We start from the raw sequence: 288358 nt of genomic DNA, 5'->3' as shown, positions 1-288358 counted from the left end.
AGTTATAGACATATTTCTTACTGGGCGGCGCTCAGCCTGTCATTCCGCCGAATCTTTATGTTTATGAACATATTAGCCTGGGGTCCCCAGGTAAACATATTTCATATGAAATAATATAAAGCATCCGCATCCATATAATATCATATTGACATACGTTGCATTCCACTGTAATGCATTAATATTAACTTTTTAATTGTTTTTCGTGTTCAATATCAGGGTTCAAAAATATGTGCAAATATGTGCAGTAAATAATCCAAAAATATTTCACAATGTCTATTGTCTACACTCTACAGACTGCTTTTACATTAATATTCTACAAACAGAGGCAGATTTTGGTTACTTCAACTATATAAATACTCATAATAAGTTCTAAGAATCTGCTGTTGACGAAAATTGTCTGATTCACTCACTACACTTAAGTTATGAAGTTTACTGTCCTACCAGCAAACCATTTCCTTTTCTAGGTTATTACTGGTTTCTTAGTTCATAGTTATACTTATACTAGATTTGGGGAGTTTTTTCCATCATCCTGGTTTTCTTTCTCCTCCGATTCAATCTCGTCAGATCCTTTCTCTATCCTTGCTATCTCACATTCTTCGACATCTTCATATATTATATCTTCCTCTTTTCTTCCATCTTTTTTCTCGGCAACAGCTGCTTCAGCTCCTTGAGAAGAATTTGCATAAGCATTAGAATTGACAACAGAAGCTTGAGTAATGCTGACATTCTTTTTCCCCTCCTCTTTCTTAGACTGTTTTATTCTCAATAAAGCAAGTGTGTTGTCTTTGACATCTTCTTGGAACACGACCAAAGCAGTAAAAAGGAGAGGTCCTTGTAGTCCTGTTAGAAGAATGAACAAGTACTGCATGAACACAGCTCCAGGACCAACTGCAAGGGCAATCACAATCCAAGGACACCCAATTGAGACTGCAACTATCATCAATGCTTTAGCTGTTTTTTCTATACTAGAAATTCCACTTCCAGAATTTGCTGCTCGGATAATTACTCTAGCTATCATTCCAAAGCAGACACAGTTGAAGAGAAGAATTGTGTATGCAGGCACCATGAACCCAACATACCTCCAAGGATCTTCAACCCAGCAGCTCGTGTCATTCTTTCTTGTTGCCCCAACATAAGGTGTAGAGTAGTCGTCCTTATTCAGTGTGAGTGACGTCAAGAAGGCTGCAACTGGAAATATCAGTGGTAGTAACCAACTTACAGCTACACACTTGTGGAAGAGAAACTTGTCTTTATTTCCGAAGGTCTTTATAGCATTAACTATCTTTCCAAAGAAGTTCCAAGCACAGCATCCCATCCAAGAAAGAGCAGACAGAAAGAAGTATTGGGTAATGATCACACCTGCAACACATCCTTTGTTTAATGACAATAGAGGGTTCCCAGATTGGTCCACAGTTATTTTGGTAGAGGCAGAAAGGGAGGTAAAGGACAGGTTAGCCAATATCAGAGCCAGTATAAGATTGAGTTGGATCAGAGTGGCCTGCTTCTGTCGCAGCTTTTTGAACGGAAGAATCAGGCCAAGAGTAAGGAACAGGAAGATAAGGTTTACTGCAGACATAAAGTAGCTGAAGATATCCTGGGCTGGATCTGTCACTTCTGTTGGACTTAGCAACACTGCAAAGCTTGTTGTATGAGTACAGGTGCACATGCAGGTTTTGTCTTCATTTAGAATAGTTGTGCAACCCTCAGTCAGCCATTCATCCGTTACTACGTCAAGATATACACATGTTCTTTTGATGTTATCCCCAGAGATAGTTGAATCCTTCTTTTGCTGGAAGACCAGTGAAAAGTTGTAGCCGTCTATTATTTCACTGTCTAAAAAGATGATTGAGACTATTGGAGAGCCCAAAGTGCTATTTGGAGTTGTTGGTTTCGGCAGCATTTTTTTATAGGATTCATCCATGACCGCCACATTTATTTTTTGTCCTCGTTGGTTTCCGAAATCTAGCATGATGGGAAGATCGTCTGCTGGGACAGTTTCAGGAGCTGTCAGGTTAATGGCAGGTTTTTCTTTAGACATGGTCGGAGTGACTGATTGCAATACAATCGAGTCGGTTGTTATTATGTTATCTTCTGTATTGGACTTGGACACAGTTTCCAAAATCTTTATTATCTCTGATTTCTCCGATTCCTTCAAAAATTTAGATTCTCCCCTCCTCAAATTTTCCATTGACCTTATCATGACCAAACTTAGCTCGTTCACCTCAGAAGTAGGATGTTTGGTTAATTTCGAAAGAAGATCAACAATTTCATGAGTGTCTCTGGGGGACAGTATAATTTCTGCTCCCGCATCAGCAACACAGTTCAGTTCCTTGTTGAGATCGTGTACTTTGTCTGCATTCAAGTCACTTTCAACTTCAAGTACTGATTGCAAGCAAGATGACAGTGGGGAATCACATTCATCGGTGTCAGTGTTATCATCCCAATATCCTTCTACAGTGCACTCTTTGTAAAGTTTCTTGTATGAACCTCCAGGACAGTTAACTGAGCTTCTGTTTCCTGCCCAGGTTTCTTCAAATTCTATAGGTGATCCCTTATTCAACCACGGTAGTGTGATGGAAATAGGCCCACACCTGACATTGGCACTTACAGGCAAGCAAGCTGTCTTTTCCCTATTGACAGATCCAGCGCAGGCTAAACATCGGGTTTGTTGAGGATATGGTTGGTATTCAGAGGGATCACATCTCAGGCAGCTAGGCTCTTTTCCTCCATTGCGAGAATACCACCCAGGTGCACAGATCTCTGAAATTATTGACTTTTTATTGTAGTTGCATAGTTTATAAGCTTTGCACTTTTTACACGTCATAGTTATTCAAAAGCCCATCTGTTGGTTTGAATTAACTATTTCAATAAATTTCAGTTGCCGAATTGCTTTAGTACTGATAACAAAAACTTAGAACATACGTTTAGTACTAATTTAAAAATCTAAATCTAAGACGAAACTACTATTTTAAACGACTTAAACCGTGATAGACACTTTCTATATTATTCCTCACATACCACATTGAGTTTTATCTGAGTTTGCCAATATATTATCATCACATTGTCTACAGAAAATAGCTCCCTCTATAGGACTAATCATGTTTCCCGTACAAGAGACACACTTGGTTGCATCCATGTCAGCTGATCTGAACGTTCCCGGAGGGCACAGTTCACATGTTATCATGCTGCAAGTTTTATACTGCCCAGCTGGGCATGTTTCTGAAACGATTGTATTATTACATCTCATAATATTCATCATTTATTATTTATTTTGAATGCGAGTTTAACTAGTTATCAATTTTATGATTTTGACACCACTCGGGGGTTCAAATTGCAGGACCTAAAACTCTAAAGTTATTATTCTTTGACCTATTTTTTATTTCGTCATACTGGAGTCTGGACCAGCTATTCCATTGTTCTTTTTTGAGCATATATTCTCGTACTGTTAAAAACTTGAAGAACTACAAAAGTCTTGGGAGGTAGGTATGTATCGAGAATGACTCGAACAGAAAATTTTCTCAGTCGAAATCTTCCAGAGTTTTTCGGGAAACCATTTTTGTTCATGTTTCATGCTACCCAGATCATTATAAGCCGTAAATAGTCCGTACCTACATTCGAAAAATTGTGTATCAAATGGTCGGCTTCGAAAAATATTTATGGCTCATAATGATAGGTAACCTGAAAGGTAACCTGAAACGTAAACAAAAGTTTTTCCAGGATAACTCAATTTTTTTACTTAGAAAATGGTCAGCCTTCAGTTCCGTGCAGATTAATTTGGTTGTGTGATAATTACAACAATAATTACAACCGCTATTTTAACAGTTCTATCCCACGATTTTGTTTCCTTTCCTAATCCTAACCCTTTCAAGCAACCAGCTCTAACATAACTATACCATTGCTTGCTTTGGGGTCCAAGTCTCAATTACTGTGTAACAATAGTATAAGCTTCCAAGTTCTCAAGTTATCTTACCACAGGCAGTTTTGTCAGTGTTTGGTGTCCATCCTGTTTCACATATCACACAGCTTGTCATATCTTTGTTCTTGTAGCTTCCATATAGACACTCAGCTAAAAAATAAGAAAGTAGTTAGAACTTAATGTGATATAAAATATCAAAATGTGTATAATACAGAATACTCTGAATTACCCCCTGGTCTTCAGATAAGAATCCTTACCACACGCAGTCCTCCCTGAGTTTGGTTCCTGGCCAGGTCACAAGTTGTACACAAGGCTGCTCCTTCTGAACTGATCGTGTTATCAGGACATTCTTTACATGTGTTCATTTCAATGCTCTTGTAGCTTCCAGCTGGACATGGCTCTGAAGAATTAGAAAATATTTAAGCAGCAATTCGTTTGAACTACCTTATTATGAAGTTATTGTGAGTACCAATATCCTCAGTTTTCGTTCTATAGCACAGTCAATTCAAATTTAAAACATAACAATAATATTAAATATTATAAGCTTTAAAGTTATCTTACCACAGACTGTTTTATCAGAGTTTGGTGTCATTCCAGCGTCGCATGTCTCACAGCTTGTCATAGCATCATTCCGATATGTTCCTTCTCCACACGGCTCTGGAATTAAACGAACTAAGGTACTTCAGTCCATGTTTTATGTTACACTGATTAATATGTGCCTAAAGAATTTTTCGGTTTCGAAGTCCCCTTCTACCCTGCCTTCAGAGGTACGTATCGAGAATGACTCAACAGAAAATTTTCTCAGTCGAAATCTTTCAGAATTTTTCTGGAAACCACTTTTGTTCATATTTCATGCTACCCTGATAATTATGAGCCGAAAATAGTCCGTACCTACATTTGAAAAATTGTGTTTCAAATGGTCGGCTTCGAAAAAATGTTTATGGCTCATAATGATCAAGGTAACCTGGAATGTAAACAAAAGTTGTTTCCAAGATAACTTTGTAAATTTTTTGACTTAGCAAATGTTCGGTCCGAGTCATCTCGCTTTTTTGTTAAGTTATCCTTTAAGTTATCCTTTTATGGTGATGCTATGGTTATTTAGCATGTTTACTGTTTCAATACCTGGATGTATACACTCAGGTTCATCGGATTCGAAACGAAATTCCGTTCCTGAGATGCAGGTCACCTTACTGCTCCCTTTATTGAGAGCTCTGGATTCAACACAATTCACTTCCACCACAGTTTCTGGAACTACTGGGAACTGTGTCGTGGTTCTGATCGTAGTCCTCCACTCAGCCTTCAGTCCTGTGCAGCTCACTGCAGATATATCATATTGAATCACGTTGACCTGATTAATTTGGTTGTGTGATAATTACAACAATAATTACAACCGCTATTCTAACAGTTCTATCCCACGATTTTGTTTCCTTTCCTAATCCTAACCCTTCCAAGCAACCAGATCTAACATAACTATACCATTGCTTGCTTGGGGTCCGAGTCTCAAATACTGTGTAACAATAGTATAAGCTTCCAAGTTATCTTACCACAAGCAGTTTTGTTAGCGTTTGGTTTCCATCCAGCGTCACATGTCTCACAGCTTGTCATAGCATCATTCCGATATGTTCCTTCTCCACACGGCTCTGGAATTATAACGTTATAACTGGCAAATCGTAGTGGAAGATAAGAAAATCCTTATTATATAAGTACAGTTCAGATGTTTTACAATAGCATTGTTTAAAAAATATTTGTCAAATTAAATATCCACATTCCACATATTCCACGGTTTTTCAAGGAAATTATTGCAACCCAGACTCTTACTATAAGCCCTTACAGTTCTTGTCTTTTCGTACCACAAATATGCCTTCTTGATTCTTAGCCCTATCTGGCGCCTTATCCTTATCCCGTCTTAACCCCTACCATATCTTTACCCATCTATATAGATATATTCATCTCAGCCCGGTTCTTGTTAACAATTCTTACCACACGCAGTTCTCCCTAAGTTTCGTTCCTGGCCAAGTTCACAAGCTGTACACAAGGCTGCTCCTTCTGAACTGATCGTGTTATCAGGACATTCTTTACACGTGTTCATCTTCAATGTTCTTGTAGCTTCCAGCTGGACATGACTCTGAAGAATTAGGAAATCTTTAAGCAGCAATTCGTTTGAACTACCTTTTTAAGAGGTCATTGTGAGTACCAATATCCTCGTTTTTCATTCTATAGCACAGTTAATTCAAATTTAAAACATAACAATAATATTAAATATAAGCTTTAAAGTTATCTTACCACAGGCTGTTTTGTCAGAGTTTGGTGTCAATCCAGCGTCACATGTCTCACAGCTTGTCATAGCATCATTTCGATGTGTTCCTCCTCCACACGGCTCTGGAATTATAACAATGTATAACGTTACAACAGGCAAATCGTAGTGGTAGATAAGAAAATCGGTATTATATAAGTACTTAAGTACACTTCAGATGTGTTACAATAACATTAGATTTAAAACAATATGTGAAAAATTAAATAGCCACATATTTCACAGTTTTTCGAAGAAATTATTGCCGCCCAGACTCTTACATTTCTTGTCTTTTCCTACCACGAATTTGTCTTTTTGATTCTAAGCCCTATCTGGTGCCTTATCCTTATTTAAAACATAACAATAATATTAAATATAAGCTTTAAATTTATCTTACCACAGGCTGTTTTGTCAGAGTTTGGTGAAAATCCAGCGTCACATGTCTCACAGCTTGTCATAGCATTATTCCGATATGTTCCTTCTCCGCACGGCTCTGGAACTATAACGTTATAATTGGCAAATCGTTAAATCGTAGTGGAAGATAAGAAAATCGGTATTATATAAGTACTTAAGTACACTTCAGATGTGTTACAATAACATTCGATTCAAAACAATATGTGAAAAATTAAATATCCACATATTCCACAGTTTTTCGAAGAAATTATTGCCACTAGCTATTTTGCATTCCGCTATCGCTAATATATTTATAACTCTACCTTCAATGATTGTGATTTTATCTCATTCGGAGAACAATAATTGATAAAATTATGACCACTATATTAAGTTATAAATAACAATATGCTAACTATCCCATATTCTATATAATATATGTGTTATATTATGTTAAATAACACATTACACACCTGAAATTTAGACAAAAAACACGTAATCACAAGCTTACGAGATAATCAGGCTGATTCAATCAGCAAGGTGGTTTATTTATTAATTAAAGTTATTGTTACTTTGTTAAACCAATGCTTGTTGTTATTAGTCACCTGGTTGTGGTCCGTAGTAATCAGATGCCGTGTCGGCGGAATGGAACTTTATCTTTGTCACGTCCATGTTCCAGTACGTGCTCCAACTACTGTCACTACACGTTGATTGAGAGAGCAGTTTGTTGAGCACCTCCACGTCGTTACAGTGTATCACTAGTCTAACACCTGCAGTTTTGGTTAGAGTGATACGCCACACCTTGTCAGCAGTAGAGGGGAGATTAACAGGGAGGTTAGTGTAGGATGTGCTGCAGTAGCTGAGCCAGTATCGTAGAGTAGAGCTGAAGTAGAGGATGACTCCTCCTGAAAGCGGTCCCTCAGCAGAGTATAAGTACACTGACACCTTATCCTTACTCCCCAGCACACTATTAGTTTTTACTTCTAAAGGTGTCGACTCAGGATCCCACTCTATTTTCACGTTACGTTCGACTGGTAACCAACCTGTTAATTGTATGTTTAACTCATGACTACTGAGCAACGATTTATGAATATCATGAATTTAAGGAGGAGGTGTTCTAGCAAAATTGTTAAGGAATAATTGTAAGAATGTCGCCAATAATTTATTCTCAGAATTTAAGGGCCCGACCATACTATGACTGTTGTCACCATGACTGTTGTCACCATGACTGTTGTCACCATGACTGTTGTCGTAGTGCAGATCAGATGTAATGCCAGAGGCACGTAGTGTGTTTAGAGGGCGTGCCAAGGATACGTGACAACTCGTCGGGCACGTCTTTTCAAAAGCTGTGTCTATACTTCTATACTAGCTAAAAATCCGTGCCTGACTGCAGGCACAGTCTGTTCAGTACTCGTGCCAACTGTCATGGATAACGTGACGTCACGATTACCTTATAAGGTCAATATTTTACGTGATATGGACATTCACACAGGCAGTGCAGAGTGCAAAGACAAACAGATCCGTCTGAGAAAAAAAAATCAATCTACTGACACAAGAAGCTTCCAAAGGATTTATGACGTTTTTAGGTTAAATTTTTAGGTTTCATTCGGCTGACCAATTTTTCCAAAATTTTCCACATGTCAGGCCACTTTTGCCACTTTTTACCTCCTTTCTTGTTTGTCAAATATCTTCAGCTGTGAACATCGTAATAGGTTACGAATTAATAGAAGGTGATTATCATATCGAGGAGAAAAACTTTTATCAGAAAAATGTTTATGTCAGACAATCAGATAATTGGATAATTACTAATTAGCTAATTACCAAAAATCATAAAAATGTTTATTGGCTCAAAATGATCGGAATTTTTTGGAACACGGGGAAATGTAGTTTTTAGAAAAACGAAAATTGTTCACATGGACATTTTTTTTCGCCAAAAGTTTTTTCGAAGCTCTAATAAAAGCATTACATCATGGTTTGGTGGCCAAACTGCATCCGACCGAATTGGTCCCCACTGGGAATCGAACCCCAGTCGTCCGTGTGGGAAGCGAATGTATTAAAACCACTAAACCACCCGGCCGACGTGACAGCACTCACTTTTTACTATTTTTATCCCGATTGTCATAGTATGTTTAGAGGTCGAGCTTAAAATCATGACAAATGGCAAAGTGTGTAAGAGGCAGTGCCTGTACTCGTAATATAATTGCTTAATGTAGAGCATAAATATTTAATAAATGTATAGTTACCCTCAGCAGTTCTCCATAACAGCAAGCAAACAACGAACGGGATTATCACCTTCATAGTTACATGATCCCAATGTCCTACATACAGCTTTGATTCAGACAAATTATATTGTATTGCTATCTGGAAAACACACAAATGCAAATGAAAACTCGAAAACATTAACCCTCGTAACAAGAATTGCACAGTTTTTTCTCGTAGGATTATGTTGAAATAGATAACACGCGCCAAATATTGTTGAAAATATGAATTTGGAAACGATCTACTGTTATTAGTAGATTTGCTTTCGTTGAAATGTGTGTCTTGCACAATATGATAAAGCAAAAATTAATAGTTTGGGTTATTATCGCCCTCAGTCAATGAGGATATTGTAGTCAATATCAACATAATGAAAAAGTATGGAGATTGGACAGATAAGGAGAAGATTAACAAGTATGTAGATTGGGGTCCACTATCTAGGCAGAACTCAGAATTGTCCCAAATGAGTGGAAACAACTCTGTAAACAACAAAATGTTGTTTCCTTGAACTACCCATGTCCTGAACTTCTTCGATCTTAGAAGGGCTCAGTACATACATTGGAAAAATGAAGTTAAAAACAATCATAATATTCTTACCTAGCCAGGTAAAAGTAAACACGGGTGATCATGCTTAAAAATGTAAAAATAGGCCACTAGCTGCGAGGCTGGACTCGAAGGATAAGAGAACGGACAGGTTTTGTTAGACTCGTTTATGTGAACCTAGGCTGTTTAATAATACGAGGGTGAGATGCCGGTAGCAGACGAATAATTTGGGCCCCATTTGTTTAACAATGGCGCCCACGTCCGAGTAAAGATCACAGAGGGTTCTCCAGGGTGCTCCAGGGTACTTCACAGTGGTCCGGGTCCCTATAGGTGCTCCAGGGTACTTCACGGTGCCCAGTATAACTAAGCAGAATAGTAACGTTGGTGTCCTTGCTCGGGTGGTATATAATTCATCTTACTTGTAACCTGTTATTTGTAACATGTTTACTGAATCCTTAGGATGGTAAGTTTAGGCGTGTGAACTGTTTTGTGTGATTAATGTGTGAAGTGAAGGATAATGATTTGTTAGTGGATAAGGTACCATAACTGTGGATAATGATTTAGCCTTCACGTAATGAGAGAGAGAGAGATAGAGGCCGCCTTAGACTAGTGCAAGTGTTTACTGTCTAAATCATGCCCCATACTATTGAGCTATTGAGGCAGATTGAACCCAGGAAGCTTTATTCCACTATGACGTTAATAATGTTCATTGTTCATGCATAGTGCATAGTGCATAGTGCATACGGAGTATTTTAAAGTCGCTGTTTTTTTGTGTGGACGAAATATCAAGGAAGTTATAAACATATTTCATATAAAATAATATAAAACATCGGTTCTTTTGCGATAGTCAAAACGCGACAACTAGCGCTGGATGGCGACAACTAGCGCTATCCAGCGCTAGTTGTCGCCATCCAGCGCTAGTTGTCGCTATCCAGCGCTGGATAACGCTGGCCAGCGCAAAATATATATGTTCGATAATTGTCGCTATCCAGCGCTAGTTGTCGCCATCCAGCGCTAGTTGTCGCCATCCAGCGCTAGTTGTCGCTATCCAGCGCTAGTTGTCGCTGGCTATGCGACACTGTCGCACGCGATAGTTTGCGATGGCCAGCGCAACTGGCCATCGCAGAAAACAGTTCGATAACTTGCGCTGGATAGCGACAACTAGCGCTGGATAGCGACAACTAGCGGTGGCCAGCGCTAAGCGATAGCCAGCGCTGGCCATCGATATCCAGCGCAAAATTTTTGCGCTATTACTCGTCAGCTAGCGCTGGCCAGCGCTGGCCAGCGCTAGCCAGCGCTAGCCAGCGCTAACCAGCGCTAGCCAGCGCTAACCAGCGCTAGCCAGTGCTGGCCAGCGCTAGCTGACGAATAATATCGCAACTATATTGCGCTGGCCAGCGCTGGCTGACGAGTAATACTAATATTGAGCGTGCTAAATCACTCTACAGTCGATCTTCGAGATTGTTCTAAAAGGGCCCCCGATGGTTGTAACCAACTTCAATCGATGCAATGTATTTTCGGACGCTAATTCCGAATCAACCCCCATGACATAGCCATAGGGTTAAAATGCTCTCCTGACGAGATATTGGCGAAAAATTGTATCGATCACGTGATATGACCGTATAAGGAAGTTAGGGTTAGGGTTTCAGCATATGTTTTTGTTAAGAATTGGGTTAGGGTTATATTAGGGTTGGGATCAGATTTATTATTATAGAGGGTTAGGGTTTCAAAAAGTCGTTCAGAACCAGCTAGAGTCAGAGAATGGGTTAAAAAGTCACGTGACAGTCGAGTGTAAAGTGATTAATCATCATCCGAGTAATATCGCAAGTATATGATTTTGATACATTGCGCTGGCTAGCGCTGGCTAGCGCTGGCTAGCGCTGGCTAGCGCTGGTTAGCGCTGGTTAGCGCTGGCTAGCGCTGGTTAGCGCTGGTTAGCGCTGGCCAGCGCTGGCCAGCGCTAGCTGACGAGTAATAGCGCAAAAATTTTGCGCTGGATATCGATGGCCAGCGCTGGCCAGCGCTGGCTATCGCTTAGCGCTGGCCAGCGCTAGTTGTCGCTATCCAGCGCTAGTTGTCGCTATCCAGCGCTAGTTATCGAACTGATTTCTGCGATGGCCAGTTGCGCTGGCCATCGCAAACTATCGCGTGCGACAGTGTCGCATAGCCAGCGACAACTAGCGCTGGATAGCGACAACTAGCGCTGGATGGCGACAACTAGCGCTGGATAGCGACAACTAGCGCTGGATAGCGACAATTATCGAACATATATATTTTGCGCTGGCCAGCGTTATCCAGCGCTGGATAGCGACAACTAGCGCTGGATGGCGACAACTAGCGCTGGATAGCGCTAGTTGTCGCCATCCAGCGCTAGTTGTCGCGTTTTGACTATCGCAAAAGAACCGACAGTTCTTTTATTCAAATTTTTGATTCTTTCTGAATAGATTCAGTGAAGACAGATTCTAATGGAAATAAATAGCTGAATAGCGTATCGACATTTCTACGTCATACTCATATTTTAAGATAGTATTAATTCAATTATAAAGTTATAACGATCAATATGTACATAAAAAATTTGACGACGGAATTTATTTCAAACAAAATATATAACTGTTAAATAGTTATCCACTGTAAAATAGTTTTTAACGAAATCAGAGCAAATATGAACAGAAAACTGACAAAATTTTATCAAATAGGGCTCATCTGAAAATTAACGAATAGCGTGACGTGTACAGGAGATAAAAGATTAAAAGAGATAAAAGAAATTAATGGACAGCAGAGAAGTGAAATTTAAACGAAAATATTACTATTTACACGTCACTTAACTAAAAACTGTGTTAGATTGTTCAACTCTGTTTTTTCGTTGAGCGTTGGTTTCTTTTCAACTAAAAATCAGGCTTCTTCAATCTTTCTGTTGATGAGTGATGCTCCTCTGTCTACGATTTGAAGTTTTAGCTTTGGAGGGCCTGTGTGCTGAGGGTGACTTTCCTATGTCGATCTTCTTGTAGACGTTTCCATTGTCGAGGTGAGTTGTAGTTGAGCTTTGACCAAAAACGGGATCTATCACAAGGAAGTCTCACGGAGACCGCCCACGGCAGGTTGGAAAAGTCGGTGGGAGATGACGGCTTTGATGTGAGACAGAGGAAAAGGAATCAAGTAGGATTCTGTGATGAAGAGTAAAAAATTTGATTATTTTGATATTGTTAAGTTGAAGGACGATTTACACAGGTATTTTAAAGCAAGATTCATTCAAATTTGTTGTCTGCTGCTCTTGTTAGAAATAATCAAATATTCAGTTTTTTGCTTAATCACCTTCCCTGCTCTTTATATGGCCCAACAATGTTCTAAAATTTGGATGATAAAGTACTTTAATTATTTTATGATATGATTGTCCTCCGTACCCACCTTACAGAAATATTTGGGCTATGAGCAGGAGTATTGCCCAATCCTATATCTTGTTATGTATTTATTGTTGTTATCGGGCATTTCCATTGACTATTTAGCTAAATAACAAATTGATTATGGAAACAATAAAGAAACATCTAAAACAGGATGAAAATGACGATATAAAATTATATACTCAATAGCTTCCTCGACAATGTTGAATTTACTCCTTGATTATGAGTGTGTCTGTATCACGTTGAGCCACCTCACTCAGGGACTCAAGAGTTAAAAGTTAGAGTATTGTAAAGTAAAAAAGTATTGACATAAAATTAATCACTATGTATACAAAGTATCTTATCACTTTATGGAAAAATATAAATATCTTACCACCAAAATTAATAAAGTATTAACTACAAACTTTATTATATAAATTCAAATTAAATTCAAAATTAATCCCAAAAAGATAACACTATTATACACTGCGAAAGTGGAATAAAGATTTAGAAATCGTTTTTTGCCACAAAAGGTGCCACAAAAGATCTCAGCTCGGTTGGTCGGATGTGATATCACCCTTTTTAAACAAGGACAAAAGTCACACGCAATCAAGAAAGATCTACGACAACGTCGTCCGATGTAGTGTGTTAAACCACTAAATAGGCTTTACTAGAGTGTAGCTGCTTGCAATATCAGATCTAAGCACTGTGTAAGTGCAGTAAGGTGCTGTAAGGTGCAGTAAGGTGCCACTTGCTTTATTTGGAATAAAACAGTCTAAGAAAGAGGAGGGGAAAAAGAATGTCAGCATTACTCAGGCTTCTGTTGTCAATTCTAATGCTTATGCAAATTCTTCTCAAGGATCTGAAGCAGCTGTTGCCGAGAAAAAAGATGGAAGAAAAGAGGAAGATATAATATATGAAGATGTCGAAGAATGTGAGATAGCAAGGATAGAGAAAGGATCTGACGAGATTGAATCGGAGGAGAAAGAAAACCAGGATGATGGGAAAAACTCCCCAAATCTAGTATAACTATGAACTAAGAAACCAGTAATACCTAAAAGGAAATGGTTTGCTGGTAGGACAGTAAACTTCATAGCTTAAGTGTGGTGAGTGAATCAGACAATTTTCCTCTACAGCAGATTCTTAGAACTTATTATAAGCATTTATATAGTTGGAGTAGCCCAAAATCTGCCTCTGTTTTTAAGCCACTTGTAAAATGTAAAAGCAGTCTGTAGAGTGTAGACAATAGACATTGTGAAATATTTTTGGATTATTTAGTGCACATATTAGCACATATTTTTGAACCCTGATATTGAACACGAAAATAAATTTATAATAAGAAAACATTAATATTAATGCATTACAGTTTGTATAGTTCTTTTATTCAAATGTTTGATTGTTTCTGAATAGACTCAGTGAAGACAGATTCTAATGGAAATAAATAGAGCACTATCAATAGGCTTGAAGGATTGCAGAAAAGGGCCCTCAAATGGATTCGTAATGATTACGGTGTAAGCTATACAGTATAGTGTAGAGGAAATCTATAATGCCCATTGTAAACAGTTAAATATTCTGCCCCTAAAGTACAGGTTGGATTACCATGATCTCAAGTTCTTTCATTCCCTAGTGCATCAATACCACCCATGCACCACTCTGCCTCAGTACCTTACTTTCTTCTCCGGGTCAAGCCGACTGAGAAGCTCACATCTTGATCACTTATCAGTAATATCTTCAATTCCACCTGGCTCAGCTATATCTAAATCTTACTTTTATCGAGCTCATCTCACTTGGAACCGACTTCCTCTTTCCCTTCGAGATATTATCAGACCAGGTGTGTTTAAAACAGAACTTATTAAACACATCTGGAAGGAACATGTTTGTACTGCATATGTAGATATTGACCCTAGTTCAGATCCTGACAATTATTTTTCTCCTGACTACGGGTAGTGTATTTCTCTATTATTTTTGTTTTTATTTTTTTGAGGTACTCATCACGCATTTTTGCTTAATTCGGATACAATTTTGATTTAGTCTTTTATATTCAATTATTTAAATTTTATCGTTAAAACTTCATTCCATTGGAAATATTACAAATCAGCCAATTGTAATTGAGAATTTTTGGGTTGTGGCAATTATTCTTAAAAACCTAGAAATGCCTCCTAAGTTCACAGCTCATATTATTTGCCCATTTTTCTCCTTCTGCACTTGGGGCCCAATGTAATTGCTCGACTTTTAGACTTTTCATCAGGTCTCTCGAGGCCTTTTGTTTGGTTATTTGGGTGTATTGGTCTCCCCTGATTGTTATCATCGCTGTACACTTGTCAAGGCATTTTTTGGTTTCTCTAGTCCATTTTTAGAAATTCTATACAACATTGATATTGTAATAAATTCTGATGATAATAATTGAAAGATTTCAATAAAAAATAGCTGAATAACGCATCGACATTTCTACGTCATACTCATATTCTAAAATAGTATTAATTCAATTATAACGATCAATATGTACATACAAAATTTGACGACGGAATTTATTTCAAACAAAATATATAACTGTAAAATAGTTATCCACTGTAAAATAGTTTTTAACGAAATCAGAGCAAATATGAACATAAAAATGACAAAATTTTATCAAATAGGGCTCATCTGAAAATTAACGAATAGCGTGACGTCAGACGTGTACAGGAGATAAAAGATTAAAAGAGATAAAAGAAATTAAGCGACAGCAGAAGTGAAATTTAAACGAAAATATTACTACAGGGTGGCCCATAAGTGACTACCCACACGCAACCTCTTAATAACTCACGTAATTCGTCTTCAAATTGCACCAAAATTTCAGAGAGTATAGATATGGGTCAAACTTAGATTTCCTGAAAGTTTCGTAAGCCACGCCCAATTACAGTGGGCGTGGCGTGACACTCCCTCTTTTTCACTATTGTCTTCATAAAATGAGAACGCTTTAAGCTAAGAACTCAAAATTTTTTGCACACATTTGGCTTGATAATTGAAAACCTTTCCCAAAGTTTCAAGTTCATTGGTTAAAATATGGCTAAGTTATGACCATTTCAAAACTCATCGGATACGTGATCCGAGCACTCAGTCAGTGATCTCGTCACTTGGTTAATGGCCTGTTTGGCTCACATGCACCGCTTGATTGGTTGCAGCCTGCTTTTCCTGAAAAGGTCACGATCTGGTGCGCCATCAGTTCTCGTGGAATCCTAGGACCTTACTTTTACGAAGAAAACGGAAGTAGAGTGACAGTCAACGGAGTTCGCTATATGGATCTGCTGGAGAACAAGTTTTATCCTGATCTGTCGCAGTTCTCCTTCAACAACCCCTACCTCACCACGGACTGGTGGTTCATGCAGGATGGAGCTCGACCTCACATCGTTCGACCAGTTCAGAATTTCCTCGCTAACAAGTTCGCCCACAGAACCATCGGACAACATCTTGGAACACACTGGCCGGCTAGAAGTCCTGACCTTACACCGTGTGACTTCTTCCTGTGGGGGTGGGTGAAGGACCAACTCTATAAGAGATATCCTATTGCAAACATCACGCAGCTAAAGCACCACCTGATCGACATCATCCATAATATGGACCCAGCGTTTGCTACGAACGCTTGTCGGAGTGTGAAGAAGCGGTGCCTCAAGGTGATTGCAGCTGGGGGACGACAATTTGAACATCTTAATTGAAATTATTGAATTGTTTTTGTGTGGGAATTTTTATTAGTTGATTTCATTTATTGATTTATCCTAAAAATTTGTGTTTTCCTTTCTAGCAAAGTCATCATCGGTATCCAATCAAAGCCTAATGAACCTCATTAATACACGCTAACGCCTTACTCTTGATCAGATTGGGTGACGAGATCACTAATTGAGTGCAAATATCACTGACTGAGTGCTCGGATCACATATCCGATGGATTTTAAAATGGTCATAACTCAGCCATATTTTAACCAATGAACTTGAAACTTTTGGAAAAGTTTTCAATTATCAAGCCAAATGTGTGCAAAAAATTTTGAGTTCTTAGCTTAAAGCGTTCTCATTTTATGAAGACAATAGTGAAAAAGAGGGAGTGTCACGCCACGCCCACTGTAATTGGGCGTGGCTTACGAAACTTTCAGGAAATCTAAGTTTGACCCATATCTATAATCTCTGAAATTTTGGTGCAATTTGGAGACGAATTACGTGAGTAATTCAGAGGTTGCGTGTGGGTAGTCACTTATGGGCCACCCTGTATTTACACGTCATTCAACTAAAAACTGTGTTAGATTGTTCAACTCTGTTTTGTTGTTGAGTGTTGGTTTCTTTTCAACTAAAAATCGGGATTCTTCAATCTTTCTGTTGATGAGTGATGTTCCTCTGTCTACGATTTGAAGTTTTAGCTTTGGGGGGCCTGTGTGCTGAAGGTGACTTTCCCTGTAGTGCTTTGATAGTGGCTTATCTTCGTAAGATTTTGCTGTTGGGTTTGCTGCACTACGGTAATGCTCGTCGAACCTGCACTTGAGTGGTCTGTATGTTTCCCCACCATAGTTCTCGGTGCAATTGTCTACTTCGAAAGTGATGTGGTAGACGGTGTTTGTTGTGGTGCATTCTCCATCGGTTAAAGCTGCGCATGTTCTGCAGTGTAGCCGTTGTTAATGAGAAGTTGATCTATCATCTTTTCGGAGTACTTCTCTTTTTCTTTGTTGTTAGAGACTGTACATACTCTCAACAGTAGCATTCTTTGTACGTGTTGTATGATGAGAGTTGTAGTGGAGGATGATTGGCTTTTTCTGTGGTTTTCTATAGAGTCTAGAATGTACTATTCCATCTGAGTCGATCTTTATTTCCGTGTTGAGGAAGGGAACAAAGTCGTTCTGATTGTCAGAGTAGTCTACAGTTAGTTTGATAAGTTTGTCAGGGTCTTGTTGTTCGATGAGGTTGCAAAGTTGCTGAGCTTTTCGTTTGTTGGTGGTGGCTCCGTTAAGGTCGTCGTAAAACCTGCTGTAGGTGCAGTGGGCAGTGTTATCCTCAGGTTTACGTAGACGGAAAGTTATTCCAGTTTTCACATCTTGACAGTAGCTAGAATAGTTGCAGGGGTTGGTTCCCATGAACAATCCAAGAAGCTGTAGATAGACTTGATTGTTGTACTTGTAGACAAAATATGACTTTCCTAGGGTTGTCTCTAGTAGTTCTTGTAAATCAGAGAGATGGAGACCGTATGTATTGATTGACTGTCTATTTTCTTTAGCAAATTCCATGACATCTTCTATTGCTGTTAGTACGTTGATGTTGGTGCATAAAGCTTTGACGTCTGCTGTGAAGAGAGTAAAACTCTTCAGATCATTTGGTGTGATGTTTCTAATCCTTCGAAGAAAATCGTGAGTGTTTTTCAAATGTGAAGGTACTAGATTCATCAGACTATCAGAGGAGATAGAATGTGACAGACAAAGCAAAGGATTTTGTGAAAAGGGGAGTTGCAGCCTGAAACAATATGTCTAGTTTTCATTATGTCAGGGTTAAGGGTCTTGATCTGCTCACTTTAAGCATCACTCTTGCAGTAGCGAGGGTGGTGTGATGGCTCATTAACAGGTTAGTGACATCTTGAGGGAGATTACGACTCTTGGCAATGTTCTTGAATGTAGAGTTAACATCGTCTTCTAGAGTTTTAGTTAACTTGTTTATGTACTTTTGTTTGCCCAGTTTATCCTGTAGGTGTTGAAGACCTTCAAATTTCCGTTGCTGACAAAACAGCAGAGTTTGTAGTAATGCCCAAGAAAGATTACATCAGGACAACTACAACTCACCTCGACAATGGAAACGTCTACAAGAAGATCGACATAGGAAAGTCACCCTCAGCACACAGGCCCTCCAAAGCTAAAACTTCAAATCGCTTGAGCATCACTCATCAACAGGAAGATTAAATAAGCCTGATTTCTAGTTGAAAAGAAACCAACACTCAACAACAAAACAGAGTTGAACAATCTAACACAGTTTTTAGTTAAGTGACGTGTAAATAGTAATATTTTCGTTTAAATTTCACTTCTCTGCTCATGCTGTCCATTAATTTCTTTTATCTCTTTTAATCTTTTATCTCCTGTACACGTCACGCTATTCGTTAATTTTCAGATGAGCCCTATTTGATAAAATTTTATCAGTTTTATGTCCATACTTGCTCTGATTTCGTTAAAAACTATTTTACAGTGGATAACTATTTTACAGTTATATATTTTGTTTGAAATAAATTCCGTCGTCAAATTTTGTATGTACATATTGATCGTTATAATTGAATCAATACTATCTTAAAATATGAGTATGACGTAGAAATGTCGATACGTTATTCAGCTATTTATTTCCATTAGAATCTGTCTTCACTGAGTCTATTCAGAAAGAATCAAAAATTTGAATAAAAGAACTATCAAATCGGGAACCGGTCAGGAGGGCGGAAGACGCGTGGGCGGAGGTCGCGTAGGCGGAAGACTTGAGGGCAGAGGACGCAACGGCGGAAGTTTCCTAAAAGGTTGGACACGAGGGCGGAGGTCGCGAGGGCGGAGGTCGATTCCATGATTTGGGCGGAAGTCTCGTAAAACGATCACATGTCCTAAATGCTCGACTGGTAATACTACAAAACCTGAAACATCACACAACGTACTTCAAATTGTATAAATTATATAAGTTATATTCAATCATTTTAGTGGTACTGATTTCGAATTCTTTGTAACTTTAAAAACAAAATACACAGGGTTATAGAGAACGCTTAAAGGTAATATAAATCACAATGTAATCAATCAATTTTGTCAAAACCCGAATAGAATAATATCATGCAATAACATAAACATTTCACATAGCACTCTTTAGCAAATCAATATAGGTTAAAATATCATCCTCGTACGAATGGTAGTTCTGAACTATGCTGAGGATTCTTCTATCCTTGTCGCTGTTGGCCTTCTTCCTCTTAGGCGGCTGCTCTCCAAGCGAATTCGCTAAGATCTTCTTGTCTGTCGAGGACTGTTCCATCTGGACTGCTGCAATGAAATTGTAGATGGTCGGGTTTGCGTGTCCGACTAGAGCAGAGAACTTCTTGTTCCAGGACTCCACCACGTTGTTTGTCCGGTTCATGTTGAAGTGGCTGCGTTCATAGGCATTCCACGTGGACGGAGGGAATTTAGCTCGGCCGGTGCCGGAGGCAGTCGTTAGTCCCTGGATCCAAGTGGTCTGGAAGTATGCCAGGAGATCGTCAATGGCGAGGCCTATCGGTATCTCATCCAGGATTCTGAAAAACGCTTCGATGACGTCCTCGGTGGGGATGAAGGCTAGGAGCATCAGTCTCCGTATCCAGATTCGTGTAGGGGTGTAGTTCTTCTGGCCAGATGAGGGATCTGTCAGGACTTTTTCATACTCCTCCTTGTATCCAAGCCTCCCGACAGCTCTCATGACAGCCTGGCAGATATGAAAGAAGCACCCATCCACTTGGGCTGACTCGAATGTAGACGATAGGGCGTTCCTCAGGGCGAGCTCAAAGTCCACCATGATTCGGTCTGGAGAAAAGGAACCAAGGTTTTTGAGGGCGCCGAACGCTTCCATGTAGATGGGAGTGTCCTTGTGGGTCAGGAGAATGTAGACGCAAGGGAAGCACCAGGTTGAATCCTCCGTGAAGTTCACCATCTCCGCGTGGACAGTCAGTAACTGATAGAACAGCTGCGGTGAGGATGAGAAGGTTGCGTCGATATACCAGCTGCTGCTCTGCTCTAGGGCTGTCAGGTTGTTTTTTGTTGCGAAGATGATGACACGTCGATCGTCCAGGTTGTTGTCGTATTGAAGCATAGGTTCACCGGAGAGGGATCTGCAGTCGTCCTCTTCCAGTTGAAGATCTGCGAGGGATGAAGGTGCTCTGGGTCTAGGGTTTCCGTATCGGCGGGCTCTCTGTGCCCTCTTCTTCACCGCTTGTTCGTTGGGGAGGCGGGCACGTGCATCCTGAGACATGGGACCAGTAACGGAGCAAACGATGTTGTGGTTAGTAGTCATCGTCGTAGCAGCCAGATCCTGGACTTTAGCGAGGACTTCTTTCAATTCACAGTCAGCGATATCAGCGTCGTGGTTATGTATCTGTGTCACTTTCACCAAGGATTCACAAAAAAACGGCGACTTTAAAATACTCCGTATGCACTATGCACTATGCACTATGCATGAACAATGAACATTGTTAACGTCATAGTGGAATAAAGCTTCCTGGGTTCAATCTGCCTCATTGATTTAGACAGTAAACACTTGCACTAGTCTAAGGCGGCCTCTATCTCTCTCTCTCTCTCTCTCATTACGTGAAGGCTAAATCATTATCCACAGTTATGGTACCTTATCCACTAACAAATCATTATCCTTCACTTCACACATTAATCACACAAAACAGTTCACACGCCTAAACTTACCATCCTAAGGATTCAGTAAACATGTTACAAATAACAGGTTACAAGTAAGATGAGTTATATACCACCCGAGCAAGGGCCAAGGACACCAACGTTACTATTCTACTTAGTTATGCTGGGCACCGTGAAGTACCCTGGAACACCTAGAGGAACCCGGACCACTGTGAAGTACCCTGGAGCACCCTGAAGCACGATCTAGGTGCGATCTTTACTCGGACGTGGGCGCCATTGTTAAACAAATGGGGTCCAAATTTTTCGTCTGCTACCGGCATCTCACCCTCGTATTATTCAACAGCCTAGGTTCACATAAACGAGTCTAACAAACAAAACCTGTTCGTTCACCTATCCTTCGAGTCTAGCCTCGCGGCTCGCAACTATTGGCATGCTTTTACATTTTTAAGCATGATCCCAGTGGCATAAAGTGGTTTTCATTCTATAGCACAGTTAATTCAAATTTAAAACAAAACAATAATATCAAATATAAGCTTTAAAGTTATCATCAACTTCACATGCCTCACAGCTTGTCATAGCATCATTCCGATATGTTCCTTCTCCACAAAGCGTTGTGGAAGATAAGAAAATCCCTATAATATAAGTACAGTTCAGATGTTTTACAATAACCCGTGTTTACTTAGCTAGTTTATTTTTACCAGGCTAGATAAGAATATTATTTTTACCAGGCTAGATAAGAATATTATGATCGTTGTTAACTTTTCCAATATACGTACTGTGTACATTCAGCATATCAGCCTGTATCATAAACTGGAGCTCTGGGAAAGTTTTAACAATACTTTTAGTGAATAATCTACTTAATTCCATCATGAGCACAGTACTTGTGGTAAGTATGAACTGCGGTACCTCAAAGGTCACCGTGATTATAATATGACTTACCCTGCCAGAATATCACAATGCAGAACAAAGGCATGAACAACATTCTAAGGATACCAAGCATAAGGTTACTATACTGCACCTTACAAATGTTACTATACTGCACCTTACTGCACCTTACTGCACCTTACTGCACCTTACTGCACCTTACTGCACCTTACATAGTGCTAAGTCTGATTGGCAAGCTGACTGGACTTGGAACGCTAAAGCCAGCTACACTCTTGTTAAGCCTATCTAGTGGTTTACACACTACATCGGACGATGGTGTCGTAGATCTTTCCTTGTGTGCGTGTGAGCTTTTGTTCTGTAGGGTGATATCTCTCCGACCATCAGAGCTGAGATCTTCGCCACCTGAGGAGGTGTAGGATCTATCTTTATGTAGGAAGAAGGGACACAGGGCGTTAATGTGGCCACTGGTCAGAAAACAAGTATTGGCACTAAGCCATCGTTATGGTTATAGGTGTATACTATACAATTGTACATACGGTTTGTGGGTCAACCGGTTTTTTCTCAATACCATTAACTAATCCTTGCTTTAATAGAATAGTGATATTTGTTTTAATGCCTAAGCCCTGCTAAGATCGAAGAAGTACAGGGTATGGGTAGTTCAAGCAAACAACATTTTGTCGTTTACAGAGTTGTTTCATGTGTTTCCTCCAGATTTTCCACTCATTTGGGAAAATTCTGAGTTCTGCCTAGATAGTGGTCCCAATCTACATACTTGTTTAATCTTCTCCTTATCTGTCCAATCTCCATACTTTTTCATTATGTTGATATTGACTACATCCTCATTGACTGTGGGCGATAATAACCCAGACTATTAATGTTTGCTTTATCATATTGTGTAAGTCACATTTCCACGAAAGCAAATCTCCAAATTACCCTGGAGAACCATCTAGGTGCGATCTTTACTCGGACGTGGGCGCCATTGTTAAACAAATGGGGTCCAAATTTTTCGTCTGCTACCGGCATCTCACCCTCGTATTATTCAACAGCCTAGGTTCACATAAACGAGTCTAACAAAACCTGTCCGTTCTCTTATCCTTCGAGTCCAGCCTCGCAGCTAGTGGCCTACTTTTACATTTTTAAGCATGATCCCAGTGGCATAAAGTGGTTTTCATTCTATAGCACAGTTAATTCAAATTTAAAACATAACAATAATATTAAATATAAGCTTTAAAGTTATCTTACCACAGGCTGTTTTGTAAGAGTTTGGTGTTAATCCAACTTTACATGTTGACTATTAATGTTTGCTTTATCATATCGTGTACGTCACACATTTCAGCGAAGGCAAATCTACTAATAACAGTAGATCGTTTCCAAATTCATATTTTCAACAATATTTGGCGCGTGTTATCTATTTCAACATAATCCTACGATAAAAAACTGTGCAATTCCAGTTACGAGGGTTAATGTTTTCGAGGTTTCATTTGCATTTGTGTGTTTTCCAGATAGCAATACAATATAATTTGTCTGAACCAAAGCTGTATGTGTTTTGTGTTTATAATTATGATTTATGGTACATTGTTATTTATTATATTTATATTTTAGGCTGTAACCTTATTAGTTCAATGGAATAAACCTAGCATGCCTTGGTTGCAGCATCGCTTCACTTATAGGTGCATTTAGGGCCCGATGTAATTGCTATGATCAGTTTACTGGTCAACTGGTGTTTCGGTGTCCCTTATTTTGTTTACACTCGGTCACTTGTCAAGGCATGTAAGGTCATTCGGCGATATTTTCTTTAAAATAAAATGATGTATTTGTGTAACAATTTGAAAGTTTATTGATAAAAAAAAGGACATTGGGATCATGTAACTATGAAGGTGATAATCCCGTTCGTTGTTTGCTTGCTGTTATGGAGAACTGTTGAGGGGACCTACCAAGGTAACTATACATCTATTTAGTATTTATGCTCTACATTAAGCAATAATATTACGAGTACAGGCACAGCCTCTTAACACACTTTGCCATTTGTCATGATTTTAAGCTCGACCTCTAAACATACTATGACAATCGGGATAAAAAAGTAAAAAGTGAGTGCTGTCACGTCGGCCGGGTGGTTTAGTGGTTTTAATACATTTGCTTCCCACACGAACGACTGGGGTTCGATTCCCAGTGGGGACCAATTCGGTCGAATGCAGTTCGGCTTTCATTAGAGCTTCGAAAAAACTTTTGGCGAAAAAAATTGAAATTTTCTTTAGTCTCAAAAAAATGTCCATGTGAACAATTTTCGTTTTTTCTAAAAACTACATTTCCCTGTGTTTCAAAAAATTCCGATCATTTTGAGCCAATAAACATTTTTATGATTTTTGGTAATTAGCTAATATAATAAGTAATTACCCAATTATCTGATTGTCTGACATAAACATTTTTCTGATAAAAGTTTTTCTCGTCGATATGATAATCACTTTCTAATTCTATTAATTCCTAACCTCTTACAGTCTTACGATGTTTACAGCTGAAGATATTTGACAAACAAGAAAGGAGGTAAAAAGTGGCAAAAGTGGCCTGACACGTGGAAAATTTTGGAAAAATTGGTCAGCCGAATGAAACCTAAAAATTTAACCTAAAAACTTCATAAATCCTTTGGAACCTTCTTGTGTCCAGTGTCAGTAGATTAATTTTTTTTTCAGACGGATCTGTCTGTACTATCTTTGCACTCTGTACCGCCAATGTCCATATCACGTAAAATATTGACCTTGTAAGGTAATCGTGACGTCACGTTATCCACGACAGTTGGCACGAGTACTGAACAGACTGTGCCTGCAGTCAGGCACGGATTTTTAGCTAGGCACGGCATTTGAAAAGACGTGCCCGACGAGTTGTCACGTATCATTGGCACGCCCTCTAAACACACTACGTGCCTCTGGTCATGACTGTCGTGCCTGTTGGCATTACATCTGATCTGCACTACGACAACAGTCATGGTGACAACAGTCATGGTGACAACAGCCATAGTATGGTCGGGCCCTTAAATTCTGAGAATAAATTATTGGCGACATTCTTACAATTCCTTTACAATTTTGCTAGAACACCTCCTTAAATTCATGATAACATAAATCGTTGCTCAGTAGTCATGAGTTAAACATACAATTAACAGGTTGGTTATCAGTGCATCTAGATGTGGAAATAGAGTGGGATCTAGAGTCGACACCTTTAGAAATTAAAACTAATAGTGAGCGGGGGAGTAACAATGAGGTGGAAGTGCTCTTCTACTCTGCTGAGGGAGAGGAAGCAGGAGCAATCTACCTCTGGTTCACCTCTACTCCAAAATACTACCTCACCTGGTGCGACATATCCTCCACTAACTACCCTGTTAATCCACCCTCTGCTACTGACAATGTGTGGCGTATCACTCTAAACAGAACTGCAGGTGTCAGAGTAGTGATACACTGTAACGAGGTGGAGGTGCTCAACAAACTGATCTCTCAATCAACGTGTAGTAGCAGTGACTGGAGCACGTACTGGAACAGAGACGTGACAAAGATAAAGTTCTGGTCCTCCGGCACAGCATCTGATAACTACAGACCACAACCAGGTGACTAATAACAACAAGCATTGGTTTAAAAAAGTAACAAATAATTATAAATTAACCACCTTGCTGATTCTCTCGTAAGCTCGTGATTACGTGTTTTCTGTCTAAATTTCAAGTCTGTTATTTAACATATATAACACATATATAGGATATGGGAAATAGGATAGTTAGCATATTGTTATTTATAACTTAATAGAAGTGGTCATAATTTTATCAATTACTGTTTTCCGAATGAGATAAAATCACATTATTTGAACACTGAAGGCAGAGTTATAATCATATTGGCGATAGCGTATTGAAAAATAGCTAACCATAATTTAGAAATATTGCATATTTTGTAGTAGACATCATGGAGACAAGCCATTTTCAGCTACTAAAGGTTGAAACAATTATCAATTGAAAACTGATGTCTTACAAAATATCTTGAACATAACCACTAAGGTATTTTACCAAACAAACTCAAAACTGTTTTGGTTTAATATTTATTTTGCAGAGTTTAAACAGTATGTGCATTGTGCAATGGGCTTCATAGTTTGTTGATGAGGCGAATTTTTAGCGTTAACCCTAATGACTGATAACAATTTGAATTGATATTGGGCTTAGAATCAAGAAGGCAAATTTGTGGTACGAAAATACAAGAACCATAAGAGTCTGGGTGGTAATAATTCTATCAAAAAACCGTGGAATATACTTATATAATAACGATTTTCTTATCTTCAACTACAATTTGCCAGTTATAAAGTTATAATTCCAGAGCCGTGTGGAGAAAGGACATATCGGAATGATGCTATGACAAGCTGTGAGACATGTGACGCTGGATTGACACCAAACTCTGACAAAACAGCCTGTGGTAAGATAACTTTAAAGCATATATTTAATACTATTCTTATGTTTTAAATTTGAATTAACTGTGCTAGATAGAATAAAAATTCTTCCTCACAATAACTTCTAAATAAGGTAGTTCAAAGAATTGTTGCTTAACGATTTCCTAATTCTGCAGAGCCATGTCCAGCTGGAAGATACAAGAACATCGACATGAACACATGTGAAGAATGTCCTGATAACACGATCAGTTCAGAAGGAGCAGCCTTGTGTACAACTTGTGAACTTGGTCAGGAACGAAACTCAGGGAGAACTGTGTGTGGTAAGAATTGTTAACAGGAACCGAGCTGAGATGATAATTTTTATTATATATAATAGATGGGCAAAGATATGGTAAGGGTTAAGACGGGATAAGGATAAGGCGCCAGATAGGACTAAGAATCAAGAAGGCAAATTAATGGTACGAAAATACAAGGACCATAAGGGCGTAAGAGTCTGGGTTGCAATAATTTCGTCGAAAACTGTGGAATATGTGGATATTTAATTTGTCACATAGTGTTTAAATAATGTTATTGTAAAACATCTGAATTGTACTTAAATACAATAACAATTTTCTTATCTTCCACTACGATTTGCCAGTTGTAACGTTATAATTCCAGAGCCGTGTGGAGAAGGAAAATACCGGAATGATGCTATGACAAGCTGTGAGACATGTGATGCTGGATTGACACCTAACTCTGACAAAACAGCCTGTGGTAAGATAACTTTAAAGCTTATATTTATTTAATATTATTGTTATGTTTTAAATTTGAATTAACTGTGCTATAGAATGAAAAAACGAGGATATTGGTACTCACAATAACCTCTTAAAAAGGTAGTTCAAACGAATTGCTGCGTAAAGATTTCCTAATTCTTCAGAGACATGTCCAGCTGGAAGCTACAAGAACATTGACATGAACACATGTGAAGAATGTCCTGATAACACGATCAGTTCAGAAGGAGCAGCCTTGTGTACAGCTTGTGAACTTGGTCAGGAACAAAACTCAGTGAGAACAAAATGTGGTAAGAATTGTTAACAAGGACCGAGCTGAGGTGATTATATCTATATAGATGGGTAAAGATATGGTAGGGGTTAAGATTGGATAAGGATAAGGCACCAGATAGGGCTAAGAATCAAGAAGGCAAATTCATGGTACGAAAAGACAAGAACCGTTAGGGCGTAAGAGTCTGGGTTGCAATAATTTCCTCGAAAAACTTTGGAATATGTGGATATTTAATTTGTCACACATTGCTTAAATAATGTTATTGTAAAACATCTGAACTGTACTTATATAATAACAATTTTCTTATCTTCCACTAAGATTTGCCAGTTATAACGTTATAATTCCAGAGCCGTGTGGAGAAGGAACATATCGGAATGATGCTATGACAAGCTGTGAGACATGTGATGCTGGATTGACACCAAACTCTGACAAAACAGCCTGTGGTAAGATAACTTTAAGCTTATATTTAATAATATTATTATGTTTTAAATTTGAATTAACTGTGCTATAGAATGAAAACAGAGGATATTGGTAATCACAATAACGTCGTAATAAGGTTAGGTAGTTCAAACGAATTGCTGCTTAAAGATTTCCTAATTCTTCAGAGCCATGTCCAGCTGGAAGCTACAAGAACATTGAAATGAACATGTGTAAAGAATGTCCTGATAACACGATCAGTTCAGAAGGAGCAGCCTTGTGTACAGCTTGTGAACTTGGCCAGGAACGAAACTCAGGGAGAACAAAATGTGGTAAGAATTGTTAATCTAAGACGAGTTATCTCCGTTTCTCAGAATATTGCTTATTTTCTCAATTTAAATAGATGAAAATGAATTCTACAGTTACGTGATTATATCACATAACTGATTATGATAGTATAACTAATCACGGACGGGCGTTGATCATGCATACAAACTGGACACGGACAATAATACAAGTACAAATTACACACCGTAAAGGGAATTATTGCTCCACAGTCGGTCGTTTTATTGTTAGATTTCACATGATTGAGTTAGAAACATATAGAAAACGTATTGGCTACTTTAATAATAGCCACTCAAACAAGAAGAGAACAAAGAATTCAGTAATACACTCCACACCCGTTCAAAACTCATTCAAACCACATCACATATGTCTTGCTTTTATGTACTATTATTTCGTCCTTGTTATGTTACTCTGTTTTACCACCTGTATTTTGGAAAACCCACCTACAAATCCTGCTAAATTGATACAGCTTATTAAATCTCCACTCCTACTAAATATTAACAGTCTTGGTAATTTACTTTGCAATTTCTACCTTGTTATCTTTGGTATTGCAATTAGACGTACAATGAGTAGCTTATCTATTAGAGGTAAAACACTACATACGTTGTTTGTTAAATACAATCCCAAACGAGGCTTAATCCCATATCTACAAAATATAACTGCATCACTTTACCTTTGGATACTACTCATAAACTTTCTCCTTATCTTTATTTGTAACCCTAGCATGAAAAATCCAGGACCCCCGGGAAACTGCTCAGTTTTTTATTGTAACGTTCAGGGCTTGATCCCTTTTGGTGAACTTGGAGATGCAAATTCCACTCTCCACTCTACAAAAATTCACGAACTAAACCATTTTATTTATATCAATAAACCAGATATTGTAGTTTATAATGAAACATGGTTAAAGGACAATATCCATGATAGTGAAATCATCTCGACAGCTGATTACAAAGTATTTAGACTTGACCGTTCTAGCTTTACTCATCCCCCGGACCCCCAGAATAGTCGGAAATTCAGAGTAAATGGGGGTGGTGTCCTTATTGCCATAAAACATTGTCTTGACATAGAATCTAAAATCATTCCTGTCAAATGTAGAGCCGAGATTTTGAGTATTGAGCTTTCTGACAAGTTAGGAAGAAAATCCATATTTAGCACGTTCTACAGAGTTGGCACACTTGGCAATGATAACCATGATAGAGTCAAGCAATACCTACATAACATCCGTAGGCGTAGAAGAGTACAGAGCATTACCTTGGTTGGTGATTTGAATATGCCCCAGGTCAGATGGGATGAGGGCTCCTCCTCTGTTCCTATTGAACAAGCATTCATTGATACGTTTAATGATTTATCTTTACAGCAGCTGGTAACAGACCCTACACATTACAGGGGAAATGTTCTAGATGTAGTTTTGACGGATAAGCCAGAAATTATATCAGAACTAATTGTTGACAGTAAACATGGTATTTGTGAGTCGGATCACTATGCGATAAGATTTGACATAAGACTTAACGCTAGAAAGAAAAAGTCTACCAAACGATAAATCTATAGCTTCAAAACGGCCAATTGGACCAATTTAAATAATGCACTGAATTCTGAAAACTGGGAACATCTACTTAGTGGTAAACCAGTCGAAGAGGCCTGGTCAGTTTTCAATACTATTTTCACTTCTCATTGTAATTCACATATTCCTAAGATATCTGTCTCCGATGAATTTCAACCCCCATGGTTTGACTCAGATGTCTTTGATTTATGTAGAAAAAAGGAGCGACTACATGACGAATGGAAACAGTCTTCTAATCCAAAAAAATATTTAAAATTTTCCAAAGCTAGGAGGGATTTTAAAAATCTCGTTGATGCAAAATTGGACGCAAACTTTGAAGATGATGATAACAGAAATCTCATTAACAAAAAGTTCTGGTCTTTTGTGAAATCTAAATCAAACTCTAATCGCATTCCTGAAACAGTCAGCTACAATGGTTGCCTACGGTCCGATCCGCAAGGACAGTGTGAGTTATTCAATAAATATTTTAACGAACAGTTTACAGAGGGTAGTGATTTTGATATAGATATTGACTTTTCCAGCGACCGTGATTTTCAGGTCAATTTCGACACTTGTAAAATCAAAGGTTTACTTGAAAATATTGATCCAAGTAAAGCGCAAGGGGCCGACAATATCCATGGAAGAATTTTAAAGTACTGTTCAGTGAGCCTGTCTAAGCCTCTTGCTATCCTTTTTGAAGCCTCTTATAAAACTGGATGTATTCCAGCAGATTGGAAAATGGCAAACGTTGTTCCAGTTCATAAAAAAGGCTCTAAAATTGAAGTTAACAACTATAGGCCAATTTCTCTGACAGGCATTATTATGAAAGTTTACGAAAAAGTAATCCGGGATGAATTGCTCAATCGATGTGAACATCTTATTGATCAACGTCAACATGGTTTTATGAGTAGGAAATCATGTACAACTCAGCTAGTAAATTTCTGTGACAGCTTAGCCCTATCTCTCAATGACAATGTTCGCACTGACATAATATACTTTGATTTCCAAAAAGCTTTTGATTCTGTCAACCACGACATAATTCTGTTGAAGCTCAAAGAACAATATAACATTGATGCATCTCTACTGAGATTCTTCAAGTGCTACCTTGAAAACAGATACCAAAGGGTTGTCATTGGAAATAAAATGTCTGCTCCCTGTCAGGTTAGATCAGGTGTCCCCCAGGGCTCAATTTTAGGGCCTACTTTATTTATACTTTTTCTTAATGACATTACAGAGGATTTGTCACCGGAAACAAATATAACCATGTATGCTGATGATACAAAAATATGGCGTAGAATCACGTCCCAGGATGACCATTGGCTGCTCCAGCGGGATATTAACAGTCTTCAAAATTGGGCTCATCATAATAAGATGGTGTTTCACCCTTCAAAAAGTCACGTTCTTTCTATTACCCGAGCATATTCTATGAATCGTAGTGTTAATTTTGTGTACTCAATGAATGAAACGGCTATCGAATACACAGACATTGAGAAAGATCTTGGAGTACATATCAATAATAAGTTAGATTGGTCACATCACTGTGATATGATATACTCTAAGGCTAGTCAGAGGTTAGGCCTTCTAAAAAGAACATGTTACTTCACCAAGAACACTAAAAAACGTCGGGCCTTCTATCTATCTCAGGTTAGAAGTCATTTCGAACACTGCACAATTGTCTGGCGGCCTCATTCAGAAACCTCGGTGGAGAAACTTGAATCGATACAAAAAAGAGGTATCAAGTGGATCCTTAATGATATTTACTTGAGCCTTAGGGACAAAAAAAGTTATTTCATAGCGTGTAAGGAACTAAATATCCTTCCACTCTCGGTAAGGTTTGATTACAAGGATATATTATATTTTCATAATATTTTTTATGACATGTCAGTTGTGACATTTCCACCTTACTTACGACGTTTCATGGGAAGTAGGTTAAGGCGATCACATCTAGACGATCTCAGTATGATTAGTGACATTTCTCCTCAAGTTCCACAAAACCTTACGTCAAGCCAGACCAGATGTTCAGGCATATCTAAGTCTTACTTTTACAGAGCACACATTCTTTGGAATAAACTCCCTTATGAATTAAGGGAAATCTCAAGGCCATCCGTGTTTAAAACCCATTTAATTAAGTACCTATGGACAGTTCTAAACGACCATATAACATCCTCTGACAGTTAAACAATTTACCTTAATGTAACTATATTGTCTAAATATAAATTGATAAAAAGTATAATTAATAAAATATGTTAAATAAAGTGTGTTTATAATTATGATTTATGGTACATTGTTATTTATTATATTTATATTTTAGGCTGTAACCTTATTAGTTCAATGGAATAAACCTAGCATGCCTTGGATGCAGCATCGCTTCACTTATAGGTGCATTTAGGGCCCGATGTGATTGCTATGATCAGTTTACTATCAAATAACGGAGTAGTTCGCTGTTTATTAGTCTCATGATTGAAATACTGATATCTGGATATTATCCGGTTGGAAGAGACAAGGACAAGTGAAACAAGGAAGTTCTTAACTTCCTTGTTTCACTTGTCCTTGTCTCTTCCAACCGGATAATATCCAGATATCAGGATCAGTTTACTGGTCAACTGGTGTTTCGGTGTCCCTTATTTTGTTTACACTCGGTCACTTGTCGAGGCATGTAAGGTCATTCGGCGATATTTTCTTTGAAATGAAATGATGTATTTGTGTAACAATTTGAAAGTTTATTGATAAAAAAAAACAAGGACCGAGCTGAGATGATTATATCTATATAAATATCTCCGGGATTTCGACGCGGGATCATATTATCACTCAGCCCGGCCCGCTGTTAGATAAACATCTCAAGGTGATATCATCCCGCCCCGGAAATTTGTATAAACCCGGCCCGCTTTTTAGTCGTAACTGATGTTTATCATTCAATTCTCCGACTTACAATAATCAATGATACTGCTGATTAGAACTCGATAATAGTAGAACAGTTAGACGCGCGATCACGTGGGCGCGTCACGTGCGTACCACGTGCCACCAATAGCATACGCCAAGTCTATACCACGTGACACGAAAGCGCACCACGTGATCGTAACCGTCCACTTCTTTTACACGCAAATTCCTGGGAACGTTGCCAAAGCAGCTAATTCTTGGAATTTCTCCAACGCGTGGCGTGAGAAGTTGGCGACTAGCCAGCTACCCTTGTAGTTGTCCGTGCCCTAAAAATAGTATTGTTTTGCTTGCTCTCCTTCCAGCTCTTGTTCCTGCTAACGTTCAAGCTATTGCTCCACTATGACAGATCGGTTTGACATTCAGATTGATGAACTGCTTTCCAATCGTGTTCCGGACAGTACAGTTAGAGTCAACAACTGGGCTCTAAACAAATTTAATTCTTGGCTTCAGTCATCCAGATTTGCTCGTGACTTCAATGACTTTGACCAAATTCCTGTTCAACGACTCTTCTAAAGTATAAATCCCTTGTCGAAATCGCCGGAGATAATTATAATCCATAAACACTTCACGCTCAGGGCTAAATAAATGTAATCCCTCAGCTGGCGCTTCGGGATTACATATTAACACAAAACTCGTGCGCTGCGTGCACTCGTATGTGTTTATCAGATCATCCCGCTAGCGCGGGATGATCTGTTATATAAACCCTTTGCGTGGCGGGTTTATGTTATTATAGATGGGTAAAAATATGGTAAGGGTTAAGACAGGATAAGGATAAGGCGCCAGATAGGGCTAAGAATCAAGAAGGCAAATTCATGGTACGAAAAGACAAGGACCATTAGGGCGTAAGAGTCTGGGTTGCAATAATTTCGTCGAAAAACTGTGGAATATGTGGATATTTAATTTGTCACATAGTGTTTAAATAATGTTATTGTAAAACATCTGAATTGTACTTAATAATAATAATAATAACGCTTTATTTGTATACCGCTTAGGCCGTATAAGCGACCAAAGTCCAAAAAATGGAGTTGATACTGGCCAACAAAGCGGTGCAGATAAATTTACCTTAGTAGTCCCTTTTCTAATCAAAAATTCAAATTTATAAATTGTAGATTGATCTTAAAGTCCTGCGTCCATGACTACTGAATCACCAAAAATACTGTTCGCACATACAGGATAGGCTTGATGAAATAGATGGGTCTTGAGAGCCTTCTTGAAAACATCTAGTCGAGAGATGGAGCGTAGTGAGTAGGGAAGTGTATTCCAGATTTTAGGAGCAGTGTGTTATATAATAACGATTTTCTTATCTTCCACTAAGATTTGCCAGTTATAACGTTATAATTCCAGAGCCATGTGGAAAAGGAACATATCGGAATGATGCTATGACAAGCTGTGAGAGATGTGACACTGGATTAACACCAAATTCTGACAAAACAGCCTGTGGTAAGGTATATTTAATATTATTGATAATATGTTTTAAATTTGAATTAACTGTGCTATAGAATGAAAACCGAGGATATTAGTACTCAAAATAACTTCTTAATAAGGTAGTTAAAACGAATTACTGCTTAAAGATTTCCTAATTCTTCAGAGCCATGTCCAGCTGGAAGCTACAAGAACATTGAAATGAACATGTGTAAAGAATGTCCTGATAACACGATCAGTTCAGAAGGAGCAGCCTTGTGTACAACTTGTGAACTTGGCCAGGAACGAAACTCAGGGAGAACAAAATGTGGTAAGAATTGTTAACAAGGACCGAGCTGAAATGATTATATCTATATAGATGGGTAAAGATATGGTAGGGGTTAAGACGGGATAAGGATAAGGCGCCAGATAGGACTAAGAATCAAGAAGGCAAATTAATGGTACGAAAAGACAAGGACCATTAGGGCGTAAGAGTCTGGGTGGCAATAATTTCGTCGAAAAACTGTGGAATATGTGGATATTTAATTTGTCACATAGTGTTTAAATAATGTTATTGTAAAACATCTGAATTGTACTTAAATATAATAACAATTTTCTTATCTTCCACTAAGATTTGACAGTTGTACCGTTATAATTCCAGAGCCGTGTGGAGAAGGAACATATCGGAGTGATGCTATGACAAGCTGCGAGACATGTGACGCTGGATTGACACCAAACTCTGACAAAACAGCCTGTGGTGAGATAACTTTAAGCTTATATTTAATATTATTTTGATGTCTTAAATTTGAATTAACTGTGCTATAGAATGAAAAACGAGGATATTGGTATTCACAATGACCTCTTAAAAAGGTAGTTCAACCGAATTGCTGCTTAAAGATTTCTTAATTTTGCAGAGCCATGTCCAGCTGGAAGCTACAAGAACATTGAAATGAACACGTGTAAAGAATGTCCTGATAACACGATCAGTTCAGGAGGAGCAGCCTTGTGTACAGCTTGTGAACTTGGCCAGGAACCAAACTCAGGGAGAACAGAATGTGGTAAGAATTGTTAACAAGGACCGAGCTTAGATGATTATATCTATATAGATGGGTAAAGATATGGTAGGGGTTAAGACGGGATAAGGATAAGGCACCAGATAGGGCTAAGAATCAAGAAAGCAAATTTGTGGTACGAAAAGACAAGAACCGTAAGGGCGTAAGAGTCTCAAGAAAACAACAATTTCAAGAAAACAACAATTTTATTTAGTATCAATTAAAGCAGACAAAAATATATTTCATATATATATAACTAGCACGAACGTTAGATCAGATATCTTAGGGGACTTGGAGTAGCAAGAGATTGACTAGAAGGTATATAACTTTTACAAAGATACGTCGAGAAGAATCCAGGGTGATACAGGATCGGAGAGTGCAGACCAAAAGTTTACGCACCCACCTTTGCCTCTTGAGTTCTTGGTTGGATAGAAATTTATGCAAACTTGGTCGTTTATACTCCAAGTCCCTTTCTTAAAAGAAGTAGTATTAACTATGTCTAGAGTTAGCTTCGTTCAATAATAACAATATTAATATAATCAATATCAATACCAGATAAACCTACCGAATAAATTATTAAATGTCAATAAATTCATTCCGATAAAAAATTTTATAAATTTAGATATTTAACTTATCTAAAAACATTACAACAAATGGTTAAAAAGCGCCCAAAATCGATTTGAAAGATTTTCTGTCCATAGTACAATCATGATAGTAATAGTAAGTGTGTGCCGCTGCAATTAGATTTTATTACTGCAATTTAAAATTGTTTGGAGTCCAAGTATCTTTTAAGTCAGCTGCCTGTGCTTGTATTAATAGTGCTTTGGTTCTCAGTTTTATCAAGCTAATGGACGTTTCTAAGCAATTGCTTGAAGTTAAAATTTTTTTATGAACAGCGTTCCAAAGCTTGGCTGCACTAAACAAAAAGGTATTTGATTTATTTAGGAGAATAACCATTAGACTCGTTGCACGGTTTGAAATGTTGATAGCCTCATAAAGGGAGTATGGGCAGTGGTACTTGATAATCTTAGAGAATTTTAAAATACAGTGATATTTGTACAAGTTTTGAGCCGTAAGAATTTTTAATCTATTAAAAATGGGTTTTGTATGCTCCTTTTCAAAGTGTTTATGGTCTAGTTTTTGCATACCGTATGGTCTAGTACGTGCACATGTTGATTGTTTATCTAAATATGAGTCAAGGTCGCCAAAAAGGATCCTTATACGGTGCTTCTGTGTGATGAAAAGGCTATCATTGGACCGTTCTTTGAGGACAACACCCCAAACACTTATACCATAACTGAGATGTGATTCAAAAAGAGCATTATATATTTTCAAATATAGTTCAGAAGGTATCGAGTGCCGAATTCTGCAGATTGCACCAGTCATAGATCGCAGTTTTTTACGGATGTAGTGCATGTGGGCAATCCAGTTTAGCTTACTATCTATAACCACACCTAAGAATTTGGTATCCTTGACTTTAGTAATAACCTTACCATTGATGAATATTGATCTAGATTCATCTAGCAGGATAGCAAATGGTCTGGTCCGTGCACAGGTGTCATCATATTCAGAGGCAGGTTTAAAATGTATGTAGCAGCATTTGGACATGTTGATATGAAGTAGATTACATTTCATGTAAATCGAGACATGTTTAAGTACTAAGTTGGCTTTTTTGTATGTTGCTTCTCTAGATGGTCCTGATATGAAGATATTAGTGTCATCAGCATAATGTACAAATTTCACCTCACTGTCTGAAAAGCAGTTTACTATATCGTTCATATACAATAGGAAGAGTAACGGCCCTAGAATTGACCCTTGTGGTACTCCAAATTTCACGTCCATTGTTTCTGATGGTAAACCGTTATACATAACATACTGCTTTCTGTTAGTCAAATAGCTTTTTAGTAAGGTCAGTGCTGTGCCCCTAATACCGTAGGAATTTAATTTGCATAAAAGAATATCGTGATCAAGGGTGTCGAAGGCTTTGCTCAAGTCAATGAATATCCCTAGGACATGTTTATTGCTTGCCAGAGACTTAGTAACGGAGTCTATAGATTTGTGTAGAGCATGGGTGGTAGAATGGCCTTTTCTAAATCCAAACTGTGAGTCTGTTAGTACACCTTTAGATGTGAAAAAATTATAGAGGCGTTTATAAATGACCTTCTCTGGGTAGCAATAATTTCCTCGAAAAACTGTGGAATATGTGGATATTTAATTTGTCACACATTGCTTAAATAATGTTATTGTAAAACATCTGAACTGTACTTATATAATAACGATTTTCTTATCTTCCACTACGATTTGCCAGTTATAACGTTATAATTCCAGAGCCGTGTGGAGAAGGAACATATCGGAATGATGCTATGACAAGCTGTGAGACATGTGATGCTGGATTGACACCAAACTCTGACAAAACAGCCTGTGGTAAGATAACTATTATAAGCTTATATTTAATAATATTATTATGTTTTAAATTTGAATTAACTGTGCTATAGAATGAAAACAGAGGATATTGGTAATCACAATAACGTCGTAATAAGGTTAGGTAGTTCAAACGAGTTGCTGCTTAAAGATTTCCTAATTCTTCAGAGCCATGTCCAGCTGGAAGCTACAAGAACATTGAAATGAACATGTGTAAAGAATGTCCTGATAACACGATCAGTTCAGAAGGAGCAGCCTTGTGTACAGCTTGTGAACTTGGCCAGGAACGAAACTCAGGGAGAACAAAATGTGGTAAGAATTGTTAACAAGGACCGAGCTGAGATGATTATATCTATATAGATGGGTAAAGATATGGTAGGGGTTAAGATTGGATAAGGATAAGGCACCAGATAGGGCTAAGAATCAAGAAGGCAAATTAATGGTACGAAAAGACAAGGACCATAAGGGCGTAAGAGTCTGGGTTGCAATAATTTCCTCGAAAAACTGTGGAATATGTGGATATTAAATTTGTCACATAGTGTTTAAATAATGTTATTGTAAAACATCTGAATTGTACTTAAATATAATAACAATTTTCTTATCTTCCACTAAGATTTGACAGTTGTACCGTTATAATTCCAGAGTCGTGTGGAGAAGGAACATATCGGAATGATGCTATGACAAGCTGCGAGACATGTGACGCTGGATTGACACCAAACTCTGACAAAACAGCCTGTGGTAAGATAACTTTAAGCTTATATTTAATATTATTTTGATGTCTTAAATTTGAATTAACTGTGCTATAGAATGAAAACCAAGGATATTGGTAATCACAATAACTTCTTAATAAGGTAGTTCAACCGAATTGCTGCTTAAAGATTTCTTAATTTTGCAGAGCCATGTCCAGCTGGAAGCTACAAGAACATTGAAATGAACACGTGTAACGAATGTCCTGATAACACGATCAGTTCAAAAGGAGCAGCCTTGTGTACAGCTTGTGAACTTGGCCAGGAACGAAACTCCGGGAGAACAAAATGTGGTAAGAATTGTTAACAAGGACCGAGCTGAGATGAATATATCTATATAGGAGTAAAGATATGGTAGGGGTTAAGACGGGATAAGGATAAGACGCCAGATAGGGCTAAGAATCAAGAAGGCAAATGTGTGGTACGAAAAGACAAGAACCATAAGGATTAAGCGCGTAAGAGTCTGGGTGGCAATACTTTCCTCGAAAAACCGTGGAATATGTGGATATTTAATTTGTCACACATTGCTTAAATAATGTTATTGTAAAACATCTGAACTGTACTTATATAATATCGATTTTCTTATCTTCCACTACGATTTGCCTGTAATAAAATTATGATTCCAGAGCCGTGTGGTGAAGGAACATATCGGAATGATGCTATGACAAGCTGTGAGACATGTGACACTGGATTGACACCAAACTCTGACAAAACAGCCTGTGGTAAGATAACTTTAAAGCTTATATTTAATTATATTATTATGTTTTAAATTTGAATTAACTGTGCTATAGAATGAAAAACGAGGATATTGGTACTCACAATGACCTCTTAAAAAGGTAGTTCAAACGAATTGCTGCTTAAAGATTTCCTAATTCTTCAGAGCCATGTCCAGCTGGAAGCTACAAGAACATTGAAATGAACACGTGTAAAGAATGTCCTGATAACACGATCAGTTCAAAAGGAGCAGCCTTGTGTACAGCTTGTGAACTTGGCCAGGAACGAAGCTCAGGGAGAACAAAATGTGGTAAGAATTGTTAACAAGGACCGAGCTGAGATGAATATATCTATATAGATGTGTAAAGATATGGTAGGGGTTAAGACGGGCTAAGAATCAAGAAGGCAAATGTGTGGTACGAAAAGACAAGAACTATAAGGGCGTAAGAGTCTGGGTGGCAATAATTTCCTCGAAAAACTGTGGAATATGTGGACATTTAATTTGTCACACATTGCTTAAATAATGTTATTGTAAAACATCTGAACTGTACTTATATAATAACGATTTTCTTATCTTCCACTACGATTTGCCAGTTGTAACGTTATAATTCCAGAGCCGTGTGGAGAAGGAACATATCGGAATGATGCTATGACAAGCTGTGAGACATGTGATGCTGGATGGAAAGCAAACGCTAACAAAACTGCCTGTGGTAAGATAACTTGGAAGCTTATACTATTGTTACACAGTATTTGAGACTCGGACCCCAAGCAAGCAATGGTATAGTTACGTTATAGAGCTGGTTGCTTGAAAGGGTTAGGATTGGGAAAGGAAACAAAATCGTGGGATAGAACTGTTAAAATAGCGGTTGTAATTATTGTTGTAATTATCACACAACCGAATTAATGAGGTCAATGTGATATATCTGATATATCTGCACTGAGCTGCACGGGACTGAAGGCTGAACATATTCTAAGTCAAAAAATTAAGTTATCCTGGAAAAAACTTCTGTTTACGATAAGATTCAGGTTACCTATCATTATGAACCATAAATATTTTTCGAAGCCGACCATTTGATACACAATTTTTCGAATGTAGGTACGGACTAGTTTCGGCTAATAATGATCAGGGTAGCATGAAACATGAACAAAAGTGGTTTCCAAAACTCTTAAGATTTCGACTGAGAAAATTTTCTGTTCGAGTCATTCTCGATACAAACCTACCTCTGAAAGCAATTGAATGTTTCAATCTTATCGTTCTTTTTTTACATGAAACAAGCGTCATGTAATTGCCTTTATTTATTCCGAACATAGCGAGGTGGTTTTATTCGAAAAAAATTAAATTCTTTGGTTGTAATGGACGGAATGATGATTACCTGAGTCAGAAACGGGCTCAAGGATCTTTGAAGAACAGATCCGTGAGACACCACTTTGCTACTTTCTGTTCGCTCAAACTACTTGCTCCGTACTTTAACTGCTCATTAGAGATATCGTCAATCCCAAGACTTTTGTAGTTCTTCAAGTTTTTAACAGTACCAGAATATAATATGCTCAGAAAAGAACAATGGAATAGCTGGTCCAGACTCCAGTATGACGAAATAAAAAATAGGTCAAAGAATAATATAACTTTAGAGCTTTAGGTCCTGCAATTTGGACACCCAGGTGCTGTCAAAATCATAAAATTGATAACTAATTAGACTCGCATTCAAAATAAATAAAAAATGATGAATATTATGAGATGTAATAATACAATCGTTTCAGAAACATGTCCAGCTGGGCATTAAAAATTGCAGCAGTAACAGTAACTTGCCCTGGGGAACGTTCAAAGCTGACGGGATGAAACCAATGTTCCTTGTCGGAAACATATTAGTCCCATAGAGGACTATTTTCGTAACAATGTATGATATATATTGGCAAACTCAAAAACCATGTTATGTGAGGGAAAAATAAAAAGTTCTATCACGGTTTAACGTTTAAAATAGTATTTCTCTAGATTTAATTTTCAAATTATTTAAAAGTATGTTTTAAAAATTTTTTTCACTTAAAAACAATTCGGGAAAGAACTTTATTAAGAAATTATTTAACCGACAATGGGCTTTTTAATAACTAGGGGTGTAAAAATCAAAGCTTATAAAAATGAAACACAATAAAAAACAATATTTTTAAATCTGTGCACCTGGGGGGGATTCCGCAAAGGGAAAAAGCCTAGCTCCCGAATGTGATCCCCTGAAACCAACCATATCCCAAAAAACCCAAAGTTTACCTGCGCTGGGTCTGTAATAGGAAAAGACAGCTTTCTTGCCGAATGCCAATGTCAGGTGTGGGCCATTTCCCTCACACTACCGGGTTGAATAAGGGGTCACCTATAAATTTGCAAAACCTGGCAGGAAACAAACCAGTTTTAAATTCCTGGAATTTATACAAGAAACTTTTCAAAAAACTCACTGTAAAGGAATGGATTAACACGAAAACCCATGAATTGATCCCCCCTGTCATCTTGCTTTCAACAGTACTGAAAATTTAAAATGCTTAAAGCAGACAAAGTACACGATCCAACAAGAACTGAACTGTTTTGCTGATCGGGAGCAGAAAATTATACTGTCCCCCCGAGACACTCATGAAATTTTGATCTTCTTTCGAAATTAAACCCAAACATCCTACTTTTGAGGGAACGAGCTAAATTTGCTCAGATAAGGTCAAAGGAAAATTGGGGGGGGAGAATCTGAATTTTAAGGGAAACGGAGAAATCAAGATAATAAAAATTTTGGAAATTTTGTCCATCCAATACAGAAATAACATAAAACAACAAACCCATTGATTGCAACAGTCACCCGACCCTTCTAAAGAAAAAACCGCCATTAACCGACGCCCCTGAAAAAATGTCCCCGCAACGATCTTTCCCCTCATTCTAAAACGGAAACCAACGAGACCAAAAAATAAATTTGGGGGGTCAGGGGAACCTATAAAAAAATGCTGCCGAAACCAAAAACTCCAAATAGCACTTTGGGGTCTCCAAAGCTCAAACATCTTTTTTGACTGAAAAAATGGGCGGCTACAACTTTCACTGGGCTTCCAGCAAAAGAAGGATTCGACTATCTCGGGATAACATCAAAAAAACATTTTAATCTGATTGTAACGGATGAATGGCTGACTGAGGGGGTTCACAATATTTTAAATGAAAACAAAACCTGCATGTGCACCTTACCAAAACAAGCTTTGCAGTTGCTAAGTCCAACGAAGTGACAGATCCAGCCCAGGGTATCTTTACTACTTTATTCTGCAGAAAACCCTTTTCTTCCTTTCCTTACTCTTGGCCCATCTTCGTTTAAGAAGCTGCAAGAAGCAGGGCCCCCTGACCAAACCCAACTTTTACTGGCTCGATATTGGCTAACCTGTCTTTACCTCCCTTTCTGCCCCTACCAAAATAACTGTGGACCAAACTGGGAACCCTCTATTTCATTAAACAAAGATGTTTGCATGTGATCATTACCCAATACTTTTTCTGCTGCTCCCTTTTTTGGGTGGGGTCTGTGTTGGGAAATTTTTTGGAAGATATTAATCTAAAAGACCTTCGGAAATAAAGACAAGTTTCTTTTTTCCCCAAGTGGTACTGAAGTTTTTTTACTACCACTGATATTTCCGTTTCAGCCTTTTTTGACGTCACTCACACTGAATAAGGATACACCTAAAACCTTTTGTTGGGGGAACAAAAAGAACGACACCACTCTGGTTGAAGACCTTGGAGGTATTTTGGGTTTATGGTGCCGCATACACAATTCTTCTCTTCAAAGTGTCCCGCTTTGGAAGATAGCTAGAAATTATCCCAGCAGCAAATCTGGAAATGGAATTTCAAAATAAAAAAACGCTAAAACATTTTAGATGTTGCAGTCTCAATGGGTTCCCTTTGGGTTTGATTGCCCTTTCATTGGTCCTGGAGCTGTGTTCTGCGTACTTGTTCATTCTTCAACGGGCAAAAGGACCTCCCTTTTTTTCTGCTTTTGGGCGTGTTCCAAGAAGATGTCAAAGACAACACACTGCTTTAAATTTGGGGAAAAAAAACACTAAGAAAGAGGGGCAAAAAGAATGTCGCATTACTCGCTTCTGTTGTCAATTCAAAGCTTATCAAATTCTTCCAAGGGGCGAAGCAGCTGTTGCCCAGAAAAAAGAGGGAAAAAAGAGGAAGATATAATATATGAAGATGCAGAAGTGAAATAGCAAGGAAAAAAGGATCGACGAATTTAATCGGGGAGAAAGAAAACCAGGATGAGGAAAAAAAATCCCCCAAAACTAGTATAACTATGAACAAGAAAACCAGTAATAACCTAAAAGGAAATGGTTTCGGTAGGGCATAAACTTCATAGCTTTAATGTGGTGAGTGAACAACAATTTTTGTCACACAATTTTTAGAACTTTTTAAGTTATATGAGCATTTAATAGTTGGATAGCCCAAAAACTGCCCTTTTTTTTAAACCACTTTTAAAAGTAAAAACAGTCTGTAGAGGAAAAACAAAAACATTTTGATATATTTTTTGATTATTTGTGCACTATTTGCACTATTTTTGAACCCTGATATTGAACACAAAAACAATTTAAATTAAGAAAAAAATTAAAAAATCATAAAAGTTTTATAGTTCTTTTATCAAAGTTTGATTGTTTCTGAAAAAACCAGTGAAGACAGATTCTATTTGGGGAAAAAAATGCTGAATAACGTACACATTTCTACGTCATACTCATACAAAATAGTAAATTTAAATTTAATTATAACGATCAAATGTCATACAAAATTTGACGACGGAAAATTTTTTCAAACAAAATATATAACTTTAAAGTTACCACGTAAAAATTTTTAAACGAAAACGAGCAAAAGAACAAAAAAAATGCAAAATTTTATAAAAAAGGGCCATCTGAAAATTAACGATAGCGGACGTGACAGGAATAAAAAATTTAAAAAAAAAAAGAAATTAATGGGAAAAAACACCCAAAAAGTAAATTTAAACGAAATTTACTATTTACACTCACCACTAAAAAAATGTGTTAATTGTTCAAAACCCGTTTTTTGTTTTAGTTTGGGTTTTTTTTCAACTAAAAAACGGGGTTCTTCAAACTTTCGTTGATAGTGATTTCCTCTTTTTACAATTTTAAGTTTAGCTTTGGTGGCCTTGGGGCTGAGGGGGACTTTCCCCTTTGGGGCTTTGATATGGCTTATCTCGTAAGATTTTGCTTTGGTTTGCCGCACAAAAGGAAAGCTCGTCGAACCTGCACTTGAGTGGTTTTGTATGTTTTCCCCCCCGATTCCGTGCAATTTTCACTTCGCAAAGGGTGGGTAGACGTGTTTTTTGGGTGCATTCTCCTCGGTTAAAGCTGCGCATGTTCGCATTTACCGTTTTTTTAATGAAAGTTTGATCTATCATCTTTTTGGTACTTCTCTTTTTTTTCTGTTGTTAAGACGCCTGCGGTGTTGTACAACTCTCAACTACATTCTTTTTACGTGTTTTGGAAAAATTTGTATGGGGGGATTGGGTTTTTCTGTGGTTTTTTAAATCAAAGTACTATTCCATCTGAGTCATCTTTTTTTCCGTGAGAGAAGGGAACAAAGTCTTCTGATTGTCAGGTTGTACAGTGGTTTTATAAATTGTCAGGGTCTTGTTTTTCATAGGTTCAAAATTGCTGACTTTTGTCTGTTGGGGGTGCTCCGTTAAGGCGTCGAAAACCTGCTGTAGGTCAGTGGCAGGTTATCCCCAGGTTTTCGTAAAGGAAAAATTTTTCCATTTCCACATCTTGACAGTACTAAAAAGTGCAGGGGTTTGGGTTCCATGAACAATCCAAAAAGCTTAGTAACTTTATTGTTTACTTAGACAAAATAAACTTTCCCAGGTTGCTCTATAGTTCTTTAAATCAGAGAGATGGGGAACCGTATGTACTGATTACTGCTATTTTCTTTTGAAAAATCCTACACTTCTATGCTTTTAGATTGATGTTTGGGGCATAAAAACTTCGACTCCGCTGGAAAAAAGTAAAACTCTTTAGTTTTTTGGTGTATGTTTTCCCAAACCCTTTGAAGAAAACGTGGGTTTTTCAAATGTGAAGGTACTAGATTCTCAGACTACAGAGGGATAGAATGTGACAGACAAAGCAAAGGATTTTGTGAAAAGGGGGGTTTCCGCCTGAAACAATATGCAGTTTTTATTGTGTCAGGGTTCAATGAAACAAGAAATTTTTTTCAATGAAACAAAAATTTAATTTTAGCACATTTTACAGAAAAAAATTAAAACAATTCAAAAAATAATGCCCCTTTTGGGGAGACTTTTGTCCTTTACTGCTTTTTTGGTTTTGGAAAGGGCAGGTTTCAAGGGGGAAGGATGCGCGGCCGGGAGCTTTTTTCACACACCAAAACGCAGTTCAGTTAAGTTTTTTGAGACAAGCCAAAATTTGGGCTATAAAAAAATTGTTACAACAAGGGGTTTTGTTAAAATTTTTTCTATTCATTGGCCAAAAAGTCAGTACCCATTACGTTGGCCTTAAATAGACCCGCCGTGTTTTATATTTGAGAGTGTTGCTCTTGCAAGATGGCACATACTTTTATCCTACTGGTTGAGGGATTCCGAGTCTAAATTTGAAAATTCGAATAGTTTAGGACCACGCCCATTCAATATTAAAACACCTATATTTGTTTTCTCTGCAACATGCTGAACGCCTAATTTTTTCAGAGGGACGGAAGATTATCAAATTGTTGCATATGATCTCCAAAATGAGGCCAAAAACGATTAGAAATGACCGAAAGTAATTCAAGCATTTTCTGTAATCTCGTTAACAATAAATTGATGGGTGATTATGTGACACCGTGAACACGACACCTTAATGGGGCACCCTTAACAATTCCCATAATGTTTAACGGGTAGTTAACGGTTGTCACCTTATCACGTGATTAGTAAACCAATCATGAATCACAAGTAATGAATAACTCGTTATGGCTTCTATATCTCGGTCATTGAGAAGCTACAGTTCTAATTCTTAAGGACAAAGCAATTCGAATGGCCAAACACAATTCAATAATATTGAGCTTGGATCCGGGCTATCCAAACTATCAAATAAATTTGAAAAATGAACCTCCATTTGAAAAAAAAAATGAACGCGGAATATTTTCGAGTTGGACAAATTCCTGAACATAGGTGGTACTAAGTCATACCAGAAAGAAGTATTTAAATTGGGCATCAGTGGACTGAGCTATTCAGGCCAACGTATGGGTACTGACTTTTGGCCAACCTGTACATTAATAAAATGACCCTAACGAAAACGTTTGCCTTGATCAAAAAAATATATCATAGCTCTTTAATTAATACTATATTTTATTTTCCATATTCCTGACACTATTATGTTTTCTGCCGATAAGTCGGTTGAACCCAAAGGAGCTGACATTGACCATGATTGTAACACAGTACGTAAGTTCTTGAAAATGCAGACTATACTAAATGCAGTGGACTGTGATCCAAAAAAAGAAAAGTATCAAAGACGCCCCAGCTAAAGAAGTTTGTTGATGGCGTTTGGGTTGTGGGTTTTGTGAAAGTTCACACAAGTTACTACATGGTTCTTATCACACGGAGAAGGAAAAGTTGCTCAGATTGGTGGGCATCTTATCTATAAGGTAAGATTCAACTCTTTACTCACTCTTCAAGTTTTAAATTTCAGTAGTTGGAGTCGTTAAATTCTCGCTATATTTCAATTTGACTCCGAAATGTTAGGTGGCTTCGGTTTTAAATTGATCCTGAGTCGCTGTGATTTTAATGATTACAGCGACTCAGGATTGAGTTTGAGTTTTAACTGCCTGTAGAGAGAAGACATAGCACTGACTGAACTGTCCCGGAAAAAAACTCTATCGAACAACAGTGCGAGGAAAAACGATACATCAAATACTTTAACAGTCTCGACTCTCAAGCAACTTCTATTTGCTACACCCGGTTATTACCAGGTGTTCGTCTTGTTTGTCTTTTCATTGTGGACAGCAATTAGGTATAGTTACTTGTTTTTTGTACCACCAAATGTTTGATATCTATGAAAGTAACACTACTTCAAATCACTGTGAGAAGAAATCATCTGGATTTAATTGAAACTAAGGCTCGATCTGAGAAAACAAATCCAATATTTCTGAATATTCTCACTTATTGTAGATTTCCCAATATTTCAGGACAATACAGCAGAACATGGGTCCCTGTACCGGTGGGTTGTGGGTCCTGTACAGACAGCTCCTGGTGATCTGTGTTTGGTTGGAAAACGCGCTGTTATTCTAAACTTTAATGAAGAAGTTTGTGTGGAACATGCACATGCTTGAGAGGTGAGGTTTACTTAAAACTTTTATAACTTAGAGGTGAGGGTTTACCTAAAGTTGATAACTTAGAGGTGAGGTTTACATAACTTTATAAATTAGAGGTGAGGATTACTTAACGTTGATAACTTAGATGTGGAGGGTTACTTTAAACTTTATAACTTAGAGGTGAGGTTTCCCTAAAATTGATAACTTAGAGGTGAGGTTTATAGCAGATCTCTTAACACGATAAGGTTAATGAATTGTGGCATTTAAAGTTTGTTTGGAATTTTAAAAAACTGTCATCCTCAACTCAAATTGAAAATTTCAACATATTTATATTATCCTGATTACTCACGTTATACAAGTTATGTTACTTTGTTTACCAGGTGGAGGGTATATAGACAAAGTGGCCTCGAGAGTGGCTAGTTCCACTTTGGTCTACGGTTTTATAAGCCAATCAACCTCTCGGTCTTTGGGAAGCGCATCTACCTGACTAATAAACCCCACTTATAGTAGGGCGATACTCTAAATACGCTGGAAACTCGCTTTTTAAAGAGAGGTTCGTTGTGTGGCTACCAGATCTCTCTCTCTCTCTCTCATTTATTGTACTACGACTTTATGTTAAATATTCTAAATGCCTTGGAATGTTACAGGAATGATAGCAGATGTTATTCTATTGTTGTTACAGGTATGAACGATGTCAGGTGATGTTAGCAAATGAGGTAGAGACAGAACAAGTGGTGCATGATGCTAGCGCTTCACCACCACAGGTACTTATTATCACACATGTATGTTATAGTTAGTGTATTATAGTAGTGTTGGCGCTATTAGCTTATTCTAATTTATTAAATTGTTTGACATTTTTAGTATAATTTGCAGTACTGATCGTGAAATTTAAAATATAACCATTTCATGTCAGATGATTCATATCAATTTATTCTGACGTTTAAATAACTTTTTTAACACCAGGTTCCTAAGCTAACAGCTTACGTACAGTTGAGAGGTTCAGTACCCTGCTTTTCTGGCATCAGGTACTAGGGGCACCATGGTAATTACATCAATATTATTCAGTTTTATTACAGCCACTTTGAGTGTATAACTATTGGGGAATTATATAATATTCATTCTATAATTACTTGATAACATTATGAAGTTGATTTTACCATTTATTTTGAAAGCTCTGCTTAATAAACATTTCGTATCTCGTTACTGTTATCTGTTTAGACAACCCCTCCAGGTCCGAAGCCGCCGATTAGTGATTTCAGCCGGGTCAGCCCCGTACTTCCGCATTGCGGCGATGCACTTCAACACGCTCATGTCCCAGTACGGGAGTCTATCTACATCTTCAACATGCTGAAGAGTATTAAAGAGAGAAGAACCACGAGAGGACAGCCTGACTCAGGTGCTGACTCAGACTGTTGGTTACCTCAACCAGGTTTTCCAATCAAGTTAGGAACCTCATCCAGTTTCCTTCCAATCAGTTAGTACCTCAACCAGTGCCTTCCAATCAAGTTAGTAACCTTCAACAGTTCCTTCCAATCAAGTTAGTAAACCTCAAACAGTTCTTCCAATCAAGTTAGTAGCCTCAACCAGTTCCTTCAATCAAAGTTAGTTACCTCAATCAAGATTAGTTACCTCAACCGTGTGTGTAGTGGTGTGTAGCTTACGTTGCAATTATCGAGGCTCTCTTATCTTTTGTAACTTAGCGATAAGTTCAGTCTGCTGCTACCGCGTAGTTAGCCTTTGCGTGTGTACTTGTACATTATTATACTAGTACAACATGGAGGATGATCTGAATTTGACCCGATCTTAGAAGAAAATCACGGATTTCAAACTACGAAAAGAAAAGGCAGATGTAGAGGGCTGTGCTGAATAGATGGTTCACTTCGATGGCAAGAGAACACTGAAATTAGACAACTTCGAATTCGTGGAGAATTCTGACCAAGAAATACTCATGTCTCCGTCTATCTATAAAAGGTATATGGCAAAACTGGGTTATTCAAGCAGCAGACCTCGTTTGACGGCAGAGTAAGTCAGATGAGCGCTATGATGGACATCGTTGAGTGCCTCAAGACGGAAGCATAGCAGCCAAGGAACAGATGTTCAGGTTGCAGGACCAGTTGCTGTGGAAGGAACGAACAAATACCAGTTGTTTAAGACGTCAGTGAAGAGACAGTACAAACAACGGTGGGACCGATTAAGAGTTACAGTGCAGCTGTACAAAAAAGAACAGCACAAGTGGCGCGGTCTGCACAGTAAAAATTCTGAAGAATGTAATGAAGAGTGTGGCTGCAGAGGCGGACAGGAGCAAGAATCTGATTAGAGTTTGGACTGAAAGACAGAGGAGATGAAGAACAGGCTTCCAGCTCTGGTAACCGCATATGGAGGAAGATCGGGGGAGGAAACCTCATTTTGAAGCGACTAGAGTCGGCTGGAAGGGCCATGTATCACGGCTATCGACCAGTCAAGATCACCGTCCCAAGTCAACAGCAGTTCATCAGACTTCTGATGAAAACAGGAGACTCGAGATGGCTGCTGCATGCACACAAAAATGTTGGATCTGTCTGATAGATCCAGGAGAGCGTGCAGCAAGGAAGAACGTGTAAACTGACCTGAAGGAAGAAGAGGTGAACAGACTCATTCGACCACTACATCGTAACGGAAGGTCTGTAGCCGGCGGGTTAGAAGGCCACCATGATGACGGATTCTGTTTCTCGGACATGATCAGTTATAATATGTTACTTGTAGGGGTATTATTACGAGTTTACGGACGTTATCTGTATTTGAGAGGACCAATTATATTAGTCTACATACATTATTATTTGGATTGTTTCACACTTTTCACATTTCATTAATTTCATTACTCGGTGGAGGTGATGATATTGAGACTTTGGGAGGCAAAAACTCCTCGTCCGAAAGTTTGTCCTCTGTTACATGTGTCTCTCACACTGACCCACGCTTTTAGCATTTCTATACCATTTCGGACATTTTATATGTTTGTTCGAATTGCTGTACATTTTGTATACTTGCTATTTTGTAAAAAGTTTTCAAATCAAATCAGTTCCTTCAATCAAGTTCGTAACCTCAAACGTTCCTTCAATCAAGTTAGTAACCTTTCAACCAGTTCTTCCAATCAAGTTAGTAACCTCAACCCATTTCTTCCAATCAAGTTAGTATCTCAACCAGTTCCTTCCAATCAAGTTAAATAAACTCAACCAGTTCCTTCCAATCAAGTTAGTTACCTCAACAGTTCGTTCCAATTCAAGTTAGTTACCCTCAACCAGTTCCTTCCAATCAGTTAGTTCCTCAACCAGTTCCTTCCAATCCAAGTTGTTACCTCAACCAGTTCCTTCCAATCAAGTTAGTTACCTCAACCAGTTCCTTCCAATCAAGTTAGTTACCTCAACCAGTTCTTCCAATCAAGTTGTTACCTCAACCAGTTCCTTCCAATCAAGTTAGGTTACTCAACCAGTAGTTCCTTCCAATCAAGTTAGTTTGAACTTTATATCGCATTTTTAAATACCAGTATCTGTAACTATTGTGTAATATCTTAATTTAGTTTTACAGTCACCGAGTATCAGCAAATGATAGACTATACAAACTAATTTACACTAATCTAGCTACTCGACACAAGATAAGTTACTGTGGGTTTGCATGTCCAAGTACTTAAAACTACAAGGATAAGGCCACAACGTGAGGGAGAAAGCTGGAGGAGGTCGCCAAGAACACTTCAAGAACACGGAATCTTCCACATGTCACCATAGATCTACCCTGATCAGATAAGAGGTTTTTTGGACGGAGTGGGACGGGACAAGTATGCAGTGATGCTAAAGGGCTTATCAGACAGGTAGGAATGTGCTAGGACGCTAAAACCCGTGGTATAGTCCTTCAACTATCTTAAACGAAGTATTAGTAGTAGTTTCTTAAAACGCTCGCTAATATATATACGTGGTATAATAATAAAAGACGTTCCTTATGATTTTAAACATGACATCTCCTTCTTTTACGATATTCTCCTTATTTTCAGGAGCAGTAATACCTTCTCATTTTCTAGGGGCAGTACTTTCTCCTAATTTTCAGGGGGAGTCAATACCTCCTAATTTTTAGGGGCAGTAAATATCTCCTTATTTTCAGGAGCAGTATTACCTCTCATTTTCAGAGCATGTATTACCTCTTCTTTTTCAGGGAGCAGTAATACGTCACCATTTTCAGGAGCACTAATATCCTCCTTATTTTCAGGAGCAGGTAAGAACGAACTGTTGTGGATGTCTTGACAGGACTAAACAGGCTCGTTTGTGTTGGGGAGGTAGCACTGGGACATCAGCTAATGGTACTAGGAGTTATTATCTTCACCGGAATGGACGATAACACTCCATGTATACACTCACTAGAAGAAATTATAACCTCTTGTATACACTCACTAGAAAGTTCATTATAACACTCCTTGTATACACTCACTAGAAGTAATTAAAACACTCCTTGTATACACTCACTAGAAGTTAAGTATAACACTTCCTTGTTATACCTCACTAGAAGTAATTATAACACTCCTTGGTTACATCACTAGAAGTAAATATTAACACTCCTTGTATACACTCACTAGAAGTAATTATAACACCTCCTTGTATAAACTCACTAGAATTAATTTTAACACTCCTTGTCTACACTCATAGAAGTTAATTATAACACTCCTTGTATAACATCACTAGAAGTTAATTATAACAACTCCTTGTATCTACTCACTAGATAGTAATTATAAACACTCCTGGTATACACTCACTAGAAGAAATTTATAACACTCCTTGTATAAAACTCACTAGAAAGTAATTATAACATCCTGGTATACACTCACTAGAAGTAATTATAAACACTCCTTTTATTAAAAACTCACTAGACGTAATTATAACACTCTTGTTATAAACTCACTAGAAAGTAATTTATAACACTCCTTGTATACACTCACTAGAGTAAATTATAACACTCCTTGTATAAAACTCACTAGAAGTAATTATTGACCACTCCTTGTATACATCACTAGAAAGTAATTATAAACAATCCTTGTATACACTCACTAGAAGTAAATTATAACACTCCTTGTATCACTCACTAGAGTGCATTATAACACTCCTTGTATACACTCACTAGAAGTAATTATAAAATCCTTGTAGACACTCACAGAAGTAGTATACACTCCTTGTATACAGTCCTAGAAGTATTATAACACTCCTTGTATAAACTCACTAGAAGAGTATTATAACACTCCTTGTATACCCACTCACTAGAAAAGTTAATTCTAAACACTCCGTGTATACACTCACTAGAAGTTATTATAACAACACCTTGTATAAACTCACTAAAAAAGTAATTATAACAATCCTTGTATACACTCACTAGAAGTAATTATAACACTCCTTGTTATAACTCACTAGAAGTAATTATAACACTCTTGTATACACTCACTAGAAGTAATTATAACACTCCTTGTATACACTCACTAGAAGTAAATTATAACACTATTTATAAACATGTTTTACCCGGTTAGGGCATATTTAAAATTTCTATTCATCAAAGTTTTCTCCGGATATTCTGCTTCCAGTACCTTGTGGCGACCTTGTGTCACTCTCATCGACTCACTGATTGGTCACTGGTCAAATTTTCAGTCAAAATGCGATATTTTGGTCAAGGGGGGCCGGCAGAAAAGCTCCTCTTCAAAAAATCTTCCAAAATCTCTTTTTATTATTCTGATGATTTTCAGTTTATAAAAAGCTTTCTTTGGAATTCAATCTTTGGGATGGTGAATTCTTATTCCGTATATTTGCCTTCAAGCAGCCCCCTCCCCACCCCCCCCCCCCCCCCCCCCCCCCACCCCCCCCCCCCCCCCCCCCCCCCCCCTCCCCCCCAACCTATACTCCCGTCAGGAGATATATGTGGGATCACGGTGGACACAAGGCTCTTCAATACGGGGGTTCACAGCTATGTTCACAGGAATACGAGGGTACCGCAAAAGACAACCCTGGACCTTCTCACTCATACGATATACTAACACAGTGTCTGACCGTTATTAACCGCAACGCTTTTACAGACTACGGAAAAACAGAACGCTATCACTTGTTCTTAGGTTAATTGCAGTAAGGTAGTGTTAGGTTAATGTAGTTCACTTTATTACTCGTTTCTTTAGGTTTTAAATATAGTTCACTTTATATTACTACTTTGTTCACTTTTTACTAATTTTTTAGAGCGAAAAAAGATTAGTTATATTTTTCATTTAAATAATAATTTTAAAATTAGGTGTATCTTATTTATTTATTGGTATGTTTAAGGGTTGCTTAAATAGCCATTTAAACCCGTGGAAATGTTACAGGTATGTATGAAGTGGGAAAGTCAGCAATGTCTCTGTGGGACCTTAACTTCAGGACACTTACTTACCCCCCTTTCCTAATTGCCACTATTCCAATCCTTACACTTCATGGTGGGACCCCAGGGTGTCTGGGTTAGTGCTTATTGTTTATTATATCTATATACCACGTGATGTCCATATAAGGAGCGGGTTACTTGGAGTGGGTGAGGCAGGTGCTCCGACAGCAGTATACCCGGCAAGGAGGTTGTATATTTCTGGAACCTAACAAAAAGTCAATTATGTAGTCCTTTATGGCATAAACCATCCATTGAAGTGATTGTGATAAGTTAGTATATGTTAGTTTGATCTATTACCCTTGTCAGGAGAGTTTGCCACTAGCCTCAACCATAACGAGCTGCAAAGACCTGGTGTAATTGGGGACACACAGTACAGAACGTTAAAAGAGAGTGAAGCTGATATGGAGCTAGTTGCACGTGATGCCCATATATGGGATGAAGCGCATGGGAGCTTCCTTTAAGACAGTTACAGCACTTCTTTGAGACGAGCTAGTACAGGTAATATAAATAATAGTAACACTAATTGTAGTCTTACTGCTAGTATTCAGGGGTAGTCTGGGATAGAGGAGCTGGTCCTTATATGGGATCACGTTGTTGAGAATACCCGTGAAGATATAAGTGGTGCTCTCAAATTCTGAATTTGATAAGATATACTTACATTAGTATATACTGGTTACTATAAATTCGTGTGAATTGAACTCGTATTCACGTATGCTGACATTCAGAACTATTAAATAAGTCAAATTGCAAGAGTGCGCTATTGATCACGTGGACTACTGTATATTATGAACGTATCTCTTAGTACGTGATGTTAATGTGGTCACCTGACTAATGATCGTGTTATGTGTCACGTGACTAACAAAACTCTATTAAGTCCTACTCATATCTTTGAAATCATTAAAAACGTTCATCCCTAAATATCATTCACACTCAAAACTATCTTGAGTTAACATATAAAAAATCCTAAAGATATTATAAAGTCTACAAGAAGATCGTAAAAAACATATTAATGGCAATTACTTAAAATTCTAAAACATAAAACGTTGTTTATACATATCTTCCGTACATAACATAAATATATTGGAACTATATTTTATAATAATTTAAAATAATTTTCTCCATAAAATACGATCAGGCAATATGTTCAGTTCAGTCAAATCTTTTGCATTATTTTTTTTAAAAATTTTTTTTATTCTTTTATTACGGTCACTCAAAATTAGTTTTTAAAAGTTACTTTTTACTGCCAATACTTACCCTTCATAGTTAGCATAAAATTTACTTAACAGCAAAGGCAAGAGGCTAACTAGTAACTGCCTTTGCTGAGTTTATAATGTTTATAAACACAACTGTGTCTCACAGTGATGGGAGTTCTGCATCTTTTTCCCGGTTATTCATTCAATGAGGCTGATCGTTTCTGATTCTGAAATGGTGATTTTATTTTTTAGTGGGACATATTATAGTTGGTTATATAATATATATGGTTCTATATATATAATACTACAGAGTTTTGGTAATCAAAGCAAAAGTTAATGTAAGAATGCAAAAGTAAATTTTGATAACAGTTCAAATTAGGACAAATAAGATTAAATAAACAATAACAATGTGTGTATCAACAGTTGAAGGATTTTTCAGGAATTCAGAAACTAGAAAAAAGGATATTATAAAAAGTACTTTAAAAGTGGACATTTTTTAAACCTTAAATTCTCCAATTATTGGTTGCCAACATTCGTATATAGTCTTTTGCAGCATCGTGTTTGTTCCTGGGGTTGGTTATTATTAGATTTAATTTAGGATACTTATCATTTGACGTTTTCAAGATCTTCTCGCTTTTTCCATTTGAATGGAAAGCGCCAGATTTTTTTCTGGTAGGTTTCTAATATTTGCTTGGATCTATTATCAAGTGTTAATGTTGTAGATTGAGCTGGATTCTACCTACGTCAACCTCACAATAGTATTAAGTGTACCAACTCAAATTAATAACTAGGTACCTACTGTAATTGTAGTACCTGAAAATAGGGTTAATAAAAACGAACACAAAAGGAAGTTCGCTTTTGTGTTATGGCTGTGGTTATTTCAACAGCTTAAGTATATAAAGCCTGTAGATAATGTTAATATTTATTGGATTATTGATAGAACAGGTTTGTTTAAATAAGTCAACAAAAAGTATTCTTCCGCTTTTTGTACCCCACTTAGTGCCCTATTAGTGCCACTGCCCTCAGCTTCATCAACACTTTAACATCGTGTCTTGTCAGTTAAAAGTTCGTTCCCGCTGCCTAGGGTTGAATTCTGCAATAAAATTGCTTTACTATTAGAGCTTTTCATTATAACTAAAAAGAGGTCTCCAAGGTTATAATCAACATTGCATTAAAACTTTGTTTAAATCTTTGATTTTAAAATGGATTTTAATTCTATTTTGCTTTTCAACTGAACCTGAATTAACGAAATTAGGTTGTTTACTGTTCCCTGTGTTGACTATTGGAGAGCCCAAAGTGCTATTTGGAGTTGTTGGTTTCGGCAGCATTTTTTTATAGGATTCATCCATGACCGCCACATTTATTTTTTGTCCTCGTTGGTTTCCGAAATCTAGCATGATGGGAAGATCGTCTGCTGGGACAGTTTCCGGAGCTGTCAGGTTAATGGCAGGTTTTTCTTTAGACATGGTCGGAGTGACTGATTGCAATACAATCGAGTCCGTTGTTATTATGTTATCTTCTGTATTGGACTTGGATACAGTTTCCAAAATCTTTATTATCTCTGATTTCTCCGATTCCTTCAAAAATTTAGATTCTCCCCTCCTCAAATGTTCCATTGACCTTATCATGACCAAACTTAGCTCGTTCACCTCAGAAGTAGGATGTTTGGTTAATTTCGAAAGAAGATCAACAATTTCATGAGTGTCTCTGGGGGACAGTATAATGTCTGCTCCCGCTTCAGCAACACAGTTCAGTTCCTTGTTGAGATCGTGTACTTTGTCTGCATTCAAGTCACTTTCAACTTCAAGTACTGATTGCAAGCAAGATGACAGTGGGGAATCACATTCATCGGTGTCAGTGTTATCATCCCAATATCCTTCTACAGTGCACTCTTTGTAAAGTTTCTTGTATGAATCTCCAGGACAGTTAACTGAGCTTCTGTTTCCTGCCCAGGTTTCTGCAAATTCTATAGGTGATCCCTTATTCAACCACGGTAGTGTGATGGAAATAGGCCCACACCTGAAATTGGCACTTACAGGCAAGCAAGCTGTCTTTTCCCTATTCACAGATCCAGCGCAGGCTAAACATCGGGTTTGTTGAGGATATGGTTGGTATTCAGAGGGATCACATCTCAGGCAGCTAGGCTCTTTTCCTCCATTGCGAGAATACCACCCAGGTGCACAGATATCTGAAATTATTGACTTTTTTATTGTAGTTGCATAGTTTATAAGCTTTGCACTTTTTAGACGTCATAGTTATTCAAAAGCCCATCTGTTGGTTTGAATTAACTATTTAATAAAGTTCAGTTGCCGAATTGCTTTAGTACTGATAACAAAAACTTAGAACATACGTTTAATAATTTGAAAATCTAAATCTATGACGAAACTACTATTTTAAACGACTTAAACCGTGATAGACACTTTCTATATTATTCCTCACATACCACATTGAGTTTTATCTGAGTTTGCCAATATATTATCATCACATTGTCTACAGAAAATAGCTCCCTCTTTAGGACTAATCATGTTTCCCGTACAAGAGACACACTTGGTTGCATCCATGTCAGCTGATCTGAACGTTCCCGGAGGGCACAGTTCACATGTTATCATGCTGCAAGTTTTATACTGCCCAGCTGGGCATGTTACTGAAACGATTGTATTATTACATCTCATAATATTCATCATTTATTATTTATTTTGAATGCGAGTCTAACTAGTTATCAATTTTATGATTTTGACAGCACCTGGGTGTCCAAATTGCAGGACCTAAAGCTCTAAAGTTATTATTCTTTGACCTATTTTTTATTTCGTCATACTGGAGTCTGGACCAGCTATTCCATTGTTCTTTTCTGAGTATATTCTATTCTCGTACTGTTAAAAACTTGAAGAACTACTAAAGTCTTGGGATTGACGATATCTCTAATGAGCAGTTATAAAGTACGGGGCAAGTAGTCTGAGCGAACAGAAAGTAGCAAAGTGGTGTCTCACGGAGCTGTTCTTCAAAGATCTATGAGTCCGCTTCTGACTCTGGTAATCATCATCCCGTCCATTACAACCAAAGAATTTAATTTTTTTCGAATAAAACACCTCGCTATGGTCGGAATAAATAAAGGCAATTACATGACGCTTGTTTCATGTAAAAAAAGAACGATAAGATTGAAACATTTAATAGCTTTCAGAGGTAGGTTTGTATCGAGAATGACTCGAACAGAAAATTTTCTCAGTCGAAATCTTCCAGAGTTTTGGTTCATGTTTCATGCTACCATGCTACCCTGATCATTATTAGCCGAAACTAGTCCGTACCTTCATTCGAAAAATTGTGTATCAAATGGTCGACTTCGAAAAATATTTATGGCTCATAATGATAGGTAACCTGAAAGGTAACCTGAAACGTAAACAAAAGTTTTTTTCCAGGATAACTTAATTTTGTGACTTAGAAAATGTTCAGCCTTCAGTCCCGTGCAGCTCACTGCAGATATATCATATTGAATCACGTTGACCTGATTAATTTGGTTGTGTGATAATTACAACAATAATTACAACCGCTATTTTAACAGTTCGATCCCACGATTTTGTTTCCTTTCCCAATTCTAACCCTTTCAAGCAACCAGCTCTAACATTACTATACCATTGCTTGCTTGGGGGTCCAAGTCTCAATTACTGTGTAACAATAGTATAAGCTTCCAAGTTATCTTACCACAGGCAGTTTTGTCAGTGTTTGGTGTCCATCCTGTTTCACATGTCTCACAGCTTGTCATATCTTTGTTCTTGTAGCTTCCAGCTGGACACTCAGCTGAAAAATAAGAAAGTAGTTAGAACCTAATGTGACATAAAATATAAAAATGTGTATAATACAGAATACTCTGAATTACCCCCTGCCCCCTGGTCTTCAGATAAGAATCCTTACCACACGCAGTCCTCCCTAAGTTTTGTTCCTGGCCAGGTCCACAAGTCGTACACAAGGCTGCTCCTTCTGAACTGATCGTGTTATCAGGACATTCTTTACATGTGTTCATGCCAATGTTCTTGTAGCTTCCAGCTGGACATGGCTCTGAAAAATTAAGAAATCTTTAAGCAGCAATTCGTTTGAAGTTACGTTATTACTAAGAAGTTATTGTGAGTACCAATATCCTTGGTTTTCATTCTTCAACACAGTTAATTTAAATTTGAAACATAACAATAATATTAAATATATGTAAGCTTAAAGTTATCTTACCACAGGCTGTTTTGTCAGAGTTTGGTGTCAATCCAGCGTCACATGTCTCACAGCTTGTCATAGCATCATTCCGATATGTTCCTTCTCCACACGGCTCTGGAATTATAACGTTATAACTGGCAAATCTTAGTGGAAGCTAAGAAAATCGTTATTATGTAAGTACAGTTCAGATGTTTCACAATAACAGTAGAGAAACATATGTGATAAATTAAATATCCACATATTCCACAGTTTTTCAACGAAATTATTGCAACCCAGACTCTTACGCCCTTATGGTTCTTGTCTTTTCGTACCATAAATTTGCCTTCTTGATTCTTAGCCCTATCTGGCGCCTTATCCTTATCCCGTCTTAACCCCTACCATATCTTTACCCAATACCCATCTATATAGATATAATCATCTCAGCTCGGTCCTTGTTAACAATTCTTACCACATTTTGTTCTCTCACAAGTTGTACACAAGGCTGCTCCTTCTGAACTGATCGTGTTATCAGGACATTCTTTACACGTGTTCATGTCAATGTTCTTGTAGCTTCCAGCTGGACATGACTCTAAAGAATTAGGAAATCTTTAAGCAGCAATTCGTTTGAACTACCTTTTTAAGAGGTCATTGTGAGTACCAATATCCTCGTTTTTCATTCTATAGCACAGTTAATTCAAATTAAAAACATAACAATAATATTAGATATAAGCTTTAAAGTTATCTTACCACAGGCTGTTTTGTCAGAGTTTGGTATCAATCCAGCGTCACATGTCTCACAGCTTGTCATAGCATCATTCCGATATGTTCGTTCTCCACACGGCTCTGGAATTATAACGTTATAACAGGCAAATCGTAGTGGAAGATAAGAAAATCGTCATTTTATAAGTACTTAAGTACACTTTAGATGTGTTACAATAACATTTGATTCAAAACAATATTTGAAAAATTAAATATCCACATATTCCACAGTTTTTCGACGAAATTATTGCCACCCAGGCTCTTACAGTTCTTGTCTTTCCCTACCACGAATTTGTTTTTTTGATTCTAAGCCATATCTGGCGCCTTATCCTTATTTTTTTATTGATTTTTTTTTGATTTGAAACTTTTACAAAATAGCAAGTATACAAATGTACAGCAATTCGAACAAACATATAAAATGGGCCGAAATGTATAAATGCTAAAAAGCGTGGGTCAGTGAAACAAGTACAGAGGACAACTTTCAGAACAGGAGTTTTTTGGCCGCCCAAAGTCTCAATAACATCACCTCCACCTAGTAATAAAATTATGAAACGTGAAAAGTGTGAAACAATCAAATAATAATGTATTTATATAATATAATTGTCTCTCAAATACAGATAACGTCCGTAAACTCTTAAAATATTCCTACAAGTACATATTATACTGATCGGTGTCCGAGAAACATGAATTACGTCATCATGGTGCCTTCTTAACCCGGCTACAGACCTTCCCGTTACGGATGTAGTGGTCGAGATGAGTCTGTTCAGCCCTCCTCTTCTTCAGGTTAGTTACCACGTTCTTCCTTGCTGCACGCTCTTCACTGGATCTATCAGGACAGATCCATACATCTTTGTGTGCATCAGCCATCCTCAGTCTCCCTGTTTTCATCAGAATCTGATGAACTGCTGTTGAGCTAGGGACGGTGATCTTGACTGGTCGGATAGCCGTGATACCTGGCCTCTTCCAGCCGACTCTAGTCGCTTCAAAATGAGGTTTCTCCCCGATCTCCTCCAATACTGCGGTTACCAGAGCTGGAAGCTGTTCTCCATCCTCTTCTTTCAGTCCAAACACTATCAGATTCTTGCTCCTGTCCTCCTCTGCAGCCACACTCTTTATTACATTCTTCAGAATTTTACTGTTGCAGACCGCGCCATTTGTGCTGTTCTTTTGTACAGCGGCACTGTAGCTCTTAATCCCTGTCTCCACCGTTGTTTGTACTGTCTCTTCAACTGACGTCTTAAACAACTGTAGTTGTTCGTCCTTCTGCACTAGCAACTGGTCCTGCAACCTGACCATCTTTTCCTTGTCTGCTAGTGCTTCCGTCTTGAGGCACTCAACGATTTCCATCATAGCGCTCATCTGACTACTCTGCCGTCGTACGAGGTCTGCTGCTTCCATAACCCAGTTTGCCATATACCTTTTATAGATAGACGGAGACATGAGTATTTCTTTGTCCATATCTCCACGAATTTCGAAGTTTTCTAATTTCAGTTCTCTTGCCATCGAAGTGAACCATTTATCAGCACATCCCTCTACATCTTCCTTTTCTTCATAGTTGAAATCCTTGAGTTTTTTCTGAGATCGGGTCAAATGTAAATCATCCTCCGTGGTGTACATTGTATAGTAATGTACAAGTATACACACGCAAAGGCTTACTACGCGGTAGCAGCAAACTGAATTTATCGCAAAGTTACAAAAGATAACAGAGCTCGATAATTGCAACGTAAGCTACACACACTGGCAACGTAAGCTACACACACTGATTATTATTATAAAAAAATTTGGCGGCCAAATTCTAAATTTAGCAGTGCAAATTTTGGAATTTGGCCGCCAAATTTTTTTAAAGGCCTAATTTAAAATTCTGTCCCAAAACTTAAGGTCATGAGACAATTCTACGTTGATTCTGAAAATTTCATGAAAAAATATTGAAACCCTATTGAGTTCTATTGTTTTGAGCGAAGTCAATTTTGCAAATATCGCGAACTGAGATATGGGCGATTTTGTTCATTTTTTGCGATTATTTGAACACAGAATCCACAGTTAGGTAGATATTGAGCTGACAATCATAGAGAATGTGTAGTATAGGCTGATTTCTTTAAAAAATGTTGATATTTGACCAATTTATGGACCAAAATCGATCAAATTTGGTGCGTATGCCCAAACATGGGCATATGGTTTTTATCCCATAACTCGGCAAATTTTTATCCAATTTTGATGAAAATTCATATACGAATTCAGGGAACCACTAGCTACAAGTAGAGCACCTAAAATCTGGATTTTGGGCATGTTCAGGGTATTTGGCTAAATTGGGCCTGATTTGGACCAAATATGGGCGTGGCTGCCCCGCGGACACCGTTTGGCGGTTGGGGTTTGGGACCCCCTCAAAAGTTCGGTCACTGGTCCTAGTTTGTTGGTCAACTGCTATCTCGAAACCAAGTTTCACAAAAAAATCAGGGTGAACCCCCCCCCCCCCCCCCCCCCCCCCCTTAAAGTTATCTTACCACAGGCTGTTTTGTCAGAGTTTGGTGTCAATCCAGCATCACATGTCTCGCAGCTTGTCATAGCATCATTCCGATATGTTCCTTCTCCACACAGCTCTGAAATTATAACGTTACAACTGGCAAATCTTAGTGGAAGATAAGAAAATTGTTATTATATTTAAGTACAATTCAGATGTTTTACAATAACATTATTTAAACACTAGGTATGTGACAAATTAAATATCCACATATTCCACAGTTTTTCGACGACATTATTGCAACCCAGACTCTTACGCCCTAACAGTTCTTGTCTTTTCGCACCATTAATTTGCCTTCTTGATTCTTAGGGCACTATCCGTCGCGGAGTCGAGTCCGCGGCGGAGCCGCCGGACTTCGAGCGGACTCCGAGCGGACTCCGGCGGTGCTCCGCCAAAATGTATTTACAGTGGACTCGAGTACATTTTGGCGGACTCCGAGCGGAGCCGAGCGGACTCCGAGCGGACTTTAAAGTCCGCCGCGGACTCCGAGCGGCTCCGCGGCGGCTCGGCGGAGTGTCCGCCGCGGACTAAGCCACTAGGCGGACTCCGGTCCGCCGCGGACCCCGGCGGAGTGCTTGGCGGACTCCGCCGGACCTCTCCGCCAGACTTGAATCCGGCGGAGTCCAGCGGAGCTTGGCGGAGTCCGCCAGCTCGGCGGACTCCGCTCGGAGTCCGCCGGACTCCAACAGAGTCCACTGACTTCCGACCTCCGTCTTCCGACCCTCGGCTAAATTTGTCACGTGACATACAACATAGCATTTTGCAATATTGTGGTCAGATGAAAAGGTCGCTAGTGATAAACCTTAACCATTACCCTCACAATGTCAATGGTGTACAACTCTAGTCCTAACTTTGACCCTATAATGTATAAACGTTGACCCTAACCCTCCACCAAACCGTCCGCAGCGAAATATCAATGTCATTGACTGGTCACGTGACCAAAACAATTTTTGTCATATTATCAAACATGGGGAAGCGTTTTTAGTTTTACCCTACACGTTGCATGTAGCGTCATTCGGCCGGATCCCAGCAAGCAAAAATACGTCGACCATCACAGGACGACGCCAGCCAGCACTCTCTACGCTCTTCGAGCCCCGATCGTCCTGTGACGAAGTAAGGACGAAGCCTGAGGTCCTCAGGTAACATCGACCACCGATTGAAAATTCAAAGATTTTTTGACATAAAGGTCAAATGTAAAACTAAAATCTTGATGCTGATTGATTGACGACGTCAATTTTTGAGCACAGCGCGAGCGCATGCGGAAAAGGACCGCGTAGCTAGTCAAGATGTTGATAAATATTTGGCTTGTGGCGCGATGTGTTGCTCTAACTATAGCCCTCTCGCTTGCAGTAGCGCGCGACCGCCGGAAATGACTTGTGGAACAAGCACGCCCGCAGCGGCGCGAAAGCACCTGGTTAGCTAAATGAAAGCGATGTGCCTTGCATTGTAAAATGAAATCCTACTAGCTGACGCCACTCGCAGCTGTGATGTTCGCTGTACGTCAGCGATCGAAATTTATACGCGTATCACCCGTTAAGATGTGCCACCCGACGCGCCACGCAATTTTTCTCGTTGCTCGTCGCACGTCGACGCCCTCATTAAATTTTTGGAGAAAATCGCTCGCCAAAATTTGTTGGACCAGGACGATGTCCTAGCCTGGCAGCTCATTGCGCGGCGCGTCGCAACGAGCTTCGTTGTTCGTCGACGTGCGACGAGCAACGAAAAAAATTGTGTGGGCGCGTCGAGTGGCACATCTTAACGGGGGATACGCGTATAAATTTCGATCGCTGACGTACAGCGAGCAGCACAGCTGCGAATGGCGTCAGCTAGTAGGATTTCATCCTACAAGGCACATCGCGTTTACCTAGCTAACCAGGTCATTTCCGCCTCCGGCGGTCGCGCGCTACTGCAAGCGGGAGGGCTATAGTTAGAGCAACACATCGCGCCACAAGCCAAATATTTATCAACATCTTGACTAGCTACGCGGTCCTTTTCCGCAATATGCGCTCGCGCTGTGCTCAAAAATTGACGTCGTCAATCAATCAACATCAAGATTTTAGTTTTACATTTGACCTTTATGTCAAAAAATCTTTGAATTTTCAATCGGTGGTCGATGTTACCTGAGGACCTCAGGCTTCGTCCTTTCTTCGTCACAGGACGATCGGGGCTCGAAGAGCGTAGAGAGTGCTGGCTGGCGTCGTCCTGTGATGGTCGACGTATTTTTGCTTGCTAAAAACGCTTCCCCATATGAGATAATATGACAAAAATTGTTTTGGTCATGTGACCAGTCAATGACATTGATATTTCGCTGCGGACGGTTTGGTGGAGGGTTAGGGTCAACGTTTATACATTATAGGGTCAAAGTTAGGACTAGAGTTGTACACTATTGACATTGTGAGGGTAATGGTTAAGGTTTATCACTAGCGACCTTTTCATCTGACCACAATGTTGCAAAATGCTATGTTGTATGTCACGTGACAAATTTAGCCGAGGGTCGGAAGACGGAGGTCGGAAGTCAGTGGACTCTGTTGGAGTCCGGCGGACTCCGAGCGGAGTCCGCCGAGCTGGCGGACTCCGCCAAGCTCCGCCGGACTCCGCCGGATTCAAGTCTGGCGGAGAGGTCCGGCGGAGTCCGCCAAGCACTCCGCCGGAGTCCGCGGCGGACTGGAGTCCGCATAGTGGCTTAGTCCGCGGCGGACACTCCGCCGGGGCCGCCCCCGGAGGGCCCCTCCCCCCCCCCAAAAAAACCCCCCCCCCCCCCGGCGGACTTTTAAAATCCGCTCGGGGTCCGGGTCGGGTCCGCTCGGGGTCCGCCAAAATGTTTCTCGAGTCCCTGGAAATACATTTTGGGAGCACCGCCGAGTCCGCTCGGAAAAGGCCCCGGGGGCTCCGCCGCGGACTCGACTCCGGACGGATAGTGCCATTCTTTGTCCCCATCTGGGGCCTTACCCCTTTTCCCGTCTTAACCCCACCCCCCTCCCTTTTTTCCCCTCTATATAATAATTCCAAATCGCTCGGTCCCCCTTTTTAACAATTCTTACCACCAAAAAAATTTTTTTTCTCCTGATTTTCGTTCCTGGCCAAGTTTTACAAGTTGTACACAAGGCTTTCTCCTTTTAAACGGGTCGTGTTATCAGGGAAAAATTTACATGTTTCTGCCAAAATTTTTTTGTAGCTTCCCCGCTGGACATGGCTCCCGAAAAAAATTTAAAAAATCTTTAAGCACAATTCGTTTTAAGTTATGTTATTTTCTAAGAAATTTTTTTGTTATACCAATATCCTTTGGTACTTAAATTTCGATAATGCTATCGCTTGCACAAGTGTACAGATTTATTGTGGTTGACAGAGCGTTTCACTTACAACACTTACACAGGGCTTTTACTCACCTCCTGTGCACTGTGCAAGTGATTGTATTGCTTAGTACTCAAGTCATTACATTCAGATTTATGAGTGGTTCACGAGTGTGTTATGAGCTTAGGAAGCACGATAACTTTCCTGCGAAGTGATCGGACGGTAAACACTGTAACCAGTATGTCGTTTCTGGTTACTGTGGTTACTAATGGTTACTGGTGACTGGTTACTGGTTACTTGTGGGTTACTGGTTATGTGGTTCTTGTTACTGTTGGTTATGATAAACTGGTTATAGGTTACTGGTTACTTCATACTTGTGGTTCCTGGATACTGGTTACTTCCTACTTGTGGTTAAGGTTACTGGTGGTTATTGTTATGTTGTTTAGGGTTACTGGTTAACTGCGTTATGAGTTACTGGTTACTGGTTACTGGTTACTGGTTACTGTTTACTGGTTACCTTAATTCATCCACCCTCTTGTCATTTGTGACGTGAGCACGACTTATGCGTGTGCCTTATTGTTAATCTGTATCTTTCTAGATCGTGTTGATGACTGGCTGAAGTATTAGGGGCCATCTAATTAGGACGGGCCGCCAAATCGCAGATTTTTTACCACCCCCTCCCCCTGTCGGGTATGTCCGACTTTTCAAAACCACCCCATCCCCCGGACTCCGGATTTCCAGCTACTTTCTATGAGTACAATAAATCATCTCAAATTCCTTGTTAATAAAATGTGTAGTGTTAAATCTTTCTTCGCTCTTATGAAGTTATGAGTGGGTCGATCCATGACAAAGGCCTGTTGCCGAAACGTCGATATCGTCGATCCTGTCAAAATTCAGGGGATTCTTAGACTTACAGAGTAATTAGTGTCAAAGAGTTGACATAAATGGGGACTTTTTCGTTAATTCTGCCAAAATCAGAAATCCTCCCTCCCCTGCCCGGATTTGTCCGAAATTCCAAAAGCACCTCCCCACCCCATCCTCTATTGGTCGGGACGTCCTAAGTAGATATAGATGGCCCCTTACGATTTGTGTTAAGCGTGACAGTAATACTGGGCAGCTGAATCCTCTTCAATTCGGAGCCTTATGGGTCGTCATTACCACTACAATTGGACACTTATCAGGAATCAGGGATAGCTCTATGTCACGAGTTTGTCCCGTACATGTAAGCTTTAGAACCAATCACCCCATATTATATATATCTAGCATTACACTAATCGCTAACTTCACCTAGCGATTTCTATCCTACAGTTCATACTTCCTTCCCGATCACTATAACACCTATAAGCGCACATACAACGACTCATCTGTTATGTTCTACTTCCTTGCCAGATCGACTTCTAACCTTAGAGGGTTGTTTACATAGTACGTCATCAATATTTTAGCAAGTTTCCCCCCTCCCGCCCTCCTTAATCAACCGTAATCAAGGACCCACCCCCCCCCTCCAAATTTGTTTCTAGTGGACATTTTCAGATCTCAAACCCATGGGCGGAAGTTTTATAGACGGACATTTTTTCAGACCCACGACTATCTAAAATCTGTGCTATCAAGGAGCCATGCTATTTGAATACTCCATAGTGTATTGTCAAATTGTTTTGGCAACCAATTATGGTCCAATTATTAGCAATAAATTCGTTCAGCCCCTTGCTCCGCTGGAAACTACATGACTAACGATGGATGTCAGGAATGTGAAGAGAACACTTACAGTTTCGATAAAACACGCGGAAATTTGCGTGTTTTCAAATATAATCGGGCTATCTAGATACTGCCCAGGTTTATACTTTTGCATTTCAACTACAATAGTGAAGTCCCGACCGTAGGCACGGGTAACACTAGTAACATTGTAATTCCAGAGCCGTGTGGAGAAGGAACATATCGGAATGATGCTATGACAAGCTGTGAGACATGTGACGCTGGATTGACACCAAACTCTGACAAAACAGCCTGTGGTAAGATAACTTTAAAGCTTATATTTGATATTATTGTTATGTTTTAAATTTGAATTAACTGTGCTATAGAATGAAAACCGAGGATATTGGTACTCACAATAACTTCTTAATAAGGTAGTTCAAACGAATTGCTGCTTAAAGATTTTCTAATTCTTCAGAGCCATGTCCAGCTGGAAGCTACAAGAACATTGACATGAACACATGTGAAGAATGTCCTGATAACATGATCAATTCAGAAAGATCAGCCTTGTGTACAACTTGTGAACTTGGCCAGGAACGAAACTCAGGGAGAACTGCGTGTGGTAAGGATTCTTATCTGAAGACCAGAGAGTAATTCATGATATTCTGCATTATTGAATTTTTTAACATTTGTAGCTCATTTTTCTCTTACTATTTTCTAATTCTTCAGAGCCATGTCCAGCTGGAAGCTACAAGAACATTAATATGAACACGTGTGAAGAATGTCCTGATAACATGATCAGTTTAGAAGGAGCAGCCTTGTGTACAACTTGTGAACTTGGCCAGGAACGAAACTCAGGGAGAACTGCGTGTGGTAAGGATTCTTATCTGAAGACCAGAGAGTAATTCATGGTATTCTGCATTATTGACATTTTTAACATTTGTAGCTCATTTTTCTCTTACTATTTCCTTATTTATCAGCTGAGTGTCCAGCTGGAAGCTATAAGAACATTGACATGAACACATGTGAAGAATGTCCTGATAACATGATCAGTTTAGAAGGAGCAGCCTTGTGTACAACTTGTGAACTTGGCCAGGAACGAAACTCAGGGAGAACTGCGTGTGGTAAGGATTCTTATCTGAAGACCAGAGAGTAATTCATGGTATTCTGCATTATTGAATTTTTTAAACATTTGTAGCTCATTTTTCTCTTACTATTTCCTTATTTATCAGCTGAGTGTCCAGCTGGAAGCTACAAGAACATTGACATGAACACATGTGAAGAATGTCCTGATAACATGATCAGTTCAGAAGAAGCAGCCTTGTGTACAACTTGTGAACTTGGCCAGGAACGAAACTCAGGGAGAACAGAATGTGGTAAGGATTCTTATCTGAAGACCAGAGAGTAATTCATGGTAGGTATTCTGCATTATTCACATTTTCAACATTTGTAGCTCATTTTTCTCTTACTATTTCCTTATTTATCAGCTGAGTGTCCAGCTGGAAGCTACAAGAACATTAATATGAACACGTGTGAAGAATGTCCTGATAACATGATCAGTTCAGAAGGAGCAGCCTTGTGTACAACTTGTGAACTTGGCCAGGAACGAAACTCAGGGAGAACTGCGTGTGGTAAGGATTCTTATCTGAAGACCAGAGAGTAATTCATGGTATTCTGCATTATTCACATTTTTAACATTTGTAGCTCATTTTTCTCTTACTATTTCCTTATTTATCAGCTGAGTGTCCAGCTGGAAGCTACAAGAACATTGACATGAACACATGTGAAGAATGTCTTGATAACACGATCAGTTCAGAAGGAGCAGCCTTGTGTACAACTTGTGAACTTGGCCAGGAACGAAACTCAGGGAGAACAGAATGTGGTAAGAATTGTTAACAAGGACCGAGCTAAGATGATTATATCTATATAGATGGGTAAAGATATGGTAGGGGTTAAGACGGGATAAGGATAAGGCGCCAGATAGGGCTAAGAATCAAGAAGGCAAATTTGTGGTACGAAAAGACAAGAACCGTAAGGGCGTAAGAGTCTGGGTTGCAATAATTTCCTCGAAAAACTGTGGAATATGTGGATATTTAATTTGTCACATATTGTTTATCTAATATTATTGTAAAACATCTGAACTGTACTTATATAATAACGATTTTCTTATATTCCATTACGATTTGCCAGTTATAACGTTATAATCCCAGAGCCGTGTGGAGAAGGAAAATATCGGAATGATGCTATGACAAGCTGTGAGACATGTGACGCTGGATTGACACCAAACTCTGACAAAACAGCCTGTGGTAAGATAACTTAAGCTTATATTTAATATTATTGTTATGTTTTAAATTTGAATTAACTGTGCTAAAGAATGAAAACCGAGGATATTGGTACTCGAAATAACTTCTTAATAAGGTAGTTCAAACGAATTGCTGCTTAAAGATTTCCTAATTCTTCAGAGCCATGTCCAGCTGGATTCTACAAGAGCATTAAGATGAACACATGTGAAGAATGTCCTGACAACACGATCAGTTCAGAAGGAGCAGCCTTGTGTACAACTTGTGAACTTGGAAAGGAACAAAACTCAGGGAGAACAAAATGTGGTAAGAATTGTTAACAAGAACCGAGCTGAGATTTATATCTATAATATAAGGCGCCAGATAGGGCTAAAAATCAAGGAGGCAAATTTGTGGTACGAAAAGACAACAACCGTAAGGGCGTAAGAGTCTGGGTGGCAATAATTTCTTCGAAAAACCGTGGAATATGTGGATATTTAATTTGTCACATATTGTTTAAATAATGTTATTGTAAAACATCTGAACTGTACTTATATAATAACGATTTTCTTATATTCCATTACGATTTGCCAGTTATAACGTTATAATTCCAGAGCCGTGCGGAGAAGGAGCATATCGGAATGATGCTATGACAAGCTGTGAGACATGTGACGCTGGATTGACACCAAACTCTGACAAAACAGCCTGTGGTAAGATAACTTTAAAGCTTATATTTAATATTATTGTTATGTTTTAAATTTTAGTTAACTGTGCCATAGAATGAAAAACGAGGATATTGGTACTCACAATGACCTCTTAAAAAGGTAGTTCAAACGAATTTCTGCTTAAAGATTTCCTAATTCTTCAGAGCCATGTCCAGCTGGAAGCTACAAGAGCATTAAGATGAACACGACGTGTAAAGAATGTCCTGATAACACAATCAGTTCAGAAGGAGCAGCCTTGTGTACAGCTTGTGAACTTGGCCAGGAACGAAGCTCAGGGAGAACAAAATGTGGTAAGAATTGTTAACAAGGCACTATCCGTCGCGGAGTAGAGTCCGCGGCGGAGCCGCCGGACTCCGAGCGGACTCCGAGCGGACTCCGGCGGTGCTCCGCCAAAATGTATTTACACTGGACTCGAGTACATTTTGGCGGACTCCGAGCGGAGCCGAGCGGACTCCGAGCGGACTTTAAAGTCCGCCGCGGACTCCGAGCGGCTCCGCGGCGGCTCGGCGGAGTGTCCGCCGCGGACTAAGCCACTAGGCGGACTCCGGTCCGCCGCGGACTCCGGCGGAGTGCTTGGCGGACTCCGCCGGACCTCTCCGCCAGACTTGAATCCGGCGGAGTCCGGCGGAGCTTGGACTCCGCTCGGAGTCCGCCGGACTCCAACAGAGTCCACTGACTTCCGACCTCCGACTTCCGACCCTCGGCTAAATTTGTCACGTGACATACAACATAGCCAATAGCATTTTGCGATATTGTGGTCAGATGAAAAGGTCGCTAGTGATAAACCTTAACCATTACCCTCACAATGTCAATAGTGTACAACTCTAGTCCTAACTTTGACCCTATAATGTATAAACGTTGACCCTAACCCTCCACCAAACCGTCCGCAGCGAAATATCAATGTCATTGACTGGTCACGTGACCAAAACAATTTTTGTCATATTATCTCATATAGGGAAGCGTTTTTAGTTTTACCCTACACGTTGCATGTGGCGTCATTCGGCCGGATCCCAGCAAGCAAAAATACGTCGACCATCACAGGACGACGCCAGCACTTTCTACGCTCGTCGAGCTCCGATCGTCCTGTGACGAAGTAAGGACGAAGCCTGAGGTCCTCAGGTAACATAGACCACCAATTGAAAATTCAGAGATTTTTGACATAAAGGTCAAATGTAAAACTAAAATCTTGATGTTAATTGATTGACGACGCGACGTCAATTTTTGAGCACAGCGCGAGCGCATGCGGAAAAGGACCGCGTAGCTAGTCAAGATGTTGATAAATATTTGGCTTGTGGCGCGATGTGTTGCTCTAAGTCTAACTATAGCCCTCTCGCTTGCAGTTACTGGGCCGCGCTCAGCCTGTCATTCCGCCTAATCTCTATTAACAACATTAAAGCCTGGGGTCCTCAGGTAAGCTTGCAGTAGCGCGCGACCGCCGGAGGCGGAAATGACCTGGTTAGCTAGGTAAACGCGATGTGCCTTGTAGGATGAAATCCTACTAGCTGACGCCACTCGCAGCTGTGCTGCTCGCTGTACGTCAGCGATCGAAATTTATACGCGTATCACCCGTTAAGATGTGCAACCCGACCTGCCACACAATTTTTCTCGTTGCTCGTCGCACGTCGACGAACAACAAAGCTCGTTGCGACGCGCAATGAGCTGCCAGGCTAGGACATCGTCCTGGTCCAACAAATTTTGGCGAGCGATTTTCTCCAAAAATTTAATGAGGGCGCCGACTTCCACTCTGGCTAGGTTTCTTTTTATCCAGCGCGCGTTCCTTAATGGGATGAGTTAAAATTAGGTAAAAAGAATCCACTGACTTGGCCAGAGTGCTTTCATAAAACTCTATTACTAGCTTGGCGTTGTAGGATTATATACTTTAATTTCGGATCGAGTGAAGCGAGTGATACACATTACTTTGATTAAACTCATGCTGATCACAATACAGTACAGGGAAATGGGTAACACGGCTTGCAGTCGCAGCTGCGGCTCCTCGCTGGCGGTAATATTTCAATGAACAAGAATTAAGAAAAAGAGAATTTAAGAAAAAGAGAATTTTATTTGCCACAGAATAATCAATACATATAATATACTTCAAAAAAAACTTCAAAATATATTGTTAGTTCATCTATCGTTCATAAGATGGGGTACTCTCAATAATCAAGTACATGAGTACCCGACCCGCCGCGCCACGCAAGCACCACACTGCAATTGAAATTGGAGATGTAAGCATAATGGGCGCGGGGGCGCCGCGCACGTGGATCGAGCCGGCCCTACGCAAATGCAAATGTACATGTCACAATGTCACACTCACAGTCACATTTATTAATTTCTACACAATTTATTCATTATACTTATCTGCCCACGAGTGCTGGTATCAGTTTGTGTCTTAAAACACTTTCTAGTGGTCTGAATAGTTCTGCTATGTTGGGAACAGTTCTTTGAAGGTATTGCCATCTGCAATTTACTCCTTTAGTGTATGCAGCTAACGCCTGTGGCTCATCGGCAGCAAAAGTAAAAAGTTTTTCTATATCCTTTACCCATTTCTCCATTCTCTACTTTCTTTTTGACATGATATTCCTCCTTGAACCTAGGGGTTCCAATTACCGCTCCGAGGTAATAATATATGTAACTATAATATAAGTTAAATTTTGAAGTGAAGGAAAAAGGACGAGTTTTCGATAATCTGTGATGATGTTTATGACATTATTTTTTATTTGATTTGATTTGATTTGAAGTCCGCTCGGAGTCCGCTCGGACTAGCTACGCGGTCCTTTTCCGCATGCGCTCGCGCTGTGCTCAAAAATTGACGTCGTCAATCAATCAACATCAAGATTTTAGTTTTACATTTGACCTTTATGTCAAAAAATCTTTGAATTTTCAATCGGTGGTCGATGTTACCTGAGGACCTCAGGCTTTGTCCTTACTTCGTCACAGGACGATCGGAGCTCGACGAGCGTAGAGAGTGCTGGCTGGCGTCGTCCTGTGATGGTCGACGTATTTTTGCTTGCTGGGATCCGGCCGAATGACGCCACATGCAACGTGTAGGGTAAAACTAAAAACGCTTCCCTATATGAGATAATATGACAAAAATTGTTTTGGTCACGTGACCAGTCAATGACATTGATATTTCGCTGCGGACGGTTTGGTGGAGGGTTAGGGTCAACGTTTATACATTATAGGGTCAAAGTTAGGACTAGAGTTGTACACTATTGACATTGTGAGGGTAATGGTTAAGGTTTATCACTAGCGACCTTTTCACCTGACCACAATATTGCAAAATTCTATGTTGTATGTCACGTGACAAATTTAGCCGAGGGTCGGAAGTCGGAGGTCGGAAGTCAGTGGACTCTGTTGGAGTCCGGCGGACTCCGAGCGGAGTCCGCCGAGCTGGCGGACTCCGCCAAGCTCCGCCAGACTCCGCCGGATTCAAGTTTGGCGGAGAGGTCCGGCGGAGTCCGCCAAGCACTCCGCCGGAGTCCGCGGCGGACCGGAGTCCGCCTAGTGGCTTAGTCCGCGGCGGACACTCCGCCGAGCCGCCGCGGAGCCGCTCGGAGTCCGCGGCGGACTTTAAAGTCCGCTCGGAGTCCGCTCGGCTCCGCTCGGAGTCCGCCAAAATGTACTCGAGTCCAGTGTAAATACATTTTGGCGGAGCACCGCCGGAGTCCGCTCGGAGTCCGGTTACCTGAGGACCCCAGGCTTTAATGTTGGTAAACAACATTAAAGATTGAATAGAGATTAGGCGGAATGACAGGCTGAGCGCGGCCCAGTAAGGAGTCCGGCGGCTCCGCCGCGGACTCTACTCCGCGACGGATAGTGCCGTTAACAAGAACCGGGCTGAGATGATAATAACTATATAGATGGGCAACGATATGGTAAGGGTTAAGACGGCATAAGGATAAGGCGCCAGATAGGGCTAAGAATCAAGAAGACATATTTGTGGTACGAAAAGACAAGAACCGTAAGGGCTTATAGTAAGAGTCTGGGTAACAATAATTTCCTTGACAAACCGTGGAATATGTGGAATGTGGATATTTAATTTGACAAATATTTTTTAAACAATGTTATTGTAAAACATCTGAACTGTTTATATATAATAAGGATTTTCTTATCTTCCACTACGATTTGCCAGTTATAACGTTATAATTCCAGAGCCGTGTGGAGAAGGAACATATCGGAATGATGCTATGACAAGCTGTGAGACATGTGACGCTGGATGGAAACCAAACGCTAACAAAACTGCCTGTGGTAAGATAACTTGGAAGCTTATACTGTTGTTACACAGTATTTGAGACTCGGACCCCAAGCAAGCAATGGTATAGTTATGTTAGATCTGGTTGCTTGAAAGGGTTAGGATTGGGAAAGGAAACAAAATCGTGGGATAGAACTGTTAAAATAGCGGTTGTAATTATTGTTGTAATTATCGCGCAACCAAATTAATCAGGTCAACGTGATTCAATATGATATATCTGCAGTGAGCTGCACGGGACTAAAGGCTGAGTGGAGAACTACGATCAGAACCACGACACAGTTCCCAGTAGTTCCAGGAACTGTGGTGGAGGTTACATGCTTAGAATCTGGAGCTATCAATAAAGGGAACAGTGAGGTGACCTGCATCTCAGGAACGGAATTTACTTTCGATTTTAATGAACCCGAGTGTATACATCCAGGTATTGAAACAGTAAACATGCTAAATAACCATAGCATCACCATAAAAGGATAACTTAAAGGATAACTTAACAAAAAAGCGAGATGACTCGGACCGAACATTTTCTAAGTCAACAAATTTACAAAGTTATCTTGGAAACAGCTTTTGTTTACGTTTCAGGTTACCTTGATCATTATGAGCCATAAATATTTTTTCGAAGCAGACCATTTGATACACAATTTTTCGAATGTAGGTACTGACTATTTTCGGCTCATAATGATCAGGGTAGCATGAAACATGAACAAAAGTGGTTTCCAGAAAAACTCTGAAAGATTTCGACTGAGAAAATTTTCTGTTCAAGTCATTCTCGATACGTACCTCTAAAGGGTAGGTGCGGACTTCGAAACCGAAAAAATATTTTCGGCTCATATTGAACAGTGTAGCATAAAACATGCACTGAAGTCTGAAGTACCTTAGTTCGTTTAATTATAACTTTATAACGTGTTAAATTTGGCGGTTTTTCTAAAATTTTTACACGCCATTATTTCTACCCGTCAAAATAAAACCCGCCGAGTAAATTTTTGGAGTTCTGACAGGGTCTATGTCATAATAATTTAATGTTCCTTTTTTACATTGAAACAAGCGTCATGGAATCACTTTTTAGGTATTCCGACCAAAACGAGGTGATTTATTCGAAAAAATCAAATACTTTGGTTGTTATGGACGGGATGATGATTAATCACTCTACACTTGACTGTCACGTGACCTTTTTTAACACGTTCTCTAGGTGGCCCTGAATGACTATTCGAAACCCTAATCCTTACTCAATCCCTAACTGAAGCATACCTTATCGGACCTTATTTGGACGGACATTACATGAACGGAACGGACATAATTGTGAACGGACATTAATATGAACGCTCGAAGGCATTCAAAACCATCAAAAATCCGAATTTTTTCAATTTTTTTGACGTTTTTTAAATTTCAGCAAATGATTTTTAAATCCATTTTTTATACAGTAAGTAAGAAAAGCAGTCATTGAGCAGTAAAAATGTTAAAATATGTGTACATGATCAGTGTCTAATATCACATATCATCTTCATCAAATGGGTTTTCGTGCATGAAATAGTCCATGCTTAAAGCATCAGTGATTTCTAGCTTTATGGAAACCTTTTTTATCAAACTACCCCGGTCCTGCATTTCAGTGTTAACTTTTACAAGCCATTCGGCGTGAAGTGGTTTTATCTTAGACAACTTAGGTTAACCTTAACATCACGTGGAGCTTTCCTAGCACTGTTTCATGACCGCCCCCGAGTAATATGAACTATAACAACGTCGGACAATGTCCTTGGAAACACGATTTACCGTAATATCTAGAGGCTGGAACAAGTTTGTCATGTTGGCGGGGACTAGTTCATGAACTATGTTGTTGAGTGCCATAATTTCGTTGACTTTTTGTGATGTACCTAGATGTGGTAAGTAGACCCATTTTTAAATATTTTAAACTTAAGCTAGAGAATTGCCTACGGAAAAAATTATATCTTGAGTATACGCAGGGTGATCCCCTACTAGAAACTGCTCATTAGAGATATCATCAATCCCAAGACTTTTGTAGTTCTTCAATTTTTTGAGGGCAAGAGAATACATGCTCAGAAAAAAAACAATGGAATGGCTGGTCCAGACTCCAGTATGACGGAATAAAAAATTGGTCAAGGAATAATAACTTTAGGTCCTGCAATTTGGACCCCCGAGTGGTGTCAAAATCAAAAAATTGAAACAGAACCCCCCAAAAAATAAAAAAGAAATAAAAAATGTGAATATTATGAGATGTAATAATACAATCTTACAGAGAAACATGCCAGCTGGGCAGTATAAAACTCTGCAGCATGATAACATGTGAAACTGTGCACTCCGGGAACATTAGATCAGCTGACATGGTCTGCAACCAAGTGGTCTCTTGTAGGGAAACATGATTAGGTCCTATAGAGGAAGCTATTTTCTGTAGACAATGTGGATAATATATTGGAAAACTCAGAATAAAACTCATTGTGGTAAGTGAGGAATAATATAGAAAGTGTCTATCAGGTTTAAGTCGTTTATATATAGTAGTTTCGTCTAGATTTAGATTTTTGGAAGGATTTTTTTAAATTGTCTAAACATATGATTCTAAGTTTTTGTTATCAGTACTAAAGCAATTCAGCCAACTTATTTTATTGAAATTGTTTAATTTGCAAACAAAAACAGATGGGCTTTTGAATAACTATGACGATCTAAAAGTTCAAAGCTTAATTAAACTATGAAACTACAATAAAATGTCAATAATTTCAGAGATTGTGCACCTGGGTGGTATTCTCGCAATGGAGGAACGAACCTAGCTGCCTGAGATGTGATCCCTCTGAATACCAACCATTATCCTCAACAAAACCCGATGGTTAGCCTGCGCTGGATTCTGTCAATAGGGGAAAGACAGCTTGCTTGACTGTAAGTGCCAATGTCAGGTGTGGGCGTATTTCCATCACGCTAACGTGGATGAATAATGGGATCACCGATAGAATTTGAAGAAACCTGGGCAGAGAACAGAAGCTCAGTTAACTGTATGGAGATTCATACAAGAAAAATTACAAAGAGTTGACACTGTAGGATGGATATTGGATGATAACACTGACACGATGAATGTGGATTCCCCACGGTAATCTTGCTTGCATCTGTACTTGAAGTTTGAAGTGTACTGGTATGAGACAAAGTAACACGATCTCAACAAAAGAACTGAACTGTGTTGCTGATGCGGGGAGCAGAAACTATACTGTACCCAGAGACGCTCATGAAATTGTTGATCTCTTTCGGAAATTAACCAAACATCCTACATTCTGAGGTGAACGAGCCTAAGTTTGTTCTGATAAGGGTCAAATGGAAAATTTGAGGAGGGGAGAATCTAATTTTAGGGAATCGGAGAATTCTGAGATATATAAAGATTTTGGAAAATGTGTCCAGTTTTTTTTTTTCCCCCAATACTGGATGATATCATAATAACAACGGACTCGATTTGTATTGCAATCAGTCACTCAAGAAATGTCTACAAGAAAAAACATGCCATTAACCTGGACTGACTCCTGAAAATGTCCAGGGCAGACGGATCTTCCCTTCATGCTAGATTTCGGGAACCAAACGAGGACAAAAATAAATGTGGCTGGTATGATGAATCCTTTAAAAAAATGCTGCCGGAAACAACAACTCCAAATAGCACTTTTGGGCTCTCCAATAGTCTCAATCATCTTTTTAGACAGGAAATATTAGCGGCTACATTCTTTTTTCACTGGTCTTCCAGAAAAAGAAGGATTCAACTTTCATCTGGGGAGAACTTCAAAGAAATGTGTTATCTTGACGTAGTAAAGGATGAATGTGACTGAGGGTTGCACAACTATACCTAAATGAAGACAAATCCGGCATGTGCACATGTACTACATACATAAAGCTTTGCGTGTTATAAGTCCACAGGATGTGACAGATCCAGCCCAGGATATCTTCAGCTACTTCTATGTATGCAGTAACCTTTCTTCCTGTTCCTGACCTCTGGGCCGGATGCTTCCGTTTCAAGAAGCTGCGACAGAAGCAGGCCACCTCTGATCCAACTCACTCTTATACTGGCTCTGATATTGGCTAACCTGTCCTTTTACACTCTCCCTTTTGCCTCTACCAAAATTAACTGAGGACCAATCGGGGTAATCCCATCTATTGTCATTAAACAAAGGATTTTTTGTGTTGCAGGTGTGTTCATTACCTCCAATACTTCTGTCTGTCTGCTCTTTTCTTCTTTTAGTTGGATGGGTGCTGTTTGGAACTTCTTTGGAAAGATAGTTAATGTAATTAAGACCTTCGGAAATAATGAAAAAGGGGGTTTTTTTTCTTCCACAATGTGTTTAGGGCTGTAAGTTGGTTAATACCACTGATTATTTCAGTTGCAGCCTTCTTGACGATAACTACACACTGAATAAGGGACGACTACTCGACACCTTATGTTGGGGCAACAAGAAAGATTGCACCAGCTGCTGGGTTTGAAGTTCTTGGGTATGTTGGGGTCATCGGTGCCTGCATACACAATTCTTCTCTTCAACTGTGTCTTGCTTTGGAATGATAAGCTGAGAGAAATTATCCGAGCAGCAAATTCTGAAGTGGTATTACTAGTATAGAAATAACAGCTAAAGTATTGATGATAGTTGCATGTCTCAATTGGGTGTCTTGGAATTGTGATTGGACCTTGCTGTTGGTACTGGTGTGTGTTCTTGGCTAGTACTTGTTCATTTTTCTAAAGGACTACAAGGTCCTCTCCTTTTTACTGCATTTGGTCGTTTGTTCCAAGAGATGTCAAGACAACACACATGCTTTATTTGGAATAAATCAGTCTAAGAAGAGGAGGGGAAAAAGAATGTCAGCTTTGTACTCAGGCTTCTGTTGTCAATTCTAATGCTTATGCGAATTCTTCTCAAGGATCTGAAGCAGTGTTGCCGAGAAAAAAGATGGAAGACACATAGGAAGATTTAATTTATGAAGATGTCCGAAGGAATGTGAGATAGAAAGGATAGAGAAAGGATCTGACGAGATGAATCAGGAGGAGAAAGCAAAACCAGGATGTTGGGAAAAATAGAAACTCCCCAATCTCCAGTATAAACTATGAAATAAGGAACCAGGTATTTACTTATAAAGGAAATGGTTTGCTGGTAGGACAGTAAACTTCATAGCTTAGTTTGGTGGTGAATCAGACATTTTTCCTTACAGCAGATTTTAGGACTTATATAAGCATTTTTATTGTTGGAGTAGCCCAAAATCTGCCTCTGTTTTTAAGCCACGTGTTTAAATATGTAATAGCTGTCTGTAGAGTGTAGAAATAGACATTGTGAATATTTTTGGATTTATTTTGTGCACATATTAGCACATATTTTTTGAACCCTGATATTGAACACGAAAATTAATTTATAATAAGAAACTCATTAATATTAAGCATTTCAGTTTGTATAGTTTTTTATTCAAATGTTTGATTGTTTCTGAATAGACTCTATGATGACAAGATTCTAGGGGAAATATATAGAGTCACTATCAATAGGCTTGAAGGTTGGCTTGGAATAGCACGAAAAGGGACCCTCAAAGGGATTCGTTAATGATTACGGTGTAGCTATACTGGTATAGTGTAGAGGTTTTCTATAATGCACATTGTAAACAGTTAAATTATGCTGACCCCTCCTAAAGTACAGGTTGGATTACCAATGATCTCAGTTCATTTCATTCCATTGTGCTATCAATACCACCCATGCACCACTCGGCCTCAGTACCTTACTTTCCTTATCCGTCCTATAGAACGACTGGAGAAGCTCACTTCTTGATCACTTTTCAGTAATATCTTCACTTCCACCTGGCTAAGCTTTATATAATTCTTTCTTGTATCGAGCTATATATAACTTGGAACCGACGTACTCTTTACCCTGCGAGATAGTAGCAGACCAGGTGCTGTTTTTTTAACAGAACTTATAAACATACATCGGAAGGAACATGTTTGTACTGGGCATTATTGTCAGATATTGACCCTGAGTTCAGACTCCTGACCAATTATTTTTTACTGCAATACGGGTTAGTGTTTAATTCCTCTATTATTTTTGTGTTTTTTTTTTCTGAGGTACCTCATTCAAGCATTTTTGCATTATTGCGGATACAATTTGGATTTAGTTTCTTTTATATTTCAATTATTTAAATTTTTAACGTTTTTATAACTTCATTCCATTGGTAATATTTACAATTCAGCCAAATTGTATTGAGAATTTTTGGGTTGTGGCAATTTATTCTCAAAAACATAGAAATGACTCCTAAGTTTCACAGCTCATATATGCCCATTTTTCTCCTTCTGCTCTTGGGGGGACCCAATGTAATTGCTCGAATTTTTGGACTTTCCATCAGGTCTCTCGGGCATGTTGTTCTGGTTATTTGGGTGTATGTGTCCCCGGATTGTTATAGCGCTGTACACTTGTCAAGGATTTTTTTGGGTTTCTCTAGGTCCATTTTTAGAAATTCTATACAACAGGATATTGTAATAAATTCGGTTGATAATAATATTGGAATGATTTCAATAAAAAATAGCTGAATAACACATCGACATTTTCTAACGTCATACTCATTATTCTAAAATAGTATTTAATTCAATTATAACAGATCAAATATCGTACATACAAAATTTGCGACGTGAATTTATTTCAAACAAAATAATTATAACTGTAAAATAGTTAATCCAACGTAAAATAGGTTGTTATAGTAAACAGAGCATATATGAACATATAAAATGACATAAATTTTTTCATCAATAGGGCTCATCTGTAAAATTAACGATTAGAGTGTCGTACCAGACGTGTAAGGAGATAAATGAGTAAATGAGTAAATGAATTAAGCGACTGCAGAACAGTGAAATTTAAACGAAAATATTACTACGAGGGTGGCCCAATAACGTGACTAACACACGCAACCTCTTAATATACTCACGTAATTTCGTCTTCATATTGCACCAAAATTTCGAGAGTAGAGATATGGGTCAATCTGAGATTTCCTGAAAGTTTCGTAAGCTCGCCCTAATTACAGTGGGAGTGGCGTGACACTCCATCTTTTTCACTATGGTTTACATAAATATGTGAAACGCTTTAAGCTAAGAACTCAAAATTTTTTGCACATCATTTGGATTGTTAATTGAAAACCTTTCCCATAGGTTTCAAGTTATTGGTTAAAATATGGCTAAGTTATGTCATTTCAAAAATCCATCGGATACGTGATCCGAGCATCAGTCGTGTTCTCGTTATTGGTTAATGGCCTGTTTGGATCACATGCGCCGCTTGATTGTGCCAGCCTGGCTTTTCCTGAAAAGGTTACGATCTGGTGCGCATCAGTTCTCGTGGAAGCCTAGGACCTTAACTTTTACGTTGAAAAAGGGAACGTAGAGTGTCAGTCAACCGGAGTTCGCTATATGGATCTGCTGGAGAACAAGTTTTATCCTGATCTGTCGCAGTTCTCCTTCAACTTTCCCCTACTCACAGGACTGGTGGTTAATGCCAGGATGGAGTCGACCTCACATCGTTCGACCAGTTCAGATTTTCATCGCAACTAGTTCGCCCACAGAACACATCGGACAACATCTTGAACACACTGGCCGGCTAGAAGTCTTGTCCCTTACACCGTGTGACTTCTTCCTGTGGGGGTGGGTGAAGGACCAAACGCTATAAGAGCTATCCTATTGCAAACATCACGCAGATCTAAAGCATCCACCCTGATCGACCTATCATCCATAATATTGACCCAGCGTTTGCTACGATCGCTTGTCGGATGTGTGATAGAAGCGGTGCTCATGGTGTTTGCAGCTGGGGGAGACATTTTGAACCATCTTAATGAATTTTTTTGAAGTGTTTTTGTGTGGGATTTTTATTAGTTGATTTCATTTTATTTTTTTTATCCTAAAATTTTGTGTTTTACCTTTCTAGCAAAGTCATCATTCGGTATCAAAATCAAAGACTTATGAAACCTCTTATTTACACGCTTACGCATTACGCTTGATCAGATTGGTGACGAGTTCACTAATTGAGTGCCTAATATCCACTGACTGGAGTGCTAGGATCAAATATCCGATGGATTTTAAACTGGTCATAACTCAGCCTTTATTTGAACCAATGAACTTGGAAATACCTTTTGGGAAAAGTTTTCAAATTATCATGCAAATATGCTGTGCAAAAATTTTGAGTTCTTTGTTAAATGCGTCTCATTTTAGAAGTCAATAGTGAAAAAGAGGAGCACCCCCCCCTGGGTCACGCCACGCCCAATGTAATTGGGCGCTCGGCTTACGATAACTTTAAGGAAATCTAAGTTGGGTCCCATCGATATTCTCTGATAAGTGTGGAGGCAAATTTGGATGACGAATTTAGTGAGTAGTTCAGAGGTTGCGTCGTGGGTTGTCACTTATGGGCCACACTGATGTAAACGTCATTTCAACTAAAAAACTGTGGTTTGATTGGGCTTCTCTTTTTGTTGTTGAGTCGGTGGTTTCTTTTAACTAAAAATCGGGGTTCTTCATTTCTTTATGTTCGATGTGTGATGTTCCTCTGTCTACGAGGTGAAGTTTTTGCTTTGGGGGGCCTGTGTGGGATGGTGACTTTCCCTGGAGTGCTTTGATAGTGGCGTATCTTCAATGAGTTTTTGCTGTTGGGTTTTGCTGCAATACGGTTAATGCTCGTCGATACCTGCACTTTAGATTGTAGGCAATTGCAACCGTAGAACTTATGGTATGTATGTTTCCACCACACCATAGTTTCGGGTGGCATTGTCTTACTTCGATAGTAGTGATGTGGTAGAGGGGTTTGTTGTGGTGCATTACTCCATCGGTTATATGCTGCGCATCGTTCTGCAGTGTTGCCGTTGTTATTGTGAAGATGATCTTTAATCTTTTCTGGACCCGTTCTTACTATTTTTCTTTGTTGTTAGAGACTGTTACATACGCTCACACAGTAGCATTATTTGTACGTGTTGTATGCTGAGAGTTGTAGTGGAGGGATTTGGCTTTTTCTGTGGTTGTATATTGAGTTCTATGATGTACTTTTCCATCCTGAGACGATTTTTATTTCCGTGTTGAGGACGGGAACAATTTCGTTCTGATTTTCAGAGGTGTCTACAGTTTGTTGATAAGTTTGTCAGGGTCTTGTTGTTCGATTGGTTGCAATGTTTGTGAGCTATTCGTTTGTTTGGTGGTGGGCTCCGTTAAGGTCGTCGGTAAAACCTGATGTAGGGTGCAAGTGGGGCAGTTTTTCTACTCAGGTTTACGTAGAACGGAAAGTTTTTCCAGTTTTCACTCTGACTGTTGGCTAGATTTAGGTTGCAGGGGTTTGGTTCCTTGATCAATCCAAGAAGCTGTTGATAGATACTTGAATGTTGTACTTGTAGAAATAAAACATAAATATGACTTTCATAGGGTTGTCTCTAGTTGTTCTTGTAAATCAGAGTGATGGAGACCTTTTGTATTGTATTGACTGTCTATTTTCTTTAGCAATTCCTGACATCTTCTATTGCGTCGGTTAGTTCGTGCTGTTGGTGCTATAAAGCTTTGACGGCTGTGTTATAAGAAAGTAAGACTCTTCTATTCATTTGGTGTGTTGTTTTAATTCCTTCGAAGGAAAATCGGGCAGTGTTTTTCAAATGTGATGGTACGAGATTCATCAGAATATCAGAGGAGATAGATTGTGACAGACAAAGCTAAGGGATTTTGTGAAATGGGGATTTGCAGCCTGAAAACAATAGTCTAGTTTTCTTTTTGTCAGGGTTAAGGGTCCTTGATTTCTGGCTCACTTTAAGCATCACTGCAGTTAGCGAGGGTGGTTGTGATGGCTCATTAACAGCTGTTAGTGTCATCTGAGGGAGATTACGATATTTTGGCAATGATTCTTGAATGAAGTGTTAACTTCGTATTCTAGGTTTTAGTTAACTCTGTTTTGTACTTTTGTTTGCCCCAGTTTATCCTGAAGGTGTTGAAGACCTTCAAATTTACGTTGCTGACAAAACAGCCAGAGTTTGTAGTATTGCCCAAGAAAGATTACATCAGGACAATACTACAACTCACCTCGACAAGGGAATCGTATACAAGTAAGATAGACATAGGAAGTCACCCTCCAGCTCACAGGCCCTCAAAGCTTAAACCTTCACAAGAGTAGGACAGAGGCAGCCACCAATCTATCAACAGGAGATTGGAAGTAAGCCTGATTTTTAGTTGAATAAAGAAACCACACTCAGACGAAAAAAAACAGTGTTTGAACAATATATCACTGTTTTTAGTTAAGTGAGACAGTAAATAGTTATTTTTTAGTTTAACTTTCACTTCTATGCTGTCCATTAATTTTTTTATCTTTTTAATATTTTATTCCTGTTACTCGTTCTCGCTATTCGTTAATTTTCTGATGAGCCATATTTGATTAAACTTTTGTCTGGTTTATGGTTATATTTGCTATGATTTCTTAAAAACTATTTTACAGTGGATAACTATTTTACAGTTTATATATTCTTGTTTTGAAATATAATATCCGTAGTCAAATTTTTTATTGTTCATATTGATCGTTTTAAAGTTATAATTGAATTAAGACATATCATTAAAATATGAGTATGAGTAGAAATATCGATACGCTTTCAGCTATTATTTCCATTAGAATCTGTCTTCACTGAAATCTATTCAGAAAGAATCAAAAAATTTGAATAAAATAACTATCAATCGGGAAACGGTTCAGGATGGGCGGAAGACGCGTGGGCGGAGGTCTCGTAGGCGGAAGACTTGGAGGGGATGGAGGACGCAAACGCGGAAGTTTTCCTAAAGGTTGGGACTCGAGGGCGGAGTCGCGAGGGCGGAGGTCGATTCAATGATTTGGGCGGTAAAGTCTCGTTAAAACCGATCACTTGTCCTAAATGCTCGACTGGTAATAATTCAAAACCTGAAACATCTCACATCGTACTTCATATTGTATAAAAAATTATATAAGTTATATTACAATCATTTTGTGGTACTGATTTTCGAATTATTGTAACTTTAAAAACAAAATACACTGGGTTATAGAGACGCTAAGGTAATATAAATCACAATGTATTCAATCAATTTTGTCAAAACCCGAATAGGAATAATATCTTGACTATAACATAAACATTTCACCATAGCACTCTTTAGCAAATCTAATATAGGTTAAAATATCTTCATCGTACGAATGGTAGTTCTGAACTATGATGAGGATATCTTCTTTCCTTCGTCGTGTTGGCCTTCTTCCTCTTAGGCGGCATGCAACATCCCAAGCAATTCGCTAAGATCTTCTTGTTCTGTCGAGGACTGTTACATCTGGACTGCTGCATTGAAATTGTAGATGGTCGGGTTTGGTGTCGACTAGATGCAGAGAACTTCTTGTTTCCTGGACTCCACCACGTTGTTTGTCCGCGGTTCATGTGACAGTGGCATGCGTTCATATGCATTCCACGTGGAACGGAGGGAATTTAGCTCGGGCCGGTGCCGGAGGCAGTGCTCAGTCCCTGGAGCAACGTGGTCTGGAAGTATGCCAGGGGATCGTCAATGGCGAGGCCTATCGTTATCTCATCCAGGGATTCTGAAAAAAACGATACGATGACGTCCTCGTGGGGGCATGATAGGCTAGCGCCATCTGTCTCCGTATCCAGATTCGTGTAGGGGTGTAGGTCGTCTGGCCAGATGTGGGATCTGTCAGGACTTTTTCTACTCACTCTTGTTTCCAAGCCTTCCCGACGCTCTCATGACAGCCTGGAAGATATGAAAGAAGCCACCCATCCAATTGGGATGATCGAATGTAGACGATGGGCGTTCCATCAGGGCGAGCTCAAAGGTCACATGATTCGGTCTGGAGAAAAGGAACCAAGGTTTTTGAGGGCGCCGCACGCTTCCATGTAGATGGTGAGGGTCCTTGTGGGTCAGGAGAATGTAGACGCCAGGGACAGCAACAGGTTGGAATCCTCCGTGAGTTCACCATCTACCGCGTGGACAGTCAGTTAAACTGATAGAAACAGCTGCGGTGTGGATGAGAAGGTTGCGGCGATATACCAGCTGCTGCTTGCTCTAGGGGCTGGTCAGGTTGTTTTTTGTTGCCGAGATGATGACACGTCGATCGTCCAGGTTGTTGGTCGTATTGAAGCATAGGTTCACCGGAAAGGGATCTGAAGTAGTTCTCGTCCCTCTTCAGTTGAAGATCTGCGAGGGATGAAGGTGCCTCTGGGTCTAGGGTTTCAGTATCGGCGGGCTCTCTGTGCCCTTCTTCTTCTCCGTAGCTTGTTCGTTGGGGTCCAGGTGGCGGGCAAGATGCTATCTGAGAAATGGGACCATGTAACGGAGCAAACGATGTTGTGGTTAGTTGTAATCGTCGTAGCTGCAGATCCTGGACTTTTGGAGGAATTCTATTCAATGCACATTCAGCGACTCATCAGCGTCGTTGGTTATGTAATACGGTGTCACTTTCACCACGGACTTCACAATAAAAACGGCGATTATTTAAAATACTCCGTTATGCCACTTGCACTATGCACTATGCATGAACAATGAACATTGTTAACAGTCATAGTGGAATAAGCTTCCTGGGCTTCAATCTGCCTCATTGATTTATGACAGTAAACACTTGCAAATGTCTAAGGCTGTGCCTCTATCTCGCTCTCTCTCTCTCTCATTACGTGAAGGCTAAATCATTATCCACAGTTATGGTTACCTTATTCTCACTTCAAATCATTATCCTTCACTTCACACTTTAATCACACCAAAACAGTTCACACGCCTAAATCTTACCTTCCCTAAGGTATTCCATAATCACTGTTACAAATAAACAGGTTACAAGGTAAGATGAGTTTTATACACCCGAGCAAGGGCCAAGGACACCAACGTTACTATTCTCTACTTAGTTATGCTAGGGCTCCTGAAGTACCCTGGATACACCTAGTGGAACACGCGGCCACTAGTGATGTACCGGGCAGCACCATGAAGCAAGATCTACACGGTGAGACTTTACTCGGACGTGGGCGCCATGGGTAAACAATGGGGGTCCACATTTTTCGTCTGCCTACCGGCATCTCCACCCTCGTATTATTCTACAGACTAGGTTCACATAACGAGTTAACAAAAATACCTGTTCGTTCACCTATCCTTCGAGTCTAGCCTCGCGGATCGGAAACTATTGCATTCTTTTACATTTTTAAGGATGATCCCAGTGGATAAAGTGGTTCTTATTTCTATAGCATCAGTTATTAAAATTTTAAAACCAAAACATTTAATATCAAATATAAGCTTTAAAGTTATCATCAACGTCCACATGCTCACTGTTGTCATAGCATCATTACGATATGTTCCTTCTCCACAAAGCGTTGGGGGAAGATAAGAAAATCACTAGAATATAAGTACATTTCAGTTGTTTTACAATAACACGTGTTTACTTAGCTAGTTTATTGTTTTCCTGGATAGTTAGAATATTATTTTTACCAGGCTAGATAAGAATATTTGTTCGTTGGTTAACTTTTTCCATATACGTACTGTGTACTTGCTGCATTCAGCATTTTTCATTAAAATGGAGCTATGGGAATGTTTTAGCAATACTCTTTAGTGAATATTTACTTAATTACCAGCTTGAGCACAGTACTTGTGGTTAAGTCAGAACTGCGGTACCTCAAAGCGTCAAGTGGATTATTTATGACTTACCCTGCCAGAATATCCACAATGCAGAACAAAGGACTTGAACAACATTCTAAGGATTCACATGCATAAGGTTACTATACTGCTCTTACAAATGTTTCTATACTGCACCTTACATGGCAAATTTCTGCACCTTATCTGCACCATTACTGCACCTTTACTGCCACCTAACATAGTGCTAAGTCTGATTGGCAAGCTGACTGAACTTGGAACAGCTAAAGACCGTACACATTGTTAAGCCTATCGAGTGGTTTACACACTACATCGGACGATGGTGGCGTAGATCTTTCCCTTGTGTGCGTGTGAGCTTTTGTTCTGTAGGGTGCTATCTCTCCGAACCATCAGAGCGAGGATCTTCGCCACCTGAGGAGGTGTAGGATTATCTTTATGTAGGAAGAAGGGACACAGGGCGTTAATGTGGACAATGGTTAGACAACGTGTATTGGCACTAAGCTATCGTTATGGTATAGGTGTATCTATACAATTGTACATACGGTTTGTGGGTCAAACGGTTTTTTTTCTCAATTTCATAACTAATCCATGCTTTATTAGATTAGTGGACATTTGTTTTTAATGCCTAAGCCTGACAAGAACGAAGAAAAGACTCAGGGTATGAGTAGTTCAAGCAAACAACATTTTGTCGTCTTACTGAGTTGTTTCATGTGTTTCCTCCTGATTTTACAATCATTTTGGGAAAATTTGAGGTTCTGCCTAGATAGTGGTCCCCAATTCTACATACTTGTTTAAATATTCCTCATTTTATGTCCAATCTCCATACTTTTTATTATGTTGATTATTGGACGACTTCCTCATTGACTCGTGGGCGATTGAAATAACCAAGGACTTTTACTGTTTGTATTTTATCATATTGTGTAAGTCACATTTCCAACGAAAGCAAATCTCCAATTTACCTGGAGAACCATCTAGGTCCGATCTTTACTCGGACTGGGCGCCATTGTTAATCAAATGGGGGTCCAAATTTTTCGTCTGATACCTGCATCTCACCCTCGTATTAATTAAAAAGCCTAGGTTCACAATAACGAGTTACAAAACCTGTCCGTCTCTTATCTTCGGAGTCCAGCATCGCAGTAGTGGCCTATTTTTACATTTTTTTACAGCATGATCCCAGTGGGCATAAAGTTGTTATCAATTTATAGCACAGTTAAATTCAAATTTAAAACATAACATTAATATTAAATATAAGCTTTAAAGTTATCTTACCACAGGCTGGTTTGTAAGAGGTTTGGTGTTAATACAACTTTTTACATGTTGACTATTAATGTTTCTTTATCATATAGTGTCGTCACAACATTTCAGCGAAGAACGCAAATCTACATAATAACAGTAGATCGGTTACAAATTCATTTTTCAACAATATTTGGCGCGTGTTATCTAATTTCAACATAATCCTACGTTAAAAAAACTGTGCACAATTCCAGTTTCTGAGGGTTATTGTTTTCGAGGTTATCCATTAGCATTTGTGTGTTTTCCTGATAGCAATACAATTATAATTTGTATGAACTCAAAGCTGTATTTGTTTGTGTTTTATAATTATGATTTATGGTACATTGTTATTTTTTATATTTATATTTTAGGCCTGTAACTTATTTGTTCATTGGAATATACCTCAGCTTGCACTTGGTTGCAGCATCGCCTTCTCTTATGGGTGCTTTTAGGGCACGATGTAATTGCTATGTCAGTTTACTGGTCAACTGGTGTTTCGGTTGTCCCTTATTTTGTTTACACTCGGTCACTTGTCAAGTCATGTAAGGTCATTCGGCGAATTTTCGTTTAAAATAAAATGATGTATTTGGTAACAATTTGATTGTTTATTGATAAAAAAAAGGACATTGGGATCAAGTAACTATGTAGCGTGATAATCCCGTTAGTTGTTTGCTTGCTGTTAGGGAGAATGCTGAGGGGAACGACCAAGAGTAACTATAACATCTATTGAGTATTTTGGTCTACATTATGCAATAATATTACGAGACATGAAACTGCTCTTAAACACTTTGCCATTTGTCATGATTGGATGCCTCGACCTTAAACATACTATGACAATCGGGATAAAAAAGTTAAAATGTGAGCAATGGTGCTGGTCACGTCGGCCGGGTGGTTTAGTGGTTTTTATTCATTTGCTTCCCCACAGAACGCCTGGGTTCGATTCCCAGTGGGGACCAATTAGGTCGAATGCAGTTCGGTCACCAATCATGATGTAAATGCTTTCATTAGAGCTTCGAAAAAACTTTTGGAGAAAAAAATTGAAATTTTCTTTAGTCTCAAAAAAATGTCAATGTGAAGTCGTGAACCAATTTTCGTTTTTCTAAAAACTACATTTCCCTGTGTTTCAAAAACTTCGCTCATTTGATGACAATAAACATTTTTATGATTTTTTTTTTTGTTATTTAGCTATTATAATAAGTAATTACCCAATTATCTGAGTGTCTGTCATAACATTTTTATGATAAAAGTTTTTCGCTCGATATGATAATCACTTTCTAAATCTATTAATTTCTTACCTCTTACAGTCTTACGATGTTTTACAAGTGAAGATATTTGCAACAAGGAAAGGGATGTTAAATAAGTGGGCAAAAGTGGGCTCTGTCACGGGGGAAAATTTTGGAAATAAAAAAATTGGTCACCCGAATGAAACCTAAAAATTTAACCCTAAAAACTTCATTAAAATCTTTTGGAACCTTCTTGTGTTCCGTGTCAGTAGGTTTAATTTTTTTTTTTCAGACCGGATCTGTCTGTACTTTCTTTGCCACTCTGTACCGCCAATGTCCATTCTCTCGTATAAATACTTGACCTGGTTAAGGTAAGCGTGACCCTCGTCACGTTATCCACGCCAGTTGGCTCGAGTACATTGTATCTGCTGTGCCTGCAAGTCAGGATCGGATTGGTAGTAGGCTAGGCATTTGAATAAGACGGCCCGACGAAGTTGTCAGTTCTTTGGCTAGCCCTCTACAATCAACTCTACGTGCCTATGGTTACATGACTGTCGTGCCTGGTGGCATTACTTTGTTCGGCACTACGACAACAGTCATGGTGGAATAACTGTAATGGTGTACAACAGGCATAGTATGGTCGGGCCCTTAATTATGAGATTAAATATTGGCAGTCATTGCTTAACCATTTCCTGTACACTTTTTTTGCTAGTACACCTCCTTAAATTCATGTTAAAATAATTCGTTGCTCAGTAGTCAAGAGTTAAACATACAATTAAACAGGTTGGTTATCAGACTTGAATCTAGATGTGGGGGAAATAGAGTGGGATTAGAGTCGACCACCTTTTGAAGAAATTAAACTATTAGTGAGCGGGGCAGTTACATGAGGTCGAAGTGCTCTTCGACTCTGCTGAGGGAGAGGAAGTAGGAGCATATTCTACCTCTGGTTAACACACTCTACTCCAAATTACTACCTCACCTGGTGCGACTTATTCTACACTAACATACCTGTTAATCCACCCTCTGCTACTGACACTGTGTGGCGTATCTCTCTAAAATGAACTGAAGGTGTCAGGTAGTGGTATCTGTAACGTGGTGGAGGTGCTCAACAAACTGATTCTCTCAATAACGTTGTAGTAGCAGTGTTCTTGGGCTCGTTCTGGGAAAATAGAGTGGTCAAAAGATAAGTTATGGTCCTCCGGAACAGCATCTGATAAAGACAGACCACAACAAGGTGACTAATAACAACAAGCATTGGTTTTTAAAAAAGTAAAATATAATTTTAAATTTAACACCTGGCTGGATTCTCTAGTAAGCTGTGAATTACGTGTGTTTTCTGTCTAAATTTTCAAGTTCTGTGATTTAACATTATATAACACATTATTATAGGGATCTGGGAAATAGGTTAGTTAGCACGTTTGTTATTTTTACACTTTAATAGATCGGGTCATAATTTTATCAATTACTGTTTTCAGAATGAGATTAAATCACATTATTTGAACACTGAGGCAGAGTTTATATTCTTATTGGCGATTAGCGTATTTATTGAAAAATTGCTCTAACACAGAATTGAGTAAAAATATTGGCATTGTTTGTAGTAGAACTTCATGGGATCAAGCCTTTTTCAGCGACTATAGTGTTGAATACAATTTTCAATTGAAATACTGATGTCTTATCATAAATTTCTTGTACATCTCCAATAAAGGTTAGACTTTACCAAACAAACTCAAAATGTGTTGGTTTAAGATTATTTTGCTGAGTTCTTTAAAACAGTATGTGCATAGTGGCAATGGGCTTCGATTGTTTGTTGATGAGGCGAATTTTTAGCGTTAACACTAATGATGATATCAATTTTGAATTGGTATATTGGGCGTTAGAATCAGATGGCAAATTTGTGGTACGAATAATTCAAGAACCCATAAGAGTCTGCGAGTGGTAATATTTCTATCAAAAATAACCGTGGAATATATAATTATCTTATAACGATTTTCTTATCTTAACTACAATTTAGCCTGGTATTAACTTATATTCCAGGAAGCGTGTGGAGAATGGTCATATCGGAATGATGATATGTCTAGCTGTAGACAATGTGACGCGGATTGTCTCCCAAACTATGACAAAACAGCCTGTGGTTAAGATAACTTTAAAGCATTGATTTAATTATATTCTTATGTTTTTAAATTTGAATTATCTGTGCTTGATAGAATAAAAATTCTTCCTCACAATAACTCTATAAATTAAGGTAGTTCAAAAATTGTTGCTTAACGATTTCCTAATTCTGCAGAGCCATGTCCAGATGGGAAGATCAAGAACAGCGACCATTAACACCTGTGAAGAATGTCCTGATAACACGATCAGTTCGAAGGAGCAGGTTGTGTTACAACTTGTGACTTGGTCAGGACGAAACTCAGGGGGAGAACTGTGTGTGGTAAGAATTGTTTAAAGTGAACCGTGCGGAGATGATAATTTTTATTATATATAATAGATGGGCAAAGATATGGTAAGGGTTAGTCGGGAGGCAGGTATTAAAGACACTGAAATGCTGGGTTAAGATGTTGGATAAGACGCAGAGCAACAATAGTAAGAACTATATGGAGGAACGCTGCTCCTACTTGTCTAAATTCTGTAGTTCCAGCGCTGGTTAGTTTCACTTTAGTTTCACTTTGGTTTCACTTTAGTTTCACTTTAGTTTCACTTTAGTTTCACTTTAGTTTCACTTTAGTTTCACTTTCGTTTAATTTTAATTAAATTTAATTTCGCCATAGAATATAGATATCTCTAATATAGATATCTCTTCTCACGATAAGGTCTACCTTATCTTAACTATTTTAAACACTCCTCAGAGGTCTACCTTATCTTAACTATGTTAAACACTCCTCAGAGGTCTACCTTATCTTAACCATGTTAAACACTTCTCAGAGGTCTACCTTATCTTAACTATGTTAAACACTCCTCAGAGGGCTACCTTATCTTAACTATGTTAAACACTCCTCAGAGGTCTACCTTATCGGAGAGTTCCTGAACCCAAAAGCTCACTATGTGAAAATAGCTAGATTCCTACCTAAGATTGAGACGATCAGAAAACACAGCCTCACTGCTAGGCGCCTCTTTATTCGGTATATGAATATACATTTTAACTAATGGAATTTTTCTTAAATTGTGTGAACTGATTTAGAAATTTGTTTATTTTTAGTTCGTGTGATATCTTAATTCGCGATCGCCCCACATTAAATAATACCGGTATATATATATATCCGGTCGTTCGAAAAGAGTGCACATTTTGTGGCTTAACGTTAGATGTTGTGTTAAACCATTTCAAACTCTTTATTAACCCATATATTGTGTTAACAGTGGGAGTAACGGTAAAGTATACCCTTATCTGATGGTTAACACCTCATCTCACGTCAAACTGGCCAGATCTGAAGAGAGGTTAGAAATTTGTAAAATTACTTTACTCCTTATCACTTAGAACTTAGACTTAATGGTTGTGCAGCTTTTATATGAATATTGTATTGTCTTGTTACAAGTTTACTTATAAATCTCAGTTCCAAACTGAGTACAACCAATTGATTTATCTTTATATTTCAGGTTCTTACAACTTGTCTTTATATTTCAGGTTCTTACAACTTGTCTTTATATTTCAGTTTCTTACAACTTGTCTTTATATTTCAGGTTCTTACAACTGTTAAGAATGTTCAACAAGTCCCTACTCCAGAGAAAAGAGTCCTGTCGCAGGAATTTACAATGGTGAGTATAAAACTAAGGGTTGATTTCGATCAATTTATACCTCCAGTATAAATTGATCGAAATTCTAAATAATTGATTAATTAATTAATTAACTGATTAATCTCAGGAGTGTGCCTAAAGTAGTAGCTTCAGCGCCCGGGTCCAGGCTTATAGAGGACAACACCAGCAACATATCGGTTCTGGAAATATACAGGTTAATATATATCACTACAAGTAAAGAAGTAATATATGCTCTGAATTATAAATAAAACTTAAAATTTAAATGATCAATCAGTGTATATTTTATGACTGTTTAATGTTTATTATTTATTTAAAACACCAATCATATAATGCAGGTGGTATTGCAAGAACAGGTCCCCAGAAATGGAGGTAGACGCCCCTATTGCTTACTATTACGAACAGCTCGGTAATTTAGGGTCTAATTGGTTAATCGAGAGATAACTGGTTAATTGGAAAGATATTATTGATTGCTCGTATTGTAAACTGTTAGGTAACTTTGCAAATCTGCGTAACGTGCTGTCCTCCGCAAGATTGGATGCAGAACCAACAAACTCATTGTCTAGTAACCCAATTAGCTAATTAACTAGTTGGTTAATTATTTCAGGTCGAATGCAGAACGAGGGATCAGTGCTAAACCGTATTGCTCTGAACAAAATATACCACTTTATACAGACAAACATTCTTCCTCCCACTGTACTCCTAGGTAAGCTAATCTCACGTGACGTCACAAACTCTCACGTGACGTCACACACTCTCACGTGACGTCACACACTCTCACGTGACGTCACACACTCTCACATGATATCATGGCACTTATCCTCTCACCAAATCTTATCCTCTCACTGGAGATTGGACCTAAATAGAATCATCAAACTTATTCGCTCATTACACAATTAACCTATTAATAAATTAACCAATTAGTTGCCCTAATTAACTAATTAGTTGATCTAATTAACTAATAAGTTGATCTAATTTACTAATTAGTATACCTAATTAACCAATTAGTTGACCTAATTAACTAATTAGTTGACATCTCCCAGATTGGGCTAAGAAGACGTACCCAGACCCGGTAATGTTCTGGAGTTTCCGGCACCAGATAACCCGACAAACAGCCCTCGACTGTCTGGTCCAGTTCGCTCTATTCCTCAGCAGTCTCAAACCTGAACACATCTACATAACACAGGAGACTGGCACCTTGTCCACTGTACATTATCATATCCCCATCAGCAAGGAAACCGGTAAGTGAGTGAGACTGGCACCTGGTCCACTGTACATTATCATATCCCTATCAGCAAGGAAACTGGTAAGTGAGTGAGACTGGCACCTTGTCCACTGTACATTATCATATCCCCATCAGCAAGGAAACTGGTAAGTGAGTGAGACTGGCACCTTGTCCACTGTACATTATCATATCCCTATCAGCAAGGAAACCGGTAAGTGAGTGAGACTGGCACCTTGTCCACTGTACATTATCATATCCCCATCAGCAAGGAAACTGGTAAGTGAGTGAGACTGGCACCTTGTCCACTGTACATTATCATATCCCTATCAGCAAGGAAACCGGTAAGTGAGTGAGACTGGCACCTTGTCCACTGTACATTATCATATCCCCATCAGCAAGGAAACTGGTAAGTGAGTGAGACTGGCACCTTGTCCACTGTACATTATCATATCCCTATCAGCAAGGAAACCGGTAAGTGAAGGAGACTGCAACAATAGAAGGGGTATTCTGAACAGATAAAATGTCTTTCAAGTAATGTCGCACTCCCTCAGCTCACGTGACTTCATTACCTCAGGAGAGTTTGTACACGAGCAGCATATTCCGTTCCGTCTGACACCGAACATGATTACACTGATGGGTCCAATATCTCTCTCGGGTCCGATGGTATTCTCCATGATAGCTGCCGCAAGGTGTCTTATCGACCCTAAACTAGGTTAGTAGTCTTGTCTACCAGTTTTCAGAATAATTGTCCTAATCTCCTGATCATAATAATAGTAACGGAGTAATAACGGAATAATAATAATAGTAGTAGTAATAAGTCTTTTTTCTCGTGAAATTGAAATGTTAACCTTTGACTTTTGAGCTATGACAATTTCTTCCTTCAAACATAAGGATTATTTGTGTATTTGAATAGAAATGTTACGTTTTGTAAGTGCTCGTACTTTTCAGGCACGGAGGCGATACTGGCCGCCATATTGAAAGACGAAGTACAAGCTAGTATCAAAGATATGACAGAACCGCGAGTCATCAGTATGATTGAAGATATTCAGGTAAAATTAAACGGATTGGAGTGTAATATCCTTTGAATTCAAAATAAAACTAAATTGTTTAACTGTGATCAGCAAAAATAACTTAAAAATCAAATAAAACTTTCCTTGTGTTTGAGATTGACCCTCTCGTCCCCAGTCGGCAGTAAACCAGATAATGTCACGCCTACAGACGGCAGCGAACTTTGACAAAGCAGAAAGCAAGTTACCCTCCATTATAAGTTTGACAACAACCCCCGAGAATCTGTGCAGACTGGACCCAGCATGGTATCCTTGGTTATAAGAGTTGTGACGTCATCAAAATGTCACGTGACGTCATCATAATAACACCTGATGTCACCAATTCCAGTGTTCATGAACCTTCGACGAAGTTTAACTTTGATTATATATACGGAACACTTCAAACTGAGTTGGGGTAGATAACAAACCTTCCTGGACGATTTATTCTCATACATGAGAGACTTATTTAGTGTTTTCTAAACTTATTTTTAACAGTTTTACGGTGGCATTATATGTTGGCTCTATTTTATAACTGGAGTTACCAATTTAACTCAGTATTTTATCCTGTCTTTATTGACTTTGCCAAAATGATTAACTAGTCGTGCTTAGGCATTTAAGAACATTTTGGAAAGAGAAAGGCCTATATTAATCTTATGGGCCCAGAAATCATTGTTCCATGTTTATGTTGGCCGTAAATAACTGCAAGCTTCTTGAAAAGTAAAATACTGATCCGGCTCTAGGAAATATCATTTTATTATATTACAAAGTATTGATATTTTTAACTCTTAAATTATTATTAATATTGCTTAAATGAACTGTGAGTGTGAACTGTTACTTTGATAATGGCAAATCAGATTTAAGCGGATTTATTTAGATTGTTAGGGATATTAAATGTTTAACTTTTAGTCCTACCGTTTGCTCATATACTTCAGCTATTAAATTACAATACATAAAAAGTACCAATTTATAAAATCTTCTGACGATATATCACGAATTATACCTTCAACCTTGTCATATGATTGGATAGTTGTTTATTCCAGCAGTCGAAGATATTTTAAACTGCTTCTTTGTTCTTTGTTCTTTGTTCTTAATGCTTAGACACTAAATTTCACTACTCATCAAGTATGAGAAGATAACTTATAAAATAGCATGAAGCTAAAACGGGAAAAGTGACTATAGTTTCTGTACACGCTGAGCCGATGTGGGTTTATTTAGCCGATGAGGGTTCATTTATGATTAAACCCCCATGACTTAGTCATCATTTTGTATTATTACAGTTACTTGATTACTTCAGTATGGTGCTGGATGTACAACATCTTTCTTTGATATTGTCAATTGTAGTTAAAATAATTCGTTTCTTTTTGTTCGTGTTATGGCGCTTGTTGCCCCAAAACCCACGCTGTGGGTCTCAACGCTGCCTGCCGCGCACAGGTTGCAAATGCAGGTGCGCGAATAGGTAAGTCGACTAGTTATCTTACTGCTAGCTTACCAGGCACAGGCGTGCCCTCCCTATGCACCGCGGTCTTTTTATTTCGGGATCATGCATACGTGAAAGAAGCGAACCATAGGCCCAGTGGTCTAGTACGTGCACATGTTGCAGGTTGCTTGTTTATCTAAATATGAGTCGCCTTCGTGCGAAAAGTGTTATGGCTATGCAACGTATGTCAACGCACAACGAGTGATACTCTTAAAATATTTGCTCGAAAATATATAAAATATTAATCAATATATAGTATGTTGTATCACATCGTGACCCCCACGGTCGTTTCACTATATAGCTATAGTAGAGTTTCAACGATAAAGGGGGAGCCGCGCACTCGTGCGCGGCGGGTCATACAACGTATGACAAATAATATGTTCCAAGACCGTCGACAAGTCCAACTTAGCGCGCCTCTTGGCATGGTATGTTATAAACCTAAAACATACAAGAAGTGACAATATTCAAAATTCGATAAAGAATACAAATATAATATCAAATGGGTACTTCTCGCCGCGCCCTCGGAAATTAGGAAACATTTTTTATTTAGGCAAACGCGATCTTGTAGGTTTATATATATAGTTATAACCTACCAAGACGCGGGCCGAGTTGGACTCGTTGAATTTGAAACAAATATCTTACGAGTATTATATCACCTGTTTAGTTAAACGCGATACGATTATTTTTGAGTTGATTTAATGCAACTGCAGAAAATTATTCCAAGAAAGGACACATTTGACTAATTTTTTAGATTTTTACCCGAGGAAATCCTGAAATAATGGCTAGTATGGCTTAATTTTAATAAACCATCATGTGCGGCTGTGTTTTTTCAAATAATTTACACACAATATCACAATGACCCTATATAAAATAACATAAAAGAAAATCACATCATTATAAAATGAAAATCACCCTTGGCCTTGTGGCTCCAAGTTCAAATCTAGACTATCTATAATATTGAAAAAGTTCTTTCTCGCACCTCTGTCTCCCCTGAAAGAAATCTACTATAGCTACTATAAAATCTACTATATATAATATAGAATACTACTAATACCTACTTATATAAACCTATAATATGGTTAGGTGAACCAAAATACTTGACCATTGTCGATGATCTGGCCCGGCGCGCGCTACTTCGAAGAAATTTAGACGAGTAACATCCGTCAACCAAAATACCCAACTTTGAACGTGTCAATTCTGCCGTTTTCTCAGAAAAGGCAGTAAGTCCAAATTTTCGAAATATGACAATATTGGTATCAAAATTTTCAGTAGAAAATTCTCTACAACATGAGCTACATATTAATGTATAGAAACATTGTTGCATGCAATTCCTAAGGAAGTAAGTCCCTGTTGAGAAACATTATGTTCGGTTTTGGCCAATTATTTTCTGAGAGAAGGACGTAAGTCCGGACTTACTGCCTTTTCTGAGAAAATCTTGAAAATTTTCTGAGATAAGGAAGTTATTCCGTGGACTTACTGCCTTTTCTGAGATAAATTATTTGTGATAGGAAGAAGTAGCTGGACTTACTTCCTATAAAAGCATGCTAAAAACGGAATTTTAGAAAGCGATTTCCCAAAAAGAACATAACTTTACTGCCGATTGATATTTTCGCTTGAAATTTTCAGAATCGATGTATGATTACATTTCAACCTTACGTAAGTGATCAAAATTTTCATTTAGGCCTCAAAAAAAATTTGGTGGCCGATTTTCAAAAACGTCGGATGTATTTTAGTCGCAAAACATAAACATTGGAGCAGTTATTGAGCTGTTATAATCGCAGAGAATGTTTAGTTTAGGTATATCTTTTAGATCAAGTTCATTTTCATCAAAATATCGATAAGATATCATTTAATGCACTGAAATCGTTCAAAATTGGCGAGTTTGCCTAAATAAGGGCATACTATTATTCAAAAACATTTATTATATGATATGGAGCAATTTAGATTTACCTAATTGTTTATATTTTACAATATAATCCAAAATACATAGATCCCAACCTCAAAAATTTAGTAAAAAGCTTGGACTTACTTCCTTCTCAGAAAAATATTGAACAGAGATTTTTCTCAGAAAAGGAAGTAAGTCCACGTTTTCTCAGAAAAGGCAGTAAGTCCATCCAGTATGAAAAATAGGTTCGATTATTTGGCATAAAAATGGTTATATCTAAGCTTATGGACGGCTCAAAGCTTTAATTTTTTTGACAAATTAAAATTTAACTAATTATTGATAACTCAACGTGTTTACTTTCGATCTTACGCAAAAAGTAAGCGGAGAAAAAACCATAAACGAAAAAGTCGCAATATCTCGAGATGGCAAATATGGACTTACTGCCTTTTCTGAGAAAACGGCAGAATTGACGGATGTTACTCGTCTAAATTTCTTCGAAGTAGCGCGCGCCGCTTTCTTCTCGAAATGTTGGCCCGACGGCAAGTGCTACGAAGTAGCGCGCGCCGGGCCAGATCATTAACAATGGTCAAACGTGTCAATAAATACAAATTCTCAGCCCAAAGACAAAAGAACCAGATATAAATATATAATAAATTATATAATAAAACAGCTATACCAAAAGTATAAAAACTTTGACTTTCATAGCATGTAGCAACAAATTTGAAAATGAGGGAAACATTATATGAGCAAGAATCTGAAAGTAAAGTGATGATGATCCAGATATTGACCATAATTATAAATTGCAAATTAGTCACACATGAAACAGTGATCAGTTTACATATCAAATACTAAACATTAAGTTAGAATAGCATTTCATGGATCTAAATTTTTATTTATTTTATGACTAATCCTTATTGTATCACCGAATATTTATATATTATTAGTTTTATTGTTGATTAAGGATAAATTGTTATTAACTGCTTACTTTGAATAAAATCTGGTTGTTTTGTGTTTAGAATTTGTATTTTGGTTGCAAGAAACATTGTAGGTTTATTATGATATAACACGTGCCCAGTTGGAATCATGGACAGTCTTGGGATAAATACAAAATATTTTACGAGTATCCCCTGTTATTTGATGTGCGACGCCCAGTTACTGGGCCGCGCTCAGCCTGTCATTCCGCCAAATCTTTATTATTTATGTTAATGAACATAATAGCCTGGGGTCCTCAGGTAAGACGCCCAGTAGTGCATCACCAATCGCGTTGCGCTACAAATGTTATATAATATAAAGATCAATTTATTTAACTTTTGGAGGCATGCCCAAAGAATGTAAGCGATTTGTAAATAGAGTAGCAGACCTCATCGCCAGGAAAAGGAAAGAGAGGTATTGCGATGTGGTAAGACATGTGAGGACAAGAATAAGATTTGCAATGTTAAGAACCACACTCATTGCTCTACGTAACGAGGGTACAGAGGGAAAAATCAAAAAATGGACAGCAAATACGAGAAACCACTTTCAGAAGTTTCTTATAACCTCATCCCTGCCCCTATGATTAGATGGAGTAGATGTGTATATATTTGATTTTTGATATTTCATATTATATAATATTGGTAGCAGTGGAAAATTTCCGTTACCTCTGTATTCTTCCGTTCCCTGAGAAAAGGCAGTAAGTCACATCGATGTCATTTTGAGAAAATGGGACAAACTTACTGGGCCGCGCTCAGCCTGTCATTCCGCCAAATCTTTATTCGGAATTATTATGTTAATGAACATAAGAAAACAACAATTTCAAGAAAACAACAATTTTATTTAGTATCAATTAAAGCAGACAAAAATATATTTCATATATATATAACTAGCACGAACTTTAGATCAGATATCTTAGGGGACTTGGAGTAGCAAGAGATTGACTAGAAGGTATATAACTTTTACAAAGATACGTCGAGAAGAATCCAGGGTGATACAGGATCGGAGAGTGCAGACCAAAAGTTTACGCACCCACCTTTGCCTCCTGAGTTCTTGGTTGGATGGAAATTTATGCAAACTTGGTCGTTTATACTCCAAGTCCCTTTCTTAAAAGAAGTAGTATTAACTATGTCTAGAGTTAGCTTCGTTCAATAATAACAATATCAATATAATCAATATCAATACCAGATAAACCTACCGAATAAATTATTAAATATCAATTAATTCATTCCGATAAAAATTTTTATAAATTTAGATATTTAACTTATCTAAAAACATTACAACAAATGGTTAAAAAGCGCCCAAAATCGATTTGAAAGATTTTCTGTCTATAGTACAATCATGATAGTAATAGTAAGTGTGCGCCGCTGCAATTAGATTTGATTACTGCAATTTAAAATTGTTTGGAGTCCAAGTATCTTTTAAGTCAGCTGCCTGTGCTTGTATTAATAGTGCTTTGGTTCTCAGTTTTATCAAGCTAATGGACGTTTCTAAGCAATTGCTTGAAGTTAAAATTTTTTTATGAACAGCGTTCCAAAGCTTGGCTGCATTAAACAAAAAGGTATTTGATTTATTTAGGAGAATAACCATTAGACTCGTTGCACGGTTTGAAATGTTGATAGCCTCATAAAGGGAGTATGGGCAGTGGTACTTGATAATCTTAGAGAATTCTAAAATACAGTGATATTTGTCCAAGTTTTGAGCCGTAAGAATTTTTAATCTATTAAAAATGGGTTTTGTATGCTCCTTTTCAAAGTGTTTACGGTCTAGTTTTTGCATACCGTATGGTCTAGTACGTGCACATGTTGATTGTTTATCTAAATATGAGTCAAGGTCGCCAAAAAGGATCCTTATACAGTGCTTCTGTGTGATGAAAAGACTATCATTGGACCGTTCTTTGAGGACAACACCCCAAACACTTATACCATAACTGAGATGTGATTCAAAAAGAGCATTATATATTTTCAAATATAGTTCAGAAGGTATCGAGTGCCGAATTCTGCAGATTGCACCAGTCATATATCGCAGTTTTTTACGGATGTAGTGCATGTGGGCAATCCAGTTTAGCTTACTATCTATAACAACACCTAAGAATTTGGTATCCTTGACTTTAGTAATAACCTTACCATTGATGAATATTGATCTAGATTCATCTAGCAGGATAGCAAATGGTCTAGTCCGTGCACAGGTGTCATCATATTCAGAGGCAGGTTTAAAATGTATGTAGCAGCATTTGGACATGTTGATATGAAGTAGATTACATTTCATGTAAATCGAGACATGTTTAAGTACTAAGTTGGCTTTTTTGTATGTTGCTTCTCTAGATGGTCCTGATATGAAGATATTAGTGTCATCAGCATAAAGTACAAATTTCACCTCACTGTCTGAAAAGCAGTTTACTATATCGTTCATATACAATAGGAAGAGTAACGGCCCTAGAATTGACCCTTGTGGTACTCCAAATTTCACGTTCATTGTTTCTGATGGTACATCGTTATACATAACATACTGCTTTCTGTTTGTCAAATAGCTTTTTAGTAAGGTAAGTGCTGTGCCCCTAATACCGTAGGAATTTAATTTGCATAAAAGAATATCGTGATCAAGGGTGTCGAAGGCTTTGCTCAAGTCAATGAATATCCCTAGGACATGTTTATTGCTTGCCAGAGACTTAGTAACGGAGTCTATAGATTTGTGTAGAGCATGGGTGGTAGAATGGCCTTTTCTAAATCCAAACTGTGAGTCTGTTAGTACACCTTTAGATGTGAAGAAATTATAGAGGCGTTTATAAATGACCTTCTCGAAGATCTTTCCAAATAAAGGTAATATTGATACAGGCCGATAATTTTCAATGCATTCCTTATTGTCTTTCTTGTAAATAGGAATAACTTTACCAGTTTTAAAAATACTTGGGAATGTACCACTTTGTATACATGTGTTGTAAAGCCTAGCCAAGGTACCAGCAATGAGCTTTGCCGGTTTTTTTACAACAACTATAGGTATGTCACTCACCTTACCATTTTGAAAATCTCTGATCACCTCTATAATTTCTTCTTCATTGGTTTCTTCCAGGTATATGGAGTCAGATACCGAATTAGACATAAACTGAGCAAATGATTCTACTGGTTCCAGAGAAATACTATTGTTTGACAGTACATTTTTATTGAGATTACTTTATGTGGGCCTCCTGTGCATTGCAAGTGTGTAATATTGATGAAAAATGGATAATTTCTCGCTCAAAATGCCTATAACTTCTTAAATATTGAATATTTTGGAATAATTTTTACAGCATCGTATTCAGCTCGGTCAGATGCATTAATTTGGAAAAAAATATTTGAACAATATTCAAAGCAACAAATTTTTCAAAAAATGTTTCAATAATTCACACAAGGGGGGACCCTTGTGTTCAGGTTCAAAAATTTTGAAAATAATATTTCTTTAAATTTTGAATTATTAGTACCAACATTTTTTGCTTGCTGAGCTGATTACGACCACATACAAATTATTTCGATATAACTAAAACTGTGGAAGTTATAGGCCAAAAACTATAAAAACTGCAAATAAATCTGGACTTACTGCCTTTTCTCAGGGAAAAAGTTCACTCACGGAAAAAGTTCCCTCAGAGAAGGCTGTACAAATGGACCTACTGCCTTTTCTCAGGGAAGGTTTATGGACCTATTATATGGATGAAAAATCATGGATCTATTATATGGATGAAAAATTCAAATATGACAGACATAAACAAACTGTGGTACAGAGTGTCTAAAGCTGCAGTCGGGGCTGTTTTCAATGTACACGGGGCCATTCTTGAAGTCATTCTGGGTGTACCACCACTCCAAACAATGGGGAGAGTAATTTCGATCAAACATTACCTTAAGGTTCTCCATGACTCAGACGACATTCATTTTGACTTCGTGAGAACTCAACTAGATGAAATGAACCCAACAGTACTCTTCCATCTCCGAGACGTGCAGAAATTCTTAATATGGAAAGTAGAACATTTCAGCACTGAAGGTCAGACCTGTGACTTAACCCAGAGAAATCTAGAACAAGTTCTGTTACTACCCAAAAAGATTTATAAGTACACTAAAGGAATGATGCAGCAATTCACAGAGCTTCTTTGGCAAGAGAGCTTACAAAACCTACTACTGACGGAAGGATGGTCTGAAATTCCAAGAGTCTCCTGCAACCCCCTTCCTATCCCCTTTGGAGTGAGCCGCGAAGTGGAAGTATTAGTTATGAGTCTCATCATGTACAAGAACAATCTACTGAACTCGTTTCTCTTCCGAGTTGACAGAGCAGTGGCCTCTCCGCTATGCATCTGTGGCTCGGATGAGCAAACAGCACTGCACCTACTATCAAGTTGTGAGCTTGTGGACGCGAATCTACGAGGTCAAGCTGAACGAATCATCACCCTGTGTAACAGCGGTAGGTCCATGGTCGATCTAGCAGCTGAGCAGGGCTCCATCATACTGAACTGTTCAAGGGACGAAATGTTTATAAGTGTGTGTGTTGAAATTGTAGAAAGCGAGGGGCTACATCTTAAGCGAAAGATTAATCTTTCGAAAAGATAAGGGTTTATTATAGCATCTAATTTTGCTAATTTTGCTACTACTATGATAAAGAATGAAATACCAAGTATATTGAAGTGTAGTAAAGTGTTATTGGACTTTGCTTATTTGAAAACAAACACCTTTAAATTAAATATTGTTTTAATAACAGGGGAATGAGTTTTTCTATTTGAGCTGTTTAGTTCAAAGAAAAGCAGATATACGGACTGCTTTAAAACTTTTATTTTGGAAAAAGTTTGTTTCAGTAACCATTGAGAACCAGTGGCCTTTTGTAACTGCATCTTTAACCTCAGTTTCACTTTGAAACGTCAAATGACTGGTAAAGTCAAATATTCTGTTCTATGAACATTTATTCTAGTATTTTGAAGTGTAGAAATTGTTAAGATCTTTAATTTTGTACTAAATTACTGATGTTTTATAACGTTTTAACGGGGTGTAATTTTGTTAGGTAGGTATTTAAAATTATTAGTCTTTTGGAAATTGAAGTTTTGATCTTTACTATTTATTGTTAATAAAATGCTCATTGTAGCCAGTTATTTTAAGATTTTCATCATCATCATCAGGGAAGGTTTTGGGATAACGTGCTAAATTGTCAAGTTTTGTGTGACTTACTGCCTTTCGTGACAGCTAAAACAGTATTTTTATAACGTGATTCATAGCTTAAGTTGTAGAGAATCTTCTCCTGAAAATTTTGATACCAATATCTCAAAATTTCGAAAAATGGACTTACTGCCTTCTCTCAGGGAACGGCAGCACAATAATTGTGCTCTGCCAATTGCAACACTTGAATTACTTTATTGTATATAACTATATAATATACTGTTGGACACACTTTAAAAAAAAATGTATTTAACTTTTTAACATGAAGTGTGGTAGCTGTCGTGCTCTTTTATCCATTCTATCAATGGATTAATATTTAAACCACGGTCATCACTGGAAAAAGTTGAAAATGTACTTTTCTCGATTTTATAAATTATATAGTTTTCACGAATTTACATTGCAGCAAATTCATGTGCAATAGAGAAATCAAAGATGTTTTTGTGCTAATTGAAAAACAATGTGTAATTATTGTTAGGGTTATGTCTTTGATCGATTTTGCTTCTGAAACTATTTTAGCTACACATTTCTTCATACAGTAAAACCCTGATTTACCTGTGGACCCTGATTCATTGCGGATGTTTCCTTTCTTCCAAACTACTTCTTAAATCAGGGTTTTACTGTACCATGACCACACTAAAACTATCTAACTTCAGATGTAAATATTATGACATATACAATATTCTGACGAAAGACTATGAGAGATTGATTGCACATTGAAGGGCTTTACCTTATACCCCCTCCCTATATTTAAAAAGATTCTAGTCATGAGATTAATGAGAGTTCTCTTTCTCCTTTTTATAGGACTCTGTGCTTTAGTCTCAATCATGATAGTCCAGGTTAGTGTTAAAGTGGGGGGGGGGGGGGGGGGGGGGGGGGGGTAATGACTACTTTTGGGGACTTGGGGAATTACGTCAACGATTTTACCCCGAGTCCCCATGATTTTTAGTCCCCATTAGTCCCCAAAAGTCTCCATTAGTCCCCATTTAGATGATTTTTAGTCCCCATTAGTCCCCAAAAGTCTCCATTAGTCCCCATTTAGATTTATCCTACTCTTATCTTGGACAAAACATCTCGATCGTATCGTTATTAAACTAACTTGAAAACCATAAATAACTGTCAAAAATTCTGGGGACTTATGGGGACAAATGGTGAATTACGTCAACGAGTTGACCTCTAGTCCCCATGATTTTTAGTCCCCATTAGTCCCCAAAAGTCTCCATTGGTAGTCATTACCCCCCTCCCCCCCCCCCCCCCACCCCCCGTTAAAGTACTTAATACATACATGACAGTTGATTCAAATATTGAATGATGCACTATTTATATTGTTTCTGCACCAATTGTTAAATTGTGAAAGAAAAAGTGATAGAATTAAAATTTCTGAGCATCCCTGTACCAATCAGAGCACAGTTTTCTGCAATGTAAAACCAATTAGTTAGCTACTAACCTACCATTAATCATTATTCACAGACTCTCTACCTGCAAGCAGAGGGGGCTGTCCACGAGAACAGATCATCCTCATTTGCCCAGACTTTCAACAAACTCAGATACTACTTATTTTTACCCCGCACTAAACTACAATTGTTTATAAGGTTTGTAATTAATAACAAGACTGATTTTGAAAATTTATTCAAACAATTTGTTAGAACTGCAGTGTTGTTCATCATTGTTCGACACCCAATAGTGCCACGGCTTACTCTTGATTGTTTTCAGGAATTTAAGGAACAAATATAAGGGTTCACCGTCTGCTATAATATCTGAGCCAGATTCAGATGGTGCCGCAGAGGTCAGAAATATAATCGCTGATATGGTCACTCAGTAAGTAAAACGAAATATAAGTTTATACAATATGTTAAGTTTATACATGTTATACTTATAGCCATGTGCGCAATTCATCTACAAATAGTTCTCATCCGACCATAGTTATCTTTCACAACATCTTGAAACTTCATGAAATGTATAGTAAACTAAAGTAATATATAATTATTTTAAATTGTGCAGGAATCGTTCATTAACATTAATCCCTGCTATCAGGAAGGAGTATGTACAGTATTTAGTTTTAGTAATAACTGCCCCCGGTAAAAAAGAAATAAGGGCTCTCATTAGAGATGAAGGGTACTGGGCCTATAACTGGACGGACTCTGAGGGCAAACCTATCAACTGGAAACACTTCTTCGTTGTTGGTTAGGAACAGCTTATTGTTGTACTTTGAGTTAAGTTGTGGAGAATTCCATATTGGTTGAAATCTAGAAAACAACGTTTTGTGTGTAATAAGTTAGATAATTCCCATCCTCTTCAGGCCAGAATGAAGATGCGAATGTAAATGCTGCAGTGCTGCAAGAGGCCAAAGAATTTGGTGACATTCTAATCGGAAATTTTGAGGACTCTTACAAGAATTTAGTTTTTAAAAGTTTGTGGCTCATCGAATGGGCTGTTAATAGGTTTGCTGAATATGTCTATGATTGAATCGATTTTAGTAATGATTTTGAAATCTGAGATGATAACAAAATCTCATGTGCGCTAATCCAAATATTTCACATAATAATAATATTATGTATTTTGATAATATATGACATGATTGTGGATTGTACACCACGGTACATATATTTCAGGAATATCTCAGCATGATTTATTATCATTATATTGAACACGATATTTTTACTCGGCAGATATGATTTCGACACAATGGTAAAGTGTGATGACGACACAATAATAAACATGTCCAAGTACCACGAACTGATGAAACAGCAAGATCTCTCAGTGCCCTTTTTTGGAGGTGTCAGATTCGGGGGCATGCCTGTATTTAGACATGGCCGGTAAGGGCTATTTATTGTCTTATTTATTGTCTTATTTCTGTGAAATATATTATTTCTGTGAAATATATTATTTCTGTGAAATATATTATTTAGTTATTTCTGTGAAATATATTAAAGCACTGCCTCTTACAGCACTGCAGCATTTAAATTATCATCTTCGTTCTGACCTGAAGAAATATGTTTTCGATTTGAGTTTGAACTTGGTTGCAATTTCCAGACCGCCTGTTTTTGTGTGTTAACACTTTGCTTAGTCGTCTTGCACAAGAAAAAGCCTCTATTTTCCCGTGTAATGATCACAAATAATGGTATTTACCTTGTCTAATCACTTATCTGAATGTGAGCGCCCAGTACGTTATTTGTGTGACGTCACAAGGAGGTATCAGGAGGTGACCCACTTGTGAAAACTCGACTTACTTCGGCTTTCGACAGAGCTATGAACTGGATATCACCTCAGCAAATTTAATAGATTTGTCTTGTTGTAATTATCATGAAACCAATTAAATTATCGTAGACTGATTTACAGAGCTGAAAATTACACTTACTATAGACAGTTAAGATCACATGTTTATTGTTTATGAGGTAAATGATTAAACATTAAAAATGTACAAACTCCTTATTTAATCTTTATAGTATATTATGTATTAACATTATATTACTACTATTATACTATATTATTACGGCTGGGTTTGACACTACCCTTTTGTTCAGGTATGAAGTGAAGCCTGAAGAGTGGGCCCCTGATAAGTTCTCTCCCTACTGTTCTGGCGGCGGCTACACTCTCAACAGTCAAGCTATTCATGTGAGCATTTACTTTTTTTACTTACTTTTATACTTACTTTTTTTACTTACTTTTTTTACTTACTCTAACCTAGTTTTAGCAATACAATGCATACACAGTTATTTAGCAATCTCACGACTCACGAGATTATCAAATGTTCATGGTCATTAGGGCAATTCCACGGTAAGGTTCCACTTGGTGAAAATGAAAAATGTTAAGATAGGCACCTAATTTTGGTTAAAATATGTTCATTAGACTCTTAACCTTACAGGTCAACAAATGTTTTTTGTTTCATATTGCGTTAACTTTTGATTTTTCTCATTCAAAGGAACACTACTCGGAAATGAAAAAAATCGTTCAAATTTTCAAAGGGCCATAGTTTGGGTATGCAGCAATATTTCTCTATGAAATTCCATACACTTAGGCATATGCATAAGAATGAGAGCTATGCAAAGTTTCAAAACCGTTACTCAAATACTTTTTCTAAAAAATTTCCACAAAGATGGTGTCACGTCCGTCACAAAATTAAGCAAAAAAGTTTTTTCAGAGCCACATAGTGCTATTTATATTCAAAAAACCACTGTAACCTATCTCTTCTGAAGGTAAGGGAGTACCGTAGAAATTATCAGGCTTGTATCTTTTAAGAAAAAATTTTTGTAAGGGGGGTCCCAACTTGTCGCGTCCGTCACATTTTTTTGAAAATGCTCCAAAAAATCTTTAAACAAACTTTAAAGGCATTTTTCTTAAAGCTGAGGCCGTCCTCAACAAAACTATGTCGTCAAATCAAAAATTGGACAGAAAATGACCGAGTTATGTATACTTTTGTATATGCCCATATATGGGCATACGGCTCACTTTTAGCCGTTTTTATCCATATTTCCATTATTTTGACTAAAACCAAGACAAATAGAAGTCAAATAAGGTTGGATTGTGTTGACTATGTTGACTAGACTATCAAATAACATCATATGCAATTCAATAATTAAATTTACTGAGTTATTGCCATTTTATTTGCTTACAACTTTTTCAAAGGTAAAAGGCACAAAAAATGGACTTAACCCTATTTTCGCATATTTTTGAAGTAAAAATTTAATATCTTCCACATTTTAAACACTAAAGTAATGAAACTTTTAGGAGATGGTCTCAACAGTATGATGCGTTGAACAGTGATGAATGTTTTACCAGAGTTGTAAATTTGTTCAAGTAGAGAAATAATTGATGCCCCCAGACTGATACCCTAGCGTATGCCCAAAATGGACGATTTTGGCTATTGCAGACCTCTTGGGGGTATTTGAGGCCTAAAAATTGGCATGAATACAGAGTAGATGTCACTGAACAAGATAAAAGTGTCAAGTGGAAGTTTTGGAAAAATTGAAAAAAAACGTGTGTCCGTCACAGTCACGTCTGTCACAATTTGAAAATGGCGCAACGCAAACAAAAATTGAGCAATCTCCAAGAAAATGGCATCTCAGAAATCCCTAAACCTTCTTCTATCATTGTAATTCCAAATTAGATACAATAGATAACTTTTTGAGATAAATTTGGGTACCATCTGAGTAGACACCCAAAAAAAGTGTCATATTTACGTCACGTCCGTCACAGGGGTGCTATCTCAGAAAGTAATAATGGTAGGGGTCTGAAATTTTCACACAACCTGTAGCAAGGTTAAATGTGGACTAATAAACAGTTGGAGCTGATAAATAAACAACATCTCGAGTATAACATTCGTTTGAACTTTAAAAAACAGCAAAATCGTGGTGTCCGTCACGGTGGAATTGCCCATTAGCCACATTGCACTACCGCAAGTCTTGTTTCCCAGTATAACATCTTAAAACACCCCTCCTAAAAATGCCTCAGAAATTCCCTCACCACTTCACCTCACCTAGTCCCATGTTACTACCCCGAACTTTTACACGTATATCCACAGTGTTAAAGTGCAGTCCCTCCCCACCACGTAGTATTACACTCACCACATAGAACACTGTACTGATTGAGAGTAAGTGTAGCCTACAACACTACTTTTACTACAATGCACAGGGAATAGAACAGTAGGACATGTAGATTGTAGAACATGTAGGATATGTAGAACATGTAGGACATTGTACTGCAACACTACTTTTACTACAATGCACAGGGAACATGTAGGACATGTAGGACACTGTACTGCAACACTACTTTTACTGGTCCTTAACGTACAACTGTGTACTACAGTCTACACTGCACTTTTACATTTTGTAGCAGCGGGAAATGTGTAAGAAGTTGGATAGTTGTTAACATTAACGTATAATGTATTATAATACGTTATGTAGAAAAGTAATGCTGGCGCAGCTAATGTAGGTTACTAGCAATGTCATTCTTTATAAGTCTGTTGTAGAAAGCACTTACAGATTAAGATCTGTCTGTGCAAATAAAACTAAGAAGATATCTTACAAGATCCTGTTTGATATAAAGTTATAACAAATATGCAAATTATGCATTATTATATATATATATTATTATATATAACATGGTCGAATTGACAGAGGAACTTGAGTAAGGTTTCACCAAGTATTTCGTTAACAGTATTACATATAATACACAGTGCAAACATCAAATGTTTCCTCGCTGAAGCGTGATATTGTTATTTTGTTGTTTAACAAGTTGTGATATTGTTAAATACGTAAACCACACCACGGTGCTACAGGAACCTCCTTTTACCGGATAATATATCACACGGCTTTAGGGAGTAGCTAAGGATCCATTGGATCTATGCGATCCTAAATTCTCAATGTCTAAGACCAAGAATAGTAATTTTGTTTTTAATGCATCCAAAATTTTAAATTATCTCCTTGATCATGATGTACCGTATCATATTTTGTCAATTTCACTATTTAAAAAGAGATTTAAGAACCATTTGCTTCATATACAAAACCTAGGGCTAAATGGGGATCATGGATGGCTACCATGTAATCACGATATCTTCTCGAATGTATCAATTTCATAAAATAAGTTAATTTCAACTAGGGAAATATAAATTGAAGTTAATGTTTTGGGGACGTTTGTGTGTTTTTTTGTGTGTATTTTATTGTGAGTATTTAAAACAAGATAGGGACTATAATTGTAACGGTTTAAGTGTATACGTCTTTATTAATGTTGCCTCCGATTTCACTACACTGACAACATTCACTTTTTATTTTTTGTGTTATTTTTTACTTGAGATCTCATATCATAAAATTTTACCATCGCGATACGGGTATTAATTTACCTCCCAGCGGTGAGACACCGCTTCCCTCCATCGCCATGTTTGAAGCTCTCCCATCATCTGTTCTACTTCAGAGGGAAGTGATTTATTTTATATTTTAAAATTGTTATTATTCCAGTATAACAAATAAATTTTCTAATCGTGTAAAAAATCGTGTAAAATCGATCTCCTCGGTCGACTCAGCCGAAAGATAGGAAACTTAATTGAGGGTTAAATGAGGAGGTGTACCTGTTAAAAGTTCAAGAAACTTCCTAGGATACCCCTTCAGTGCATACTGTAAACATAGAACTATTAACTATTATTATTAACTATTTAGGACTATTTAGGATAACTTTTATGGGCAGCTAAGAGAGGCCAAGAATGTACCCTCTAATGTGGAGTTGCAATTTCTGGGTGACTTTAATTCAAAACTGGGTAAATTATCCCCTTCTGATATTGAACAGGGTTTTGGTAGATATATGGGGAAATACGGAATGGGAATAAGGAACGAAAATGGTTCTAGATTACTGGATTTTATCTCAGAAAATAATCTGTTTGCTGTGAACACTAGTTTTATACAACCTAGCAGACGTGTTACATCATTTACTGGTTGGCGGAAGGATTGGTCGGCTGGTCGGTACAGTAAGAAGACACTGCCTGTATACTCTCAAATAGATTACATACTATGCCGAAATAGATCTAAGTGTCTTTTGACTCAATCAAGAACTTATGCTGGTACTAAAACATTTTCAGATCATAGACTTGTCATTGCTCGCATCAATTTCAGCAACATTCATCTTTGTTTCAAACCTAAACAACGTCGTGTTCCTTCTTATAATATATCAGAACTTGTAAGCAACAAAGATATGCAACATAAATATCACTTGGCCCTTGAAGGCAAGTTCTCAAATTTTGTGACCAGCAACGATCCAAATGCCGACCTTCAAAATCTTATGTCTCATATTCGTGATGCTGCCAATGTTTCCATCGACCCAAAACCTAAAGCTCGCTTGAAACATCACAGCAGTGATGACACTCTCAAAGAGCTTGTTGAAAAGCGTCACGATCTCCGACAGCTACTTAACAATAATCAATCTCTTGATCGAACTACATTGAGGTCATCCATCAACCACCTCACTAATAGTATCCAGAAAAGATTAGTTGAAGTGAGGTCTGCTCAAGCTGATCAGACCTATAGTGATATTACTAACACAAACGATTCAAGGAAAATGTTTGAAGCAGTAAGACATCTTCAGAAAAGTAAACCACCTAATAACTCGATTGGTGTTCATGATGAAAATGGCTGTTTGATTGCATCTGACGACATGAAAGCTTCTGTTGTTAGAGACTATCTCGAAAAACAGCTGACTCGCAATGAGCAACCTCTCGAGCCTTTTGAGGGTCTACCACGTGCTCTCAATGTACCTTTTACTGGAGTTGAAATACATGCAGCCACCTCTAGCTTGAAAAATGGGAGGGCAAATGGTCCCGATGGAATACCCAACGAGCTAATTAAGTACTCTAATAGTACAGTCCATGAACATTATGCTGGAATCATAAACAGTTGTTTCGAGACACATACTTTCCCCATTTCCATTGGTGAGGCTACTATAACACCCTTACAGAAGCCAAAAAAACCTATTGGTCCTCTGAAGAATTTACGTCCACTCACCTTGTCCAATGCAGCCAGAAAAATTCTGTCTATGGCTACTCTTAAAAGGATAGAAGAAAAAGTGAACGCCTTCACTGGTCCATGGCAGTGTGCATACAAACGCGCTCGTTCTTGTGCTGATATTGTTTGGTGTCAGCGAGTTCTACTGTCAGTTGTCCAAAGGAAGAAATGGGAGTATCATCGCATGGGCATTGATATGTCTAGTGCGTTTGACACGATCAAACGCACTACGATTCTTGAACTCCTGAAACTGTGTGGCTGTACTGAGGATGAGCTGAGGATTGTCCGGTTGTTGTTGTCCAACACAAAGCTACGGGTGAAGGTAAATGGAGTTCTTTCAGCTGAGTTTTTAAGTCTCCTTGGAGCTTTCCAAGGTGACTGTCTATCCGGCTGTCTGTTCACCCTTGTCTTGGCTGGTGCTTTGAATGAACTTAGATGGACTATAACAATCAGTTTAGATAGGCCGATCCCCCCGATTACTATTGCTGGCCTTCCACTTGACACTGAATATGCTGATGATGTTGACTTCAATGATGAAGAGGAAGACAACTTGAGAGCTATTTTGCCCCAGGCAACAGCTATACTCGAGAAATGGAACCTCTTTGTCAATGAAGACAAAACGGACTTCACTCATGTTTATTTAGCTAGTACGGGTGAAGTCGACAGTGATGGAAAATTAGTGTCGGGGAATGAAGCATGGAGGAAAAGTATCACTCTAGGGTCCGTCTTGTGTAGCAAAGCTGATATTCAGCGTCGCATAAACCTGGGATATGCTGCCTTTAACAATTACAAGAAGGCCTGGAGTGATAAACTGCCCCTAAACAAACGTCTAATACTGTATAATGCTTTAGTCGTATCGGTTCTTATGTACAACTCATCCTGTTGGGCCGTCCCCAAAATAATCCTTGAAAAACTAGATGTTGTTCACCGCAGACATCTTCGCACTATTTTGAATATAAAGTACCCAGGAGTCATCTCCAACAAAAACTTGTATAAACGCTGCAATGCTGAACCATTGTCAGAAAAAGTGGCCCGTAGTCGGTGGAGAATGTTAGGACATGTTTTGCGGGGTCCTATTGACGGACCAGCGTTTTCTTCCCTCATTTTTGCCATCAATACACTGGACTTACCAGGGAGAAGAGGAAGACCCCAAAGCAATCTATTCTCGCTGATTGTGCATGATTTGTGTAAAAGAAATCTTTATTTGAATAATATCTTTGACCTGCATTATCTCCGTATTTTGAGTTATGACAAGAGATATTGGCGGAATTTGCAATGAAGTTTTTAATTTTTAGTTTTTGTTTTAGGGAAAGATTAGACTTGGGCGTTGTTTTTTTAAAACTATCCCTTGTTTAGAACTTTGATTTAATAATTTAGGACTATAACTTGTAAATGTGAATTCGTACTTCGCCCGATGTAATGTACTGACACCCGCCCTGTCTCTCCACAATTGCACCATAGACCAAACTGCCAACTATGGATTTTGTGACCTACAACTCTAACATAACTTTATAATTATTAATTACAACATAATTATAATGTTACAACTCTAACATAACCCAATAATTTCAGAAATTTCTAGATGTCCACTACTCTGGTGTCCAACCTGTTTTTCTGGTTGAAGATGCTTTTATGGGGACACTGGCTTATCATGCTAAGGTATGTAAAGAATGTGGTCCTTTTTGTTACTGTATTCTTGCAGCTTTAGTTACTTTATTAACTACACTTCTTGTAACTTTAGTTACTTTAGTAACTGCACTCTCTTGTTACTGAATACTATGATAACAATTACGATTGAAGCATGTGCAGCTGGCTGCCAATCTGTTTAAAATAATAATAATTTAACTGATTTTGTTTTGTTGTTTTTAAACGAATTAACCAAATGTTAATAATCATTTTACAATATTTGGTTTAAAACAACTCGCTACTAGCAAGCAATAATTATTTTATTTATTTTTTATTTTAGCAACAGTTTCTGTTCGATTTCTGCCTATTTACCGTACACTTTCTCTTAAAAATTTCACTGTTAACATCGTAATATTGTATTACATATTTACATAATTATTATAATTTATCCATCTCCGTTTTATGCAAGATCAGCTCTAATTTTATCTAATTTCGTGGGTTTTCTTTTTTATTCTTCTCATAAATTATATTTGTCGTTAAATATGAAAACAATCAAATTGGATCATAACTTTTGAAGATGAATCTCATGTCTACCTAGAAACATTGTACAGAGTCTCTGCTTTTAAGTCTTCTTCGTAACGGGACAACATATATCTACATTCTACAATGTACAGATTTGTACATAACTTGTACTTTACATTATTATGTACATATCATGTACTACTACTTAACATCATGATGTACTATCATATACTTGTACATATCATGTACTTGTACATATCACGTACTTGTACACAGTACATGTACTTGTACATATTACGTACTTGTACACAGTACATGTACTTGTACAGTGTACACAGTACATGTACGTGACTTCTGTATTATTCTCTGTGTTATTGAAGACGATAAATCGTAAATTATCTGAGTTAATGATGACAGTGTGCCATGAAACATTAAGAATTAATGACATAACTTAATCCAACTTTAATAAATATCTCAGTTTACCTAATTTTTTCTATTAAGTTATATATTTTGTATTTGATGAGGTTTCATATAATTTGATGTTTATTGTCTATGTAACAATACGATCTAAACTCTCGTGTGATATAATTGAAAAGTTGTACTGTAAGCTCTAGGTGTTCTACATTACGTACATTTCGAACAAAAGACATAGCTATTATTGATATTAATAGTCATTGCGTCCTCAGTAATCAATCTGTTATGACATTAAGTGAGATTGTTATATTGATATATAATCCCAAATATTCCCAATATTTGATGACACATCATTGTGGTTTCGCCTCTGTGCCTATAATCTCTATCCTAATAGATGCTAACAACCGGATATTATCCAACTAATAGATGCTAACACTATGAATATGATTATATTATAGCGTGTATTATCATATTGCCTAAAATCGCTCCATTTTGGCTCACTTATCCGGGGTGTCCTGTGATTTAATTAACTCAAAACAGCCCTTAAAAATTGCATGAGCCCGCTGATCACCAAACTGCATGATTTCCCATTTTACATGTGCTATTTGCCAAGGATCACGTGTTATTCGCCAAGGATCACGTGCTATTTACACCGAGCACGTGCTAATATTGCACTGGTGCTAATCCTGCGCTGACTTTCAGATAGACCCAGTCCAACTTGTGCCCTATTTCCGTGCCTTCAGCCCTCACAAGTTCTGTTACAACGACCAGTCGACCCTTTTACACTACGTTAAAGAGTCTAACCAGCGAACTTACATGGAGTTTCATAAGTCCATGGGGAGGTTTTGTAATGAAAAATGGGTTTTTGATCATAAACAGTGACCTGGTTTAAGTTGTTTAATTTGGTTATTTTTTCTTATTAAGTTGTACTCTTTGTTTAATTTTATCATCCATGTTTTTGATGGAGAATCAACCAATGTGAGTTGTAGTGGGGTCGATTAAGAAGCTGTCAGAGTTTAGTTCTGTAATATCCTGGGAGAGCATTACTCATCAATACCAGTTCATGTAAGATTTCATTTATAATTAAAAATATTTACTGAAGAGCTATCTAAAGTTAACTAAAGAGTCATTATTGTGTTTGGGTCTTGTAATTTGAAGATTTGTCTCTTTATTTAAGTAGCGGATTACTTCTTCTTATGATTATAGATTAATGTTTGATTATATAGGTTGTATGGTTGTACTAAGTACTTGTTGTAATTGTTGATACGGGGTAACATCTTAAATATGCAATAAATAGTGATTATACATTAATGTAGAAATTTTACGGTAAACAGATTGAAGATAAATGCAACGTTATATAGTTCTAATGTAACGTCACAATAGTGAATTTAATATACAGTTGATGTAGCTACTGTTAATTAATCATGTTACGTTTTTAGATTATAGAATTACATTATGATTTATGATATTATATAGGTAAGGCATGTTTTTATTTCTGATAATATTACTAAATATAATTACGAGCAGAATTTTCTAGATCACAGTTCTTTAATTGGTTCAATACTTCAAAATAACGATTAAGCCGCTCGTTAAAAGAGGCTGTCCGACAATAATGTTGAAACATCTTAAAATTGAAGTGTCGGGCTTATACATTAAGCACTTATATATATATATATATACATTAAGCACTTATAGAGCGTAATGACTAATGGTCATGCTCGCGTACAATATGTACATTACAGCAACATAATGTGGAGTCAAAATACGTGTCATTATGTCACATGACTAGTGGAGTGACTAAAGACCTGAGTCTTGATATATATTCGACATGATATTATTTCGTAAATAAAAATTCAGAAGATTGAATTCCTTATATAAATTATTAACAATTCGCTAAATAAATATGGGAATACTACATATTACCTTTCATCTTTAAAATCTACCACATTCCCTAATTCTAAATTACTAAAATGCCCCAAATACCTAACCCCACATTCCAGATAGATCCGGTGGCCCTTAACGGGGCCTTCAGAGCATTCAGTCCCCATTCCAACTGTGCGGATCCCAAACTCACCCTATCTCACTATGTTAAAGATATCTATCAGAGAGAGTTCATGGAAACTTACAAAAAGATAGGAACATTCTGTGATGAGGAACATATTAAACAGTGGAAATTGGATCATCCTAAGAAACCTAAGAAAAAGAAAACTTAGTTTGTTAAAAGTATTGATTTTAAGTTAATCCGCTGAGAATAGGAGTGTGCTTAATTTCACAGATTTGAATAGACTTGATAAGCTATTGTTTTATTAGTTGAGTTGCATGTCAGTATTTTTATTAACTTATTGGACCTTCATTTTAGTATGTTTTTCTCATTTTTGATAGTCAATGTTTCCGTGTTTTCAATACTTGGTGGGTTTGTGTCAAGTGGTGTAAATTATATGCTCAGAAGTCTGTTTGTTTCCAGTTTAAAATAGATGAAAATGAATTCTACACGGTTACGTGATTATATCACATAATGATTATGATAGTATAACTATATCAGGGACGTGGCGTTATCACGCATACCAAAACTGACACGGACAATAATACAAGTACCAAATGACACACCGTAAAGGAATTATTTGGCTCCACAGTCGGTGTTTTAAAAATTTGTTAGATTTCACATGATTGAGTCAGGAAACATATAAAAACGTATTGGCTACTTTTAATAATAGCCACTCAAACAAGAAGAGAACAAAGAAGTCATTATACACTCCACACCGTTCAAAACTATTCAAACCACATCTCATATGTCTTGCTTTTATGTACTATTATTTCGTCCTTGTTATGTTACTCTGTTTTACCACCTGTATTTTGGAAACCCACCTCCAAATACTGCTAAATTGATACAGCTTATTAAATCTCCACTCCTACTAATATTACCAGTTTCTTGGTAAGTTACTTGCAATTTCTTACCTTGTTATCTTTGGTATTGCAATTAGAGTACAATGAGTAGCTTATCTTTAGATGTAAAAACACTCCATCGTTGTTTGGTTAAATACAATCCCAAACGTGGCTTAATCCCATATCTACAAAATTATCGCATCACTGTACTTTGGTTACTACTCATAAACTTTTCACTTATCTTTTTGTAACTAGCATGAAAAAATCCAGGGACCCCCGGAAACTGCTCGTTTTTTTTTGTAACGTTCAAGGGCTTGATCCCTTTTGGTGACCTGGAGGATGCATATCCACTCTACAACTCTACTAAAATTCACGACCTAACCATTTTATTTTATCAATAACCAGATATTGTAGTTTATATGAAACATGGTTAAAGGGGGGGGGGGGTGGGGGGGAACCAAAAATTTTTATTACCACCAAAATTTTGGGGGGAATTTTTTTTTTTAATAAAGTGGAAATCATCTCGACAGTGATTACAACGTATTTAGATTGATAAAGTAGATTATTCACTAAAAGTATTGTTAAAACTTTCCCAGAGCTCCAGAGCTTCAGTTTATGATACAGGCTGATATGCTGAATGTACACAGTACATATAATGGAAAAATGAAGTTAACAACGATCATAATATTCTTATCTAGCCTGGTAAAAATAAACTAGCTAAGTAAACACAGGTTATTGTAACACATCTGAACTGTACTTATATTATAACGATTTTCTTATCTCCCACAACGCTTTGCAAGTTATAACGTTATAATTCCAGAGCCGTGTGGAGAAGGAACATAGCGGAATGATGTTATGACAAGCTGTGAGGCATGTGAAGTAGGATTAACACCAAACTCTGACAAAACAGCCAGTGGTAAGATAACTTTAAAGCTTATATTTAATATTATTGTTATGTTTTAAATTTGAATTAACTGTGCTATAGAATGAAAACCACTTTATGCCACTGGGATCATGCTTCAAAATGTAAAAGTAGGCCACTAGCTGCGAGGCTGGACTCGAAGGATAAGAGAACGGACAGGTTTTGTTAGACTCGTTTATGTGAACCTAGGCTGTTGAATAATACGAGGGTGAGATGCCGGTAGCAGACGAAAAATTTGGACCCCATTTGTTTAACAATGGCGCCCACGTCCGAGTAAAGATCGCACCTAGATGGTGCTCCAGGGTGCTCCAGGGTACATCACAGTGGTCCGGGTTCCTCTAGGTGCTCCAGGGTACTTCACGGTGCCTAGTATAACTAAGCAGAATAGTAGAGAGAGAGAGAGAGAGAGAGAGAGAGAGAGAGAGAGAGAGAGAGAGAGAGAGAGAGAGAGAGAGAGAGAGAGAGAGAGAGAGAGAGAGAGAGAGAGAGAGAGAGAGAGAGAGAGAGAGAGAGAGAGAGAGAGAGAGAGAGAGAGAGAGAGAGAGAGAGAGAGAGAGAGAGAGAGAGAGCGAGAGAGAGAGAGAGAGAGAGAGAGAGAGAGAGAGAGAGAGAGAGAGAGAGAGAGAGAGAGGATAATGATTTAGCCTTCGCGTAATGAGAGAGAAAGAGAGATAGAGGCCGCCTTAGACTAGTGCAAGTGTTTACTGTCTTAATCATGCCCCATACTATTGAGGCAGCTTGTACCCAGGAAGCTTTATTCCACTATGACGTTGACAATGTTCATTGTTCATGCATAGTGCATAGTGCATACGGAGTATTTTAAAGTCGCCATATTTTTGATGACAATTTTGACATTTCTTTTCAAAATTCATTAAGTTGAGCAATGAAAGAATTAAAAGAACGTGACATGTATTCTTGGAATATTCGAAACATATTTAACATTAAAGTATATTCGCATGAAAGTTCTGAGGATCTCGTTGTTGCAGCAAAGGAGACACATTAAGAGCTCTTTTTAGGAAATGTGACTGTTGAACAATTCAATGTAGCTTACTAATTAGTACATTGTATTCACTAGCAGGAACCCGTCCAACTCTAAAGTGGTGTTGAGCAGATTAAAAGCAAATGGAAGGTGAATGACGGAGGAACCTATATCGATAGAAGTAGAACAGGCAACTATAGAACTAGTGTAAAGAAGAGTTGACAGATTTCGTTCTTTTGTGTGGACGAAATATCTCAAAGCTAGACAGTTTCCCGGCAGTCCGATCACAAAGCAGGCAAAGAACCAGAACGCCAGCAGGCCATAATAAATTCTGTACTGAGTAGTTTCCAGGATCGGAGTCTCATTAATCCTAAAACTTATAATCAGCGTAGCCGGGTCGAGAAGTTCTTCTTCCGGCGAATAGCATTAATTAAATAGTGGGAATAGCATTAATTAAATAGTGGGAATAGCATTAATTAAATAGTGGGAATAGCATTAATTAAATAGTGGGAATAGCATTAATTAAATAGTGGGAATAGCATTAATTAAATAGTGGGATTAGTTTCTCCTGACCTATGAATAGCGGGAACTCCATTGATATGCGGGGAGAGGGTAAGAGATTCAAGGGATCTCGGTTACCCTAGTCAGAGTACCTTACAAGACTTTTTTGTGGCGGACCAATTTGCGACGACCGAAATTTTGGCGGTCCGAAAATATGGCGAAATTATACAAAAACCGTCACATTTCGGACGTCACAGAAAATAAGGGTATTTTTCATAATTTTTGTGACAGTAAGCAGTAAGGAAATTTCTGAAATTCGGTAAAATCATGTTCAAACTTAGTCTGTATTAAGACTGTAAGACTTTCATGTTAGCACATACATGTATTTTAATGCAAATTTAAACTGTATTGCTTGACATTCAATTCGTCATTGGTGTGGTGATAATTTGTCCCAAGATGCCAGAATTTATTTATTTATTTTACTTGATATTACTTTTTAGAAACAAAATAAAGCAGTGAAGGCACAGTCATTGAAATAAGCTAAAAGATAATGCGACGGATTCTATTACGACGACTGAAATTTTGGCGGTCCGAAAATATGGCGAAATTTTCGGAAAACCGCCACATTTCGTACGTTATAAATATGTCTTGTAAGGTAATCATAATACTATAATAAACTCAGTCGTTTTATGCAAATTTATAACTCTGTGCTTATATCATCCTTTACAGGGAATACGTCTTCTTCTTCTTCGTAGGGGGCTGTGGTCAATATCACTAATAGTAAGATCGTGACCACTGTAAGATAGAGCATTGGGGCCCTGTGCTTACCCCGGTAAAATTAAAAAATCAAGAAAAAAAATGTTTAGATTTTGTTTTCTTTGCATTTAGTAAATCGTTTAGTTGTACTATTGTACTGTATTGCTTGTATGAAGCCGATGATCCTTGGTAGTGAGAATTTGTCCACTATGTCTGTCACGCTAAGATAAAATGAGTCAAAGTATCCTCCTCGTCGGTAAGACCATTTCGGGCACTGGCCAATAAAGTAGTTCATTGTCTCCTCCTCCATGAGACAGTGTGGACAAATTTTGGGGACCGTTGTCAGCTTGAACTTATTAATGTGGTAGTTTAGTTCACAATGTCCAGTAAGGAATTGTGTTGCTGTTCTTATGCTCTCTTTGCCGGGATTGATCTGGCGAACTTATGTCTCCATACTCGTTTGAAGTGAGTGTTGGGCAACGTTCTCCATCTTTCCCTCATTTTCCGATGACTTATACTCCGCAGCGCTCCCTTCCATAATACCTTTGGTATTGGTAGTTGCACATGAGCGGATTCCAAGTTATCGGAGCCTTTTTTGGCAAGAGAGTCGGCCTTTTCGTTACCATCATAGCCTTTATGAGCTGGAATCCATCGTAGTAGGACTTGATTGTCCGTTGCTAGTTGGTTCAGCTCACTTATTGCCATGCTGGTGCTTTTTGATTTGACTTTTATATTGCTCATTGCCATTATTGTCGCCTGGCTATCGCAGTTTATGATGATTTTTCTACTTTTGGTTCCAGATTCCCGTAGTATTTTTGCCGCTGTGCCTACGGCAAATGTCTCGGCCTGGAAGACGGTTGAGTTGGTTCCTAGGTGGTAGGACTCCTCGCGTGGAGGGGTGTCGTTATCGACAATGTACACTCCTGCTCCAACTTGTTCATTCATTTTGGAACTATCTGTGTAGCATTGTATGGTGTTAGCGTCATTCTCAATTTCCTCGTACTCGGAGAGTCGTGGAATTTCTGTGGTAAAACCAATGTCAACATTCAGTGATGTAGTCTGTTGGTCTTGTCTTCAGAATCGAGTTTGATGGCCTTTAGTAACTGTTCGTTGAGTTTTGTATGGGTGATTAGATTACCCTTCTTATTAACCATCGGCTCATATATCCAGTGGTTGTTGGATTTGAGTCTAAGAGCTCCTTTCGCTGCTTCCTCTTCTATCACCAGGTCGATGGGGACGATTCCTGTGATGATGTCTAGAACTGCTCCAGGAGTTGATGGTAACCCTCCTGTTATGAAAATATTGGGGGGGGGGGGGGGCCAACCATATTAAAGTATATTAAAGTATATCCCCGGGTCAAAATCGGATAAAATCCTACAATTTAATATACTTTAATATACCTACAATTAGAAGATTTATATTCTTCGTTAAGATTTACATGATGAACTATATTTTTCACTCAGATTCGCAAGATAAGCCTGTTTTAGGACTAGTACATGAATTTCCATCCAGATTGGTCAAAAATTGGCTGAGCTATGAGCTTTAAAAAATATGCCCATATTTGGGCATACGCTTTTGTCCAAATTCGCTTTTGCCCAAATTCGATAAAATTTCAATATTTTTTAATGAGACTAACTCTATGTGAAATATATAACTCAGTGTTTGTTGGATATAGTGGATACTAAGTAAAAAGACCTCCATGAACAAAATTGGGAAAATTGCACATAATATCTCGGTTCAGAATACTAGCCAAAATAACTTCATTAAAATTGAAATAACTCCATCAGTTTTCAATATTTTTTCAAGAACTTTTTGGAATCGATTAAGGATTGCATTTCAAGCTTATTTTGGGCAACAATTTTTGATGTAGGCCTCCAAGGAGATAGGGATATATTAAAGTATATTAAAGTATATTAAAGTATATTAAAGTATATCCCCGGGTCAAAATCGGGAAAAATCCTACATTTTAATATACTTTAATATGGTTGGCCCCCCCCCCCCCCCCCCCCCATATTCCCTAGCCGCTGAACGCTGCTTAGGATTATTAAGTTATGTTTTTTGGACACACCATTGAGCCAGATTGTCGCAGCGTATGTCAGGGAAGGTCTGACCACAGCCGTATAAATCCATTTCATGGTCTTGGGGGTGAACCCCCATGTTGGTCCAATGGCTCTCCTGCATTGCATGAGTATGCCTTTGGCTTTTTTACATTGATTTTTGATGTGTTCATTCCACGTGAGTTTGCTATCGAGTGTTACTCCTAGAAACTTAGTTGAGTTACGCATACTTATTTCGGTTCCGTTCACTGTTAGAGGTTCAGAGAATTCCCATTTCCTCCTCCAGGTGAACATTACTGTATGTGTTTTAAGAGTACTTAGCTTCAGCCCGTTGTCGGTGCACCAGTTCATGATGGCTCCAAGACTTTTCTGCGTCATCATAAATTTGGGATAAGTTCACATTTTGGAAGCACGCAGGACAGGCAGGGGTCGATATTAATATATTAGAAGAGTGCAAACTTCACTATGCAACTTTGGGGCAGACGGTTATCACACCAATGTTGCAGTATTCGTGAAATTGAATCAAGGGTTGTCGTACCCAGTGTGTCGTAAAATGTTAGTGCAAGTACCAGTATTTTGATATCGACCCAAATTACTAAATGTTCTAGAAACAATTGTTACTGCAGTTTTACAGAATTCTAAATGCTTAATAAATACCCTTGCTGGTACCACCCGTATTTACACTCAGGATTTGAGTCGGATCATTTTCCGATACGAGATTGAGGACGGGTTCTACAAACAAACAAACAAACAAATATCTGACTATTCGCAATTCAAAATGTTTTTAATTTATCACTTCTAGAGAGTAGTTGCTAAGTCGTCCTTCATTATTTACAGCTTTACAGGGTGATTAAAAAAGAATGTTGGAAGTTTAAATGGCCAAAATTTATGAGATAATTTAATAAATTATGCCATGTTTGCAAATTTTGTTAATCAGTTCTTAAAATCCCAAGTCCCAACATTATAATTTTTAATCCCCCTATATATCCCCATGTTATTCCCATTATTCTCGGTTGTATAATTTTTCAAAATTATTTTATTTCAAATTATTCTTGTATAATTGTACTATTATTGGGGGGGAGCCAAGTTGATTTTTGTAGATATTTGGATAATGTCATCCACTTTTTTCGTAAATTATCCATTGACAATAATCTACAAATATCTACATTTATCTTCAAAAAATGTATATCTCAAATATGTGCCCAGAAATTCTACTGAATTTTTGGAGATAAATGTTTAATGTATAAATTTGTAGAATTTGTAGAATTTTCGTGAATTATCCATTGACAATAATCTACAAATATCTACATTTATCTACAAAAAATGTAATCTCAAATATGTGCCCAGAAATTCTACTGAATTTTTGGAGATAAATGTATAAATTTGTAGAATGTCATCCACTTTTTTCGTGGATTATCCATTCTACATTAATCTACAAATATCTACAAATATCTACTTGGCTCCCCCCCCTATTATTAGGTTATGTTTGGTTCTCCGTTCTGACTGCTGAAGGATTTACGGATCGCGAGAAATACAAGAAAAACAGGATATTATTCCTACAAAAAACGAACCCCACGAAAAGAAGTATGATTACAGCGGATCAAGGTTTGCTTATCTGTCAAACGTTTGGAGAGTATCCAGGACTAGTTTACCTTGAGTCTGTGCCGTCTGTCTCTACCTTCGCTTGGTCAGTATAATTACAATTTACATATTTACAATTTACCTTGAATATTTGGCATTGTATCTTGTAATACTGCTGTTATATAGCAGTTCACTATTATGTTTTACTGTTAAATTTCTGTGCTAAAATATTCAGAATAGTAAGCGAAACTGGACTAACGCGAAATTGTCCCCCCAGTTCCCCAGTCCCCCAGGTCCCCCAGTCCCCAGGTCCCTCTAGTCCCCCAGGTCCCCAGTCCCCCAGGTCCCCCCTCCCCCAGGTCCCCCCTCCCCCAATCCCCCAGGTCCCCACTCCCCCAGGTACGTGGAAATGTAGAGAAGTGAGTGTAGGTAATTGCTCCTAAAAACAGCCTGATGGACAGATTTCACCTGTAGGAATAGCTTCGAACCCTTTTGACGAAAGGGACAAGCTTCAATTAACCGCTTTTATTTTACCATGATTACCGAAATTAGCGCCAAAATCAATCCACATCAACGTAACGCGGTACAACATTTTATTGATCAAAGTTGTCCAACGTTCTTGCATGAAGCCTTTTAATGGCGCGCGCGTACAGCACGCGGTGTCTCTGAAGCATGGTTAGTTAGTTTTAAATCCACGTGCTTTTTGTCAAACTGCAAACTTAGCGATATGGGTGTGTGCAACAAATTTAATCATTTTAATACAACCTATTGAATTTTCGACTAGAATCATGACTTTCCATTGCCCGGATTTGTGTTCATATGTGGACAGCGTTATAACGACCGTAATAATATATAACAACGATTGGGCGAAAGATAAATCAAGACTGGAAAAATTTTATTTCATTCTAACCTCCACAAGTATTACCTTCTGCAAGCATGCCATCAACTGTTAGAATAATAGTCCGTATTATCAACTCCTTCCATAGAACCTGCCGTAACTGCACGATAAAGTAAATAAAAGTAATAACAGATAATCACATCTCATGTTTCGTTCCCTTGTATCGCTCCAGTATCTTCATGGTTTATTGCTAGGAACAGTTTACTGGTCATCTGGTGTTTCAGTGTCCCTAATTTTGTTTACACTCTGTCACTTGTCAACGCATGTATAGGTCTTTCGGCGAATGTTTTTTGTAATCAAATTTTGTACTACTTTGTGTACAATTTGAACGTTTATTGATAAAAACAAAAAATGCTAAGCTCCTCTTGGGACTTACTCCTTTACTCTTGCAATCATGATTAGTAAAAATATTTTGATATCTCGTTTTTCTCTTTGCTTTGATAGCTGATGGAACTAATTAATATTATTGGCTGTAAACCTTCTAGATTAGAAACTGTCCATTTGTAAGTCTATGTTATCTACAGCAACTTGTTTTAGATACCAATTTGGGCAAAGTTGATTACTGCCAGGGAGCGATAAAACAGTAGTTATCCGGTCTTGTGATTGTCTTGTGTTGATCTTGCTGTTATTGGCTGATGTCAGTGTCCTCACAGTTTCCTCGCAGTTTCCTCTCAGCTTCTGCGGAGTTTCCTCACAGTTTCCTCTCAGTTTCCTCTCAGTTTCTTCACAGTTTCCTCTCAGCTTCCGCGGAGTTTCCTCACAGTTTCCTCTCAGTTTCCTCACAGCTTCCGCGGAGTTTCCTCACAGTTTTCTCGCAGTTTCCTCGGAGTTCTCTCCGGATTATTGACATATTCTACTGTTAGTTAAGTTATCCTCTGTTCATGTTAATGTTTATTAGACATTATTATTTGATCTAAATTTTTAGTATAATCCTGAATTAATCAGAGAGAAAGTTAAAGGAATTAGAAATAATATTAACTGTGCAAAATTTCTGGGAAAAAATTAGCTGAACATTTGCTAACCGCAGTAAATCGAGCAACAAAGTAAAGTGGACAGGTCGAAGCAGTTCCATGCCGAAAACTATTCTTGTTTTCAGTTATATATCCTTGTTGGTCCTTGTTATCACTAAATTAGGTGGTATTATCCTAATTGATTATTATGTATTATTATTAGAGTTTCCGGCATTTAGTAAACCTACTGTGCAAACTTGTCTACAAATAATAAATTACCGCCCTTTTGTCAACATAATATAACAAAACAGTGTCATGAGTAACTTGAAAATTATGAGAAAAAATCAGATGTTTTAGAAAACCAGGTTCAGATCATTAATTCTTCCGACGAAATTCCTACCGAACATAAGAATTGTGTTTTACGGACGATACACAATATTAAATAACAGACGATAACTATTTTGACCTCCTTATCTCCAGCAATGGGTCACGTGATAATAACCATCTCAGTAACAGAACTAGCCTGACAGTCGGACAGACTACACTCCCGAGAGCACCTTTTAATCTAATTTTCAGGTTCTGACCGTGGAACTGGGGCGTGGCAGATTAACTGAAATTTGCACCTCTCAGGAATCTGTGATCTCTCTCCTGTGCTCATTAAATCATCTTGTTTTCAACGCCCGGAATTCACAACTTTAAATCAGCTCCAGTACACGAACCTGAAAATGGATACAGGATAACTTTGGATGGGTTTAACTTCGAGCAAGTTGAGGTTTTGCCGGGTATCATTTGGTCTAACTTATGCGCGGCTAGATTGACGACAAGTCCGGAGCTTTATATACATCCGGAGCTTTATATACATCGTGGTCCGGTAGTTTCATTGCGTCCTAATATATGAGCATTACATAGAAAAATGTGTTCTTGGTCGTACGTGTTGGACGGACTGTTCCCATACAGTGACCGTCAAACATAAAATGTGTTGGTAGGACTATACCTATATAGTTACCGCCAAACGTTTTCCCGCGTCAAGAACCTCCCATCTTACATATATTATACGTACAGATGGTGCTACACGTGCAGATGATGCTACACCTGCCACTATCCCCGAGATACTGCCAGCCCTACACGCTTAGGAGATGAAGCAATCAGGTCCGTGTTTATTGGTGGACCTCCCTTGAGTCTCTCCAATACCACCGATTAGCTCTGATAAATCTCTCCCTCACATTACAGGCTGAAACACACAACTCAATCACGTGACACCGGCTGAAACTCCACATTTCTAAACACCTAGCTAAACCAGCACGTGCCCGCTCCGTAATTGCGCGACTATTGGTTTTACCAGAGCTGGCTGTGTTTTTACAAGGGGTCACGTGACACGTGTTTTTACAAGGGGTCACGTGACACGTGTTTTTACAAGGGGTCACGTGACACGTGTTTTTACCAGGGGTCACGTGACACGCACAACACAATCACGTGACACTTCACGCTGCTCCACGCTGTGTAATAAAGGTAGATATTTAGCGAACAAGTAGCTAATGAGTGAGTAATGGGAATCTAATGGTCAATATCAAGTTAGCACAACCGTCACAACATTACCCGGTCAATTACACGAAATGACTCGCTAAACTAAGCCGAGGCTCGCTGGCCCAGATCCTCCCTGTCTTGGTGTCAGTTTGTTGTCCGAAAACTCCGTGCCATCCTTTTTACCTCCAACTATGAGTACAGATGAGCGGTGTGTAATGTTACGACAGGCTGGGCAGGTTACTAATGCCTTGCTCCTTTACAAATACTCTGTATGTATCACCTTGTTTATCAAATGAAGCGGTTCAATATGGCTAATAGAGCTCAGGCTATAGGGCTGGTTGGCCAGTGTTTTTTGTGGCAGCTTTTATTTGTTTCGAGCTGGAGGTTTTCTGAACCTGTTTGTTCCTCTCCCTCCCTGGTTGAGGCTTGCAGTGTCTCTTACTACACCTTTACTACACCTTGCTCTCTCACGCTGTGAGTCTCTCCCTCCCTGGTTGAGGCTTGCAGTGTCTCTTACTACACCTTTACTACACCTCTCCCTCCCTGGTTGAGGCTTGCAGTGTCTCTTACTACACCTTTACTACACCTTTACCTTGCTCTCTCACGCTGTGAGTCTATGATGATTTTGTAGGGTTTCTTGATGTCTATAACTCTGGTAGCTTGGCGGCATATTCCGTTCAAATCAATCAATTTCATGCTCAGATGTGAATTTTTCTTATCTGTAAAAGATTGAACATGTGTGGTGTATACTTAGACTTATTATCGACCGCAATAATCATTTTGGCCAAACGCCAATTCATTTCATAACTCAATCGCTTCACCCAAATTACAGAGTAAAACAAAACCCTAATTCAATTAATCTGGAACCAATCTATTTCTGGACCGGTTAAGATTTAGCCAGATTTAGCCAGATTTAGCCCTAACTTTGATACGATAACAGATTACAATAAAGTATTAACCAACCAGAACAATTGATCTTTGGAAAATATTCAATGTTTACGGGCTCAAAATAGTCCGTGGTTGAGTTTCACTCGATTTTCATTGTAGTCTTAACGATTTGGCAAAATTCCAATTGATCATCATATAAATCATTTCGTCCGATTAGTATTAAAGTGTACAAGAAGTTTATTGCTGTATCAGTTTCAGCTGAATGAACCATGTTGTTCTCGTATAGTAACATTGTTCCCTGAGCTGCCTCTTATCAAGGGTCAAATCATTTATATTAAAATGTAAAACTTCACGATCGATCATGTTCTTAAAAGAGGTACTTGAGCTCGAGGTAGGTTGCCATGTGTGGCAATCATGGAGAATTCTTACAAAACCAAGAAGAAGATGTATTTTTAGGGGCCTATCAATCTGACAAAACTACACAGTAATGCATGTCCTGTGTCTCACGGTCCCTCGCGACTGGGTGCAGCTATTGCAGCTCATCACTAGTTTGCTAGCTCGAAGAGTGTGGTGAGGTACATTATATCCTCATTACCCTCGCTCCACCTCCAATTATTTGTAGGGGCTGGTTCTACTTTCCTTGTTGATCGGGGTGCTGAATTGTGGATATTTTGAATGACGGGACAGTTCTGTTATCTGTTTATATGTCAGGGACTAAGGAACACCCCCACAGAACTTGGTTCGAAGATCCTGGCGGGAAATCTTAATTATGAAATTTCTAAAATTTGAATTGCTATCCCGACCGGCATCGAAATGAATGAACTGCTGTCCGTGAGATTTATGAGATAAACTTGCTACGAATGATTTTAATAATTAATAAGCCGAGGTTCGGTTTGAATTAAAGTCTGGTAAGGTCACCTTAATTTAGAACCACACGGCCGTATCACCGAGAAAACACAAAAATTTCACATCTCCACATCCAGCCAGCTTGAACCTACCGAGGCTTAATGCAGGCAAGATTGTATTCAGTCCAGACACCCTTTCACCTCTTTGATTTCTCGACTTTAGACAGCAAAGAGTAGAATCAATCGTCTGTGTTTCGCTAATAATGATTATAATTTTATCGGTTGATCAAAGGGGGGTGAGCTGGACCAATCCTGGAGGGGGTGGGAGAGAGGTGGAGCGGGGTACACCAGACTCTTAAAATACCTGTTAGTTTTAGTGTCAACAAAACAAACAGACAGGGATATCGGGGAGGAAGGAGAAGGAGTGTTTACTTGGAGGATAGTGGTGCAGTGTGACCGGGGGAGCACACTGTAGACACTATCTGTATAAAACCTGTTGTAGTTACTGTTCTTACGATAACCTGGTGTTTGAGGAAAACAGTAAGATTGAGATTATACGTTTAAGAATCATTAACAGAAAGTGTCTTCAATTTGAAAATTCTAACAAAATATCAGTTTTTTGAAAGTGAGATTACAGCATGCATGTTTTCTTGGCCCCAAGCCAAGATCCTCCACTTAGCTCAAACACGTACCCTCATTCTTTCTAACCCCAGCTCTGCACAAACAAGCGCCATTCTCCACTGGTCCACTGGTCCAGTAGCAGCTGAATAATGTATCAGTTTGGCAGGAGTGGTTGTCAATACTGGACCCTGTACCGTCGCCACTATTGTCCTCCCCTCTCCAAGTGCTACTTACCCTCGTTTTAAGACTGGAGCGGGCGGCCTACTCTCCTCTACTCTCCTCTACCCTCCTCTTTCATCTTCTTTGTAAAGCAGATCAGCTGGACTGGTTAATCAGGCTTTCCTGAACCATTAAACCCTTTGTCACGTTCTGCTTTTTCTCTGCTCCTAAATTATCTCTCCTGCACACAGTTGTAGCCGGAGATTAACACACGTCATGAGCCGGGGTAGCAGCAGAGAGCTGCAGGAACAGGCCTAATCTTGAAAAGACTATCAGAGTGTGCACCAGGGACCCTGTATTATGTATGATGGAGATTGTCCAAGCTTTCTCCTGTTTTCTGCTCCTGCAACTATGCATGAGTTGTTGGAGAACCGTTATAATTCAAACTAATGCTTCTTCTCTCTCCACTGGTGATTCTCCAGCTGGGATCATTATGTAAGCATGTACATACTAACCAGGCCTAATGGGAGCTGGAAAGTCCAGCAAGCAAACCGGGGGAGTTTGAAAAACATGGCGGTGTGAGTAATGTGTAGGAAATGCTGCTGCTACAGATTGTATCAAATTATGATGATTGGTTTAATGTTATGCTTACGAGGTGCCTTTGAAGTGCGAATCAGGCATTCTAAAGTATTTGCACTGTGTCTTGCACTGTGACTGTCGGACGTCGGTAGGTACAAAGTAGGGGTGAGCTCAGCTGAGGCTGTTTATACGAGGATAACCTGAACTAGTGCATCATGGGATTGGAATTTAGAGGAGCTCAGCCAAACAGACTGTCTTGGATGGAGCCAAGTAGAGAAGCACCCGTGAAATAGAGTGATGTCACACTTCTGATGACGTATTACGGTGACCTTATTTTACTTTAATCTTTAGGTCAAAGCAGATGTAATAATTCAATAAAAATTCGATAGCTTGAGCGGTTTAACGCAGAAAAAAACCCGAGATTTCTCTAGAAAGTGAATAGCCGAGAATAAAAATCAACATTATTTGAATACGAAACTTAAGGACCTGAAATCACAAAGCTCTTTCTGTAACAGACGACACTTCCTGATTCTCCTTGAACTAAGTCTGATTTGTTTGGTTAATCTGACTCGGCCTTCTCCCGTCTTGTACACTTAGTAACCCCAGATGATCAATTACTTGGATATTATTCAGTCAGTGCCCCTGTCAGTAAGTCATTAGTTTCTCTACAGGTAGAGTTTAGACTCCAGAGTTAATCAGACACAACAACTCCTGAACTTCTCATGAAACAGTGTGTGCTGGAGAACTAATACCAAATCTCACCCTCCTCGTCAGTGTGACGTCACGAGGTCACGTGATACTGCGATCACGTGTTATTTTGATCAGGTTTAAATTTCAACCTCCGCAAACTTCCTTATCTCAGCAGAGCTGGTAGTCCCAACCCTGACTTTAGTTTAGTTCCATCCTTCCTCCGTCTAAATGAGAACATCTGCACGTGCTATAACATGCGCACGCGTCATTCACACGTGCAGCTTTCTCTCTACATAATTCCTTTCTCCCGTCCGGCCTTTAATTTCGCTTGACAGACTTAATTGTAGGGTAAATTTAGGGCAATTAAAAGCCTGCTCAGAGAGACCATAAAAAAGAGGCAAACAAATTTGAGAATTTGAATTCCATGCGGTGTGAGTTAGTTTAGAGGGGAGGGCTAGATTTGGTAGACGTGATATCATGTACACCAATATATCTCCGACACATTTAACTGCGAGCCTGTGCCGATTGTTAGGGTTCAGGGTTGGAGATATCAGAATTATTAACGTGACCCCCACAAACCCATAGTCAGGATAATAATCCGAGAAATATATGTCAAGAAATCGGTTTGTAATCTAGCCGTTAAATTATCGCACAACCACTTCAACCTCATCAAACGAGGACTAGTGAGTGAGTCTTCAGACTATTTTAATCATCTGTTTTCTCTTTTATTATCCTTCCTAGGGTTTCTTAAAGAGACCTCTTGTGAAGAGTACACAGAGTCACCAAGGGGCCTGGGATAATCAGGGTCCGATTGGACTCAGACCCAGTGCAGACCAAGTATTGACCTGGTGAAGACCAAGTATTGGTAACTTTGTGAGTTTTACAATTCAGCTGTCAACGGGGGAAGTCTGGGGCTATCAGCAAAGTCTCTAATATGTCTGATTATGTTAAGTTTCGATGCTCATTATCAAGAACCTCATTGATAGTTCTAAAGACTTTAGAGCTAAAGATCTCGATCTGGTGAAAAAAGGAAACAAGTTGATTAGTGTAGTCTTTAGTGTCTGATTATACCACCTTCAATGCAGATACTCGAATACTTCTAGGATAGTTCTAAAAACTCCTGGATTTAGATCTTGTGAAAAATGAAATTTTAGTTGGTTATGGTCGGATTACTTTACATTAAACATACGTGGAAACCTCTGTGCTTGTTCTTGAGACTGTTGGTTTTAGAGGAAAATATTTTCAGAGATAGAGTTCGCCTGGAGCCATCATCGCGTAGCCAGTAATATCTGATCATTCTACTTTCGATTCTGAGAATTGACAACCTCTAGGATACTTCTAAAGATTTACTGTAAAACAAATTAAGTTGGTCTGGGTCTGTCAGCGTAGTCACTTATGTCTCATTATTGACGGTTCACTGCTTGTACTGGACACCCTCTGGGATATTTCTAAATACTCTTAGTTTTAGATGAAAATTTATTAAATATTGTAAGAAATCGTGCAACAAGTAACAACTATGATACATATAAGTTATAAACTTTAAACTGGAATCGAGCAAAAAACGATTTTTTATTGTACGTGCAATTCAACTTTCGGGCAACGATCGTTTCTAACATGCTAACAACATTATAATTAGGGCAAGATTAGGCTAATAACGATCAAATTTATTTCAATTACCCTAAGCACCCGGTCGTATTAATATTTATCTTCCCAAGTCCAATAAATATCATGATAGTAATAATTTCCAATGTATCCATAATTCCATACGACATTTTGAGCAACAAATTTGTTGACACTGCTTTATACAGTTTATATCTTCTTTTCCTCTCAGACCGTCTCTGTTTTCATCTTCCACGGATCACGCTCAGGCAAGTACTGCCCTAGGATTCCCTGTATCTGACTTAGGACTTTGTGTCCCTGTTTTTGACCTTAGTTTTGGTGATTATCTCAATTTCATACCTATTACCTTGATTATAAATATATACTTAAACCCCAAACTGAACCCGATCAAAACGTCCGAACCACGCGAGTAGACGAGGACACCTTATTGTTTCTGTAGATATGTAGGAACTGTCCTCTCTTCTCTATCCACGTTTATATAATATATATAGGCCTATTTTCGGTAATTTTGTTGGACGTTTCGTGTTATTCCGGAATTTCCCCATATTTCTTCTTTAGACTCTACTTCCTCTCTCTTCCTCCTACCCCTTTTCCTTCTGCAGCCGCTAACAAGTCAACTTTGGAACAAGCCCGGTCGCTAATATGTTTGCCCAATGTTTCATATCTTCTCTGGAACTCCCCATATTTCCTCTCCAACCTCTACTTCTCCTCCTCTTCCTCCTCCCCGCCCTTTCCCTTCCCGCGCTCACAAGACAAGCTACACTCGGACTTTAGCACTCCTCGGTCAGGTTCAGAAGGACGGGTCGGAGGGCTCTAATTTGTTAACTGTCAGTGTACAGACTACCCAGGTTAGAACCGACCTCCAACCAGAAGAACATTCTGGAACCTTCTAGAACAAAGCTCGTCAAATTACAGAGTTCCAACTGCACAATAGAGTGAGACGGACCTCAATACAGTCAGCATCATCAGCAGGAAAGTGAGGATAGGTTGAGAGTTCCAGCTTGCTGTTCACAACACTAGATCAGCTCCAGCGGGGTGACCATTGAACCCTCTCTAATCCTCCCCTCACCACCTCTCCTCTCTCCACCTCTCCTCTCCTCTCCTCACACTTACCTTAACTCACTGCTAAATCCAACTAAACATGCTGCTTCTAATTCAACTACCCTGGTATTATTACAGTGTTATCACTGGTTATAATCTGTTTTCTCTTCTTCTTCTCTCCGGTCTCCAGTTAAGTAGACAAGTGGAACTGTAATTCCTTCTCTCTCCTCTCTTATCAGTGCCCTTTGTTTCAACAATATGTCAACAGCTACTAGAGTTTGAGGGTAATGATCAGGCCGGTAATTATAACACTACTTAATATTCAATTGGTTATGTAATAACTGTTAAGAGTGAAGTGTTAAGTAGCGGTATTGTTTTGCTTGTAAGTTTAACCAGGGTGTTTATAAACAGATGTTTATATTTATAAACAAATGAAAGGCTCAGTAGGGGGTAAGGTCTGCAGAACTGTAATCTTTTACTCTTTTAAACCCTAATAAAAGTAATTGAAGTGTTGTAATCAGTTAATAACTTATAACACCATTATCATATTATTGTTACAAAGCGTACCAGGATCACAACTAAAGGGGTACTAAACATTTTTGGCTCTTGCTCAATTTTTCTAGAAGGATCAGGAATTGAAAATGTGTTCCCTGATTATTGATTAGTGAATTAAAAAGTCGGACGGGAGAACTGACAGTATTAGGACTGACTATCCGGTTACAACCGGTTGTGCTATCGTTATCTACCAGTGAGCAACACAGCCTTCTTCTTCAGAACTGACCAAGTTACTAAATGGAGATTACTAGTAGATACTTTACTTGTTTTACTTAAGACACTTCATAACAAGACAAGTTTAGCAACTGTAATATCTCACATCTTTTTAACAAGAAATCTGAGAATAATGCCAATAATAATGTCAATACATACCAATGACCAAAAACATCAGCGGCAGATTGTAAACGATTATCCGATCATAAAACTCACTTAAGATTGGTGTGTGGGCTAAAGGCCAGGCAGCTGAAACGTTTCCGTAGTCACGTACTCTGGCCATCTTAGAATTCAGATATGAGGTCAGAAACGGAATATATACAAGACGAGGATGTTCAATAATAATTATACATGTTTTTGGTAAGAAGAACCTTCATAATAATCTTTAATTGGCGGGAAGACCAGTCTCGGTTCACTCTTAAACTACTTTTCAAGTTTTATGTTAGCCGATGGATCAGAAAGGATTGGACTGTAGAGGATCGCTTAATAATCTGATTCTTCCAGATACTAACTTATCTTATGACTTTCCACCCAGAAACTAACTAATTCTACAGTTCATCTCTCAGAATCCCAGCTACAGACTGATTCCACTGGTAAACTAAGCTCTTTCTCGGAATCACACTCTCCTACAGACTGATTCCACTCGTAAACTAAGCTCTTTCTCGGAATCACACTCTCCTCCCTCTCCTACCAGCTACAGACTGATTCCACTGGTAAACTAAACTCTTTCTCGGAATCACACTCTCCTCCCTCTCCTACCAGCTACAGACTGATTCCACTGGTAAACTAAACTCTTTCTCGGAATCACACTCTCCTCCCTCTCCTACCAGCTACAGACTGATTCCACTGGTAAACTAAACTCTTTCTCGGAATCACACTCTCCTCCCTCTCCTACCAGCTACAGACTGATTCCACTGGTAAACTAAACTCTTTCTCGGAATCACACTCTCCTCCCTCTCCTACCAGCTACAGACTGATTCCACTGGTAAACTAAACTCTTTCTCGGAATCACACTCTCCTCCCTCTCCTACCAGCTACAGACTGATTCCACTGGTAAACTAAACTCTTTCTCGGAATCACACTCTCCTCCCTCTCCTACCAGCTACAGACTGATTCCACTGGTAAACTAAACTCTTTCTCGGAATCACACTCTCCCAGCTACAGACTGATTCCACTGGTAAACTAAACTCTTTCTCGGAATCACACTCTCCTCCCTCTCCTACCAGCTACAGACTGATTCCACTGGTAAACTAAACTCTTTCTCGGAATCACACTCTCCTCCCTCTCCTACCAGCTACAGACTGATTCCACTGGTAAACTAAACTCTTTCTCGGAATCACACTCTCCCAGCTACAGACTGATTCCACTGGTAAACTAAACTCTTTCTCGGAATCACACTCTCCCAGCTACAGACTGATTCCACTGGTAAACTAAACTCTTTCTCGGAATCACACTCTCCCAGCTACAGACTGATTCCACTGGTAAACTAAACTCTTTCTCGGAATCACACTCTCCCAGCTACAGACTGATTCCACTGGTAAACTAAACTCTTTCTCGGAATCACACTCTCCCAGCTACAGACTGATTCCACTGGTAAACTAAACTCTTTCTCGGAATCACACTCTCCTCCCTCTCCTACCAGCTACAGACTGATTCCACTGGTAAACTAAACTCTTTCTCGGAATCACACTCTCCCAGCTACAGACTGATTCCACTGGTAAACTAAACTCTTTCTCGGAATCACACTCTCCTCCCTCTCCTACCAGCTACAGACTGATTCCACTGGTAAACTAAACTCTTTCTCGGAATCACACTCTCCTCCCTCTCCTACCAGCTACAGACTGATTCCACTGGTAAACTAAACTCTTTCTCGGAATCACACTCTCCTCCCTCTCCTACCAGCTACAGACTGATTCCACTGGTAAACTAAACTCTTTCTCGGAATCACACTCTCCCAGCTACAGACTGATTCCACTGGTAAACTAAACTCTTTCTCGGAATCACACTCTCCTCCCTCTCCTACCAGCTACAGACTGATTCCACTGGTAAACTAAACTCTTTCTCGGAATCACACTCTCCTCCCTCTCCTACCAGCTACAGACTGATTCCACTGGTAAACTAAACTCTTTCTCGGAATCACACTCTCCTCCCTCTCCTACCAGCTACAGACTGATTCCACTGGTAAACTAAACTCTTTCTCGGAATCACACTCTCCTCCCTCTCCTACCAGCTACAGACTGATTCCACTGGTAAACTAAACTCTTTCTCGGAATCACACTCTCCTCCCTCTCCTACCCGAGAGATTAGAACATTTCTCAACACCTACAGTACCCCGGGCAGTGTGAGGGAGCTATGGGCTGCTTGAACTAAAGATAAAGATCATTACAGTGCGAACGCGTGTCAGCTAATTCTAGCTCCTATACTGCTTATCACCCCTGATTCTACAACTCTCACTATTTGACAAGGTTTCTAACAGTGTCTATTTCGAGGTCTTCACTAAGTCTACCCCACCTTCTTCAGCCGACCAGCTCTCCTCGTCTCTTCTCCCCAACAGCCAATCAGAGATCTGGGATTCCACCAACAACCAATCACAGACAGCATCCACTATCATCAACCAATCACAAGCCCCTGGTTTTATCGCCAGCCAATCAACAGCTCTTGCTCTACTATCTCCCCCGATATAGAGCGGAGCACGTCTCAGAGCGCTCTAAAGATATCCCTCTGCCGTGATATGAAGTGTGACGCGTGCAGGTCCTCTCCCGCTCCCTGTCAACAATCTTCAACACTCTGTAGAAAGGGACCTCTGAGATGGAAATCCTACGATTATATTGCATAATGCTGCTGTCACCGGCTAATTAACTTTGATAAGATCGGAAGATCCTGGCTTTCAGCCTCTCTTCATGTGTGGCAATGATGAGGATGAGGGAGTTCGCACAGTTGTTGAGGGGCCTGTCACCGGAGTGGAGGGGGGCTATATCCGTCCCGTCTCGTGCCGGAACCGTCCCTCTGTACGGTTCCGGGTATGAGATGTTGTGAGGAGGTAGATAATAATAATGATATGTGGGTTTGGGTTCTTCTGGTAATTGTGTTGGTGACAGTGGCAATGTCAAGTGTGATAGGACGTGTGCAGCAGGAAGAAAGTGCACTTTCTGGAAATATTGGGGGAGAATAGCTCTATAAGGGGACAATAGCTATATTGGGGATAGTAGTGGGGGTAGTGTAGTGGTGGTGGGTATAGTAATGTGGCTTGGGGGAGGAGGAGTGTGGCTTGCTTTCCTTGATCTGAGAAGTAGGAGATGTTACAGTACTCTGATCTGAAGGAGGGTTCTTAGAACGTATAAGTAACAGGTTATAATTCTATAATAAGGAAATCATTGGTTAGGAACCGTTAAAGAAAATTTAAAGAACCGGTCAAACCGTCCGGTCGGCGTTCACCAGTATTCCTGATTCTATCATACTCATACTAATACTCATACCACCTGAATCAGTGCTAGACTACTATAATAGCTATGTAGATCCATTTGTATATCTGTAGTCAGTGATGCCAGAGCTTCATCTCCCTTTGTATATCTGTAGTCAGTGATGTTAGAGCTTCATCTCCCTTTGTGTATCTGTAGTCAGTAATGTTAGAGCTTTATCTCCCTTTGTGTATCTGTAGTCAGTAATGTTAGAGCTTCATCTCCCTTTGTATATCTGTAGTCAGTGATGTTAGAGCTTCATCTCCCTTTGTATATCTGTAGTCAGTGAAGTTAGAGCTTCATCTCCCTTTGTGTATCATTATCAAAACGAATAGATGGATTCCCGAAATTTGATCTTCCTACAAAACTAGGTTGCAGTTTGTTTTCAACCGAAATCCCGAAATATTAGTACCGGAGAATTATCCTTGAGTATAAAGTCAAATTATCTGTTCCTTTTATCTGACAGCAGTTAGAATCCGAAACCAATAACATCACCTTACAGCACAATATGTGCGGTTTAGCGAAAGTGCTCTGTTGGCTAACCTGAGGTTACGCGCACCGCATCACCCCAACTTCAGTGCGGTCATGCTTGCGAGGCTGCACTTCCGGCCCTGGTTCACATGATTCCCTCAATCGGTGACATCACATCACATTTACTGATTGGCTTACTCTATCTAGTAGTATTATTAGCTGCGTTGTGTCATCAGTTTTTACTGAATAACTAACGTATATTCCCTCAGTTCAGTCACTGTTCACTGTCAAACTAATTACAGAACTGGATTTTATATCTGTTAGAACCAGTTAGAGCATGGAATATTGCACTTAAACACGTGCCTAATTGACAGACACGTGCACAATTAGTTGACACGTGCGCAATTAGTTGACACGTGCACAATTAACACTCCAGGTACTCCACCCGTTCAATAACCGGTAAAGTAGAAGTAAGTAAGAATAGCCCTACCCGTGCCCGACCCACCTCCTAGTGCACGATCAAAACAAGCAATTAATCAGTCCACGTCCTAAACAAGCAATGGTATACAACACCCTGCACCCCCAACGTACTGCTCATCAGTTACAAGTCACGTGACATGCTTATCAGTTGTAGGTCACGTGGGCGAACTGTTGTTATGGTAACACGCGCCCATTATCACGTGGGTTTGTTTTTGGGTGCACATCAAAATGCTGGTCACGTGATTGTTGTCATTGCGACGTATATTTGTGTTCTTATTATTGTGTTAGATGATCTGACTTGTAGTAGTAAACCCGCAATGGGGTAGCATGTGCCTCAATACTTCAATAGGATATTAGAAATACATCAATTTTATTATATCAATTTTATCATATTATTATAATTCAACAATATCAATAAATAATGGTTGATCCTTCACACTAAGTAAATATAAAAATAAAATCAACTGCAAGCTAAAGCTAAGGTAATCTTGTGACGTCTTGATGACGTATTTGTGACGCAAATGAGGGTTGAAACATAGAACTCGTTGGAAAAATCGAAAAGTTTTCTGGAATGAGTCTTACCTGAAAGAAAGATGCCCCCAATAAAAGTCCAGAATATAGCTCGACCGGATAAAATTTGATCCGGATTCCGAATCCTCGCTGTAATCTCCCCCATCAGCAACAATCAGTCCTGAAGCTGTCGCTGAAAACGTCTGCACACTCCGCACTCTATTTTTCATCCTACCATTAATTGACTGCAATACACCCTCTCGTCACTATTACCTTATCTACCCGTTTAAGCAGTTTAGGTAAACTCCCCGTGCCCGGGTCGGACACGTCACGAACTCAACAGTTTCTAAAAATAGATCCTGCACCTCCGCAGGCAATCACCGCCTCCTCCCACACAGTGCTTTATCTCACGCCCTTTATCTGCTGTGTTCACATACAAACATTATATCGCTACGTTTGTGAGCCTAGAGATGTTTTTCGTAAAGCAAAACGCTTTGCGGGAGTCCAAAACCGTTCGATCGGACGTCTAACTTCGAAAAAATGCGAGTCTAGACGGAGAAGGAGCGGCGATCTCATTGGTTAACGACCGAGCCCCTGGTCTGGTATTGGTCCAACTGCTGTCACGTGATTTTATGGTTGAATCACGTGTTGTCATGGCGATAGCACGTGTAATTGCTGGCAGCAAGGTGAGCTATTGCCACAATTGCTCGCTAATCAAGGCCTGTCTACGAATCGAGACCACGTGATCCGCGCTGCACGTGACCATCCTATCACGTGGTACATTTTGTTGATGTTGTTCTGATACACCGGTAGGGATAGAAAAAACTGTTGTCGTAAGCTAAAAAGCTCGATAATAGTTAGGCTAATAGGTAAGCAGACAGGGTCACTCAGGGTAATAATAATACAGAACGTTGCGGGTATATTAACTCTTATGTAAGGTATGTGTACTTTATTATACGGCCAATTTACAGCCGTGAAAACTACCGTAGTACGCTCTGCTATTTGCCAACTTGGCCGGTTAATAATGGACGGCCTCAAAGGAGGTTTGAAATTTCTCATCGTATATTTATGCTATTTGGTAAGCAGGATCCCATCATCGTTAGAATACAAACCTGATGATGTGATCAAAGACAACATGGTGACGGAATTGCTTACTAAACTGCCAAAACAGATGACGTTTCTTTCGTAAGACGGTTTAACAGGAAAATATGAACTAAATCACCACGATAGGCAAAAATGCAGGAAACATCAGCTGCTTTGGTATTAGCTTTTCATTGCGTCATTTTGATATCAATCGGCTGAGTGCACAAATAGAGGTCCAAGTGAATTTGGAAGGACATACATTTTCACGAATGATATTCAGAGTCTGACCTAGCTCTTCAATGTCCATTTCAAACCTCACGTTTCAGTATTCTTCACATAATTATCCTTACAATCACAGATTAGCACCTATTACAGCTAATTCCTTTTCCACACTTTTCCCGCACTTTTCTCGTTACATTAATAAATGGCCTAATTGTGGAATATTTTCAGACTGGTTATTGACAATGAGGAAAGAACATTGAGTGTCCGAGGAAGTAATTACCGTCCATGACTCTGACCATCTCACTATCGGCAAGGATTTTATGCTCCCCACCTTCAGGTTGGTGACCTTATCTAGGGAAGGGGATTCCTTATCTAGGGAAGGGGATTCCTTATCTACGGAAGGGGATTCCTTATTTAGGGAAGGGGTTCCTTATTTAGGGAAGGGGATTCCTTATCTAGGGAAGGGGATTCCTTATCTAGGGAAGGGGATTCCTTATCTAGGGAAGGGGATTCCTTATTTAGGGAAGGGGATTCCTTATTTAGGGAAGGGGTTCCTTATTTAGGGAAGGGGATTCCTTATCTAGGGAAGGGGATTCCTTATTTAGGGGGCAAGGGATGCTTCAATTCCTTCTAAACCACCTTTTTTTTTAATGATATTTTTTGAAATCTGTCGTGTTCAGTGTAAACGAGGCCGCAATACTAGGATACAACAGAAATCTTGCTTAACCCTGAACTCTTAAACAGCTCATTTCTTAAACAGCTCATTTCTTCACTATGCTTGCCGTTTAGACTTCCTTTGACTCGACCCATTTCTTCATTTTTTAAAAGGTCCTTACCAGATACACTCAATAGAATTTGACGTAGTAAAAGTAGTAAAAGAGTCTTCTTTTAATCATCTTTAGAAATATCCGCTAACCCCCATCAAGTACACGGTCTTACTGAATGCAATTTGAGCACAGATGATCTAAAGTCCTTACATCTTAAACCAAGCCTGACGCTTGGCGTATCCCTAACCCTAAAAGTCTTAACGAAAAGACGTGGAATAATAAAAGTAGGTCCCCACTGTTTCACTGAATAGTAGGTCCCCCACAACTTCACTCACTACCACTCACGAGCACCTCCCAACCTAACATCCCCCAGAGGTGTGGGTTGTATTGAGCAACACGATGAGTTATCTTCCCACGTCCCTACGTTTAAATTCGAGTGCAGACCAACTCATTCTCCGAATACCTATGCTACATAATGTATTATCCCGTCTAGTGCTATTTGAAACGTGCTGAGGAAGGGGACGTTAAACACTCTTTCAAAAAGCGTTTTAAGTTTTAGAAAGCATGTCAAGTATTTGAGAAAGTATTTGGGAAGAATATCCATCATGCTGGCTACCTATAAATAGAGATTTTCTCTTTGAAAGAGAGAGAGTTGGAGGACATGTATAATATTAGCATTACCAAGTATGTAGTGTCCAAGTGTATACTTATCGCTTATTCAGCGTCCAACAGAATAATAGCGTTCACTACTCGCCGCTCTGAAAAGCATATTTTTGTTCGATAATAATTTTGTGATGGGGAAGGTACGATGAGCTAGCTGAACTCGCGACAAGCCAGCTCAGCCAATCACAGCACAGGATAGTGCGAAGCAGCCAATCAGAGAGCACGGAGGTATCACGCGAGTGTGTACGGCAATTAAACTGTCTGCTGGAGAGGCTTTGAACTTCGTGAGCTTGCCAATTGATATTCCAAGCACTGGATTGGGCTTCTATCGACGTGCTGTAGAGGTAGCCAAGGCAAAGGAGAAAAAACCGGCATTTTAGGAGCGAATCATGATCAACCGTCTAACACTCTAACTAACAGATCCGTTAGAAATCTGGTTGGTTAGAGACTTCTAAATCGGTTTATTGTTGGAAAACCCGACTCCAAACGGGAATACTGGACACTGGCTGTAGACTATAAAAATAATGTTATGACCCTTACTCTAGATAGTATGGCCCCAAGAGATGACTGTTGCTTTACACCGAGGATTAAGTTGAATGTCCAGGCCTGCAAACCGCTGAATTTGAGGATGATTCTAAAAGGCTCGGAGCACTAGCGATTATCAGTTGGCAGTTCTAAACGGTGCAATTTGTGAGCTAGGTGTTGTTAAATGTGTAAATTTCGTGAAATTGCTGCTTTTATGCAGTGGTGCACTGGCCTTAGTGCTGGTTTAACACTTTCAACACTAGTATTAACATACAATTTAACACTCATGACGGGGTTTGCATTGAAATTAATTTAATAAAAAGTAGCCTCCTCCCTTGGCCTTAGTCCATCAATAATAAGTTACAAAAAGAATGTAGCAAAAAAGGAAAGCTTTATTTCTGTTATTCGTACCTGCAATACAGTGTAAACCTGACTGCAACACTGTTCACCACATCAGACCTCATAACACTACTCAAAAACTACATTTCTCAACACAATGAGATTATCCACACCTGTGAAACCCACGGGACCAACCCTTCACCCTCTCCCCCTCTCCCCCTGCCCTCTGAACCCTTCTATCCATCAGTTTCAACTGTTTAGAACCTCTCCCAGCTGTCCAAGCAGTATATTTGACACGAACTGATCCGTGACCAACTGAGAAACAACGACTTATACAAGTCTATAATTCACGCATGTTTGTGCCCCAAAACCTCACCATCTATTATGTGTACTTGGTACCCAAAGGCGACACGGTGCCCCCTCACAACTTTGATCTTTCGCGGTCCTTTTGACTGTCATCTGGTTACCATCACTACAGTGATTGGTCCACGACTGGTCACGTGGTGTCAATAAGGTTCACAGATTGGTTCCCATGACCACGTGGTTCGGGGTCACGCACGTGGGAGACCCTTTGAGATTCCCTGGTCAGATTAAAAATTTCATGGATGTGAATGAAAAGTTTTAAGGGGATTTACAGCCGTCGATTATAGGAAACCAATACCGATACGATTCATCTCCTAAGAACAATAAAAAGGGTACAAAATACTGATAGGGTTGAGTCCGTGAAAATGTAATCCCAAATCTCGGAGTTACCAAAATCCGGTGAAAATAGTGTTTAATACAGACATTATATTGTGTCAGACAGGATTGAGAGGATTAATGAAGTTGTGATTGCTTGCACACTAAGAATAACAAAGTTGGTTGACAAGCTGATCTACGTTGCAGACAGCATAGGATAGCAATTTGCAACGTGTTAAATATTAGTGATAATTAGAGTTGTTTTTATTGAGATGTGGCGGGAAATTAGAGTTCAGCGTTTTGAGGATGTTGTGAATGTTAATGATTGGATGGATCAAAACGATTATTGGTTATTGGTGGAAGAATGTCAAGAATGCAGAGAATGCCAGTCAACTGTCTGCTGTCTACTTCACTATTTGCTTTCTAATCTAGAAATATCGGGCCTAAGGATCACACGAATTTAAGGGATCGACGAATTGACTCATTTGTAGGATAATAGCTATGATACAATACAGATAGAGGTAGAATACAGTATCTGTGGCGGGTGCACGAAATAGCGCTGCTCGTGAAATTTGTGGTGTTAATTTCAGTGTGAAACTGATAACTGGCAGAAGTTTGACCGGTTATTATACGTTTTTGGCGTGTAGTCAGAAATAGTAGCAGTCCCTTCGGGTCGGTCATCAGGTAATATTAGGTTGTTTCTCCGAATTTATCTTTAAAAACGTGTGATTCAGAATATTGTCCAGACTTTTCTACAGACTGTGCGTTTGTTGTGACATTTTTGTGGTCACCATGTGGTTACCATATGGTCACCATGTGGTCACCATGTGGTTACTCCAACCACCTTCTTAACCACCAAACACCTGAACACAAACACTGCAACATCTCAAAATAACATGCGTTTCTCAAAACACTGATACAAAAATTTGGGTTGCTATGTGAAACACTCAACCCAAAACTATAAAACACAACTTGGCGTTACTCGGAGAGCTGAGAAAAGAGAACAATAGAAACAATGCAACACACTGAGTGTAAGGCAGGGAGGGAAATGATGAGAAAATCCCACAGGGTCACATAACACAATAGGCTTACCAGCTAAGTTTTAGTAATTAAATACCCATTTATTGATTGGCAGATAATGACTGTAAATTTTTGCTTTATCGTGTGTCACACTGTTTACATTAGGTTGTTGTTAGTGAATAATGTCTTTTTCAACTGCACTGCACTGTTTTTTATTGTTTTTTCCCTACATTTTGGTACTCCGTTACACTTTTGAACTCTTTGCTCCCTTAATTCCGGTGGAGAATCCGGGTTTTAATTTTACAGTTGTTGAATTTCATGCTCATTCTAAATACGTTAATTATGGAAGGAGAATCAATGACGGACTGGAAGGCACTGTGACTTATTGACTAGGGGAATAGTTTTAGTTCCTCTGGAGCTGTGATCAGTATAATATATTATATATTATTTACCGATACTAAAAGAATGTGACCGCATTTTTGGAATATTTGGGTAATTAAAATAAATTTACACTTAAGGTTAGCGATTAATTGCCGGGCTAAGGTTAGATCTTACATTGCTAATAAGGTTTGCCTTGCTTTATAGTTGTTATTGGTAAATGGGGATTACCGAATTAAAAGTGGTACGTGATCTAGATTAAAAGGGTGCCTCTATAATAATAGTTCAGACAGAAACATTTTAAAATGTCTGGTAGTCTTTAATGTTCGATCCCTGTGTCAATCTCTAGTCTAAAAATGCGACTTAAAGTAAAGTGTTTCTTGAAACATATGAGTGATAAGTGATTCATAACATCGTCCATCCAAGACCTCTCAAATAACAATTGTTTTCATGTGAAAAGGTTTTACATCCAAGTAGCATTATCAGTTTCAGTTTTCCCATTCCAATTTAGTCCCGTGCTTATTGCATACCTAAAAAACATGTACCCATTTACCTGCCAATTAACATTGATAAGTTGCACGCGTGCACATAACTGGGTACCTATCACGCACAAGTTGAATAAATGTAAATAACAAGCTATCCGGATCTCACAGTTGCAATAATGATGCTGATTTAATTGGCTTTTGATCCAGAATACATCTCCTTAGTTGACAGGGTTCTGACCAATCAGATGGTAGTATTTACATCACGTGATCTACTACAAACTATTATTAGACCCTGTTTTAGCGCAGCTTATCACAGTTGTGTTTACAGATGGGATTGATTTTACAGCAAGCATCAAATTTGGAGTTCAGTGGGAAAAAGAGATACGTATCTTGTATCTTGATACGCTGTGGTTTTCATGGTAATCACGCGAGGATCACGTGTGAAGTTCTAGGGATGTCATGTTCTTAACTCTATGAAAAAGATAACCTCTGTAATTAAAATTGGATGAAGGAATAAGGCTGCCGACAAACGGCGATAATATTTGCTTTTACAACGACAGTAACCTCAAAGTTGTCGTCATTGAAATTTGTGCCACATTTGTTCAAACAAAATGCGCTATTTTTAACGCATATTTAAGTGAATACCTTGTCTAATGGCCTGAAAGATGAATAACGTTCCTTCTTAAAAGCTTGCCACGGGGCGAAAAGGGGGTATTTTGAATATTTTAACATAAAATTACAGTTGGTAAAATTCACATACCGTTACTATGGCTACAGAAACATATATCATAACTACAACCTGACATTCACAGAGCTTTGAACAAGAGCAGCATGACCCCCTCCAAAACCTCAAATCTGTTTAAAACCCCTTGTTTCCCTCTGATTCCGCTTGTGATCTATCACATACAACTCGGCTGATACGGAAAGAAACAGAGGTTCCATCACACCGGCATACCACTACCTTATCCCTTTCAATCTTATTCAATCAGTACGCAGGGCAAGCTATCATGATTCTTAATTCCCCCAGCTGCATATTTCCAAACTGCAACATCTCATTCGATTACCTCACGCCCTTTTTGGAGCTGTTTGACTGTTGTCTCCCCACTGCTATGACCGGTAGGTGTTTCAAGTGGAATTAGCGTGGGGGACCACTATTATATCGGCGTGTAGCTAGCCTGAAGTGCCCTAACGTTCTACCTATCTAACCTGATGTAATAACAACAGCTTGGATCCATTCCAGGAATAGTTCGGGGAGTCCCCGTACCAGGGGGTTCAGTCTGTTTGTGTCTGTTTTTAGATCGGAGTTTCTACCCCAAAAAGTGCAGGTACGTGGCTTTAGCACTCGTTCGGGGCACCGCGTGCTGGGATTAGGGGTTGCTATTGGTTACCGACTCGTCACGTGGGGTTGTGACGGTGAGGTGATTGGGTGGTATATTCTGCTTTGGTGTGATCTAAAAATACGTAATAATAAGATTTGGAATGTTGCAAGCAGGTCGCCTCCTGCCAGCCCTAGTCTTTGAACTAAACTAGACGCAACAAGTCAGCCCTCCTTTTCTTTATCAGTTGCTAGACACAAACTCTTTCCTTTGATAGGCCCCCTGATATCACGTGATTAGTTTCCAGGCCTCCCATTGGCTGGGTGGGTGAGCATGTTTGCTCAGAGCCGATAGACGGATCATATTGTAAACCATTTGCCGCTTTCCCCTGATCATCTCACTTTCTTTCTTCGGGCAATTCATTATAACTTCCGGCTGTAAGCAGGGACGAGTTTCATGATCGTAATTCCAGTTTGAGACTGTGCAAGAATTCAGATGGTAGATCAAATGTGTGGGATTGTTCGAGAGATCTTGACTGTAAGTTTAGAATTTGGGAAAACCGGATATTGGCAAAAATGTTTCTCAGAATAAAGCTTTTTTATCTATAAACTTGAAATTAATAATTCAACGAATTTTTGTTTTTATTTTTAAAACTTTTCCAAAGCACTTTAATTTGAGCCTTCAAATTAAAATTCCAAGAATTTGTTCCGGACGCTAATTTAACACTCCTATCGTGCCAGCAATAATAAGTAAATAAGAAGGGACTTGTGATTCACAGCTACTCGTCTGAATGATGTAAACAAATCCGTTCCGCACATTAAGCCGGATTCCTAATCCCATTCCGTCATCTTCCCAGAGAGAGAGAGAGTTGCCCAGTGTTTTCCTTTACATGAGATGAAACAAACCGATCAGATACTTTCATGTTGCATTCCTGTTTGCTCCTGATCAGACTCTGTCAGAAAGGTGTTTTATATCAGGTAATAAATCAGTAATTTTAAGTCTCGTTACATGGTGGACTTCACTTCAAATTATAAGGTGGTGCTCAGTGACCACATTACAGCATTGATACGTGATAAAATGGATTTGGAACCGATGTAGGATGAAGGGGTGTTAGGTGGTCTGTTTTCCGATAGAGTAAGTACGGTTCAGACCGTGACGTTTGGCAAGATCTGGACCTCTAGACGGTGATCTTATCTAAGCAGACATGGATCAAGGATTTATAGGGAGGAAATATGTAGAAAGTGAGGTTAATGGTAGTCCATTGTCCAAGTCGTGAAATGCAGCCTGTTGAACAATTGCTGTTTCGTGACCTTCAACCTGTGATGTTATTACTAAAATTGGTAATTGATTGACACAGGAAATCGGCTCATTAGTTCACCTATCATGACTCGTCACACTTTTAACATTTAATGGTGTTGACATAATCCTTAGTCTCAGTTAGTGACGCAAGCACTGTTATCTTAACTGCGTCACCAGGGAAGCAAATGCCTTCAGGCACACTTCATAGACAATGATCACAGACTCTCTTCTAACCGAGATCAAGGGTAGGAATAGGCGGGAATATTAGAGGTAGACATAGTAATCTACTCCTAGGTTAAATAAACCTTGGAACTAGGTTCATCGGCGATGCTGTTCCTCCAAGTCCAAACTGTAAGGGAATTAGGTAATCGTATCTCATTGACTGATCAAGTCGGAACCTTTGTTCAAAGTTTAGAGCTGTTTCTAATGGCTATGATGTAGCTAGCAGGATAAGAAGCTGGGTCAGTAAACTACGTCATAGAATAAGGAACCAAGAAACAATAATCGAGTATTGGAAACGTTGGAAACGTTAGTTTGGGGGTTAAACTATCTTATTCTAGAGTAGACATCCATTCTAAGATTGGTTTTTAAAGACGCATATAAATTTAAAACCTCTGCCAAGTATCCCCTGACCTCTCTTTTGAGACATAAACCCCAACAAGACATAATTCCTCACCACGATTTTCCTTTGAAGTGATCATTACCCCCTTTGGTTTTTGTAGCACTGTAAGTAGCCAGCAGGCTGTCAGGCTTGTACCCCAGATCCTCAGCTGGTCCCCACTCCTCACCTGACGGACACTCATGACCTGCTGATACCGGGCCCCCCGCAGCAATTCAATCGGACGTCAGCTAAAACCGACAATTGTAATTTTAGTTAGATTAATAATATTCGCTGAATTGCCCTGGCTGGGCTCTGGTGAGGAGAGTGGGTAATAAAGAGGGGGTGTAATGGGCAATTCATTACCAGCAGTACTTGTAGTGGTGGTGGGTAATGGAGTGTGAATTTGTGGGATCGTTTTGAAGTGTGCACTTTCTGTCGCAGACGTTAAAGAGTACTTAGGTGAACCTGACCTGCTAAAGTTTCAAAAGAAGTCTAAAGCCTAAATCTCAATTGAAAACCGATCGAGATTCCACTAGAGCCAGACACGTACGTACGTTAGCCCATTCAACATTCCGATTGTCGTTTCGGCGGAGAAGCCTGGCTGACTAAAATAAGAAACTGTCCCCTCCACCCTGGCCACTAAAATAAGAAACTGTCCCCCACAGCCCTTCACCCTAAACGATGACAGACCCTGCATTATCGTTCTCATTTCCTCAGACGATCCTATCTACCCCCAACTAGCCCCTCTACCACCCATTATCTCTCTCCAGCAGGATATTTTCACGGTGGTCTTGCAGCTACCTTGTCCAGCTTCCCTCCCTCTCTCACTCTCTTTTCCAATCCTCATTAAACCCGCTTATCTCCGGTAGGTGGGGCCCGTGTTGTTCAGACTGCTGAGGGGAATCCTTACAATGGTATCCACCAATCAGGAGGCAGGGAGGATGTCATGTGACTAATGGGGACCAATCAGAGGGGAGAGTGTGAGAGGTGAGAACCTATAGGGTGCCGAGTTGAGGGTCACGGAGGGAATCTGGATATAGATACAAGGGCCAGGGTAACACCTCGTTTTAGAATGGTCTCACTGAAAGTACATGGATTATTTGAGTGAACAATGAACTTGGTGAAAATCTCGTAAGCTTTCGAGCATGACTTTGTAAAATAACTTAGCATGAGCTTTTAGGGAAACGTTGGAGTAATGAACCCGAATTTTCGACCAGAAATCATTAAAATTATGGTTCATCTCACAATGAACTTGGTGAAAATCTCGTAAGCTTTTGAGCATGACTTTGTAAAATAACTTAGCATAAGCTTTTAGGGAAACGTTGGAGTAATGAACCCGAATTTTCGACCAGAAATCATTAAAATTATGGTTAATCTCATCAATATTCATGCCCACATATCCACTACAAATTATTTTCCCCACTAACATGGTCACGCTCAAGAATGTCCACGGTATGTGGAGTACGTCATGACGTGTCATCAGGTGTTAGTATAAAAAGAGAAAGAGAGGTGCAGCAGCTCCCCCTGTCTCCCTACTACAGTCTCACTGACACCCGCCTTTACAACCGTCTGACTGCAACTGGATAATTGTTAATTAACTGTCTTTGTTTCGGATTAAATCAGCTCCTTTAAACCGTAAATCAAATCCTCTGACTCAAATTATAACTGCCAAGTCCGCTAAATAGCATGGTATCCATGGTTACCATGGCATCACGGCACCAAGACGACCGATAGGTTCCCGTTGGAGTGCTGATACAATTCTCCTCTGAAATATTAAATCCTCCTCCAAACTATGAGTCATGTGAGATGTGATTTTACCCTCCCCCTCCAGTTAGCGACATCTGTTGACTGATTCACTGTCAAATGACTCCCGACCGTCCTTCTTCAATTGAGCTATATTGATCGGTTTGTCCCCTTTTTAAAACCAAAAACTTGAGATTATCAGTTGTATTGGAGGGGGTGAGTATATAATATAGTTACTGCACCCAATTATAATATCTAATTCTGGGGCTGTAGACTTGTTGCCGGTTAACGCGGGCCAATGACGTGACAGTATCCAGGTCACGTGACAGGTCGTTAGCCAACCAGCGTCCAGGGTTTACCGATATACAGAACTCCTGGGTTTAATTCCGGCGATGCTGTCTGGTAACAAAAGTTTGCATTTTGGTCGGAGGATCGAAATGTCTCGCTAAAATTCATAAAGAGTTGTACTACATCATGAGTTCACTGCACGAATTGTGAATATATATGTGTATATTTTGTTTGACCGTGACAAGAGACAGGATTAGGCTTTAGATCACCCTGACACAAAATTAATTAAATTTCCGATAATCATTAATCGGCCGGGCATCTTTCAGTGCAAAATATTTTAATTTTATGTTCCACTTTTAAGCTCTCTCTCTCCTCTCTATACTGCAGTTCACTGCGTAGCTGGAACTGTCAAAACGCGCGCGCTCTCCTCGCAGCAATAACCACGTGACCGCGGCACGTGATCACGTCACGTGCTAGAGACCCGATGCGTGAGTAAAGACATACGAATGACCCCGTTTTTCATAAACTAATCTTCACTTATCCTTGTTGTGTGTTTTAGTTTTGTCTGCTCCCATCCGATGTACGTCTCTGCTTTGAGCTCTACTACAGATATCAAGACAATGGAAACAGGAATCAAGAAGGAACCTCTTAACGTGCTAGAATACGGGGTGCAAGCCACAGACACCTCCGTAGAGAACCGCTACCCCAACCTCTACCCAGGCTACGATCAGCACTGCTACACAACTGTAGCTTACCCGACCTCGCACCAGGCCACGGTCTACACCGCTCCACCTTTCTCCAGGTGTGCTCGTCCACTGTCTCCCTGCACTCTCCGTCCCACCACCTCATCTTGCAGCAACACCACCTCTCCTGACAACACCACTACCCCAACATCCACCACCCCTCGCTGCTCAATGTCTCCTATTAATATTAGTCAGGCTGCTGCTCCCCGGCCTTGCAACAACATCTCTCCCTCCACCACAGCCCCGAGGAACATCTCCATGCCTGCAGATACCACCACTCTCCACACTTCACCTGACCAGACTGTCGAGGAGAAAGCAGAGCACTCTCCAACTGCAGGTTAGAATCGATACCTTTTATTTGCTTTGTTTTATTTACCACGCTGTTATTTGCTGTACTTTTCCTTTTTTATGTTTGGTTTGTGGTATAATTCTACGTGATAGAATTATATCTTTAACGAAACATCTCGTTAATATCCGTACAAACATATTTTCAAGTTCTCATAGATTTGCCAGCCGTTGCCCAAGTATGGTATTGAATAATTTGTAAGGACAGGAAACATGTCAACAAAGTGAACCACAAACCCAGCTACAACTGCACGTCACCCCTAACTCCCCCCAAACTGTCCCCATCATGATCGACTCCCTCCTGATAGCGACACGTTTTTCCAGTCCACTTCCCTCAGAGCCTCGCACACTAAATCAGCTTCTCAACACATTCCTGACAGCTTTCCAGCCCTAAAGAAAATAATAATCCCAACTTTTAAAAAGATCTACCTGTTGCTAACTTCTCGTCCTCACAGAGTCTGGGTTAACTATGTACCTCTTAGACCTGCCATGTCGAGCTGGAGTTGTATCACTAACTCGTCCTTAGTAAGGGGATCCCACTGCCCCCCTGCTGTACCACCACTTTTCCCGAAATTCCACCCCGAGTTCATCCGGGCTTTTAAATTCTTAAGCATCTTAACTTTTGTTGGGTAACGAAATGCTGGCGTGGAAAAGGGGTGAATAAACAGGAGAAGACTGGCGGTAGCTGGGAATCTATAATAAAATCAGGCCGCCCTAATCATATTTGTCCAACTTTAAAATCTGCCCTACACCATTGCTCCTGTCCGCGGAGTAGTGTGATGAATATTTTCATGACATTTATTCCATGGAAAGTATTAAATACTTTAGCCAGTTCCAAGTGGGGTATACTACCTAAAGTATTGCGTAGGAAGGGGGCTAGCCTCGGTGACCGCGTATCATCACAACTCCTTAGCCTCCCCTTTTTTCTCAAACCCCTACACACACTCGCTCTGACGAGAATCGAAAATTTGGTGCTGATTCTATCAAGTCAGTGTATCATTCCTTTGATCAACACGTGGCCATTGGAAAGTTTTCTCGTCTATGAGAAGAGAGAATCGGTAAAAGGCATCCACTGGCACCGACCTTCTCCACCCTAAACACCCGCCGTACCTTCACATCTCTCCTCCACAGGACACGGTTGAATTATCCTCACTTTGACATGACTCTGAGATAATCCCGGCAGCACATTATCTTTATTTCCATTAGATAAGAGCCTCAATTAACCCCCTCTCACCTGACCCCAAGTACTGTGTTCTGTTGTTGGAGCTAGTTACGACACCCCATACACAAAGGCTTGTAGTCTACTGTGTTTAACTACAGCAACTTTCCACACCTCAGCGGGCAACTGTTGCTATGGTTACCGTATGTTTTCAGATGTTATCGAAACTTTTCAAGTTTTACACGATCCCCAGCTATTCTAGACCTTACAGCGGGACTGTGTGTGTGTGTTGTTCCCCCATACCACGTGTACAACTCACCGTGTTTATTTTTGCCGTTCGAGGCCATTAATTTTAGTGATGCTCTGCCAAGCTCTAGGTCGGATATTTGATAAGCTCTCTACACCCCTGTCACATATCACAACACTTGCTATATAGTTTGAAATTTGAATCCCATAACGCTTTATAACGCAGTATTTTAGAAGCCGCAGAGCGCGCGTTTAACTTTTGAGGAGCGAAAAAAGATTTAACTTTTCTCCCGAAGAAGAGAGAGAGGCTGTTTAACACCGGTATAATGTAGTATAAACCTCCGGGAGAATTTCTCCTGAAACAAACTAGCAAACCTGGCTGTATTTCATTGGTGGACAAGACAGCTGGGGAGACATATCTGATTTGTGATTGGTTCTGGGCGACTGGCCATCTTGTGATTGGTGCTGGTTAACTGGTATCCTCAGCCATATCACGAGAGAGACGGACCCTCTTTGTCCCGGATTGGACGGCGGGATGTCGTAGTTTTAGGTAGTACTCAGGTAAATTGTAAGGATTTGAGAGTTTAATGCTATGTAAATCCAGCTCCGTTCTAATACTAATAACATATCCTCGTTTACCCGGACCCTGCAGATCCTGAACCTCTGTATTTTGTTTCAAAAGCTCAACTCGACCCCAGCTATTAAGTGGACATTAGGTATAATTTGGGGCTCATTAGAGCTTGTTCTGCTGAGGTGATCCCATGTTTTTGCATCTGATTACCCCGTATTATGCAAAGTATCTGAGCGGAGTGTTGCCAGACGGTTAGGCGCCTCATTCTCATGCATAATCCAGCACCCACTTTTTGGGATTAGGTACGGACAGGCTCTGTGGAGAACCCTCGACCCATCATACCCTCTCAAATCATCACGTGATCAGGGGGCTCCAATCAGATCCGTGGGATCCACTCGGCCTGTGAAAATCAAAGGTCAGAGGTTAATTCTATTTGGGAATTATAGCGAGGGACAGGTAGACGTAGTAACTAGCGTCTGAGAGGCAGATCAAACATCTCAGTTGAAACTCAAACAACTCTCCAAGTGGTTTTGAGACTTCTGAAGCTGTCCTCGTGGGGCACCAGGGCTCTGTGGAGAATGGTGTTGGGGAGTAAATGTGAGCCTTTAGGCTAGAAAACAGCTAACTTGTGTCCAGTCGTGATCAGGGTTTGGAATAAATACCTTGTGAATTATGTGCGGGTTGGAAACTGTATTGTTTTGAGTCTCAAGATTCAAGATTGCGAGGAGAGTAGCACTGTGTAAACAACTGTAGAGATGTGATGACAGCTTGATGGGAGTGATGAGAATCATGCAAAATCTGCTCATCAAACTGTGTTAAGACCTCCAGCGCCTGGCTGTAATCTTATAAAATAGACAATCTGAACAATAATCATAAAATGGACCTCCATTATTTAACAGTTGCGAGCTTGACACCATGCAGTTTTGAAACACTGCACTCGCCCTGTCCCACCACGGAATTGCACTGAATCTAATAGAAAGTCTGTGTGAATATTGAGGTGTTGTCTGGTCCGACCCTCTGTGTTCGTGTCTACACACCTCACGTTCTTACCCTTCAGGGGTACCCCAGCCAGACTCTTCTCAGGCATGTTCATGCTCCTTCATAATTCCTTCCATTGCTAGAACAGAGAACTTTATCGTCATACGTAGGAAAGAGAGAGAGAGAGAGGGGCTATGATACGTCAGTGAGGAGGTATGATATAATCCCGACTACGTCTGGTGTCTGACTGCTTATGATGTGGTTTAGCCTATACTAGGGTCTCCGTACCAGGAGCTCCCTGGTACGGGGCTACATTTTGAGACAAAACCAAATCGAGAAAGTTTGTTGTTCGGTGGTGGTTGTAATACCTAAGAGTAGGGGGGTCAATGTGTTAATACATGAGCTGCTGAGGACTGACCGAGCAGATCATTGTTAGGACTGCAGGACAAGTATAACTGCATTAACATCAATGTTACAGTTCAAAATATCTGGCACCCAGCCAGTAGGGAGCCAGGGACCAGGTCACGTGGGCGAGTAATCTGCCGATCAGCGGGGAGAAGTGAGGTCTTGTGACAGTCGGTGTAAGAATAGCTATTGTCATTAGTGACAAGCCCCCTCAAGCTTATGGGCTCATATTTTCTGCCTTTACACTCGTGACTACAGTGTACACGGTATATTTGGGATATGACCGGTCACGTGGTTGTGTTGCTATGGTAACGTGTCAGAAGCATGTGAATTTAGATCTAATACGGGTATATGACGTATCCGTACATGTATGTAATAATCTCCTTTTAGTTTTTCCTTCCAAATTCCCAACATTATAACCCCAAGTTTGAGTCCTCGGAAACATTCATAAAGTGTAATTTAAAGTGCAAGAATGCAGTGAAAAGTAAAAATACCTTGAAAAGTACATATTCTAGGACCTATCTGCACAGCAAAATCATGTACAGAAGTTTCTAAACATCTGTTTTCCATACAACATGATAAGCTTCCAACCCAATATCTCATCCCGCTAAAAATAGCACTCCGTTGTCCCTTGTGTATTGGAAAAGAAGGAGGAGTAGGGTGCCAAATGTCACAGTGTCACATATCATATGACCTGTAACAGATACAGTAGTGATCTCACTGCCCCCAGACGGTATTCTTAGTTAGTTCTGATGTTGTAACATTGTATGACGCCATGTGTAGGGGGAGACTGGGAGAGGTGGTGTAAACTGGCGTGAACAATGTGTTCACGGTTATTCAAAACAGTAGTCTAAACCTGAGCATAAGGGGGGCTTCTTTGCCACTTTGAGGTGTAAAATGGGGACCCCCCTCGGCCCCTGGCAAGAGCTAAACGTCATGTATTTTGAACGTAGGTGAGAGTTATTATGGGTAGGGACTGATTTGGTGTGTAGACGCGAATGGAAAACAATTTGCCGGAATGTCTGAAATGCTTTCTTTACGTGCTGGAACTTGAAGTATGTGTCATGTAGCGGCCTCAGAATGTTAAAACAAACCGTTAGTTAAATTATCCCGCTATTTTCATGGTTTGTAGTATAAATAATAAAATATCTGTATTCTATCCAATCGCACCAGCTGAAGTTTAAAAGTGTTAAAATATTTATGAATTTCTCCTCTCTTATCAAATTATACCAATTTTTACAGTAATAATATCGAGCACAATTCAAAGTAAATTCGCACCTGAAAATGACCCAGCCAACTTTTCAATCCATTAAAAACAGTCCGCAGAATCTTCCGAACTTTCTCAAACTTTTTGGTTCCATTTCATCCTGTTGTCACTTTCTGACCGTCTGTCCATGTTAAAATACTCGCAGGTTAGACGTAAGATTAATCAAGTTAGCGGCAACCAAATCACAGTACCTGAAACCTTTCACGTGACAGCCTACCCATAACATTGATTGATCAAATTATCGGCTGATAAAGGTGCGGCTAAAGATGTTTACTGACGAATAATAATTATCGTCCTGTGTCGGGTCAGTTTACTGACGTTATTCTGGTGAATTTACTGACGAATTTCATTGATTTCAGGTAAAACAGTTGCGTGGTACTCGTGGGTTGAAAACAAGAAACTGCCGAAAAAGGGCGAAATTATTAAGAAAGGTCAGTACCTTTGTAAAGTCGCTACTCAATACTTTGTTTTTAATCCGGCCCGATCATGACTCCCATACTAGTCCTGAAGTAATATTATAAAGGAGCAAGTACCTGTGGAGGTGTTAGGTGGAGGTAACAGGTTGATTTTAGAGCATGTTCCAGGCTCAGAGCATCCTCTCAGCTCCTGTCATGGACCGTTAAAATTAAGGTGCAAAATAAGGACGACCTGGCACCGCCGCCGGTATTCGGTCATCATTTCAAACAATAATTGACGCTAACAAATTATACAGCCAGCTTTGATCCACGTAATTAACATCAGTCCTATTAACAAAACCGTGTGAAAAGTTACCCAATCACCGGTGGTTACGTCACGACAAACCACCAATAAGAGTGCAGTATTATAGTAACTGTGGTAACGAGCCAATGGGCAGCCAGCAAGCTCCTCTATCATTCACACGTGCGGAAGTTTACAAAGCACAGATTAACTCATTACTATATCCACCAGCGTGCGCTTTTTTGCATAGCGGGCTCTCACCAGCCCGCTGTCAAAGGGCCCGATATCTCTACAGCCTGCTCATGATATAGCCCGCTAACAAGTGACATTTAATTTGACCAGTAGCAATATAGCCCGGAGTTCTCTAAAATATTTTCATAGCACGGAGATATATATATTTGATTTTTGTGTCCGGTAGGGCTGCTCATGCAGCTCGTGAGCAGATGACATGATACTTTGATATATATCAAAGTTATTATAACACACTACATATAATATTAATACACATCTTACTATATATAAAGCGAGACGATATATATGGTTCCGTGCCATTTTACTGACACCATGGCATCAACTTTAACGCGACTTTCCGCAAAAACCGTAAAAGATATACAACTGAAACTTTTTTGACTGGGTCAAATGCTTTAATGGCCTTCAAATCAGCATGAAAAAGTAAAAAATTGGCCAAGGAATAAGAATTTTAGTGCCCAAAATTTGGACTCCCAAGTGGTGTCAAAAACGCAAATTAAATAGGTAATAATTATTTTAGTCTCTCGAGTCTTGACACCACTTTAGGGTAGACGGGTTCCTGCTAGTCAGCACTATATGATAATCCCCCTATTATTGATATTCATCGTCACTGACATTACATTCATTATTCTCACGGCCCAGGAATGCAGTGCCAGTATGGATCTCTTATCTCCAGCCCCTATATACGACACAGCCCTTTATGATTGGCTTACATTGAACACGTGACGTGTTACCATGGTTACAACAATTAGTGGCGACCTTTTCTAGAGTTGACTTTTATACAAGCTCCATTGTTTATTTATAAGATTATATATTAACTGTAAAACGCCCGCTGGTGGATATAATCCACATCACCTCGACCCGCGGGCGGAAAAATCGTATAGCACTCGGGCCCGATGGGCCCTCCGTGCTATACGAAAATATGTCCTCCTCGGGCTAGCGCCCTCGGGGACATATGAAATATTGCACGCGCGTGCGCGTGCAATATTTTGTTCCGCCCGCGAGTCTCCGGTGATATGTATATATAGCAGTCATACCCCCATTATCAGTGAAGTGTGCAGGGCTCAAGTGCCCCGAATCCTGGCTTCTCATTGGATCGCTACAGGACACGTGGCGTGGTTCTAGCTCCTGATTGGCTGGTGAGGGTAGAAGTTGTTGTGATTGGCTGGTAGTTCAGTAAAAGTTGCAGCTTGCTGGCGACACGGATTTGCGGCTAAAAACGAGCCCCATTTTAAATGTGATTATTGTGCAGCTTCGGGTTACAGTTCAAAACGAGGCGATTTCATTGGTTGAAATGGGCCACGTGGTTGAAACAGGAGCATTTTATTGGTTGATAATGTCACGTTGTAACCAACACTTGTCACTGAAGCGGCATCCAACAAGCAAAGTAATGTTTCAATTTACCCCTTATTTCCCATATTACTTAATCCTCATCTCAAATCAACAGTACTCCACTAAAATTCCCGCACACTATAACGTCTTAACCAGATGATATTGCCGCCTCGCCGATGCCCCAAACCGGTAAATGTTCCGAATCTGTGATTGACGGGGGCGCCGTGTCTTCCTGCTAAAACCCGCTCCCTGCTCCAGTCTCGTTATGTGCACAGGACCCTGTTGTAGTGGTGATTTGGCGGATACTGTTTGTGAGGGAGCAGAGCATTAGTGCGCAATTCATTAGGAAGTTATTTTATATGAACTCTTGTGACAGACATAATTATTATGGGGGAACAATCACGGAGATCTCAAATGAGGTAATTGTGGGAAGTGTGGTATTTCACTGGTGTGTGTCACGTGGGTACCACGTGTCACAACATAGTTACAAATTCACCGACTAGACATTATTTTCTCTGTCTCTAACCGTGTATTAGAGATGGTCAATAAAACTACAATGCTGCTTCCCTAATACTCAAATACAGTGCACTGCCATCTCCCCAATTGTAACGAATAAGTCGGATAATTTTAACCATAACAGAAAGTATAACCGTTGCAATATTACTGTTCCTGCTTGAAAAGCACGTGACCCACATTTGACCCCCCACTTAAATAGCCAGTAGTTGCTCTGCTTGATGGACTCCAGCGGCCCTCTAATCACCCCTAATTGGTTATTAAGTACTTGGAGCAAGCTCACTAATTGTGGCTTGTGCACTACCATTTAAACTGTAATTAACTGATTGCCACACTGTAACGGTTTTCCAACTGCTATTTAGGTGGGCCCGTTTAGATTTTTATTAGCTGAGGGATCTAGATTGCGGGGATGTAGCTGATTTACCTAACGCCTAACTCCCCTTTATCACTTGAACTCCAATTTCTCAAGATCTCATTAAATTTTCAATGTATTTCAGATCCTACCCCACAATTCCTTCCCTTCAAATAATTTCCTGACTTTAGCGACTCTTTGTTCATGTACGGCTTCTGTCCATACTAATTACATAAATTCTAGATTTTCTAAATCCTGACTGGAAATTTTATTTCACTCATGTATCGGTCCCTAGATTATCGGTTTCCCCAGATAAGAAAATGTTAATTTCAATCCTGTACACACCAACAAATCTGCGGCTCCACAGCCCCTACGTCACCGACGGCAATAGCTCCAATCTTTCGGATAATGTTTACCATTTTGTCAGGTAATATAATGGTATTTGGTTAAGCGGAGAAGCCTAGTAAAGATTTAACGGAAGGGTCCCAGATATGATACTGAGTACTGTGAAGTGATTTAATTAGGGACCGGGCTGTCTGTTTGGGGTGGCCCGTCTAGCTTTCCTGCTCTGTTTCTCTCTCTAACCACCCATTCCCTGCTCTGTTTCCCTCTCTACGCGTGTGAATTGAAACCAATTTTATGCAGTTTATCAAATATTGGGGAGCCGTTATCTGTGGATTACTAGATTGAAAGTTTTCTGGTTTGGGACCTGACTGGGAGGTTTGGGTCACGTGGGAGATGGGGGGAGGTGTGAGTGGCTGGGCTTGTTTTCACGGCTTCTCAAATACTTAAATAATAATATAATTTGTTGGGAAATGAATTGTTCTGAATTATCAGTCTCAGTCCCTCCCTGCAGTATTGCTGATAAGAACCCTCGTGAGTGTCACGTGTTATCCCTGCTTTGTTCCTTAGCAACGCTTGTAGGTCACGTGCTGCGGTTTATATCATGTGACATGACGTCATTGCCACGTGACTTGGTATTAACGTAGACTACGATAAGGGAATCTGTGAGGAATGTGTTTCAAAGGGTCGTCTGCTACTTAAATGTCTCACAACAGGTAGTGAAATATTCAGTTCGGGCCATTTATCACTCTTAGTTCTGATGTAACGGAAGCAGTTCCACAAGAAGGAAGTGTGGCTAATCATAAAAGGATACTTTTAGGGACCTTTCCTTGTGTTAGGTGCGTGTGCTAGCAGCGATGTGTTTCACAAATACAATAAAGTTGAGGGAAATATTTCCAGCGGTCTTATCCTCTTGATCTATAGTTATTGGATCGTAAGTACTTTTACGATGTCAATAATTGGAGCCGTGAGTACTTTCCTCAAAAGGACCGAGTATTCTGCCTGGAGTCACGAGTATTGGAAGCTCATCTCCTCTTCTTCTTCTCCCTCTCTCCTCTCTTCAACTCCTCCCACACTCTATAATTGACAAATTCAGTGTATCACCTACACTCCTCACATCTACACTAACTCCCTTCACACTGCCCTCCAGGGGAGAGGAAAAATATACTAAACTAAAACCGGAGAGAAAATCTAATAAAGTACTGTAGGTATCAGTCGCTGGTGTAATATTGCTCGGACCTTAGTTCCTAGATCACCCGTCTTGCTCTGAAGTGAGGAATATCTGGTCTAACCCCCATTAGTTTGTCATATTTATAAGTTTATACCGGTCCCTCCGACAAGATCCACAAGCAAGCTGGTCGTGAGTTAACAAGGTTTATGAAGGAGTCGGAGCTGCTGTTTTGGGGGTATTTGTGCTGGTGTGGCTGGTGACGTGGGTTGTGATGGTATCCAACGGGGAATTGCTCGACAGGCTGATTGGAAATGCGGATACAATTCTCGGGCCGCTGATTTTGGGGGTTGTGATCTGCCGTGTTTGTGAAAGCACGCCCTAAAATAAAGTAAATGTTTTGCATTCCGGCCTGGTCGTTAGTAGATAATGCGAAGTCATGTACTAGTCCTATTGATACCTTCTTATTAAGCATTTCACTGATCTGATAGCTTATTTTAGAGAAGAAAATACTCTATTCACTGACAAATTGGTCCAAACATTTCACCAAACCCCTAACTTTTGTACTCAGTAACTAACCAATTCTTTATTGCAGAGGACGATGTAAGACGAGAAGTTGCGAAGAAGGAGAAACGAGTGAGGACGATATTCTCGATATCCCAGCTATTCCGCCTAGAACGACGATTCAATGCTCAGAAGTACCTCAGTGCTTCCGAAAGAGCTAGACTTGCTTACTCTCTACAGCTAACTGAAACTCAGGTACTTACACTTTCTGTTTCACTTCTGTTTTGCTGATTACTATTCGCTTCTCTATTTTTGAGTTGATTTAATCAACATTCGGATGATTTAATTGTTATTTCATTGTGTGTACTTTTCATAAATTCGTGTCCATAACACATTTCGATTTCAGGTTAAAATTTGGTTCCAGAACCGCCGAGCCAAATGGAAGAGGGAGATGGCCCAGAAAGGTATTGACACCAACCAGCAGACCATCAACATTCCCAGTGAGTTAATTTCTTATTCTTAATTCAAATAATAATAAACAATCACGGTCTTTACGATGATAATTTCAGAAAGAATCGCCACTTAATATGATTTGTACACAATTAATCCCCAAATGACCCAATCAATTACCCAATCAATTACCCAGTTACCTTTTTAGACAGCCACCTGGACAGTGACCTATTCGGGGGGTACGGGGTACCACTCTCCACTGGGAACATGATGCCTGGACACGGTATCCACGGCTACCACCATCCCCATCTCCAACACCCTCTAGCTAACAATGCTCTGGTCAACTACCCTCAGTCTCACAGTCAGTTCGGTAAGTCTTTTAAAAGGTAGTCATTTTACATTTGAATTTGCTGAGTCACTGCTGCGCATGTGTTTTAAAGAAGGTTTAAAACCGATAATTAACCAAGATAATCAAATGAGGACTCTAGTCTAGAATATTTTAATAATGACGTTACAAAAGCAAAAGTCGAGTGCCCGTTTTCAGTAAAAATGACAAGCATTATGAAACAGATCAAGCAGTTCCATATTTATGTTATTGTACTGTTCGCTGCAGCAGGACACCACCCTCTTGAATCTTGATGGTCTGATAATAATAACTGTCACTGTACCCGCTAACAAGTCTCTTCCTTTCAGGAGCCACTCTACCCACCATGGCTGGTAACGGGCCCCTCTACTCCACTGTCCCTGGATTCCCTCAACAAATGGCCCAGTGTCGGTCCCAATACGGGACGGTCCAGCGATCACCTCTCTCCTGAATAGGCTGCAACGGTCACTGACCGCCAACAATTCTCCGTACCCTGCACTGGAAGATAGAGACCACGTAGCTCAGATTGTTGACAAACCTTGTACATTTACTGTGACGTCACACGTGACTATGACGTCATCAATGTTTATGACGTCATCAGTAGCTATGACGTCACTGGTCACCACGTCTAACGCGTCCGCGACAAACTTTGTCCTGGTCCTTGAGACTGAATTTCAGACTAATGACGAATTTCGGTCGCTCAATGAACTGATTTAGAGAAAGTGATTCTTATTGACAACAGTTTGACGTAAGAAATGTATAGTTTAATTATTTAATTGTCTTAATTAATATTTTAAGATCATTTTAGACAATTGTATTTTATTATCATTAATCATTATCTTTAGTTAGGTTTTAACTTTTAGTTGTTTGCTTTTCATATTTAAGAATGGTATTCATGCGGAGGAATTCAGTGAATTTTGCCCAAACTTCTAACGATTGTGAACATGAACAATATGGCACTGTGGTGGTTTCGGTTATGCTTCTGCTACTTTTCATTAAAGCAGCTTAAATCTCAAGAATGTTCTTAACGTAAGATTACTCGGAAAATGGCGTTAAACAGATATTAAGTTCAAGTTGGGATATCTAGAAATCTAGCTTTAAAATATTGAAGATTGTCTTGTCATGTCACATGTTTTCGTCTTAAATTCTGAAATTCACAAATAATGTATGAATTTTATTCGGCTATACTACAAATAAGATGATACAAAGAAGGAAACGAGTACTGTTGGAAATATAGCATCCTATTTGTTCTAACCATGTTCCGTGTAGACTTGTAGGCTCACCATTGAGTTACTATTATACCTAAAAGTAAAACTTGTATCGATCAAATATGCCATCTATCAGTCGTCTTTTCGACCGACTTTTCTGTTTTCGATCGAAAGATAAAGACACGTACTGTTTGCGTTGTGATTAAAATTTCTCTAGTCATAAGTTTAGTCTTCGAATAATGTTAAACTATTTTTAGACTCCACCTATAACCCAATCCTGAAATACTTGAAATACATAACCAAAGTCGGCGGGCCACGAAGTGGCAAGCCTGCAGCGTGGAGTATAATACAACGTTTTTAAACCTTAACCAATGTAATACTAATAGTCCTATATCCCGCGGCGCAACCACTCAAAAAATCTAACAGGTTGAAGGTCGTTATGCGTTAGCTAATGGCAATGCTCGATTGGTTAAGTAAAACTAAATACATTGAAATCATGATGAAAAATGGAAGATCACCAAAATAATATGTACCACGTACAGGTAGTACATTTTCAAATATACGCTGAGTCGGTGCCGCGCCGACTCCGTGGTCATGCGACTGTATAACTATAAGTTACAGTCTGTAACTTGCTATCAGTATCAGTATCGATGTTCTACCACTATAACTACCAGCGTACAACTGCGAATAAAAGCGGCCATGCAGTCACTGACCGTCTACCTTAAGTTTATAGTCATACCTCTTTAAGTTTAAACCCTTAAAGTTAATACCAGAATACCTCATTGGCCTTCATCTATAAGCTATGCTTAATGACTTTAATATTATGAAAGAATTCAGGTCAGACAACGCCGGGTTGTTTTGCATTGGCAATTGGCATTTTATTTGGGGGACAACGTTGTCGCCTCGTCGCGCCGCGTATTGGTAATACTAATACTAATAGTGTCATTCTTCCAACTTCAAACTTTTTATCTGTACGAGGAAGCTTTTTAAAAGTTCGGCTTCGATTGAGTTGTACAAGTACCACTACCACACACACTGAAGGATAACATCGGTTATTTATTTTTAACCCGGCACGTAATCTATAAGTATAATTTAGACCGATAACGATCCTCGCGATCAAAATTAAAATACTTCCAACTGCAATTCAAGTTCAACTAATTATACTTATAATTAGCTATTTTATTTTTGTCCACTGTACTTACGTACTGATGTTTTAGTTTATTCGAAATATTTACTGGTCTGCTTCATTATTATTATTATTAGTATTTACGGTATATGTCGTATTATAAAAAATAAATTTGAACAACAATATCACAGTGCTGGCAAGCACGACCGTTGCATTTATTGTGGGTATACTATGTACCCCATTTACTATTATACCCTCTTTACTATTATATCCACCAGCGTGCGCTTTTTCGCATAGCGGGCTCTCACCAGCCCGCTGTCAAAGGGCCCGATATCTCTACAGCCCGCTCATGATATAGCCCGCTAACAAGTGACATTTAATTTGACCAGTAGCAATATAGCCCGGAGTTCTCTAAAATATTTTCAGTTTCTGTATCGTCTCCATGTGAAATTCCTTATATTACACTGACTATATATATAATATTATACATTTCATTTTTGTGTCCGGTAGGGCTGCTCATGCAGCTCGTGAGCAGATGACATGATATTTTGATTTATATCAAAGTTATTGTAACACACTACATAATACACATCAGCACTATAATCCCCCTATATTATTGATATTCATCGTCACTGACATTACATTCATTATTCCCACGTAACGGCCTGGGAATGCAGTGCATCTCGAGCCCCTATATACGACAAAGCCCTTTATGATTGGCTTACATTGAACACGTGACGTGTTACCATGGTTACAACAATTAGTGGCGACCTTTTCTAGAGTTGACTTTTATACAAGCTCCATTGTTTATTTATAAAATTATATATTAACTGTAATACGCCCGCTGGTGGATATAATCCACATCACCTCGACCCGCGGGCGGAAAAATCGTATAGCACTCGGGCCCGATGGGCCCTCCGTGCTATACGAAAATATGTCCTCCTCGGGCTAGCGCCCTCGGGGACATATGAAATATTGCACGCGCGTGCGCGTGCAATATTTTGTTCCGCCCGCGAGTCTCCGGTGATATGTATATATACCCCCTTTACTATTATACCCCCTTTGGTACACGTTACAAGCCTCTTTCGTGCACGCGAAGCGTGCACTCCGGCCGGAGGCGGCGGCCGAAGGCCGCCGCCTCCGGCAGGAGTTTTTCAGGCATTAAGACTCATCGGAAGTCGTTCAGCAGATTTATTTTTAGTTCAAAACATTCTAATTTGATGTCAAAGATGACAGGAATAAAAAATAGTTATGTTGAGATTTTTAAGAAATTTGCATAAAATACTCGCCAGCACTGTTATACGAAATTCGGTAAAAAACCCAAAATCGCCATATTCAGGTGCCTTAAAAACCATGTTAAAATTGAGTTAGAGATCTGAAATTTTTCAGGGCGTCTAGGCGTTGACCAAATCGCCTGCAAAAAAAGTTTCAGGTTTCAGGAGCATCGGGAAGTGGGTTTTCTAGAACCCCTGTTTTACGATAGATTGTCGTGATATATATATATATACATATTCAGGGATAGACGCTTTGCCAGTCAATTGTAGCCTGTATTTAATTGTCCATAGATTCAAAAGTATAAAAGATACAGCCATTTCCGACCACCGGTCTTGAAAATAATTGTTTACACTTTAGTTTACATTGTATAAAAAAATTATTTGACGTCATGAACACCCCTTGATGACGTCATCAAGTTGACCGTTTTTAAAACTTGATTTTTGACAAAGTAATCACTTTTAAAAATGATTTTACACCATTAAAAAGTAATTATATTCAAAATCTGAGGAAATTTTCATCTTAGATAATTGTTCAAGCATTCTGAAAATCTACTGGAAAGTTTTTCTAGCTTGCTCCTTCATAAAGATATTCGTCATTGAAGTTTGTGCTTTTTTGAAGAATTATTTTATAAAAACGTCAATTTTGCGATTTAGTATTCTCTGGTGTTGGGCCATGCCTTGGGTTGTGGAGCTTAGTTCTGCTTCCTATAGGTATAAATTGTGCATTAGGCTAGTTTTAAAGTTGAAAATCGAAAAGTTGCACACGTGGGGACACGCCCAAATTGATAGAAAATTACTAAAATCACTGGAAATTGCTGTTTTCGTCATTTTCTGTCAACTTTAGAGTGCCGTTGTGATTACAGTTCTTCTTGAAATACTTTGAAACTTTGCATGCTTATCAAGCTATATATAAAACAATTACATGCAAAAATTTACGGCGATTTAATATTCAATGCGCACGCAACGTCCGCTCATAGTTTGCACGTGCGAAAGGTGAGAATTTGCTCATTCGTGATTTCCAACAAATTCTGCTTTGCCACGACAGTTTAATGTCATTATATATGAATTTAATGCCAACTTGAATGAGTATTAGGTGGCATATTCAGTCAGTGATCGACCGATATGCTTACCTAAACACAAGGAAATGTTTTTAAAGGAAAAATTTCGAAATCGTTGAAACTTCATCGTATCAGCGCATATTTCGACTTTATAAAGTACCCTGACAATATAATCAAAAAGAGATGATATTTGACCAAAACCCATAATCATGGGTAGAGTGGACCGCTGCCAGTGTCTCTCTTTCCCAAACAAAAGGAAATGATATTAATTTGATTGACCGTTCTCAAATACAAAATGATACCGAGAATGAAATCGGTCGCTCGCTTTTCCCATTCATTTACAATTGTAATAGATTAAGAAGAACTACCCAAAGGCAGCTGTACTCGGCAATAAAGATTCAATAAACTTCAGCTAATTCAATAAGTAATACTAATAACTACCACCCTTACCCCGAAATACTAGGTATCGACCCGAACGCAACCCAAAGAGATTTTTACAGCATCTGATTGATGTAATCAATTGAAACTTATTACAAATTGTAAGCCGTGAATGAATGGGAAAAGCGAGCGACCGATTTCATTCTCGGTATCATTTTGTATTTGAGAACGGTCAATCAAATTAATATCATTTCCTTTTGTTTGGGAAAGAGAGACACTGGCAGCGGTCCACTCTACCCATGATTATGGGTTTTGGTCAAATAATGCATAAATATAATGACAAAAGTAAAACGTCAATTGCTGGTTTTTCTCCAAAAATGGTCCTAATATTTTAATATTTCCTTCCAACTCGATAACTGGTCCAATTTTTCGGTGAAAACTGATGAAACTAAAAAATATAAACATAGGAAATAAAATAATTCTGCATATAAACATCAGTCTAGTTTTTCTTTTACTTTCATATCAAGTTCAACGGTCTTAATGTTTTAATATTTCCTCCCAACTTAAGATCACTGGTCTGTTTTTGGTTTTACGACTTGAATTGCGTGCAATTATATTTCGTCCCAAATTCGTTGGTGCTAAATAAAAATTAAAATATATAAACCATATGCATAGACGTGTGGAAATTAAATAATTCCATAACTTCGAGATCAGTTTTATTTTTGTAAAAATATCGGTCCTAATATTTTAATATTTCCTTCCATCTCTAACTCTATAGAGTGATTAAACCCGCCGATAACCAATAATAATTCAAATACCAACATTAAGCTTGTAGGTTTACAACCTACCTAACATTAAGCGCCACATTCTTACTATAATACGGGGAGGGTTTCGAGCCGGACCAGTGTTCATGAGGGTCGTTGAATTCCGCGTTCAGCTCTGACGCACTTAACGAGCTAAGAGAGGTAATTATAACGCTCCCTCGAGCTCCACCCAGGGCGCACGTGTAAGACGCCTCACAGTTAGTGCTCCCACGGCAGCTTCTTGGCCTTGCTGAGACGTCACCTCCTAATAGGCTCAGTTCCTAAAAGACTCAGTTTAAACGTTTTTTTAAGTACACGTGTGCTGTTAACCACTGGTTAAAGTTTAATCATTTGAGAGCTGTTTAAGTGTGAACCAGTTGTTGGGCTATGTAAAACCAATAGGCCGCTTCCAAGCCATGTTTTCAACTCGTTAATTGGGACTCGGATAAAAATTGTCTTGACACGTGATCATTTAGGATGGGTGGGGTTATTTCCTGGGAGTGCATTTAAAAACTAGGACATTTCAAGTTAATATTGCTTTTCTCTTTTAGCACTTGCAGCTTGGTCTCAACCACTAAGACTGGGAGCATGTACAAGCTCTTTAAATCACCTATAACATAGAACTAGCAGCTTAAGCAGGGAGGATCCGGAGGAGGGCTGAAAGTCATACTCTGTTTTAAATATAGACATTAATTTTGGACTACCCGGTTATCAATGCGTAATTCGTATAGGTGGTAACCGGAAATGATGACCTTGGTACAAAGGGTAACTTCTATTATTATTAGGATTGTATTAATATTATTTCCATTCTTTTATCAATTCTGAAGTGGATGGAGGATATCCGCATAAATAAATTTAGAAATTTGAGAATTATTTCTTTCTTTTTTAGATCTGCGCATTCACAGTGTGAGTGATCGTTACTGACAAATTGAAATACCAAATTTTCATTGTACTTGTAGTGATCCTGCCAACTACTATTTTCCTGACGAATTCATGAAATCTTATTGCTTATCGGCCCAATCTAAAGCTTTTCAGGGCACAATCATGACCAGCTTTTTTTTTTTCCCGAAGTTTTCTGTTTTCTTCGAAGTTTTGGAAGACCCTTTTATTTTTCCGTCGGCCTAACCGTAAGAGCCATAAAATGAATCGATTAGGGCTAATAAGGTTTAGTAATAGTTAACCCAATCTAGCCCTAGGTAGAACCCTTCTTGCATATCCTCATTAAATGTTTACTTTTAAAAGACCAGTAATATATCACAATGCTGGCAAGCATAACCGTTGCCCTTATATTCACAACACTATGTACCCCCTATACTATTATATCCCCTTTATTGTTTTCCAGGCATTTAGACTCATCGAAAGTAGTTCAGCAGGTATATTTAAGTTCAAAACATTCTAATTCAATGTTAAAGATGACAGGAATAAGAAATAGTTATGTGGAGGTTTTTAAGAAATTTGCGCAAAATACGCGCCAGCATGTTATAGTAGAGGCTCTTACGGGCAAAAAAACGTGTTTTCTGCTACGAGTTTAGAGACCTAACCGCTAATTGGACACAATAGTATGATGTCTAAGGATCGATAATATGTTAAGAAGTATAAATTTGGCCTTATTAGTTACGTGCTATACCAATGCGCGTTTTAAACTTTGACAGTCTATTACTCTAAGGCAAATAAAGTAATTATATTCATATTTTGTCAGCAATAAGATCACATTGTTTTCTATTTGGTGTGAAAATATGAGCTAGAACGGACATAATCTCGCTGAGTTATAGCTGTTTGAAATTTATGATGAACGCGCGGATGCCAATTGATAACAACTAAATGCTTTTGCGCGTAGTGCGTGTCGAAAATTTGGCAAAAACGCTTGCGGAGTGACAATATTCAAACTTCGATAAAGTATATGAAGTGGGTACTTCTCGGAAAGGAAAAATTTAGGCAAACACGATGTGACTATTTTTGGGTTGATTTAATACAACTGCGAAAAATTATTCAAACTTCAAGCAAAAAAGTCAAAATTTTTACCACTTTTTTGGATTTTTACCCCCAAAAAAATAGAGGGATTTTTTAAATTTTTAAACCAACTTGTGCGGCTGTGTTTTAGCTATCTCCATGCACGTTTTGCCGACATGCCAACAAAATTAACTTGTTCAAAATATCAAAAAACATGGTTTTTTGGCCTATTTTTTGCCCAAAAATCGGTTTTTTGCGATTTTACCCCCAAAAAGTCAGTCCAATCATCTTAAAACTAAATTTAATCGATTCTACGGTCAAAAATACGTCTAGTAAGGTGTATCTGGGGTCCCTAGCGTATGGAGCAGACAATGCCCGTAAGAGCCTCTACTATTATACGAAATTAGGTAAAAAACCCAAAATCGCCATATTCAGGTGCCTTAAAAACCATGTTAAAATTGAGTTAGAGATCTGAAACTTTGCAGAGCGTCTAGACCTTGTCCAAATCGACTGTAAAAAAATTTCATGTTGCAGGAGTATCGGGAAGTGGGTTTTCTGGAACCCCTGTTTTACAACAGATTGTCGTGAAGCTATATATATATATATATATATAGACGCTTTTGCAGTAAATTGTAGCCTACATTTAAGTGTCCGTAGATTCAAAAGTATAAAAGATACAGTAATTTCGAACCACAGGTTTTAAAGATAATTGTTTATACTTTAGTTTACATTATATCGAAAAATAATTTATCGTCATCATCATCACTTGATGACGTCATCAATTTAAGTGTTTTTAAAACTTGATTTTTGACAAAATAACAACTTTTCAAATCGATTTTAATGCATTAAGGAGTAATTTTATTCAAAATCTGAGGACATTTTCACCTTAGATAATTGTTCAAGCATTCTGAAAATCTACCGGAAAGTTTTCCTACCTTGCTCCTTCATAAAGATATTCGCTATTGAAGTTTGTGCTTTTTTGAAGAATAATTTTATAAAAACACAAAAGTTGTGAATTAGTATTCTCTGGTGTTGGGCCATCCCTTGGGTTGTGGAGCTCAATTTTGCTTCCTAAAGGTCTAAATTGTGTTATAGACTAGTTTTAAAGTTGAAAATCGAAAAGTTGCACACATGGGGACACGCCCAAATTCATTTAAAATAGCTAAAATCACTAAAAATTGTTATTTTCACGATTTTTACCAACTTTGGAGTCCCGTTGTGATCCAAGTTCTTTTTGAAATCTTCTGAAACTTTTCATGCTTATCAAACTATATATTAAATAACACTATGCAAAAATTTATGGTGATTCAATATTTTATGCGCACGCAACGTCCGCTCAAAGTTTGCACGTGCGAAAGGTGAGAATTTTGCTCATTCGTGATTTCGAATATATTCTGCTTTCCCACGATATTAAAATGGCATTATATATGAATTTAATGCCAACTTGAATGAGTAAAAAGTGCTACCTATATTCAGTCTGTTATTGACAGATATGCCTACCTAAACACAAGGAAACGTTTTCAAAGGTAAAATTTCGAAATCGTTGAAATTACCTCCTTATTAAGTTTCGACTGTGTAAATTATCCTGACATTATAATCAAAAAGAGATGATATTTGACCAAAACCCATAATCATGGGTAGAGTGAACCGCTGCCAGTGTCTCTCTTTTCCAAACAAAAGAAAATGATATTAATTTGAGGAACCGTCCGCAAATGCAAATTGATACCGAGAATGAAATCGGTCGCTCGCTTTTCCCATTCATTCACGGCTTACGTATTGTAATAAAGCTTATTGAATGGGAAAAGCGAGCGACCGATTTCATTCTCGGTATCAATTTGCATTTGCGGACGGTTCCTCAAATTAATATCATTTTCTTTTGTTTGGAAAAGAGAGACACTGGCAGCGGTTCACTCTACCCATGATTATGGGTTTTGGTCAAATATATTCAACATAATTAAGCAATTATAATTATATCATTTTTGGCTATCTGTACAGTTGGGTCTGAATTGAACAAGGAAATGTGATAATGCGGTTTCCATTGATATAACTACCTCTCGAAAAGGCACTTGTGCTCCGCCGCAATTTGAGTTCAACAACATAGTTGTAATTTTACCGGTCCTTACAAACTTCTTAAAGTTGTAAGGACGCACGTTTGTGACCAAGTTTATAGACCAAGTTTATTCGGATCTAGTATTGTCCGCTACAAAACCTCATTGGGCACGATTAACAATTAAGTGAATCAAGGCAATTATACATCAAGCCTATAGCTCACGAATCTCATAACCAATCGAAAGATCGAGGTCACAAATCACCTGAGAAAATCCTAAACATCCTCCTTTCCCATACATCAATACAATATTCCCATGTATGATGTAATTACTAATTAATGCAACATCTTCGCTTCCCATACGCCTTATATTAATATCACAATGACATATCCTGGCCAAGTAGTACTAATAATGCTGGTGAAGGACGTATAACTCCTAGATTACAGTGCTCACCACAGACTCTCTCCAGTCTTCAGTGGTCCAATCCCTGTCTGGAGCACGGGGCCACTAAAGATATAACTAGGTAATCGGACTTTTTTTTAACATATGGTCGTATATATACATATACCCCGAGGACCCCGAGCTTCACTAATCTTCCTGGATTACTGCTACTACTAGGTCGGAACTAAGTCCGATCTGCCTGCACCACGTACTAGATCCCTGCATACCACAGACCGCCTTAAGTAGTCCAATCCCTGTTAACACAGCTGTGGAGAGGGGACCCGAAACAATCAATAATTGTACATTATACGCTTATTTGATATTATATGTGCCGCTTAGTATCCCTAGTGGGGTAAGCATTCTTTAGCTGGGAATTTTGTAAAAGCTCTCCGTTTCGACTGAGACTGAGAGCTTAAATTATTTTATGAACCCTAAAAAGTGTTTTTTTGTTAGGAAGTATTTCATTTAAAAAAGTCCGTTTAAACTTTTTTTGATTATCTCGTTTGATCATTTGTTTTACGTTCAGTTTTTCCTAATTCATAATTGCGATCTTATCACTAATTGCATGATTTGGTTAAGCTTTAAAAACGACAAAAAAATACTTGAAAAATACAGGGAAAACAACAAGACACCACTGATCCTAACCGTTATTTTATGGTTAATCGTAGGCACAACTATAACACCTTTGTAGGCACAACTATAACACCTTTGTTCCCATGTAGGTGATAAAAACTAAATCCACAATGAAGGCAGTTTTTATGGTTCTTACCCTTATGGTTGTTTGCTGCTCCTTCGTTAACTCAGTTCCGATGAGGTTAGAAGAGGATCTCAGTGAGGAAGCTGCACCTGGTCTTCGTAAGTTAATATTAATAAAGTTAGTTGACTCAAGAAATTATTTGTTTTTTAGTCTCTTGTACAATCGATCAAATATATGCTGCAATAAGGCAGTATATATTATTATTAAACATCTTCTATGGCAGTGTGAAGCACAAAGTGCGCTTAAGTCGAACCAAATATAAGTTATTTATGAATTGATCTTAATATTTCATTACGTCCCCTGCAGAGAAAAGATCGGAAGCAAAATTCAACAAGGCTGACTACAAAGCAGTAGGAGAAGGATCTAGGAAATGGTTCGGATAACTCCCACTTCTCTTCATTCTAAAAGATCATACGACATATCAGTCACTTTATCACCCATGACTGATGTGATAATGATATCTGACTGAGTCATCGCAGTCACCAGGGTCCTTTTTAACTTAGAGTACCAGACTCTATTTTTAGCACTTTACGAGAAATATTGTTTGGATCATTATAGATGAGTGAATGTTTTGAGGTGAAAGTTGAAACTACTTTATTTTTAGTTTCACCTAGGAATTTTTATTTGAATTAGGATTAAAATAGTTTGTGTTTATCTGAACACCCAACTGCATAGTGCCTTTGTTCATTTCTTATTCTGTGAACGTTCCCACTATTACGCACGATAAATGGATTATTATTATTTTAATTAATCAAAAGTTGTGAGTCTTTTTTTCTTAAACCATACTTAATTTATTCAGTTCGTTAAATTACATCGAAAATTAAACCATATGACTTATGTTTTCATAAAAAATCATTCCATGTGGTAAATAACTGAATCATTTGTAAAAGCAACAATGATGACTGAAAACTTTCAAAACCTGTTACTTAATCAATACAGCTAAAATGAGAATTAAAAAATACTGACAACAATTTGCATGGTAAAAATAGTGGACAAGAAAAATTCTGAAATGAATCCTTTTGTCTTTGGTGCGTAACATCACTGCCATAAAGTAAGTCTATAGAAGCGATGATGCAGATTTCCTTGTTTTAAAACTTATTCAACATAAATAATGATTAATATCATTCCACCGTCTAAATTCATTTATGTGACAATAAACAAATCCTGTTATGTAGTTTTTGAAATCCCATAAAACTCAATTGATTAAAAATGTAAGTTTCAGGTTGGATAACTTATTTTGCGCCCAGTTTTGACGGTTAATCATTCATTCATGATCACTGAAATTATTTTCGATCATCGCAACAATTGTTTCAATAAAACCAAGAGAATTCCTAAAACAATTTAAGCTAGTTTAGGCTGTCTCAAATCCTCAGAAGCTATTATCGTAGAACTGATGCCGTGCCAGGATTGAAGGCCTTTCAACGGGGCCAGCCTTTATCTGTAGCCCTTGACTCCCCACTGCAGAATATCTGACCGCTCTCCTTCTCTCCCCTCCGCCCCTCCTCCACACCCCTCCCCGGCGTCCCCGCCTCCTCCACACTGCCCTTATCTGCCGCTCATAGTACCACACCGCAAACTTCCTTATCTTCTTGTTGGTAGCAGTGTATATAATGCAGTTAGCTACTGTCATAATAGGTAGCAGCCATTGTTCAAACACGTCAGCAAGACTGTAGGTTAGTCGCATAGAACAAGGATCTGGAGAGGCTGCCCCACATGCTATTTTAACCATGTTGTTAACTATGGGTCCGGAGTTGCTGATCAGGAAGATAGTGGAGATGAGAAGTGACGTTTTTACCGCTTTGTAGTTCTTTGACTGGTGGCAGGCTTCAACTTTCAGTAGGCTCTTCATAACTTTGTCCTGCTTGCTGGCGATCGTCCAAATAATTCCAATCAATGCGATGATTGTGAAGCACACCATGACGGATATCACTGATGTGACAGTCTTTAAAGGTGAGGTATCCGAACAGTTGAATGATGTAATATTTTCACAAATAAGGAGACCCATACAAGGACTTACCTTTTGGTTAATTTTAATAAGCATAACAAATAAGATAGTGCAGATAAAAATGGTGTGAAAGTAGCGTGACCGGATTCTGCAAACTATCATAATGGACTGTAAGGGGTAAACAGTGAAAGTAAAACGGACCACCGTTATTAGGAGAGTTGTGATTATGATTCCTCGAACGAGGCATTCTCTTCCCAGACCAAACGCCCGGGCAAATCCAGCTTCAACTGATTTGTGGGTGTTTAAAAAGTTAAGCCAAATAGTTCCGTTTTTGTCCAAGGGATGATAGTTGTGCTCAGAGTCGGACCCCGCAGAGAACAGTAGGATGAAGATCTGGAGGAGAATACAGAGTCCGTAGAGAAGGTCAAAGCTAGCGAGGTATTTCAGCAGCCTCCGTGTGATGACGTAGTAGCCAGAACAATCTGGAATTAAATTTATATTATTGATGATGTAATAGCAAAAAAATTCAATTTGCTGGCATTTTAGTATTCCGTTAGTACTGTCCACAAAATTGGCATATTTCCAAGAGCTAATTTAGTTGAAACAATTGGGAAACGTGTGATTTACCAGTATTCGAGCTTTTCATTAATCATTAAGAATTAAAACGAGCCCTTCATATTATGGAGCCAGGGTGTATAAAATTTAGCTTTGTAAATTAAATTATGTTGGAGGTACTGACCTTTTAAAGGAAAATTGATGAGGATGTTAATAAAGAATCCGTTGAAGATAACAGCTAACAATCCCATGATAATTCTGTAAATCATCAATTGTGTTTTGTACTCGTTGCTGGACAATACCTGTAGACGTTGTAATTAATGTATCCAAGAATATGGAAATTAAGAAAAATAATTTACAGCCCATCGTTTAATTATTAAATTTGATAGATTGTAGATAATCATCACTTCTTTTTTAAATGAATAAAATATTTACACCTTAAATATTAAATTTAAAAGCACACATTACACTGAATCATTACCTTTTCAGAAAAGTTCATTTGCTCCGTGCACTCATCTAGTGTTGCCATAACTTATCCTATTTTTTGCTGAGAAGCTTGAAAAGGTTTTGATAGTACTTTAATAGATGGCAAATGACACGATTGAGGTGCTGGAAGTTTGATTTTTGTCGGAGGAAGCTCACAGCAGAAAGCTTAACAAAACGAAAATTCGTATCTTCCAAACTCTGTCCCATATCCAAATACGAAAATTTATGAACACAAATTTGACAGATTGGGTGAACCTTTTGCTCAGAAACCGATTAGTCAGTTAATTTATGATGGTATGAAACCAAATTGAGGTACTGGAAGTCAAAATCCCGAAGAAAATTGAAAAATCATAATGTCCCAAATTCTGTCCCATTTTCAGTTTTTGAGGGTGTGATTTCCAGGACCGAAAGTTTACAGTTTTGATTAAATTTTAAGTAATAGTATGTAGTAGCTTAACAAAAGCGTCAAAAGTTTAAAAAACAAAAAAAGGACTTCGAAATCATATCGCCAAAGTCACCACATTTAGATGCCTAGAAAACATGTTAATAATGATATTGAAGAGACCTGAAGTTTTGCAGGGCTTCTACTTCTAGTATAACTTGACAAGTAATACAAATCGAAGGCAAAAATTTTAGGTTTCAGGAGTGTCAGTTTCAAGAGTATTGACATCGTTTTTTGGAAAAAGGAGGCACAAAAAATACTATAAACATTAAACAGCCACATGTAAAAGCAATTTTGGAATATAAAATGAACGTCAGGATACTCCCCCCACCCCCCTAAGGAGAACGCTTCCCTAAGGAGTTGAGTTATACTAGTAATAGTAATACAGATAACACAATTTAACTTTATCAGACAAAGAAAGGATAGTGTATCATATACTGCTGAAAAGATTGAGGGCAAGGGCAGGGGATTGTTGCTACTCAAGGCCACAATTCAGTGCCTTATTGAGGCAGGAGATTATTGCTACTCAAGGACACAATTCAGTGCCTTATTGAGGCAGGGGATTGTTGCAACTCAAGGATAGAATTCAGTGCCTTATTTTAGAAATTTTCTATGAATGCTCACTGTCTCAATACGACCCAGATGTACTGATCATGTTGATTTGAAAACCATGGCATGTCACGTCCGTACATGGTATAAGGAAGCTGTTCTTCATTCTCAATAGTTCTGGAAGATGTTAACTTTTAGGTTCGAGTTAGGGATGGGGAGTTTGCATGTTTGTGTTTACTGTTTGGGTTACGGCTGTATACCGATCCCGCGCCGAATCAAACAACGGTCAAAGCTGATATAAGTACTTTAATATTATTATCTTATATTTTTATTACAATCAATGCAAGGCTCATTTTACGTAAGGTGTTTCCAGTTGAGCCGCTCAACTGGAAACACCTTACGTAAAATCTGGTCAAGTTTTGTAGTAACTATTATTTTATATCCTTCTTTCAGTAATGCGTCACTAGTAGAGCTACTCCTTAGAAGGTAAATTTATGATAATGTAAGTACAAAATGTTAGCATGTTGCTTCCGGTACAAGTGTAACCGAACACTGAACAGCCTAATCGATCATTCTTCAAAGAACTGAATATTCTAAAATTTGATTTATTTTCATTACCGTAGGCGGAACTTCAACTACTAAATTGACGGATGTTACTCGTCTAAATTTCTTCGAAGTAGCGCGCGCCGCTTTCTTCTCGAAATTGGAAATGGCCCGACGGCACGAGCTACGAAGTAGCGCGCGCCGGGCCAAATCATTAACAATGGTCAACTACTAAACAAAAAGTTAGACTTAAAGTATTTTGGAAGTTTTTTCTGATCATGATAAAAAGTCCAGAGAAATTATTTTGGTCATACTCATATATTATGATACGTATCTGGTATCGTATAGATCTTTTATTTCTAACAAAAATGATTTGCAAAATATCATCCACGGGTTATTTGTAAGGGTTATTTGTACTGGTAACTGGTTATTTGTACTGGTAACTGGTTATTTGTACTGGTAACTGGTTATTTGTACTGGTAACTGGTTATTTGTACTGGTTATTTGTACTGGTAACTGGTTATTTGTACTGGTAACTGGTTATTTGTACTGGTAACTGGTTATTTGTACTGGTAACTGGTTATTTGTACTGGTAACTGGTTATTTGTACTGGTAACTGGTTATTTGTACTGGTAACTGGTTATTTGTACTGGTAACTGGTTATTTGTACTGGTAACTGGTTCTTTGTACTGGTAACTGGTTATTTGTACTGGTTATTTGTACTGGTAACTGGTTATTTGGGAAACTTTTTTAATTGTACTGTGTAGCTGCATAAGGACGGTTCTGCATAAAAAGTCTTTGCTGAAACTAGAGCAACTATGACAAGTGATCAATAACTCAATTAAATTTAAACTGTGAATTGCGCGGAAATTTCCAAATTCCAGCCAATTGTCTGACTGATTCGAGCACAAGAACAGTTTTAACCAAACTAGTACAATCTCGCTATTATATTATAATATCTAGTAGATCCGTGAATAGCAATGCAATGGTCTTATACATGGAATTGGGAATGTCTAGATCGATGACTGATGAGATTTAGCTGTTTGGTAAAAAACATCTTGGCAGCCACTGAACACTGCATTTTAGGGTTATATAATTGACAGTGTTCGGGTCCTGTACTCCTTTGTAGCGCGATGCTAGATCGTCGAGATGCGCTACTGTGCCGCGCCGAGCTGCCATGAATTGACATCGTCAATTACAAATTAAGTACTCCTGTACTCGGTACTCCCTCTCGGGAGTTTGGTCACCGGCCTTGACACTTTACTACGGTAACACGCATACTCTGTACATTGGTGGTGATCTCGATACTGGTGAAATAGATTAAAACCAATGTCCCAGTTTCCACCTGCAGTGTCTCAATCTTCTGTGTTCCTATAGCTATGTCATTGAAGCCCGAAATAATTTCAAATAACGCGCGTGCGTATTTTGGCGCGCATTAATCACACTGGCTGTAACCGCTACGATACTTTTATCTCAGAAAAGGAGTCATTAAGTAGACCAATCTAATTAAGTAGACCCTCTCAGATCAATTCATCAGCACTCCCCCGTTTCCGTAGGACACGTACGGAGTCCGTTGGTTATTAATCAAAATATTTTAGACGATTTTTCTGAATATGAAACACTCAATCTAAAATTTTAATTGTTTCCAGGTTTATAAATTGGTCACGAAAGCTGCTTTTTTGCGTTTGCAATAGATAGAATATGAACGAAAGGTTACAGGAAATAATTTGACATGAAACAATTAATATATGTTACAATTATATTACATGAAATATATATTATCATTCTTTAAATAACCTGCAAATTGTTTAGATCGGATTTTGGCTCAACCAAATGTTACCCAAACGGCATAAAAACACTCTAACATGGATGTCAAAAATAATTATAACATTTTATGTTGTATACATTTTTTGATTTCTGTTACAGCTCTCCTAACAGTAAATCAAACCCCAGTCAAAAACTTTGTTGGTAAAATCTTGGAGGATACAGCAGGATGATTTTGGAACTATCCTCAATCTCATATTTCCTGCCTTTACCTCATTATATTATGATCACATCAATTTAACACTAATTTTAACTTATCTTCAGTGCTACTGTACACCAGCCGCTAAAATCCTATTTTAAAGTAACTCAAAGTATTTGTGGGCGGTCTTCAATAATCGTGACCACGTGACTAGTAATGCTATGTGTCTAGTGACCACGTGACTAGTAATGCTATGTGTCTAGTGACCACGTGACTAGTAATGCTATGTGTCTAGTGACCACGTGACTAGTAATGCTATGTGTCTAGTGACCACGTGACTAGTAATGCTATGTGTCTAGTGACCACGTGATAAAGTGAGTCTAGGCAGCACAGTGCGGAGTAAGAAAAGTGGCCCATTTCTTTGTTACAAATTGTGCTGTCTCAATGCCTCGAAAAGCTTTTATTGCACGAAATTAACTTTTATGTAATTCGAATAAGTGCAATAATATCCAACAACGCTAAGTAACAGTTTGTGACTGTAACTTACATGCTTGCAAATGGACCCTTTCACCGTGTAATGGACTGTCTCAGTAGTTGTCGTCCTTAAATCTTTGATACCAATAAGCTGAGTGAGCATACACATAACTATTATTCCTTTTATGAGGTTCATGGACAACTGTAAAGTTTAAAGGAGGGAAATAACCCGTGGCTGGAAGTTTACAGGTTGTGTATCATGTCGAGGTTCATGTTGAGATTCGTGTCGAGATTCATGTCGAGAAACGAGACATATAACGAGTTACGAGACACATATCGAGACTTGTAGATTGAATTTAGTTACGTATCAAAGAAATTAAATAATCTTCCCCCTATTTTTAACACTATAAAAGTACAAGCGAGTCAATAGAAACCCAATTTGACATACCTTTTGATAAACCTACTGTAAATAATATTCTGAAATCAAGCATGCAATCTCAATCAAGGTTTATTTCTGGAATGTTGAGTATTTAAACAACATAACGGTAGCCAGCTGCTGGAAGAAGGTATTATCACTAAGAAAGAGATTAAGTACTCTAGTCTTAGTAGTCGTTATTTTACACGTAGTAGAGACGTACTTTAGATTGACTGATTTCGTCGTTTCCGTCGTAGAATGTGGTTTCTATCACTACGTTACCGCTGAGAAGTTAAGTGTTAATATTTGATAAATTATTTTTTTCTTTTTGTTAGTACACTGAGAAATAGTGAAAATCTGATAAAAAACTTTGAGCATTTTAACTACAGCAGTAATAATACATTATTGATTAATAGGTATTTTTTTGTATTATTCTAATTTTCATGTATTTTTATAACCCAAATATGCAAAAATGGAGCGATTTATAATTTATCTCATGAATTGCGACCATATAAAACCCCCTCTCTCTCTCTCTCTCTCTCTCTCTCTCTCTCTCTCTCTCTCTCTCTCTCTCTCTCTCTCTCTCTCTCTCTCTCTCTCTCTCTCTCTCTCTCTCTCTCTCTCTCTCTCTCTCTCTCTCTCTCTCTCTCTCTCTCTCTCTCTCTCTCTCTCTCTCTCTCTCTCTCTCTCTCTCTCTCTCTCTCTCTCTCTCTCTCTCTCTCTCTCTCTCTCTCTCTCTCTCTCTCTCTCTCTCTCTCTCTCTCTCTCTCTCTCTCTCTCTCTCTCTCTCTCTCTCTCTCTCTCTCTCTCTCTCTCTCTCTCTCTCTCTCTCTCTCTCTCTCTCTCTCTCTCTCTCTCTCTCTCTCTCTCTCTCTCTCTCTCTCTCTCTCTCTCTCTCTCTCTCTCTCTCTCTCTCTCTCTCTCTCTCTCTCTCTCTCAGGCCTGATCTATCACTTACCTCAAAAGTGACGGCGGTATCATCTGGTTTGAGGCTGCAGCTTCGATAAGATTCTGCCAGGTATTTGTTGATCCAGGTATTACGTAACCAAACTCGAAAAACCATTCTGAAAATCATTCAATTGCTCAGTGTGTACTACATAAAACATAAACAATAATATAACGAGAAACATAATATAATTAATATAACGAGAAATGAGAGTTCAATAAAAACACACAATTATTAATGTTTGGCGATTTGAATGTAACCCTGAATTTCTGTCTCTAAAGTGTGCTAACGAGTTCGAGAATAGGAATGGTAGACACCGGAGTAATTTATTCAACATATTAAGTGGTGATGACTTGCTATTACTTATTGGTTTTTAAAACGGACTTTTTGACGATTTTTCGAGGTCCAAGATATTTAAAATCGAATAAAAACTGTTTAAAGGCATATCTCAACATTTTGCCTGGACAAGCTCTTAAATCTTTAAATATAAATGATCCTTCGAACATATCCTGAAAGTTTCAGGGTGATTGCTCAAAAATTGTAGGAGAAGATTGCTCGCGCAATACAATTACACACAAGCGCTGACCATTTACCGGCGATAATTTCAGCTAGGAACAATATTTTTCTATCGGATCAAAAGCAACTGATAGATATCACTCCCCTCTATCAGAAACAACTAAAAGTCGATTTTGAGAAAATTTCCATGAAGACCCCCCTGCCCCCTAAATGCAAACCAAGTTAATTATATAACGAGAAATGAAAGAAATAAACTCAAGTTCAATACTCTCTGAAATGTGGATTCTGGTCATGGTAGGGAGATGAAGCATATTTTCATATTTTGGCACGTGACAGCAATAAACCAATCAGCTTCCACTATATTGACCACTAAAACCCTAGAATCCCGGTCACGTGTCTAAAACTATGCTTCACCTCCCCAATAGAGCCCGCATCTCTACTATAATTCAGAGAATTCCCTTTGTACAATGTTTGTACAATGAGGCATCATGTAGCCTCCAGGCTCGACAAACCCCGACAAACCCCGACAAACCACGACAAACCCCGACAAACCCCGACATATCCCGACAAACGGGGTTTGTCGGGGTTTGTCGAGGGGTTTTGCCTCGGGCCCACCGGCTACATGAGGCCTTCTTGTATAGTGTTTTTCCACGTAAAGCTTGATGACTCCGTCTCGGCTTTTTGTTGGGAGACTCAAAAAAAAAGAAGAAAAAAAAAGCCTCCAGGCTCGACAAACCGGAAACCCCGTCAAACCCCGTCAAACCCTGACAAACACCGACAAACCCCGACAAACCCTGAAAAATCCCGACTAACCCCGACGTGTCAAGATATGTCGTATCATGTCGGGCCCACCGGCTACATGATGCCTACAATGTACGTTTGTACGACCAACCACGTGCAAATTAGGTAAAAAGCAAAGGGTTGCAAAGTAACCATGATAACGAGGGTTGTTACACGCACGTGCACGTGCAAAGATTGTTAAAGCAGCATTTTTATCGGTTTTGTTGATATTACGTTGTGTTTAGTGCGAGAAATATTTTAATCGGCTGTATCTTCGGTTGTGATGGATATTTTTTGACTCGATTTAAACTTACTAACAAAAAATACTATTAGGTTCCTCCCTGTGACCACGGGTTTTCTAGTCTATTATAATCTCACACATACGATAAGAATTTAAAAGCCTAAAACATTAAGAAAAAATAAAGTTTCTACAATTGTGATGTTTAAAAATCTCGATGTAACAGACACAAATTCGAACAAAAAAGTATATTTAAACCAAACCTTCTAAAATTTCACTGTTGAGAAAGACTCTCTGTTCGAGTCTGAATCTTTTCATCTCTTGCTCTGAACTAAAGTTTATCTCCCGAGATACGGATCTGCATTTCAGTATCTTCTTAGGAACCCGAGCTGTAATAGACTAGATGAGACTTGTTACTGACTTGATTAACCTTCTAATAGACTTCATAAGACTTGTGATAGATTTTGTTGCTGACTACAAATTATGTACATATATATCAAGATAATGACGTAGTTCCATAATAAGATAATAACATGTTGATAGGGATGTTGAGCTGGAACACCGCTCTTGATTGCAGTTAAACATCATTTCTAGGCAATAAATAAATTCTAGGTAAATATTTCCAATTCTTTATAATTACCTTCGTGCTCTTTACTTGACAGCGTCCTGAAACAGAAAGTATTTAGCTTACTTTTATTATTTCAGGTTTCTGATGAACACTAAAAATTGTTGTCGAGGTTTCTGGTTGAGCAGAGATATCGTAATCTTGCTTCAAACTCGAATAAGAGCATCGCATGTCTGCAACAACGTCAGTGTTATTATACTACAGCATGATTACATATCAAGATAATAAAACTATTACATCATTACAACAGAACTGCATGATGAGATTTTAAGTGTTTAACTTCGAGCGTTAACCGCAGTAAACCATCACTGGACCTATTTAAGCAGTGTACCAAACCTCGTCCTCACGGTGTCACGTGATGAAATGATTTATCAATATGTTGACGAGAATAGATTTATACTTTGATGCTTGTCCGAAAGTAATATGCACATATTATTAAGTACTAAGCATTTTGCCAGCAGATGATTTCGCACGTTTTATCAGGAAGTTTGATATGTGAAATGTGTAATGGTTTTAAGTGATATATAACATGGTGGATTCGTGTAGTGTTATTGAGTCTCATGATTTGATGTTTCTTTCATTCAAATTTCAGATTGTTTTGAATAGACTCAGTGAAGACAGATTCTAAATGGATTCTATTTATTTCCATTAGAATCTGTTTTCACTTAGTCTATTCAGAAACAATCAGAAATTTGAATGAAAGTGATATATAATAAATAATAAAAAGCATGGTCAGGATCTACTTTACCATGCACACTAGCAGTTTCGTATCTTGCTCTAAGTTTACACACAAAAAAAACCTTTTTTAACAATTTTCGATCGATATAATTGAATCAATTATTGTGGGACAGGATTCCCACATGAAATGTGAAATACTTACAAATCGTCATCTCCCTGCCAGAGAACCTTGCCACTCTCAGCATCACGAAGATTCATCCAGTTCAGTCTAAACCCAAGTGTCTTCTTCTGCTTAACTTCCATTCCTGGCTCAGGATCTCTTGCAATGCAACCTTAACCTACAACAGCGTATTGGTAAGAAACGAATGAATGGCACTAAGAGTGGTGCTATTAAAATGTTAATATTCTTATTATATTAAAGTTGCTTATGACTTGTAACATACAAGACAATGCAGAATATGGCTTAAATGTATGATAAATTGATTAATAATTTAAATGATAGCTAAAATGAGAAGATCTCAATGTAAATACAAATATTTTCCAATCACACCCAGATCAATAACATCACTTCCACTAGACTGGATCAGCATTTAAAATACAGTTTAAATTGGACTGGACAGTACCAACCTTAACTGGACTCTAGTTAATAACAAGTGATATTATATATATATATATACAGAATGAAACGGTTGGTAAACCAATTGTTTTAATCATGCTCAAACAAAGCATGATCTCTTTAGCGACAAATAAATAAGGAACTGAAATGGGAAATAACAGAGCACCAAGCTGAAAAGTTACACAAACTGTCAGCAAACCTGAGTTACAATTTTAATTTGTACAGCAGTGAGACAGCCATTGTTCCTGTTTTGGAGAGCCAGCTATTTTCAATTTTCTACTTAACCCATGCGTATACACTTAAGTCAATAATTTTACCTTTTATTTGTAGAATGGGAATTTAAATAACCTGTGCTAGTGCCATGAATCCCTGGGATGAGCTAAGGACTTCAATCGGTCTGTATTAATTCAGTCAAATGATTGAGATCAGTAAAACATAGTTGATGAAGGGCCCGCTGACCCGTAGTGCAAGGGGGGCGCCAAAGTATCGTGTGTTTTGTCTAAAACGATTGTAATATAAAACTTCTAATTTGTAATGCATTTGTAATGCATCAAGCTGGCTGACCGAACTACCTTATGAGAAGTACGGATTTGTCTTGAACAAGCAAGGGTTCAAAGACGCTATAGCACTGAGATATGCTCTACCCATTGCCAACATAGCCAAGAAATGCATTTGTGGCAAAGATAACACCTACAACCACATTCTCATTTGCAAGAAAGGAGGCTTTGTCAACAGCAGACACAACCGACTGAGAGACACCATTGCAAGCATTCTTGAAAAAATCTGTAATGAGGTTGTTGTAGAGCCCACACTCCAACCATGCACTGGAGAAAGCCTTCGCCCTGGTACCATTCTGGATGATGGGGCAAGGCTTGACATTGCAGCTAGAGGTCTGTGGTCACCAATGGAGATAGCATTTTTTGATATCAGGGTTTTACACCCCGGAGCCAAATCCAACGCTTATCACAACACCCCAGCAAAGATGTACAATAAGCATGAGAGAGAGAAAGAAAGGAAATATGGAGACCACTGTGTACAGATCGAAAAAGGAACCAGCAATGGCCTTGTATTCTCGACCACCGGAGGTATGGGCCCACAGGCTACCATGTTCCTTAAACGAGTGGCAACACTTCTGGCAGCCAAGACCAGCCAGGACAAAAGCCTCATCATGGCAAATCTTAGACGTCGTTTGCGATTTGAGCTACTTAAATCAGTTTTGATTGCAGTGAGAGGACACAGAGGGCTGAGGACGGTATTATGAGAAAGCAATACCTGTTCACGAACTGGACCTAAATCTCGCACACACCACCAGCGATGAAGACAGAGGTGATGATGTTGATGATGAAGATGAGGAAGTTGATGATGAGGTTGAGAATGTAGAGGAAGAGGTTTCAGAAGAGTGAGCTGAAAAGAAGACAAGATTCTATTCTAATTTATTGATTATTATATTTATTGAAATAAACATATAATATCCATTACTCCAGAAGTGATGACAGGATATTGAAAAAAAAGTGAACAAAATTTGTAATCCTTGTAATCATAATCCTTGTGGATGTGGGACCATTTCGAAAAACTTAACCAGAGTACTAGTAAAATCGCTCTTTTTGGTCCAGAAACACATTATTTTTGAGATGTTATCTATGAATCCTTTAAAATCAGCTGATTAGTTCAATTTTACATTTCTACTTTCTTAGGGGGGGGTGGGACTTAAAGAGGGGACTGGCCACAGGGGCACCAAACGCTACGTAAGGCCATTTATTGATCGGTGGTTAAGTGATAGGCCTGTCAAAGTATTTATAATTTTGTAAGGGTACCCTTCACCATACACACACACACACAAGTGAAAGTGTACTGTAAAATGCACCAATGAACAGCACCATCTTGTGATTAGATATGATCATATGGGTGACTAACATAAATAGTCCTCTGAAAATAATCAGCAAATCACAATTCAGAACTAAAAACGGTATCTTTTCTGTTCCGTCATGTCAGTACATCTATTACAGCAAAAGTGCGATCATGCTTATTGTAGATAAAGCCATTTCACACGAGTTGAAATTTGTCCGAGCTCTATCTATTAAGTTGATCATTGATGGGGATTTTCAATTCGACTCTTGCCATGAGGATTATGCAAATTGATTAAATTTCGTCGCTTGTGCCACGTTTCATGTTATTCAGATCATGTTATATATATATATATTATTAGTCAGCCACAACTATCAGTAAAACAACGCCTTGACTTGTAGGGTGAGAATCCCTGCCACGTTTTTGGTCAGTTTTGCCGGGGCTCTTTCCTCGAGGGAGCATTAGTGTCTACAGAAAAACTGACAAGTCCAATCCGAACCACATCTTCCATCAGAGGTGGTGCTGGGTCTGCTGGTTACTGAACGGATTGGCCTGGAGAAAGGCATAGTCCTGTTATTCTTAAGTTAACCACAGAGGGGGTCAGGCGCTGTTCGCTCACGGCTGGTTCTTGGAGCCAACACCCTCAACCCCACAGAAGTGGGAGCACTGTCGGTGGTGGCTCACCCAGATAAAGGACAGTGTCTCTCCAGTCTCATTTCCAGGCGAACCCACCCCCACTCACTCACTCACTCACACGCCGCCCCCCGGGCCGCTCCAGCTAGTGGATATCTAGCAATTAGTTATTTTCCAGCTAGTGGATATCTAGCACTTACTCCTTTTCCAGCTAGTGGATAATTAGCACCCAGAAAAACTCCGGTAAACGGAAGCAACACGAACACACATACAAAGAAAAGTCACACGCGGCCCAAAATTTCAAATTAAACAAAAAAAGGGTCTTCACAAAACACAAATTTGCTTGGTAGCTTCTTATTGTCAACATTATACCACGCGCGTCGCAAATAAAAGAAATCATAGATTTGGGCAAGAGATACTAGATGCTCAGGTATGCCCGGTAGGTTCCTGTCTGCTCACTAGAAAAGACAGGGGGCAGCCTGTTCTAAAAGAGCGCCCGGGAGATCACCTAGGCATGGGTGGTGCTCTCCCGAGACCGAGCATTATGACAGTTTTCCTTTGGGAAAACGTCGCTCACAAGGCTTTATCCTCCGGAGGGTAAGGAGCACTAGCCCATGCCAAGTGCCCGTACCCTGTGACACCTTAATGTTTATAGAGACATGAAATGGTTACCACTCCATCTTAGACGACAACTCCATCTGTCAAATTATATGTTTAGAATCATCCATGACAATTGTCCTACAAACTTTATGAACAAATTTAGTTACATATCAGGAGGTAGTAGGAGCGGCGAAAGCTGCAACCTATATGTTAATAGATCAACATCACATAAAAACTTTCAATACTTGGGGGCAAAATGTTGGAATAATGTTCCAACAGATCTACGAAATCTGCCCGATGTTAAAAGCTTTAGTGATTCGTATAAGAAACAGCTACTCTCATCTATAACAACAGACCCTAATTATACCGTCGACAATTCATATGACAAATTTTACACTGCAATCATAGTCGACGATAACTAAGTATCTTCTATTTCTTTTAAATCTGAGGCATATATAATTGAAGTGTCGAAAGGATATTCCCTTTTTTACCACCTTACCATTCTGATTGATTCTGCACATGACTGACATGTTTTAACTGGTGAAGGGGTTCGCACAGTGGTAGTTTTATAAACCACTTTTAATTTATTGACCTATTATACCTAGTGGTAGTTTTACAGACCACATTTAATTTATTAACTTATTATACTTAGTATTTATTTTTGGTGACTGTATCACCCAGTACAGTTTTAACATTTGATAATTGTACAGTTTATTGACGACACATTGACCGAATGTTATTTTATATTCTAATTTATATACTAGATATTTTATTTATTTTCCAACAGACGACAACTTCCTGTTTTTTTTTTCCTTCTATATTAGTTACTCATATCTCTTGTACAGACTGTTCTACAAGGACATTGACAGATGATACTCATATTAGGCATTCATTATTGCATCTAAATTATTTCACTTGCATTAGGTTTAGAAATTTATTCTCTGGTTAACAGATTTCAAATGTTTAATTAATTTGTAGTATGACAGTATATAAGAAGTTATTTAATTTTGCTTGGGCTGTTGTGTTGACTGTTGGGGTTTAGTGGTGGTATGGAATTTGAATTTTATATAAATTTACACTATGAGGTTGGGGCATTTTGCATAGTAAATATGGTTACTACTCCTATATATCATATTATTTGATTGGTATTCGATTTCTGATTATTTCCCTAGGAATATGATTATTATATCTCAATTTGGCTTTAGGTAGGGTGCCCCGCTAAAAAAACTGGATTCTTCCAGGAAGCATCCCGTGCACAGAGCTTGGTCTACATATATGTTAAATTATTAACCATTCATTCTGTATGTGCACGAAAATTTATTTCAATCAAAAAAAACCTACAACCGGAAGGACCCCAATAGACGTTAGTCACCAGACGGACGTAGCCTTCCGATAGGGAGGTAAAGTGGGTGCCCCAACCCAAAAAAAACGCCTTGACTTCAAATGTCGGTAAAATTTACCTTTACAGTCATCCTCAATAAATGTAACAGATTTGTAGTGTTGTAATTAGTTTATATATATATATGTTTAATTTCTGTTTAATTTCTGTTTAATTCCTATATATTTATATACATACATATAAATAATGTAAAAGTCACATGGCCAGCACAAACATTTCGGATATTGCATATTGAGGGTCAGCAGTGCTGTGTTTGCTGCACTTTTGTCTTTAATACTAGCCAATTATTGTCCCCACGTCTCACATTCAAGAAAAAAGCTTAAATTTTAATTATGTAACATAAAAATCCAAACAGTGTCACTTACGATTGCCATTGACGGATGTTACTGTACTCGTCTAAATTTCTTCGAAGTAGCGCGCGCCGGGCCAGACCATTAACAATGGTCAAGATTGCCATAATTCATGTCAACTATTTTAAGCAACACCAAAAGCGCTCGATTTGCACAATGAAAGCACGTTGCGTTTAATTTATGTCATAAAATCTGCGCGGCGCACAGCAAAAAGTATAAGTTATGAATATGGAATAATAAAACCTAACCGTTAAAAAAAATTGTATTTTCTGAGCCAATAGACCGGAATAAATTTTTTTAAATCCGAAGCAAAACCTAAACCTATATTTTTTATTCATTTTCCAAAAGGTTAACGGGTGATACTCGTAAAATATCTGTTTCGTATATTGACCGTCGACGAGTCCAACTCGGCTCGCGTTCTGGTAGGTTGTAAACCTACAACCAAAAGCTCAAAAGGTTTATAGCGCGATGCACCACTGGGCCGCACCGCGCAACAAATAATTTTTTCGCAACCACTTGTAGGTTTACAACCTACCAGGACGCGCGCCGAGTTGGACTCGTCGACGGTAATATATGTCAAATCAAATCAAATCAACAAATATTTTACGAGTATCACCCGTAAAGCAACCACTTCAGTTGTCAGTTTGACCATTGTTAATGGTCTGGTCCGGCGCGCGCTACTTCATAGCACGTGCCATCGGGCCATTCCGAAGAAATTAAGACGAGTAACATTCATCAATTGTCAGTATATTGGCAAAATGCACCATTGGGCGGCCTCGCCAAACTGCGAAAGATTGACATCGTGAATCAACATTCAACTCAAAGGTGTGCTCACGGGTTTAGCATTGCCGGGAATTAAGATGAGCGTTTCCGCGTCCGATTTCAAATAAAATTTCATCGAGATCATCAAATTTTTGAGTGTTTACAAATTGTTGAGAAATTTAGAAAGTCTAAGAAGTATAGAGAAGAAAATTTCATTGTCATCGGATAGGCCATGGCATACTTCGTTGTATTATTATATGGGGGGCAATCAAAATTAAAGTAGAATAAATCAGCCTTCTGATCAGGGGCTGTGTGGATATGATGTGATGTGCGTGGTGCGCGCGCAAGTCAATGTGGCTGTTCACCACACTTTTAGTGGTGTACGTTTATTCAGTCCGCGCGCTCCATTAATACAATATGTAGACTCATGCACGCGTTTTGTCACATCCCACATGTATACTATATACAGCCATTTTATATTATATTGGTACTTACTACTTTGTACAAGCACATTTATATTGGACGACATCCATTTTACTAGTGCTAGATAAAACTTGAGGTTAAAGAGTAACAACCGACAAATAAAACGATTAATATTATTGGCTCTATTTCAATCGAACTTTAGAGTAAAACTAGCAACACTGTGGAAACAAGCAAAATTGTAAGATTAAAATTAATCCGATTTATAAGATGCAACATTCGGCTTTACAGACTGATTATTCTCATTACTTTGAGTGCACACCAAAACAGATTGCATAAAAAGTCCCTGACCCAATTCAAAAGTCACCAAAGTTGAAGGGTCACTCAAAGTTTTAAAACAGGTCAATTCAATCAAAAGTGATTGCCTGAGGTGCGTAAACCCTACTCAATAATCCTAAATATTCCAATCCCTTTAAAGTGGAACTGAAATCGGCTACCTTGCAGTTTAAGCAGAAATGGACATTTCGTCGTTATCTATATATTTAGATTTTAACCCATTTTCCACCGCATTTTACCAAGTCATAATATTCAGTTGTCAAGTGCTTAAAAGCACTGTTTACAATTCCAAAATTTAAAAATGGTAAATTTGACTGTAAAAAGTTATATACCAATTAACAGCTATATTATAATAATCATTTAATTATTCAAGTAAATAAAAAAATAAATTCGCAATCAAATTATATAGCCCTTATAAACCCCGAAACGTTTATCAAACAAGCAAATGCCATCAATATTCAATATCATTACTATTAAAGCAAATATAACGTAGTTAAAATCAGCAAATCCTATGTCACCCTATACTTCCTATATAGTTCACTGATAAAAGAATCTAAGATGAAGATAAATAAAATACGCTGCGAATTAAGTTACCTTATTTTGTTGCTTGATACCATCAGGTCGATTGTTTGCCTAAATTGTAAAGCTGAACATTAAACAAAATAATAATATGTACATAAATGTATACTGTATAGGGTATTGTATGTAGTAATACATTTTAACTATTACTCCAACACTGTAGAGCAATAGTTTTAATAGAAGCTGAGCGATGGCAATAGAGCACAGCTAAAAGTGAACTTAACCAATAAAAGTGAACTTAACCACTAAAAGTGAATTGTTTTCCTGATTAAATTACTACTTTGCGAGATAAAATATAACACCTACGAAACATCAGTCTTGATGTTCAACTGTCATGACTATTATAATATGTAAAAATGGCATGCTTTAATTATCTTACAGAGTCATTTACTTATAATTGAGTTACTATTATTACTATTCTATTAAATCATGTACTTTAAATTATTTTTGATGGTTTATTAATCACACAAGTTAAACTGAAATATACAGGAGAGATCTTCCCAATCATCGGAAATAAAACGACAACCCATTAACCAATAAGCTAATTAACAGAAGTTCAAATCACCTGCTAATTGGATAATTAACTAATTAATTGCTGATTAGAGGCGGATTGTTGATTGACATGGATCGACTTTTGATACGTTTCTGGATTCGCTTTGAGAGCTGCTGCTGTAGGACACTACAGAGGTCTGATTTTTCGAGCAGATTTCTGAAATTAGGGTTAAAATATTAATAAATTAATTAAATTAGGGTTAAAAATAATCAAATATTGGTTAATAAATTTGAGATTTCAATTGTTTGTCTTGCGCCATATCATATGAAATAAAATGAGGTATTATATCCCGTTCATATGATTAACCAACAACACAAGGAAGGTGGTTAACCATGTCAGAGCGGCTGACTGTGAGTGATGCGAGCGAATGTGTGAATGTGAACAAAAGTATAACTCAATATGAGACACAGACAAAATAAAAACAGATACAGATATATAATATATAATAGTAAGTAACAAATGTTAAGACTGCAGTCATAAATAAGCTTTAAAATAATACAAACACAACAAATTCCTTACGCGAAATCTTCTTTTTTTATGAGCTCAGGAAGAAAGCCCAGGAAGAAATGAAGGCAAGAGTGAACGAGGTCATGTGCGGTGTATAACTGAAATATAAAATATTTATTAATTAAATTAATTCAATATCTTTTGAAGTTTTTCTTAAGGCAATATTATAAGCATGATATCTTTTTTAAATGTATAAAGGCAGTATAATATAATAACGCAGTTTAGTCATTTGATAATTCAATAGCGCAGTTTAGTAATTTAAAACCTCGCTCAGTAAGGTTTTAAATTACTGTTGAGTAATACTTACACAAAAAATAACCAAAAATCACGTACCTTAGCTTTCTGATAAACAGTTATAACGTTGTCTTTAGTAATAGATCCGGCTGCTAAACTCTCGCAATAAAACTGTAGTTCGTCGAGCATGAAGAAGTGCGCCGCGCTTAACACCTGATACAGGTGGTGAAATGTGAGTCAATTTGAGTGTGAGGAAGTTATAAAATGTGTATAGCAGGAGCAGTGTGATAAAGAGAGGGGGGATAGTTTGTAAAATGACATTATTTTAGATATTTTATTCCAACTTCAATCAGTTTCCTTCACTCGTTCGTAAGTAATAAAGTAATAAGAAAGAAGTTCTACAAAAGAGTCTCATAATTGAGTGCGAGGTAGCTTCGGCAAGGTTTCGTTCTGCTAGCTATACAGTATACAGTATATATTATACAGTGTACAGTATACAGTGTACGGTATACATTATACAGTGTACAGTATACATTATACAGTGTACAGTATACAGTGTACGGTATACATTATACAGTGTACAGTATACATTGTACAGTGTACAGTATACAGTGTACGGTATACATTATACAGTGTACAGTATACATTATACAGTGTACATTATACATTCGAAGAAATAAGGAAAGCGGTGTTTAGATATGAATAGCAGCAAATAACAGAGTTTTCCGGTGATAAACCAGATGTATTTAACTTAGACATGGGAGAATTTATTCTATATCACATAGTGTAGAGCAGTAATTAGGTGAATATGCCGGATATGAGTTTAAATCTAAAGCTAAAACTAAAGGTAAAGTTACAAAAGTTACAAAAGTTACAAAAGTTACAAAAGTTACAAAAGTTACAAAAGTTACAAAAGTTACAAAAGTTACAAAAGTTACTTACATCAAGTACTATGCTGCTCTTTATATCCACACAGTTAACTGATCCAGCGTACAGGTACTTGATAATTATCTGTGGTGAGAAAGTACACTGTTAACAGAATAACAAGACTAAATAGGGATATTGCAAACTTGAAATCAATAAACTACAGGGAAAAAGACACTTTCTCTCCCTTTTGAATGATGGAACTGTAACTAAACGGAATGTGTGTAATATAACTAACCTCAAATATGCTGTATTTAATATCAGGAATCTCCACCACAGCACTTGTTCCCTCTACAAAGTGCTTTGAGAGCATAGCGTTGAACCGTTCACTTCCTGTAAAGAGTAAAAGTGAAACTACTAAAGTGAAAGTGAAACTAATACAGTTGAAAGTAGATTAGGGAGTACAGTGAAACTGCTAGATATGAGGGAACCCCATCATTACCCTGACTCACTAAATTAATTGTCAAGACTTACAAAATAAAAGGGTTGAATAGTCCCTCCTTTCTTTCAGTAGTCATGAATAGTACTAATATAACATCAAGAATATTTGAATAAATGAACTTACCGGTGACGATGACTATTTTGTGAGCGTAGAACATTTTGTCTTCTACCAGAAATGTGACGTCACTAAACTCCTTGTTGTTTACGTAAGTTAAATCTGTAATTATTTTCTTTGTCAATTTGTTGGGTAACGAGAAATCAATCAATTATTAAATCAACTAATTTAGTAATAATTGATCTAATAATTATTATACTGATTGATCATATATTTATTTAACTAATTTATCAGATAATTAATTAATAACAGACCTATCCTTGGTTCAGGAGCAGCATGCTGACTGAAGTTAGTAATAGGTTTCCACTGAAACACGCCGTAACAATGTTGTAACATCTTACATGCCGACATGACCACGTCCTCCTCCTGCAAGTACATGTACAGTTTACACTCAGTATACATTGTATACACTCAGTGTACATTTTATACACTCAGTGTACATTTTATACACTCAGTGTACATTTTATACACTCAGTGTACATTTCATACACTCAGGGTACATTTTACATTCAGTGTACATTTTACACTGCAGAACACATTTCTACGCACTACAATTAATGTGGAATCACCGCGTTGTAAGATTACAGTATGGATAAGAATTCCGTTGAATGTTCTAGAATTCTTACACGCGTGTTAATTCATACACATTATTATATATAAGCCATTCAATTACATTCTTTCGCTGGCTTCAAATATGCTCAAATAGTTTGGTCGGTTCCTAGGGAGTAATTTTATGATTAGTATACATTTTGTACTGTCTGGTATTTGTAGTATATAAGATGTCTGTTGATCATTTAAATGCAAAATTATAAGTTAAAATAGATAAATAATTATTATTGGACAACTTTATTTCTCAGTGCCGTCCACTGTTATTCAGCATTCCAGGTATTTGGAAGCTCCAAATTTCATTAGGGTTTGTTAATGAAAGGGAAAGTGAAACACTAGAGAAGAAAGTAGAATAGAAAGTGAAAGTGAATGAACTAGAAGAATTGTTACATCTCAATGCCGTCCACTGTAATTCAACATGACAGAATCCCAGGTAGGAGGAGGAATTCCAGGTATTTTGAAGCTCCAAAATGTCGTGATAGTTTGTATTTAGGTCCTTAGTATGAGCATATCATTTAGTTTGTCATATAAATGCTGCAAATATTTTGCATAATACGAACCCAAAAAACTCCTGCAAAAATATGTCGTACGAACCCGGCTTGTTGACTCTTTTATTTATAAGACTGGATAGCAATTTGAATGAGTGGTTACGTACAATTATTTTTCTTGTTTAAAAACAGGTATTGCTGGTTGTAATGATCAGGAAAATGTAGTGCAATTGTCTGGACGATACTAATTGGCAATCAGCCAACATGTCAGCATATCATTAAACATGTCTTATTGAAATGGGATCAATATCAAAATAATATATTTCTATAAAATATATTAGCATTAGTCGTCAAACTTAAAAATTAGGCAGAAAATAACATAATGTGCGTGGAAATTTTACAGAGAATTCAGAATTTTACACAAAGATTCAGATAGGAGAATTAATTGTACTGTTGGGAACAGTGACGGTACCAAATAATGACGGGGACAAGGGAAAATAATATTACACATTTAGAGCATAAAAATAGAGAAGTAATTTTCAATTTATCAATTAACCCATTACAGTTTTAGACTCTTCTGCTGTACTTGGCAAAAGAACAGCCGCAAACTGGGTCTGCAGGGCAAAATTCCCGACTAGAATTCCGACGGCATAACTATTGATTATGACATGGTTGTGATATTATTATGCCGCCGGGATTCTAGTCTATGACCTATTTTCCTAAATTAATTCTGATGTGATCTGATTGTTACAAACCTTTGAATGCTGGAAAATTTCAAACAGCAGAACGATGCCGTCTTTACAGAAGGCGTTAGAAAACTCATCTACACGGAGGCAGTCGTAATCGTTAAGAAGATACCGGACTATCTCCAGGTTTTCTTCTTCGTACGCTGTCTCCAGACATCTAGGGGAGTGTGGTTAGTGAAAGTGAATCTAAGGAAGTATGGTTAGTGAAAGTGAATCTAGGGGGAGTGTGGTTAGTGAAAGTGAATCTTAGGGGAAGTGTGGTTAGTGAAAGGGAATCAGGGGAAGTGTGGTTAGTGAAAGGGAATCTTAGGGGAAGTGTGGTTAGTGAAAGGGAATCTAGGGGAAGTATGGTTAGTGAAAGGGAATCTAGGGGAAGTGTGGTTAGTGAAAGTGAATCTTAGGGGAGGTGTGTTTAGTGAAAGGGAATCTTAGGGGAGGTGTCAGATGTGGTTAGTGAAAGTGAATCTTAGGGGAAGTGTGGTTAGTGAAAGGGAATCTTAGGGGAAGTGTGGTTAGTGAAAGGGAATCTAGGGGAAGTGTGGTTAGTGAAAGGGAATCTAGGGGAAGTGTGGTTAGTGAAAGTGAATCTTAGGGTAGGTGTGGGCAGTGAAAGTGAATATAGGGGAAGTGTGGTTAGTGAAAGTGAATCTTAGGGGAGGTGTGGGCAGTGAAAGTGAATCTAGGGGAAGTGTGGCTAGTGAAAGTGAATCTAGGGGAAGTGTGGTTAGTGAAAGGGAATCTTTAGTTAAAAACGTTCAGAAAAATGAAAGTGAAAATAAAGTTAAACACAAAATTAGTCACCTAGTCCAGAAGTTAAGGTTCCACATGACCCCAATAGACCTCAGCTCTAGAGCAATGTTAAGATAACCATGCTCACACGCCAGATACAGAGCTTCTTGTAGCTTACGAAGACGGGACAGTCTGATACCGTGAGCTCGATTGTTCTGGAACAGATATCCTGCGCAAAATAGGTTAATTAGTTAATTAAATAGGTGCGGGTAAGATTCAGAGAAAATCTTGCCGTTCTTGCCTTTCTGACCTCAAGAAAAATAAATTCTCCAAAATCTTAAAAAGTAAAGATGAAATTAAACAAAAAGTGAAAGTAAGCCACGAACCCTCGGCGAGAATCTCCTGCAAACTGAGCATGTCGTTACTTTTAACACTGGGCTGGTGTTGCAGTAACTTGTGCCGCACCTCCACGTGACCGTGTGCTACTGCCAGTGCTATTGCGTTACTTCCACCCCTGTTCCGAGGTGCTGGGGGAGGTGGAGTTACTACGGTTACTACGGTTACTACGGTTACTCAAATGTGAGATAACCTTATCATACCATTTATAGAATTTGAAAACCAATTTTATAATATGCAGTTAAAAGACGTGTTAATACCATTTAATTAATTTACTTAAAAACAGTTTAAGAAATTGAAGGACAGGTAAGATGCTCTTACTTGAACCACTGCTATGTATAGAGCTGCTTAGAAAGGGGTCAGCTCCCTTTTCCAACAGCAACTCCACGATGGCAATGTCTCCAGCTGCCGCAGCTAGTTGGAGAGGTGTCTCAGTTGTAATGTCGGCGGGGTTGTTCATACTTCCTTCCACTGCTGCCCCACGTGACAGTAACAGCTGGGGAGTGGTGTTAACTGTTAAGTGAAGGCGAAGTTTTTCCAACGCGAAATTATACAGATTTTTGAATCTGATAGGACTAATTAAATAATAAATTCTATTTAATTCTATTTTCATCCATTCTAAATTGCAATCTTGAGATAAATACCTTTACTATATCAGTGTGACCCTGGTTAACAGAGAACGATAACGCTGTCCACCTTCTGTTCTCCATTGGAATAACCTGGGATTAAACGAAGTTAAATCAGAAAATCGGCAAATCTGAACGTTAATTATAAATTCACGCGATGAACTCCACAACCGAATCTAAGAGGACTAAGAGGACTAAATACACAATATAAAGTTGCTATGTTTCTAACTTATCAGTTAAAGTTTTAAATAAACCTGAGTGTTATCCAAAGGAACAGGAACTGCTATGTTGGGGTGCGCGTCTGCGTCTAGCAGTAAGTGAACCAGGTTGTAGTCCCCTGCATTAGCAGCGCACATCAATGGGGTCATTCCCTGACAAAAGTGGGGTCAATATCAGTGGGGTCATTCCCTGACAAAAGTGGGGTCAATATCAGTGGGGTCATTCCCTGACAAAAGTGGGGTCAAAATCAGAGGGGTAATTCCCTGACAAAAATGGGGTCAATATCAGAGGGGTCATTCTCTGACAAAAGTGGGGGGGGGGTAGATATGAGAGTTGATACTATACCGTCAGGGCCGATAGTTACCTAGTAATTATGAGGGTTGATGCTGTCAGGCCCGTTAGTTACCTGGTAATTATGAGAGTTGATGCTGTCAGGCCCGTTAGTTACCTGGTAAATGTGAGAGTTGATGCCGTCAGGCCCGTTAGTTACCTGGTAAATATGAGAGTTGATGCTGTCAGGCCCGTTAGTTACCTGGTAATTATGAGGGTTGATGCTGTCAGGCCCGTTAGTTACCTGGTAAATGTGAGAGTTGATGCCGTCAGGCCCGTTAGTTACCTGGTAAATGTGAGAGTTGATGCCGTCAGGCCCGTTAGTTACCTGGTAAATGTGAGAGTTGATGCCGTCAGGCCCGTTAGTTACCTGGTAAATATGAGAGTTGATGCCGTCAGGCCCGTTAGTTACCTGGTAAATATGAGAGTTGATGCCGTCAGGCCCGTTAGTTACCTGGTAAATATGAGAGTTGATGCCGTCAGGCCCGTTAGTTACCTGGTAAATATGAGAGTTGATGCTGTCAGGCCCGTTAGTTACCTGGTAAATATGAGAGTTGATGCTGTCAGGCCCGTTAGTTACCTGAGTACATTCCCCTACTTATATGTATACACTTTCTAGTAATTATTATTATGACAGTGCGTTATATGTAAGACTTAGTCATGTACCTGTACGTTACAGAGTGTGGATGTTAGTACTAGGTATGTATCTTTTATTCGTAAGTCAAGTGAATATTTCCTGTTGAGCGAATACACGTGCGAACACGTATATAATACTGAGCTGCCATACCTTCAACTGTGCTTATTCAGTGCCTGGGATTGGTATACGTTCTGATAATAATGTATATAATATGGTTCACAGCTCACTTCCCTGTAAAACCGGAATTAGAGAGTTGAGCTGTCACACCTTGTTTAAACAACTGTTAGTATTAAAGTATGTACAGTATTTCAGCCTTAGTATACACCAGTGTAATGTGGGTGATTTAACCGCCGCCGACACTGGTCACTCTAGTCACTACTAATACTGTGTAATATGATGTCATAGTAGCGTCATAGTTACGTAAACACTTACATATATACTGTCGTTCAGGCCGTTAGTTACCTGGTAAATATGAGAGTTGATGCCGTCAGGGCCGATGGCGGAGAGTGCCTGTCTGATGGAGTCGTTTCTGCCACATGTGAGTAGTTTAAAGGGGAGGGAGTTGAAGCTGGAGGCGTAGTTTAGCTTGTGAGACAGACAGAGTGGGTCTTCTAGTCTGAGGATTAGGTTAAGTTAGCCTCTGTGATCTAGAGTACATTGTACAATGTACTCAGTACATTCCCCCTACATTTTATATGATATACACTTTCTAGTATTCTATATTATTATACAGTGCTGTATATATGTTATAGACTATAGTACATTGTACATGTTACTGTTACAGAGTGTGGTATGTTAAAGTAACCTAGGGCTATGTATCTTTTATTCGTAAGTCAAAAGATGAAATCTTTCTCTGTAGAGCGGAAACTCCACGTGACGGACACACGATATGATAATACTGAGCTGCCATCACCTTCAACTGGTAGCTTATTACCAGTGCACTGAGGATTGGTATCGTTCTATAACAATAAAATGTATATAATATGGTTCACAGCTTCACTTCCCCCTGTAAAACCAGAAAGTAAGTAAGTTGGCGGGTCACACTCCTCTGTGTTAAACTAACTATTTGTATTACAGTAATTGTACAGTATATAATACACTCTACAGTATACACTACAGTGTAACTGGTGGTGATTTAATACGCCTTCCAGACACTAGTAACTCTAGAAACTACTAATACTGTGTAATATGACGTCATAGTATTACGTCATTGTAATATGACGTCATAGTATTACGTCATACGTTACGTTAAACACTACACTATACTTACTGTGTGCGTTACAAGTTGTTAAACTGATAAGCTAATGGTGGGAGGTGAAGCATGAATCTTGAAGAAAATTGACGATCTTAGTAATAGTTAAATCCACGAAGCTTATATTTGAGATTTGAGAGGTTACACTGCGGTGTATATTATATAATGAATTTTATAAAGCTATTAACTTTGAAAAACAGTACCAGATGTTGATACCTAATTATAAAATCCGTGTAACATATTTGTATATAATAAGCAGATAATATTATCTGAGTTGAGTCATATGACTGCGACTGTGTAAATAGTTTGTTAGTATATAACTCGTGATGTTCGCTCATGTTTAATGAGAAAAAAAAAACTCTTTTAACAATGTCAACAACTTCTCGCTACTCATTAAGATGATTTCCCATAGTTTATAATTCTCCTCTCAAGAAACATCATAGCTTTACAATCGTCTTAAGAACTTTCAAAGATCATAATAAGAAGTGACAAGATTCCCAGTAGCTTATAAAACGAATTATGTGACAACGTACCACTATAAATGTTATGCTTCCAGAGTTCTAAAATGCAGCTCGCTCGCACTGAACTCAACATAATTACCACAAATCCGATCAAAATTTCGCTCGCAAATCTTTGCATGTGCACGTGCGCGTTCCAACACCGTTGCTATGCAACCTTTTGATTTTTACCTAACTTCCTATTTCTCTGCTAAATACAAACTCTTCGTATCACTTATATGTTTTAAATAATCCCCCTCCAGGTTCCTATTTCTCGTCTAATTTGCAAGTGGGCGGTCGTACATGCAAAGAGAATCTATCATTTCATTTTATATAGTAGATACATCCAAAAGTTATTATGATAAAACATCTAGAAAGTTCCTCCCAAAGTGTATATTATGATCCTAGCGAGCATATGATGTTAGCTGTATATTATACATCAGTGTTTATTCAGAGCAAGAAGACCAGGTAGTACACCAGATAAGATAGTACAATACTACTAGTACTACTAGTACAGTACACACCCTCTTTACTTATGTAACACCTTCTTATATAACGTCACCAGGCATGTAGCTAGTAGACACTGGTTACTAGACAGATCATATTATGTACATTATGTACATTGTATATTGTATAATGTACATTACATAATATTAATTATGTTGTATACTACCCGTATCATGTTATCTTACTTGTACAGTTAGCTAGATTTAGCCCCCACCCCCCCCCCCCCCCCCCCCCTAATCTGTTTAAGTAACATAAAACATGATAAAGTCATCACTTTATCTCAGCTACAACTCGGTGAGATCATCTATTGCACAAACTGATACCTGAGCTTGTGATCTAGTGCCTGAATGACGTACCATCACATACATGATCTAGTGGTTACGATTCTGTGTCATGGTTTAAATGTCCTTATATGGTAGTATTACCTTATATGGTGATATTGTAGCCAATAGATTGAGCTATGATCAATGTCTAAGTACTAATGAATTGTTGAGTTGTCATAGTAACGCAAAGTATTGATCAGTTATCACTTTATCACATGATTACTAAAGATGATGGAACTATTCAGTATTCGTGTTAGCAATGTATAATCCAACAACCAAAAATATTTATTTTGACACGTAGATCTCACGCGTCAAAACAAATTAATGTCGTTAAATGGCAGACAAGGATCAAAAGGGACTGGGATTATTCTGGGATTGTAATAATAATAGATATTTACTACAAATAAATATCATACCCGTATCTGCGTGGAGGGTAGTCAATACCAAGTAGGAATTTAGCAGCTTGAGAGATATCATCCTCATCTATAAGTTCACTAAGATGGTGAGCAGCGTATATCCCTGCTACTCTGATCCACTCTCTAATACTGATCTGATTACACGCTCTGTTCCTGTAACACGTGGGGGAGTTAGTGACGTAATACATGACGTCCTACGCTTCATGACGTCATCGCCGATATAGGTGGTTGTATAAATCTGGTACTAAGGGACTGTGACGGATTGAACATTGATTTTCTGTTTTTGATTTCTCATCTATATTATGAATCCTAGCCTAAATTTGTGGCTCCTTGATGATCGACACTTTAGTGTTATTCTATTGCAGGTAAGATATTCAATCACGATTACCTAAAAATAATCATTTGAAAATTCTATCGCTATTTCTAAAGGAATACTTTTGAGAGCTGAATTTCGAGTATATTCTTTAAACCGAAATTGCTGACAATACTACATATTTTAAACTGTGACAAGAAAGTAACGTACTCATGAATGTCTGGTTAGGTAGTAGAGCGAGAATGAAGCGTTGTTGCTCCAACTGAGGGTTGTGTAACATTGCCGTGTGTTCTTCTGTACGTCTAAAGTGGGATTAGTGGCGGTTTTAAATATTGGTCTAAATGTGTTGTTATTTCTCCATTTTAAAATTCATTAAATTTGAAAAAATTCCATATTTATTGGCAAGATGAGGCTTGCACCTTGTGTACACGATTTCATTGCAATTAAAAAGAGCGTTAGATTTTTTGTTAAGTTGTAAGTAACCACGTGACGTCATTACAATATCAAGTTACGTCATTACAATATCAAGTGACATACCTGTAGCTGATGGTGGCTGTAAGTGTTGTTGGCTTGGAACTAATTCTCTAGTACTGATAGTGTTGTACCACACAAACTAAACAAAACGTGTCACATAATATGAACTAAAATGTAACGAAAGCGGACAAGAATGTAACGTTTTAAATTAATGAGTTATAATAACTCACATCCCACTGTCACATTGTGAGCATGCAGAGGTTTGAAGTACCTTACTACATTCTTCAAATTGTGAATAGCATATTATATCATCATATTATTTATAATGTCGATATATTATGTGTCAGATACAGTGCATCTAATATGGCTTGATAACTATTAAATAATTTCACGGCAAAATCAGTGATAATGTAAGATTACCACAGTAGAGTATTTTTTGAGAATTGGTGAATCTGAGAATTTTACCATTTTCGCCGGGAATACTCACAAATTATTTTTGAATCTGATAATCAATTGGAATGTGAATTGTATCTACGAATGAACACGGAAATTGGCAAGTTGTCAAGTTTGCAAAAAGAGAAGATAGGAATTAGTAAGATCGGACAGTGACAGATAACACTATTAGAGTACTCATATTACTTTTAAATTTCTGACTGCGCTGTGATTATAGAGCCATCATTAGAAACTAATGAAGTTATCACGAGCCACAAAATAATATAGCTTCTCCACTCTTCAGGGGTTATATTGGGATTCCTGGGGGCTTTTTCGGTATGCGCTCTGGATTATTCTTACAAGCTGAAGTTCCCTCGCCTGCATAATGAGAAATTATGACATCATAACAAAGTGATGACGTCATCAGAGGTGATGACGTCATCAGAAGTGATGACGTTATCAGAAGCAGGTGCACAGACCAGTCCATGTTCACGTTATACAAGCAGGTGCGGAGTTGGGCGTTGTGCTGTAACTACACTCTAGACTTCTTAACTCTTTAACTAACAGACAAATATACTTGGCGTACCCAGGGGTGACTTGATGTCCGTGCAGTGCTCACATCCACAGTCCTCAAAGTATTCTGTCATGTCCAGCGCTCCCAGAGAATCCTGAAATGTGGAAATTAGAAATTTAAAGGGAAACAATTCTTAACGTGATTTGTTCTTATAACTTAATAAAGTAACCTGCTTTCTATTATTTTACACATTTAAAGATACTCAGATAGTACCTTAAGTACGTGTTTTTAACACTAAAAAAATGTCAAGGAAAGTGTCAGAACTTAACGACAACTTATGCAACTGATGATGACGTCACAGATATGACGTAACTACAGGAAACTTAGTGATAAGTCTAAACTTTGTAAGTCTTTGATATGATGCATGGATGGATATTATGCACATATATACAGTATAGATAATGTTATTATTTTGTTGTGATCACAAGGGTGATATTTGATTGTGGGTTTTATAACGGTGTATGACGAAAAGGAGAGTAAAATTAATACGTGCCAACTACATTTCTGGATAGTAAAGGCCCTTTTGCTGACTCAGTTCGAAAATTGTTAAATTTTGGCAAAATTATCCTTTTTTCCCGTGACAGATGTTTTTGAAGGTGTACGAATAACCGTTATTTTAACATCTCATTCGTGAGCAATGTAAGTCACCATGAAAAGACCGAAGTTAAGCTAAGGGAATTAAAAAAGACCCGAAATTTGTTTATTTCTTTGTATTCCTATATTATATCCCTTTAAATAACGTAAAAATAAAGCAAGTTCAATATTTCCAGAAGAGTATAATATTATTGTTGATGACGTCACGACGAAGATCACGTGACAGCCTCAAATTGTCACTGACAGTCACGAATTCCTAAATCCACAAAGCACGTGAGGCGTATTGTAAGTACATATATTGGTACTCAACTGAACTCTACTAGAGTTTATAACTTATGTTAACAATGTATTATTTTATCAAGTACTGAGTTCAGTAACATAATATTATTATGTGTTTAAATAACGAGTATGTGTTTAAATAACGAATAAAAATAGTATGTCACAATCAAATCTGAGCTAGAGGTAAAAGTTAACGGTTAATCTACATTCTACGTACCATTTGAAGTATAAAATAACATAATATTGTGCTAATAACCAACTAATTCTACCAATACATCGGACAGAATGATGAAGACATTATTAGGTAACAAGTTATTATTAACTTGCTAAGTTAATACCAACTTATACTAAGTTAATTTAAAAATAGATATTTGTATATAAATATCCTATTTTAGGAGCAGAGACAGGCAAGTTTAAAAGACACATTTAAAACAGCTGTGTTATCACAGTGTGACGTCACAGTAACGCGTGTAGCTGTTGACATTACCATGGTGGTAGGGTCCAACGTGTCAAGGCTCTTGTTTAACAACATTAATTACTGTCCTTAACAATACCCGGTACTTACTGTGAGGCCCTTAACTCTTAACTAAAGCCCAGTGTTGTAACATCACTGATGTTAGCCTCGAGATGGATCTTGATGTGCCTTCATAACTTTACAAAAGCAAGATGCCCATAAGAAGAACGAGTACAGGTAAAAACCAATGGTATCAAAACTTATATTTGCTGCTGAATAAGACAAAACCCACAACCCTAAAATCAGGTTTATAACTCGATTCAACCCACCTCTGGGGCTGTGTTAGTTACTTTTAAACCCACCTCTAAGTTAGGGCTATCAGGAGGGCCCTGGTTCATCTCCTCCTCCTCCTCCTCCTCACTCCCAATAACAAACTCCACCCCAAATACCCGAGCTAAGTCCTCGTCCTGCTCGATCACCGACTGCAGCACTTCTCTAGTTAACACAAAATCTTGTTTCCCTGAGTGGGGTTAGAGGGTTATAGTCACGTGGGCTGTAGTCACGTGTTAGTCACGTGCTTGTTGAGTATCACGTGATCACGTGATCTTAATGTAGCGCTTAGTATACTGCAGCCTGGTGTCTAGTCTAATTGGGCCAATCAGTTTATTATAGACCATTGACTGTCGAGTGTCGTTATACTACACATCTTTTCTATTCTTATCATACCAGTATTTACTACTACTGTAGTCTGGTGAGTAATTAGCTGCTAATGGGTTCAATTAGACGTTCTAGCTAGGTAATTAGATACTGTTAGTTGTAATTACAGTATTATAATATACTGATAAAGCACTAACTGTAACACTGTGTACAGTTAGAGAGTAGGCAAGTAGCACGCATTCGGCTTATAGCGGAACATAACTGTATTATATATAAATATATAACTCCACTTTTGACCTATTTGGCGGCCATTTATTAATTCCATAATTGCACCGGTATTTGGTAGATTTTTTTCCAGGGGGTGCGATTACAAAACTAATTGCACTGTTTTGAGAGTGACCGAAATCTTATTAGGTACGATTACTAAACTAATTGCACTGATTCCCTGAAAGATGCTGTAAATCATGGCTCAGGCAGACAATTAGAGTTAGAGAGAACACCTCGTAAAATGAGGACCTAATTAAATCCGAGTATTTTACTACTGTGAGGTGCTGACTCAAGTATTGACTTAAATCAACTACCTGAGGTAGTTTGGCGACCGTTAGTGCAATGGTCGCAAGAAATAAATTTATTGGCATGAATTTAAATTTATAGTTTAGGACAACATCTTTCCTTGTGTTTGGAATAAGTCAATCCTTACATTGCATTAACACAACACAGTATGAGGCTGAGATCTCACTAATTATTTGTAAAACAAAAAGTGGCATAACTTATGTTCTGATAAATATTTTTGCTTCTAAATTTCACAGAATGTTAATAACAAGTATCTAAACCTTTGTGGCAAGTTTTGTGTGATTGCGAGCTTCACTGAGCTTATTTGACCAATTTAGCCCCTGAGCGAGCTAGCTTGAATTTCTCACCCAGAACTGTTTACATTGGTTAATAGAAACCACCAAAGCACCAAAAACAATCCTGGGTCACAAAATTAAAAAACCAGCGATTTATTCACGTTTTACCAATTCTATTCACATGGATCCATCGCACATTCCATTCTCTCTATATTTTAACTGATAAGGACTATCACAGATGATCCTTCCTGCTTGTTTATATCGTTCTTCTTACATGGAATGTGCGATGTATCATGGTGAATAGAATTGGTAAAACATAAATAAATCGGTGGTTTTTTAGTTTTTTTACCCAGGATTTTTTTTTGTAGTTTCTATTAACCAATGTAAACAGTTCTGGGTGAGAAATTAAAGCTAGCACACTCAGGAGCTAACTTTGTCAGACAAGCTCAGAATCACACAAAACTTAGCACGAAGTTGTGTCTAATTATGATTGACATTCTCTAAAAATTTGAATCAAAAATATTAATCAGAACGTAAGTTATGGCGCTTTTCCATTCTGAAATAAAATAATTAGTGAGATCTCAGCGAGCTGTTACAATTTTAAGAGATAAGGATGGGTAGACTTTTGAGGCCCGCCCTGTATAACAACAAAGTCGGTGCGATTATAAACTAATTACACTGGTTATAACATCAGAGGCGTGGAGTTATACGTGAATCTAACTGCATGTATAATACGATTACACCAGTTATTGCACTCGGCTGCGCCTCGTGAAATAACTGCAATAATCGAACTCGGCTTCGCCTCGTGCGATTATTGTATCAATTTCCACTCGGCTGCGCCTCGTGCAATTAATAGTGTAATCGCATTATACGCAGTTAGATTAGCGTATGTAATATTATGTATAACAGTATATTATATATAATAATATATAAGGATCAGTGTAGTGCGTATTTGAGTACATTACGTCATACACTGAATGTAGTGCTCACGGTGTGTGCTTATAACCTGTACACAATAATGTGCACTGTCCTATTTTTTAAATCTTAAATCTTATCGAATAAATTAGACTTGGCAGTTAGAACTATAAACATTATACATTATACACTATACAATGTAAATTGTATAGTGTATATATATTATATGGCTATAGATGCCTGATACGTCATGTACGTAAAGTGAGCATGTAAAACGTGTATAACTGTAGTAAGACAAATACTGTACATTTAGCTCAGAGAAAGACAGATAATCTGAACCCAAGCCTCGGTTTTTTCTGAGCCTTTGGTTTGAAGCTGTTAGGATAGACTTAGAGCAGTCAGCATGTTGACTCAACATTGTTCAGTCTCTACCTCGGTAAACATTTTGTGGACACTAAAAGTTGGGTTTCACAGAGTGAACTATGTAAAGTATTATACTTAAAGCTGGAGTTATTTTCGTTAATATTATAATGCTATAATCTATTATTACTAGACAGGAAATTAATACTTTATCCTTTGCACCCGGCCAGATAATATCTAATTAATCTAAAGTATTTAAGCAAAGTTCATAATTAACTTAACTAGTCAACTTAATTTAATAATAAGTGGCTAATGTGCCCTCTGTGTGTAATATGTATACAGTGTTGAATTACTTTAACTGTAAAGTGTACAATGTACATTTGTCATCAGTAGCCAGAATATACACTGTTAGTAAGAGGACTATGTGTGTACATAATACACTATACACAGTATACACTATACACTGTGTACACTGTGTACACTGTGTACACTATACACGGTGTACACTATACACAGCATGCACAGTATACACAGTACATTATAACGCACTAATATTCTATCCTGGTAATCAGACCTTTTCAACGCCTCTTTTCAGACTGTAAGGAAGAATTAGCTGAACTTAATTACAATGTCGGAATTAAAAATCATGCGAAGTGACTTCAAAGCTGAAATAAATGTTGTGCGGAAAATTCTGTTTTTCGGGTTTACGAAACAGTGCGAAGAGATAGTAGCCCGGAAAATGATAAAAAGCTGAACAGGATTTGGCACATTCCTTACTTATGAACCTATAGAAATTGTGGCCAACATTAGATTCATCTGGTCCAACATACAGCCCGTTTTAGCTCCAGGACCTTATTCCTGGATCCCATTTGACAGAATGAGATTTCGCCTACCATCAACCGGCAAAATGTTCTAAACTTGAGAGAATCCTCTGAATTACTAAAACTTGATAGTGACAAGAATACTTGGCCAATAGAATGCAGTTTTACACAATTCCACAGATAACTGTGTTATGTAACTGTGTTATGTAACTGTGTTATGTAACTGTGTTATGTAACTGTGTTATGTAACTGTGTTATGTAGCTCAACTAACCTTCTATAGTTCTATTTTGCGCTCTTCCAACTTAAGAAGTTAGAACTTATTTGCCAATGATATCATAAAATTTGACGTTATCTTCTGATTTTTTTCGTCAATATCTCCAGAGCAGATGCATTATATTGTAAAGAAAAGCAGGTGCAATTAAAGCATCTTACATAACCTGCAGAGAGAGAGATCTCGCTAGTAATTATACCATATTAGGGAAATAGCGGTTACATTGCTCTACCAGTTCTGAGAATCGTGTCCAGTCATATGCAGCTGTACTTTGTAATATCATTACTATCCAGGTCCAGTCATTGGGGAAAAGTGAGTATTCATACTGGCACATACTGGCATAAACTGGTGCATACCGGCAAATACTGGCAAATACCAGCGCACACTGGCGCATACTGGCATAAACTGGTGCATACCGGCAAATACTGGCAAATACCAGCGCACACTGGCGCATACTGGCATAAACTGGTGCATACCGGCAAATACTGGCATAAACTGGTGCATACCGGCAAATACTGGCATAAACTGGTGCATACCGGCAAATACCGGCAAATACTGGTGCATACTGGCATAAACTGGTGCATACCGGCAAATACCGGCAAATACTGGTGCATACCGGCAAATACTGGTGCATACCGGCAAATACCGGCAAATACTGGTGCATACTGGCATAAACTGGACACTGGTGCATACCGGCACAGAAGCTCTATAGTATTATTATAATCCAGCTCCAGTCATAGAAAATAACCAAATAAGAGATAACTTAGAGATGATTGAGTACTGTTCTTGATAAACATGCTCCCCTTATCTGTTTTAGCATTAATCCTGATCAAAGCAAGTGGGTGGACACAAAATGTCAAACTGCCAGAAGGAAACGAAGAAAAGCTGAACGTGACAACAGGAGACTTAAAACTGCAGATTCAAAATTAGACTATAAAAAAGCTGTTAAGCATGCCGAGGCAGTTATAAACACCACTAGACAGCTATACTATGAAAATCGTCTGCAAAGCTGTGAGGACAATAAAAAAGATACCTACAAAATAGTCAATCAGCTGATGGATCGGGACATATCTAAAAACTTGAAGCCTAATAACAAACCTGCTGAAACTCTATGTGAGGAGATGAAAGAGTTTTTCAATGATAAAGTGGAAAAGATTTACTCTGCCATTAACAATGATACTGCAGCTGACATTCTTCTTGACCACTCTGAACCATTTCAAGGTGAAGCCTGGAGCCAATTTGAAACCATAAGCGACAATGATCTCAAAAAGATTCTTTCTGACCTTAACAAAAAAGAATGTGAAGAGGATCCCATCCCTCTAAAACTTCTAATGCAGTGTTTTAATGAAGTTAAACCAATTGTGTCATTTATTATCAATGACTCACTTGTCACTGGAAAATTTCCGTCAGTCCTAAAGAGTGCTCTTGTCAGACCAGCCATCAAAGATGATAAAGGAGATGTCAATAGCTTCAACAACTATAGACCGATTAGTAACTTACCTTTCCTCTCGAAACTCATTGAAAAGAGCGTCCAGAAACAGATGACCAAACATCTTGACTATCACAATCTTCATGCTGAGCATCAAAGTGGTTATAGGTCAAATCATAGCTGCGAAACTGCGACCCTTACCATCTACAATGATCTTCTTTGTATCAGTGACATGAAAAGTAAGGTTATCCTCCTCCTTTTGGACCTCAGTGCTGCTTTTGATACTGTAAATCATCACTTGCTCCTAAAAAACTAAAAAAGGACTTTGGTTTTGAAGGTACTGTTCTCGAATGGTTTACATCATACCTTAATAACAGATCCTTCACAGTAACTATTGATAAATCAAGATCAAAGAGATGCTTCCTTAGAATTGGAGTCCCGCAAGGTTCAATTCTAGGTCCAATTCTGTTTATACTTTACACAAAGGAGCTCAATCAGATCGCAAAGAGACATGGATTTAACATCCACATGTACGCAGATGACACTCAACTGTACATTGAGTTTAACCCACTATTTCGAGATCTCTCAACAATCGAAGAGAGAATAACAAATTGTTTTGAAGATATTAAGACCTGGATGACCCAAAATAAACTCAAACTGAACCAAAACAAAACAGAAGCTCTTGTAGTACAGACCAAGAACAGTTACTCTTCATGTCCAGTCGATTCAATACAACTTGACAATGCAGCTGACCCTGTGGATGCATCCCGCACAGTGAAAAGTTTAGGTGTCCTATTTGATCAATTCCTAACATTTGAAGACCAAATAAATTCAATTATCAGTTGCTGCAACATCCATCTGAGAAACCTTCGAGTTATAGGCTCAAAGCTTAACTATGATCTAAAAAGACAGCTCATTCACTGCTTGATCTTTTCAAAACTAGACTACTGCAATGGACTCTTATACGGTTTACCTGATCTTCTAATAAAGAAACTCCAGAAGGTACAAAATTCCTGTGTTCGATTCTTGTTTGGTTGGAAAGCTATCAAAAAATGGGACAGTGTCACTCCATTCCTGAAAAAAGCCCATTTTCTTCCGATACGACAACGAATAGAGTATAAGATTGCTCTAACCGTGTTCAAATGCGTTAACAACATAGCGCCGGAGTATATCATCAAATGTATTGACATCAAAAGTCAACCTGTACGTGTACTAAGAACTGAAGAAGACTATTTCCTCCTAAATGTTCCTCCTATTTCAAACTATAGTAAAACTGAGAGAAGTTTCAGCTACTGCGGACCCTCTGTTTGGAATAAGCTTCCTTATCAATTGAGAACACTAACCGATATCGTCTTATTTAAAAAGAAACTAAAAACTCATCTCTTTGAAAACGTATTTGTATAAGTATCATGTATTACCTTTCTCATAAAATGCATACTTCATAAAAATAAGTTCTTTAAATGTACATGTTACTCATGAGTCGCTTTAGATGGTTTGAACTGAATCTTTGGGTTTTGAGTTCTTTATGGCTATAAAGCGATGTATAAATTCCTACTTATTATTATTATTATTACTGATATCAGTACATTTTCAAATGTCAAGCTACTTCATGCGAGTATGTAAATCTGTATTGTTTTATATTACCTCTCATATTTCCTCTTAACGTAAGAGGCTATGCTTTAGGGTATAACACCCCAACATTAAAATTAATTTAATCTAAATTTAAATTGTAGTAGAGTACCTTGTTATTACGGGATTGATGGGTAATGGTTGTCTTTAAATCTAAATTACAAGTTTCACTTTATTATATTATTTGTTTGTTGTTTGTTAATTTATCTTAGCACCCAGTGCAGCTGTATCCCTTCTCTCATAAAATTCTATTAAAAATTATACAAAACTGCTTTTTAATAGACATTAAGAGAAACCAACAAGTTTAAGAGTTTAACTTTGATAAAAAGAAGAGTTAAAATCAATAAGAAATCAGACAAGATTAGCTACTAATGACAAGATTAGCTACTAATGCAATGATAATAATGTTAATCTTGACAAGCAATGTGTAGCCATTCACACAAGAACCCAGGTATCTGCTTAACACGTAACAGAGAATTAAACACAGAGGAGACATAGAACCACATATCAGCTCACAGTAGCGGTTACTATGGTTACTGGTGCTTGCAGAGGGTATCCATATGACAAAAATGTAAAATTCTATCCTGCCAGCTTTGGATTTTCACAAAATTACTTTCACATTTTTTCACAATATTTCAAATGGAAGACCCCCTGGGATAAGGTTGTATTTAAGCACACACAGCGCAGGAACATGATAGCGCAGGTAGAAGGGTGGCACACATAGCGCACTATAGCTACATAGCGCACTATAGCACCTGCAAATATGCTACCACAAAGTAATCTTAGCATCCACACGAAAACAGTGCAAGAGATGAGAGCTAGTGCTTGTACACGGGGTAAAAACGTGTAAAGCGTTAAGATTGGCACACAATGCACGCGGGGTGAGTGTGTGCGCAGCGCCACATAAAGCAAGCGCATCGCGTACCTCCAGCAACCCATCCGCTGGTGCTAGGACCGGAGTCTCTGTTGAGGCAGGGAGGGCACCAGCTGGTGTCCCAGTCTAGGATGTTGTAGTACTGATACACCTGTGTAGTGGGCACTTCCTTCCCCGCTTTCTGCTTCCCTAACACGTGGTGTTCCATCAGTCACACGTGGTCAAGTGTCACGTAACACGTGATCATGTGACACGTGATCATGTAACACGTGATCACGGGTTTTGGTTAAGTGTTTGCATTTTACATGGGGAGATCACACTCATCTAGAATCGAATGTTAATCAATTTGTATCCATCAGTCAGATCATTAGAGTCTATGTGCTTTCACAATGTGTCAAACAGTTAGTTAAATTAATCTTAAATTCGTGGTCGTTTTTAGCATCATTCTGTGTTTCAACTTGCACGTGAACTGATTGGATAATGCACGTGCTCGCTTGAGTTCACGTCGGTCGCTCCACTGTTTTATATGAATCAATACTTTTGATAATCTCCCCAAAATGCAGTCATTGAATTTCAAGCATACACATGTTCAAAACACAACGTAAAGCAGAACAGGATAATCTTAATAATCTGCTAATCTGTTCAAACGTTATCAACACACAATACCCACACAGACACACTACAAACAAACACACAAACACACGAACAAACACAACAAATGCTTCAGACAACACAGATGTGCCCAGGAAATACCTTTGCTGGAATCTGATGTTACTTTGGTCTGGATGGTCCGGGTGAGAAGCTCCTCAGTGAGACACTGGAATGCAGCTGCTAGATAAACCACACTGCAGTCAGTTACCCGCTTTGATATGTTGTGATCCACCAGCCATCTGGTGGTGTTAGTTTATTATTACCTAGATTAGTTAGTTAATTAATTAATTAATTAATTAATTCATTAACTAATTAATTAATTAATTTACTGCTTTAGTTTAGTAGGAATTAAGTGAGTTTTTCGGTCTCAATGTAACCAGAAAATTTACATAAATCTATTTAGTTTTATAATATTTATTCATATAACATGACAGTCGTAATACTCATAAAACCATTAAATAACCTGAAGAAGTGTCCTACAGAAAAGGAAAGAAGACACCGGACAGATTTACTGAACTTGTACTTGTCCATACTCATCAGGAACAAAGAGAACGCATGTACGCCTGACGCTGCAAGACAACATAATTAGTAAACTAAATAATTAGTAAAAACACGAGAACTGATGTGTCACTTGTCAGATACTTCAAAACTATAAAATAGTGTACTTCTTTGGAATGTGTGTCTTACCTAGTGCAAGGTGAGAGAGGTTATCATGGAAGATGAGTCTTAAAGCAGTTTGGACCTCAGCTTTGGATGTTCGGAGGAACCGAACTGAGAGGTGCTTCAACTCGTTGGAGAGCTTCTTCAGGGGGTGCTTCATAATCTCGCTGATGTAATCTGCGATGTTTTTAAAATAGTCCAAATTATTCAATATTATAGTGGGTATAATATGATCACTGCAATGATATGTTTGAATAGCTGAGATTATGGAGATTGACGAAACAGTAAAATTATACCACTTAAGATTTTGTCCGTCGCTATTTAAAAGTGAAAGTAACACATACCAACAGCATCTTTCTCGACGATCAAGTTGATATCAGTTCTACAAAACGTAAAGTTTGGGTTTTTTAGCGTGTTCTCGATGTGCTTGTTCCTCCATGGCCATTGTCTTAAAGGGTGTATCTCTTTCTCTGTTCTGCAAGTTAATTAGTTAATCGTCCATAATTGGTAGGGTGATGAACTTATTTTTGATCAATTTTATTTTGAACATTAAAGTTAACCAGGTTGTCTAAAGATTAGATATCTGGAGATTTGTTTGCAAAGGAAAAATGTTTTTTTTAACCACCAAGTACCTGTTACCGCTTGTTGCATGTTCTGATCTCTTAGGCGTTATCATTAGACGACTGTGGGGCTTGGTTGCTATCTCTCTGGTATGCACTCTGGTACGTACTATCTGGTAGCTTACATCATCATTTGGAATCTATATTTGGATATTCATTGATGAACACTCGAATTTCGCTATAAATATAACTGTAATCTGAAGCAGAAATTAAATAAGTTAATCATGCCGCAGAGAATGAGATCAGATTATTATTATGGTAGAATTTAATTTATGTGCATTATTTACAAGATGAATGAGACTCAAAAGATCAAAAAAATTTGGTATTCAAACTGAAAATATCCGGGAAATTTTGACAAATAAATTATGGCGAGTCGTAATAGGTCTTCAGAAATCCTTAAAAATCAATGCAATTAAATTCCAAAATGAGCTTACAATAATAACTGAGGTCTCAATAAAAACAATCAACTTGCATATTGCTGTTTATTTTGGTAGTAATTTGCATAAAAACTTGAAAATCATATCATATATACTTGCACACTACCAATTTATCTCATACTTCAACGTATGTCACGTCTTCCAACTAAAACAACTCATGTATACAAAATTATATATAACATAACGTAAAAATCAGTTCACAAAATAAAGCAACATCAAAATTTCATACAAAATCAAATCCTTCTGAACCATACTTAATGGCTATCTTTAACTTACTTTTAACAATTTCGAACGATTTATAACTTGGCAGTTTCAGTAAATTAAAACAAGTGCTGGCAGTAGGTAATTTATTCTGGTCATGAGTTTTACTAATGGTGAAGGGCATCACCTCCCCGGATCCCTGCAGACCAGCAAACCCTCCCAGAGGCACCTTGGAGCTACCAGTGCAGAATTGTAAGAGCAGTGCGCGCTCCTCAGGGGTAAATTCGTGGACAACCTCCCAGAACCAGAGGATCACTTGATCTTCAGCCTCGTAGTTGTTGTAGGTGGTGTTTGTTTCCCAGTCGTGGGGGTCAATGTTGGGAACCCCACACATTAGTAATTCCAGCTCGTTTTCGTTGAATATAGCGACGAGTGAGGCTGGGATTATGGAATGAAATCCATCAAGAAAACTGTTGATCTGGGGCCGGATAGCGCTTGTCATTTTATACTCTGTTACTAACTCCACGTATTCCTGTTTGTTACTTTCAGCTACTGGAATACTGGAACCTCCTGGTTTTAGTTCTACCACCCTGGCTTCACCCAGAACATTCTGATCTTCACTGAAAGTCAGTCCCAGATCATCTTCAAACTCTGTAATATCATTATCCAGCAACCATTGTAAACTGTTAGCATATCCTGGATCAATGGACCTAACATCAGTGTAATCAGATGGAATCCCAAGAATATGCTTGTAAAACGATTTTGTAAAATGGATATTGATGACATTGCTGTGGTACAAGGATAACCCCATTATAATCCCTGCAAATCTGAAATAATTTAAATGATCTTCTTGAATATCGGAAATATGACTAGGTTGGAAGGTCATACCATCGTTCGAATTAGTAAAAAGTGCATAATCCTCATTTAGCATTTCATTTGTAAGAATATTGAACCATTCACGCCTCACACCAGCTCCTATACCTTGGTCCCCATGAAATGAAATCACAAAATTCTTCCTCAAATCGTCTAAATTAGCATTGTAGATCTCTGAACACGAGCTGTTGAATATGTCATCTCGACGGATTCTGATCTTTGCACTGTCATCAGGGTGAGTATTCGGAGCAATATCTTCATATAAATTGTCATAAAACCATTTCTTTCTGAGAGCAAGATCTTTCTGATAAATCACTTTTCTGATTCCATTGAACTGTCTCATGAAACTTGGAGATTCCAAGAAAAACTTAAGTTGGTTGAATATGAAAAAGCTGTTGTGAGCAAGGAAAACCTTAAAGACATCAGAATAGGAGGTAACAAACTCTTCAAATTTAAGGTGAAGAGAGGTGTCTTTTGACCACAGATGATATGCCTCAATGACTGTGCACAAATTATCTGAGACTTTATCCAGCGATTTAGAGTCACCATCAAATGTGTCACAGAGGAACAGATTTCCAGCTTTGGTATCGGTATCAGTTGAAGCTAGCAGCTCAGAAATTGATATATCTGACCTGCGTTTTGCAATGACTTCTTTACTAAGCATGGCCATCCACTGTTCAAGAATAATCCAAACATCATCAAGTCGATTTATGATCACAGGGCTTTCAAAGAAACATCCAAAAGTGAAAGAACTAGACCCTGATGGGGTAGTTGGAGGGGACATTGTAGTTGGTGTGCTTGAATCACTGTGAGTTCTAGATTTGCTGCAGTGAGATACAATGAGAGAAACTTCGTCTAACATGCTGATTTGTTTCAAGGCTTTCACAAGACTGACAAAAGCTTTTGGAGTAGCCTTATCAGTATTAGAAGACATGACTTCCTTTCCAGTATTTATTGTTAGAGAAACCAGAGTCTCCCAAATCTTTAAAACTAAACTTCTTTTTTTGCAGCAAATATGCTGGATACATTCAATTACATATTTGTAGTTGATCATTTCAGGAACTCTGAGGGTCTCAATGAGATTGCACAACTGAGTAGGGTGAGACTGTGTCAAAGAATAGACACAGTCAAGGTACCGATTAGAAACCAAGATTTGTAACACTGACATACCATTTGAATTTTTAGCTGAAGGACTAGCCCCATATGATAGCAAAAGATCTATACATTGTTGGTGCCCTTCTTTAGCTGACAGTATGAGAGGTGAATGCCCTTCAATGTTCACATCATTTACTTGAGCACCGTTGTCAACTAAATATTCCACTGTTTTATAATGTCCATGCATGGCCGCAAAATGCAAAGCTGTCTGACCCATTTTATCACGTACATTAAGCTCAATGTTCCGTGAAAGCAAATCAGCAAGGAGCTCATTTCTGCCACTTAGAGCTGCCCAATGAACAGATGTTAAACCATCGTTATCTGGTACTTTTGGATCCGCACCTTTATTTAAAAGAAGCTTGCAACAATCTTTAAATCCATTACGAGCAGCAAAATGTAATGGAACAACCCCATTGCTATCTGGCCTATTTGGATTGGCACCAGCGTTCAAGAGAACTGCAACACATTCAGCTGCACCAATGTTTGCAGCCATATGAAGTAAAGTTCGCTTTATTTTTGGTAAAACAGTATCAATGTCAAAATATGGACTACTGCTAATCAATTCTGACACTTTTCTATGTTCTTTTTGCAGCACCATGGGAAGTAACATATTGAGAGCAGCATAGTTGTCTTGAGGGAGTTGGATGGAATGCCCGATTTTCAGGGTTTTGAGCACACTTAGGAATGAGCGGTCCATAATCTGAGATAAATCAAATGTTATATCAAAAGAATATTCAACAAAGATTATTGACTATCATATAATTGTAGTCTGAAATCAATCAATAAAAATAAATAAAGGATAAATCATCAACCTCGAAATCAAAGATAACTTGGTTGTTTGCTTTCAAATTTGAGAACAGTACTTGTCCTGTGTCACCTAGAGGGCCTAGGACCATAACATTCATCTTTATTGACAATTTGGTGTGAACAGGTTGCTCCTGTGCCACCTACTTGTAACTTGTGACTTAACTATCTTAATAGGTTAGCAAGGGCATTGAGCTCAGGGTGAGAATCCTTGTCACGTTTTTTGGTCAGTTTCGCCGGGGCTCATGTCTCTCCTCGAGAGAGCATTAGTGTCTACAGAAAAACTGACAAATCCTAGCGAAGTCCAATCCGAACCACATCTTCCATCAGAGGTGGTGCTGGGTCAGCTGGTTACTGAACGGATTGGCCTGGAGAATGGCATAGTCCTATTATTCTCAAGTTTACCACAGAGGGGGTCAGGCGCTGTTCGCTCACGGCTGGTTCTTGGAGCCAACACCCTCAGCCCCACAGAAGTGGGATCACTGTCGGCGGTGGCTCACCCAGAAAACGGACAGTGTCTCTCCTTCTTTCTTCTTGGACTTGCATTGCTGCTGGCGAGTCAGCCAGTAGCAAATGTAGCATCTCACTCACTCAATCACATCAGCATTTCAAACACAGAGACTGGCACTCTCTACTCCGCCACGGAAAGTGGACAAAATAACCCATCCAGTCATGGAAAAATGACATTATTGAACCAGCCGCAAAACCATATAAACCACGGAATATCACTAAAACTCCAAAGTGAGCGCTCTAAAACAGGAAGAGTCTGGAAAGCGCCAAGGCAAACTAGCATAGAAATACCGCGCACGAACATATTTTCACGAGCAACTATAGACTACTTCACAAACGGCATCACATGACGTCAAAAGATAAATACGTGAAACCAAAGATAAACCAAAGGAACATCACACCAGGGTTCGAGTTTAATATCATCTCAACTCGATCCTCCTAAATACTAAAAGCACGACACAACCTCGAGGATCACCAGGGCAGGCCCGCTAGCATAATGCGGTGGTAGTTCCTCGAAGTAACGCACTACCTTTTCCGGGAGGGTGTTTCGACACCTGACTCCAGACGGGTTCTATGGAGTCTCTCGATGACGGATCATTATGGCAGATAACCTTAGGGTCATCGCTGATCCACCGGGTCATAACTATGTTATGTCTTTTGGACGTACCGGGCTCTGCGAACCCCATGCCAAGCAGAGCAAAAGGTACAAAGCCTGCAGTCCAAAGGAGCTCCATCAGACGTTAGCCACAAGGCGGACGTAGCCTCCTTGCTAATCCGGGGAGGTAGAGTGAGCGCCCTCGACCAAAAAAAAAAAAAGAAAAAAAAAAGGGCATTGAGCAAATCTGAATTTTTCACCATGAGGCCCTCTGACCGTATGGAGCTTGCTCAACCCGCATGCAGCATGGGGATTATATCAGTTCCGGTAGTGATTGACAAAAAACTAAATAATAATAAACAATTTAAGTTCAGCTAAAAAGTATTAAGATATATTGGATCATAATTATGTATGAAAAACAATCTTGAAAGCTATGCGAAAAATTTGTAATCAGGATGCTGCAAATTCGAGCCTGTCATGTCCCAATTGAGAGGGTGCTTAATCACTATACACTGTAACTTTGAGACAGTTGAAGCCAACTGGAAACGAACGCTGATTATAGTAAAGGATGTGGATTATTTGATTGATACCCCAGAATCATCAAATCCAACAAATTTTCTACACATTTGGAAATGCTTTCGACTTGTCCTGTAAGCTTAAAAAGCCATATAACTCACAAAGCTAACCCCTCTAACATAACATTTAAGGAACCCATGGATAACAGACAGCATAAAATCACCTCACACCTGTGCATGTGGACAAAAAATATCAACTAAAAGACGATTGGACAGATAAATAAATGAAAGAAAACCAATGTTTTAGGGGCCATTTAGAAAAGATGGCTCATACAAAATTTTGAGATAGGCCAATAAGGTATATTGGATTATAACTATGTATGAAAAACATTCTTAAAAGCTATGCGACAAATTTGTAATCAGGATGTTGCAAATTCGAGCCTGTCATGTGCCAATTGAGAGGATAAAAAAAAATCAAATCAAAACATAATGACACAAACATCATCACACATCATCAAAAATATATCTACTAAAGTTTTAAAAATATCTTAAATCTATTGGCCTAAACAACCAAGATAAAATTAATCTAATTTACATACTTTCCACTACTATATAAGTTAATAAAGCGTTTCTTAGCAACATGAGGATTACACACAAGATATTCATTGTGCTTCTCTTTATTAGTAGCATAATTTAATCCCTCAATTTTTCCTAATACTTCGTCCGAAACATACCAAAAATGAATATCATTTACGGATCCGTTTAAAATAGTCTCTTTTTTGAAAGCTTCTAATCTTATTTTAAAACTTAACACAGTCCCACAATTTTTGACATCCGAGGGGAGTTTGTTCCAATAAGGTCTCACCCTCTCCGGAAGAAAAGAACTGTGGACTTTCTTCATTTTACTGCTACTTTTACTGCATCCACTGTTTGATACCACATTAAAACCAGATCTGCTCATACTGAACAAATCAGCTCCGTAATTGGCCAAACCACTTATCATTTTAAAAGATTCAATGAGGTCCCCACGTATTCGCCGCTCTGCCAGCGTTGTTAAATTGAGGATTTCCAGTCGACGACTGTATGGAAGAGTACCCACCTCGTCAATCAGACGGGTAAACCGCCTCTGGACGCTCTCCAGCTCCAAGATGATCCCCCAACTTCCATGAGCCGCAACTGGACTCCACAATTGAACACAATACTCTAAATGGGGTCTTATTAAAGCTTTGTAAATGGATATCATCACAGATTTTTCCCTGATAATCAGATTTCTAACAATCCAACATATCATTCTGTTGGCTTTAGATATTGAAGCCTTAATCTGTTCATTCCAAAGCAGAGATGCTTAATCACTATACACAAAAACGTTGAGACAGTTGATATAAAGCCAACTGGAAACGACGTATTTTCGAACGCTGATTATAGTAAATTATAGCTGATTATAATAAATAAAAAGATGTTATATGGCCTGGATTTATATATTTGATCGATACACCAGAATCATCAAATCCAACAACATTTTTACACATTCGGAAATGCTTTCGACTTGGCCTGTAAGCTTAAAAAGCCATATAACTCACAACGCTAACCCCTCTAATATTTAAGGAACCCGTGGATAACAGACAACATAAAATCACCTGTACATGTAGACAAAAATATCAACTAAAATTAGAAAAAAAAGGGTTATGCAAAATTTTGATCTATTCAATTTTGAAAATCTTGGACCTCTTTTTTATTGTCATACGTTGTATGACCCGCCGCGCACGAGTGCGCGCCTCCACCTGTATCGTAGAAACTCTACAGGGGTGAAACGACCGCGTGGGGGTCACGACGTGATACAAGTTTTTGAACGAGTTTTTACTCGATTTTCACAACTCGCGATTGAAAATCGATCGCAAAATACATGCACATAAGTTAAACGGTAACGTTGCACCGACGGTAATTTTTTGCTAGAAACAATATTTTTCCATGAGACCGCAAAAGCAGCTGGTAAATATTAATCTCGATCCTTTATCAAAAATAGCTATGATGTATAATTAAGTCAATTTCAAAAGAATTTTGATGAAGACCCCCGCCCCGGCCAACTTATAATTGAAGCTATACATTTTAAAACTGCATAACGTGTAATTACCTTGATTCAAAATGTCAACCCTTCGCATCTCGCCGATCTACAGTCTAGTGGTTGCGAAAATATGAGCGGCGTTTATTGTTGCACGCAGGGATTAGCTTGAAAAGAGCGCCGCGTACAAAGATTGGCGAGCCCTAGGTAAAACAGGGCCAGTGATTTTACTCGTAAAGTGTAAAGCAAATCACTGGCCCTGCTTATTTTGAGTATTGAGTTAAACGGAGCTAATGGAGGGTATTGCATTGGCACACTGTCATAGAGCATTTAATACAATCACAGACTGCTGACTTAAAAGATACTTGGACTCCAAACAATTTTAAATTGTAGTAATATAATCTAATTGCAGCGGCACACACTTTAAACTATTACTATCATGATTGTTCTATACACTGAAAAACTCTCAGATCGATGTTGGGAAATTTTAACCGCTTGTAATGTATTGTAGGTTTACAACCTACCAGGACGCGCGCAGAGTTGGACTCGTCGACGGTCCTGTATATATATGGAACAGATATTTTACAGATATTTTACGAGTATCACCCGTTAAGTAATGTATTAATTATTAAATATCTTAATTTATAAAGATTTAATCAGAACGAATTAATAATTAAAACTTGATAATTTATTTATTCGATTGAAATTGGGCTGTTGAGCTTGATTTGAAATGTCTGATTTATTATAATTCACCTTATGAGGTTATAGTTTTTGATGATCTTCTGTATCATTATGTTTCGATTTGATTTGTAGTGTGCTTTGCCAATTGCAACACTAAAAATTTGATTGTGCTCTGGCCTCTGCCAATTACATCACTTGATTTAATTGAATGTATAGGGACACGTTCATTGAAGTTTGAGGATATTGGTAAATATTAGTGACCCTACTGAATGGCACGATGATGTAAAATGTGTCACACTATGAAACTATATAAACCCTCTAACCCTAAGATAATCGTTTCATCCTTTAGATAAACTTTGTCGCATAACGATATCTTTATCAGACGATAAGATATCGCTTAAATGCGGCCGGCAGTGAGTTGTAAACTTTGTCACACTATAAAAACGTGACGGAGTTTATATGGACCCCTTGTTGCCGTGTTTGACCAAATTTTCGAATTTTCAATTCATAGAATAGCTGTATATGACTATTATCTACATATTTAGCGACTTTTTTTCTTAAATGGTAGCACCATGTAAACTCCGTCACACATTTAATAAATTTATATGAGGGATGTTTATGACATCCTGACAAGAAATGCCGAATAGTCTAGCATTATTTTGTGAGCTGAATGTGTTTGGAATTGTTCACATATTTCATTGTTATACGCAAATACAAATACAGAAGGCAGAAATAGGTAAATTTAGTCACATAAATTTGTATGATATCTCAACATGTGTGAAATTGAGTAAATATTAGTGTACCAACTTGAACACCCTATATTACGTACTATGGATCAATTAACAATATTTCAACCATACGCCGGTCATATAAATTATTATATGGCAGTGATATGTTAACATTGGATAAATTTCAACACCTGAACAGGGTAAAAATTTGTAAATTTCGTCACAAAAAATATTATAACTTTATTTGCTCCGTGTTGGCAAAATAACTAATTTATCGACATAGTGATGGTAATAAAGTAACATTATATACTAATTGAGGTATGATTCTTCAAAATAGGGGCAAGAAATGTAAATTTCGTCACATCAGCCATTGCATTAGTTAGATAGATTTTCTTTCATATCAATTGCCCTTATTATAGTTGGAATGGATTTATACAAGAAATATAGAAACCCATGCCCATTTTTCATCACATTGAAATTATACTGTTGGGGCAGGAAAAGTAAATTTCGTCACATTTCGGTAACTTAGTATAATTAAACTCAGAATTGTCAAACTTGAGTTCTGATGATCTGCTGAATAATAACCTACTAATAATTCCTGGAAGAATATTGAATTCTAATCGGGGTATGGTTCTTCAAAATAGGGTCAAGAAATGTAAATTTTGTCACATTCGTCATTGTAAAATTTAGATACACGTTCTTTCACATCAACAGTCCTAATTATAGTTTGAAATGATTAATTCAGAGATAAGGAAATATAGAAACCCATGCCCATTTTTCATCACATTGAAATTATACTGTTGGGGCAGGAAAAGTGAATTTCGTCACATTTCGGTAACTCAGTAAAATTAAACTCAGAATTGTTAAACTTGAGTTCTGATTTGCTGAATAATAACCTACTAATAATTCCTGGAAGAATATTGAATTCTAATCGAGGCATGTTTCTTCAAAATAGGGTCAAGAAATGTAAATTTCGTCACATCAGCCATTGCATTAGTTAGATAGATTTTCTTTCATATCAACTGCCCTTATTATTATTGTGACAATTTTTACATCAACTGCCCTTAACTTGAATCAGCTCTATCCGTGCATCGTCCTTATATACAGTTTTCCCGCCTTCCAAACCAAAATCAGATATAAATGATTTCGGCAATTCACCCAAAATCCCCCTTTTGTCTGGTTCCGGGCAAAAGACCAGGTAGCTTCGATGAGGCCTGGCATGTGGGTCTGGATGTGCTGGTTGGCGGTTCCCGGTGTGGTGTGTGCTGAGACTGGGGTGGATGGCTGAAACCAGGGGACCGCTGGGCTGGGTGGCGAAGCTGGTGGTCGTAACGGAGGCAGTCCACATTGAGCACCCAAGCGACGAAAGTCGCTAGGTAGCTCGTGGGGATAGCATCCGGGTCGATAGCTGGCGGCGTTGTCTTAGCATGGCGTGCCACTGGGTGTAGGCACTCTGTTCTGGGCTCGCATGCATCGCGTCAGGGGGCTTGTCGGCTGGGGCGTCTGTCACACGTGTAGGTACTTATTGATTTAAAGTACAGCGGCAGAGTCAATCCTGAGCACTAGAGCACCACCTATGACTCTGCCCATTTGCTCTGGAGTTACTGCCCAGGACCCAATCCTATCCTGTTTCTCTCACCTATAGTGATTGGTAATGGTGCTTTATCCAAAGCAAATGACCTTGCCGTGGTAAGGGGGCTTAATCGGTATCACAAGACCAGCCGAGACTAAGCTGTACTGTTCAGCTGAGCAAAACTGAACGTAGGTCGCACGTGCCAACCGTCTTCCTTTACCTCATTTGATCCCTTTTTCTTTTGGAGCTCTCACAGCCTTCACTCACACCTGAGCATATAGGGTTTTAGAAGTTCAGGGTGTGTACTTCAAGGTCGGGCCCTTAATACCGATCATTAGCACCCGTTTTACCTTTACCTTATTAGCGGCATATCATTACTGTCGCGGTAGTAAAACAAACATCTTTCTACGATACGCAGAAAGTGTTAAAACTCTCACTAATACACTTGGACTACAACACCGGATTACCAGTGGAGGAGGCTGGACTGAGCTGGCCTCGTGTGGGATTGGCACACTTGCGCAGGCTTCACAGCCTTGCTGCGATGGTGCTGGTTCCTATCGGGGCTGTGCTCGTTCAGCAACCACCAAGGAATCCACCACTACTACACCTACACTACAACACCGGATTACCAGTGGAGGAGGCGGGACTGAGCCGGCCTCGTGTGGGATTGGCACACTTGCGCAGGCTTCACAGCCTTGCTGCGATGGTGCTGGTTCCTATCGGGGCTGTGCTCGTTCAGCAACCACCAAGGAATCCACCACTACTACACCTACACTACAACACCGGATTACCAGTGGAGGAGGCGGGACTGAGCCGGCCTCGTGTGGGATTGGCACACTTGCACAGGCTTCACAGCCTTGTTGCGAGGGTGCTGGTTTCAATCGGGGCTGTGCTCGTTCAGCAACCACCAAGGAATCCACCACTATTACCCCTATACTACAACTCCGGATTTACAAAACAATCATGACTGATAGCGGTAATGAGATGTATCAACTGCGTAACACAGATGAGACATTGATTTTCGCAGAGCGGATCAGGTTTCCTGATTTACGTTTAACATCAGACATTATTGTGATTAAAGGACCTATTTCAACAACATTGCGCGGGAACGCGCACATAATCTCCCATATACTGATAACAACATTCTCTATCAATCCTACCCCACCGTGGAATAGGATACAGATCACCAACATCTGGGAGGCAGTGGCTGTGCAGCTACATGAAGGTGGGGGCCCGTCGACGGAGTTTAAACAGAGGCAGCGGATCTGGGTGGATGTCTCACCTTCGGGTGAGACATTCTTAGAGAAACACAGTTTTCTCCCGGAGACGCTGGTTGCTGCTATTCGACTTCGACCAGCCCCCCGACACAGTGCCCAATCCAAAAGGTCCTAGTACCCGTCCGGTGAGGGTAACTGCAGGTGCTGCACGCCACGTCCCCAATACCAAAAAAACAGGTAAAACTCATCATGAATATTACTCTGTTACTCAAATCAACCTTAAACGCAAGTACAACGCTTGGAAAACCCTGCTGGTGAACACTCATGGCAGGAAAAATCCTATTGTACTAGCGACTGAACCATACACTAATAACAAACACCTAATTCCACCAATAAGCAAAGAACTAACCGAGTATTACTACAAAGTTGGGGACATTAGGCCCCGTGCCGCCATAGTAATACACAAAAACCTAGCTGAAAAAAGTTGGGAACTATCGCAATTCACAACCCCGGATCAAGTTGCTATTAAGATTCAACTTAGCTCGACAGAAGTAATTCTGGCAGCTTCGTACATGGATATTAATGGACCAGCTCCATCCCACGAAACCACACCTCTAGCCAAATACGCTATAGACAACAAAATACCACTCATAATAGGCTCTGACACCAACTCCCAACACACTCTTTGGGGTAACAAGTTGTGCAATAGAAGAGGAGAGGAACTACTTGATTTCCTCTCGTCGCTAGGGCTCTCCTGTTCCAACAAAGGTTCAACTCCAACATTCCTCAACTCACGAGGTCATAATTCCATCATTGACCTCACTATTACCAACCAACTGGGGGCTGAACTGATCAGTAACTGGCACGTTAGTGATCTTTACTCAAACTCCGATCACAGATATATCATGTTCGACATTACTTCTGGTCCCAAAAAAGAACCAAGACAAATACGCCTAGTCAAGAACACTGACTGGGCGAAATTTGACGAGATTCTTTACAACAACAATGATCTCCACAACACCTGCGTTAACACACCACACGACATTGATCACAAAGTTAACACCATTAATACTACTCTCCGAGCTGCCTTCGAGGAGGCATGTCCCATTACTTACATCTCCAGCGCTGTCAGAAAACCACCCTGGCTAACTCGAGAAGTTGAGGAAGCACAGAGGGGTATAAGACGCAAACTCATCACAGCTCGTCGAATCAAAACTGATGCTTCGTGGCTCGCTCTTAGAGAAAGCAACAAGCAATACAACAAGATCCTGTCCAACTCCCAGCGCAATGCGTGGCGGAAATTCTGCGCAGACACAGAATCGGTTAAGGAATCTGGAAGGATGAACAAGATTCTGAAAACCTGTACTGACACCAATAACAAACTTGAAGCCGTTTATAAACCAAATGGCGAACTCACCAAAAACGCAGAGGAGACACTGGAGGTCATGACACAAACCCACTTCAAGGAGAGTGTTACTGATCCGCCAGTTCCGCCTCTCTGCCCCTTACCGATCTCCACAGACTTACTAGACAAAATCTACAGCCCTGAAAGAATCGAAAAGGCTCTCCTATCCTTCGATCCCTTGAAGGCTGCAGGACCTGACACTCTAAAACCTATCATATTCCAGAAAGCCTGGGCTCATATCAAAGACATAACAAAAAACATTATGACAAAAAACCATGAAACGCAACACATCCCAACTTTGTGGAGGGACTCTCTTGGAATCTTTCTCCCTAAGCCTGGAAAAACCGACTACAACAAAGCTAAGTCATTTCGAACGATCACTCTTTCGCCCGTGATGTTAAAGTTGCAGGAGAAAGTGATCTTATGGCATATGCAACATGACCTCAACATAGCTAATGATATCAACAAACGACAATTCGGCTTTAAGAAGGGCTGCTCCACAGAAGCGGCACTTCATAAAGTTACTCACACCATTGAGCGCAGAATAGCCAAGAAAGGATATGTCCTAGGTGTCTTTCTAGATATAGAGGGCGCCTTCGACAATGTCTCGTTCAAGGCTATCTCTGAAGCAGTCAAGGCTACGAAAGTGGACTTGGCTACTGCACAGTGGATCATCAACATGGTAACCAATCGATTCATCACACTAAATCATAAGGATAAGTCGAGAAGGGTACGGATCAGGCGAGGTTGCCCCCAAGGAGGCATTCTCTCTCCTTTTCTCTGGAATCTGGTAGTCGACGATCTCCTTTCCTTTACCGCAAAAGACATCCCGGGTTACCTGCAAGCCTTTGCGGATGATCTGTTGTCTCTAGCGGAAGGGGATGATTTAGACATCATCTGGGACCGAACATGCAAAACTATTAAAACGATAGAAAATTGGTGCAGAACCAAAGAGCTATCTATTAGCGCCCTTAAAACTCAGATAGTCATGTTTACCTGGAATAGTAAGTGGACTCTAAGACCTATAACAGTTGGCAACAACATTATAGGTCTTTCCAAGTCTGCTAAATTTCTAGGAGTCACCTTGGACAGCAAACTCAATTTCAATGAACATATCATCAACACCACCAAAAAAGCCACGGCATCCCTCATGCAATGTCGAAGAGCTGTCGGCCCCACATGGGGTATGAGCCCTAAAACATGCAAATGGATGTACACGGCTGTCATCCGTCCAATCCTATCCTACTGCTGTAGTATATGGATCAGGGCCACTCAAACGGACTATAACGCGAAGAAACTCAAACGTGTGCAGGCATTGGCACTCAGAATGATGTCTGGTGCCATGCCAAGCACACCTTTTATCGCATTGAATCACCTCACCGACACTTCTGACATCATACTGTTCCTGCAAGGCGAAGCAGCAAAGGGTGCGGCCAGGCTACAAGCTTATGGCAGCCTCACTCTTGAAACTATCGCCTTCAGGAAGGGAACTATCAAAAATCATACCACTATCAACAAACAATTCATGGCAGACCTCATTATCCCACCTAGAGCAACGAGAGACCTAACAACACCAACCATGATGCTGGGACGGCACTTCACCGTCACAACTCCTGGAGCCGATAACACTGAATATAGAAATTCACTTCAAAACACCATTGACAACATTACCAGTGAAACGATCACCTGCTACACTGACGGGTCACTCACTGACTCAGGATGCGGGGCTGGCTATATCATCACAACTGACAACAATAACACCACCCTTGAAGAAAGATCATTCAAGCTCCCTGATTATTGCACTGTTTACCAAACAGAGCTCACCGCCATCATTGAAGCTTGCAAATATCTCTCTACCTATACCAACACACACATCATCATATGGTCTGACAGTCTCTCATCTATACAAGCTATCTCTGCGCTTTCAACGCGGAGTAGAACTACAAGAGACTGTTACGACTCTCTTAATGCACTCGGATCCAACAACACGCTAGAGATACGATGGATTGCAGCACACATCGGATTGTGGGGGAACGAAAAAGCAGATGAGCTGGCCAAGCTTGGTACAATCAGTGAATCCACTTTGAAGTGTCCAATTCCTCAATCCTACATCAAGCGTCAAATCGACAACAAAGTCAACAGACTGAATCAGGAAACTTGGTTAACTGACGGTCCCAGACACACCAAACTGACACTCGGCCACAAGCATGCCAAAATCATCAAAAACCTCAACACTACACTCAGCAAAAACAGACAAGATTACAGAACTGCAGTTCACCTCATCACGGGTCACTGCGGCTTAAACAAACACCTTCACACCATTTGCAAATCAAACACCAGTGCTTGTCCTATGTGCGGCGACGGAGAGGAAACTGTCTCACACTTTCTTGGACAGTGTCCGGCTATTGCCCAAATTAGAGGTCAATATTTCCAGGACTACTACCTCTCTGTCAATGACATATTCGACAACCAACACATCACCACAATTGTCAATTTCGCAAACCGCACCAAACGCTTAATTGTGCCGGAGGAGCTGGATCAGACCGGGGTGACTTAAAGTATTATTTCATATGCTGTCTCGTCTCGTTTTACTTTTCCAAACCCAGCTGGCATTAAGCGTATCATTTTGACTCATATTATAACATCTTACACCATCCTCCACCAATCACTCTGATTTCACCGGCAACCTTCCCCAAGGTTGCCACACCCCAGAGGTAGGCAGAGCATCTCAATGCTATCCTCTCGTGGGCTATCTTGGCCCAGCCTCTCTTAAAAAAAAAAAAAAAACCCAAAATTTTAAATTCCATATAATGTGACAGAATTTACATCATTTCCCAATAAGTGCATGTATTTGCTAACTTTTCAAAACAACATATTTTAGGGCTATGATTAGTAGAAAAACCATCAAATAATGAGTTGAAAGGGTTTTGAGGACACCTCACAGTAGAAAAGAGGTATCGTATTCTGAGTGTGACAAAGTTTACGGAATATTGCCTTAAAACCGTTCGATCCCTGCCCTTTAGCCAAATGTTGTATCATAATTGTTAGAATGACCTAATCTACTATATTTTAAACCAAAAAATGCTAATTGGGCAGCTATGGTTAACACAGTCACAAAAATGTGACATTTTTTACATTATAGTGCCTAAAAACAATAAATTGTATTTCTGACATGAGCCGTGTATATGGAAGTATGGGTCACGTGGCTAATGTACAGAACTTCTGAACACGCTATTTTTTTTGGTTTACCAATACCCTTAAACTTCAACATGAACGTGTCCATTTACGATTTTGTATCATTTTGTGACGATGTTTACATCAACTGCCGGGCTATACTTCAATCAACTGTATCCGTGTATCGTCCTCATTATATAGAGTTTTCCCGCCTTCCAAACCAAAATCAGATATAAATGATTTCGGAAATTCACCCAGAATTTCAAATTCCATATAATGTGACAGAATTTACATCATTTCCCAATAGCCAAGTGCATGTATTTCAAGTTAACTTTTCAAAACAACATATTTTAGGGCTATGATTAGCAGAAGAACTATCAAATAATGAGTTGAAAGGGTTTTATGGACACCTCACAGTAGAAAAGAGGTCTCGTATTCTGAGTGTGACAAAGTTTACGAAATGTTGCCTTAAAGCCGTTCGATCACTGCCCTTTAGGCCTACATTGTATCATAATTGTTAGATTCACCTAATCTACTATATCTAAGACCAAAAAATGCTAATTGGGCAGCTATGGTAAACAATGTCACAAAAATGTGACATTTTTTACATAATAGTGCCTAAAAGCAATACATTTTATTTTTGAGCAGTGCATATGGGAGTATGGGTCACGTGGCTAATGTTCAGAACTTATGAACACGCTAGATTAATATATGTTAAAATTAAACCACTATCGTCAAAAACGCTGTTTTAGAAATTTACCAATTTCCTCAAACTTCAATGAACGTGTCCATATATACTGTTTGACTCACTTTTCACGTGTCTTGGGTTAAGTTTTAACACTAAATCCCACTTTGTTAAAAAGACAAAAAAAAAAAAATCTTTACTATATAATGACGCAGTGAAACTATCGGGCTATGATGTATGGGGACTTGCCACCCCATGGCAACATTAAACTACTATATATAGTGATCAGATCGTCATCGACCAACATGCTCGTTACCGCCTAATGAGTCTCATTGTTGCTCGCTCGCGAATAGCTCCCGATGAGATTACTGATTGGGTGACGAAATCACTGATTAAGTGGCAAGATCACGTATCTGCAATATCTTAAAAGGGTCATAACTCTGTTAAATTGTAAACAACCAACTTGGAATTTTGGGAAAGCACTTCAGTTATCAAACCAAACATGTCTAGAAACTTTGAAGTTCCTAGCTGAAAGCGTTCTCACTTTATGGTGACAATAGCGAAAAAGAGGGATTGGCGTGCCACACCCACTGTAATTAATTAAATTCAACGAAACTTTCAGGAAATCTAAGTTTGATCCGTATCTATAATCTCTGAAATTTCTGTGCAATTCTAAGGAGAATTACGTGAGTTCAGAATAAAACAAATATTCAGAATAAAACAAATATTATATTCAAATCTCTTTATTCAACAATATTAAATCATTATAGAACCTAATTTGTGGCTTGATCGTTATGTTAGGGCTATTCTGTTAGCTGATGCTGACAGGCACTGCATGGGGCAGAGACTTAGGACCATTACGCTGGAGGCTTACAATGACCCTTTTTGAACCCCATGGCAGTGCTAGTTTTATTATGGTACAAATTGTAAATCGAAGTTATGAAAACGATCAAGTCACTCCTGTTTTACACTATCAACAGCTACTTAAAACAACCTAGATTGTACAACTCACTTTGAAGATTAAACTGTTAAGTGATGAGTGATTGGGCTCATTAAACATTTTAGTAGCGGAGACATGCGGATCAGCTTCTTGAGGTTCTAATAGTTCATTCAGACAAGAAGTTTTATTTTTTCAAATTTAGTCGTTCAAGCTGCCTGAGTTCAGAAAGTTTGCCAAAGGGGCCCAGGTATTCTTGTCACCTTTACCCTGAGACGAGAGAATGACTTTTTTTACCTTTGATTTGAATACACCATGGGTGATTTCAAGGTCGTTCAGTGCCAACATCTGACGGAATGAATTCCAAAGGCAACTAGATTTGTAAACGAAACTGTTTGAGGGCATGGTTGTTATAAGAAGAGTTTCTTTGCCGGGTCTTTTAGACAAACAGAAAAGTTCAAATAGTGCAATTGGTGTTCGATATTTAAAGACTTTAAAAAGTTCATTGCAGCAGTGATACGCGTATAAATTATGCAATGTCATGAGTGATTGACGGGCAAAAATTGGCTTGGTGTGCTCTCTCTCAAAGAATTTGCTAGTAAGTTTCTGTTCACTGATAGGTCTAGTCCTAGCACATGTCATAAATTTATCAAGGTATGCTTTTTTGTCACCAAACATGATACGAACACACTTTTTCTGGGCTACAAATAGTGGTTGAAGTTTATTATTACTTGCACCTCCCCAAACGGTAATGCCATAAGATAGGTGACTTTCAAAAAGTGTGTGGTACAGGTCCGGAAACTCGAAGAAAAGAAGAGTTCAAAATAAAGAGCAATTTCGAACGGTTTGGTTACTTTCCTTAACAGATATAATGTATTCCTTGCCGTTCAATGTATGCTTGCAATTCGATTAGATTATGCTTAACTATTTAAGTGTGAGTTACGCACTCAAACGAGAATTCTGAACGCCTTTTAGTTTTACGAGTTCCTCCTGTTCCGTCTCATGTATGATTGGATTGTCGATCGAGGTATATTTACAAGAAGATTACAACATCGTGATTCTTGTTAAACAGGACGTCTGGTCCAAAGTGCCCCAAAAGAAAAACAAACCCTTTATGTCACTTGTATGAACGCGCGATAACTATTATTCCGTCTAAAGTTTTTCATTGCTTAAGTCGTTCATGCATGCGCGTATTTAATTTATTTAATTTAATTTTAATTTAATATATTATTATCTAATTTATCGTGTTCATTTACGAGCTACTGCCATGTCGCTGCGCGCTGTGCCCACATTAATTACATCATTATTAACTGACTCATTAATTACATGACCGATCTCGTACACTGAACCAACTGAAACATTTCACTTGCATTATTATACAGGTGGGCCCATAAGTGACTACCACACGCAACCTCTTAATAACTCACGTAATTCGTCCCAAATTGCACCAAAATTTCAGAGATTATAGATATGGGTCAAACTTAGATTTCCTGAAAGTTCGTAAGCCCGCCCAATTACAGTGGGCGTGGCGTGACACTGCCCTCTTTTCCACTATTGTCTTCAAAAATGAGAACGCATTAAGCTAAGAACTCAAAATTTTTTGCACACATTCGGCTTGAATAATTGAAAAACTTTTCGCAAAAGTTTCAAGGTTCATTGGTTAAAATATGGCTGAGTTATGAACCAATTTAAATCCAACGGATATGTATCCGCTAGCACACAGTCCAGTGATATTTGCACTCAATTAGGGATTCTCGTCACCCAATCTGATCAAGAGTAAGGCGTTAGCGTGCATTAATGATGTTCAGTAGCTTTGATGGATACCGATATGACTTTGCTAGAAAGGAAAACACACATTTTAAGATAAATCAATAAATGTAATCACTAATAAAATTCCCAACACAAAAAACAAATTCAATAATTTCAATTAAGATGTTCAAATTGTCGTCCCCCAGCGCAATCACCCTTTGAGGCAAAGCACCGCTTCTTCACACCCGACAAGCGTTCGTACAAACGCTGGGTCCATATTATGGATGATGTCGTCAGGTGGTGCTTTAGCTGGTGAATGTTTGCAGTTATAGATATCTCTTATAGAGTTTGGTCTTCACCCACCCCCACAGGAAGAAGTCACACGTGTAGGGTCAGGAGGACTTCCCTAGCCGCCAGTGTGTTCCAAGATGTTGTCCGATGGTTCTGTGGGCGAACTGATGGCGCACCAGATCGTGACCCTTTCAGAAAAAGCCGTATCCTCTCCACCCACTTCATCATCCGGTTCTAGTAGAGCCCCAGTGAATACATTCTGGAAGTTGACATATCCGCCCATAACAGGCTGCAACCTATCAATCGGTGCAATGTGAGCCAAACAGGCCATTAACCAGTGAACGAGATCACTGACTGAGTGCTGGATCACGTATCCGATTGAGATTGAAATGGTCATGAACTTATCCATATTTAACCAATGAACTTGAAAACTTTGGGAAAGGTTTTTCAATTATCAAGCCAAATGTTGCAAACAATTTCAAATCTTAAATCTTATCGAATAAATTAGACTTGGCAGTTAGAACTATAAACATTATACATTATACACTATACAATGTAAATTGTATAGTGTATATATATTATATGGCTATAGATGCCTGATACGTCATGTACGTAAAGTGAGCATGTAAAACGTGTATAACTGTAGTAAGACAAATACTGTACATTTAGCTCAGAGAAAGACAGATAATCTGAACCCAAGCCTCGGTTTTTTCTGAGCCTTTGGTTTGAAGCTGTTAGGATAGACTTAGAGCAGTCAGCATGTTGACTCAACATTGTTCAGTCTCTACCTCGGTAAACATTTTGTGGACACTAAAAGTTGGGTTTCACAGAGTGAACTATGTAAAGTATTATACTTAAAGCTGGAATTATTTTCGATATTATCATAATGCTATAATCTATTATTACTAGACAGGAAATTAATACTTTATCCTTTGCACCCGGCCAGATAATATCTAATTAATTTAAAGTATTTAAGCAAAGTTCATAATTAACTTAACTAGTCAACTTAAGGGGGCAGGGGGGGGTCTTTTTGAAATTTCTCTCGAAATTGATTTTATAGTTGTTTTTGCTAGAGGGGAGTGATATCTATCTGCTGCTTTTGGTCCCATGGAAAAATATTGTTCCTAGCCGAAGTTATTGCCGGTCAAAGGTCAGCGCTCATGTGTAATTGTATTGCGCGAGCGATTTTCAATCGCGCGCCCTGAAAATCGAGTTTAAAAATCTATCTTCTCCTACATTTTTTAAGCAATCACCTTGAAACTTTCAGGATATGTTTTAAGGACCATTTAGAAACTTCTGGTCGATCAGAATTTTGAGATAGGCCTTAGAAAATTTTTAATTCGATTTTGAAAATCTTGGACCTCGTTTTTTGACGATTTTTCAAGGTCCGGGATTTTCAAAATTGAATAAAAAAATTTAAAAGGCCTATCTCAAAATTCTGATCGACCAGAAGTTTCTAAATGGTCGTTTGAACATATCCTGAAAGTTTCAAGGTGATTGCTCAAAAACTGTAGGAGAAGATAAATTTTTAGACTCGATTTTCAGGGCGCGCGATTGAAAATCGCTCGCGCAATACAATTACACATGAGCGCTGACCTTTGACCGGCAATAACTTCGGCTAGGAACAATATTTTTCCATGAGACCAAAAGCAACAGATAGATATCACTCCTCTCTATCAAAAACGACTATAAAATCAATTTCGAGAGAAATTTCAAAAAGACCCCCCCCTGCCCCCTTAAAGGACCAGTTAACTGAAAAAAAAGTTATCCTCATATTTTGACAGATTGTGACAAATAGCAAACTAAGCAACGAGTCGAAATTCCTAAATCTCTAACTGCTCTCTAACGCGTGTAAATAGCGTTTGTATTATTTTGGCGATGACGTCACGAAGTCCCTTGCGCGCGCAGAGGAGCCCGTGAGACTGTATTTTACAGGTAGAAAATGGACATAATACAATGTTTTTCCCCGAATAACTCGAAAAGTAAGTAATTTAGGCTACATGTTGCTTCATAAGTTGTATATAAACATGGCCATTCTGCACAATTTGCACACATTTAAAAACCTTTAGGGCCTTCATAGCCCAATTTACCAGATACCCATAGTTTTGCATGATTTCTGGAACCGAAAATCAGTTTTTCGCCAATAACTGAAAAAGTAAGCACTTTAAGGCATATGTTTGTTCGTAAGTCATATGTTAATATGCTAATTGCAGTTCTTTTGCACCCTGTCTAAAGACTCTATCACAATCCTATCGAAAATGGGCTCAGCACCACGCCCAAAATGGTTTTTGGCGAATTTCTCGAAAAGTATGGATTTTAGGCCATGTGTTGCTCAATAACTCCTATATAAACATGCATATGCGGCTTCGTTTAAGCCTATTTTGAAGTCTCTACGACCTTCAGAAGCAAGGGGTCGGTTACGTTATTGGGTCAATATGGGCGTGGCCCTCCTGGGTTTTCTCCACTGTCAAAAAAATGTCTCCAAACGAAAATCGTTTATTCACACCTTCGGGAAGGTCTGTGCAAAGTTTCGTTAGTATCTGAACATTTGCAGGTTCATTTCCATAAATGTCCAAAAATGACTGGACTGCACAACTTTAGAGTTAACTTTAGAGAAACTCATAAGTCATTTATCTCAAATTAAGCTGTTAGTGTCCATGATCAACCTGTGGCGACAATGTTTTACGTGAAATGTCGTTTAACTTTAACCATCTAACAATCGATCGTGCCGTAATATATGGCCAAAGAATAATAGGGTCTTGGAAGTTCTATAGTTGTTCAGTGGGTCGATCGACTGAACACGTTTGCACTTGGTATTTAAACTTACCAGTATTTTATTTATGTTATGCACCTCAACTACTGGCAGAGATTAAAGGCCCTAGATCTGATGTCATTGCAAAGAAGAAGAGAACGATATTTAATCATTAACATGTGGAAAGTTCTGCATTGCAAGTGCCCTAATGATATTGGTATCCAGTTCTCGGTGACTCTCAGACATGGTCAAAAAGCAGTTGTGCCCAGTATAGCTAAGTCCAGCAGTCAACGTAATCAAGCACTACATGACAACTCATTTGCAGTAACCGGACCTCGATTATGGAATGTAATCCCAACACATATGCACACCATCGAGGATCCTATGCAATTCAAAGCAGCTTTAACGAACTTCGTGAAGTCATTTCCGGACGAGCCTCCAGCTCCAGGATACAACCGTCGGAATGGAAACTCCTTGCTGGATTGGAGTGGTGATAAAACAGTTTCTACACTGTCCGGGGGGTCGACTTTTTCGATGGCCCGATAGAGGATTCTATGAAGCCCTACAAAGTAACAAAGTAACAAAGTAAGTATGTACCGATGATAATGCAATTAGGATAACAACTAGGTAAGCCGCAAGTCTAATTCAAAACACACCGCACACCATACACTCGAACTCCAATCTGTATTACTATTTGGTAGACCGGGTATTTTGGCGGGAATTCTGTTCCCACGGCACTGTTCTGATAGAAGCTACTTCTACTGATGGTTCCAGAGGAACGGCCGTAAAGTAGCCAGACTTCTTGTCTCCTATACTGGCTGACACATGCGGATTAAAATTAGAAATTTCGCTATGCTATAAATATAATTGCTCTCGGAATTGAACAAACTCCTACTTATCTAGATCCTTTCTAAATTCGTTAGAGTTTCATGGACTGGGGAAAAATAATCGGTACAGTCTCCCTGCTGGCTGCTTGTGTAATTAAGCAATGAAAACAATCCGAAATTATCACATATGACATAAGAACTGTAATAGCAGAAACTTTCTAACCTACATTCACCCGCCACTGTTCAAGAAGCTATATCACTGTTTAAAATCATGACGTGAGCACTGTACATCCAATCAGCTATTCCTTTAGTTAGGATGATAGCCAAAACTATAAGGATTTGGGAGAACTAGGGTAATAGTCATAATTCTAAAATTTGAGTGAGTTACATGTGTTTTAATGACAACGATAAACATTTGCAACGTATTACGCTATGCCAGCGCGCACTGAGGGACTTCGTGACGTCACGAGGCCACAGCTTATTATTGCAATAACACGCGTTACACGTACGCTAGAGAGTTGGTTCTTTCGGCGATACGATTCTTTACCAGTTTGTCACAGCTGATTTAAATCTTAGCCAAATTGGAGACTACAAATTTTTCAGTTAACTGGTCCTTTAATTTAATAGTAAGTGGCTAATGTGCCCTCTGTGTGTAATATGTATACAGTGTTGAATTACTTTAACTGTAAAGTGTACAATGTACATTTGTCATCAGTAGCCAGAATATACACTGTTAGTAAGAGGACTATGTGTGTACATAATACACTATACACAGTATACACTATACACAGCATGCACAGTATACACAGTACATTATAACGCACTAATATTCTATCCTGATAATCAGACCTTTTCAACGCCTCTTTTCAGACTGTAAGGAAGAATTAGCTGAACTTAATTACAATGTCGGAATTCAAAATCATGCGAAGTGACTTCAAAGCTGAAATAAATGTTGTGCGGAAAATTCTGTTTTTCGGGTTTACGAAACAGTGCGAAGAGATAGTAGCCCGGAAAATGATAAAAAGCTGAACAGGATTTGGCACATTCCTTACTTATGAACCTATAGAAATTGTGGCCAACATTAGATTCATCTGGTCCAACATACAGCCCGTTTTAGCTCCAGGACCTTATTCCTGGATCCCATTTGACAGAATGAGATTTCGCCTACCATCAACCGGCAAAATGTTCTAAACTTGAGAGAATCCTCTGAATTACTAAAACTTGATAGTGACAAGAATACTTGGCCAATAGAATGCAGTTTTACACAATTCCACAGATAACTGTGTTATGTAACTGTGTTATGTAACTGTGTTATGTAACTGTGTTATGTAGCTCAACTAACCTTCTATTTTGCGCTCTTCCAACTTAAGAAGTTAGAACTTATTTGCCAATGATATCATAAAATTTGACGTTATCTTCTGATTTTTTTCGTCAATATCTCCAGAGCAGATGCATTATATTGTAAAGAAAAGCAGGTGCAATTAAAGCATCTTACATAACCTGCAGAGAGAGAGATCTCGCTAGTAATTATACCATATTAGGGAAATAGCGGTTACATTGCTCTACCAGTTCTGAGAATCGTGTCCAGTCATATGCAGCTGTACTTTGTAATATCATTACTATCCAGGTCCAGTCATTGGGGAAAAGTGAGTATTCATACTGGCACATACTGGCATAAACTGGTGCATATTGGCAAATACTGGCAAATACCAGCGCACACTGGCGCATACTGGCATAAACTGGTGCATACCGGCAAATACTGGCATAAACTGGTGCATACCGGCAAATACTGGCATAAACTGGTGCATACCGGCAAATACTGGCATAAACTGGTGCATACCGGCAAATACCGGCAAATACTGGTGCATACTGGCATAAACTGGTGCATGCCGGCAAATACCGGCAAATACTGGTGCATACCGGCAAATACTGGTGCATACCGGCAAATACCGGCAAATACTGGTGCATACTGGCATAAACTGGACACTGGTGCATACCGGCACAGAAGCTCTATAGTATTATTATAATCCAGCTCCAGTCATAGAAAATAACCAGATAAGAGATAACTTAGAGATGATTGAGTACTGATATCAGTACATTTTCAAATGTCAAGCTACTTCATGCGAGTATGTAAATCTGTATTGTTTTATATTACCTCTCATATTTCCTCTTAACGTAAGAGGCTATGCTTTAGGGTATAACACCCCAACATTAAACTTAATTTAATCTAAATTTAAATTGTAGTAGAGTACCTTGTTATTACGGGATTGATGGGTAATGGTTGTCTTTAAATCTAAATTACAAGTTTCACTTTATTATATTATTTGTTTGTTGTTTGTTAATTTATCTTAGCACCCAGTGCAGCTGTATCCCTTCTCTCATAAAATTCTATTAAAAATTATACAAAACTGCTTTTTAATAGACATTAAGAGAAACCAACAAGTTTAAGAGTTTAACTTTGATAAAAAGAAGAGTTAAAATCAATAAGAAATCAGACAAGATTAGCTACTAATGACAAGATTAGCTACTAATGCAATGATAATAATGTTAATCTTGACAAGCAATGTGTAGCCATTCACACAAGAACCCAGGTATCTGCTTAACACGTAACAGAGAATTAAACACAGAGGAGACATAGAACCACATATCAGCTCACAGTAGCGGTTACTATGGTTACTGGTGCTTGCAGAGGGTATCCATGTGACAAAAATGTAAAATTCTATCCTGCCAGCTTTGGATTTTCACAAAATTACTTTCACATTTTTTCACAATATTTCAAATGGAAGACCCCCTGGGATAAGGTTGTATTTAAGCACACACAGCGCAGGAACATGATAGCGCAGGTAGAAGGGTGGCACACATAGCGCACTATAGCTACATAGCGCACTATAGCACCTGCAAATATGCTACCACAAAGTAATCTTAGCATCCACACGAAAACAGTGCAAGAGATGAGAGCTAGTGCTTGTACACGGGGTAAAAACGTGTAAAGCGTTAAGATTGGCACACAATGCACGCGGGGTGAGTGTGTGCGCAGCGCCACATAAAGCAAGCGCATCGCGTACCTCCAGCAACCCATCCGCTGGTGCTAGGACCGGAGTCTCTGTTGAGGCAGGGAGGGCACCAGCTGGTGTCCCAGTCTAGGATGTTGTAGTACTGATACACCTGTGTAGTGGGCACTTCCTTCCCCGCTTTCTGCTTCCCTAACACGTGGTGTTCCATCAGTCACACGTGGTCAAGTGTCACGTAACACGTGATCATGTGACACGTGATCATGTAACACGTGATCACGGGTTTTGGTTAAGTGTTTGCATTTTACATGGGGAGATCACACTCATCTAGAATCGAATGTTAATCAATTTGTATCCATCAGTCAGATCATTAGAGTCTATGTGCTTTCACAATGTGTCAAACAGGTAATTAAATTAATCTTAAATTCGTGGTCGTTTTTAGCATCATTCTGTGTTTCAACTTGCACGTGAACTGATTGAATAATGCACGTGCTTGCTTGGTTTCACGTCGGTCGCTCCACTGTTTTATATGAATCAATACTTTTGATAATCTCCCCAAAATGCAGTCATTGAATTTCAAGCATACACATGTTCAAAACACAACGTAAAGCAGAACAGGATAATCTTAATAATCTGCTAATCTGTTCAAACGTTATCAACACACAATACCCACACAGACACACTACAAACAAACACACGAACACACGAACAAACACAACAAATGCTTCAGACAACACAGATGTGCCCAGGAAATACCTTTGCTGGAATCTGATGTTACTTTGGTCTGGATGGTCCGGGTGAGAAGCTCCTCAGTGAGGCACTGGAATGCAGCTGCTAGATAAACCACACTGCAGTCAGTTACTCGCTTTGATATGTTGTGATCCACCAGCCATCTGGTGGTGTTAGTTTATTATTACCTAGATTAGTTAGTTAATTAATTAATTAATTAATTCATTAACTAATTAATTAATTAATTTACTGCTTTAGTTTAGTAGGAATTAAATGAGTTTTTCGGTCTCAATGTAACCAGAAAATTTACATAAATCTATTTAATTTTATAATATTTATTCATATAACATGACAGTCGTAATACTCATAAATCCATTTAATAACCTGAAGAAGTGTCCTACAGAAAAGGAAAGAAGACACCGGACAGATTTACTGAACTTGTACTTGTCCATACTCATCAGGAACAAAGAGAACGCATGTACGCCTGACGCTGCAAGACAACATAATTAGTCAACTAAGTAATTAGTAAAAACACGAGAACTGATGTGTCAGATACTTCAAAACTATAAAATAGTACTTCTTTGGAATGTGTGTCTTACCTAGTGCAAGGTGAGAGAGGTTATCATGGAAGATGAGTCTTAAAGCAGTTTGGACCTCAGCTTTGGATGTTCGGAGGAACCGAACTGAGAGATGCTTCAACTCGTTGGAGAGCTTCTTCAGGGGGTGCTTCATAATCTCGCTGATGTAATCTGCGATGTTTTTAAAATAGTCCAAATTATTCAATATTATAGTGGGTATAATATGATCACTGCAATGATATGTTTGAATAGCTGAGATTATGGAGATTGACGAAACAGTAAAATTATACCACTTAAGATTTTGTCCGTCGCTATTTAAAAGTGAAAGTAACACATACCAACAGCATCTTTCTCGACGATCAAGTTGATATCAGTTCTACAAAACGTAAAGTTTGGGTTTTTTAGCGTGTTCTCGATGTGCTTGTTCCTCCATGGCCATTGTCTTAGAGGGTGTATCTCTTTCTCTGTTCTGCAAGTTAATTAGTTAATCGTCCATAATTGGTAGGGTGATGAACTTATTTTTGATCAATTTTATTAAGAACATTAAAGCTAACCAGGTTGTCTAAAGATTAGATATCTGGAGATTTGTTTGCAAAGGAAAAATGTTTTTTTTTAACCACCAAGTACCTGTTACCGCTTGTTGCATGTTCTGATCTCTTAGGCGTTATCATTAGACGACTGTGGGGCTTGGTTGCTATCTCTCTGGTATGCACTCTGGTACGTACTATCTGGTAGCTTACATCATCATTTGGAATCTATATTTGGATATTCATTGATGAACACTCGAATTTCGCTATAAATATAACTGTAATCTGAAGCAGAAATTAAATAAGTTAATCATGCCGCAGAGAATGAGATCAGATTATTATTATGGTAGAATTTAATTTATGTGCATTATTTACAAGATGAATGAGACTCAAAAGATCAAAAAAATTTGGTATTCAAACTGAAAATATCCGGGAAATTTTGACAAATAAATTATGGCGAGTCGTAATAGGTCTACAGAAATCCTTAAAAATCAATGCAATTAAATTCCAAAATGAGCTTACAATAATAACTGAGGTCTCAATAAAAACAATCAACTTGCATATTGCTGTTTATTTTGGTAGTAATTTGCATAAAAACTTGAAAATCATATCATATATACTTGCACACTACCAATTTATCTCATACTTCAACGTATGTCACGTCTTCCAACTAAAACAACTCATGTATACAAAATTATATATAACATAACGTAAAAATCAGTTCACAAAATAAAGCAACATCAAAATTTCATACAAAATCAAATCCTTCTGAACCATACTTAATGGCTATCTTTAACTTACTTTTAACAATTTCGAACGATTTATAACTTGGCAGTTTCAGTAAATTAAAACAAGTGCTGGCAGTAGGTAATTTATTCTGGTCATGAGTTTTACTAATGGTGAAGGGCATCACCTCCCCGGATCCCTGTAGACCAGCAAACCCTCCCAGAGGCACCTTGGAGCTACCAGTGCAGAATTGTAAGAGCAGTGCGCGCTCCTCAGGGGTAAATTCGTGGACAACCTCCCAGAACCAGAGGATCTCTTGATCTTCAGCCTCGTAGTTGTTGTAGGTGGTGTTTGTTTCCCAGTCGTGGGGGTCAATGTTGGGAACCCCACACATTAGTAATTCCAGCTCGTTTTCGTTGAATATAGCGACGAGTGAGGCTGGGATTATGGAATGAAATCCATCAAGAAAACTGTTGATCTGGGGCCGGATAGCGCTTGTCATTTTATATTCTGTTACTAACTCCACGTATTCCTGTTTGTTACTTTCAGCTACTGGAATACTGGAACCTCCTGGTTTTAGTTCTACCACCCTGGCTTCACCCAGAACATTCTGATCTTCACTGAAAGTCAGTCCCAGATCATCTTCAAACTCTGTAATATCATTATCCAGCAACCATTGTAAACTGTTAGCATATCCTGGATCAATGGACCTAACATCAGTGTAATCAGATGGAATCCCAAGAATATGCTTGTAAAACGATTTTGTAAAATGGATATTGATGACATTGCTGTGGTACAAGGATAACCCCATTATAATCCCTGCAAATCTGAAATAATTTAAATGATCTTCTTGAATATCGGAAATATGACTAGGTTGGAAGGTCATACCATCGTTCGAATTAGTAAAAAGTGCATAATCCTCATTTAGCATTTCATTTGTAAGAATATTGAACCATTCACGCCTCACACCAGCTCCTATACCTTGGTCCCCATGAAATGAAATCACAAAATTCTTCCTCAAATCGTCTAAATTAGCATTGTAGATCTCTGAACACGAGCTGTTGAATATGTCATCTCGACGGATTCTGATCTTTGCACTGTCATCAGGGTGAGTATTCGGAGCAATATCTTCATATAAATTGTCATAAAACCATTTCTTTCTGAGAGCAAGATCTTTCTGATAAATCACTTTTCTGATTCCATTGAACTGTCTCATGAAACTTGGAGATTCCAAGAAAAACTTAAGTTGGTTGAATATGAAAAAGCTGTTGTGAGCAAGGAAAACCTTAAAGACATCGGAATAGGAGGTAACAAACTCTTCAAATTTAAGGTGAAGAGAGGTGTCTTTTGACCACAGATGATATGCCTCAATGACTGTGCACAAATTATCTGAGACTTTATCCAGTGATTTAGAGTCACCATCAAATGTGTCACAGAGGAACAGATTTCCAGCTTTGGTATCGGTATCAGTTGAAGCTAGCAGCTCAGAAATTGATATATCTGACCTGCGTTTTGCAATGACTTCTTTACTAAGCATGGCCATCCACTGTTCAAGAATAATCCAAACATCATCAAGTCGATTTATGATCACAGGGCTTTCAAAGAAACATCCAAAAGTGAAAGAACTAGACCCTGATGGGGTAGTTGGAGGGGACATTGTAGTTGGTGTGCTTGAATCACTGTGAGTTCTAGATTTGCTGCAGTGAGATACAATGAGAGAAACTTCGTCTAACATGCTGATTTGTTTCAAGGCTTTCACAAGACTGACAAAAGCTTTTGGAGTAGCCTTATCAGTATTAGAAGACATGACTTCCTTTCCAGTATTTATTGTTAGAGAAACCAGAGTCTCCCAAATCTTTAAAACTAAACTTCTTTTTTTGCAGCAAATATGCTGGATACATTCAATTACATATTTGTAGTTGATCATTTCAGGAACTCTGAGGGTCTCAATGAGATTGCACAACTGAGTAGGGTGAGACTGTGTCAAAGAATAGACACAGTCAAGGTACCGATTAGAAACCAAGATTTGTAACACTGACATACCATTTGAATTTTTAGCTGAAGGACTAGCCCCATATGATAGCAAAAGATCTATACATTGTTGGTGCCCTTCTTTAGCTGACAGTATGAGAGGTGAATGCCCTTCAATGTTCACATCATTTACTTGAGCACCGTTGTCAACTAAATATTCCACTGTTTTATAATGTCCATGCATGGCCGCAAAATGCAAAGCTGTCTGACCCATTTTATCACGTACATTAAGCTCAATGTTCCGTGAAAGCAAATCAGCAAGGAGCTCATTTCTGCCACTTAGAGCTGCCCAATGAACAGATGTTAAACCATCGTTATCTGGTACTTTTGGATCCGCACCTTTATTTAAAAGAAGCTTGCAACAATCTTTAAATCCATTACGAGCAGCAAAATGTAATGGAACAACCCCATTGCTATCTGGCCTATTTGGATTGGCACCAGCGTTCAAGAGAACTGCAACACATTCAGCTGCACCAATGTTTGCAGCCATATGAAGTAAAGTTCGCTTTATTTTTGGTAAAACAGTATCAATGTCAAAATATGGACTACTGCTAATCAATTCTGACACTTTTCTATGTTCTTTTTGCAGCACCATGGGAAGTAACATATTGAGAGCAGCATAGTTGTCTTGAGGGAGTTGGATGGAATGCCCGATTTTCAGGGTTTTGAGCACACTTAGGAATGAGCGGTCCATAATCTGAGATAAATCAAATGTTATATCAAAAGAATATTCAACAAAGATTATTGACTATCATATAATTGTAGTCTGAAATCAATCAATAAAAATAAATAAAGGATAAATCATCAACCTCGAAATCAAAGATAACTTGGTTGTTTGCTTTCAAATTTGAGAACAGTACTTGTCCTGTGTCACCTAGAGGGCCTAGGACCATAACATTCATCTTTATTGACAATTTGGTGTGAACAGGTTGCTCCTGTGCCACCTACTTGTAACTTGTGACTTAACTATCTTAATAGGTTAGCAAGGGCATTGAGCAAATCTGAATTTTTCACCATGAGGCCCTCTGACCGTATGGAGCTTGCTCAACCCGCATGCAGCATGGGGATTATATCAGTTCCGGTATTGATTGACAAAAAACTAAATAATAATAAACAATTTAAGTTCAGCTAAAAAGTATTAAGATATATTGGATCATAATTATGTATGAAAAACAATCTTGAAAGCTATGCGAAAAATTTGTAATCAGGATGCTGCAAATTCGAGCCTGTCGTGTCCCAATTGAGAGGGTGCTTAATCACTATACACTGTAACTTTGAGACAGTTGAAGCCAACTGGAAACGAACGCTGATTATAGTAAAGGATGTGGATTATTTGATTGATACCCCAGAATCATCAAATCCAACAAATTTTCTACACATTTGGAAATGCTTTCGACTTGTCCTGTAAGCTTAAAAAGCCATATAACTCACAAAGCTAACCCCTCTAACATAACATTTAAGGAACCCATGGATAACAGACAGCATAAAATCACCTCAGACCTGTGCATGTGGACAAAAAATATCAACTAAAAGACGATTGGACAGATAAATAAATGAAAGAAAACCAATGTTTTAGGGGCCATTTAGAAAAGATGGCTCATACAAAATTTTGAGATAGGCCAATAAGGTATATTGGATTATAACTATGTATGAAAAACATTCTTAAAAGCTATGCGACAAATTTGTAATCAGGATGTTGCAAATTCGAGCCTGTCATGTGCCAATTGAGAGGATGCGTAATCACTATACACAAAAACGTTGAGACAGTTGATATAAAGCCAACTGGAAACGACGTATTTTCGAACGCTGATTATAGTAAATTATAGCTGATTATAATAAATAAAAAGATGTTATATGGCCTGGATTTATATATTTGATCGATACACCAGAATCATCAAATCCAACAACATTTTTACACATTCGGAAATGCTTTCGACTTGGCCTGTAAGCTTAAAAAGCCATATAACTCACAAAGCTAACCCTTCTAATATTTAAGGAACCCGTGGATAACAGACAGCATAAAATCACCTGTACATGTAGACAAAAATATCAACTAAAATTAGAAAAAATCGGTTATGCAAAATTTTGATCTATTCAATTTTGAAAATCTTGGACCTCTTTTTTATTTTCATACGTTGTGTGACCCGCCGCGCACGAGTGCGCGCCTCCACCTGTATCGTAGAAATTCTACAGGGGTGAAACGACCGCGTGGGGGTCACGACGTGATAAAAGTTTTTGAACGAGTTTTTACTCGATTTTCACAACTCGCGATTGAAAATCGATCGCAAAATACATGCACATAAGTTAAACGGTAACCTTGCACCGACGGTAACTTTTTGCTAGAAACAATATTTTTCCATGAGACCGCAAAAGCAGCTGGTAAATATTAATCTCGATCCTCTATCAAAAATAGCTATGATGTATAAAGTCAATTTCAAAAGAATTTTGATGAAGACCCCCGCCCCGGCCAACTTATAATTGAAGCTATACATTTTAAAGCTGCATAACGTGTAATTACCTTGATTCAAAATGTCAATCCTTCGCATCTCGCCGATCTACAGTCTAGTGGTTGCGAAAATATGAGCGGCGTTTATTGTTGCTCGCAGGGATTAGCTTGAAAAGAGCGCCGCGCACAAAGATTGGCGAGCCCTAGGTAAAACAGGGCCAGTGATTTTACTCGTAAAGTGTAAAGCAAATCACTGGCCCTGCTTATTTTGAGTATTGAGTTAAACGGAGCTAATGGAGGGTATTGCATTGGCACACTGTCATAGAGCATTTAATACAACCACAGACTGCTGCAGACTTAAAAGATACTTGGACTCCAAACAATTTTAAATTGTAGTAATATAATCTAGTTGCAGCGGCACACACTTTAAACTATTACTATCTTACCTGGGGACCTCAGGCTATTATGTTCATAAACATAACACGAATAGAGATTAGGCGGAATGACAGGCTGAGCGCGGCCCAGTAATTACTACCATTATTGTTCTATACACTGAAAAACTCTCAGATCGATGTTGGGAAATTTTAACCGCTTGTAATGTATTGTAGGTTTACAACCTACCAGGACGCGCGCAGAGTTGGACTCGTCGACGGTCCTGTGTATATATGGAACAGATATTTTACAGATATTTTACGAGTATCACCCGTTAAGTAATGTATTAATTATTAAATATCTTAATTTATAAAGATTTAATCAGAACGAATTAATAATTAAAACTTGATAATTTATTTATTCGATAGTTTAGTCTGATATTGATATGGAAATTGATTATATCGACATTGTTATTATTGAATAAAGCTAACTCTTTTAACGAAGGGACTTTGAGTATAAACGACCAAGTTTGCATAAATGTCTATCCGACCAAGAATTGAGTAAAAAAAAATTTGTTTCACTAAATAAAATTGTTGTTTTCTTGATTTGAAATTGGGCTGTTGAGCTTGATTTGAAATGTCTGATTTATTATAATTGACCTTATGAGGTTATAGTTTTTGATGATCTTCTGTATCATTATGTTTCGATTTGATTTGTAGTGTGCTTTGCCAATTGCAACACTAAAAATTTGATTGTGCTCTGGCCTCTGCCAATTACATCACTTGATTTAATTGAATGTATATATACTGTTTGACTCACTTTTCACGTGTCTTGGGTTAAGTTTTAACACTAAATCCCACTTTGTTAAAAAGACAAAAAAAAAACAAAAAAACTTTACTATATAATGACGCAGTGAAACTATCGGGCTATGATGTATGGGGACTTGCCACCCCATGGCAACATTAAACTACTATATATAGTGATCAGATCGTCATCGACCAACATGCTCGTTACCGCCTAATGAGTCTCATTGTTGCTTGCTCGCGAATAGCTCCCGATGAGATTACTGATTGGGTGACGAAATCACTGATTAAGTGGCAAGATCACGTATCTGCAATATCTTAAAAGGGTCATAACTCTGTTAAATTGTAAACAACCAACTTGGAATTTTGGGAAAGCACTTCAATTATCAAACCAAACATGTCTAGAAACTTTGAAGTTCCTAGCTGAAAGCGTTCTCACTTTATGGTGACAATAGCGAAAAAGAGGGATTGGCGTGCCACGCCCACTGTAATTAATTAAATTCAACGAAACTTTCAGGAAATCTAAGGTTGATCCGTATCTATAATCTCTGAAATTTCTGTGCAATTCTAAGGAGAATTACGTGAGTTATTAAAGGGTTGCGTGTGGGTAGTCACTTTTGGGCCACCCTGTATATTGACTCTGTCACATCGTTTCCTGTGAATATAAAACTACAAATTGAACTGGGATCTGGCAATACTAAACCTTAGATCAATAAAATATGATGAAATAATGTAAAACTAGACTGAAGTAAGAGTCTGATAAGTGATAGAATATAGAAAACAAAATAGTCTACTGCTTGAAAGCTTAATAATAAACTGTGAAAGAGTGGTTAACGTAATATATGTCGCACTATATCAACTCAAATTCCTCATCATAATTAAAGAATAGATAACAAAGATCCCACGAGAATGTAAACAGTTGGTCTGTTATTAGAACAAAAAATGTTCACTCACAATGTGCTGTAGCCAGATTGACGCTGCAATTGTAGTTAATAGTCTTCTTTTCTTTTAGTTGACTGGGTATATAAACAATTAGTTTAGAATTAGTTTTAATGAGACTAGTACAATATTATTTGAGAAGCTGAGTATAGAAATAGCAGCACAACACTTTACATTGCTGAAACGATAACATTAATAATTTGAAAGATCTGATTAATATATCACATGTACAAATAATAATCATTAATCAGGATGACTGTATTTAAAAGCTGGCAACCTTGAAATGACAAATGGTGGTATGTGACAAATAATTGATAGATCCCATCCGTCCACACTCTTGTCGCAATGAGATGTGATTTCCAAGGGATCAAGCTCCGAGTGATAGCCTCACTCATCACCCTTTACACAATCGGGTTTATCTGTCATGTTGCTTGGAACGGTTATAAAAGCAGTGTTTTACAGCATACAGGTTTGATTATCATTTTTGTAACCTCCAAATGTATGATGGGAAGTCGATTTATCATTGTTGACCATCTAGTTACGAAATTTTTATTTTGTCTTGTTGAAATGTTGACAAATCTAAATCAATGTTTCACCAGCCGTCATTTCAACAATTTTCACTATTGCAGTTTTCTACTTTTTATCGGTGGAAATTTGTATGTAGAAAAAAAGTCACATTTTATGTGGCACACCCTGTTGTCTTAAAGCAGTCAGTAACTTGATTTTTAAAATCTTGATTTTTCAGACATATTTGAAGACCTCTCCCCTTTGATTCAGAACATTCTGCTTCTCCTCCTATTTGTGCTGCAGCATTCTTTACTGAAACACTTGAAGTACGAGCTCAACCTCTCCCCTGCCAGACACAGATTACTTTACTTGATATCAACCACTACAACTCTTCATGTGAGCTTGTGTTAATTTACAGACTTGTTATTACTTAACAAATTAACTGTCACCTTAATTCGTAGAACGAAAGTAACCATAGAACCTGAACTGAAACAATTGTCCGAAGACTTACATAATTTGGGGGTGTTTACTGTTTATCCGTTAGAGTATTTTACTGAGGGCTAAAGAGAATCACTTCAAATAACTCTAAATCTCTATCATAGTATAGTAGATCTACATAATGTACTATTGAATCCAAGCATACATTAGTATATTAACCTCGTGTAAATCACAAGAGTAGTGTACAGTGCAACTGTATAGCCTTGGATTAAATATTCTAAAGCTTGTACCTACCCCCATTAACTGGGGTCTAATTAAGAACTTCCTGTTTGCTTGTGTACCAAGGGTAGCACACGACTGTGTTTAGATTAGTATTTAGTACGCTAATAAAGTAATATAAGATAGAAAGTGGGTTACTACGTTCAACAGATGTAATCGTTTTAGTGGGGTTCTGTACTTCCGTAAGAAAGTATTCTTAACAATGGGGTGGGTGCAATATGGACTGCTGGACAGTTTATTTCAAGTTGTGGAGTTACGTTTAATCTCTGCTTGAATATTCCATATTTTATCATTTGATTTATATAATTACTAATGCAATTAAGACAGAGAGAACCATCTAATTACCAAGGTAATTAGTACATAATGATCTGTTCTAATGATGCTGAAAAGTTACTCTTTACAATATCCTCCCAAGATAAAACCACTATTTCCTATAAATAGAATCTTCTAGGAGTTATAATCTGTATAATCTGCCGCAACCTGGGAGATAATCCTTTAATGAGGCGTTATGAGGCGTCTACCTGTCATTAAACCATTATATAAGTATATAATAGAGGGCTCTACTAAAAAGTGTTATAAAGTGTTATAAAGTGTTATAAAGTGTTATAAAGTGTTATAAAGTGTTATAAACTTATAGCTCTGTTATATTAGATCCCCTCGGAGTAATTGATACTTACAGGATTCGGCACTGGTTACAAATACAATAAGAATAGTCAACAATGTATAACAGTGGAAAAAAAACTCGAATTCACTAGATTAAATACAGCCACAATTTACCAGCTCACTGCAGACTTTAAAACCTTCAACTCCACACCTCCCACGTGACCAAGTAATTAGCAATTAGATCATTACACCGTGGTAGATATCTCCACACACCATTACATGTCCCTCCGCAAGCAATCCTACACTCCCTATCTCCTAGCAACGCTGCTTCCTCCTACAGACAGGACTGTTGCTACAGGTCACTCAGATACAATTACAGGCACTGTACACCACTTTATTGCGTGGTAAGTGGGCTGGTGTTAGCACATTATATTGTAATGAAGAGAGGTATTGTCACTGGGGCCTTCAGATATACTTCCCGTATAGAACTGCAATACTTATTGACGGTTGAGAGCGGAAATGTAATATCTAGCTATTGTGGGCCAGCATCTGTCTGATTTGCAAGTTATGTGACAGTTACTGTGTTGTGTTTCTTATTAAAACAAAATTTGATAAGAAACTTGAAATTTAAAACGAATTCTTTACAAAATTGAGATTTAATCAATGATATAAACATAATATTGGAAAGTAAAGAAGTAATGCTCTCAAATCTAAATAATAAGTTCTAGTGTTAACTTATCAGGACTAAATCAGCAGTAACTTGTAATCCGGTATGCCGACTTGGTTTATAGTAATAACCTACTATCAAAATTGACATGACAAACGGAAAGAAGGGACGGTATTAAGAAAAAGGTGACGGAAACATGATTCTCATTACATTCTGCAGAAAAGTAAACACTGAAACATCTCTATTAGCTCGTTTAGCTCGTTAACCAGTTTTAATATCACGTTAGAACAATATTCTTTATACATAATATAACTGATCACTCGTAATAAGTCATATTAGGTATATTTAATGAGAGGTTAATTTGTCCCGGGGGATGAGAATTAATTAGGAACACTAAATGCAGCAACTTGAAGCAAGGGTTGAACAAGATAAAAACTATAATGAATATGTAATACATATTATTTAGTTGATATGTACAGGGTTTAATAGATATGTAATTGCCATGTAATTAATAACAATGTATAATTACAGGTGATAAGCTACCTATGGTCGCGCTGTAGTGTCCTCTAATCAATAACAATGTATAATTACAGGCGATAAACTACCTATGGTCGCGCTGTAGTGTCCTCTAATCAATAACAATGTATAATTACAGGCGATAAACTACCTATGGTCGCGCTGTAGTGTCCTCTAATTAATAACAATGTATAATTACAGGTGATAAACTACTTGTGGTCTCGCTGTAGTGTCCTTTACTCCCTCTCACTTACAACTTCTACCGTACAAGCTCTCCACATTCTGGCCTGGACTTGGCTTGTTTCATCTGTTCTTTTAGCTGATTTCATGGAACTCTTCGGCTTCAAACATGTTAGTATTGCAGTACTATCACCTTAATAACACCAGAATGTGTGTGTGTGTGTGTGTCTGTCTGTCTGTCTGTCCGTGTGTAATTTCCGGTCGGTTATACAAAAAAAACGGTAAGAGTTACGGGACTGATTTTTTCGGTATAGTGTCGACAAAACTCTGATGAAGCCCATAGGAAATTTTTTTAAAAATCGGCCGGTGGTAAGTGGTTTTATTGATGGTTTTGTACCACAAATGTTACATAAAGTTGCTTGAGCAGAACGGCAAGAGTTACGGGGCCTGCTCTCTCTTTCTCTCGCTCTCTCTCATTACTGTGTAATATGTTATCTGCTGCATTTAAGTAGCGTCATAATTGGATTAGCCCGGAAGATTTGCTGTAATGTTATACCTTAAGCTTATTAGGGGAGGGAGTACTGTTAGTGTTTGGGGTCTGTTTGGACTGCAGAGAGAGAGAGAGAGAGAGTTCATACGACAATGTTATGCGTGTTTTCAAATATAATATGCGGGTGTGGTGCGGAGTTAACAAGGGTTAATTTCTATAACGATTTAAGCGGTTCAGGACGGGAGTGATGAGGTGTAATACTCGGTGTTCAGACCTTATGATCATGGAATGTGGTGCCTAATAATGATTAAATTATCCACAAGAAATAACTGATTATGAGATTATTGTTTAAGAAACTATTGGGTCACCTAATGCGGGTTTTGACTCAGCGGGTAATTACTCCTACCCTTTTTAACTGCGGCAGTGAAATCCCGGCCGTAGGCCGGGTTACACTAGTACATATATAATATACTAAGAACTTTAATATATTTTAGTTTTGTACTGATTCTGTTTCTGTTCGGAATCTGCTGCAGACAGCTGGAAATATTTAAAAAACTTGATTTCTGAACCCCTTTTGAGCTTTTGCCTGGGAGTGTGACCGCACATATTTGCTGAGCCATTAATTGTCAGCACTTATCATCCAGCAGTCATCACAGTACAATTAGTGAAATATCCCTCAGATTTCCAACGAAGAGCGCGGACTGGAGGAGCCCATCTACTACAAGTCTAAAGGAGCTAGGAGAGTTCTGGAACATTACAGACACCCTGTAGCTGTGGGACCTCTCGTGCTTCTGCTTTCTTGGTTAGTTTTATATCTTGTTTATATCTTGTTTATATCTTGTTTATATCTTGTTTATATCTTGTTTATATCTTGTTTATATCTTGTTTATATCTTGTTTATATCTTGTTTATATCTTTTTTGTATCTTGTTTATATCTTGTTTGTATCTTGTTTATATCTTGTTTATATCTTGTTTATATCTTGTTTATATCTTGTTTATATCTTTTTTGTATCTTGTTTATATCTTGTTTGTATCTTGTTTATATCTTGTTTATATCTTGTTTGTATCTTGTTTATATCTTGTTTATATCTTGTTTATATCTTGTTTATATATTGGTCTTGTTTATATCTTGTTTATATCTTGTTTATATCTTGTTTATATCTTGTTTTTCTAGAATCATATGATGGTAAGGGGAATGTTTGGGTTGGAGGTTTCAGTTATAATTGGGTACTGATACATGTGGGGAGTGGGTACTGATACAATATGTGAGGTGTGAGCTAACCAGGACATATTATCACATGATCGGATATGTGATAAGATCTTATTATTATTATCATTTTTTGTATAGAGCAGTTTGCCACTTAGGTCCAGGATCATTATAAAACATAACGCCGGACTTCTAGGCAGTGTGCTTGGTTGTGGGACACACTCTTATTATTACCATGCCTTTAAAAACGTGTAATTGCTCTTGTGCAGGCAACAAGGTTACCAGGTTGAAGTTCTATCCATGATTTTTACTTCTTATCGTGTTCAGCTCTAAGTGAAGATTGAAGAGTAGTTGCATAAAATAGCGGTCTCTGATATTATTTTACTAGATTTGTGAAGAATCTTGTAGAGCTCTGTTAAGACGCTAAAGTAATTGGAGCTAATCTTTGCCTGATTAGGATTCCAGCACTAAGATGCATGTTATACTTTACACAAATATCTGCGGAATTCAAAAGCGCAATACAATACGGTTACTCAGAACTACATGTAATATGATGTACACTGCTACATATCTTTCATTATTGTCACTACGATCGTAACCATAACGATTGTAACCATAACGATTGTAACCATAACGATTATAACCATAACGATTGTAACCATAACGATTGTAACCATAACGATCGTAACCATAACGATTGTAACCATAACGATTGTAACCATAACGATCGTAACCATAACGATTGTAACCATAACGATCGTAACCATAACGATTGTAACCATAACGATTGTAACCATAACGATTATAACCATAAGGCATTATGTAGCCGGTGGGCCCGACATATCTCGACACGTCGAGGTTTGTCAGGGTTTGTCGGGGTTTGTCGGAGTTTGTCGGGGTTTGTCGGGGTTTGTCGGGGTGTGTCGGGGTTTGTCAGGGTTTGTCGAGCCTGGAGGCTTTTTTTTTTTTTGAGTCTCCCAACAAAAAGCCGAGACGGAGTCATCAAGCTTTACGTGGAAAAACACTACACAAGAAGGCCTCATGTCGCCGGTGGGCCCGAGGCAAAACCCCTCGACAAACCCCGACAAACGGGGTTTGTCGGGGTTTGTCGGGGTGTGTCGGGGTTTGTCGGGGTTTGTCGAGCCTGGAGGCTACATGATGCCTACCAAAACGATGCATCTTATTTCGTTGATACAATAGTGGACAGATGAGTACACTCTGATTGGTGACTAATGAGAACCTTTTTGTGGTGCAATGCATAATGTAAAAGATACCGTGCACCTTGCACCTTATACAATGCACCTTGCATGTTATACAAGTGTAATGTACAATTGGTCAGTACGTACAATCAGGACTATCCTCACCTCTGATGAGCAGTGTTACATGCCCTAACTTGGCCGCTCTCAGACTTAATGAGCTGATGACAGACATGACATAGCCCTCTTTAACCTTGGTTCTAAATTAGCGGGTAGTTCTGTAGCGAGAATATAGCAGTTCTTACCATGGCGTGTAACTTGTTAGGATGTTTTGCTCACTTACACTGAGTGTTATAACCTACACGCTCAGTGTAACCTACACGCTCAGTGTAACCTACACGCTCAGTGTAACCTACACGCTCAGTGTAACCTACACGCTGAGTGTAACCTACACGCTGAGTGTAACCTACACGCTCAGTGTAACCTACACGCTGAGTGTAACCTACACGCTCAGTGTAACCTACACGCTCAGTGTAACCTACACGCTCAGTGTAACCTACACGCTGAGTGTAACCTACACGCTCAGTGTAACTTACACGCTCAGTGTAACTTACACGCTCAGTGTAACCTACACGCTGAGTGTAACTAAGATAAGAAAGTGGTAGAAGTATTTGGTGTTCATTTTAAGTACCTATAATCGAGCTTTTCATTTGGAAAATATTCACCGCAGTTGGTTATAGTTTATACTAGAGTTTAAATTTTAATGCTTTTGGACACGAAGGGAAACACACAAAGCAAGGCTTGAAATCTTCGTAAAACTACATCCTTAGAGCCTGTAAAAACATTTAACTTTAAGATAAGCACTCTATCAAGTAAAATTCATATATAATCATCATAGTGTTTAAATTAGTGTCTCACTGAACACTTAGCACAATGTTAATACCACTGTAGTATATGATAGAGTAAAGAAGCTCAATTCTTATATGAATCAATAATTGAAACTAAGTTTATGTTTTATTAATAAATACAGCATAATTTTTCAGTTAAATTTGTACTGGAATCAATACTCAATTAATACAGAGTCATTCTTAATTGTATTATATCAAAAATACATCATAGTTTGTTTAAATTGAGTCTGCACTCTGCACCTGGCTTGGAATCAATTCTCCGTGTTGACACCATGTTGCACCATCTGACCATCGACACTTTACCGAATTGCCATAATGTCTGAAGATATTAGCACAGTCTTTGATATCACCCGATAAGAATTTTTCCAAATCTAGCGTACTACAAGAGTCTTGATCATAGCCTGGAAATAGCAAAACTGAACAGTACACTCTAGCTCGGGACATAGCTAAGTACAAAATGGGCAGGTAATTTACCGTAAAAGAGTGTATAACAATGACTGCTGGCCATTCCCCTGAAGAGGTTGACATAGAACTTAAAACGGTATCAGAATACCTAAGAGTAAGTTGTTTGTCCGGTCCGCTATCTGCAGTCACATGAAGTAGCACAGCTGTATTTACGCCGTGCAGCTTGTCTAGTTCTTTATCTAGGTAAGTGCCTATCAAATCAACATCACCGCTCTTAAAAACGTGTATGTTGATTTTTGGTCCACGAATGTAATGACCTGGTGTTTGTTTGACGGTGATCTCCTTTGAAAAGCCTGTCAATATTCCTCTTCGTTTCCTTACGTCTTCTATGTGGTGTCTCATCACTGATAGACTATTTGATATATCGTAGGTGTTTCTCAAATTTTTTGATAGATTAACTGTGTGAAAGGGGGGATTTGACAGTTGCGCTGGCGATGGCTGTGATATACACACAGCATTCTGTTGAAAGTCTAATGTTGTCCAAATATAACGATCGCCCCGATTACCTTTCGGCACTTGAAATAATGTTGTAATAATGTTATTATAATTATGATTATTGCCCTGACTATTTTGGGCATCGTCTAGAAACACATCACAATTAGCATGTGAATTAATAAATTCTGCATTAAACTTTAGGTTTCCTTCGTAACTCCCGAAGACATCCGCCAAGCCACCGTGCGCCACATATTCTGGACAATGAATGATGATAACTTGATTATCAATCAATTTGACGGATATCATCTGAATAATCTGCATCCTGGTCAGCGCCTTAGTTTCATCCCTGGGTAGTGTCCAGTGGCGTATATTTGCTTTTTCAAAAGCAGGTTTAATATTTTTCTCGGCTGTGGTTTGAGAAGCGAAAAATATGATCTTTCTATTCTTATACTTAACAACCTGTATTGCTTTAGCTATCAGTATGACACTTTTACCTGTTCCTGCGGGGCCATCGATAAGAACTAACTTTTCTTCTGAATTGTATGCATCAAGCTGCTCCTTAGTTAGGTTGTTCACTCCTAGGTACTCCTTAATGACATCAGGGGCTGGAATTACGTTTGGATTGTTTTTCCTGAACGTAAAATTTCCACTGAGCAGTTTATCATTAATATCCTGTATACACCTGCCCAAATTACACTTGGATTTGTCACAGTTGCCCTTATTATCCGTGCACCAAATAGCAAGCAGCATGTTCCTGACTTTCTCATGTTTTCCTCGAAGATCAGAGTTCAGAGCATCTTCCATGTGAAAATCTGCAACATTGCCTTTCCACCAAGATGCTAAATCTTCAGTATCTTCTTTGAATATAATCGATGATATCTGATCAGGTTTCAAGTTGAATTCTGCCCTGAATTTCCTCGTGAAGTTAGGATAAGCTGTAAAGTGAGAGATATTTGTGCTCTTCTCAATGCTTCTGATCAATTTCACCATTCGTTTCCTCTGTGCCACTGATTTCTTGAAGGTTCCCTGCAAACCTAAACTATGCTGCTGTTCATTGAGTCCAGAGTCCTGCTGTTTTGCTTCAGTAAAACTTGACATATTCTTCACTTCAATGATCACAAAATAGTTTTTTCCTATGATAAAAAAATCGCACTCCCCATCGCGATTGTTAGGTGTTTTTTTGCAAGCCATACAATCCTTTCTAACATGACTTTCATCACACAACTGATATTGACGGTGAGTATATTCGAAACTGTGTAGAACGATTATATCTTCATCTTTTAGCCCCTCCAGTGCTCTATAAACTACAACTTCGGTCTCATAGTCCAACTGATGTTGTTGATCATCCCTAAAACTGGGACCAGGCTCATCTTCATCTGGGTATACGTCAATATACGTGTGTTGTGGAGCTTTAGGTAGCATGATCGGGCGTGTTTCTGTTGACGTACAATACGTATCGTAGATATCTTTCCCGTTCTTGAGATATCCTTCCATTTTTAGGTCTCTGAAATAATTGTGTACACCTTTATTCCTTTATTCAAGTTTAGGAACGAAATACTTGCGGTCGTTAGTCGAGGTACGGAAAAAAATAAAATGATTCAACTGTCAAATTCCACATCTCAAGTCTATACAACTGCAGCAACAAAGTCAAATCACTGCACACAAAACACAGAGTGTAGATCGTAAACAAGGGAAGACAGGGACTAGAGAGGTCCAGTGTAGACTAAACACAGCAAGAGAAACACAATATCCACAGCAATAGCATACAGATTATATGTCGGAATATTATGCTCTAATTGAACTTCCTATAAACCACGGTTCGCCCGATAATTAGTTGCAAGCATGATGTCAGGGGCAACCCTGCCGTGATCGAATTAGACCTCTAGTCAGATCGAGTGTGAACTGCCGCTATAATAAGAAGCAGTAGGCCACCAATTAAACTACCCATTGATCCAATTACTGTTCATGTACAGATTGATAATTAAGTGCCTTGGAAATTGCCAGAATATGCAAAGAGTTTTCAATGTTTTAAGAAAATGATACCTAAATTCATCATTGAAATTTGGTGGGGGCTATTCTGGAGTTAGTTATTTTAATATTCTACTGAATGTTTGGACTAGTAGCTATTGTGTTTTACCCAATTTTACATGTTATCACTTGTTGTGTGACCGGACTAAGTTTAATGAAAGTGCCAAAATGTATCAATTACTGAACAGACTTGTAGTATTACTAACCAACTTAAATCACTAACTTACTGACTACTTTAATAACGCATCATCGGCCAATGTCCATGTATAGAAGTGGGCATTTTCCGTATATTATTTCCTGAAGGGTGCAAACAGAATGCCTCATTTCCTAGCTATCATGAAATTAACTTCGAAACTTTTCATGACATCACGTTTAAATCCAGTAATTGCCGCTGAGAAATGTTCATACTCGACTGAAACCGCTTGTGACAACACTAATTGCCACGTGATAGTCACGTGGTTGCTAGGCAACCAATGAGTACCAGTCGTTATATTAGTTAGTCTAAGTGAGCCGGTTAATGTTATAGTTGGTTAAATAGTGTTATATTATATATTATTAAGAGTTTGAATTTCCCGCTCAGTAGTGATGTACAGCTGTTGCAGGGCTGGAGCTACTAGTTTATAATATAGAGCTACTAGTTTATAATATGTAGTCTACAATATGGAGCTACTAGTTTATAATTATATAGAGTCTACATGGAGCTACTAGTTTATAATATAGAGCTACTAGTTTATAATATGTAGTCTACAATATGGAGCTACTAGTTTATAATATAGAGCTACTAGTTTATAATTATATAGAGTCTACATGGAGCTACTAGTTTATAATATGGAGCTACTAGTTTATAATATGGACTATGGAGCTACTAGTTTATAATATGTAGTCTACAATATAGAGCTACTAGTTTATAATTATATAGAGTCTACATGGAGCTACTAGTTTATAATATGGAGCTACTAGTTTATAATATGGACTATGGAGCTACTAGTTTATAATATGTAGTCTACAATATAGAGCTACTAGTTTATAATTATATAGAGTCTACATGGAGCTACTAGTTTATAATATGTAGTCTACAATATGGAGCTACTAGTTTATAATTATATAGAGTCTACATGGAGCTACTAGTTTATAATATGTAGTCTACAATATGGAGCTACTAGTTTATAATTATATAGAGTCTACATGGAGCTACTAGTTTATAATATAGAGCTACTAGTTTATAATTATATAGAGTCTACATGGAGCTACTAGTTTATAATATGTAGTCTACAATATGGAGCTACTAGTTTATAATTTTATAGAGTCTACATGGAGCTACTAGTTTATAATATAGAGCTACTAGTTTATAATTATATAGAGTCTACATGGAGCTACTAGTTTATAATATGGAGCTACTAGCTACTAGTTTATAATGGAGCTACTAGTAAGAGTCTACATGGAGCTACTAGTTTATAATATGGAGCTACTAGTTTATAATATGGAGTCTACATGGAGCTACTAGTTTATAATATGGAGCTACTAGTTTATAATTATATAGAGTCTACATGGAGCTACTAGTTTATAATATGTAGTCTACAATATGGAGCTACTAGTTTATAATATGTAGTCTACATGGAGCTACTAGTCTATATTACTTGGGATTATTTCCACGCCATGTTTAAAATCGGGTCTAAAACGATGCGAGGGCAGATGATACCCACATATTTGATATTATATACACTACTGTGTACCTCACCCTAGGCTTATAATATAAAATATCTCACAAGAATGATGGGAATGCTATATATATTTTGTATAAATGTTAATATCGTTAGATATGTAGATATTATGTAAGATATGTAGATATGTCAAGTTCGGCTTCATTGTGGTATGTTGTTGGATTCGTCCTGATCCGTATAAAGTAAGTTATTCACAAGGAATACTTATTTAAAAGGTGGTAAAACGATAAAAGATACGTATCTTATTTTCCCCAAACAAATGTATAAGTAACGTTTTCTCAGTTACCGTTGATCATCATAAATCGGTCAATTAGTTAAACAACTATGAAAAACATCGCGAAAGAAAGAAAAGATACAGATTCTGATTACGATAAAATGTTACGAATATAATATGGAATATTCTCCACTTTTGGCGCAAAAGTCGCGCAGGAGCGACATTTTACGCCATTTTCATTGCATTTCAATCACTTTCCTATAATTAAGACTAATTATCTAATCACCTACTAATTACCTGCAGCAAAGTAATGACGACAGACAGACTACTGTTAGCAGTAGTGTTCGTCCTGTACACATTCTCCCGGACATATCTCGATTACCAAGATTATCTTTACTTGAGATACGTTTCTTACCCTGCAAGACGGTACACATTTCAGAAGGTAGGTGTTTCTCTCTTCGTAAATATTACAATAAGTTATCAACTTGTATTAATTAACTTGGTGATAAGGAACATTTAACTTAATGGAAAGTTACATTTTATTAATTTTAAAATACATTATAATATGTAGATTGTAGAATGTAGATTATATATCCATTTAAGAAAATTATTTGTTAAACATTCATGAAACCGGACACGGTTACAACTTTACCTGTGTAATTCCACAGAGGATTCTTTATAAGAAAGTCTAATTGGGTGCTAGTTGAAAATCATTATTCATCGATCAACTTTACATTCGTTTATTTTACCCATTTTATTAAGCCAAATTAACTTAATTTATTTAATTAACCTGATACCGGCACTTGAACACACCGAACTTGTTGAAGAGGAGCGAGTAAAGCCGCTTTTTTGTTGTCCACATTCCTTTACACATTTTGGAAAGCTTGGCGTGGGTCTAGAAGTCAAACTAGCATTGATACATCACAAACATATATATTGATACACTAATTACTAATAATACATATTACATACTAATATGTATGTACTATGTACATAATGATATAGTGTGGTTTGTACATTCTTACTGTGAATTTGAACAGGTCATGAATTAGGGTTTTCAGATGATACCTTTATTTTTTCATAATTTAAGATATTGTGTTTGATAATAACTCTACCTTCTGTTGACTCATTCTCGAATGCACATTCTATTCATTACATTTTAGTTTTTGATGATGCTCACGAAATCACTCACGAGGCCGTACTTATTACACACAAATAGCAGATCCTGTATCATTTATATATTCTACACTAAATTAAATATCTAGTCATTAATCAGTCACTGCTCTTTAGAGATCTAATAAATCTTAATCACATAATTACTTCACGATTTTGATAATAATGTATAATTAATCACTACATTCTCAATAATGACTACCCACAATGAAATGCCCAGGTCGAGATACGGAGCAGATCTACCACCATCAGAGAAACACAATCCTCCTTCTGTTTTAGTGACGAGGAGGATTGTGACGTCACACATCATGACGTCACACATCATGACGTCATACAGACCCCTGGACATCTAATTAGAAGACCCAGCTTCGGATCTGACACAGGTTTAACAAACGGAGGCAACATATTACCTATAATTACCTATAATTACCTATTATAACACATCACAAACATGTTACCTAGTAAGTTAAGTTAATTTGTCTGATCCCAGAAAATTCGAAATCTACCCTAGTTCCCTTTGGCTAGAATCTGTGTCCTTATTCATATTAATACTGTAGAAATTGATCCGTGACCCTGAGTTACAAGTCACAACATGGATTATGAAGGTGGCATTAAAACTTTAGTTCCTCTAACACTCGACCAGAGTATAACCACTTTCAAACGTAACTAGATAACTCTCAATAAAAGTGGTATTTGAGTTGGCTTTCTAGTAAGAGTAGAGCAGTGAAACAGGGTGAAATATAGTGAAATAAAAGAGTGAAATACACCAGGTAGCAAAACAGGGCTCTACCCACGACCATTCCTTAGACAACGAATTACAGACAGTTAAACTATGAGATACTTTAACAGAGTAATCTCTAAACCAAACTGACACTTCTATAATATAATGCTGCATATTTAGCATATTTACCCGTATATTATATGATATTATATGGTTTTATGTAGTTGTCTGGTTAAACCTTTAAACTGTCCCGTTATCTTGGTTAGCTAGCACTTACGTTAATTTACCTACATATTAAGTTACAAAGTGCAAGTGGTTGGAAAGACTAAGTCAAATAGACAATGTTCTGATAATATGATGATTACTTAATCTTTACTTCTATGATTACTTAATGTGGAGATTGTTATATATTTGTTCTAAGTTTTAAGGATGATTGGTGTTCGCGATAACGAAAGAAAATATTTAATCAATGACGCATATATTAGTTATACCCGGCCCTGGGAATTTACCCTATAAAATCAAACAACGCTGAGAATGTTGTTAAAATACCTTTTATGTCTCCCACACTACAATAATCAAACACTAAAAGTTTCTGGAATTCATGTTATTTCCTGATTGCAACATTACTTGGAATTTAGTTTATTTCTCTCAGATGCTGGCTACGGTTCTTCGCCCACATACCACAAACCTGACTACTTTAGAATACTTTCTCAGACCAAGTCAGGTGAGTCGGAAATTCGGAATATCAAATGTTATTCAATGTACTAGTAGTATACTGTATACTGTATAGTATTGCTAATTTCCCGCCTTATAAATTATAAATATTCAATTTTATACCAATCTAATCCTATAATTAGTACTTGTTTTAAAATTGTGTGAAAACTTCAGGAAAGAAAGTGGTTGAAACAGATGTGGCATCAGCATCTGTTGAGAAAGAAATCACACCCTCGACAAGTTCAACTATTTCAACAAGTTCAACATCAGCATGCTGTGGAGCTGAGCAGTGCGTTTGTTCTCCGTCCGGAAAGCGCAAAAGTACCAGAATCGGAAGTTCAGCCAAGAATTAGCATGTATTGAGTAACATTGACATGAGTATTAATCAGTGTAAAATATTATGATTATCAATTATTATATTATGTAGTATTTAATTAGAAGTTATTATATTATTTATTGCGGAAGTATCGTGGCTGGTACTGAACAAAAAAAGAAAACATTCCTTTAAAAAGTGACAGCAAGAAATATACTATTATACGGAAAACTGTACTACATATAATATTACAAAACTTTACGCTGAAGTATGTGATACTGTGATAACTTTACTTTTATTTAAAACTTTTGTGACTTGTAAGTCATCTAAATATTATGCACTATTCGGAAATAAATGTACAAACAGAGACATTTATCGACTCATTATAAAAAAGAAAACAACGTATCCTTAAAATTATCAAATGTATGGGTTTTGGATTTTGAAAATTATGTACGATAAAATCACGAGAACTGACAAGTATTTTAAGTCTAGTCCTCCACTGCATATCTTCAACATTATATATGCTATCTGCTCTAAATATTCAAATAATAATCTGTACATAATATAAACTTTGTACATGTCACATCATAACCTCTTTAAACGTTTAAAACCTAATGGTACGTCTCTCCAGGAATATTCCCAATTTTATGCTCTAATGATTAGGAAATGACTTATTAGGGGTGATTATAGTAATTAGTTAATGACATAATTACTTGCCCCACTACACCACCTTGTCTTCAGAATTGTCAGATAATGTTTGCGGTGATGTTTTGTTTTGGAATTGTTACCGGGCCCTTCTTTACAACTTTACAACTTAAATAATAACGATGATATATTAATGGCAACACAGCCATCTCGACTTTATTATATACTCTATGCTTTTCCAAGTTTGAAGTTTATTTAAAATAACGTTAATTAGATGTATTAGAAAATGTGTTTTGATGTATGAGACTAATTAAAAAGCTTACACCTCCGACCAAATTGACTTATATCGTAGGTTTTAACTGACCGCGTATATAACATGTCAAGCAGTGATAGTTGTCAACACTGCTATTTTAAAGTGACATTATTGTAGCAACATCTTAGTAGACTTTTATATAATTCTTTGTGCGTCTTCTTTATCTTGCGTTTGTGTGTGCTTGTAAATTGTTTTTGTGTTTGTAATTTCCTAGTTATTCTTTTACTTATAGTTCTGTTCTTATGTCACATTTTCGAGAGTTTTTCATGTGTTTAGGAGATATTTATTGTTAGCTTTAAAGTTATTTTCTTGCTTCGTTTATAATTTCCGCATGTAAATTGTAAGCCTTTTTTTTCGAAAACTGCTTTCTTTATTTTTCTAAGTGATGATATATATTAGATCTCAAACCAACTTTAATTTTATACTAAAATAAGATATATGTAACCTGTCATTTACAGTATTACTCGCTTTAGAATGATTATTGTACGTAAATATTATGATCATGTACGTTATTAATCTGATATAGGTACACTATACATTTATGTCGTTTGCTATTTAAATGTATAATTCTAGCTAAGGCTATTTATATAAGTATTTATTCGTTATCAATTACTCATTACTGTTTCCCTTGCTTTCGACAAATGTAAGATAATAAGCAACCTTGTTTTTGTCTATTGTCCATGTTGATAAGGTCTACTAATGTTTGTCGCCGTAAGCCGCGTTGATTCATAATCTAATAACTTAGCGCAATCCCTTGACGCGCGCACGCGCGCGCGAAAATAAAGCATGGAACCGTCCAACTGTTTTGCCCCATTTTTGAATTTCGGTCACAGTTTCAGAGGCTTTGGCAGATAATCAGTGACCTCTGCTACTGCTTCAATTTTAGATTTACCCGTAATAGATCACTTAACGAGATAAACTTCCCCTGAAATTATCAGTCCTAGAATCTAGAATGATCTAAATTTCTTTTAAGTCAGAGGCATGCCAATTACTACCGGCACCTGAATGAGCTTCGTGTCCTTGCAATGTCTAATATAATGACGGTCCTTAACATTTATGAATTCGAAAGAAATGCTGTTAACAATGCTTCAAGAGGCTTCAGGGTTTCATTTTGCAACAATCATTCCGTCATTCAGTGGCTTGTCTATTGTCTAATCTTTGGTCAAAATTAATCCTCCGGTTTGTGGACTCATTCCTTCAAAATTAGAACATTAAGAGCGACACATAATTTGCTGAATCCGGGATATCATTGTCCATTATACATAGGACTTAATTGACTTTTTAGTATAATTCAGCCAATTTACGCTTTACCCTATGTTCGCGAAGTTGGTTCACGTGTTGGTGATAGAAAGGGACCAGCAGTAGGAGATGGGGTCTTACAATTTGAATTTTTTATGTAGTGACTAAGAGTTATGTTAAATGCAGAGTAAGTCGTTCCTTGGAGGCAAGTACCTGTTTAACATGAGCTGGAAAAAGGTGATTTGCTACACGTAAACCAACTTCGGTCGAAGTTGAAATTGGCCGATCTTAGTGACAAACTGTTGATGTAACGGTACTATACTACTATCTAACTAATAATCCCAGAATGTGTGTTTTCTGTCTGTCTGTCTGTCTGTCTGTCTGTTTGTAATTTCCGAGCGGCTTAATCAAGAAAACGGTAAGAGTTGCGGGACTGATTTTTTCGGTAAAGTGCCGACAAAACTCTGACGAAGTTAAATGATAAAGGTTTTTTAAATCGGTCGTTGGTAAGTGGTTTAATTGATGGTTTTGTACCACAAATGTTACATAAAATTGCTTGAGCAGAACGGTAAGAGTTACGGGGCTCGCATATGTAGCTGCATAATTAGTGTAATTGAGTTACCCGGGTAAGATTCGCGCTGTCTATACTATAATCTTATTAGGGGAGGGGGCACTGTTTGGACTGCAGAGAGAGAGTTCATACTTTCATACGACAATGTTATGCGTGTTCACAAATATGATAGGCGGGTGTGGTGTTAAAGGTTAATTTATATTGATTATTGTTTAAGATACTATTACTATTGTTTAAGATACCATTGGATACGTGAGGGCACTCCGAATAGAATTGCTCACCTAATGCGGGTTTTGACTCAACGGGTAAATGCTCCTACCCTTTTTAACTGCGGCAGTGAAATCCCGGCCGAAGGCCGGGTTACACTAGTTATTATTATAATATAAGCTATACTAAATATGCTACATATATATTTGGTAGTCAAAGCGAGGACAGCGAGAGAAAGAGAGACGTCACTCGGACATGTTTCATCGCATGAAACCTCAAAAGTCAAATTCTACTATTCGCCGTGACCATTTACCAAATTCTAACCGGATACAAAAACATCAACAAGCTCATCTACTGGCTTATCATTTCGTAATATCCTTATTTAAGATGACGAGTCCAGCTGCACTACACTAGAATCTTTACAAATTACATGTATAAATACATACCACTCACCGTAAATAACTTTAAAAGTTTTAGTTTTCTCGCATCAGATTCCTCTATTAGTTGTTAGTGCCTTAAATTCCTAACTGACTAATTTCTGTAGTGGCCTAGCTTGCTGCTGTATACAACAACAGTGCTACGTCTAGCAGCTAGTTTTGCCTGATAACAACTCAACTCATATAGTACACATTGCGCTCTCAGATTATTATAATATAGATGCTTGTGCGAGCCGCCGCCACTGTAAGTGTAATGGCACATATTCGCTATTACATATTATTCCGATTCGTTGCATCTACAGCAGTTTCCTTTAATTGCATGTATATTACAGCTCATGTCAAAGCTTCGTATTGACAATTCAATTTCGCCGTTTCCTAGTGTTTCGTTATTCGTATAGCTTAGGCTTTCACTTTCAGATAAATGTAGGCTTTTTCATGCCAATTTGAAGTTGAACACCACGCAAAAAAAATACGTTCTCCGAAAAACAAAATGTTACGCTTTTAAATTTGAACAGTCACGTCCTTATTCTATGATAATATAATGCATATTTTAACACACAGTTTGTTTGTACTTGTACTTGTAGCCACATTTTGAAGATGATATTTAACACACAACCTTGAGCTAATCCAGTGCACACACACACACGCTCGCTCGCTGACATTTGTTAAATCTATAACATTCCTACCAGAGCCGTCTGAAATATATTTCATTATTTCAACATACTACATTTTTACACATCAACAGTTTGCGGGCTTCTCTCATGACTAAAAGCGTGGCAGTTTGTTAAAAGCTGTTACGTGGGTTGCTGGTCGTTTTGCAGGATATTTTGTTGTTTCGGTACAGTGTGTTGTCCACAGTTTCGCGTGTGTTTGTGTCCTTGTTTACGAATTAACGAATTGGCCACCGACCAGAATTTAATCCTATTAGACCACTTTTTGCATGACTGAGAATCTGATTTGTTTTTATCATGTCTCGCATATTTTCTCCGAATTACCGCTTGTGAAATTGAATAAAACTTAAATACTGTCACAAGGATGCACAAAGAAAGAAGTTGAAGTGAAATGACGTCACAGCAACTAAAGTTAACGTCACAAGAAGGTCCTGACGGAGAACCCACCACACCCACAACACCCGGTTTCGATGCTCTCTGCTTCACTGCTGACCAAGAATCTAACTTCTTCCCCGATGACTCAGATCCCGAGGACCTAAACTCGTCCCGACGAGAGTCATATCACTACGAGCCTGGGGTGATCAGGAAGATGAAGAAAAGCGGCAAGTATGCTCTGAATAGCGACGTGTTTGAATCTAAATCCAGGCCTGTATCTGTTGCTTCAATGCACGAGATAGATCTGGAAGACAATCCAGAGATCGTGATTGACGGGGACACGGACAGGGAGGAGAGGTTTGATAATGTCCACAAACCAGTCTTGTTTTTAAAAAGTTGTCCCTCCCCTGCCACATTCCTTCACAAGAAACTGCCTCCTCCATCACCGACATCTTTAATGGGCAAACTCAGTCTGCTAGACTCAATAATCAGTGATATCAACGAGACAAGGTTACAGGATAATACCTGTGTTATGTGCGGGTTTGATCACCACGCCACGGAACAATGTCTGCACAATTCAGATGGGTTCACGAACAGTGACACTGAAATTCATTGTAATCCGGCGTTTAGTGGGGCGGCGGAACAGAAGGTGGAAGTGAAGAAAGGGAGTGGGAAGATGAAGAAGAAGAAGAGGAGAAAGGTTCTCAAGTTTGATCATTCTGATGATTCATCTGATACTCCAGGATGAACTGTATTAATTTCTAACGAGGATGTTTTTATTACTGGGATTATGAGATGGAACAGATATTGACTCAGTGGGCGGAAGTGAAGCACGCCGATTGGACACTTGAAAAGTTAGGATTTTTACTAAACGCGAATAATATTGGCGAACAATATGACATTGTTCAATCTTATTATGTCAAGCAGCAGAATTGGCAAAAAATTAACGTTTTTATTGGTGATTGAGAAAAGTCAATTATCTCGGCCCGTTCTGCTATCTTTAATTAGAGTTTGAAGATGTAATCTACCAAGCTCTGCAAATAAAGACAGGTTGACTGAAATTATCCATTTTCTAGCAATTTGTACACACTTCCCGACTAATTTATATGTTAACATCGTATTATTCATTGTTGTCAATTAAATGTCATTATACTAAAAAAATAAAACACAAAGCCTCTCATGTAAAATGCACTGAAGAAATTAATTCGGTTCGTATTTTATCTAATAAATATGTGAAGAATCTACTACCTGACGTAATACCGACCTCAAGACCCGGACATTCATCCCGGACGTTCTCCTTTAGTTCTCTCTCTCTAGTTCTCTCAATACAAGGCCCGGTTATCACTTTGCAATATCAAAATATATTGGTAATAACCAAGCGAATACATATCGTACATACCTTCATAATAGTGGTGGCTTGGAAGCAGAATAAGTTTTAATAATATAATAGGATGAGATTTGAGTGGAAATCAACGGAAATTTAAAAAATTTAAATAAGTTAAATACTGTGTTCAAGTTTGTTTTTATTGTGTTCCGTTGGTTTCTACCCTGAATATCCATCCGATCCCACTTGTATATATTTCAACATTCTTTAATCTTTACTACACTTATCATATTATTACGTATGTGTTCCTTTATTGATTAGTCGAAAGGTTGGTTAAAAAGTTAGTTTACAAAACGATACCATGTCTTGGTCAATTATTATAAGCTTAGAATTCTCATTTAACTCTGAAGATTTGCTTTTTAAGCAATAATAATAGAGACAGAATCTTATATTGACCGATTATGGTTAAACCGTCTTTCTAACCAACCTTTCAATCAACCTACAAAGATACATATTCGTGACATTGCACTTCAATATCATTTTAATATAATTCAGACACAAACGTTAAACATCAGTGACATAAGGGGCTGCGTATTCCGCACACAGCTTGGGTAATATCTGTGAGCATGTTCGCTAAATAATTGTGATAGGAACTTGAGCTGGTGGGGGTTTCGTGAATTTGTCGAAAAAAATGTATTGATCACACCACCTTTATATTGAATGTGGGAGATATTTCAAAAGTAACGACAGCTTTAGCCATAATTCGCAAAATCTGGCGATACAATAAATATAGATTATAAACAGAGCTGGTATTTAGAAAAGTATCTGCAGATTAGGATGTTTACAGGATGTAACATACAGTTTTAAAAGCTTACATCTCTTAAATGGGCTTATAGTAACTGTGTGTGGGGAGGCAATGTCAGTCTGTTGTGAATCAGCTCTCGCCAAAGTGCGAGCAACCAATCAGAAAAGGTAGGTGGTGCCACGTGCCAAACTGGCAAGGCCCCCTCACACGTTACCAAGTACGGGACTCACTTTCTTACATACAAAATGTGGATCCGTCTTTTAATGTACTATCGGTGGAATGTTATATTATACATTTGGTAAAATGTTGAATGTATACCATGTAGAATTGAACATGGTAATAGCCGATAGCTCCCTTTCTCATTAATATAATAATAACATGCTCTTCCATGCACCGACAAATATAACACATCAAATTGAGAATAACAAATCTAAGTTTTGGACCCATTCAGCCATGATTTTAACATGACTTATACAGTTGAATCTGGCACTTGTGGCATATCAAAAGCAATGGTTCCATATAATCAATGCCTTTTTAACAACAGAACTTTAAACACGGGTATTTAAGTGTAGAGATTCAAATCTTGAGCACGTGGTAATACTAGATCACTGCAGAACGATCTTGAGAACAAGTTTTACTTGATGCCTTCAGTACGGCACATTCTACAATGCCATCTCGGGTATTGCGGTGAAATAATTATAACGATATTCTTTCCGCTACTTTGAAAAATTCCAATTTAACAGTGGGATCTTAATTGAAATGAATCTTCGCTATAACATTTAAGATTTCCTGCCGATAAAAATATAAAATGTGGTAGAAAATAGTGTTCTAAATCGATAAAAGTTCATCGTCCTCGAACCTCTAGCTTTGAGATCAAAAACCTTAAATGCGTATAATAGTATAACGCGCGTAGGTTTAAGTTTGTTACATATCCGTGTTGTACTAAGATTAATGCCACAATATTACAATATCACTTTAAAGCATGCACATGTTTTCACATATTATAAAGTTTACAATATAAATTAAGAGTGATGCAATCCATTTCGAAAACTTAGGCTAAACAGTGAAAATAGTTTTAAGATAGCAACTAATTGTCCTCAAAATGGATAGCAGCATTTCCAAATCATTTAATCGCATTCTATAGCAACTAAAACACTCTCTTTTTGGTTGCTATAGCAACTGAAAACTATCTATAAGTTGCTCTATACACCATATCATATATTATCCCAACAAAATCCCTGGTTCCCTGAAAAAGCAACAATTACAAGTTTCTAAGATTGATCCGGCCTGAGTCTACAAGTGCCATCGAGGATTACATGTTCTATTATTTCTGAAATAATGACAACATCGCTACTACTACAAAACCAGATCACATTATCTATGTATTGAAAGTTTCCTAAACTTTGCAACATAACCATGACCAAGAGGCAAGACGGTCCCTGACAATTGCATGATGCAATGCGCACGGTTTTTAGCACGTGCTTCTTTTGCACGGGTAGCTACAAGTATCTGTTGGTAAGCACATTGGTAAGACCAGTGAGAGTAAGGGTGTTAGGCAGGGAGACAGGGTTCATCACCGGGTTCATGAAGTGGGAGCTCAGGTCGAGGGAAGGTGCGGAGTGCTGAGTGCTTTGTTTCAGCGCATTGCGCAACAGCTGCGCTTTGTACAGGTGCTCTTGAAGCAGGTGCTCGCTTGCTACTGGTCTTGTGATCGGCGAATCTTGGGGTTTTCAGCGTTAGTATGCTTTAAAATGTACAGTTTCAATAGGAACAATTCCTATACAGTTCTCGCACTTTCCTAACACTGAGAGAACCAATTATAGGTCTGTCAGCTCAAATTGACTCATAAAGTTGTATTTTTATCTGAAGAGAAAAATCAACAAGCTACCAGGTATGACGATAGGATGAGATTTAGTTCCATATTCAGGTTGTTGCCAGTCAGCTGAGGCAGGACTCCAGTCCGGTGTGGGGTATATCCCCGGCTGCCGATCAGACAGAGTTTGCAAGCTGTGAGGATTGTGTTGATATTGACATGTGGGTATTAATGGTATGTAACATGTGCTTTATATTTAATAATGTTGAAAACCTTCTTTTCAGCGCCCGACTTTGAAGAGTGTAAAGGAGGTTTCTAAGAAGTAGATATAATTCTCAAATCACAAGATAATCAACACGCAATCTGCACTTCTGCGTGACTAATTGTTTACTTTAACAGACGATTACACCAGTGCAGCTAACGTTGATATAAAGAACACTCATGTGTGTGAGTAGGAAATGCCGACTCACTTGTCACTGATGAAGTACTGTAGACTAGTTGACGGACCACTGTGTAAACTCCAATTTAAATCGTGTTGCTGTTGAGCCTGTAATAATAACAATAAGGGTTACGAGTTTCTACAACTATTTATAGTGTTGTCATAAAACACGCATGTCTGGCGCGCACTTGAGCCGCGCTTCCTACACAATGGTGAAAAAGTACATTTAGCATTATAAACGCCTGAAAGTTTGCTAGTACTTTAGCAACTGTGCGGATGTGTCCCACGAGATTGACAATCCAAATGCGCGTTACGGCGCGGTCCGTTTCGCGCCCAAATTTATTGACGTCAATCTGAGATCACATGTTCACAATATTTAACAGATTTAATGGTATGTGATATTTTGACGGTTCCGTTACACAAACCAGCCATTTTTCTACGAATTACGCCACAATTTCTGAAGAGAACAGCAGTTAACAACAGAAACACACTGTATTTATTCTGCAACCTCACCCGAATTCTGTAGAACGTTTAAATGTTGAGAATACAATAACGGCAAGGCAAGGGGCCGGAAATTATTTACATACCTTTAATTGTTGGTGAATGTGCTCTCGTTGCTGAACTTGCTGATTCAATGCCTAGTAATATTAACAGGGTCAACATACCGTCTCTTCAGGTTACACAACAAAACGTAGTAGAAAGAAATCGCACAAAACTCAGTATAAAGTAACAACACATTTGACATTACATCAAGATCAGAAATAACCCAAATAACCCAGGAATGCTGTACAAATACCTGCAAGTACTTGATCTGCTGCTGCTGGGCTAGCAGCATTCTATTGACTGGTTTCTCCCGGCGGCAGGCTCGTTGCATGACCTGAACAGGATCGCGTTAATAAAATACCCGGAAATGCTCTTCCTTGAGATGGTTCTGCAGAAGCGACAGCGTGACATTGGAGAAGTCATATTATATCATATGATAAGGGAAATGAGTACATATTGAGCGACAGACATACATCCGTACAGGCTGACACCTAACGTTTGATCACAAAACATTTACAAAGAGAAAAAAAACAAAGTATGTTATGTATTATGTAAGTACTAAGTACGAGTACAAAGCAACATTAAGTAAAAAGTGTGTACAAAAGAAGTAAGAATTAATTTAAGTAGAAAGCAGTGTGGGTATAAAGTAATTACACAGTGAACACAGAGAAATCAACTACAAATTCCACAAAATCAGAAACAAAAAGAGAAAGACAAACCTCGATTCCCTGACGGACTCGTTTACATTGCACGTAATCTTGCAGGTGGTTCATTGTCACAAACTCGTGGGTTTTACACCAGTTGGGGGCACATCGGAGATTGGGGTCTAGACACAGCATCTGTCGTAACAGCTCCACAAACTGATACCTGGACAAGTAATTAGGGTAATCATTTTAATTAGGATAATCATTTTAATTAGGATAATCATTTTGATAAGGATAATCATTTTGATTAGGATAATCATTTTGATTAGGATAATCATAATTGTTATCGAAGGAATTTAAATAGATGCAGGTCAAAATTGAACTTGACCATCGACAAAGATACACAATTACTTTGAACTAGAATTTGAATTTATGAACTCCAGAGTAATTTAACCAAAAGTCCGATGATAAGTTAGGTCCTGACTCTCTCTTACGTACTTTATAATCTACATGGCCACTTAATTAGGCCCCAACATGGTTAAGTCAAAACCAAAAGTTCAGCAATGCAAGTTATATGTGCAAGTTATCCTTACACATATAACTTGCATTGCTGAACTTTTGTTTCAGTGCAGCTGCACTAAAACACTCAAATTTCATCCAACAAACTTTCCATACATTAAATTTCCGGTACGACATTGTCCGAATTAAACCGGATTAATAAATCCTGTTAATACTTGATTTTAGTTTTACCATTAACTAAATACCCTCATCCATTTCCTAGATTTTGTTAAAATAACCCTAAATATACAGTTAATAATGTTAACTTTAAAGTATCACTGTATTTACCTGTCCAGTTCTTCAATAAACTTGTCCTGATCTGTTACAGCGTCCGTAGCGTTGAATAACATGAGATCCTGCAACCGCTTGAATTTATACTTCCTGAAGTGTAGGACATGTCACAAAATATAGGCAAAAATGTTCAATGAAGAAAATAAAGGAGTTAAAGAAAGCATCTTAGTTTCGTACCACATTTAGTAAAGGGTCTAAATAACAAACCTTGACTCTTTAGGTCGGGTCCCAGTTTCAAGAGAATACTCCTCATCACTCTTTAGCCTCCAATTAGGAGAGAAACTGTTCGGGGGAACAAAATACTGTCGTGACTTCTTACCAACATCCAGCATTTCTTTTGGGGGGAGACCTTCAGTGGACGTGATGAAACGAATCTGAGAAGAATGTTTTGTTATATTTGTGGGATAATAAGTTATTCCAAGAACATACGGCAAAATGAAAAGCAACCCTTTCACCGCTATTACATATGTTATAATATACCGAACTGTAGGATGAATTTAGCCATGAATTATCATCTGTACGAGGTCTCATGACCTATTTCAATTCTCCGGAATCGTTAGATCCTCACGTACATATTTGCAAACAATGAATAATAATAGATACTAGAATTCGGACAATTTAAATTAAACGATCACAAACGGAATAATAAGCAAACTTCCGGAATCCTTAATCAAAGTTTGCCCATTATTCCGTGAACGTTATTATTTGATTTCTCTTTAAATTATAATTTAACGGGGCCGGGGGGGGGGGGGGGGGGGGGGGTCTTCGTCAAAAGTCCACTTTTCAGCTGACAAGTTTCTACACACCTGATCGAATTCACAGCCACCAGGATAAATAGGGCAACCAAGAAACAGTTCAGCTATAACACATCCCAACGACCAGATATCAATCTTCTCGGAGAAGGGAACTCCTAGGATGACCTCAGGTGCTCTGAAATGAGACGTCATTAAAACAGTGTAATTAACAGTGTAATTAACAGTGTAATTAACAGTGTAATTAACAGTGTAATTAACAGTGTAATTAACAGTGTAATTAACAGTGTAATTAACAGTGTAATTAACAGTGTAATTAACAGTGTAATTAACAGTGTAATTAACAGTGTAATTAACAGTGTAATTAACAGTGTAATTAACAGTGTAATTAACAGTGTAATTATAAAAGATAATTGTTAACGAGTGGGACGACTGTTGCTAGAAGTATGAGGGTTTTAGATTTAAGAACAATGATTGCCTCCTTATATTATGTTCATAAATTAATAAACAAATGTATTTTAGTTAAATTTTATAGAGCACTTCATCGATACATATTCATAACATTTTAAATAGCACGAATAGAGTAAATATAAGATCTAATTGTAGAAGCAATCAATTCAGCGTGGCGGTGAATGTTTATTGTTCCAACGATTTGCTGATCCAATAAAAGCTACAAAATTGAATTTCTGTTGTTTATAACCTATTGACATCAATTACATGAAAATCATTGACAAGAAGATCATCAACAATGCATGATCGTTTCAACATTTTTTACAAAAAATAACATGCATTTTTTCGAATTATAATATATCACAAAGTGTGACTATATGCATCTTATTTCGTGCAAGTGACCTACATAAATAAAAGATGTTGTGCGAAACAATTAAAAAATTCATCATGATATTATCATTGCATGTGTGGCAAGAGAGGGTTAGTGCAAGCCAAACAAGATAAAATTCTGGTACTTTTTTATGGTAACACTTTATGGACTAAACTCTATTATAAAAGGTACTCGGATTTACAAGCTTAAAAAACGAGATGAAATAAACCTTAGTTTGCAATAATTGAATCCAAAATTATTGCTACGGCTGCGGCCTTAATTGTTCAACAAACAGTAAAGTTTGATGAGGTTACAATAAAAGTAACAATAAAATTTAAAGCTAGGAACGAGATTCCAGATCGTTTTGTTTAATTGGACTTTGATTAAGCTGTTTTAAGTACGAAAGTTGCTGTTCGATCACAAATTAAAAATCATCGCATTCATATCTGTAATAGAGTCATCAATCGATCAAATATTAAATTAATTATAGTTTAATTATAGATATTAAGATATGTAACCAAATATTCAATTAATTATAGTTTAATTATAGATATTAAGATATGTAACCAAATATTCAATTAATTATAGTTTAATTATAGATATTAAGATATGTAACCAAATATTCAATTAATTATAGTTTAATTATAGAAATTAAGATATGTAACTAAATATTCAATTAATTATAGTTAAATTATAGATATTAAGATATGTAACTAAATATTCAATTACCTGTAGTATCTGCTCTGAAGGTACGTATTATCCAGGGCCCTGCTAGTATAAGTAGCACTCCCAAAGTCAATCAACTTTACTCTAAAGGGCTCCAAGTTAGCGTTCACCAACATTATGTTCTCAGGTTTTATATCAGCGTGGATAACGTCGAGTTCAGCCAGTTTTATCAGGGCAGTCAACACCTGGGAGGTTATCACGTGATTATCACGTGGTCTAATTATGTGAAATATGTAATTATGTTGAATATTTCAAGCATGTATTAATTGTATTTAAATAGAGTTTTGTTAAAGTAACGTGATGATGAAGATTGCAGTGCTCGTGATTTAGTTACAAGCAAAATATCAAAGAAGTTAAAGTAAGGACAGCAGCCAGCTTAGGGCAACATTTAGATGCACAATTTGCCATTTTAAGCTTTTTTTCATAGCATACGAATTATTAGATAAGTTAAAGTGAGGAAAACTTTATTAGAATCAAACCAAACAACACTTAGCCGGATCCTAATAAGAACGCAATGATATGTAAACCTATGATAAACCACAATCAATGTTGTTACTAATGTTGTTACTAATGTTGTTAATGTTTTTGTTAATGTTGTTACTCTTACCTGCTGTAAAATGGGTCTGATATGGTTAAGGGGCATGGGCGAGAACTCGTTCATCTTGAGGTAATCAAACAGGTTCTTCTCCAGAATCTCAAACACAAGGCACGTGTGGTTATGGTGTTTAAAACATTCCAGCGCTTTCACAAAATTGTGCTTGTCCGACGATTCGCTGCTCAGGTGGGTGAGAATCTGAATCTGAAGTTATTTAATAACGTTAATTGCGTAATGACCACTGACATAATTACATAATTACATAATTACAACGTTAACTTAATAACACGATTAATCACTCTACAGTTCAGGTAATAAAGGTGAAGTAATATCTATATTGGGAAGAGTGGTACGTGTCTACTCGCTATTTGTTTAACATTACCTACACGTTAGACGCTTTAAAATCAGATACGGATATATTATTACATGCACATAATTCTATTGATTCATATCTCGTGTGATTCTGAATAACTGGTTGAGTTTAGAATATCATGTAAAACAGGAGTGTAGACTTATATATAATATCTACACGAAAAAATTATACGTTACAAATCACTGCCTTTAACACGTGCTGCTTCACTAGTCAGAATTTGACATTTTATACAAATTACAAAGTGTTTTGTTATCTTATTTCAGAAATGTTCCGGAAACTCAAGATCAACTGAGTTGTATAAAATAACGGAGACAAAAAAGTTGGTAGAAAACCGATATAAGGCGTGTTAAACGTAACATGTAAGGTTAGCCATTTTAAACAAGCATGCACATGAATGTAGAGCTTTGGGAAGTTAATTGAGCGTGTTACACAGCACATGTAACACCTCACATGCTGTGTAACACGTTACATGCTGTGTAACACGTTACATGCTGTGTAACACGTTACATGTGCTGTGTAACACGTTACATGCTGTGTAACACGTTACATGCTGTGTAACACGTTACATGCTGTGTAACACGTTACATGCTGTGTAACACGTTACATGCTGTGTAACACCTTACATGTGCTATGTAACACCTTACATGTGCTGTGTAACACGTTACATGCTGTGTAACACCTTACATGCTGTGTAACACCTTACATGTGCTGTGTAACACGTTGCATGCTGTGTAACACGTTACATAAGCTGTGTAACACGTTACATATGCTGTGTAACACCTCACATGCTGTGTAACGCCTATCGTGTGCTGTGTAACACGTTACATGTGCTGTGCAACACCTCACATGCTGTGTAACACCTCACATGCTGTGTAACACCTTACATGCTGTGTAACACGTTACATGTGCTGTGTAACACGTTACATGTGCTGTGTAACACCTTACATGCTGTGTAACACCTTACATGTGCTGTGTAACACGTTACATGCTGTGTAACACCTTACATTAATTAGGCTCCTGTAGCAGAACAGTCTAGTTATAAACGGATAGAGCCTTATTAGGGAACATAAGTAAAGTACTTTACGCTCATGGTTTATCAATTTCCCGAAGTTGATTTGTCAGCTGGACTTGAAAAATCATGTCTAAATTTGGACACGAATCAAATATATTGAGAATGTACCATTATCCAAGAACTAAAAGCCCGACACAGCTTCGAGGATTTTAATAGAAACATATTACGGTGGATTTAGAGTTAAGTTCAGCATTAATTTCAAGCCAAGGTTAAGTTTAGGGTTAAGTTTGTGGTAAGGGAGGGTTCCCGCCATTATTTTGTCGGTGAATTGGACCGGGAATTGGACCGAGATGTGTCGGGCTTCTTGGATTGTGCCAAGAATGAATAATGAATATATTATAAAGCCGGAAACACCGAAATCTAATTTTATACACCTCGCATTCAATTTCCTGAACTGAAATTCGTAGTTTAAACATTTAAGATCCTTCACCAACCTAAACATTCCAGGAACAATAACCTTCCATTGATTTCAAATTGGCTAATTAATTGGCTAATTAATTGGCTAATTAATTGACTAATTAATTGGCTAATTAATTGACTAATTAATTGACTGAAAACAATAATTACCTCGACTTGGCCCTGACGAGCATAATGTGGATGATTCTTGAGAATTTTGACAGCAACCAGCTCATTGCTGTCTTTCCGCAGGCACTTTACCACCTGAGGAACATTAAATCAACATTAGCTTTATAGTTATCAGCTATAAATTAGATTATTCAAGGTTTATTACTCGAGATGAAACCTGGTACTTGGGGCTGACGTCGGACGTGACTGGAAATTTATAAAGCTTACATGTGTAAGTTGAGACGAGGATTAAGATGAGGTATGTAACAAACCTTACTTCCACCCCCCTCCCCCCCCCCCCCCCCCCTCATCCCCCTTTAACATACCGTATGTTTGGTTGTTGGGTGGAAGTAACTTATTTTAATAGTAAGTTAATTTAACAGTAACTTAGTGAAACTGTGAGGCATCCCATTACGGGCATTAAAATAATTAGGTGTAAGAAAACTGGCCCAGAAAACTGACGCTGCTTATTTTAAATAGATTTTGACTGACCTGACCGAACGTTCCTCTACCAATAAACTCCAACACTTCGTACACAGCATTGGAGCTTTGCAGTATCTCATTCGGTTTAACCTGACAATAAACTGTGTTATAATTACTTTTACCAGTGAGTAACATATTGCGACTGTTTAAATTACAGTTAAAGTTAAAGTTATCTCCTAATATAGACAGTCATAAGGTTTAGTCATCTAAGCGTGACTGTGGCGGAAACGTTCCCAAAGTTATAAAAACTGTAATAAGGATAATATCAAGTTTAAATTCTTTGTAAGTAACAACTGCCTGATAACCTGACTGGTGTATTTATAGGCTATTAACTTGGACATAGTTAACCGGTTTATTCGTTAACTTCAATCAACCACAAAATCGGGTACCTAAATTACCACACAATTTAACACAGATGTTGGATCATAATTCATAAACCCCATATATAATACACACAAAGTGGTATATGATCAGATAATGAACTCTGGAGTCATAGTTAAGTGATGAATATTAATGTTTTATCAAATTATCAAATTATTAACATCAATATTTTTTGTATAGATAGATATGATCTCTCGTCTGTTAGAGTTGTTCATAATCAGCGATTGCAGGAATGTGTTTTCATAGTGCTTTTGTATTGCAATAACATAACATTGACCAAATACCTCAACAATCCAACTATTATTGTAATATTATCTAACACTACCTACTGACATAGTTTTCTCGAGAAATCTCGACGCGTTTTGTCCGATTGATTTCAAAGAAAACCACCGGCCACAGTCTCCTAGAAAACTACATCAATATACAATATACAATATGTACTACAAGATCACGCCATCCGTGTGACTCGTGTTGACAGTGAAATATAACGTGATCTACAGAACAGTGTGTATTAATTACGCTTTATGAATTGAGACTTGGATGAGCTCACATTTAGCACATGATTCAATTGTCGAATATAAAATATTTTTTAGAAAAACTATTTTAATTGGACATTGCATTATAAATTAATATTCGAATACATTGTGTACAGTTCAATTAAGTATAGTTACACAACTATTTCATGGTTAAGATAATAATTGTGACTAAGTTAGTAATTACAGACATGATCCATATAGCAGGCATATTGTATAAAGTTTTCCAACTCAAGTGTCAATAAATAAACTCTAGAATTAATTCACAAAAGCTAAAAAGGTGCAACTTGTTCTGCAAAAGAATGTACCTGTATTAATAAAATTAATAAAATGAAGAAAAGAGATAAAATTAATAACCTTGTAATCTCCATCCTGTGCAGTGGAGGACTCGTTCAGGCTGGGTAAAGTGCTGTGCTGGGGCGCTACAACAGCATGGGGCTTGGTTCTGCTTCTGATGTTACTGAAATAATATAACTTATATTTTTAAATCTAATATAAGTTCCTGACGATTGCTGTAGTTTAATTGCTATAGTATGAAACTTGAAGTTGAACTTGCCATTTGAACTTTGTTTCATTTGTTCTACAACTTATAACTTAGATAATATACTTATATAACTTGTAATATTTAGGGGGGGGGGGTCCAAGGGGAACTTTGGGGAGTTTTGGGGAACTTTTTTTTGGGGAACTTCAGGAAACCTGGGGGACTTTCCCAAAGTTCCCCAAAAAATTATCAATGAAACAAATAATTTTGGGGAATTTTGGGGAACTTTTTTTTGGGGAACTTCAGAAAGTTCCCCAAAATTCCCCAAAGTTCCCCAAAGTTCCCCAAAAAAATTATAATGCCAAACAAATTATCATGCTGCAAGTATCAACAAGTAAGTTAAGATTATACCTTATAATAACATACATGTTAACATTAATGGGTATTAATGTATATTAGAGAAATTTTGAATAATTTTGAATAATTTTAAATAATTTTGAATAATTTTGGGGAATTTTGGGGAACTTTGGGGAGTTTTGGGGAACTTTTTTTTGGGGAACTTCAGAAATCTTGGGGGACTTTCCCAAAGTTCCCCAAAGTTCCCCTTGGACCCCCCCCCCCCCCCCCTATTTAGATAGCTTAGCTAGATAACTAAGTTTTTACTTAATATTATATATAATTCAATCTGCTGATAAATGTAGATTGAAATTAAGATTCCCAAAAGTATCAAAACTGGAAAATAAATTAATCTGAAATTATGAGCACTTACTTCAATTCAACGGCGATTAAAAGACCGACAATGGATTGAAAACTTACAATCTCCACCACTAAATTAAACTGAACAATTAAATAAATAAAATTAATAAATAACTTAATCTGCTAACCTGACATTGTGATAGGAAAGGGTGGAGCTGGGGAAATTAAATATAGCTGTAGGATACATTTAGCATGTATCATGTTTTGGGTTGATGGGTTTGACTAGATCCATGTTTCACTATGGAGTTCAACCAAATTCCCCAGTTCTCCTCATCACCTGAATGTCATCCTGAAGTTTTTTTCAAAATTATTTCAAAATTCAGATAAAATTATACATTGCAATGTATTACAATTTCATTTCCACAAGACCAAAATATCTTTCTCAAAATTGGTTTATTAGAGAAGTATAAGAGTTAATTGAAAGTGGGTGTATATATATACAGTATAAACCCCTCCAGGTACAAGGATTTCTTCTGCAAGGGATAAGTCATTATCTTTACTATTGTATCAAAGATGCAGTATGAGCACAATCTTGTGTATCAGTTTTGTCCTTTCCAGGCAGGATCAGGACACACATGAACTTGGTCCTTTAAGATCAAAGGTGGTCCGTACATAACTTGGATATCAAGTTATCAAACGATAACCCTGTAGAGTTGTAGCAACAACACTGTTTAAGTTGTTAAATTGCTTCAGGGCCTGGGCAAAATCCTCGAAAATAACTTAAATCCTATCTGTGCAAAAGTTTATGCTGTTTGCACACAAGACCTTTCTCATGGCATTGTTGACTTAACTGTGCAGGCCACACACAGTAATTTACATAAACAATTAAATTGTGCCAGCTGGTTGTGTTTTGAAGTTAAAATATGAATCTTAACTTTTCTTGTGTATTTCTAATTTCTAATTTCTAATGCGCAATGTTAGAGTGATTTAGGCAATTTGTTACTGTAGGTTTTAATCTAGCCAAACAAAAACACAAAATATTTTCAGGGGCCAGCTTCGAATACCGAAGAACTGGCTTGCTTCATTGACTGTGCTAGCATTGTGTGAAGCAAGCCTGCTCAGGCATGTTGGGAAATTTTGTGCAGAGTACTGGAAGAAAATACTCATGTCAAAGGAAACCAGTGTAAATAGATTATGTCTGAATAGCAAACCCCA

General features: G+C 38.3%; 15 protein-coding genes and 1 long non-coding RNA gene across 21 annotated transcripts in view; 7 read left to right on the top strand and 9 right to left on the bottom strand.

Moving 5' to 3' along the window:
• Positions 1 to 3364, bottom strand: part of LOC134813947 (adhesion G protein-coupled receptor E3-like) — a 3375-nt gene extending 11 nt beyond the window's left edge. The window contains exon 1 of the mRNA XM_063821892.1: positions 1 to 3364. This exon is cut by the window's left edge and continues 11 nt beyond it. Coding sequence (XP_063677962.1) covers positions 497 to 2824 — 2328 coding nt within the window. The 5' untranslated portion in view covers positions 2825 to 3364 and the 3' untranslated portion in view covers positions 1 to 496.
• Positions 3365 to 17462: 14098 nt separating this feature from the next.
• Positions 17463 to 18170, bottom strand: LOC134814359 (uncharacterized). Its single transcript, XM_063822456.1, has one exon. It carries the CDS (start codon positions 18168 to 18170, stop codon positions 17463 to 17465), a length of 708 nt encoding a protein of 235 aa, XP_063678526.1.
• An 18066-nt stretch (positions 18171 to 36236) lies between these two features.
• Positions 36237 to 36731, top strand: LOC134814459 (uncharacterized). The gene is made up of 2 exons (XR_010160169.1): positions 36237 to 36290; positions 36479 to 36731. It is a non-coding gene; the product is annotated as an uncharacterized LOC134814459 (long non-coding RNA).
• Positions 36732 to 56001: 19270 nt separating this feature from the next.
• Positions 56002 to 59930, bottom strand: LOC134814357 (proprotein convertase subtilisin/kexin type 5-like). The gene is made up of 8 exons (XM_063822455.1): positions 59870 to 59930; positions 59592 to 59711; positions 59162 to 59257; positions 58853 to 58996; positions 58643 to 58738; positions 57390 to 57590; positions 56184 to 57134; positions 56002 to 56039 (listed from the first exon to the last, which is right to left on the bottom strand). The coding sequence occupies exons 1-8, from the start codon at positions 59928 to 59930 to the stop codon at positions 56002 to 56004; spliced, it is 1707 nt and encodes a 568-aa protein (XP_063678525.1).
• An 8210-nt stretch (positions 59931 to 68140) lies between these two features.
• Positions 68141 to 84747, top strand: LOC134814356 (proprotein convertase subtilisin/kexin type 5-like). Its single transcript, XM_063822454.1, has 11 exons — positions 68141 to 68249; positions 68357 to 68500; positions 68609 to 68752; positions 68864 to 69007; positions 69115 to 69258; positions 69587 to 69682; positions 69839 to 69982; positions 70270 to 70365; positions 74533 to 74628; positions 74856 to 74986; positions 84550 to 84747. Exons 1-11 carry the CDS (start codon positions 68141 to 68143, stop codon positions 84745 to 84747), a joined length of 1446 nt encoding a protein of 481 aa, XP_063678524.1.
• Positions 84748 to 93263: 8516 nt separating this feature from the next.
• LOC134814355 (transformation/transcription domain-associated protein-like) lies at positions 93264 to 95400 on the top strand. The gene is made up of 8 exons (XM_063822453.1): positions 93264 to 93355; positions 93711 to 93831; positions 94067 to 94144; positions 94388 to 94462; positions 94569 to 94655; positions 94798 to 94868; positions 95067 to 95165; positions 95384 to 95400. The coding sequence occupies exons 1-8, from the start codon at positions 93268 to 93270 to the stop codon at positions 95398 to 95400; spliced, it is 636 nt and encodes a 211-aa protein (XP_063678523.1). The 5' UTR covers positions 93264 to 93267.
• Positions 95401 to 95500: 100 nt separating this feature from the next.
• LOC134813906 (transformation/transcription domain-associated protein-like) lies at positions 95501 to 98053 on the top strand. Its single transcript, XM_063821837.1, has 4 exons — positions 95501 to 95700; positions 96259 to 96396; positions 96633 to 96733; positions 96870 to 98053. Exons 1-4 carry the CDS (start codon positions 95535 to 95537, stop codon positions 97011 to 97013), a joined length of 549 nt encoding a protein of 182 aa, XP_063677907.1. The 5' UTR covers positions 95501 to 95534; the 3' UTR covers positions 97014 to 98053.
• An 8826-nt stretch (positions 98054 to 106879) lies between these two features.
• LOC134814023 (beta-1,3-galactosyltransferase 5-like) lies at positions 106880 to 119704 on the top strand. Of its 2 annotated transcripts, none has more exons than XM_063821991.1 (9): positions 106880 to 107065; positions 107697 to 107818; positions 107940 to 108044; positions 108261 to 108409; positions 108526 to 108667; positions 108896 to 109042; positions 109751 to 109841; positions 116285 to 116371; positions 119275 to 119704. In XM_063821991.1, the coding sequence occupies exons 1-9, from the start codon at positions 106994 to 106996 to the stop codon at positions 119485 to 119487; spliced, it is 1128 nt and encodes a 375-aa protein (XP_063678061.1). In that variant the 5' UTR covers positions 106880 to 106993; the 3' UTR covers positions 119488 to 119704. The 2 variants fall into 2 exon arrangements, with proteins under 2 accessions (XP_063678061.1, XP_063678062.1); XM_063821992.1 differs by lacking the exon at positions 119275 to 119704 and adding an exon at positions 117977 to 118541.
• Positions 119705 to 130857: 11153 nt separating this feature from the next.
• LOC134814079 (homeobox protein HMX3-like) lies at positions 130858 to 166710 on the top strand. 5 transcript variants are annotated; one of them, XM_063822087.1, is made up of 7 exons: positions 130858 to 130933; positions 143989 to 144097; positions 159936 to 160007; positions 164824 to 164987; positions 165139 to 165232; positions 165379 to 165552; positions 165876 to 166710. In XM_063822087.1, exons 2-7 carry the CDS (start codon positions 144046 to 144048, stop codon positions 165995 to 165997), a joined length of 678 nt encoding a protein of 225 aa, XP_063678157.1. In that variant the 5' UTR covers positions 130858 to 130933; positions 143989 to 144045; the 3' UTR covers positions 165998 to 166710. The 5 variants fall into 5 exon arrangements, with proteins under 5 accessions (XP_063678157.1, XP_063678152.1, XP_063678154.1 ...); XM_063822082.1 differs by lacking the exons at positions 130858 to 130933; positions 143989 to 144097 and adding an exon at positions 154340 to 154942; XM_063822083.1 differs by lacking the exons at positions 130858 to 130933; positions 143989 to 144097 and adding an exon at positions 154342 to 154942 and having other exon boundaries at positions 165391 to 165552.
• Positions 166711 to 182822: 16112 nt separating this feature from the next.
• On the bottom strand, positions 182823 to 188084 carry LOC134813972 (retinal rod rhodopsin-sensitive cGMP 3',5'-cyclic phosphodiesterase subunit delta-like). Its single transcript, XM_063821927.1, has 5 exons — positions 187947 to 188084; positions 187082 to 187107; positions 186705 to 186830; positions 184920 to 185025; positions 182823 to 184245 (listed from the first exon to the last, which is right to left on the bottom strand). The coding sequence occupies exons 1-5, from the start codon at positions 188045 to 188047 to the stop codon at positions 184164 to 184166; spliced, it is 441 nt and encodes a 146-aa protein (XP_063677997.1). The 5' UTR covers positions 188048 to 188084; the 3' UTR covers positions 182823 to 184163.
• Positions 188085 to 194545: 6461 nt separating this feature from the next.
• Positions 194546 to 218822, bottom strand: LOC134814354 (ankyrin repeat and BTB/POZ domain-containing protein 3-like). Its single transcript, XM_063822452.1, has 24 exons — positions 218699 to 218822; positions 218411 to 218541; positions 218094 to 218243; positions 217870 to 217975; positions 217509 to 217645; positions 216807 to 216944; positions 209313 to 209470; positions 207615 to 207717; positions 206681 to 206696; positions 205831 to 205983; positions 203298 to 203451; positions 201904 to 202020; positions 201668 to 201742; positions 201345 to 201519; positions 201014 to 201154; positions 200700 to 200856; positions 199908 to 200055; positions 198313 to 198424; positions 198068 to 198160; positions 197741 to 197835; positions 197521 to 197589; positions 196678 to 196791; positions 196357 to 196442; positions 194546 to 195993 (listed from the first exon to the last, which is right to left on the bottom strand). Exons 1-24 carry the CDS (start codon positions 218740 to 218742, stop codon positions 195873 to 195875), a joined length of 2793 nt encoding a protein of 930 aa, XP_063678522.1. The 5' UTR covers positions 218743 to 218822; the 3' UTR covers positions 194546 to 195872.
• A 173-nt stretch (positions 218823 to 218995) lies between these two features.
• LOC134814419 (E3 ubiquitin-protein ligase HACE1-like) lies at positions 218996 to 222057 on the bottom strand. The gene has a single exon (XM_063822530.1). The coding sequence runs from the start codon at positions 222047 to 222049 to the stop codon at positions 219347 to 219349; it is 2703 nt and encodes a 900-aa protein (XP_063678600.1). The 5' UTR covers positions 222050 to 222057; the 3' UTR covers positions 218996 to 219346.
• A 16138-nt stretch (positions 222058 to 238195) lies between these two features.
• LOC134814353 (ankyrin repeat and BTB/POZ domain-containing protein 3-B-like) lies at positions 238196 to 246923 on the bottom strand. Its single transcript, XM_063822451.1, has 7 exons — positions 246800 to 246923; positions 246511 to 246641; positions 246194 to 246343; positions 245979 to 246084; positions 245622 to 245758; positions 244920 to 245057; positions 238196 to 238293 (listed from the first exon to the last, which is right to left on the bottom strand). Exons 1-7 carry the CDS (start codon positions 246841 to 246843, stop codon positions 238196 to 238198), a joined length of 804 nt encoding a protein of 267 aa, XP_063678521.1. The 5' UTR covers positions 246844 to 246923.
• A 289-nt stretch (positions 246924 to 247212) lies between these two features.
• Positions 247213 to 250158, bottom strand: LOC134814420 (E3 ubiquitin-protein ligase HACE1-like). The gene has a single exon (XM_063822531.1). The coding sequence runs from the start codon at positions 250148 to 250150 to the stop codon at positions 247448 to 247450; it is 2703 nt and encodes a 900-aa protein (XP_063678601.1). The 5' UTR covers positions 250151 to 250158; the 3' UTR covers positions 247213 to 247447.
• Positions 250159 to 254265: 4107 nt separating this feature from the next.
• On the top strand, positions 254266 to 270361 carry LOC134813905 (nurim homolog). The gene is made up of 8 exons (XM_063821836.1): positions 254266 to 254485; positions 254762 to 254919; positions 257228 to 257377; positions 258377 to 258498; positions 266175 to 266313; positions 267265 to 267427; positions 268418 to 268489; positions 268654 to 270361. The coding sequence occupies exons 1-8, from the start codon at positions 254362 to 254364 to the stop codon at positions 268830 to 268832; spliced, it is 1107 nt and encodes a 368-aa protein (XP_063677906.1). The 5' UTR covers positions 254266 to 254361; the 3' UTR covers positions 268833 to 270361.
• Positions 270362 to 274425: 4064 nt separating this feature from the next.
• On the bottom strand, positions 274426 to 287504 carry LOC134813859 (homeodomain-interacting protein kinase 2-like). The gene is made up of 15 exons (XM_063821742.1): positions 287332 to 287504; positions 286324 to 286426; positions 285062 to 285142; positions 284573 to 284665; positions 282573 to 282764; positions 281969 to 282150; positions 280474 to 280597; positions 279875 to 280041; positions 279665 to 279757; positions 278894 to 279041; positions 278428 to 278508; positions 278219 to 278269; positions 277663 to 277739; positions 277268 to 277386; positions 274426 to 277099 (listed from the first exon to the last, which is right to left on the bottom strand). Exons 1-15 carry the CDS (start codon positions 287388 to 287390, stop codon positions 276879 to 276881), a joined length of 1791 nt encoding a protein of 596 aa, XP_063677812.1. The 5' UTR covers positions 287391 to 287504; the 3' UTR covers positions 274426 to 276878.
• Positions 287505 to 288358: the final 854 nt, after the last annotated feature.

Source organism: Bolinopsis microptera, chromosome 4 (genome assembly GCF_026151205.1).
Source record: "Bolinopsis microptera isolate Bmic1 chromosome 4, MBARI_Bmic_1.0, whole genome shotgun sequence".
Taxonomy (NCBI): domain Eukaryota; kingdom Metazoa; phylum Ctenophora; class Tentaculata; order Lobata; family Bolinopsidae; genus Bolinopsis; species Bolinopsis microptera.
This window is presented reverse-complemented; position numbering and strand designations above follow the sequence as displayed.

Excerpts from the sequence above, each read along its gene's own strand:
- LOC134814420 (XM_063822531.1), bottom strand. The coding sequence starts at position 250,150 with ATGGACCGCTCATTCCTAAGTGTGCTCAAAACCCTGAAAATCGGGCAT.
- LOC134814359 (XM_063822456.1), bottom strand. The coding sequence starts at position 18,170 with ATGAATCTAGTACCTTCACATTTGAAAAACACTCACGATTTTCTTCGA.
- LOC134814357 (XM_063822455.1), bottom strand. The coding sequence starts at position 59,930 with ATGACAAGCTGTGAGACATGTGACGCTGGATTGATACCAAACTCTGAC. Across the intron at positions 59,712-59,869 it reads CTCTGACAAAACAGCCTGTG|AGTCATGTCCAGCTGGAAGC; the intron begins GTAAGATAACTT and ends CTAATTCTTTAG. Across the intron at positions 57,135-57,389 it reads CTCAGATAAAACTCAATGTG|ATATCTGTGCACCTGGGTGG; the intron begins GTATGTGAGGAA and ends CAATAATTTCAG.
- LOC134814419 (XM_063822530.1), bottom strand. The coding sequence starts at position 222,049 with ATGGACCGCTCATTCCTAAGTGTGCTCAAAACCCTGAAAATCGGGCAT.
- LOC134813906 (XM_063821837.1), top strand. The coding sequence starts at position 95,535 with ATGTTCTGGAGTTTCCGGCACCAGATAACCCGACAAACAGCCCTCGAC. Across the intron at positions 96,397-96,632 it reads TCTTATCGACCCTAAACTAG|GCACGGAGGCGATACTGGCC; the intron begins GTTAGTAGTCTT and ends CGTACTTTTCAG. Across the intron at positions 96,734-96,869 it reads GTATGATTGAAGATATTCAG|TCGGCAGTAAACCAGATAAT; the intron begins GTAAAATTAAAC and ends TCTCGTCCCCAG.
- LOC134814355 (XM_063822453.1), top strand. The coding sequence starts at position 93,268 with ATGTTGGATAAGACGCAGAGCAACAATAGTAAGAACTATATGGAGGAA. Across the intron at positions 94,463-94,568 it reads TGTCGCAGGAATTTACAATG|GAGTGTGCCTAAAGTAGTAG; the intron begins GTGAGTATAAAA and ends GATTAATCTCAG. Across the intron at positions 94,656-94,797 it reads TCGGTTCTGGAAATATACAG|GTGGTATTGCAAGAACAGGT; the intron begins GTTAATATATAT and ends CATATAATGCAG.
- LOC134814356 (XM_063822454.1), top strand. The coding sequence starts at position 68,141 with ATGAACACGTGTGAAGAATGTCCTGATAACATGATCAGTTTAGAAGGA. Across the intron at positions 68,501-68,608 it reads CTCAGGGAGAACTGCGTGTG|CTGAGTGTCCAGCTGGAAGC; the intron begins GTAAGGATTCTT and ends CTTATTTATCAG. Across the intron at positions 74,629-74,855 it reads CGCTAACAAAACTGCCTGTG|TGAGCTGCACGGGACTAAAG; the intron begins GTAAGATAACTT and ends ATATATCTGCAG.
- LOC134813905 (XM_063821836.1), top strand. The coding sequence starts at position 254,362 with ATGAGATGTGATTTCCAAGGGATCAAGCTCCGAGTGATAGCCTCACTC. Across the intron at positions 254,486-254,761 it reads CAGTGTTTTACAGCATACAG|ACATATTTGAAGACCTCTCC; the intron begins GTTTGATTATCA and ends TTGATTTTTCAG. Across the intron at positions 254,920-257,227 it reads CAACCACTACAACTCTTCAT|GTGATAAACTACTTGTGGTC; the intron begins GTGAGCTTGTGT and ends GTATAATTACAG.
- LOC134814354 (XM_063822452.1), bottom strand. The coding sequence starts at position 218,742 with ATGATAACGCCTAAGAGATCAGAACATGCAACAAGCGGTAACAG. Across the intron at positions 198,161-198,312 it reads TGCTCCTGAACCAAGGATAG|ATTTAACTTACGTAAACAAC; the intron begins GTCTGTTATTAA and ends AAATAATTACAG. Across the intron at positions 195,994-196,356 it reads ATAAAAAAAGAAGATTTCGC|AAATCTGCTCGAAAAATCAG; the intron begins GTAAGGAATTTG and ends CCCTAATTTCAG.
- LOC134813859 (XM_063821742.1), bottom strand. The coding sequence starts at position 287,390 with ATGTATCCTACAGCTATATTTAATTTCCCCAGCTCCACCCTTTCCTAT. Across the intron at positions 278,270-278,427 it reads AGCAGATCAAGTACTTGCAG|GCATTGAATCAGCAAGTTCA; the intron begins GTATTTGTACAG and ends TAATATTACTAG. Across the intron at positions 277,387-277,662 it reads CAGTACTTCATCAGTGACAA|CTTGCAAACTCTGTCTGATC; the intron begins GTGAGTCGGCAT and ends CAATCCTCACAG.
- LOC134814023 (XM_063821991.1), top strand. The coding sequence starts at position 106,994 with ATGAGATTAATGAGAGTTCTCTTTCTCCTTTTTATAGGACTCTGTGCT. Across the intron at positions 107,819-107,939 it reads AAACTACAATTGTTTATAAG|GAATTTAAGGAACAAATATA; the intron begins GTTTGTAATTAA and ends GATTGTTTTCAG. Across the intron at positions 108,410-108,525 it reads GAAACACTTCTTCGTTGTTG|GCCAGAATGAAGATGCGAAT; the intron begins GTTAGGAACAGC and ends CATCCTCTTCAG.
- LOC134814079 (XM_063822082.1), top strand. The coding sequence starts at position 154,441 with ATGTACGTCTCTGCTTTGAGCTCTACTACAGATATCAAGACAATGGAA. Across the intron at positions 164,988-165,138 it reads TACAGCTAACTGAAACTCAG|GTTAAAATTTGGTTCCAGAA; the intron begins GTACTTACACTT and ends TTTCGATTTCAG. Across the intron at positions 165,233-165,378 it reads GCAGACCATCAACATTCCCA|TTACCTTTTTAGACAGCCAC; the intron begins GTGAGTTAATTT and ends TCAATTACCCAG.
- LOC134814353 (XM_063822451.1), bottom strand. The coding sequence starts at position 246,843 with ATGATAACGCCTAAGAGATCAGAACATGCAACAAGCGGTAACAG. Across the intron at positions 246,085-246,193 it reads CCTCTCTCACCTTGCACTAG|CGTCAGGCGTACATGCGTTC; the intron begins GTAAGACACACA and ends GTTGTCTTGCAG. Across the intron at positions 238,294-244,919 it reads CAGCGGATGGGTTGCTGGAG|CTAAAGCACCACCTGACGAC; the intron begins GTACGCGATGCG and ends AACATTCACCAG.
- LOC134813972 (XM_063821927.1), bottom strand. The coding sequence starts at position 188,047 with ATGGAAGTTAAGCAGAAGAAGACACTTGGGTTTAGACTGAACTGGATG. Across the intron at positions 187,108-187,946 it reads TGGCAGGGAGATGACGATTT|GACGCTGTCAAGTAAAGAGC; the intron begins GTAAGTATTTCA and ends TTTCTGTTTCAG. Across the intron at positions 185,026-186,704 it reads CAACAGTGAAATTTTAGAAG|AATGGTTTTTCGAGTTTGGT; the intron begins GTTTGGTTTAAA and ends AATGATTTTCAG.